The sequence below is a fragment of the Mchenga conophoros genome, linkage group LG5 (genome assembly GCF_057382185.1).
Source record: "Mchenga conophoros isolate Kocher_MC1m ecotype Shallow Benthic linkage group LG5, M_conophoros_male_GT1.1, whole genome shotgun sequence".
Classification (NCBI taxonomy): Eukaryota; Metazoa; Chordata; class Actinopteri; order Cichliformes; family Cichlidae; genus Mchenga; species Mchenga conophoros.
Window position 1 is genome coordinate 14687003 of NC_140530.1, and position 247342 is coordinate 14934344.

At 41.7% G+C, this 247342-nt stretch overlaps 1 protein-coding gene across 4 annotated transcripts; it reads right to left on the reverse strand.

The window, feature by feature from the left end:
• Nucleotides 1-8842: 8842 nt before the first annotated feature.
• Nucleotides 8843-191827, reverse strand: plxna1b (plexin A1b). 4 transcript variants are annotated; one of them, XM_085273512.1, is made up of 32 exons: nt 191682-191827; nt 157916-159343; nt 140840-141022; nt 105551-105691; nt 92451-92551; nt 90482-90605; nt 89146-89299; nt 87995-88094; nt 81131-81245; nt 65333-65533; nt 53682-53778; nt 50912-51102; nt 44429-44580; nt 41542-41665; nt 41280-41416; nt 38415-38582; nt 35530-35623; nt 34268-34504; nt 32346-32489; nt 30874-31108; nt 27577-27719; nt 26052-26308; nt 23436-23502; nt 20497-20643; nt 19951-20110; nt 19439-19542; nt 19143-19239; nt 16341-16531; nt 14010-14179; nt 13480-13692; nt 13243-13393; nt 8843-12316 (listed from the first exon to the last, which is right to left on the reverse strand). In XM_085273512.1, the coding sequence occupies exons 2-32, from the start codon at nt 159092-159094 to the stop codon at nt 12221-12223; spliced, it is 5673 nt and encodes a 1890-aa protein (XP_085129638.1). In that variant the 5' UTR covers nt 159095-159343; nt 191682-191827; the 3' UTR covers nt 8843-12220. The 4 variants fall into 4 exon arrangements, with proteins under 4 accessions (XP_085129638.1, XP_085129636.1, XP_085129637.1 ...); XM_085273510.1 differs by having other exon boundaries at nt 19131-19239; XM_085273511.1 differs by having other exon boundaries at nt 27571-27719.
• Between the last annotated feature and the right edge of the window lie 55515 nt (nt 191828-247342).

Sequence of the window (247342 nt, forward strand, 5' to 3'; positions counted from 1 at the left end):
ACTGATGATGTCTTGCGTGGGAAGGTTGCAGGTGACCGGACTGACCTCCAGACTGCACGCAAACCACTCATGTATGTACACATGGAGCTGATGATAAAATGTATGCATGTTGGAAGCATAAAGACAGACTCTGCATCGTTGTGTGGAGGCGTGCAGGGTGGATGGGCTAATCGGACATATTCCTCTGGATCCTTGGAGGGATGACCCCATCACCTGGCGGAGAAGACGGTTAAGTCCACTTCACAGCAGGGTGTGGGTCTCCTAAGGGAATGTTTGAATGTGTGTGTGTGTACCTGGGAGGAAACTTAAAGGTGAATGAGATGACAGCTGAAAGTCAAGTTCAGCTCATTAATTCTGAGCATTTAGACTTAAAGGAAAACGGGGAAAATACATCAAACAATTTAACTGATCTATATAATCATCATCCACACCGAGTGTCTGGACAGTGTTTGGGAAATATGGTCCAGAAGATACCATAGAAGACCTCTTTAAAAGCTCTAAAATACTCTATATAGATTGTTATCCCATGTGTGTTAATCAGGCATCAGGAAGCTTTAGGTCAGTGGAGCAGGGAATGGATTTTCTGTGGCCCTGACGGAGGAGACTCAGTGCATAATGGCTTCTACCTGTGGAGAAAATAACAAGCCAGACGGAACGGAGGAACATCAGCCAATGATCTTTCATTCCACTGCAGACACTGACATCAAGTGAAAGCTTCTGCCAACATGCTCCTGTTGGCTCGGAGAGGTTGACTATAATTAATTGATGAAAAGCGATTTTTTTTTCCCTCTTTTTTGACATTTTAATGCACTTAAATTATTTTTTTTAACTGCATTAAAGTATTTTTAAACCTATTAGTCAGTGTGCAGCACGGAAGACACCGGTGGCCTGGTTTGGCATCATTACTCTTCGACTAATGATGCGGTGCCTGCAAACTGGAAAAGTACATCTGTGACTTTGCCACTGCTTTGTTGTTGGTGATTGCAGTAACACAATGGCTTCCAATTAATAGTAGGTCTTCCACATATATAAATACTTTTTTTTTAATATGAAAGAAAATGTGTAGAATGAGCACCCGCCTCCTCTTCACTGAAACATGTCTACATGCAGCACAGTGGAGGGTTTTGGAGGGCTTTAATATCCTTTAACACTAGAAGGAGTTCATGTTGACCTCCTGTCATTTCTAAAATCATAGAACTCTGTTAGAATAAAACCCTACTACCTCAGATTTCTCATTTTCCCCAAATAGGTTCATTTTCAGTTATATTTCAGACTCGTCTTATAGTGATTTTTCTCATGAATCTACACTCAAATAGTAACAATAATAAAACATAATACAATAGCAAGGTCAAAGACTGGCTTTGGTCAGGCGGGTAACCAGCAACCAAATGGCCACTACATGAAATATTTGGTGATGGGAGAACCTTACAAATAGAGTGGTCACACAGAAGTCATATTCAAATTCACCTGAACACTTCTTACACCAGGAGAAGCAAAATCCTCTGGTCTGATGAAATAAAGGCTGAGAAGATGTCCACAATTTTCAGCAGTGTGGTTGAGGAAGAAATTTTTTACTGGCACCACTGATACCATCCCTGTAATAAAGCAGTGACTGCTGGTCACATAGAGGGCAGGTTTAATATAAACATTATAGAATAATTCTCATTCAGATTGCTAATATCTCAGGATGTAAAGTCTGGGTCAAACATGTTTTTGCTTAGTCTCTGTGGAAAGTGATTGAAACCAAAACAGAAAAAGAAACGATCTTCGATAAGACGAGTGCGACGTGCCAGTGTGTGATCTCTGACGACATTCCAAATGCACTCTGCATTCAGAGCGGAGAAGACCTAAAATACACCAGCAAACAGCTAAATCGTTGTTTGCTTTTCCATTTTTCCATCAGAAACCTGGAGGACAAGAATTAATCAGCCGTGAAATGAATTTATTAAAACTGTTTGCAGTTTTATAGAAATAAGCAATTATGAATCACGATTAAAGTGATTGATTGTAATGTTTGGCTTCTAATTTTGCGTTCAAAACAAAATAATAAAAGACAGCCAGAGATTTATCATAATGCAATGTTTAACCTGCCATACGGATTTCTGTAATTATTTCTCTCTGTGCAGTGATCACACAGTACTACACAGTAAGGGAATCTATAACTGCATTAAATATAAACATGGACCGTGCACACAGGTGAACGTGTGTAATAAGTTTGCACACACACACACATTATCAACAGAACTAAGAGCGTGTCACAGCTTCATTTGAACTTCTTGTCGTTTACAGTACAGTTATGTTGCCGCACTGACCTCATGTTCATTAAAGACATGAGTGGCTGTCACTGTTCAGCTAGAATGTAGATATCATACTAAAAGTTGATTCTATTGATCTGGGCGGTGCGTTTTCATTGGGAGAAACATGAAGTCACCCAGTCCAAGTTTCCCCAGCCTTATAAAGAAACATTTGCATGATGACCAGTACTAGCACCACTGATTAAGAATGGGCCGTGAGGTCAGTTTCATGATCATTAATATGCAAATTGCCATGACCACGTATCAATGGCCGTGAGTACCATTCACAGAGAGCTGGGAATGGCTGCAATCAAAGCATTGTTGAGTGATGTACCCCTAAGCTTCCTCCTCGGGTCAAAGATGATCGTTGCTCTCTGTCCGAGTTGTGCACGTCTTCGTCTCTTAAAAAGTGAAGAGTAAAAATTTTGAAACATCTCAGTGTTTCGGCCACTGAGACACAACAAGCTGCAAATCCACCCATCCATCTTCTTCCACTTATCCAATTCAGGGTCTTGGGGGAGAGGGCTGGAGCCTATCCCAGCAGTCATAGGGCAAGAGGCAGGGTATGCCCTGGACAGATTGCCAGTCTGTTCCAGGGCTAATACAGCGAGACAGACAACAATTCACGCTTATATTCACACCTATGGGCGATTTAGAAGCATCAGTTTCACTAACTCCACTAACTGCATGTCTCTGGGCTGTGGGAGAGAGCCCATCCACATGCTGACTTTCCCTGTCTGTTGTGTGGCATTGTGCAGATTTCGTCAGCGCCTTTAGCACCTTTAGCTAAGTGATGCTTCAGGCCTGCGGCCCCTTTTAAAGCCCTGTAAAGTTGTGGGAGCTGCAAAAGACTCCCTGCATATATTCTTTTCATTCATCGCTGACTTTCAGCGAGCGTTTGGATTCATGTCACAGTTGAGCCATTAGCAGCTAACCTCACACATTACTTAGTACTCACTATGCTTCAGACTTGCACTTGCCTTGGGGAGCTTTGCATGGCATGACTATATACATCTGTGGTGGGCTGAAGGTTGGCAGCTCTTGTACTTAACACCCACTCCTCTCCTTTACTGTGGGTCTCTACAGACACACAGCTATTTTTATTTTTTTGTGTGTGTGTGTGCACCCTAAGTTAAGAACCTTGACAGTAATCCATCTCACAGCGTCCCCAACCAGTTCCAGCTGTCACCTTTGCCTCGCCAGCAGCCACTGAACCACTCACTGGATTTAGGGGCCCTATAGATACCACTGCCACTCATTGTGCCCCGGTTCCACCATCCACTTGATGCAACGCACACTGACAGACACCAAAAGGCTCCTCGGTTAAAATAGAATTTCAATTTCACCGGGTTTTAGTGCGTGATAAAACACAGTGCCCTCTTCAGTTGTAGCTAAAAGAGATTAAAAAGGAAAGTAGAGTTGAGGGGGGCAAATATAGATCATGGCTTTATTAACTATGGCAATAGAATTCTGCATGCAAGAAGAGAGGTGGGTGGGTGAAGAAACGAGCATCTTGTGCTTTGCAAGGAATTTATCATAATGTACGCGCGGCAAGATCATTTGCCTCTTGACAGGATCATTACGAGATTCAGTGCTCCCACGACCATTACGCAATTTCAGCGTTCTTCCTCGGATGGAATTTTAATTGAATTAGCCCGGATGGTTACACATGGTGTGAACGATAACATTTTTTGTCAATCTGAGCTCATTGAATGCGCTGGCGGGCGGGGGGAGTGCTAACGGGTCAGGGCAAGCCAAGAAAAAAAAGAAGGGACAAGGTACTTTGGTGTCTTCTCCTATGCCTCTCTTTTCAGTTGCAAAATAGATGCCGTGAAAATCACTGGTCTGGCCGCTCTGAGCTGCCTGATGATCTGCTGTTGTTATACGCTCAAAGCCACTCTTCCACGCAAGTGACCATGTAAGCTGAGGGCAATGCAAGCATGATGTATGGTTAGAAGGTAAATGTGTTAGTATTAGCACCTCCAGAGAATAAAACCCCCACCAGCAGCTCAAGTACAGTCCCGTAAGAATGATTAATGATGCCGGTCATGTTATGAAAGGCAGGGAGATGGAGAAGGGAAGGTATTGTGCTGACAAGAAGGTTCCTCTTTAATGTGAACATTTTGATCCTCAGTTCTTTGATACTAAATGACACAGCCTATTAAGGCGCTGGAATTAATATGAAGGCTGAGCATCAATTGAAAAAATGTCTACCATGGTGCTACCCAAGGTATAACAATTTTCAAGCCACATGAGAGGTCCTGCATTTTGCACTTGGAAAATTTAATAAAAGATCTTCAATACCCACCCAAGCTTAAACGTTTTTAAAACTACTCTCTTTTTTGGCCTGGTTTAACACAATATAGTATTAAAGAGACCAGATTATCCTCACAAACTGTGTTAAACACATTGCAAATTGAAAAATGCTGTAAAAGCACAGAAGACACAAAGGAAGTCGAATAAAACACAACAAAAATAGAAGAAATGTAATTAAAATTGAATAAACAATGGAAACAGAAAAAAATCCTAAAAGCTTCGAGAAGCCTCAAAACACAACAGCTAATATCAAACATGTATCTACAGTATGACGTGAATAATGTGAGAGTTTGCCAACTCTAGTAGTTCTGGTTTAGTTTTTAAGCATTTTTGGGAGACAATAACCTAAACAGTTGTTTTATTATTTTGTGTCTTGTGTGCTTTTGCAGTACGTTTTTGTTTGACGATCTTAAGTTGCAGGACATTTGATCTCTCAGGGCCACCGTAGATTACTCCTGATGACATGAAATACATTCCTAAAATGATTCAGTACCACCAACAACTGTAATGATCCGCAATAGAAACACTGATCACTGTTAAAGGAGCCCCTTTTGCAAGCCCCAAAATGGAATTAAACTTAACAGCGGCATCACACTAACCAAGTCAACATAAGCTTCCTTTCTTAAGGTATAAAAAGTTTTACACAAGTCAACAAATAGATCGTGATGTTTTCCAACTCAAGTAGTTCTGATGATGTGCAGAACTTTACAAAATATAATTTTTAAACATGTGCAGGTGAATATTTACTGTAACATTACTGTGCTGCTTTCTGGTGCAGCTAGTGTGGCTCCATAGTGTGGTGAGGTTCCAACATTTGGCTAATAAGTGAAAGATCCTGTTTGATCCTGGAGGAGACAGAAAATCCCTTTGGGATTCAACAGAAAGGGCAGCTGGTGCAAAATTCTGCCAAATCAAACTACTTACTGACATAGATGGGCAGTAACGCGTTACTGTAATCTGATTACTTTTTTCAAGTAATGAGTAATGTAAGGGATTACTATTGCAAAATCGGTAATTAGATTACCGTTACTTTCCCGTAGGAACGCTGTAAAACACAGCAGAAAATAAATAAAGTCAAAGACTCAGCGGTCCTGTTGCTCTATTTTCACCTGTAAAGCAGGAGTAGTGTAGGCGGAGGTTTACCCTGGTGCAGGTGTGCCGCAGCGGTCAGTGGAAGAATCCGCGAGTTTCTCTGTGAGTTTCCCATTACCTCGTTGCGCACTTGGTGCTTGCTTGGAAGTTTAGGGGGTTTTTTTCGCTGTAAAAAGAAGTTTTCTTCCCACGCACGATGGACACTAATGTTTTTGTCACTTTTTATGGAATCAAACTCAAAGCAAGGTCAGTAGGGGAGACCGGGGATAGTTGTAACATTTTTGACATTTCTGTCTGTAAATTGAAGCTCTTTTAAGGTAGTGGATTCAAAATGTAATGCAAAGTATTTACATGTCTCTGCTATTAAATAGTGCAGCTATTTTCTCTGCAGCACAATTACCCATTGCATGGTATGGTCTCAAACACAAAGAGTGAAATGTTACAATTAACCCCATAGTCTGGGTTAGTTGTAACATATCCTGGGGTAAAATGTAACACAATGAAATAAGGGTACTAACAAAACATTAACATGTAATCTTTGTTTATTCAACACATGAATGCACTTACATCCATTTATGTAGCTGTGTGTGTGTGTGTGTTTGTGACAGAATGCAGAAATCTAGCTTTTGAACATATTCCAACCCCCCAAAAAAGATATATTATGGAATTTTCTGCAACTGAATATTTCATTAATTTTGGTTGGTCTTCCTTGAGTTTGGCCTCATTGGCTCAGTGGGCATTATAACCTACAACTCTTGCACCAATTTTGAACATAACAATGAAGCTGAAAAAATGTAGTTGTTCACCAGCATCGCAATTCCATTACTTTTTATCATGGCTTACCTTGGTGTGGTTTGCAAAGTGCTTCAGAAAGATGAGGAAATCTGTTTCTTGCACCCATCCTGATTTATTTCCACTACCAGTACTTCCTACTGGTCCATCTCTGACACAGTGGTCTGCATAATATATGTGTGGGGAACACAAACAGTGAAGTAATTGTGTTGCCAATGGCATTAACCGCATATACAAAAGCGACCAGTGAACCTCTCTCTGCTGATGTCGTTGCCCCAACTTGTTTAATATAAGTTAAAGTAATAGTGTGGTAAGTTGTAACATCTGCATTATTGTTACAACTAACCCAGACTGTTGCTGTTACAACTGACCCAGACTCCTATAGCCATGAACTAGCTAACATTACAGCCAACGGCTAAAACATTAGCACTAAAGACCTACACAGAATATATCCCCATAGACATACAAATAACATAATTTAAGTTTGACGAGTTTAACTGCAAAGCAGATAATGCTATCACAAATTGAAATAAAGTAGAAAAACTTACTTTTTGGCATACAAATTAATTTTTTTCATGTTAAATTGTCTGTGTTTGACAAAATGTGCTGATTTTTCACGTGTGATAGCAGAACTGAATTGGGCATGCACAGGATGAGTCACATCATTTGAAACTTAGCCCTGATTGGAGAAATTGGAAGTGTTACAACTGACCCACGTTACAACTATCCCCGGTCTCCCCTACTTCCACGCTTTAAACGCTGCACGCTCATACTCTCTCCCGCACTCGATATATTATCCATTGTTGATCTGCACACAGCTGTTGTCATGAACGTTGCACTTGCTTACGTCACTGTCATGCGACATTCTCGCAAAAAAAAATCACGGTTTTAGTAACGCAGTAACGCAGCGTTCCTTCGGGAAAGTAACGGTAATCTAATTACCGTTTTTGCAATAGTAATCCCTTACTTTACTCGTTACTTGAAAAAAGTAATCGGATTACAGTAACGCATCCATCTCTGTAGAAGAGTGGCATGGGGTGGCAAGGGCCACCCTAAAATGATCCCTTGTCACCCCAAGTGCCATCCTAGTTTTGCATATGACAGTGTTTATTAAAACAAGATCGCATTAACACTTTGAGCGTAGTTACAGTCAACAGTGAATATAAATGCTAAAACTGAAAATATTGCATAGTGTTACACACGCTCTGCCCCCCACCCCCCTCAACCATTAACAAATGGTTCAGCCCATAACACGGACCGGCTTTTTTCTTGTTTTCAGTAGCTTAAAACCGTTTTAACGCTCTAAGGAAAGCGCAAAAACAGTAAAGAAAAAAAGTCACCACTTTCCTATCGGTGGAAGAATGTACCATGTCGACCAATTAAAAATAAATGTCAACACGTGGGATTTGGTTGTTTAGGAAGAGGGGAAAGTTTTGGGAGTGATGGTAACGCCAGCGAGACAGAGCGAGCGAGTGTGAAAGAGAGTTTTTAGATATAGGAGATTTATAACGTTTAGTGTGGAGTGTATAGTTAGTGTGTTGTCTTGTGTAGTCGTTATTTTGTTTTGTCAGTGAGGGCACTAATGAATGTCACAAAGGCACATTTGTAAACACTGTCACTAAGTAGAAAACCAGCGGAGTGATACACCTGTTGTCAGGCCTGCAGGTTTATCCCGGTGCTGTTCTCTGTCTTTTGGTGGAAAAACTTTTTTTTTTTTTTTTACTGGCACACATAATTTTTGGGGCATCTTATTGCGACACCAGATTGTTCTCTCATTTTAGTAATATTTTGAAATGGTTGTACAAAATAAAAATAAAAATGTCAGGTGTATTGGCTGCATTTTTAGATAAATAGTTGTATATGTTTACAAAATGTAAAATTTATATTTGCATTTCAAGTTATAAAAATTTACTAAAACATGTATTTATTTAAACGTGTATACTTACTGCATTTGAATCATTATAACCATATGTAACCACCTGCATATGTGTTTGGGGAAAAAAGGCTTTGATTTTGCTACCCCATTTGATTTCTTTGCCACCCTAAGAAAATTTCTCTAGATCCGCCCCTGGGTGTGACTAGGGCCTTGTGGTCAGAGTAAAGCAGGCAGCTAAACTTTCCTGGCAAAAGACTGTTTAAAGTTGTGAGGGTGACTCAATCGTCCATCGAGGGGGGCAGCATAAATGTAAACATTTGAGTAGCGGATTTTGGGGATCTCAAATTATGTGTACAGCAGACTGTCAAGTGATTAATGCAAGACATGTATCAACAAAGCTGCTCAACAACAACATTTTCATCTCTAAACACGGCTGATGACAAAATAAAAAAAATAAAATCCAAGCCACAAATTATTTAGCAAAAAATGTTTAATCTCTCCTTGATGCGTGTTTATTTACAAGTAGTAAATCTGCAAAATAGGAAATAACAGAATATTTACACAATGAATGTTAACCTGCAAACTTGTGACAGTCGCTTCAAGTCTGAAACTCTAAAAATGTATCAGTTATTGTAGTATTAAAATTCTTTAGCCACTATACTTGAAATTCCTTTGCTTTGCGTTTCCGTGGGTTCTATGCAACTTCCATTTTGAAGGAGGAAAAAAAAAGAAATAATGAATTTCCAAGAATCAGAAGCGAGCAGGAAAAAAAACACAGAATGATGCCAGGACTTCATTTGATTCAGCAATGGTTTGAAAAGGCAAAAATGTGATGAAGCTGAGAATTAAACATGACTTTGAGCTGAGTCTACTCACTCTGAAGGTTGACAACAGCAGCAAACCCAGCAATTCAATCTACAGCCTACACTCTTAGGCCACCGAGTAACAATAAACACAAGTCAGCTGTTGTAGTAAACAGTGAAAAATGAATAGTAGAGAAGGGCAGCTGGAAAAAAATACATGTGGACTTGAGAAGAAGGTCAATTTAAAAGGCAAGTAGCCATGCAAATGATAAACAAGCACGACTCCCCCAGCAGTCGTTTAATCAACAGAGCTACGAGTGGAATAGGACACAAATGGAGCATGAACCTGAGAATGGATTGAGAATGTGTAAGTGTCTTTGAAAAGCCTGACAGATCATCAGCTGGACACCACAGCCTCAGTTGTGATGAGGGAGTGAGTGAATTTGTCCCTACTGCACTCATACAGACCATCCAGAGGACTGCTGTTAACAGCACCACTGAGTCTCAGCAGTCATTCATTTCCACGTGATCTATACAGAGAGAGCACCAAAATGTATGAATGCAGTAAAAAGTCAGAAGGGGGGAAAAAAAAACAAAAAAACAAATCCAAAATATGATTACTTTTTTTGTTTTTCATAATAGACTAAGAACATTTTAGTGAAGGATTTCATTTCTATTAGAAATAATGTAACATGTGTAACCAACATGATGACATGAAAAGGAGAAATTTCTATCCAAGCATGGCCAGAGTGGTCCCTTTAAGACTGGCAGGTACATAGTGAGCTATCAAGTCCCAGCGAGTACTGGGATGAAGCTCGTAAGCATACAGCTGTAGAAGTCATGTTGCATCTCAGACATGTACAGTAAACAAAAGAGGATTGGACAGCATTTATGATCAGCATAAAATGACAGCCCTAATGTTCGATAGAAAAACAAGGTACAAGAGTTAAAGCAGCAAGTCACATTTCCATCACGACAACACAGACGCTCATCTGATTCAACAATTTCATTTTGATCCTAGAGATCAGGAAAATAAACCTTGAGTTCGGTCAAGTACTTCAACTTCAGGCAAACTGAAGAGACTTTTGTCTTCTGCGTACCATAAAATGTACAATTTACAGATAACAAATGAAAGTAAAAACAAAACCAAAAAAACAACCTGATTACAAAAGAAATGGCAAACAGCTTTTGTTCATCATGAAAAAGTATACAATTTACAAATGAAGCAACAACAACAACAACAACAAAAAAACAAAAACAATATACAGACCAGTTTGGTTTTCGGCAAGCAGAAATAAACCCCTCTTATTTCTCACCATAAAGTCAAAAACCGTGACTTCAAAAAAAAAACCGAAACAAAGAAATCCTCTTATGAGAGCAGTAATATAAAAAGCTTAAGCCACACATGGCAGTAGGCTAGTTTTGAAACAAGAGCTGCAGGCAAAGATGAGGATTACTCAGCCTCGTGTAGCTAATGAACCAAAGTGTCTCACCTCTGTACACTTCTATACCCTCCTCGTGGACAGAAAGCTTAAACCCATGTCTCAAACATATATGTTCTCGAGGTGGAGAAATAACACTAAGTCTTTTCTTTGCACCTCTGTTGTGAGAACAGAAAAAAGGGGGGAAAGTGGCTTGAGGCTGGAAATGGCTTTTCTGACTTTGTTTCTCCACAGTGAAGTTCTACTTGACCTCACTGTGGTTGCTGAATGAACAGAGTCTGTAAATAATAAAGATTTTGCTCCTGCAGAACCGTCAGAAAATGACCCTTTCAGGGATGGCTAACACAAAAGCATGACCTCTGGAAAGTTAGACAGGGTGGTATCAGCGCAAAGAGGAATATTTAAGGTAGTGCAATGTAGCTACTTCATTGTTCCGTCACTAAACTACGAGCCACTAAAACTGTCACCTCTTGACCTTTGAATTAAAGAAACAGACACCAACGTGGCCATGATAAAGCAACCATCCTGTAGGTATATATTTGGCTTTGTGAAACCAACAGATTGCACTGATTGAATAAGAAACAACAGCAACTTCATGTTATCACCGTGACACCATGAACTCTACCTGGAAGATGTGGAGATGGGCGACTTTGTGTTTTTTCTTTGTCACTTTCAACAAGGATCCTATGATGGGTTGTTATTCAAAAACTTCTTTTCAGTCACTAGGCATGTTCATATTTAAAATCATATGGTAGCACATTCCATCTAACAAAATGTCTTTGCACTAAACAACATTCAAAGAAAACATGGCACAGTACGACTTTTTTGTTTCTTTTTTCGTTGTTTTTTTTGTCCACATCAAATCGTGTTTTGTCTTATTTTTATTGTATTTGTTGGTTTGAAAAGAAAAAAAAAAGAAAAAAAGTTTACTCCCTAATCTTTCTTTAAAAACGTAGCTGTATTTATATATAATATCTATATAGTCTTGCTTTGTAACGTTTCTGTAAATTGTGCAAATTCAGCAGTAATACAAGTGGCGAGAGATCAGAGAGTGGGCAGTTGATTACATTTATACAAAAAAGAAAAAAAATTCTAACTGTGACATCTGGAGTCACATGACCTAGAGAGATCCTCTCTCCATTGGCTCATCACAGATTGGTCCGTTCCGCTAATGATGCCGTATATGGAGTTCTTTCCAGGCTTCCGTTGTTTCTTTCCTGACCATCGCGTCATCACAACAAAACTCCTGAAATCAAAATCAAGCAAACCACAAACACCGACATCCACAATAATCAAATGCTGTCGAGTTGACATGTTCTCCATGTATGTATGTGTGAAAAAACGTCCCGTGTCCTAGCCTCTCACACAGACACACTGTATGGAGCTGCAGACAAACACACACACATACACATGTAAGCGTACACAGGCCCCGCCCATCTCTGCCGAATCCCCCCATTTTGCAGTATACTGCCTCGGTCCTTTTGCAGTTTCGTCTGTCGTATTGTTTGGGGGTTGGAGTTTTGTTTGTTGTCTGGGTGAGAGGAACGTGGGAGAGAGACAGATGGAGAGGAGGAGTGAGGAGGAGCAGGAGGTGCTCGATGGTCCTCAGCTGGTCAGCGCCATTGTGTCGATGACCTGCTCCAGCTTGCTCCTCAGTCTCTGTCTCCTTGCCTGCTCGTCTCGCTCCAAAGCTGACAAGATCTGGGGGGAAAAGGGGTTAGAGGTCAGCAAATGCTGCAAAAAAACTTACAGCTCCTGCTTTCAAAGCACAAAGATGTTATTCCTACATAAGGATGAATAAGGACTCCCACATGGCTGGGTCATAAAGCATGCAAAAGTTGGTTTAATTTATTCAGTTAGCCCGACTAAATCGCCTCTTAAATGTCTTTTCTTTTTTTTTTTCGCCTGTCCCATTTGGTTCTTTAGCCATCAGAATTGTTGTCTGAAGACCAACAAGGATACCCAATGGATTTACTTTTCCAAATGGATCATCGTGGCATTGCCGTATTGGTCCATTTGATCGACCTTTGTTTTTATTATTTATTTTATTTTATTTTCAGTTGTTACAGACGGGACAGACATGAGTGAGGGATAGGAAAGGGAGAAAGAAAGAGGAAGGAAAAGAAAAACAGAAGGGGAGAGGGACAGTGAGAAAGGGGGGGGGGGAATCTCCTGGATCACCTGTTGAGAGAAAAAGAATAGAAAACAAGCAAAAAAAACAAAAAACAAAGCAACATACTAAATACAACACCATCGCATTAATCTAGCTAAGTGTAAACAGCAATAAATACTAAATATTCAATGTTGTTGTGCAGCACGCAGGACAGACAGCGCACAATGTGCTTTGAAGTAGCAGCCAAGAAAGGTGTAATTTAAGTCTACGAGCAGTGAACACCCGTGTGCACACCTGTGTGGATCAGCGCGCTTGTATTCAAATGGTTTCCACATGTAATGGTCTGCAAGAGGATTTAAAGAGCCATAGCCCTGTCCCCCAATCGCCTCTTAAATGTCAATAAGACTGAAGGTAAGTCTTTGTATACAGACAAAAGTAACAGCTTGTATTTAGTATGTAACATTAGTACAGCTTTGTTTCCTTCTCTTAGGTAGTACTAAGACTTAAATCTCACCTCGTCCTTGTACTTGATGATGTAGGAGTAAATCTCATGTAGGGCTGACATGCTGTTGAACTGGTTAGCATGCAGGCGTGACTGCTCTGCGAGGTAGGCACTCATGTCCTGATCGCTGATAGCCGGCATCCTGGAAATGTCAGAGTAGTACCTGGACGAAAACAGTTGAATATTTGTATGAAATATAACAAAACACACAAATGTAACATTCACGTCTAATCCACCATGCTTACATACCTTTCTACCCAGTTTTTATAGTTGGGGATGTCTTTAGCATAAAGCAGCTTGTTTGATGGTGAGTCCTTCCCTAGTTTATGCTCTGAGGTTGAACATGAATCCATGAAGGTCTGAGCCACCACAGACAAGCAGGCATCTGTAATACTGTTCTTGTGGATGTCAAATACAAACTGTGGGTTCTTGATCACGTTCACCCAGAACCTCAGTGGAAGACTGGAAGCAGTAAGAAAAAAGGATGAGCTGCAGAGCTACAAGGACTGGTCTATTAATGTGCAGAGATACCACACCAGTGCATTAAGCTGCATACACACTGAACAAGCAGTCTCGAGTGATTAGATACTAGAACTGGCAGGGAAAAATACAAGCGTGGTGCATTCTGTTGCACTAACAATGTAAAAGTGTTCCATATTTGTTGGCTTACTGTCCAATATTGTTCCTACTGAGCAACACCAATGCCAACAAAACACAAACCAGCAATCAAATATTGCCAGTCATGCCCTTTCACAGCTTGCACACGCGCGCAAACTCACCAGTTGCTCTTCCAAGTGTGCCGTACATCAGGGTCTGATATGGAGTGTTTGTCTGCCTGCTCGTCCAGGAAGTCAAACATGTACTTGATGGCGAGAGGCAGAGCGCTGCCTCGGTGCGCTGTGCTGAAGATGGTCTCAAACAGGTCATCCACAAATTTCTGGAGCGTACCCTGAGCACAGGAATCAATACTGGATTAGGAGTTTTACTACACCAGTTGACATTTTCCTGCTCTTTGGGGCTTTCACGCAAACAGCAGCATGCAAAAAGTGGTGAAACAAATTTTAGAAATGTGGAAAACTATGTGCCAGTTTGTTTGTGTACATAAGATTTTGTCTCCAAAGATGGACATATAGAGATAAGTGTTTTGTCCCCGTTACACTTAATGTTTCAACAGTCCAGTTACACAACTGCCTTTGCTTGCACATTCTTCTTTGCTGTCGTGGCTGCAGGCGATGGCTGTCAGTAGCAGGTACTTGGGATGACTCTGCTTTGCTGTCAGTACTTCAACTTTGGGAGAATTTTTGATGATGTTGAGCACTTAGTGTTCTTTACAGTATTTAGGATAGGGCCCAATGAGAGTTCAGCCTAAGGCTGTTCTGCAGTGTTTTACCACATCGCACAACTCTGGAGAATTCAGAATCCTAACAAAGTTCTCTGAAGTTGAAATGATTTGATATTTCCCACAAGTTGTCACACGTTTGTCCCCGTTTTCAAGCATCCAGGCCACGTTTTACAAAACCTTTTTTGAAGCAGCCACAAGATGAATTTGCAGTTTTGTATTCGTTCACACATTAACAAATCAGCTTCCTAAACACACACACACACACACACACACACACACACACACACACACACACACACACACACACACACAGGTGTGGGGGCTGTAATAAATAAGAACAAACTGCAATGCTTTAGGTGCCCCCCACCCCATTTGTCCTCCTCTGGCTTGTATGTTAATCACTTCCCAGTTGAGGCAGCATTGATGCAGCTAACCTTGCAGTTTCATAGCTGGGAGCTCATGGGAGCTCTGCAAATGAGAGCAAGAACCTGACATGGTTTTAGCATATGGACAAATGACATTTTATAATTAATGCAAAGAGGTATGTTTATATTCAGTGGTATATGAGCAGAAACCAACAGAAGGCCACGTGTTTTTATGTGTGTGTTTAAGATGTGCCAGAATTCACACATTAAAGTCGTCCATTTCTCACATTTAACAAGTTTAATAAAAAAATGCTAATTTGGCTTTTCATACATCTAATAAAACCCTTTTTTATATACCCCCTCGTTTCTCTGGCCCGAACAGCAAATGCTGACACTTAACTAGACTAAAACATTTGTGTTGAAGGCAACATTTTATCATATTATATCGTCAAGTTAATCATTGGAATCCATTATTCAGAGAACAGAACCGCTCTTACTCTTGAGGAAATGTGAAACCAAATGGGTGCATTTTGAATAAGAGCTTTTCTCTTAATGACTTTAGTTGGTTTTTTTTCCCTTGTGCTTAAGTGCAGTTTGTAACAATTAATGCAAAAATTAAACAAAGGTGTTTCTTGAGGGTAATTAGCACTGCTAAATTAATCCTTAAATAACATTATTTTATCATCACTTATTTTAGTGGAAGTATGAATTTGGGCAAAAGCTTTTACTTTATAGGAAACGTGTGCTTTAGACTGTACATAAATATATATGGCTGCAAGGCCTTCACAGCCATTTCTTAGCTGTTCTTTTATAGCTCTGAAAAGCTGTTGTTGCTTTAGCAGCTTCAGCAGTTAAAGAAAATAAAATAGTTTCTGTTTCACAACCTAATCTAACAGACATGGAGGCTCAGTCACACACTGCTCCGTAGTGGTTAACAACTAACTCGGGGAAGAAATACAAATTACCTGCCGTTTGTTTTTGCACAGTATCAACAAACACTTGACCTAACTCCAGCCTTTAAACCAACCTCTCTGATCATCATCTGAGGACACATGCTGCATAAAAACCTAAACAGTTTCCACAGTGTGGTCTGGAGGACATGGAGGAATTAGGTGAATAATGATCGTGGGGTACTGGCCTGGGCCTAAAAGCCCCGAGGCCACCAACAGAGGGCCCAGTAACACCAACCAAACAACTCAATAGTCAAAGGTCAACCTCCTAATTAAGACTCTGCATATGTGTGTCTTTGTGGAAAAGGTTACGAAAAATGTTAATGAGCTTAGAGACCACCACCAAACAAAGGTCAACAGGGGCTGCTGGTGGAAATGGGCTACATGACAGGGATGTGGTGGAGTCGGGAGGCTGGGTCTGCGCGTGTGAGAGAATACGCAGCCTCTTTTTACCTTTGTGGCCAACAGTCTGGTCAGGTAGATCTCAGACACCATCTTGCTCCCTCTGTCTCCCTCCCTCTGGTCTGAGTGGTCGTGGTTCTTCACCAGATGCCATAGCTTGGTGCCGCTCTCGAGGTCAGGGGTGATCATGGGTGTTCGGGAGCGCAAGCTGTCTGGACTACTGGCTGTCCTGAGCATGCTCTCTGCACAGAGATAAAGGAGGACGTGTTGGAGAAATAAGTCAAAGAGCCAAAAACCTTCATGCTGCTCTGTGTGTTAAATGCTATAAATTATGACTCATGCCGTCTTAATCACCATTTCAAGGAGAAACATTTATATAAGAAGAAAAAACAATGAGACAAATGAAATATCTGGCATAGCTGAAGACGGCAAAATCTGACTGAAGTTAAAAGCACTATTGAAATGTGACAGCTTTTTCTACTTACATGTCACTCTTTCACTGCAAAATAAATTCATCTATCACTCTCTCACCTGCCCCCTCTCTCCTTTTGTCGGACATTGATGTCATATCTGTGACACAGAGTATTACGCTTCCACTTTGAATGCTTGTCAGCTGCGTGACAAAGCAGCAAAGGACTGAGGGGTTTGAAATTGTCAGGACAGAATGTGAACCAGGTAAGCTCGGAGCAAATATGATGGGGGTGTTAGTGAGTATTATGTGTATGCCACAGTGGCAGGGCTCTGGAGTAGAGTTACTCTGTACAGTTATAGAGGTAGAAGAGAGGGGGGGACGGGGGAAAAACGTCGTGAGGAACTGAGATCTACTTCACAACATTAAACCAATTATTACAAATATGGCATTTTGACAGCTCTGACATTTTGTTAGCTTAAAAATGTATCTAAAATATGCTGTTCTCCATGTGACTCTTTGATTTCACATATGTAAGAAACTTTCAAGATTTCTGATTCCTTTGCAACAACTTCAGTGCACCACTGCTATACTGTGTTTAGCTACGCTGTTGTTTTCCATGTATGCCCCCAAGAAGGCCAAGCATTTGTTTGAACAGATGTTCGAGGTTAAGGGATCATTAAACAGTCTTCTGCACAATCATGTATACAAGGGAAGCTTCAGGTAGCTGTCTGTGACAGCTACCCCCCCAAGGCAACTTTACTTAGACGAAGGAAGGCAAACACAAGAACAAGTAGTTTAAGTGAGCTAATATAACCAGATGAAAAACAGCTCTATTTTCCTGATCTGCCTCTTTAGGCTGAATGAAGGACATCAGTTTTATGTCTGTTAGCCTTTCATGTGAACTAATATTACACCTGTAATAATTTATCACATAAGATATGAAGAACATCAGTGGACAGAACTGTGGCGTAAGTGAGTAATAGGGCTGCCACAAACGATTATTTTGATAGTCGACTAGTCACCGATTATTTTTGCGATTAGTCGACTAATCAGATCATCATCCATTAGACGTAAAACTACAGCTTATTGCACCAGCAGCATCTGCTCTTATATAACTATCATTAGCTTACAGCTTTAAGTGTTTAAGGTATGTGCTCACTAAAAGTAAAGACAAGATGATAGTTTGTTAAATTTTTATGAAATTTGCAGATTGTTTCGGTGAAGTTTAATAAACTCCTTGCTATCTAAACTATAACAGGACAACGGAGTATATTCTGGAGCATCTCACACTTCTGATAATCAGCTGTCTGCTTGACGTTTATTCAGCTGTGCAAAAACTATAACTTTAATCTCAGACAAACTGATTTACTCAGGAACAAATAAAATACTAAAAAAAAAAAAAGCCAAACAATAACATTTTAAGTTATCTAAGTGACTCATATATATTTAACCTGAGTAGCGAAAGACGGCGGTGGGTTTGAAAACGATTTGCGGGGAGTCCGGTGTTCTTACGGCGCTAGTGAGCCTAGCCCCCGGCTCGCTAACGAGCTAGTGGGTAACAGATGTCTCCGAAAACGTCGGAGCGCTTTTGAAAATATGTGGTGTCCTGATAAACTGAGCCGATATTTGAGGTTTACACAGCTACATTCTCGCCTGAAAATATGTTAAACGTTTATTTTGTGACCCAGAAAGAAGAATAAGAGTAACATTAAAACTAACTAGCTGCCGCCATTGTTGGAAACTGCGCTGGGCCGCGCTATGAATTCTGGGACACAGCTGCTTCTTCTTCTTCTTCGGGGTTTAACGGTAGCTGACATCCTTGTACATGCAATGCTGCCATCTTCTGTTTCAGTCCGTTATTACACTCTTAAATCCTGCCACTTATTCCTGCGTCTTTTGTGATCTTACAAAGTTTCAAACGACGCGTCGACTATTAAATCAGTCGTCGACGATTTTGATAGTCGACGTAATCGTGACTAGTCGACAAATCGTGGCAGCCCTAGTGAGTAATAATAAAACTACTATCCACTCCTCTACAGCAGAGAGGAGAACTGACACGAAACTCTTTCAAAGGTTTGGAACTCACTTAAAACACTGTGTGGAGAAATGTACTATATTACTGATAAGGGCACAAATACTTGATTAGCAATATCATATTTAATGGCTTCCAGGGGCCAAAGTATGTAAATTGAAACCAGTATTTGTGGAACAGTTTGAACCAAGTCCCAGGTCATGTAAACAGGTGTGAAAAGCACTGAGCTAATTTGCAAATGTAGATGAGACAGATGCCAAATTAACATGTGAAAGGTTCTGAATGATGTTTTTAAAGGTTCTTTCTATGAACAACATCCCAAGTTTTGCAAATAAATAAATAAATAAAATTAACAAGTCAGAATTTTTATAATTCCACACATACAATACACACACACCTTCTTTCGTACCGTATCTGCTGAGGGATTTGGTGAATGTGGAGGAGTTGGAGATGTTGTAGGCCGAGTTCTGTTTGGGTACCAGGGCAATCACTGAGCCATCTGTCACCTGAAGCAGACATTCAACCAGCAGCAAGATTATTGTCCAGCCAAAGAAACTTTCACAGTGCTCACATGGAATTTATTTCTGGATTTTTCATTTTGATAAGTAACCTAAGAATCCATAAATACGCCATCAATAAGAAGCACAGAGGTTTTTCTCCAGCATAGCTTCAAGGGATTCTGTGCTGTATTAAGAAGCTGGTTACCTGGTAGTGAGCTAGGGTGTTGAGTCTCTTCCAGTCATTGTCGATCTTAGTGGTGACATCTTCATCCTGAAGGATGATACGAGCCATCCTGCCCTGCCGCCATTCTGTCAGACACACACAAGAGTGCTAAGTAAGGTTGTAATGTTTAATAGAAAGGGAATAAGAATCTTTCAAGACAGACAGCATAGACAGAGTCAGTGCCCCTTTTAGGCACACCAATCAATTCTCATCATAAACTTAAACTTCCAAACAGCAAATCAGGTTTCTACGACTTAATCTACTGTAATTAGATCGAATTCAGAGTGAGTGTAGTGCAGTTTTACGGACTTTTAAATACATTACTAGATGTTTTTTAGGATCAGAATTCCCACTCCTGTCAGAAGTGCCTCCCTTCTGTGTCAGAGAGCTCTTGAAGCAATTCCCTCTTTATCTCCCATAGCAGCGCAGCTGTGTGTTATGACTCTCCGTGTGATTTGATATTTGTATGTTGTTCATTTTTTCCAGCTCCTTACCAAGGTCCATATCTGAGGCCTTCGGTCTCTGGGAATAAGGCGTCCCTTTGTACACAGCATCCAGCAGCTTTTCCTTCACCTGTGTCACTGTGTCACAGTTCAGGCTCTTCACTGTCACCTCTGGAGCATTTTCATTCTCCGGGTTCACACAGTGCAGCGTCTACAAATGCAAAGGGCGGAAGGGAAAGAGCATTGTTTCATTTAGACCAGAGGGTCAGCACAGACTGGAAGTAATAACTATTGATGTGTTAGAGCATGACCCTGTGGTTGTGTTTGACCTGCAAAGAAACACTTCATATGGCACCTCAGAATCAGTGTTAAAGAGCAGAAGGGGTGCACAGCTAGCTATTTATTCCTATCAATACAGGCATAATAATGATTTAGCAGGTTGGATCCTGTTTTGATAAAAGAATATTTTCCAAAATTACTGGACAAATATCAGCTCTGCATCACTGCGCTGTTTTAGTTGTAAGCATCCATCTGCTTTACAACCTTGTTCAGAAACAAATGCGCCTGTGTCCAGAAAGTATGTTTTTGAGTACTGACCAAAGTCTTGTAGTCAATTTGCTGTCTGATGAGTTTATCCTCGCTCAAAGAGTAGCGGGCTTCTCCTGTGATTGCATCTATTGGCCCCTTTTCCATTTGTTGCTTCATGGCACAGTACAGCATGAAGAGAGGTTCCCCGGCACATTCCTTCAAAAAGTGAGACACGCAGTTGTATTATGAAGTAGGAAGAGACAGGTATCAAGGAAAAGTGACAAAAGGTTATATGAAGAAAAGGAGAGAAAGACATACTGTACAAAGTGAAAACTGAACATTGAACTGTTCAAGAACTTTCCAAGCAAAAACACGGCAGCAAAAAGTGCATAGCTTTTCAGAGCAACTCTTCAATTATATTTCTAATCTTCTTTAAGACAACCACAGGCGAAGCAGTAAAGGACAAGGCCACGGCTTGTGTTGGCTAACAGCACGCTAAAAACAAAAACCCTCCCCCCCCTGACACAACCTCCAGCCTCTCCCCTGTGTCTCTTCCTCAGTAAGAAAAAACAGCCTCTATTTGTGTGTGTGAGCAAGTGAGTGAGCAAGGAGGAGAGAATTTATAGTGTGAGTGAGTGGCAATTGATGGAGAAGTTAATAGAAGGTTAACGACTGAGGGGTGAAAAACGCTGGGAGAAGCACTTTGGTGTGTGAGACGTGTCAAATGGGCAACAAGCACTGGGATGTTGGGTTCCCTGTCTCTCTTTTCTTCACACTCGTTTCTGCTTCCCCTCTTTTCCATTCACTTGTTCAGCAGGCCTGCAAACTAAGCACTGCCTGTATGGCTTTGTATTTTCTCCTTACAGGTGTCATGTGCCGTCTTTCCTGACTTCTTGTTAATATTTTAACACTGCACAGTGTTGATTTTAACTAATTGAGATATATTTATATTTTATGACCTTCAAATTAGGTGCGCTGATGAAAAAGCATTAAATTATGATTTAATTACTTGCAGCTCAGGAGGTCAGAAAGACTGAGAATTACTGGTTTAGATAATCTATCTTAATCATTGCTTGTTTAGAATAACTTAGTGTTGCAATGCTGTGCAAATCTCTGATCTCAGCAAGCAATTTGTCGAGTACATGTTTATCGCTGGAGACAAAACTGATGATGTAAATGCGAAATGAGGATATATATGTGTGTGTGTGTGTGTGTGTGTGTGTGTGTGTGTGTGTGTGTGTGTGTGTGTGTATTTAAAAGCGTTCATGGTGTGATAATGTTCACATTAGTGCTTTTTAACCAGTGATTCACATTTTCTGTCTGCAGCTTTGTGCCTTGAGGCAAAGCCGAATATTGCAAGTGCTGCCCTCCGAGCTTCATTGGACATGTTCATGCATCAACGCCAGTCAGTCATCTTGGTGAGCTGTCAGATGAACTCTGTGGGATAATCTAGCACTGCCTGCCTCCTATGGTGAAAACACAGCACACTGGCAGACGTCCTCTCTGTCTAGCAGCATACAAACCAGCTCTGCGCTGCGTCTCAGTCCTTCTGTCTCCTTCAAATGGTGCCAGTGAGGAAAAGCAGCACTGATGCTATACGTTTCTAAAAGCATTGTGTCGCGCAGACATTTTGCTGCGCTACAGTGTTTTTGACTTCAGTGTCCTGTTAAATTAATTATAATATATGCCATTTGTTCATTTAATTAATCTAAAGCAATCACATTTTATAATTCGTCTAAAATTCTCTCTAAAGCAGAGTGACCATGTGATCCCACACAAGCTTGTGCAACAGAGGACAGGTGAATGCTTAGAATAGGGTAATGGATAAAAGGATTTGTTTTCCTATCTCTTGTTCGTTTCGTAGGTTAAAGCTCTATCTCTTTGAACAGGTACTTGACCTTTACCCATCTCTATTTACACCTGGCTGAACTCTGAAATTGTTCCAGGCCTTTCTTTCATGTTACTCCCAAAAACATAGGAGAAAGAAAGGCATTAAACTGCAAAGGTTGGATGAAAGCGAGGCTTAATCTTGCTAGCTACAGAAACTCTTTACTTCAGTACTCATCCCCCCACCCATATTTCCCTACACGCCCTTTAAACCCTCCAAAAACACCTCTGCCCTCTTTTTAACCATTTTCTTTCCACAATCTTCCGTGTTTTTGCTTCTTTTTTTTTTAATTGTTTCTCTGTTATTTTTGTCTCCACTAAAGTTCATAAACACAGCTGCTGAAAAAATCCCTAACAGCTTTTCTGATAACCCACTCCCCTTTTACTGAACCACACTCTCGCCGTCCAGTCTCTAATTTGGAGCCAAGACACACATGCGTGCACAACCAGAACGGACACACTCGCATACACAGATGCTAACTGGGATCCCCGAGGGCTTGGCTGGTTTCTTGTCCACCAGAATGCCTGCCCTGGCGGGGGTTTAAGGCCCCGCTGCTAACTGATTAGTTGCAGCAATGTTTGAAAGCTGAGAATGTGTGTGTGGAAGCAAGAATTTATCACATTTTAAGCTATAGTGAGTCCCTGTGATATGAAATCAGAGAGAGGATTTCAAAAAGACAGACAGAAGAGAAATAAGAGAATGCAATTGTGTAAGATGTGTGGCTTCCTGTTTTGATAAGCCCCAACTGTCTGAAGAGCCATCCAGACACACAGCCATGCATACACGCACAGACACTTTCCTGGCTCTAAAAGAATCAAGCTTGGGACAAAGAAAGGACAGGTTAGTGCGACAGTCTACGGTGATCAAACCAACATGGCCAGCTGTGTCTGAACAGTGCTTCAGACTCTGCAGATCCCTCAACTGGTAGAAAGAAGAATTTACCACATGAAAGGCAGAGGTAAGGAATAGGAACCCTGCTGCCTCTGCCTTATCTAATGCTGCAGCTGTGAATGTGTGAGCTTGTTAGTGAGACATTTTTCAATTCTCAAACACCAGTGGTGATGCTGTTGCTTCTGCAATTGTGTGTATCTGTGTGTGTGCACCTCTGGGACAGTTTTACCTTGAGGAACTTGTAAAGCAGGAAGGTGAACCAGTTGGTGAGCATCTTCTCAGCAACCGACTCCGTCCTGGGAGACCGATGAAAGAAAATGGGAGAGAGAAAAGAGAGGGTAATGGGTGAGGGTGAACTGGAAATAAAAGACAGTAGTATGTGCCACAAGTGGAGCGTAAAGTCTCTGTATGAGGAGGTTTTGGCATCTTGGACTGCCTGGTTATAATCTATGGTCAAAAAAACAAACATTTGAAACACGCTTGCATGTCAAAGACACTACATGACATTATCAGTCTTCATGCAGTTAATCTTCAGACAACCAAAGAAAAAGATAATGTAAGAAAGCAAATCCTTCAGTTTCTTACATTGCTCCATCCCCTCTTCACACTACCTCTAGGCAAACCCACTAATCTTCATAAAAAATACAGCAATTAGTATAACTCACTAACTTCTCTCGTTAATCACAAACCTGCCATGTAATGAGGGGAACCTCCGCACGTGCATGTGTCAAGCAAACACGTGAGCAACAAGTGCATGAAATGAAAACCGAGCAATTAAATGACTTATTGTGTCTAATTTGTTAAATACCTGAGAGGGACACCGGCACTCTAGGTATGTGGGTGGAAACGGGGGGGGGGCAAATAAAAATCTTTCTCTGTGTTACCGCCACACTTCCATGCTTTTCACATTAGAAACACTTGTTTTCTCTTATATTGACGTGGGGTACACCTGTGTTACTAGGTTATCTAACTGGGCCACGTTCCAATACTTATCGCAAATATTAGTCGTTCGGTCATTAGGACGGCACCATGGGTGAAATGTGAAGACAGCTACATTATGCTGAAAAATTTTCATGCCCAATAAATAGTAAGACAGAAAAGAGGAAACTCTGGAAACTAGGCCAATGTAGTAGTAAAAACCAATAAAGGCCTGTAGCACAAATGAGACATGTACTCCTACGCTTCCTCAAACCTTCCTGTTTGACTGTTGGATTTATTGAATGGATGCAGAGCATTTTTTCTTTTTCATGCCTGTCAGCAAAATAGAGAATGAATGATGAGGCAGCGGAGAACGCAGGTACAGAAAACATAACGAGTGAATAAACCGGGACAAACCCCGTTTCTGAGCACGTGACGTCCACTGGTAACTTCTAATCTATGCCCCTGATCATCATTTTTGAACATGTCGTACGGGAATAAGCGATGACGCATTTGTGTTTTTGCCAGCTGCACACAGACAATGAATCTCAACGCACAGTATACAAAACAACTGCACCCAATGCAAAAGTATAATTTCATCAAAGGAGGTGGAGATCCCCATGGGAGAGGACTTTTACATCTATCTATTGACTAAAAAGACCTAAACAGGGTGAACCATGTGCAACAATTGCAGAGCTTATTAACACCGACTCCTGAGGCAAGTGTAGTTAACAGGGACAGCGTGTTGTGACCATACGCCCCAAGAGGGGATTGGAAAAGACTTCACACAGGCACGCTGGCTGAGAGTCATTTATTTGATTAGATTTTTAATTAAATATCTCTCCGAGGAGTAGGAGAAGAAAAAAAATGTAACTTTTTTTTATCATTTAATGTCTAATTCCAATTTATTTGGAGACAGGCCATTTCTCTAATTGTGTCTTTCCTTAAATATGTGTATCCTTTTCTGCTCGGCTGTCAGCAGTAGCTCATTTTCCTTCTCTTTTCTCCCTCTGCCTATCTGCTCTGTACTACCCTTCCCTGTTCTTTCTCCCTCTTTACCATCTCTCCTCTATATGTTTCACCCTTCATCAATTTCCTTGTAGCTCAAGTCTCCCTCCAGCCACTTGCCCTCTTTTTCTGTCAATCACTATTTCACTACCTTCTTTTACTTCAGCCACTTTTATCTTGCTACCTTTTCCCTTTTCACATCTCATTTTTGCCTTCCCCTGTTTCTTACTTTCCCCTTTCCCTACCAAATCCTTCTCTCTTTACTCTTCACACCAACTCTTGTAAATCCTCCTCTCCCTCTTTGCATCCCCTGCATCTCTTGTACTTCCCCCCCCCTCTTCATCTTTCTCTGTGTGTTTGTGAGAAATGAGAGAGCAGTATGTCTGACTGTGGCTCCAGTGGGACTGTATGTGTGCTCAGGGGTGTAATCCTCTCTGACAGGGACAGGGTTGAGAAATAGAGAGGAGGTAACGTCACACAGGCCTCTAAAAGCTGCAGTCACTGTCCCCTGCCTTCCTCCCTCATAACTTCAGCCGCAAACTGAAAAAATACATCACTCGATACTCTGACAAAGAATATATGTTCATGTTCTCCTCTTCCCTTTTTAATGCTACAACAGGTCTAATTACGTGGATTATTTGAATGTGCAGCAGCACTGACATGACGAAATGAAAAATTAACACTACTTTTTTCCCTTATTTTTTGTTGAATTTAATATAATTAGTCAGGGGTTTTTTGTTAGGGTGCTTCCTGTCAAGAACATCCCAACGAAAAAGGAAAAATACCTGAAAACACACACGCACAAATGCATTTCCTCAAACCCGAACCTGCAACTAACTGGTGCACGTGTGGCATGTTTTTTTCCCCAAAGCCAGGTTTTAGCCCTTTCCCTCCCCTTCTTATTTCCTGCTTTTTGTACCTCCTGAGTAAGAGCTTTGGGTGGTTCTTGCTTTCCAGGTTTTTATCAATGAGGTCAGACAGGAGCTGTTTGAGGACACCGGTGGCATACTCCATCTCTCCTTGCAGTGCTGTCATGATGAGGGAGGCCACGTTGCCCCTGTCTCGCATAGAGAAGGACCTCTGTGCTTCCAATGTGCGAATGAAGGTCAACAGAAAGTGCTTTTTGGTGAGTAGCTGGCCAAACAACGTCAGGGCCTTCTCCACATTGGCGGGTACCTGAAGGAGAAGGGGACGGAGGTGATGAAGGGGAAGGAGAATTGGGAGAAGAAGGAGTGTTGAATAAAGAAAAAAAGAGGCAGTCAATTGTTGGACAAGGAGAAGATAAAGTGAATGGAGGTGATCATGGTAGGTTTAAGGAAGCATACAATTCACAGAGGAGAAGAAGACAACGAAGAAGGAAAGGGAAGGTAGAAGGTTGGTAGAAAAGAGTAAAGAAAGATCAAAGATAGCGATATAGGGGAAAATTAGATAAAGGGACTTAAAAAGATTGAAAATATGATGAACTGGTTGTGAGTTATAGCTGTGCAATGGATTCATGAGTATGTTTTAAAACAGGATTTATCAAATGACATGAATAAAGAGCCACATGTGCTCTATTTTCTCTCCATGCATAATCATGTCAATACTCTTATATTTTCCACATGCATGTAGGAAACGGCACATTGCAGCTTTGAAAACCTGCCTACTGTTGAACCAGTTCTCTCTATCCTACAACCCTCACTGTCATCCCTTTTCCCTCTTCTCCTCTCAACGTAACTGGCAGGCCTCCCCTTCTCAGGTAAAGAAAGTGAGGCTTGAAGTAAGAATGTGAGCTTTAGGCAGTAATAAGAAATTGATCTGCCTGCTAGCGCACTATTGTGGCTTGTGATTGCCTGGGCCATCCAAATGAAAATCCAATGTTGCGCTACACTATCCCTTTGGAATACAGTTGATAGCACAAGCAGATAGTGAATTCCTCTAAAGCTTGTCTCTGTAGTCATAACCTTATGTGCATGTCAGTGCACCATGCATGCATTTTCCAGGTAAATGCGTGCGTGATACTGTAATGTACAGAGAAATGACAGTGGTACAGGTGCACCTTGCATTACAGTGTCCACAGCGCTTGAGTTCATGTTAGTAATAGATTGTTTCCTCTTGAGAAACGAACAATAGTAGAGCGGAGTGTGTTTTATTGAACATGTGAACACTGCTTTTTCAGGAGCCTCAAACAGGCTCAGTACTGTAGAGGCAATCTATCACTTGTGCGGAGTCTTAGTGGAGCTCAGACATTGCCCCTCAAAACAGCCACAAAACTAGAGTTTGTCCTGAGAGTTTGGACTTGAACCCTTCTGTCTGATATCTTGGACTAAGATGCAGTTTTAGAAGGTTTGGATTCAGATTGCCTACCTCTAACATGATTTTCAAATCTCACCTACATGAAATCTATGAAACATTCCCTCATCCTGTGTTTGTGTGTGTGCAGGGTGCTCTCTACTGACCCGTACCTCCATCTCCTTGAGAACAGGGTGGTCCTCAATCCCAGGAAAGAGGACCCTCATGGCATAGGTGCGGTAGTCCAGGAAGGGGATTCCTGCTCCATCCAGCTCCTGAGTGAGCTCATGGATGTCCGTCTGCAATTCTGCAAAGGCTGAGAAAAGAAACGGGAAATGCTTACAAATGTATTTTAAGTTCCAAAAGAGAGACACATTTCTCAAGATGAAATAAAGAGCAGACTGCCATATACAAGACTGTTTAGTTGATTTTGATGACACATTTGGTTGGAAGTGGTGCTCTGTGCAGTGTTTAGCATTGTCAGCACTAGCACAACACAAAGGGCTCATTTAAACACACTTAATGACTATGACTTGTCACACTTCTTTCTTATATATCCCAAAACAACCACTGCTTAATAGATGTAAAATACATCTGTTCATCTGCAAAAACATTGCGGAAGCATTTTCCTGGAAAACTGAGACATTCTGATTGGTATTTATTAAGTACTGGATGGGGTCGAATAGGATAAAAACGATAAAAAACAAACAAAAAAACTACTAAGGGGTAAAGCTGGGCATTAAAGATTTAAAGGTGTTTATTACTATGTTAAATACTTTCAATTTATATTTTTAAATAGTCAGAAATTGGGGAAAAAACATGCAGAAAAGAGAACCATAGTTTTCAAAATAATCACACTTAAGATCTTGGCTTGTCATGCCATCAATCTGATGTTTGGAAACATTCCTGAGGAGGAACAGAAAAAAGGAACATGGATGATATGAAGAGAAGGTGGAGGTGTCTCAAAGAGCAGCAGTGAAAAGCAGCCTTATGGGATCACTCTGTGCTAAGAGTGCAAAGAAAGAGAGAGGGAGAGATGGCTGATAGAGAAAGTATTCTGGAGCTGCTCAGTGGCTGGAGGGGAGTTCAGGATGCAGTTGCACACATGGCAAGCCTGTGAGTACACACACATTATACACCGCCACCTCTCATGCTTGTATTCCCGCACACACCCACACACACACACACACAGTTTTTCTGTTGTACCCCACAGCTGAACACATAACCTTGTGCCCAGATGATTTATGTGAACGCACATGTCAATGTTTTCACACTTTTTCCATTCCCACAAAGTGTGTGTTCTGACCCCATTCTGTATACTCCACTGGCTTCACGAGCCACATCTAGAGGGAAAATATGGGATCAAATCCATTCTCTCACACATCACATACAATAGTGTATACAGCTAATGGTTTTGGTGGACTGCCCCAAATCTATTTTATAAACATAAAACTCCCTTGAGGTAGAAAATATACAGCTATATGGTTCTATTAGCACAGCTCTGTGTGTGTGTGTGCGCCATATAGCATCATCCAAAATACACTAACACATGGAAACACAACTCAAACAAATAACGAAGCAAAGCCCAGACTAACAGATGGCTTGTGTCACCCTGTCCCTCTCTTCTAATCTCTTTTCTCCCTCCCTTCCTCCTTTCAAAGTGACATCTTAGAGGTCACCTTTCTCCCCCTTATGGTTACCTCCTCTTAACTACATCCTTCCATCTTTCTCTCATTTATCCGTTTAGTTTCCTTCTCCACCTCTCAGCATTATTCTACACAACTCTCTTTGCAAGCCTATAATGTTTTAGTTGATCTCCTGGCTAAGCCTTTCTTGATAGAAGGACTTTATTTCCATCATTCCTTATTCATCTCAAATAGTCCCTTCTCTCCATGTTGTCCTCTTATTTGTCCACCCAGCTCCGTCTGCCACTACATATTTATCTAGCATCCTCCATCTTCCCATCCAAGCACACACTCTCTCCATTTTGAAATTTGTTCTCCGATATTTCTTTTCTCTTCATTTTCCCACCCCTTGCATAATCTTCCTGTCCATTTCTTCTTCTTCTGCCTCCCATCTACTCCCATGACTTGTTTGCTATATTTATCTCCCTCACTCTCCTCCCACTCCAAATCTGCCCTCTTGTCTTCCAGACAGTACTGACAGAGAGGGACAGACGGGGTCAGGGCACATGGACTCACTTCTACACACTCCAGCCAATCACAGTATGACCTGCAATGTGAGTTTAGGTCTGTGTGATTGGAGGTAGTTGCAAAAGAGCAGGATGTAAAGATGCGAGCATCGGGTGAGATGAAGGAATAGCACGCAAAGGAAAAAAACAAACCACAAAATCATCCTCTGAACAGATGACTGACAGTTAAGACTCAAGGAAACTAATCAGATAATCCCAGGTTGTGGCCACAGTAAATCAATTATCATAAATCAGCATAAATAAAGCTATTGCGTACCAATCTTTTTTTTGTTTTTTTTCCTTTTTTACATTAAGACCTGGCTCCTACATGACCCACAATGCAACTTGGCCACATGTACTTTATCCAGATATTCAGGTGTGGTATTAAATCTCCCTTGACACTATAAAAATGCAACTGACCTCTGAATGAAAATTTATATTTTTATATTTAATAAAAGCACAACAAGTCAGTGGAATGAGTAACAATAAATTTATGACATACCTACTATATTTGACATTCACTAAAGAAATGCAACAAGTGAAGTGATCTCAAATTCAAACGCATTGCAATGATCAGAGTTATCAGTATTCCCCTTCCCTTTCTCCCCATCTGCTTTTCTCTCTCTCCTGCCAGACAAACCCACAACAGCATCAGCAGCTTCTCAATCAATCCATGCCGTCTCCAGCCAAATGAATATATGCTAATGTATTGGTGTGTAAGTTTCTCTCCATCTCTCCCCCCGGTTCAGCAGTTGCCAAACCACTCCTTCCTTACAATCTCACACTTCTGTGCCCTGTCTCTATCTAACCTCCATCTAGCCCTCCCCCTCTCAGTGTGGATGGTAGCGAGGCCAGCCAGGCAGCTCTCTCATGGGGTGGAGAGCCAACATCTGGTGGCTGGCTCAGATCAAAGTAGTCCTCTGGAAACACACCAATACCCAAGCTCGCGCATACACACACACACACACACACACACACACACACACGCACCGCTGCCACCTAACAGCGGAGGGACAGTTGGCAGTGAGAGTGAGGGGGAAATAGAGAGCGGGAGAGAGAAATGGATAGGACTACTGAATGGAAGTTGTTCAGCTTTTTAGGTAAGCTGCAGTGTGGGAGAGATTTGGGGGCATGGGAGTTATTTGTGAAGAAAGATGAGAGAAGTATGTGGGAAGAGAAATAGAAAGAAACAAGGAAATACCAACATAATAAAAGTGGGTTTTCTCGTTTTGAGTGGCTAGCATCACACCCCTGACACACAGGTTTTGTTTGGACTCACCTTCCTTGCACTCAAGGGCCACCCTAGACTCCAGGTTGTCCATCTGCAGCTGTAATCGCTTTAGAGTGCGGTCGGCATCCCGCGACTTCCTCTTATAAGCAATCAAAACCACAATGATAACCAGCAGGAGCAGTCCACCTCCTCCTCCAATACCAATGATGGCAGGCAGGGTGAGAAGGCTGTCTGAGTAGATCTGCAGTGTCCCTGGTGAGTATTCAAAGCCTCCAACACGCACCTACGAAATAGACACATTCAGAGGAGTATACTATTTTGCCTGGAGAGCAGGCGCATGAAAGACAGCACACACTTACTCAGAACAAAAGCAGATTGGTTGGGACAGTATGTGAAAGAGAGATGCTGCAAACTACTTTTCTTTTTATCAGCTAAGAAATAAATTAGCTGTGTTACAGGTTTGAGGAGCTATGTATGACTCTCGCACTGTGTAACTGAAACAATCACAAATGTATCCCACATGATGATTTTAGCCCTACGATACAATTAAAATGTATTTCAAATTTTATGTTGGCAAATCAAGTTGTGCTAAGTAAAGCCAAGGGCAGGCTAAAATCCCCCAAAACTCTTTACATGTCTGTCATATCTGTGCTTTGAGACAATTTTTTGGGAATGAGCAAAAGAACATATAGCTTTAGACACACACACACACACACACACACACACACACACACACACACACACACACACACACACACACACTTCTTGCTGACAGAAAATGGGAATTTAAAAACCCAACAACATTTGGATAGGTTTCTTTTCCTCTTCTTTATCCTCCTTTTATTTCATCTTTAACTGGCTTAAGTCTATGAAATAGCAAATAGAGGAGGGTAAAAATAGACAGACCTATCACATCCACTAGGCATTTTTTGGTTTCTATTGAATATCAATACTATTGAAATCTGAAGGAGGATACCAGCCAAAACCAGACTGATCAAAAGCCTCTAAGACATAAATACAGTTGCAAATGCTGCCAGCGTATAGAGAAGGGATACGTGTGTTCATCTGCTTGCAGCTATATGAATGGGTAAAGGAAATCTAGAGTAATTGAAGAGATTTAAGTCTGATGGGTGGGGAAGAAAGAATGAGATGAATGAATAAAAAGGCAGGAAGTGGATTGACATTAAAGAAGGGTGATGAATAGGCACAGTGGAAACAGCAGAGGGAACAGGGGCTGCAGCGGAAAATAGGAGAAATGTGAAAGCCAGATGCACCAGCAATGGAATGAATTACAAAAAAACCCCTAAATGAAGCAGGTTGATGAAATAACAGGTACTATTTAACACAGGATCAATATAACTTAGAGAGAGATGATGTTCAGGTTTTGTAAAGCCAAATCCTTAAACCTGAATGACACAGTGATCTGCTCAGATTGTGATAAGTCAGGGGTGGAAGAGAGAGAGACAGCGCGCAAACGGAAAACATTACAGAAATGTAGATAGACCTGAAGTTTCACTCACAGTGACTTTGTGTTCTCCGGTCAGATTAGGCCATTCGCAGAGCAGCTGGCTCTCAGACAGGGTGAGAATGCAGGGCGTCTCCCCGATCAGCACTGTGTAGTTCAGCTTAGCATTTCCTGGGGCTGCAGGAATTAGGTTACGACCCTGGAAACAGACACACTTATGTTACTTACACACAGTCAAGTCTATGGTGGTTGATATAAACAGAGAAACTATACAAAAGCAACATAGTTGGAGCCATGACCACGGTAAAACAAACACTTGTCTCTGATTGGCTCCGAGGTATATGTCAACAGTTCATCCACTGCCCGATGTGCAAGGTGCTGTAAAATGTAGGTAACCATAGCAACAGCACTTCTGATGCTGCCAGATAATACCTCTCAGAGAAACCAACTAAAATCACGAGTTAAACTGTCTGCAAATATGACTATTACTGTGATTTTTGTGAGGTCCCAACCTGTTTTCCTTTAATCTAACACACTAACACTCGTGGTGTTTTTTCATTGATTCAGCTGAGGGCTTACATCACAGCGAGCTGTCGAAAGACTCAAAAAAAATGTGTTGGTTGCATTAAAAGTATTGAGTCCAGTAAATAAATCTCTGTTTGCTTCTGTGCCATCTTCACCTACCCTTCCTCATGCTCTCCATGCTTTCCAAAGAGGGAGAATTAATTGCTGGAAAGTTTTGATGGACTTCTAATTTGTCTGCAATTATTTAATAGGATGCCATTTCTTTGCAGCTTATTTCTGCAGCTTTTTTTTTCCTTTTTTAACCAGGAGCATGGCAAGGCAATCAGAGCATTTCATTATGGTGATATTTAAAGTTACAGAGGAGAGACTCATGAATCTTAATTCTAAAACTCCACCCAGATTGGCTGAGAGAAAAAAGGTTTTAGTTTTCCATGAAATTGCGTGATAATTTCCTCCCTCGTTCCTGAAAGCCTTTGAAGTTCAAGGGGAGAGGTGACATGACAAAAGGCAGCATAAGTGGGAGGGGTAAATTCGCTCTGGATTCAAATGCGCGCTGCCTCTATGGCTTAGAGTAAACATGTCTATGAAGTCTCTCTTTAGAAGTTATCGTATAAAATCTGCGCAGGTGGCACAGCAATGCATGGGCCCACTTTATAAACATTATTTCCCTTTGCAACTGATTTTGAAAAGCAACTTAAAAGCAACTCTTTTTTTTAAAAAAATGTCTCTAAAACACAATGGAGACAGCAGGTGGAGAAATCACATCTCTCGAAGCTGACACATGTAAAAGAACGACGTGTTGAAAGAAACGCGAGAAAAAGGCGAAAGGGAAGAGCCTATACAGAAATGTCTGGAGCAAATCACCTCAAATGCACATCAGTGTCTTATCAGCTGCACTGGAAGCTGACTGGGAGGCATCTGGTTATATTTTTTCAATATCTATTTGAGAGATTGATTTGTTAACACTGTTGACAATACTCGATATTACTAGCACACTGCTACATGTATCTGCCGTTACTGTTTTCTTGTATGTCAAGTGAATGCCAGCACTCAACTAACCTTTTATCCTCGAGTCCTGGGATATGGGCACATTAATCCCTCACCTTTAAAGGGTAACCTTTCGTAAAAAGCTTTAATACTAAATAATTACAAACTCAATTCATAACATATTTCTCCACCCATTCCAGGTAAACTATGTGAAAGAGGAGACACAGGCACAAAGAAAGTGATGCAAGAAGAGACCGATGAGGCTAAAACAAGATAGAAAACATTATTAGAATGACTCAAGAACAAAAAGAGGCATAAAGAAGACAAAGGGTTTAGTGGAAAAAAGAAAAAAAAAAGTCAAGAGCAAAGTCAAGAATAAAAAGACAAAGAATGTGATGGATGTAAAGTAAAGTCAGGCTGAACAAGGCCAAAACAGATCAATGCTAAGAGCACAAGGCAATTTACCTTGAGTATGAGTGGTGAGCTGGGCTTCAGCTCCAGCATGCCGGTGGGGCTCAGAGGTTCAAACACAGGGTCCGGGTGGTAGCTAAAAGTCTCGTTTACCACCAGCAAAGAGCGCACGTCATCCATGACAAAGCCAATCTCATCAGGACTGCTGCCCACATCCGAGAAGCCCTTGTCAGATCCAGCCACAGAGGGCGCCAGACACACCATTACGGTGTTGTTGAGGACCGTACAATTCTGGTAAGAGAACAGAGTGGGGACAGGTGATGAATAAATTAGGAATGCAGGAGGAAAAAAGTAAAAGGAGAAAAGACCAAAGAAAATGAGAAGAAGTTCAGATTGAGAGGGTGATTTATTTCCTATTTAACAACCTTTCTACTTTGTTTAAAATGCCATTTTGGAATGAAATTAAAACAGGTAATTGTTTTAATCTTTGAATAAAACATATGTTAATTCAAGCGTAATCAATAATATTTATAAGAGCTAAAACACAGGTATATGGTGTGAGTGATTAAGTGTCTCAGTAATAACATAATGAGGAAGAGGCTGGTTTAATAACATCAGTGTTGTAATCAGTGTTGATATCATCTGGAAATTTGCCGCGGGGCACGACACTTAAATCAGTCACCGTAGAACAAATTAGACTGTAATGGCAGAGAATCTGGAGAGGTCAACCTGGAGCTGATAACACAATACAGCAAGAGAGACCTTTGCTGATAACGCAGCATGTCATAGCCATGCATTATGTGCCATATGACGCATACTGAAGCTGGAGGCAAGACATAAAGCACAACTGTTTTTATAGATCAATAGATGCATTAACCAAGAAAAATAAAAATGGTTGCAGAGAGGTGAGACAAGGGAACAACAATGGATATTGTTACTTTTAGCTAAGAGTGGGAGTGGGAAAAAGGTTAGCTAAGCCCCATGGTGCTAGGTGAAGAGAGGGGGATTTGCCAGAGCTACTTTATTGCTGGTTGACATTTCAAAGGTTAAACTGCTAAAAGGAAATTCAACATCAAAAACAAACAGAAAATGGGCCCTTGGCTGGTTGACCGATGGGTCAGGTGTGTGAGTCTGTGTCCCAGGAGTGTGTGTGTGCGCGCGTTATCACCTTTTTTTCATGGATAAGGAGAGGGAGCCAGCATCAAGACAGTGTGAATGAGAGACCTGCAGTCTATATGGGCTTTAGTCCACCTTACTTGTCCAATCAATGCATTTATAATGTGAAATAAAGTGTTTACAGGTGTGCAAGCACTCACATTTTCCGACTTGGCAGCTCCGTACTTGGCTCTCATTTTCGGCTCCTTGATGGTGGCCAGATTAGTTCCAGTAATGGTCAATTTGGTTCCTCCACTAAAAAAAAAAAAAGAAAAGAAAGATGAACATAAAGTTAATCAAGACAAAAGGAGAAAACAAACAACCAATAAAAATATAATACATTCTCTGTGGGAGCAAAGAGTGCCCTCCAGTTGGTGATTCGCCATTTGCCACATAGTCACTCCTGCTGTAGTCTTTCACTCACTTAATCATGGAGGCTGACTTTAAGGAAATGATTTCTCTGATGTTCAAAGTGTGTTTAAACAGCTACACAGGCTGCAGTAAAGAACAAGTAACTTTGTAGCATTACACATGAGAACCTGAAGCTTCTGGCCTCCCAATACCAGCCTGAGACCCAGGGGACGTTATCAGAGTGTACCGAAACTGCAAAGCGGTATGAGATATACATGGCAAAGCAACAGTGTCAGTGATCTGACATTTTCTGTAACCTTTACACCTGTGACCTATTCAGATCTATGTGACGCTGAATAGTAGAGACATAGCTAATACGGGTGTGGGGCCTATTCCCCTACAATGCCTTCTCGTCAGCCTCTGCTGGCCTGCGATGCTGAACTTTATCTGATGTGAGGTGTTCTGACAGGAGCTAAATAAGTTAGCATACAACTAGCATAGAAAGCTGGAGTAGAGAAGCAACACACAGCTATTGTGTGTACACAAAGACACACGCATAAAAATACAAATCATATACTCAATCATATTTCACACATTTTGCAAAAGGCTAGGACTCAAAAAAAAGAAGTGCCACAGCACTGTTTAAGTGAAACTGTTGAACAGGAAGCAAGTGCAGGTATGGAGGTGAGGGCAGTCTCGGGGCCTGAAGTAACACTATCCCTCAGAGGGTGATGGGGCTTGAGGAGCTAGGAGGACGAGAAAACTGCCTGAGGCGAGAAAGTTTACCGCTTTTCAGAGACTTAAAGGTACTAAATGAGGCTGAACAGTGTCTGCTGTAAAAAGTGGGCAAAGTTATTTTTATGTTTTACAGTTAGTTTCACGTGTTGATGGAAGAACAGAAAATTCTGTTGTCGAGGTATAAGGCAACGCAAAAAAGTCCGTCTGCGGTAAGACTATTTCTATGAGGATCATCATTTCCATAGATATAGTGCAAACTACATGATGTACTGTGTACACTGTCCTACTCTGTGTAAACATCCTGTAGTGTCCTGCAACTGCTACAAAGCCATGTATGTGTGCGGTTAATCCAAGAAACTCCTCCTGAAAGAGTGAGAACAAAAAACTCTGTAGTCAAATTTGTGAGAATGAGCACTCTTTGCAAGAGCTCCAGGAAGAGGGTCACCAAAGGGGACACAGCGACAGCATAGCTTGATAAATAAAAAAATAAAAAAATGAAAAACACAAATGGCCCAGAGAAGCATGCGACTGCTACTCTGGGAGCACTGACTGAAACACCAAACACAAGCCGATTGTTAAGGTTATTTAGCCCCAAGGCTGACGACAGTGCCTTCTCCTATCCTCAACCTTTCATTCATTCCACTCCAAATTAGACTCCTTTTCCACTCACACCTGTTTCACATGATGAAAGATTTAGAAGTAAGAAGTGGAGTAAGAGCTGATACTTCAAAATAAATATCTGAGATATAAGATAATTTACTATGCCTTATCCTGAAAAGCTTTTTATGTGAACTGTCTGCACAAAGTACAGTTACTTTTGAAAAACAACTTAATACTGACAAATCTGAACGAAAGGCGAACATTATTTAACTTGCTGAGCATCTTGGAGCAACTGTGTTTAGATTATGAGATGCAATGTTTATTGGTTTTTCATTCAGGATTTACTTTTGAACATGTTTTCAGAGCTGTAAATGAACTTTTATTTAGTCATTTTAATTAAAGCAGCAGGAAAACACCTACCAAAACTTACACATGTGACAAAATAATTGGAACCACTACAGTACGTTTGAAGTAAATGAGAGAGTCAACAGTGTGAGTGTGTTTTGGTGTGTTTGCTGGCTTCATTTCTCAGCTGAGAAGTACGGGAGTTTCTAGGTCATGCTAGTAAGCCCATTAGCATGTGGACGCTTTTTTCCCCCCTCTCTCTCCACAACACAGCTTGTGTTTGAAGAGGAAATCTTCCTGTGGCTATGTAGACTCATTTCAGTAAGTCAAGTAATATTTACAGATACATCTCTGCTGCAGCTCATCAACTAGCAGCACTGCATCAGGAGTCTCCTTGACTGCTGTTCCTGCACTCAAAGATTTGCTTTAGAAACATAAAGATAAACTGAATAAATAATATGTTTAGAAAAGTAAAACAAGTGTGACAACGGTGAGGGAATACGCTCTCCACAAAGTTCACATTTCAGAGTAGTTGAAAAAAAGCCAATAATTTGCTCTAGTCATCACCGGTGATTAATAATGTATTCATGCGTTTGTATTTGTTTTGTTCTGTAGCTCTAGGTTCATCAAGCAGAATTGCAGATAAAACACTGTATTGATATAAATTATAGATAAGGAAATCATCACATGATATGCTGATGCATTATACAGTGAATGTTTGATAGTTCGCCATATGAACGAGTGAGCAAAACATTAAAAATACAGTAACTCATGACAATACACCTCCATTTTCTAACAAGTGCTCTAAAATATTCAGTGTTTATCACCTTCAGGGTTGGAAGACACTATGTAAACAATGAGAATTAATTGATAACTCAAATATAAGACTGCATTGTCTTTGCTCTTCTATACAACACAGAAAAACAAAAACAAAAAGACAAACATGAATCCAAAATGTTCAACTATGTTGTCCTGGAAGCAGCACAGGGAAAAGCTCTGATTGGTTCCTTACCTGGCGATACTCCAGTCAGGCTCGATCTTCAGGATAGTAGGATCTTCTGTGTAGCTGAACTTGACCTCTGGGTTTCTCAGCTCAGCAGCATTTATGTCCACCATGACAGGTGTCTGGCCCGTGGCCTGGCCTGCTGGGGTTACACATACTATCTCCTTGGCGCTCCGCCTGAAAGTGAGGGAGATATAAGAGAAGACAAGAGAAAAGGAAGTCACAGGCTAAGGTGTGTCTCATAGTGATTGAGTTAAAGATTAATACTAATAGTTCCTGGAAACAATGAGTTTTTAGGCACCCCAAACAGAAAAACACAATTACACAGGAAGGAAACTCTTGTTCATCCTTTTAATTACTTGTAACACAGACACGGCGGTGACTGTCATACATCCACAAGGCCAACATCTTTCAGTCTGTCCAGCCCTGGTTTCGTCAGCCTGAATCATACACTGTTGTACTTCAAAGCCCTCACACTCTCCCTCTCTCTGTCCGTCTCTCCTTCCCTCCTTTGCTTTCTCTGGCTAACAGATCTGAAGTGGCAGATCAGGCTGGTTGTCTCTCTGTGTGATGTAACTCCCTCCCTTGCAGACAGCCAGCCAGCTGTGACCTGCTGTGAAACTTTGCGCTGCTGCCAGAAACTTTGTGCTCCACTCCACTGGCTCATTCCACTTTCCCCTCCCCATCGAGGGAAGACACTGCTGGAAGAGAAGCGGTGGGGATGGCAACCTATGTGGGCATACCTGTGTACGTGCACAGTGTGTTGATCAAGTGTACTGTGTAGAGGGTTTGTGAATTTCCATATAAATGCTGTTCACAGGCAGAAGATTAACACTTACTCGGGGTGTAAGTATGCTTTTTGTGTCAGTCGACGTCTGCCAACGCCCTACAAAGCACTCAAAGAATGTGCAAAAGGTTGCGCGTATGAGTGGTGCAGACACGGAGGCAGGTGGGACAGTATGAAATTTTGAACATGAGAAGAGCAAGCTGATCTGTACACAGATCCTCCCCCACTATCCGCTGTGGAAATAAAATCCACATAAAACAGAAGATGGAGAAGATGAAAGAACAAAAATCCATTTTTGCGTCTTTACTGGGATTTCGGGTGGGGTTTGGCAACTGAACAAGAACGGACATATTGGGAGTCTTTGTCCCAGGAGGAAATTTTATTTTATTTCCTTTTACAGGGTCCTCAGAGGGAAATGCTGCTGAAGAGGGGATGAAGACAGATGGGAAAAACTGAAGGACGAATGGAAAAAAGAAAAAAGAAAAAAAAAGGTTTTTCACATTCCACTAGTGCTGTGTTTCCATGGAAACAGTTTTCACAACGCTGTCACTGTCAAGAGTGCCAGTGGTGCCGCGTACGTATTTTTGACAAGGTTGCGGCCACACAAAAGAAGCCAGAAGGGGACACAGAAAGGAAAAAGGAAAGAAAAGGGGTTGCACAGGGAGATAAGAGGATGAGTGACTCGGGGTAAATAGGTTTTGATTAAAGCAGAGGCCCCACTGAATACAAAGACACATTAAAGAGATAGACTCAACCAGTTCATTACTTTGGCCATAAAGGTTATTGCTGCTCAGTGAATGAAAGGCCAAGACTATTATGTTCACCTTTCTCGGGATGTGCTACAGAGCTTTAAATTGGCCTCTACTTTTGCTTTTGATATGATATAAAAAGAACTTGATGGGTCCAAGCTTATTAGTTTAACCTGTCACTTGTTGCCTAAGAGAACGGAACCACTACAATAAAAAAACACCACTCTAAAGCAAAGAAACAAGAAAAGTGGAAACAAGGAGTATTCCTATACCACTTCCTATCTGACAAACATAACCTCCATAAGGAAGCTTCCATCAGATAAACCTTTTCAGTATATATGCGATTGTTTTAGGGAACTAACAATCTTTTCTGTGATGTTTTCTTGTGCCATCTGCCAGACACCATACATGATTGGATTTAGTTCAGAGCCCAGTTTTTTGTGAGTCTGCCAGCAAGAGACTCAAAGAAACAATGGAGTTCTTGGCTAGGGGAATTAGAGTCATATCAAATTGGATCAATGTCTCCTCTCCTTGAAATCCAAACACAACCTCTTGCAGACTGAGTGACAAGTGAAGATAGCAGAGAAAGATCATTCCAAAAACTAAAAAGAGAAAAATTACATATTTCAAACATCGGTTCAAAGCAGCAAAATGTAAGTTACCAATTACCAGCAACACCATATCATTCCTTTTAAATTATAGTCATATCTTTGAGAAAATGTGGGCCATGCACTTAAGCCATCCACAGCAGAAGTGAACAACGATATCGGCTTCACTGGGAAAGGCTACACTGTCATCCTGCTGGGAATTACAGCACTGCAGGTCATCCTGTTACTCGCTGCTTTTGCTAGTCCTTCACAAATCGAAGGCACTGACCAGGGAAGAATGTCATACATTAAAAACAGGGAATAACTACAATTACTAAACGCAGCAAACGGTGGGAAAAGTTGGCAAAAAACAGTAGCAGATGTAGGCAAAATATTCTGCATTACATGGCTATTATTTGTCTAAAGAGCAGAAATAAAACAGCTACACTTTAACCCAGTAAATCAGTAGTAAATCTGCAAACATTTGTTACAACATCTTGAAACGGTAAGGCCAAATGGTTCCTCTTCACTGTTTGGAGAGCTTTAATCAACATGGTCCCCTGCCTCCACAGCAGCACAACACAAATTTAAACTGTCATTTTCTTAGAAAAAATCAGCCTCTATAAAAACCTTACATAAACAAGAGTTCTGTGACTTTGTTGTAAACTGCCCCCCCAAAAAATCTTCAGGTTGAAACACTTGAACTAAAAGAATATACTGTAGATACTCCAAGCACTCTGGATTAACTCACCTCTCGAAACGGCAGGGGTGAAGTCCAATCTTCACAGACACAGCGCTGCCCGCGTTGAGATGACTGCCATCAATAGTGATCCTTGTTCCTCCAGATAGCGGCCCGGTGGAAGGATGGACTCGTGAAAAATATGGGGACTAAAGAGGGACACAGACAGAGGCCGAGCAAGTTAAGCATCACTTATCGACTGGACTGTGGCTGCCAAATACATGTGTTACAATCATCCAAAAACACAGTTGTAATATACATCAACAACATTTACCACAAAAGTGAAGGCCTTGCTTGAGACTGTTTTGTAGTCGGGGTGACTACAGTCTCTGACACACACTTCCACCTGAGCCTCCTGCACTCTGTAACCTGTTGCATCATTTAGCCGACACACAATCCTGAAAACAAGAGGAAAAAAAGTTTATCACTATGTAAACGAGTGAATGTTTTCAGTTTCAGTGTTTGCTTAATAGTGTGACAACTTGGTCAAAAAAAAGGGACAGAAAAAAATGAGGAATACTTCTTTTCTGCTCTGTCTAATCAGAAAAGCATTCAGATATTTATGAGTGAAGTGTTTCATTAGTTTCCATCTTATTCATAAAAAATAACAAAAACAGACTAAATGTTCTATTAGAGATAATGTGAACTGCTACGAAACTAAAGGCTTTTCTGTGTGTGTTCATGCATTAGCGTGTATTGTAGAACCATAAGCTGCGCACTTGGCCTTGGGCGCTGGCTAGCCAAATGAAAATCCACAGGAGAAATGATTGAACATGGAGAGGAATGGTGGTGTAGCCCACAGGAAGAACACACACACACACACTCATTTCATGTTTCACCCACTGGAGACATAGTTGAATGTTAATTAGCTAGAGCGCACGAATGAGACAGAGAGAAAGCACGAGAGCGCAAAGGAAGGAGGGAGTCAGAGAAGAAAGGAGAAAGAAAGAAGTAAGAAAGAGCTTGATTAATTGAACAAGCTCATATCCTACACATCACCTCAGCTTCCCCTCCCTGCGATGAGTTATTAAGTCTCCTGCTTCCATCCACCCTGCAGGTGGCCATGGCAACTGCATCGCGGCCGCAACAATGAATTTCACATTGCGATGCTGTGCGTTTCCATTGTTTTTACTTTCCCTTTCATTTATTCGCTGTCCTCCTGCTATGACAGAGGCCATGATTAAAATGCTGGACAAATCTCAGTTAGGAATGCAGCTCCGCTTGCATCATTATTGCCCAGATGACAGGTGGCTACACTGAGCTGGTATTACGTGGTTAGAAAGTACATTAGCTAAGATGACAACAACATAAATTATGCCTCACTCAATCAAATAACTTTGGTGGAATGTAGAATGTTAAAAAATTAAACATATGTCAAATTGTCACATAGTAACTACTAATAAGGCAATAAAAAGAGGGAACTTAGGTTCTGTTTTTCTTCACTGCTGGCAATGATTTACTTTTCTCAAAGTGAAGTTAAACCATGTAGTGAATATTTGATGACTTAGGTGGGAAAAGGCCACACTTCCTTGCAATCCAATTCTTTCCAATCATAGAAACTGATGTAGAAGAGGTGGCAGAAGCAGAAAGCCAGAGTGAGAACAAGGTGTCTACGTTTTGCCCAACAGTCATTGCACATCCTCTTGTCTTTCGCAGCTGACCTTTGACCTGTGCCGTCTATGCTGTGACCCCGTCTTGTTTTCTGTGCTATGGCTCTGATGGGGTCACAGGAATGACGAGTGCAAACGGGACACTAATGGCACCGTATGGCTAACATCACTTTTAATTAGCATGACAGCCTAACTGCTAACCGCGCCCTCCTCTTCCTGCGGGTGCTATGGCAACAGGCCAAAAGCAGCATTATTGAGCTGGCCGGGTTAAACGTCACCATCTTGACGTTTGGATGTGATCACTTGGAGAAAATGAACATGTTTGGAAAAAAAAAAAGTTAGGCTACAGCACGGCCTCGTGATAGAAGTGAATGTAAAACTGCTCCGCTCTGTCTGAACAAAACAACACACGAGTTTATAAATTATAAATCAAGACTGACATGTCACTACGCTACTCTAAACCCACTAGTGAGTGTGGAACAGCATTCTGTTTTCCTGACTGTCAAACCATCAAAGTCACATTTCTTCTGGTTTCTTCTTAGCGAGGGTGGCAGAAAGAAAACCAAGTCTGCTGGGACTGTGCTGCAAAACTCAGCAAATGGGGCATTTTTGTACAATGACAGCAACATGGTTGGAAATAGAATATTGAGGACGCCTCCAACTGTGACGAGCTTCACCAATTCTTTCCTCATCAGAAAATGTATCTTGTCTGCTTAGATGAATACAACATAAAAGAGAAAGTGGGACTCATCTTGTAATTTCATTGCCCCAGTATTTGGAGGAGCTATAATGGGGCACTGCCAGTGTGCCAGTGCCCCAGATTTCTTCTTATTCTGAATGTAATTTAATTAATGATTCACATGATATCGTTTACACGTGAAATAAAGAACATTTTTTCAAAGAGGCACCCTGTTAACAGTTAAAACAAAGAGCTCAGTCATAAACTGAACATGACTGTTATACATTACTCTGAGTTCTACTCAGGATATACAACTGCAGCTATTAAATGGGAGTTAAATTACATCTGTGCAATCTGCTGTACTTCACCATTTCCCAGAAAACAGTAAACATAACTTAGAGTGTTCACATGACAACCTTTCATGAAGAATAGCTTTCAGTAGATGTATATTGCACACTTTTGATAATATTAAATCCACTTATATCTAAAAATGGGTCAAATTAATCCTAATGAGGCGAGTTATATGAGGTATTTCAATGCTGCTTGACCTGACCTGAGCATTAGTTGAGTTGAACAGGTTTTATTCAAGTTGCTGTCAGAGTTACTCGGACTGAACATGTACAGAAAGTAGCAGCACCATGCACAGCTTGAGGCTATTTGTGAGGAATTGGTTTTGTCTGTTAGTGGAAAACAGCATTTAACCTTTGAAGGTTTTATGAAACAAAGGTCTGAGAGAGTCACAGCGTTGTGCTTAGCACTCAGTGTCACAACAATAGGGGACAAGACAAAAAAGAAAGCAATGAGTTTTAGAAAGAGTGAGGTTTAAAATCAGTGGGTGTAACAGGGTGAAGAAAGAGACAATGCCAACGTACTGCTCAGCGCTAATGTATTCGTCCTCCTGAGGGTTGCACGCCACTTTGCCGATACGGACTCCATTCTGGATGTCTTTGAACTGTAGACCCAGGTTCTCACCAGTGATGGTCAGCATGGTTCCTCCCTGTCTGGGCCCAGTCTCAGGATACAACTGGGTGGTAGACCAAAGAAAGGAGGACATAAGTGAAGCAGAACAACACATGTGGCGTATATTGTGTTTAAGCATGAATGGCAGTTTACTTAGGTCATTATGGTCATGTTTCATTCTGCATGAATTACATTCTTGCTACCTCATTAAGCACGATGAAAAATGACCTTGAATCCATTAACTCCACCTCAATTCAGTCAAACATTCACAACTTGCCAACTCGCACACTTAACCTGGACCTACCCATCAAACCCTCACTTACGTCCCTCTTTTAATGTTGTGAAGATTTATAGGCTGAATACAATTAGAACACATAGTGACCCCTGGTTTCTGCTTTTTTTTCCCTAGAGGTCTGTGACAGGTGTACGGAGGTGCTAATGGCTACCCGAGGCTAGCCTAGTCGCTAATCGTGGCTCTATTCATTCAGCCCCAATGCAGACAATGGTAATCAGTCTTTACTAGTATAATTAGGGCTAAAGCTAATTGGATTAGAACACGGCGGGGCAGTGGGGTCATTTGTTGCAACAGGGAGGGGGGTTATTGGGGGAGACATTAGTGGTTGGATGTCATGGAGTGGGGGTGTAAGTTGCCACACACAAAAAAATGTATAAAAAAAAAAAAAAGATTGATTATGAATCCTGCTTTTTTTTTTTTTTAACACAGAAATCTTTTGCTTGGTGTAGAAAAAAGTTGCTGTGTGGCACACAAAGCTCTACAAAGACACAGACAAACATGTCAACATTGAAACAAAGGGGTAAAACAGTGACCAGTCTCCCATGTGTTTTATTTGATTGGACGGTTCAACGGTCACCAACAACTAGAATATGGGCCACTCCACTTGTAAGTCTTTAGTGGCGCTGGAAGCCTGGTGAAACACTGACTTAAAACGGTTAATATTTGTGCCATCCAACAAATTACTGAAAACCGTGTGCCGCTATGTCAACTCACTCAATTTGACCTCCATATCACTCTTTGTTCCTTCAAAGGTCAGCACTGTCACGAAGATTCATTAACAGTTTGATTCATTTGTCAAGCTTCGCTAAAGCTGAACCTTACGCTGTGCAAATTTACTTTTTCTCTATGAAGAAATCCTTTAATGACAGTGATTCTAGTGAAATTAAGTGATTGTGGTCAAAACCTTTGCCATCTTTAAAAGTGGTGCGACTAGTCCTTTGCTTTAATAAATTTACAAATTTAATCTTGTGGCGGAGGTGTGGTCCCTGGCGCAGCTGCAGGGGAGGAGTGGTGCAGTGAGCTCAAGGGGGCGGTACCGGGAGGCAGGTGAGCCACAGGTGGTGGCGATTGTGTGATGACAGTGTCTTCTTTCTGTTTGTCTATATGTGACGGCAGAGTCGAGCGGGAGAGAGAGCTGGATCGGAACGAACTGCTACCTGTGCAGAACTGTCAAATAAATACAGCTCTTAAGAGCAGAAACATTGTGTGTATCGCATACTTCACAAATCTATTTTTTAAAAAAGGATGGGAATACACCAAGTGCTGGAAAAGGTGACAGCATGGATAATGTATTCAAATATTCAGGTTTGTAAAAGAAATAATTTAATAGTTTAGGAAATACTATCAGCAGCCAGTTAGCTTAGCACAGCATAAAGAACAAAGGTGGTGGGGAAAAAAGCCAGCTCAGATATCTAAATCATTACAAAATCCAGCTATCAGCACCAAAAGTCACTAATTAACATATTATGGCTTGTTTGTGTAAAACAGAAATATTATAACATGGCAATAGGTAGAGCCATTGCAGCTGCCACATCTTGTATTCAGTCTTTGTACCAAGCTAAGCAGCAGTCGTAGCTTCATTTTTACCACTCAGACATAATGACAGTATCAATCTTACTGACACCATGCCAACAATGAAAATATGTTCTGCAATATTCAGCTTCTTTAAAGCTTATCTACAGTCTTACAGATTAATTAGATTAACCTCTCAACCCACTCAAATATTTCCCCACCTGGCACTACAATGATACCCAGTCTAACAATATGGAAAAGGTGGCAGGTTAGTAAAAGCCACAGGTGTTTAGAAAACCACTAATACAAACACACAATGGGAACAAAGCCCAGTGTCATGCAAGCCAGAAATGAAATGCTGCACATATTAATTAATGGCTATTTATCAGCTGGCACTCCATCTTGAACTTGTGTCTTTTATTTCAGTCTCTGTCTCCGTCTTTGACAGTGTGCCCAAATGTATAGATTTTAGCTGGAGACAAAAGAATGACTGGCATGCAGCAGTGCTCAGTCACAATCTTTAGATATGGTAATCAACCTCTCTTTCTCTATAAGCACTGGCTTATCAAGCACATAGACACACAAAGACACAGAGTGAGACGCATACACGCATGCACGTTGTTCCATCCACAACCAAACAACACAAACAAAGCGCCCTTTTTGATAAAAGCCACCAGCCTAAACACTCGCTCTATTCTCCTCTCACCATCATAACGCTCTACACTCATTCATACTCGCTTTTTTCTCTTTGTGGCTGACTTGTCCCGATGTATTTGAGGCTTTATGTCAGGCCTATTGTGGATGGCTAAGAAGCAGTGCACAGATAGCATCTGCAAATTAGAGGAGGAGGAGGGGGAAGGGGGAAACGGGCAAGGGACACGGGGGGAGATGATATGAACATGGTGTAAGGCTTCCAGAGTTTATCTGTGATATGAAAGGCTTTCAAAAACAAAAACCCACAAGCAATCTGATAGAGGCAATGACGTGAAAGAAGAGAGGGATCAAATAAGTCTTTAAACGTTAAATGTTTCCATGTGACTGAGTCAAACAATATTAGCTCTGAAGATGTGTAGCCTTATAGAACAGGAACAAATCTGTGTCAGAAGTCAGAATCACATCGGGGCCAATTATATCCCTCTGGCTGAACTCTGATCATTAAACAAGTACACGAGCTTAATTAGGACATCATCGTGGCTGACATCCAGTTACAATCCTCCCCTTTATGAATGAGCACGGTAAGTATTTACCCAACAGTGGGTAAATACTCCTATTTTTGTAACAGTGGGGGCTTACTTTTTAGCCCCAAAATACAATCAGCAAATCACAGAAGCATGGTCAATCAACACCCGTAAACAGAACAATATCTATCTCTATATGGATAATAAGGAGGTTGCAAGCAAGAGGGTAAGGAAGATAGAAGGTAAGGGAACAATGAGACCAAAGGATGAGATTCAAAATAAGGGAAAGGAAAATGAAAAATACTGAATAGTTAATAGATAGAGGAAATAGTCGGTGGAAGGGATGGAAATTTTAAAAAAGTGTTGCCAAAAAACCATAAAGGATGAGAAAAACAAATGTGACTAGCTACAAAAAAGAGATGGGACATAAAGAAAACTGGCAAAGGCAAAAACCACTAAAGCAGTACATGAGGGAGAAATGATAGGCCATCAGATCCATTTATGCACTTTAATACATATACAACATCAAGAAACACTCACACATAAACACATGGAGCTTACCACGTGCTAAAACCCTAAAAATGCAACCCTCCCACACACACAGACTGGAATGGCCTGCGTTGTTTTAATTGGTTTCTAAGGGCTAGCTGTGATGCTCTTCCTGTCCCCTAGGAGATGGCAGGCAGGAGATGATGGATAATGGAGGGCCAGGCAGCATCCAGGGCCAGTACCAGGACACTGCTGTGCTACACTGGGACACAGTGGCATAGAGAGTATGTGTGTGTGTCCCTATCCATGTGGCTTTGAATGCCATTTTGAGAATATAATACAGACTACCTAAATTGTAGCTTACTTTATTTTCATTTGGAGGCTTCTGAGAATGTGTGGGCACCATTGTGAGTCTTGCTGGCTTGTGTGAGTGTTAGCGCAGGCTCAAAGACACACACGCAGGGAGTATTTTCTTGCTTGCTTGGAAGGAAGTACTAATTAATCTTTGTGCACAATGTCAGTGCACAAAAACGCAGCACAATAAAAATAGCACTTCATCAGCTTAACAGCCAAATTCTTACAATGTCTAAAATCATCATTTAGTACCTAAAACATTAATTGCTGAATTTGGAGAGAAGTACTAGGTGCCAAAGCTGTTAGTGGCACAGTGGCCACACCGCACACTACTGAAAAATATCAACTGGACAATAGCCCACTCAGAAATAACACTAAATAAGTTAAACACTTGCTGCTCTGACAGCTCTTACTGTGTGTATGTTGTGCACACATGTGTGTCTCCAGTGGTGTTTCCTCCCCAGCTGAACACACATTCCTTGGTCCAAATGAAATTAGTGGTTAATCCACCAGCTATTGGCCACACAGCAGTTAGCATGCTGCATAAATGAACAAAGCAGGCTGAATCAGGCAAAAAGAAAAAAAATATGAAACAGGGAAAAGGGGATTTGACCAAATGGTTGGTAAGAAGTGGAATAATATTCAATTTGTGTGGCCAATGTGATGCTCTTTGGGGGGCGGGGGGCGGGAGAAGATAAAATGGCGGATGAAAAAGGAGAGATTTTCTTTGTCATCTGCAGATGTTCTTTTGGCGTTAAATGTCAAACTGTAAATGTCAAAGGTGGAGAAGAGAGGTGAGGCCAGCGGCGCAGCTTGGTGATAACGCTTCCCCCAGTGTCTCTTTCTTCTCCACTTCTTTGTCTCTTCTTCTGCATTCTCAAACTTGCAGTGCGTCTCTTCTCCTGCTGCTTTTTGAAGCTCTTTGCCAGCTTTTTGACTGCCACCAACATCTTGCCCAAGGGCAGGATTTACCCCTACATATGCATGCAACGGCACATGCTTGTGAGCACAACCCCCCTACCACCTCCCGTTTCTCTCCCGCAAGCACGCACACACAACCCAGTTGCCTCTGCATGCTTGTTTCAAAGAGATAACTGAAACGAGCACGAAGAGAGAGGGAGCATTAGCAAATGGTTTTATCTATGTGCCAGAGCTCCAATTAACCAGTATCTTCATTACACATTCAAAGAGACGAGCCCGTGTCACACAGGAAATGGACTGAGGGCTTCAGTCACACAAGTCAACATCAATGAAATGAGCATGGATATTAAACATATATTTCACACTCATTTAAGTTGAAGAATTTAGATGATTCTTCAGCTTATTTGAGATACATTTAAAGGAAGAAATGCTTGGCTGAAAGTTTGAATCACTGTTGGAGACACAGTAAAAATGGAAGAAGACAGACTGACGAGAGGGCTGAATGTCAGGACGCGTCTCACACAGCAGTGCATTGCTTTCAAACCGCACTGTGTGTGCACTAGTCCCAGTGGTGAGCTGTAGGAACTGTGACCCAGGTCGCACTCAGACGAGGACCACCGCCACGGTTACTAGTGGCAACAGATGGTTACGCTATGGTGTTTAGACGCCTCGGCTCTGCCAGCCTGTCAGATGAACACATGCACATGTGCACGCACATATTCAGCACCCGTGGCGGGACACAATTAACGCACTACCACATCCTCGGCTTCTTTGTCTCTCTCCAGACAACCACCCTCCCTAACTCTTCATTTAGGTGCATGTGTGTGTCTGTGTGCGCTTCTGTGTGAAGCCGTCGTCTCTGATCTCGTCAGTGTGTTCAGTCTTGGAGTGTGTGAACTGCCTCCTCCTTGCCAGCCCATCTGTGTTGCTGTTGCAGTCTTAGTGTTGGCTTCTAAGTTGTCTATCCTCTCTGCTGTCTGCCCTCCTAGGATGTCCCCTTCACTCTCCGGGGCCAAACAATGACACAGAGCAGGAAGACTTTTCAAAGCTCCTCTTTTGAAAAATTTGTTTTTACTAATGATCTGGCTTGGATTCTTGTAGAAAAAACACATAAGAGGCAATCATAGCCTGCTTACAAGTAACATACTGTAATGTGAAGCCTCTCTTCTTAGACCCCTGAGTTGTTTGCAGTGAGTTGCTAGGTCATGAACAACCAATCAGCAGCGTGAGTGTGTGCTTTAGCAGTGCTTAGAGAAGCCTATTCTTTTTACCTTGAATTTAGCTGTTCCATGCAATGTTGTTTTTAAAGTGGGCTAATGATGAATGTGGACACTTTATGATTCACATTCTTTGCTCAAACAGCTTTCATTCAAAAGGGTTTTTGAAATGTTGTGATATAATGAGCTGAGAAATTACAAAAAAATAAACTATTTCTGCTTTATTTTTCTCTTCAATTTTGTTGTGTCAAAGAGAATATTTCTGTTGTGCACAGTCCACTCTGCATGTAGTTATATGTCTGGATATAGGGGTCTGTGTGCATGTGTGGGTACATTTGCACAACAAGACGTGTACCATCTGTTATCTTGGAATCATGCTTAACTGCAATACAATATGTGTAAGCATGTGTCATTATTATCAAGTCTTACCTTGGTGATCTTGGGGTGAGCACAGCGGCTGTTTCCTGTTGTGGCATGCATCCAAGTGCTCTCTGGGGGAGTACACTCCTGTCTCAGGGAGCACTTCTTTTCCCCAACGCACCAGCCGCACTCAAACCTGGGGTTTGCCTTCAAACACATCCCACAGCTATCCCTCAGTGCGTAGCACTTATACAGGTGAGCTGAAGAGAAGGAGGGAGAAATGAAGCATCATGAAATTATTACTGTTGAACTGAGGCTACCAAGTGAATAAAACATCCAGTCAATATAATATGTTAGAAATGACAGGGTGTGCTAGCGGTTAGCACTGTGGCCTCAAAGACATCAAAGAAGGTTTAGACCTACTTCCCAGCTGGGACCTCTCTGTGGAGTTTGCATATTCTCCTTGTTTTTATAAATCCTTGCACCAGTCTCTTATGTTGCTGCTTATCAGCTGGATTGTAACTCCCCCCAGTCAAAGACTATCTTATTTTCAGACTGAAATAAGCAGATAAGAAACCTGACAGTTTTCTTTTGAATGAAATTAAATTGCTTTATTTTCACTTCCTCAGCTTTATCATAAAATTTCAAAACTTCTTCAGTGTCACTGAGCCAAAGTTGAGTTAAGGCCCGATTTCCCAAAGGCACGAGGAACAGAAGAGTAAATCTTTCCTCTCTCTTTCTCTGCTATTCCTTCCCCAAATCCCATTGGTCATGGAGCAGCTTTAAAGAAACCCTATGCCAATTACTGGCTGCTAAACGACTCGCCTTTAATTACATTAACCTATCAGTATTTAAGATGAGTGAGCATCACTTGCACTCTACTAGATGATTATCATCACTGAGAAATACAGAGGTGGCTGGCAGTGAAGGGAGAAGAAGACGAGAGTCATATTTAGGCTGTAGGTCACTGCCTGATGTGTTACATTTGAGTTAACACACAATGCACAAAGTGATGAAGTAAAGACTACAATACTACAGACACGCCTTTGTTTACATGGTACAAACACATGTAGACCAGTTACACCACTCATACTGAGAGATATCTGACATTTAAGACTACAACAGCTTGCTTGGCTCAATTAGACTACAAAGAGCGATCAATAAACAGCACAGAGTGATGTGGTGTTTCCTTACTGACAAATGGCAATAATCACTAACTCACAAACATGTAAGATATAACGGCAAATTCTGGCATTAAATACTACATCCAAAATACCCATTACTTGTTGTGTCCTTAAACATTAATGAGTAACAACCAGGAGCAGACTATGCTACTCCCTCTGTTGTACAAAACTCAATGTGCTTGTCATCCACAGACTATATCGAACTGGCGATGATGTTACTTTACCTCACAGCAGGGGAATAATGTTACATCCCCCACTGTGCTTTACAACCCACAATAATTACGAAGACAGCATTATAAAGACTTTTACCAGTAATTATATCCAACAGACATGATCTCATTGTCTTCTCCCACAGTGGTGCACTGAGAATGTATATGAGTTTAATTATTACCCCCCAAGGTTCCTGGATGAGGTGTGGTTTCACATTAAATCAAATATAATGCACTCTAATACAGTTTAAAGAAATATATATGTCTTCTATGCACTATCACATTAAAATAACACAAGTCAAGATACACACGGATGCCTACAACACTAAAGAGATTAACAAACAGGAAAATGCAACAATATGCATACAAAACATGGTAAAAATCTGTTTAAAATGCAAAGGGTTATGTGTTTTTGAATATTAGTTGGTGTAAACCTAAGACACTAACAGTGTAGCGGTCTTTTGCACCTCGACTCATGACGCTTGCCAATTTCTGCTTTGTTCAAATTGGACAATTTGCAAACAAAGCAGAAATTAGCCTCATTGCTCTACAACATGCACACACTGTACATCCCAAACATGGCTCAATATACTGAAATTTAAAACATTTAGAGAGAGAAAATATCAATTACATTGATCCCTTTGACACTAGTTGCTACCCATTAGCCATGACAAAAGAGTCTCGTGGGGTGGAACCTGAGCCTTGACGGACATAATTATTATTCAATATATGCATTAGTGAATACAAATGACCAAAACTAGAATATGTGAACTCTCTGGCATTGACAGAAGATTTGAGCACATTCCTTGGGTGCAGTGTTTAACTGTGCTTTTTCTCTTTTGTTAGCACAAACAGTTTAATAATGTGACTGTTTTGCCTCTTCTACACACAAATACACACACAGTCATCTAGATACGGTTCTCAAATATGTAACTGTGAAAGATTGTGTCAAAATGTAACAGTATCTATGGTAATTTAAAACAGCTAACCAACTAAAAACACCCACCCACTAATCCATCCATCTGGGTTGTGGTGGGGGTGGAGCCGTCATAGGGCAAGAGGTAGCTGTGGACAGGTTACGAGTCTGTTGCAGGGCCCAGTGCATTCACAGCTATGGCCAATTTAGAACCACCAATTAACCTAACATACATGTCTTTGGACTGTGGGAGGAAGCCACTCAATCTCTCAATAGGCCAGCAATGGCTGCTTTTTGACTGTAGTATTTGGGGGTAATGTGCCATTCATGAAGCAGAAAAGATGATTGGGTGATTATTACATAATACATACTGATTGGAGTCATAAATATAATTGTTAAGGTAAAAAAAAAAAAAAAAAAAATGTTGTACGTCACTGCAGGACACTGAATTCCTTCCCGGTTTCTAAGACAAATCTAACGCATTCAACCACATTCAGTTCCTACCATAAGTAACCTTTAATATTACTCACCTTTAATGTTATAGGGGTTGTCAATGACAAAGTTTCCATTCCAAACTACAGACAGGTCGACAGGCAGGTCGCTGATGTCATTGCCCTCATAATTATACTGAAATATAAAACAAAGAGAACAAGATTACAATTCATACTCATCCATTCAACATTTTTCTTACATCAGCATCATCATCAGAAAACATTCCATCTTTCAATAAAATTCTTTCAATAAATTCATAAGAGCGAGGGGAAAAAAAAACAAAAAAAAAAAACACAGCTAATACCAAGAGCAAACTCAGTTAAGCTAGTGGTTGGTAGTAATGTCATACCCTGCGGTGCTCACAGAGTTGAAGGGCCATAAAAATGAATGATGAGAGACAGGCTATATTGTGATTTTTACACATGGCACATCCGCCGCTGCCTGGCAGAGCGCAGAGTTGATTAAGAGATTGGAATCCCCATCACTGTATGACTCATTCCATTCCAGTGATGAATGAAATGCATAATATATCTCTGACAATAATATTCTCATCTAATTTCATTTTTGCATCCTGAACTAATAAGAGTTGAAATGTAATTGACTCATCGTTGGCATAATCAGTTTTACGGAATTGCTTTAAATGAGACAACAAGCTTCAAAAGCGGTGATGTGATGGCGGCGTGTTAACTGAACGGGTAACGGAGAAAAGAGCTCCTATGAGTCCCTGCCCAAACTCCCAACATATAAATTATCAATGACAATTATCACCAGCAAATAAAATGCCGCTTTAGAAATTACACCGCCTCCCCAATAACCCCTGCTGATGTGAGGTAAATACAACATCTTCATCAAGAACTTCACAGACTTCACCGAGACAGGTTTTACATTATTAACGTCTCTTTTGTTAGCTGTATTTCACACGACATAAAGCAGACACTATATGACAAGATGGGTGTGTTGTCAGCAGCAATGTTGAGGTGACGGCTGGTGAGACTTCAGATAATGACCTAATGGTGCCCAGCCCCTCTCACTACCTCTGGTATGGTCAGTATCTCCAGTAGCCCCTGGGTGAGAGATAGCAGGACTTTTCTCTTCTAGTAGAGTGGTGATAAAATCCAATGTGAAAGCCCCAAGCTCGGGGCTATGAGCCCTCAAAGATTGAATCTAGCTACAACTTTGCCACTATGTGATATCACCCACTCCAGTGTGATACTGTGAGATTTATCCTGACATCTGTAATAACAGTGAATTTGAATATATTTGAGGGAGGAAAGGACTAAAAAATGTGCACTGAGAAGATAAGAAAATGAGAGGACACAGCAATGTCACAATGTGTGAATGGCTGATTAATTCTTTCATCACTTTTTTTGTGATTGGATGATTTACATTTAGCGGGCCCTGAAGGCTGAGACGCTGATATCCGAATAAAGAAAGACGTCTCCATGCATCTCAGAAAAAATACCACTTTGCTCTTAGAGCTGATTTTAAAGGCAAATTCTTTCAAAATGTGTTTTCAGGCTCACTCTAATTTATTTAGCAGCTGTGAACTACTGAAACTTTTACTTGAGCAACTCTACCTGGAAGCTGGCCTACAGAACACTGAAGAAAAAGAAAAAGAAAAGAGACAACTTTTACAGTCTCACTGTAGATATAGTAAGTTCTGAATTTAGACAGTGCTATTGCATTACAACTAGATTTTTAAGACAAAACATTAGCCTTGGCACAGTACAAAATAATAAGGTAGGGTGTGAAAAGCAAAGTGGATGGGCAAACAGAAAAGAAAAAACCGATAGAAGATGTGAAAATACTTGGAATTTGTGATCAAAAGCTCAGAAGTGGAGTGAAAACAACAAAAAGATGGTGAAAAGGAAGGATGACAAAGAGGGTAGGGAGAGGGGGTATAGAGCAGGTAATGCAGCAGAAAGGGTGAAAGGGAAATAGCGAGGGCAAGATGGATAGAGAGAGGTGATTGTGTGTTATTCTGTGGACACCATTCATTTACACATGGAATAAGAGGCCGGGGCTGGGCTGTAAGCGCGTGAGCTGGTGGGGGCTAAAGTGAAATTGGCATTTTCAATTTGTTCTCTGACATGTCTGCCTCGGTCTTTTCACACATTCCTCTGCCTCTCCTTCTCTTGCAATCCTCCTTTCCAACCCTCCTTTTTCTCTTTCCCTTTCCCTCTCATTATTCCTTCCCTATACCTCTTTACAAACCTCTTCCCCTATCAATCTTAGCTTGACTTTCTCTCATCTGCCTCAATCCCCCCCAAAAGGTCCACAGTCAAACAAGGAAATATGAACCAGATTCCTTATCAGATATACCAAACATTTCCAGAAAAACACATGTGCAGACTGTACTATAAATATATGTCCGGCACATGGGACTCCTTCCAGAGAAGGATGCCGGCAAATTCATCAAAGACTGATCACATGGTCTGTGCAGGAAGTAAAATATGATGAATAAAAACACATGCAAACACAGGAAGATAGGGCACAGCAAAAACACATTTTGGACATCAGCTATTATTTCTCTTCTGAAGTTTGACCATATGAACCTCTTCAATCTCTCCCTCCCTCCTTCCTCATCGCTCCACCACAAGACCACCCAGTCTGCCTGGGAACAAGAGCACTTCTTCAATTGGTAAAGATGGAGAGAACGTGTGAGTGTGTTTGAGTGTATATCTGCATGCAAGACAATAGGAGAGAAGAACGGGGAGAAAAAAGGAAGTGCACAGGGACACTGCACTGTGAACATGTGCAAAGAGTGAAAAAGCATCAAAGCATCGCAGCGAGAAGGAGATAAAGAGGCAAAAAGAGGCAGGAAACACAAGACATCTGGAATACAGCTGAGACATAAAAGCTAGAGATGCAAGTGGGAGAAAGATGGTGAGAGTAGAGAAGAAGGCTGTTAACCAGCCAAGGTCAGCTTTGTATTTGGAAATTGCTCAAGCTGATGAAGGGGTTCGAAAATTATCAACCGCTCTCTGAACAGTCAGTTGTGTTTACACTAAGCAGCAGGTAGGTTTCTCATAATCTGTAACATGACACGAAGGTTGTTAAATTGAAGCAGTCAAAATCTAAATGGCAAATAAACAAAATTAAACACTGTTATCCTGAATGCTTTATTTTGTAGAGATTAACAGGGAATACTGCTATATAAATAAACCTGAATTAAATTAATCTAAACACACAAACAGAGAGAAAGGAACTCGCTGCAATACCAACATGATAAAGAATAACAAAAGAAAAACAAATTACCAAAATTTCAATTACTTGAATACCAGACCATTTCTTTCCAAACCATTTTTAAAGACAAAAACATATCTATACATCCATCTGCTGTATTCCCACAGGACAGAAGACTAGCTTTAGTTAAGGACAAGAGACCGAGGTGCCATTTATTTCTGCCCTTGCTTCTCTGCTGAACAGCAAATTCTAAGAGAAGGCCTTTTTCTTCTTTGACCATGTTACCAATTTTACTCAATAAAGTAGAATAGTAACATATTTTAGATGTATATCAGCCTCTTAACACTGATTTTTACCTTGTTGCCTAACTCAAAATGTCCACCACAAGTACACATCAATAAAACACCAAAGCTATCTATCCTCTGTTTTTTGTTGTTTTAAATCTATGATACAAGAATTTGCCCATGTCTGTATATCAGTCCTCAAAGAAGAGTCTATATTGGGAACTGGGACAACACAAACATGCATATTTAGTTAGGGAGGAGAGTGTATGTGCATGTATGTGTGTTAAACGGGCAGCAGAGAGTGGGGGAGCCATTGGAAAGGTTAGGTTATTATCCAGAGCTCATCTTCTCTCATTGCACCAAGGGCTTATTAAACTTTTATACTGAACCACCACTGTTGCACAACACAGCGTTCAGGGAATACACACATGGGCCTTGGACAGGGTTTACGCACATCATACAGCAAATTCCAGTATGAAAATTAAACACCAAGAAATAATTCTAAAAAACAAAGTCACATTGAAAAATGGAACCACAAAATCACTACATTTTACAAAGAGGGCACACAGAGAGAAAATTAGAGATGCAGAATATTTACAATGAAAGAGCAGATGACAGAAACAGGAAATGGAGATTCCATAAAGGAAACAAGAATATGCAGTGACAACAAATAAGCCAGTGTAACAAAAAAACTAAAACAAAGAAGAGAAGAGACATTTGTCACTGGAAACTAAAGAATGGGAGGCAGGTGTAGATGAATGAAGGAGATGAATAAAGGTAGGGTGAAGATGGAAAGTAAGGCAGGTAACAATGGGTAAATTCTATGAGAGCCACAGCCTCATAATTGGTCATTTTGAGGGTGTGCTAAAAAAAATATCCCTTTTGCCCAGGGCAGGCCCATGCCTGGGATATGTATGTAATATGTGGGTTACCCTCTTCCTCTGTTCACAGATTTCTCAAGGTGATCCAAAAACCATTAGTTGACATAACATAACCTTCAACCTACATCATTCTAGTTCTGACATATTCCACGGTGAAGTAAAGTGAAATGTGTGTTTGCCAGCCTAGATAAGACTCGGCATACAGTGGATGTCCAAGTCTTGTCGTACACACCATCAGTCTTTTATATACACACACACAACTTCTGGGCAGATATAGCTTCCTTATCAAGGATCAAGTGGTAATCCGTCTTATAGTTTTGTGTTTGTGTGTACGCATGTGCGTGTGTGCATGTGTACGGTCAGGCGACAGAGAATCAGCCCCTGCTCATAATAGGAGCCTGTTAGCCAGTGCTAATCGCTAATGCTAACAGGATTGGAGCATGGCTGGGCCCAGTTCCCCAGCTTATCTCCAGCACAGACACAATAACGCACATGTGTGCATACCCGTTTGCACACATGCATGCTTCCTTCATTGATGGAAAGAAAAAGAGAGGGGTGGAGGGGAGAAAAATGCTGGGTTGAGGGAAAAATAATGCTGCCATAGTCAATGTTTCTTATTTTTCAGCCTATGCATTAAGCTAGTGTAAGCTTGCTAAAATTCTCCCAGGACAAAAGGCTGATTTTTGGTAGTTGGCAGAAATGTCCAGATTTTCAGTGGCGTCAGACTTTTTCTCCTACCTCAACTTAATGCCATTCTTCTGGTGGCCACTAACTAACTTCTCTGCCAAATAACACATATGTATGTATATGCTGGTCCCATAATGAGGAAATACAGACCACATTTTGATTTGACTCAGTAACTCCAGTAGTTTGCCATCACTGAGCGCACTCTCCATGACATTAACAAAGCTAACAACAAATATGCAACAAATAGAAGACATTAACTGGCATTAAATGACAAACTTTGTTTTTATGCAGCCCTTTATCACAATATGCAAACAAAATAACATTTAAAGTTTTACACTGTCTCCTCCACTGCGAATTTTTCAAAATGAAGTCAGCATGTGCAAGCCATGCTCTCAGTATTTATTACAAATAAGGTGATGCTGCAACTTAACTTAATGGTTTAATTAATCACAGGATTTCCAGGAAGATTTACCAATTTCTAATATTATATTTTAATGAAAGACTTTAATCTCTTATAGAATGACTTGCTTATAGTAAGATGCTATTACTGACAATATGTTTATGGTGCTTTAACTGCACAGGCTCATTCTGTGCACATCGATATTTGTAGAACGATGAATTTTCTAATAAAAGGTAGGCATCTTTTGAATGTTTACAAGGAGAAGAAAACTGATTCTTCTATGGCAGCATACTGTGATCAGAAGGTGTTTGACATGTATGGCCACACTTCAGACAGTCACATGAAAAGAAAAGTGTGCAAATGCTCTCTAGATGTGAAAGTAAGCCCAGGTCTTTTCTCTGGCTTGACCTCCTGATGGTCTCTATTCTCACCAGGGTAATGGCAGGAGAGCCTTGCTATAACAATCCCTTCAGCTTTTCAAATGTCTCTTCAAATAATGATTTAGAAAAAGAGCAGCGCTGCTATGAGACAAAGGATATGTGGAGTAAATGTTACAAATTGCAGAGATGCAGGGAGACGGAGAGAAATGAGAAATAGATAAGAAAAGTGGGGTGGAGAAGTTGGCATATGCAGATAGCTGTGCTGCAGTTAATTCTTATTTATCCAGGACAGCAGCGTGGGAGCTGTGCTCTTCACCTGCCAGAAGGGAGGAGAGCAAGTGAGCCAGCAACAGGACAGAGATGAAGAGGAAAATGAGGGAGACACACACAGTATGTGAGAGGGAGGTAAAAAAGGGGGCACTGCTGGAGAGGGAAAAAAGAGCACACTATAGGAAGGTCATTGTGTGTTCTTTCTCTCACTTTGAGCTGCTTTAATAGAAGATGGGTCAGCGAGCAGTCAGATAAATGCCAAATAAGCACAGATGAGCAAACACAAGATCTTGTTTAAATATCACAAACTTAAACAGATATGTACACAAGTAATTTGAGCTATAGTAGGAAATCACATGATCAAGACTCATGTTTCTCCCAGCTATAAGATCTACTAAGACAAATACATTAACTTTAAACAACATTGTAACAGATCAGATGAGTCTGGGCTGCCACATGATGATAATCTTTCATCTGCAGCTATCCACAGTAAAACCCAGTGAATGTCTACTGCTTTTTCCCCAAATCCATCCACACAATATACACACAGAATGTGCAAGCCAATTAAAACAGTGTCAGTGTGTGCTGTGGCTGAGTGCAATGGCAGATCTAGTGTTTATATCTCATTAAGCTGAGCTAGGCCATGCCAGGCCAGACTGTACTCTGCTCTGCTGCACCAACCCTCCACCCAACAGCACCGAGGCCCTCATTAGCCTTTTCCTGCTACCTTTAGCACTATGTGTGTATGAATATATGTGCATGCTATAGTGCGTTTATATTTTAATTTTTTTAATATGCAATTTAGTACTTTAGTTTTATTGTTCCCATAAAAAGTCAAGAGTTTAGTTTGTATTAGGACTGAGCTTCAGCCCTCTCTCTCTCTTTCTTACAAACACACACACACACACACACACACATCACAGGGTGTGTGACACCATTAGACCAGTGTGGTTTGTGTTAACCACTCTCCCTGCAGACATGTTTAGCCTCTTCTCTAGACCTCTGTTTTCTCAGTCTATCCATTCATTCATCTATTTATCCATCTTTCTTGTCTGCCATACTTCTCTCATTTCCCATCGGAAGCCAGCAGACAATTTGTCCTCTCCTCAAACTCTCTCACAGTACAGTCTCAATACACCCTTCTTCTTTCACTTCTCCTCCTCCTCATCCATCTTGCACACTGCTCTCTACCTCTCTTTTTCCTGGAAGCTCTGGCTAGAAACTTCCCTTTTGTGTCTTTTCTTTTCCAACCCCGCTCTTCTTTGTTTTCCCCAACACAATCTTCCCCAAATCAGTGCTTTCTTCTGCTCTCTTCCTGTATAAGTGAGCTCATATGTGCATACACACACACACACTGATACAGGAGCACTGGTCTCCACTGCCCAGCAGCAATTCATCATCATTTTATCTCCCTTAATTGGATGCCATCAGGACCCCTGATACTTCGCATCTCTACTTTAACAAACAGCTGCTCTCTATACACAGAAGCGAAGCACACAGACACACACTCTATCCCAAACTAGATTTTCTCCTCCTGCCCCCATGTCTGCTTTTTTTCTCCACTGGTGAAGGACTGGGAGAAAGAGGGTGATGGAGTGGCCGAGCTGTTTATCAGACAGAAGGTAATGGTGTAAGGCCCGCTCTGATATTATCTGTCCTCTCATTCCTGCCCTCCGGGGAGAAACAAGGAAGAAGGATAAAGAGGGAACTGAGGGTAGGAGAATGGAGACGCACAAATGGACAAAAGGCTAAGAACACATGAAGATAAAAGAACAGAAACAAAAAGTCTTGAACAGTTTGACTCTCGTCTCTCACCCACAACCTTCAAACGATGTCCAGCTGCGCTACATCAGTCTGTCTGACCCAAGACTGCAGTCATTTGTGTGTGAAAGAATTGTGTGTACATGTGTTTGTTGCTCCAACGACCCCTCTGGCACTATGAGCACAACTTCCCAGCCCACAGCTCAGCATCCTATTAGCCTTTGTACCTTAACCGAAGCCCCTGATTGGATCACACACAAGGAAGCTGTCTGGACCGGGTCAGAAAACCGGAAGGCACCAATGTAGACACCAGCTTGTTGGTTTGGTCGCTGCTGACCGGAGTTAACTGCTACCATAAGGCATAGCGGATGGCTCTGTATGTGTCAGTAGTAATGTGGGCTTGTTTGGCACTAATAAATACGAATAGGACACTTTTTTTCTTCTTATAAAATGATCAGCATTTTTCTCTAATTAACTTGCAAATGGACTTCTGACAATCTGCCATTTCACCAACTTTCACAGGTTCCTAAAGAATAAATGCTGAATTACTTTTGGCTATATACCCAACTTCAAAAGTTAAAAATGTAAAGCAGAAATTAGAGCTCTGAGCAGTGTTTTTAAACCCTTACTCTAAATGCATGACTCTTCAAAGTCTTAACACCATGAAGACAAAGGCTTGTTTCGTGTCCCCTCTTGCAAAAGAAAACCGTTTTCCAATATTGCATTCTTTCTCTGGTCTTATGATATGCTTGCTCTTTCCCCGTTGGGATCAGCTGGTATGTACAGTAACCTTATACAGAAATACCACAGCACCAATATTTTCTCCCATGAGCAGATATGGAAAGTCAATACCCAACAAGGTTAGCATAGAGCTGAAGTTACACTATCATATATCATGTCTGCCACATATGCAGTTGGATATTGACAGCCTCCTGTTAGGAGATACAACGCAAGAGCATTGAGTTATTATGGTCACTGTAAGAGCAGTAAGGTATGGGAAACTAAAGTTTAAACATTATCCGACTGTGGATGTCTTGAATATCCTGTGGATAGTTATTTCTTTCGGATAGTCTGATGATATTGTATAAAAGAAAGGAGAATGAGTTTTGGCCTCAGGAGACACTTTTGAGCTGATTTTCTCTCTTACAGCTTCTCATCTCATTTTCCCCCTCTGTTCTTTTCAATATCACTCTCCCTCTCACTTTTCTCCATTCATCTCACCTGAAATTGTCAACTACGCACCAATTTCCCTAGTCCACGTTGCCTTCTCCTATATTCTTTTTCCACTGATTTGTAGTTGTACCACTCTTTTTATCCCTTCTCCTTTCATCAACATTTCCCACCTTCACGTATACTGTCCACTCTGTACTTCCTCTTCACTTTATAGAAATTCTCAGCACACGTCTCATCTCAGCCCTCATCTTCACCTTTTCTAAGTAATGTGTCTCATATGGCACTTGCTGTGGATCTCAAACAAAAAGCTATATTGTGGATTATGCAGCGCTTGTGTTTATCACACTGATCAGCAAGTGTAATGCCCCTTACAGTCTTCTTCTGGAACTGCACATCCAAACACACTCATGCATAGCTACCCGGGGATCCGTAGCCTAAGGAATATAGAAGCATGCAGATGTGCACACATGAACAAACACTGATCGACCCCTATCCTCACAGCTGTATGCCTGCAAGCTGAGGCAGCAGTGTGCACACAGTATAACAGATAAAGTCTATTTCTACTGCAGAACCATTCATAATTTATTGAGTTGGTTCTGAACACTGTCAAAGTAAGAACAATCACGGAGGGGTGCTTGCAGAAAGTAGAGATATAAAGGTCTATAAATAGATAAACTAATATTTAAGACCCGCTTCTTCCAAAATGCCGCTCCAGAGCTATAATAAGACTCTCAAAGTAATAATTCATGACACATAATTAAACTCTTAATCTTGAGCCAGTATGAATTATGCCCTAACTGCAAGTTCATGCAGCTGGCACCTTTTTCCTACTCTGAAACTAAATATGGATGCATGCACACTAGATGAACACGCTACATCGATATCTGGCCATACAGTCAGGATGCCACTGCTATTTGCTAACAGGGGCTAAGTGTTGACAGTCCCGCGCTAATTACTGCTAGCATGTCTGCTTTGTGGACATCAAATGGAGAAATTCAGCTTTTGGCTGAGGCTAGGCTTTGCTGTTGATTAACACTGGCCTTGCAGCTACAATAAACAGTCAATAAACAAGCATCTCTGTGGAGAGACAAGCCTTGCGTTAGGTAATTAGCCCTGCCTTCACAAACAACTGGCTAGCGTGTGCCAACACCTAAAGACTGTCCGTCGATACAGACAGAATCAAACACTGTGCTAGCCGTCACAGCAGCTACACATCAAGCTATACAGCTAAACAGAGACTACTGCTACCCTGTACTCTAAATGTGTCTGCCAGTGTCTGAATTCCTGTGGCAATCTGTGCCTATTATGACCAGTTGCTGCTAATTGAGAAGTGAGTAAGTGCTAAATCTTATTAGGCAGAGACATCCTGAGGTTTCTACTGTCTCTGAATCTATTTTCTTCCAAGTGTGTTATTGTGGCAGCTAAACATCCTCATGTAAAACTAAATTAACAGCAGCAGCTCTAATGGCATCGTATATCTTAGGATGGAATCAGACACGAACAGAAACAAGTAGCAAAAGTGAACTTATGAGAGACGAGGGAGATGGAGTGAGAAAAGTAGGGAAGAGCAGGAAGAAGAAAGAATGACAGTCAGTGGGAGGAAGAGAGACAGGGAGAAAGATGGGCTCTACAGACACAGAGGAAGGGAGAGGGAGAGGTATAGAGTCGAGGTGTAAACATGATCAATCCGCTCCCAACTAGCTTCAGAGACAGACTTCCTCTTCACATTTTCAGCCTCAGTGAAGCGCGACGCTGGCTACCTCTTATCTGTCATGCTAGTTTGAAGCCTCACAAACACACACACACACACACACACACACATATTTATATATATATAAAAATATAAACACACAACCACATTTCAACACATTGGACAGGCATGGGCCTACACGCAGAAACACTTCAACCTACCAGCAAACGCTCTACACTTATTAAAAACTTCTGCAAAGAAACAAAATACTCCTTTAGACTGCTTTAATCTGGAAGACACCAACCAACTAACCACTCATCCCTATCAGACAAAGCCATGAATAAATAAAAAAAATAAATAAATAACAGAAGCATTGGGGGGAAAAAACAAAACACTATGGCTGACCATCGTACCTGATCAATAATTTATATATTACACATCAGCCATGACAATCTGTTATGATTTGGACCAGAACAGGAAATGCCTCATAATAAATTTGGATTAATTCAAATGTAAACACTTGCCGTCACAATATCTAATTGCTAACTATCAATTCTATAGTATTACATCATTTATTTTGATCAAGACTATGCTAGTGTCCAAGTAATGCACGACATCTATCAGGACAATGAGCACATTAGTGTCTAGATAGCCATTACCTGTAGGAGACCATTATTTAACCTTGGCCAAGTCAATGCCCGCACTGGGAGCATGATTTAGATACCTAGTTGCATTGATTAGGTCAAAAGTAACAGTGCTTAATGGTTATCCTTCTACTCTGTGTGCAGTTCTTGCCCTGTTCAGTGTTCAGGAATTTTGGCTGCTTTTATTTTACAAGTGAGCGACAGAAATCCCCCCCCCCCCCCCCTTTCAAACTGTTAGTGTACATCACAACACCTGCTTTGTTTTTCACCATTAACATCGCTTCATTCAGCTTGATTGCATAAAATAAATACATTCAATCTCTCCATACTAACCGCAGTTTTCTGGCACTGGATGGAGGTGCTGTTGAATCGCAGTGCAGGCACATTGTGGATCTCCCCCTGGATGTGGAAGACGCACTCATAGTTTCTCTGTCCAGACTGGGGCTGTGGCAGGTTCTTTGCAGCTAAGGTGATTGGCTTTGTTACCCCGACAGGGATGTATATCTGGGTTGACGGCAGAATCTGAGGGCAATCCTGTGAAAAACAAATGTGGGGAAAATAAATGCTTAACTTTTACACCCAAGACAAGACCGTTAAAGAATAAAGAGAGTCAGATAATTCCACAAAGTCAGAAAGGCATGCAAACAAGAAGTGAATAACAGCAAGATAAGAGCTGGGATGACAAAATATATCATTTGTTTGGTGTTAACAGCTGAAGAGGCAAGAAGGCCGAGGCTTGCGTACCGTATTTGCCTTCATGCCAGATTTCCCATAACACGCTCTAGTCTAGAGTCGCGCTGTGATGCACTGTTCGCGTGCTGTATGCTTGTGCAACACTCCTGCTGGCCTTGCACCAGATTAATGCTGTACAACAACATTAGAGCAAAAAGCTTTTTGTCTATAGCTCATAAACTATTATCTACCAAGTAAAATTACTCGCATCACAATGGTGTAACATTGTTTTGGCACGAGGATGCGCTCCAGCGTATTATATCCATGTGTGGAATGGAGTAATGAGCGCATGAACTTGTGTTCAGCCTGTCTGTGTGAGTGTGTGCGCACGCTCTCACGGTGATATTGGCCAGAGCTGAATGTCTTGTTTGGATCATCTGGAAGTAGCCCATCCACTGGCTTACATCACTGCAGTACACAACCCCAGAGGGTGTGTGTGTGTGTGTGTGTCCTTCCATAGATGTGTAAGACAAATAGGTTTCTCAATATGCAATTGGACTAATTAAGTATGGTCGCATGTGTTTGCTGAACAAGAAGTAGATTGGGCAGTCTGCTCAGTATGTAATGTTCCCTAGATATGCATTTGTGCATGTGCTGGAAGAAATGAAGTCATTAGAGTGTTCATGCCACGATCTGGCACTGATGCAGATCCTGTCAACAGTTAGAATGAGAGCCAGAGAAAGAGAGCAGGAGGGTGGGTGACAGATCCTAAAAAACATGACTTAAAACTTGGGTGGAACCATCCCACCCCGTACTCTGCCTCTTGAGCCAAAAGGATAATAAACCAGATCAGTGCTGACAAATCACAAATTTTACAACCTAGAGACACTGTAAAGTAACTCAAATTATAAGAGACATGTGCAGATAGAGAATGCAAACTGGACTTCTTTCAGAAGGATAAAAGGCCCTAAAACAATAGATTAAGATTCAGAGTGTTCCTCTAAAAGTATTCATTTTAGATTTCATAGTCCCAGCAAGATAGTGCAGCTCTACAGAGCAACACACTCACGCTGACAAGTCCAAAGGCAAGAATAAGATACACTAAGGGAAAAGGAAAGCACTGACCAGATCCTTGTAAAATATTCACAATACACAGCCTCTCCTTCACTTCTTGTTGTTTCTTTAAGCAGATAGCTGGCTCACTGTCAGTGATTTTTTCTTTCCCCTCCTCTAGCTGTAGCTATTATACATTAGAAGCTACAGCATGTCCCCAGGGCCTGAACACAATGCTGGAGTTTGTTCATTAGCCTGCTTAGCCCTGGCCTTGTGTGTCTGATCACACACAAACACATGCACAACACATAATGAGAGAGGGGAATACTATAGTAGGAAGAAGCGGGTTGCTGAAGACCTGATGTATAATCAACTAGGAAGAAGGCGGCGGGTGTGGGGAAGATTGGTGTGCAGGGAAAATGGATGGTGTAGAAGGAGGGAGTGAAGTAGGGAATGGAGGAAAGAAAGGAGAGGAAAGATTGTTGAGAAGAAGAGAAATAAATGAAGGAAACAGCAAGAACCAGAGGAACCAGTTTAACTGGGGAGCGAGCATCAGGAAAAGAAAGCTGAGTAGTAAGAGAAGCAAAGGAAAAAAGGAAAGGAGAAAAAAAGGATATGAAGACTGAATAAAGAGGGATCAAAAGGAAATAAAAAGAAAAATAATACAAGAATCAGGAAATGACAAATATTCAGGTAGAATGCCTGAATCCCTCTGCATCACTTCGATCTCTTTATCACACATTCATCCAGCATCATCCACACCATGTACCCAAGCCCCATGACAATGTCCTACTTAATTAACTGCCTAGAGTATCTGAAAACACTTGAAAATTGATGGAAGGGTAGAGACAGAGCGAGCGGGAGAAAGAGGAGAGAGATGATGCGGTTTGAAGTCTGCTTCAGAGGGGGAAGAAATGCTCATGTCAAAAGCCGTGGGCTTGCATTGTCCAGGGAGCCACAAGAGAGAAAAGGAAAGGTTTCAGTATCCTGCTGTTAAAGCTAACTAGTAGAAGCCAATGTGTTAGAAGCTAACATAGCCTGTAGGACAAGCTGCAGCTAGCCAATGTTTTATTTATCCGTCTATTGAATTTGTGTCAGCAGAACGTTTTTTCTACCAGTCGTCATTATACTGCCCTTTGCTTCTTTCAGTCTTCTGTATTAAATTCTAATAAAAAGCAAAACAATTATTTAATAGGTTAAAATATTATAATAATAATAATAATAATAATAATAATAATAATACACAACTTTTTTCCTCTTTGGGCATTTTAAGGGTGTCAATGCAGAAAAATAGAAGAAAATTCAATTAAGTACTTTGTTCAAATACAAGCTGATGGTGCTTTCGAGACACAATGGAAAGGAGTTCCGGGAGAAAAAGAGAAAGGAGGTAGAAGGCAGGAAAAACAGGACATTGTGGGAAAGAGAGCAGGATAAAGAAGAAAGTGCTCTGCAAGGAAAAACTATTCCATCAGTTTTTGTGACAGGTGCCAAAACAGTTCAAAGCTTGCATTAGGGCTACAAAGTGCAGGGTGCACCGAAACAATATTTCACTGGGGGGGATTCGTTTGAACCTTTATTTCCTTCCTTTTCCTGACTTCTCGAACTTCAATTCATCTGTGAAGGCGGATACTGTGGCTTTATTGGCTAGATATGACATGTAAAAAATGTAAGCATCTGCAGTCTTTTTGTACCTACCTGCACACATGTTTTATGTTGCATTTGCAAATTTTATTCAATAGATGATCGAAGGCTGATTTGAGTTCGTCTTTACACATAAATGCTTCACACCAGGAACTGTTTGCACAGAACAGCAGCTCGCTTCATCATAAGGATCACTTAATCTCACTGTAGTGTAACCACGGTAAAGTCGCATGCGCCCGTGAAGTGGAAAAGATGCCTGAAGGAATGCGCGCCACAGATGGTTTCTCCAAAAGAGAACACAGCACAAAAACATCTGCTCAATCTTAAGATTTTGATGACTGTCTTTGCATTCTGACATCTTTATAAGTATTTTTAAAAACAACAGATGTAGATAGTGTAACAGAAAACCCCTTTGCCAAATTTAACTCTTTTCTTCTGACTGTACTAATTATGACAATGTCAAATCCTCCCACACTGACTGGACTGTGCTCTAGGAGCATGTACCTGTGTTTTTGAGAATAACAACGAGTGTCGATGTTGCAAAGTGTGTGTGTTTTTTGATGGCTGAAGTCCAAGTCTGCAGCTTCTGTTAAAGTAGCCGGAGGGCTTTCCTCACCTCTTTGTATTTGTTTTCCCTCAAAGGCCCCTGTTAGCTTTGCTGCCTGAGGCTAGTCCCACCACTCTTTTACAGTAAAGGAATATATAATAGAGATGGCACGATACCACTTTTTTATGTCCGATACCGATACCGATATCATAAATTTGGATATCTGCCGATACCGATATGAATCCGATATGGTGTTTTTTAATCAACAAAACTGTTTTTTAAATATCTTGCTGCATTTTGTATAAGTTCATACTCAAGTTTAAAACAACAACTACACTAAAGCTATTCTGTTATACCTGTATACAAAAAAAATATTTCATAGTTCAGCAATACTGATCAATCTAATAAACTTAGACCTACACCATCCTCCCTATTCTGGTATTTTAAAGAGTACTTAGCGTAAATATTAAGCAACCTAACTAATAGGGTTCCAACTCCCAGCAACAACAAAAATAAATAAATAAAAAATAGGGAACCACCCCTCACGCTCCACCTCATGATGCTTAATCGACGTAATCAACCTTAATTTGATGCAGTGTGAAAAAAAAATGCACAGAAATCAATTATTTTTCAAGAAATATTAAATAGATTCAACATCTTTCTTCAACAAAATTGCAGACTGCACAGATGGTACCTTCCCAAAGGAAAAAGTAGTATAGCTTACTAGGGTATATTAGACTTAATAGTTACTATATACAGTAATTGACTTCTATTCATTTTGCATCAAATTAAAACTTTGGGTGTCAGATAATTATTTATTAAAAGCTCGACATTTTAAATGAGAATAAGAAAGAAAAGTATGTCTTTGTGCCCCCTTTTCCCAGTTAATGCCCTATCAGCCCCCCTGGCTAAACTTTGCTAGATCCGCCCCTGCACAGTTACCAGCGTCAGCTACGTAGAAAAAGATCCTGGTGTAGAAAGTAACATTAAATACATTCTAACAATAGCTGATCAAGCTTAAACGTGCTGCTGTTGTTCAGCCGCTGGTTTCCTCTTTCTGGTGCAAAGTGGGCCAAAAGCAAACTAGAGAGACGGACTCGCGACAGAAAAGCCGATCAGCTGATCATTAAGCAGTTTCACGATTGAAGTAGCAGCAGGAGAGGCAGTCGCTCGTTAAGCTTAACGCAGGAATGCTTTACAAACATTCAGAGATGGACTTACACACTTGCTTTACTTCTCTCGGGATAACTTTGTCAGAGATGAAATGCCGGGTTGCTAGCGAAGCTCCACATGCTATCCAGACCACCGACAGGTCCCGCATGCCACAGCCGCTCTATCACGCAATGCATACTGCTCCGACGTGCTAACCTGAGGTGAGTTATGGCGTGTTGCAAGTTTTGTGAGGTGCTTTCGTGATATTTAATGGATCGGATTACATTTTTTATTTTTCTCCGATATCCGATCCAGTAATTTAGGTCAGTATCGGACCGATACCGATACGTAATATCGGATCGGTCCATCTCTAATATATAATTATATAGACTGTAATATTTAATTTAATTGTATTTAATAAAGACGGGGTCATTAAAAAATGCTACTGCAGAAGTAAGTTTTGAGTGCAAGTACTCAAACTGCCATTCCAGTTCCAGCTCAATCTAATAAATTCCTTCATTTTCAGTGCTCTGATATTTACACGCTACGTCTACCACACCAAATGAGAAAATATACGAGAGAGAAAAATTAATAAAACCAGTGTTCGGCAGGGAAAGGAGATAATCTCTTCTTGCAGGTGAGCAAAACACCTTTTAACATCCGCCAAGAGCAGATAATGAGACAGTCGGCAGGAAAGTGCGCATGTCTGTGTGTTCATGCAGATATGTTGAAGGTGAGAGATTAAAATCAAGACTTCGACGGGGTGGTGTGAAAGGAGAGAAAAAGAAAGCGAGCGCAGAGTGGGAGGATGAAGGCAAAAGTCAGTGTGCGGCGCTATATAAATAAATAACTGTATTAAAAAGCCAAAAGAGTTCTGAAGGCTGTGGCATAGCCTGACAAGATATAAATTAATAAAGCTCCAAAAACACTGCGCATATGTAATGAGGTGGATGTCTGGTCGTTTTTTTAAAGCCCCCCCTAGTCTCTCTTAGCCCCCACCCCCTGCATCCATCCATAATTAATTAGCTGCCTCTGTGATGTGGGGACTATAGATCAGGGAGGAGAAAAAATAACACGCTAAATTATGAAGTAAAGCGATATGGGCAACCCGGGGGAGAGATGAGATGGCATAGATGGTCACACAGGAGCTGAGGGGGGGCACACTGGTACAATAACAGGGACAGTGTGTATGTGTGCATGTAAGTGTGTCCATGTGTGTCAGTCACGAGGGGGGCAGACAAAAGGGTATATGGAGAGTGTTGGACGCCCACCCCCCTGCCGGCTGTCGACATGGCCCCCAGGGTTTCTGACAGAGGTCTCACATCGCAAACCAAAGAGCTGCAGCCTTGAACTTCAGAGTCCCATTTATCCTTTAGTTCAATCCACTATACATTAATAAATAGCACTGGGTGGATCACACATTTTAGCAGTGTGAAAATTGCACCATTAAAACTGAAGGTTAACATCTTAAACAAGTAACCTTTGTTGAGGGCCACCCACCTCCAGTCAACTAATACGTAATGCTGAATAATTAAAACATAAACCACAGTCACATTGTTATATTATCCGTTTAACTGTATTTGCAGCTGGAATTTCAGCGTTTTAATATCTGTGCCACCAAAGATCATATACAGCCATACAGCATCGTTATGTTCCAGAAAGATAAATACCCAGACACAAAACAGAACACAGGTGGTAAAATTAAACATCAACAGTGCAGTACGATGACGCCAAATCAACAACAGAATCACTTACAAAAGATTCTACGGGTGGAAATGTGATAACAGTACTATAATATACTGCGGTGGTTACTGATTAGACTACATTGTTCTTTTCATCTACATGAATTGTTTAATGCTTAATAACTGATCATTTAAAGACATATGAATGGTTTTCAGGTTTAAGAAACAGCTTTTTAAATGAGATTTGGGGGAATTTAAACCACATTGTTAATTGAAGCTCATTCCTTAATTGATGTAAGCCACGTAACACCATGCCATGACATGTCATACATCATATTGTCATTTCAAGGACCACATAGTCTCTTGCTCCCTTGTCTTCTGTGTAGCAGCTGGCTTGCAGCCATGTGCTTCTTTAAATGAGTGTGTGTGTGTGTGTGTGTGTGTGTGTGTGTGTGTGTGTGTGTGTGTGTGTGTGTGTGTGTGTGTGAGAGAGAGAGAGAGAGTGTCTTTGTGCATGTACTAGTTTTGGACTTTGGACTCATACTAGTAAGGAAAAAACATAAGATCCATTAGGTCTGAATATAAAGACCAGAAGGAGAGTGCACAGGCATATTAAGCCTTAAATCTACAAGCCATTAAGTACACAATGATACAATTACTACAACACATGTAATATATGACACCCAGAGGTGCAAGTATTATTAAAAGTGAATAAAACGGAACATCTCCATAAGCTGCAGGGTGTGGTTCATATGCGGAAGCACGTGTGCACACAAAGTTGATGCGAGCTTATTAGCAGGCAGAAACCAGAAAGATGTTCTGTGACCAGACAGACACCTACTGTGGGGGGGAGGGAGGGAGAGAGACTGTGGGGGAAAGAGTGGAACAACTTAATAAGGCAGCAACATGTAGAACAGAGCAGGAGCGAGGGAAGCAGAGGAAGAAAAGGGACTTTGAACCTTGAAAGGGACTATGAGATTGTCTGCCCACGCCCTGCTTTCTTAGCAGAGCAGCGATGTAGGGAGGAAGACTGAGAGAGAGGGAAATAAGGGGATGAGCGCAGAGGAATGAAGGAGCAGAGAATGGAGAGTTTAATTTAAAGTGAGATGCCAGAGAATGTGTGATATAAATGTAATTCAACATGGATTATCAAAGTCTCACAGAGCAGATGCTTGACTGAACCTACCTACATACATGATCCTCCTATGCTGTGCAAACACACACGCACACTCAGACTGCTTTGATGTAACACCCAAGCAAACATACATGTTGATTTCATCTCCTAATCCCTCATCCTTGACTTACAAGAAAGCTGCCAAACCTACACAGTTTATCCCCTCGACACACATGGCGCAGTATGCCATAAAACAATAAAAAGCAAGAATGTGTGAATATTTTTTTGAGAGCACATCCTTTATTTTTTTTTCTCCTTATGGATTTTCATAGAGTAGAGGGGGAGGGGTGGGGGCGCTTGGCACCCCGTTATCATTCTAACCCAGATATGTCAGCAGCAATCAAACCTTGTGCTTTTCAGCTTTTCAAAGACAAGCTTTGATTTTAGAGGTAGATACGCTCTCCTGTCTCCTGCCTCATGCCTCTTCTCTGAAGACAGCACCATAATTCAGCAAAAGGATAGACTAAAACTGACTTTTGTTTTCCAGATTAAGTGGATGAGCAGACCAATATTATCTCATTTCTAATTTTGTTTGCAGATTCCCTTAATGATTAACCCTGATCAGCTTTGTTACCATGATTTACACATTTATGATCTTAAAGAAGCTGGTCATTAAGAATCCAAAGTGCAAAGGTCCGCTGATAAATTTGGAACTGAACAGTGTACCAACACACTTTCTGCACATTCCTTAAAAGGGTAAAATAGTATAAAACAAGTCTAATAAATCAGTCAAAATTAAAGAGAAAAGTCAAAACAATTACATTTGTCTTTTAGCTCACATATGTAACTAATCAAATCGTCAAAGAAATGTTTCCACCCCCAAAATGTGCTGAATCATGTAAAACTGGCAGCATAAGGTGAAGGTTTACTTCAGATCTAATGACGTCTGACTATCGTAGTCTTAAATCAAACTACATGAATTCTACACTTTGTTTTTATATGATTTTATGTGATTTCCCCCCACGTATTTTGATGCCAGCAAGGGTGAGGACTTGATCAGTGCTTCTAATCAGATCCATAACAATGGAACAAAGAGCACTGTGCGAACAACCTCCCCTTAGGCCAATTTTCAAAGAAAAGGTAGGTTAACAACCCTGCTGCTGAAGTAAGGATGGCATGCAAAAGCAGCTAGGAGATTAAAAAAATTAATATACATAAACATATTCTTTATTTATAGAGCTTTGTGTTTTAAAATAACGTCAAGGTTCAAAAGGTTAAAAAAATAACTCTCCATCTTTCTGAAGCTTGTATGTAAGTGCATCACTGTCCATCTTGAGTTTCTATAGGAGTGCAATAGTGTCATGAAATGGAGGCTGGAATAAAAATCAGTGAGAGCCACTTTACTAAAACAGCACAGTGAAAAGCCCAACATGACAGACACAGTTAGCTGGTCTTGTGAGACTGGGCGACTCAGCACGCTACCGGATTTTATTTCCTGCCTCTCTTTCTCTATGCCTCTCCATCCCAGCAGGTAGTTAGCGTTTCTCAATCACAATCGCTCTCCTTTTCTGATCTGCCTGCACTTCGGAGTTTGCTTTTCCTTCAGCTCACTTTACTGTGTTACTACTCCAACTGCTGACATCTCCTTCCTTCAGTGACTCTGTATTTATTTCTTCTATCCTGTCTTTGACACACGCAGGGGTTGATGGCGAAAATGCAATATTCATCTGTGTTCACCATTAGGCAGGCTGGCTGTGAGGGCTGCGGAAATGAAGATTTAACACAGCCTGAATAATTGAACCACTGGGACATGTGACTGACACAAAGAAACACACTGGCACAAAGACAAACACTAATCCACGCGTGCTGCAAACCCCTGTGCATCTATCATGTCATATTCCTATGAGTGTGCCTATGTGTCCATTCCTGTGAATCTTTACTTCACACCTACTCTTCATTTAGCTTTCACTTGTATTGTATTCAGTGCTGCAGCTGGTGTGCTAGCACAGCTGGGGTGATACCTGCAGCATCAGTGGGCTTTGTCGTCTGTCGGCGAATTACATCAAGGAGAGAATTCTTCACATTTTCTCAATGTCGTATGAGGATGAAGACTTTTCAACCAAATACACCAATAACGTGCTATTAATACTCGCTTAACACAAGCTGCATTTGCTAAACTTCTCCCTCTTCCATGAATAAAACTGTCTTTGTGCAGTTGTCTACTACACGAAAGTCCACCCAGCCTCCCCGCTTCTACTGAGCCTGATGGATGGTGCAAAGCAGTGCAGAAGTCATAATGGAAGCTTTGAGCAGAGATCCTGAAAGAACATTAGGGGGAAGAAGAAAAAAAGCTGGGATTTGGGAATGTTACGACTAAAAACAGCCACAGACAGGCAGAGATTAAGCATCTGGGATGTATGGATCTTACTGTATGTGACCAATCGTCCAAATACAGTAACACCCAGAGCAGAGCCTCATTTCCAACACTATGATTAGGACGCTAGGAACTAGGAAAACTAGAACAACACACACATGCAGAGTGCTGCAACTTTAATGAAGGGCTGAATTGGATGACCATGGATGTATGAGAGAATCTACCAAAACACCTGATACAATCTCACACTGATTTCCCTGAGGGGCAAAATGCGGTTACTAACTGTTGGAAGTTTCCTCGGGAGCCTCACAAAGAAAAAAAAAACAAAAAACAAACAGAAGAGCTAGAGGACTGAAGCTGTTTGAAAAGCTAAAGAAGGTGCACTGCTACCAAACCAAACCAAGAGTTAAACATTGGACGGTCATGGTCTGACGATGCTCCATCTGGCAAAGAAGCTGTGGTTACTTCAGCCCATCGCCTCCACTTCCTCTCCATGTTCCCCGTCTTTCCCTCCCTCTCCCTTCCTTCCCTCCAACTTTGGAGAGCATTTGGAAAATAAATTGCGTCACTCTGAATGTAATCTGCTGCTCGTTACAGCCAGACTTTCTCTGTTTAACTCCCTGCCCTTGTCTCTGTTTCTTTACATTTTCCCCCCTCTACTCGTTCTGTTTGCATCTGGTCTCAATTACAGCACCTCTAGTCTGTCTTTGGTTTGTCTCTGGTGAAATATATGCACAATTGAAAGTGCTGCATTGTTTTGGAGAACTGCATGAGGGATATTGCATTCCACCTCCACCCATTTCCTAATTTATTTGCTCCCTCTTCACAGCATTGTTTATATTTTATTAAATATGGCTTAGGCACGTCTCCTCATACTGAGCAGAAACTCACATGTGGGGGTGTGTTTATGCAAGTTCAGCTATGAGCTACATGGTGCACTGAGGTGGAGAGAGGAATTCAACAGAATAAAAAGGGAAATTAGGTATTGCAACAGATGAGCAAGTAAAGAAAGACAAACGGATCTGCATGAAGGAACAGTATGGGTAAAGGAGGGAGAAAAGGGAAAAAAGGAGTGTACATAGAGGAGAAAACAGATATTACTAACAGATTAATACACCAGGATGGAGCGATACAAAGCAAAAAAAAAAAAGAAAGAAAAGAAAAAGATGGATATTATTCAGCCAGTCTTTTCTCCACCTCACCCATATAACCCCTGCAGCCCTGTGCTGCTGGTTGTGCTCTGTCCTGATAAGAGCCAGTGACAGTCACACACAAACACACACTAAAGCAGTATAGTCAAACATGCATATATATCCATGCACCAGGCAAGGTGCCTCAAGCAGCCTTGGCCTATGGCCTAGTGTGTGTGTTCTGCTCAGTGTCTGAGCACCAGCCAGGGCAAACACAGAGTGCCAGAATGTCACCGTCCGGGGCCTCACACCTCCATCACAAATAACCCCATCAGCCATTGTGTGTGTGTAAAAGAGAGCGTGAAAACAAACATTAAGCATGTGTTTCTGTGGCTGTTTAAGAATGTGGGAGCAGGCTGTATGCTTTAAGTGTATTTGGTTAAGAGTGTGTGAGGAAAAGCCATCACTTGAGAAAATGTGTCACTGTATTGTTGCACTTTGTTCAGAGAGCAGCCGATATGCAGCATCTCTTCTTAATCGCTGGTCAGTGTGTCACAGACTAACATTTGAGTAAATGGCTTCAAGTGTTTGTTAATGTGTCTCCTACCACCACTGCTCTGTTTCGATATGCACAGTGCCCACACTTATAGCACATAAACACATCAATATGTGTTAATAGAATATCTTACCATTTTCCCCACATGCACACCCCTATTTTCTTCATCTCACCTCTCTTGCAGATGTACAGAAAACCACTTATTTAGGACAGTAAAAAAAAAAACTGGTACAGCTTAAATTTTGCTTCACCTATCCAGAAACAGTGCAGGCTCTCTTACACGTTTTCTGGCAAAATCTAATCCGACCTTCCTGTCCTCGAGTGTGATCAGCAGTTTGCACCTTGTTGTAAACTCTGTGTAGTTCACTTCATTCACGAAGGTGTGTCTTGATTGTAGACTTGGATGATGACATGCCGGCCTCCTCAAGAATCTTCTTAACTTGACTACATGTGGTGAAGGTGCTTCACCTCAAAAACAAGTTCAACAATTGTAAGCAACTCCAGATTTTTTTTCTGTCCAACTTATCTTCAAATAATGAGGGAACAGGACTCACCTGCTATAAACCTGCTTGACAATCAACAGTTAATGCACTACTTTTGTTAAAACTCTTGAATTGAAGCTGAAAGTCTGCATTTCCATCACATCTTGAGTCTTCATTCATATTCACTCTGATGCCATACAAAGTCAAAATTACAAAAATCCTGTTATTGTCCAAATACCTATGGGTCCTAACTGAATGCATTATTCAGGATCAGTGATTTAAGTCAATGCTGGTTAGCTCCCAGACAGAAAATAGCCTCGTGAATTGGTCCATTTCATTTTTTCCCCCTTTCTCCATTTTTAGTGTCCAAAATGGATCAGACATTAAATGAGTATTGCACGGGCACAGAATACTAGCACTCACTGCTATCTCTAGCTATATGCTTAGCATGCACGTGCGGCAGAACTACTGATCTACTCATCTAACGCTCACTATACTAGATGAGGGAAAAAAAGACTTTTGGGTTAAAAAGCAGCAGCCTCGTACCCACAAATCTCAATCAAGTTAACCACCTCCTTGATTGCTCGAGTGAGACTGAGCCTTGCTTTGCAGCAAAATAAACACGTAAGTATGTCTTAACATACCTGAGCCCAGCCACCCCTAACCTTGCCTGGCACTCATCAAGGCTCACAATAACAGTTTATTTCCATGGGTGTGGAGAGGAGAGGAGAGGAGAGGAGAGGAGAAATAAAGGAAGCAATCAAGTTCCTCAACAAATGAGAGGAGACAAAGAAAGTTAAAATTCCTCTAGAAGAAACAGGAAATAATTCATCAAGGAGACCTTCTTCTTTCCTCCCTCTCCAGCTTTTTTTTGTTTGTTTCTAGAATAAAGTAACTCCTACTCCTCTCCCGCAATTTTCCGCCCGAATGCTCCTTAATTTGAGGATTTGTTTGTTGTGCCATTGGAAGCATTGTTGATTCATGCATATTTGATTTGGAAATGTCACTCATTATATTTATTTCCTCTCTGCTTACTCTGTCTTTGCCTCACTTTGCTCCCTCTTTTGACACAGTCCATTCACAAAAGAGAACAACACTTTCACTCTTTAGTTGGCTTATTCAAAACCTTTTAGCAGGATTTTCATTCTTTAAACTTGTTTATTTATTTATTTATTTACTTTCTCCCATCACAATGTAATTTGGTGGAACAAATTACAGATGGATGAGATAGCACTGGAGTGCTGGTTTTGTGAGAACGCAAACTGTGTGTGTGTGTGTGGGGGGGGGGGGGGGGGTCCCGCATTGGCAACAAACCCATCCTCTGGTTGCCATGGTAACAACATTTAGAAATCGTCAGATGATAGGATGAGGGGGAAAAAATGAAGAGAATTAAGGTTATAGAAAAAGAAATCTTATGTACACCTGTCTCAATTTTCTTTTAAATACTTAAAATAATGGTGCTTGTTTTTTGTTTTATTGAAACAGTGGTTAAAAAAAGGGAACTTCATTCGTTTTATGTCATGCTTCGACTTGTGATCAGCTACCGTCTAGTGAGTAGAACTCCACTTACACCACAGAGTCAGCTGGGCTCCCATCAACCCTGTGTAAACGCTTCTATCTGATTTCTATCTGCCTGAAAATGAGTCTTATCCAGTCCTATCTACTGTGTGTGAGAGTGTTAAAGGTCTGAGTAAAATGCCTGCCATCAGGAGAGCAGATTTCACTCTTATGTTTAACACTGCTTTTTGTATTCAGGATGAAGCTAGAGCATAAAAGGAAACAAAAAGGGATTGTCGGGTGTCTAAATTAGGGGTGCAAGCATATTTGAACACAAACACCCATCCCTGATGTCATGCAATCCCAAGAGGTAAAACCATGAGGTGGATAAGAAAGCGAGGTAAAAATCTCTGTAGTCCTTTCCTTTTTTTTTTTAAGCAATGTATATTTTGTACAGCTAGCACAGAAAAAATGGATGAGAAAAAAAACATGTGGAGACTGAGCATCAAAGTGGAGATGAGGTAGAGAGAGAAGGACCTGGAGAGGAGAAGGATAAGCCTAGCCTACAGGAAGAGCTGTACTTGTTGGGGCACTGAGAGCGCAACTAATGGATAAGGCAGCTAAGAGAAGGATGATGAATGACTTTGTGAATATGTATCTACATGTGTGTGTGTGTTTGTTGTAAGAATGTTTATACTTCGGTTGGATAAAAGACAAAACAGTACTTGTGTGTTTATGCTGTGTGTATGTGTGTGTGCGTCTGTGTGTGCGTGAGAGAGAGAGAGAGAGATGGTGCAGATGATGGTTTCTCTTGTGGAGCATGTGGTCGGTGGTTTCTTGGGCAGACGAGGTGACAGGAGAGGTCTCTCTGTCCACATGCCACTGTCAGCCGATCTGTCTATCCCTTTTGTTTTCCTGCTGTCTTTCTCACTCCGATAATCATCCTCTTTATACGCAGCAAATGCCAACATTTGAAATCCTCATAGTTTGAGATTTATTTTTAAAAGACTTGCTCGGTTAGTCATTAAATAATGTCCAGCTACTTAATTTCCTGTCAAACATCTGATAAACTCATGTAAGCTTATTCAGTTTCAAATCTTACTCTAGCACATGCTATGCCTCAGACAAAAATTCTCCTATCATTCACCAGTGTTACTGAGTTTATATGTTTACTTGCTTCCAGCTTTCCTCTGTTTTTTTTCCCCCCTTTCATCCCTGCAGGCCTTTCCTGTTTATCCATCCGTTGCCCCTCTGGCCTCTCTCGGCTCAGAGTATGCTAGCCAGCGCTCTCCCTGTGCCTTGCAGATGGGTGCACTAATCCGCTAACGTTAGCTCCATGAGCCGTGAAGGCTAGGTCGGTGTCTTGTTTTGGACGGGCACTGAGGCTGCGGTTTAACTTGCTAGCATTTGGGATTCTGCACAGCTCAGGTTTGAGGGAAGAGAAAGACGAAAGTAAATAAAGGTCGACCAATTAATAAAGGCCGGTGATTGGGGCTGGCTGACAAGGGGGGACTTTAATCTGCGTAGAGATAACAGCGAAAGTCAGACCACAATATAAGGCGATGGAATCGTGTTTGTGTGTATATGTGTATGTGTGAAGCATCAATCAGACAAAGCACAGGCATGACTGTCAGTCACTTGGGAGTGCAGTGGATTTACATGCGCAAGTCCACAGAGGAGATGAGCGTTTCAGTGCATTTTTCTGTGTGTGTTAATATATACAGGACTGTGTTTGGTGTGTGTAAGACAAAGAAACTAGAAAACCACCCTGAAAACATAACACGACTCTGCATCTATCACTAATATCCTTGTTTATACTCCAGCAGTTGACAAACACTTGTTATGCCTTGCATGATGCCTGCTGTAGCTGCCAGAAGGCACGATTGATATTAGCTTTTATGCTAATGCAGCATTTGGCTATGTAAGAACAAGGCAGTATTTCCATAGACATTCATTCATCCAAGCCTGCTTATGGCCTTATGGGCCACGACAGAATTATTGCTGCACAGTACACAAGCTGTTGTCACTGTGCCAAAAGCCACTATCACACATACAGACAGCAGACACACGAAGCAGGATAATATGAGGAGAAAACCACAGTGAGGGTGTGAAAGTAAAGGTAGAAGCTGGATGCTGTATGTGTCAAATCGATAGATAACAAATATACATGCAGCAGAAGATGTTGCAGTGGAGTGACAGCAATGTGCACTAATCTGCTCAATGAATCTTACCTCAGAGTTGTTGACACGGCCCTCCTGAAAAGAGCAGTCGTTGGCATTCTGGGTGCACATGTGGCGGTACTTGCACCAGTGGCATGGGAAGGAGCCATTTACACAAGAAAGACAGCTAAAATGGAGAGAGATTAAAAGAGAAAAGAAGTTAACAGGGTCACCTGACTTCTTACTTCAGGCTCAGTCATTGCACTGCTTTACAGCATCGTTTGTTATGGCACAGACACAGAAAAAAGTGAAACTGGTCCATCAGTTTCTATCAATAACCTGATCTAACTTGCTGGAAGAAGACTGCATGTTATTTTATTTTCTCTTTATCCTGTCATCTCTCTTCATTAAGCATATGAAATTCGCTTATGGAACGGACTGTGTTTGGGATGTGTGGTCTGTCACAATATGTCATTTCTTTTTTTCCCTCCCCTTTGTAGGGAAAAATGTGAACAGTAGCAGGAAAACAGAAACCAAATGCCTAACTGTGTGATAGCTGTGTTTTCTGCCTGCTTTTTGGAGCAAGCTACTAGAGCCCAGTCGTCTAGATAGGCTAAGATGCTGAGACCCTTATTTATGAAGGGTGCCAATGGTGCCTCGGCACATTTGCAAAGAGCAAGAGACAACCCGAACGGCAGCACCGGGTATTCATAGGCTACGCCCTCGAACGCAAACCTCAGAAAGTGCTTGTGATTCGGGTGTATAGCCACATGAAAAATAGCACGTCTTAGATCAATCAATCAATCTTCCAGGCCAACTGCATTTAAAAGCTGCCTCAGTGTTCAAGACCACTTGTATTGCTCTTTTCTGCAACAGTGCACTTATTTCCTCTTCAGTATCACTGCAGCCTCCTTGCGAACAGCAGTTTTTATCATTCTGCAGAAACGAAACCGCTTGACCCGGAACTGCAGAAAGTAACCCATAGCAACGGCTCGCACCACCCACGGTGAAGGGGCGCAAGTGTGCCAGCTGTGAGCAGCCAGCCAAGCTAACCTGCAGCAGCTTGGGAACTTAGGAACATGTACATTCATGCAGTTGTTTGAAGGCACCTATATTGGGGCACGACAATGAAAATACAGCGGGAACACTCGATGTGGTCACCTGAAAATTGAACACACCTGGAATGGGTGCTTCTGGGCCTGTGAGAGCTAGCTGTAGGCTTTCATATGACGTATGGGGATGATGTCGCGCAGAGCGACACATCGCGCTATATGTGCAGGCGGAGCAGTGCACATGCACGCCATAGGTCGTCCACCTTAACCTCCTAAGACCAAAACTCTTCCACAGCATGCATTTTTAATTTCTCTTTGATATTTGGGCTGATTGGGGCCCGATGAATGTAAAAACAAAGAATTACCAGGTTTTATTTTTTACCTTATTTTTGTTTTTATGAAAAATCAGAGCCACATATGAGGATATTCATTTAAAATTTTGATAGAACAGTAGCAGTATAATGTCCTCGTAAGCGGGTATCAGGCCCTTGTAGAGCAAAATTTAGTATTTTGGTCTAAATAACCCAAAATGTGACGTCCACATATGTGGACGGCAGGTCCTAGGAGGTTAAAGGCGTGAATATAGGTTTCTTCAGCAGGACACACGGAGCCGTGATATCTCATACTTATGTGTTGCACCATTTGAATCAACTGAAAGGGAACCAGCAGACTGAAAATAAAATGTAAAACAGGGCTGGGATAATATAGTTTGAATACAGTGGTAACACCACACTGACCAATACAAAAAGAATGTATTGATATAAATAAATATTTTAATGCTATTTAAATCTTTTTTCCTCAAAACCCTCTTTTTCCACTTGTTTTTTGCCACCCCATTTCATATTCTCGCTCATATATTCTTCCCATCTTCCAGCTAGCTATCTAACATATGTACCCCCCTCCCTCGTTCCCTCATTCATCACTCCCCACTTGCTTGTAACTGTCCACTGCTTGCTGCCTCTATATGTTCAATAATCTTCCTCAAACTTGGCCTCTCCGTATACATTTCCCTCCAGTCCTTTATTCTGTCAGTCTTTTAAAATCTACCTCTTTCTGTCACTCCATTTCTGCCCCTCTCGCTCTTTTCAACTCTTTCATTCACCCTCTCCCCCTTCCCCTTTGTCTAAACCCCTCTTTCATCCGTGGGACTAAGAGTGCTTCACGATTTTGAATTCACCTGCTTTAACTGAGGCGAGGTGCAGACAGACAGGCTGAAAGATGAGAGGAAGGAAAGAGGGAAAGAGAGAGAGAGAGATCAAAAGCAGGTGGATTTCCCTGACAGAGATGTAGACGCCAGGTATCGTGGGAGAGATGGGAGAGGGGGGGTAAAGGGGGTGAGAGGTCTCACAGGAGAGCGAGGAAACATTAGGCTGGAAGTGGGGAAGCGTTTATGAGTCTGTATCCACCATCTAAAGGGACCTGTAAGGGACAGCCAAACAGGTTTAAGAGCAGTTTATCTACAAGGCATCATGCTATTGGTGCTCTCTTACTCCTCGAGAGATGCTTAGCCACTTGGTATCTCATTTATGTGTACTGCATAATCTAATGTAACCATTATGACTTAGCAAATAAAATTGTTTCATTTTATTACAGAGCTTACTAAAGCCTTTTGTCTTCGGCATGAACTTAGTTAGAGATTATTCTGTGACTCATTTCAGCTACTGAGCTTTGTGTGAGCATATGGTTTATTGGAAAGACAATAAAATACTACATTTAATATAAGTAAGCTGGGAAAGCGAGCAGGTTGATTCGTATTCAGCCTCATCCACCAGGTATAAATTTGTGCCTCTGCCTGAATGACTCCTGACAAGCTCTCAAGTGTGTTTTAACCCTGTGTAAAATGCGAGCTCCCCTTCCCCACAGCAAATGAAAAATGAGGGTCTTAACTTGTGAGCACTGAGATGGAGCCCATATATGAATCCATCAAACCCTGATGTGGATTCATTTGGATCAATTAGGGCCACTCGTTTGTTAGGTGCACGTTTTAAGCGATCGTTTCTAGCCCAGACCCCTCCCTTTTGAGCAACATCAGACGCTCGAGCTTAATTCAATCCCACTGCCTCTTTAATTGACCAATTTAGCATTGTGCTGACAGAAGCTGTCCATTTAGAATAAAAGATGTGCAGCTAAGGAAATAACAGGCCTCTTAATACCACACAAGAGCAAATAGGAGATTTGTCAATGTTGCCAACAAATGGAGGGAAAGCGATTAGGCGACGCAAGGTTACCATACAGTGCTGAGAGTCAAAGAGCAGAACTGGGATTTTAGCTCAACACTGTGTCCCAAAGGAAGTTGCAAGAAACAGAGGAAGGGCTGTCAATGCTGGACAAAAGACCAGAAGACATTACTGGTGCAAGACAAATGAAGGAGAGGTAAGTTAGTCATGCTCATGGCGTTGCTTGTTAGGGTTTCTTCTCTTGCTAACAAATACTATTTTTAATGTCAAAGAATACCTTTTTTGGATTAGAGTTCATCAAAATACAGTACAACACCAACTTAACACAGCAGGTAACTAGAACCAGACAGTGAGCAGTACAAAGTGTAGTTAGTAATTCACACCAGTTAACACATCTGTCACTAAACCCCGATAATAATCCTTTATATCTGTTTTTTTTTCCTTTTTCTTTTATTCATGTCAAATCAGCCTTGTTAGTGTACCAACGACTTTGAAATAATGAGCAAAATATCAGCAGGTAACTACTGCCAACTTTTAGTGACTTTTATGGTTACGCCCTTTGAAATAAAAGGCGTCGCCCATTATGCGTGCCACCCAAGGCCAGCAGTAGGCCCTGTCTGACAACCCCCTACTGTTCGCTCTTTGGTTCCTCCAAGTAACCAGGACCCCCTGTAACGAGCTGCCTTAGGATTTCAAGGTCTCTCTTTTAGGCTTGGTGCACACCCTTTTAATAAAAAGCCCACCCAGGGCAATTTGAGGACGTTCAATTCTAGTGTCCAGAGGTGGGCTCTTTTCTTCCGACCCCCCGATAGCGTCCTTATTGCTCCTTCCTGTCACTCCCCATCGCCTGTAGCCACTCAGAGCCTTTGAGCGGCTGGAGACACGCTGCCCGTATGTCCACGCTCATAATGCTAATTTAATCCGCTCATATTCAGATGCTAATGGAGATACGCTAGCTTTGCAGCAGCAGTGGCCAAACACAATAGACTGACTTCCTCCTCTCTCTTCTCCTTGGTCAGTTTGGAGTGTTAAACACAATCAGCTCTCCTCGTGAGCTGCGTTTGACACTTGTGCACTTGGCAAAATGAGTTATTTATTGGTCACGATTCATTTGAAAGAAGTGGAGGTGAATAATTTAACGGCCCTCCAGAATAGTCTTTTCTATCATTACTGCATCCCTTCAAAATTTGAGAGGGATTGATAAAACACATAGGGACTAATGCTCGTGCACATAAATCTATTAATGCGTTTACAAGAGTGTTTACAAGAAAACAAGGCAGTCTATGTGGGCCATTCATTTTATAATTACTCCAAACCTTTCTGGCTTTATTCTTCTACCATTTTCTCCATCACAAAACCATGCCCCTTTCTTGTTATCAAATTTAATACATTTTCTTTCTCCAAAGAGCACCCTCAATCACACAACAAATGATCCAGACACTGGCCAAGCCACATTAACCATATTAAGAAAAGGTGCTTCATGTGGCCTTATTCAGACACCCAAACTCTAATTCATTTCCAGACTGTATGCTCTATCTTTATTAAATGGGGGGCTGTGGAATGAAAAGGAGCGTATGGAAATATTTAATTAAGGAGCAATCATGGCCGCGGGTGATTTTCTATTTCAATCTCAGCAACCCTTAAACTGAAACAGTGGGAATTCTAATTATATTAGTACTGCTATGCAAATTTATGGCATTTTTGAAAAGGCAAGGGCCACGACGCAATCAGTTGAATAAATAAAAAGGTGGGGTGTGTGTTGTTTTTAAAAAAATTTTGTTTTGGTGTTTTTTTGGTTGGGTGTGGGTGGAGGGGGGGGGGGGGGGGGGGGGTATTAGCACGTGAGATTAAACTGTTGGCAAAGCAATTCCAGTGTGCATTTATACTCCAGCATACAAGCCTAGACAGCAGGAAGTACAACATGATGCTGAGGAGGAAAAAAGAAAGATGCGTGGGAATTCACTCACAGCTAATGCTCGCAATTCTGCTTCTGAATGTTTCGAGAATGTCTGCTTCCTGCATAGTGTAAGAGCCTGCAGTACTTTAAGTTCAAGGCCATTAGAGGAAAGCCCAGCTCTGCAAAGAATGACCAAGCATTCTGGAAACAGGGCCTTGCATGTGGCTGTGCGGGCCTGAACTGATTACACCAACAACATTACCAGTCTGATCTCATCAGATGGCAAACACTTACGCCTGGGGGGGAACAGCGGGTATGCGGGACATAGTGCCAGCTCCAAATGGAATTCTTATCTCAGCATCTCTCTTCACCATCAGAGTCGCTGCAGAAGATGCAACGTGCCCTACCTCTAACTTCGTTAAACATGTCCATTACATCACTCAGAGGTTGTATTAGATCAGAACAGGGAGCGGACTTAATCAGAGTTCATTGGGCTAATATCGTCACACGGGCGACTCTCTCGTCTCTGTCACTTCTCGTACTTTTTCCAATCGATTTATGAGATCAGTGACATGTTAGAATATCTGATATGATATCGAATTTTACAAAAAGGTGTCCTACTATATTTGTTTTCGTTATTAACATGAGATGTGATGCAAGATGCACCCAAATACCCAAAAAGACATTGAGAGATAACACCGACATTATGGGGTCCTTGTGGGAGATGAATTAACTGTGAGTTGACATCGTAAACCACCACACCCTTAACCAGCTGAGCTAATCATCGTTGCCGTGGCAGGGGATTTGTGTACAAGAGCAGGGGGTTGGGTTAAAGGTCACAGTAACGGATTAGGTGTCCAAGACAGTTGGGGTTTCAGTGAGCGGTAAGTGCAGGAGTGGAGTAACACTGCACGTGTATGTCTGTGTGTGTTTGTAGACAATCCTCGAAGGAGGCTCATCCTGCATCCAGAGGGAAGCCAGGATGGAGCCCTGTGGTACCCCAGGGGCCCCCAAGCCATCTGCTGCCCCAAGGCTAATACCCCAGCAGACGTTTCAGCCTCCCCTAGATCAGCCCCGATTGAGCAGGAGGGAGGGTATTGTGTTAGGGGGATGGAGGAGTTAGAGGATTCTTTTACCCTGGCAGGGCGCACCAGGCTTGTGGTAGGACTGACCTAAGGGTGTGGCTCTATGGGTGGTAGAGATTTTCAGCAGAAGGTGGATTAGGAGAGGCAGTGAACTGCAACTAGGCACAGAGAGCTGAGGGCATCTGGAGTGTGAAGGAGACCAACTCATTGGAAGAGGCACAAGATTTGATTCACACCGTTTCAGTATTATCATATTTGCTTTGATCTTTTTGGGGTAAATAAGTGCCAGGCTGACAATGTCATTGCTAAAAACGCCAACTGTATTTGTTTAATCAAGCGGGTAAAAAACAAAATAATTAAGGTAGAGTCCAAAATTTTGAGCCATTATGACAGACCACTATGCAATGAATTAATCATGCAAGTACCATTAGTGTGTGTTGTGGGATATGATAAAAAGAGTAGAATTACCATCGCATGTCCCGATCGTTTCTCATATATGGCACATTTGATTTTTCTCTTCAACTGTAACATAAGCCTCCCGTGGAGGTCCGAGGGGGGGAGATAGATGTGTGTGTGTCTCTAACTGTTTCTCTCATGGACAGTAACATGAGACAGCCTATGGTACGAATGGACAAAGAGGCCATTTCTTAAAAGAGCAAGAGGGAAAAGACTAAAACAACATTTTCGCCCATCAAACTAGAAAACATGTCGTCACTGTCACTTACGACTGATGGACGCTGCAGTTGTAGAAGACAAAGTCGACACTGGCAAACTTCTTGCCCGTCTCCTTGGACTTCAGGTAAAGTTTCACCACCCGCTTGTCACCTGCATATCAGAAACAGGGAAGCAGCCAGATTAACAGTTATTCTGCTCTCTCTGAAGGCTTAAAAGAGAAAAGTCCAAGTCAAACACATTAGCAAACAATTACATTTGTATCTAAAAACTACTTTAAAAACAGAATAAACACGGGCGTAAATTAAAACAACTTATTTGTCGATACAGAGTGACACTTCTGTATTCCACTTTTGTGCCCTTAACAGATAACACATACACAAAGACATACTGCAGCCTAGCAACACACTACTCATGTCACACCCACAGTAGGGTGGCATTAAAAATAGCAGCACCAATCAGTGTTTGGATGCCAAGGCTGATGAGAACTCATAATGGGGCATAATGGGCTCAGTTGAAGAACTACTGTGATGTTGCTTTGAGGAAACTTAGTGCTCGCTATGTGACATGTTTTCGGTGCTTTGAATGCGAATACAAAACAAGTTTTTTTATTACCATCTTTGTGGTGTGACAGAATTGGACATAAAACAGGTGCATAATCTCTGGGAAAAAAATGATGTCGATATTTTTAAACATTACGCTAAACCACACTGAAGTTGCTGCTTTGAAATGAAGTTAAGCACAAAACCAGTCTTTCAGATAAATAAAATGAAAGTGACATCAGTGCACAATGGTTGATAATGGGAATACAAAAACAGTTCTATTTTCAGTAGATAAAGCTGGACTTGTGTTTAGGCTTCAGAAAGCGAGTGTGTGGCTTTTATTGAAACTGACAAGGAATACTGAATATAGACATGCAAAGCAAATCAACTAGTAACATTACAATTCTGTTCTAAAGCTCAAGTGTACTACAAGATCCTTTAGGAGGGCACACATCTGCTACATCTGATGGTGAATATACAGTACAGAATGGCATGGAAATAAGATGATCAAGAGGCCAAAGAAACCAACAAAGATGTATCATAAAGATTTTGTGTCTACATTCTTCAAGCATGTCACCAAAACTTGCCATAACCCTAGCCACACATCTCATTGGGTGCTACCACCCAATGACCTCATCACTCATTGCCCTTCCTGCCCTGACCTTTGTTTCGAGTGATTGGGGCGATGTCCCGGGCAGAAGGAGACAGGCAGAAGATGTGTCCACCCTGGATCTGTCCCTCTGTCTCCACATAGTCCTCAAAGGAGCAGTTGACCCCCGCTGACAGATCGGGCACATTGCGAGCTTGGAGGACCAGCTACGGGTGGGAGGGGGAGAGGGAGAAGGAGAGAGCAAGAGCGAGAGAATCAGTACCCAGTGCTTGATCAATGGAAGGACACGGTGTACATGGATTGTTATAAGATATGACATGAGGGTTAATGGCTGTTGGGACAGAAGGGGAGTGATACATGGGTATGTGTATGTGTGACAGTTACAGGAATAAAAGAGTGAGCGCATGTGCGTATGCATCAGTCACTGGAGTGGCCATTTCGAGCAAGGTTAATGTGTACAAGTTAATGTGCAGAATGAAAGCGAGGCTAACTGTAATCAGTCAAACCTATATGATTACACCGAGGAGCCACTGATGGAACGAGACCTCGAAAAGCTCAGAGTAAGAATTACGAGGGCACGGAAAGCAGATTTCTAATTAAATCTGCTGTAAATATTCAAAAGTGACTTTTTTGGTGTAATTTCCTAAAGAATCCATGACATAAGATTGCATTTATATCCCAGTGAAAACTGGCAACACTGTACACCAGATATAGAGACGCACACCGTTTCTTGCTTTGCTCATTTCTCTGTAATTCCATTATGTTGTACCAATTTGATGATAGGACGAATTCAATCATTTTACCAAAAAACTGATAGTATCTAACAAACGTCATATTAGTACAAATTAATGAACAAAGCTCATTTGTCTTAAAAAAAAAAAAAAAAAGGCACAGTGGACACAGAAGATTTCACAGAGCTATTGAGAAGGTGAATGTTAACTATAACGTCACCTTTAAATAAACCAGCTACTTTTCTGCTGAAAAATCCTCATGCATCATACAACCAGCCTAAACCATTTTGAGACGACACTAACCTTAGTTTGGCATTTTGGGAAATGCCACCCTGTCTCTGTCAAATAACAGTAACTAAATCTGTCTACCGGCACCTCTAAAGCTCACTGATTATTATGTTATGTTATGCTTGCTCGTTTAGTCTGAAAACAACAACATGACATTTTAACAGCGGGTTACGTGCCAGGCCATTTCTTGGCTGCACCCGACAACTTTGCCTCGCTTCACCAAGTTAGAGTGGGACACACAACCTTACACTTTATTTTTATACCAGTGAAGACATAAATCTAATGTTTAGGAGGTTTTTGAGTTCTGGCCATTTTACAGTCTTTCTGCTCAAGTAAGATATCTGTGTGCACTGAAACAGGAAGACATACCTGGACTTCAGACATCGTGACAGAAATATTTCTCGGCTGAACAGTTAGCTCCACACACTGTCTCTGGTCAGAGGCAAACCTCTGAGGCTCTCCTGCCCGCTCACAGTGGTCCTTACGTGAACATCTGGGAAACAGCAAGACAAGAAGCGAAAGATTAAAAAAGATGAAAAATGTATAGTAATTACAAGAAGAAAGGTAAGGAGAACGGGGTAAAAGAAAATGAGCTTGACAAGAGGTGAGAGGAGGAAAGAGGCAACAGTGGACACAAGAAACTGTTAAACTAATATGACAATCATATTAAGATGATAAACACACACAGCCATCACAGTCACACAGAAACGGGAGCAATAATAAAAGACAAATAGGCTAATAGCTTCCCCCAGCCATTACTGTAGGGCTTTAGATCATTACCTTATTGGTCGTGACATTTGTGCAAGAACTGCCAAGCTACAAGACCAATCAGCTCACCTCATCTTTTCACTTTACAGGCCCACCCAATTCACACTTCTCAGGAGATGTACAGGCGATCGTTAAAGTTTCCCTGAACACTAAAAAATGATGCAATTTCCTACCAGATGCATATCAAAGGGGTCAGCAATTTCACCCACGCTTATTAAAAGCCAACTGATCGTGCTAAAAATCAGCATTCAGCCCCGTATCGTAGTGGCTTTACTATAAGCAATTCATAATGCATTAGCTATCACTTTCACCTTTGCGCTAACAACATCTGGTCCCAGCGGTGAGAAGAAAATGCTGATGCAGCGTACTGCAAGTCCTTAACAATAATAGAGAGCCAGAAAAAATGCTAACTGCTTCCTTCATACAGCGGTGCCCCCATTCCCTCATTTAGTTAGCCTTCACTCACGGTCGGGAAGAAAAAGCTGTCACCAAGCACCCACCTGAGAGTCCCTGACATACACACACTGTAAGGCATTAGCAGAAAGTAGAAAGATTTGTACACCTTTTCTTATTAGGAACCCTTTTCCCTTCTACTGCTCTTCTGATGTGTGCGACTGTGTATTCGTGTGAATGAAGCGTTTCCCCCGTTTCAATTCCATGTGTCCAAATGGCGGGCTGTCACTGAATTAAGTCCATCATGACTGTATGTGTAATTTCAAATGTGTGATAGTCTCCTGAAATGGGTAAAAACAAGTAGTTTGTGTATGTGCTTGTGCATGCCTTGAGGAGAGACGGTTTGGTGATACGTACTATAAGTTTAATTAATGTAATGAAGAGATGGCTTTACGCCCAAAGCTTGAGGCATTCCAAATGTGGTTTAACATGCTGTCACCTCTCAATAACATGCAACTGTTCTCGCCTTACAGTGTGTGCACACAAACCTTCCAGTCAAACAGAAAGAATGACGAGATTGCCGGTAAACACTACACTCTTATGAGGGCTAAGCTCAATTTTCCGACTGCAAATCCCTCTATTACATATCTAACCTTAAACAGTAATCTTATAGCAAACAAGACTTAATCCAAAAACCAAAGACCGACAAAGAGACTAATTCTAAAATCTGTAAAATCTGTTCCTGCAAAAGTCTGCAGGTGTACAATACCATGCTCACACACACAAAACTGGCTCAATAACACTGAGAAAAATAGTTCTAATAATGTAAGCTGTCATGTTCTGTAAGTATTTATTGGAAGCATGCAGCAGCTGTAAAATTTAAATTTCCTCTTGAGTGATAATTAAAGGACTAATTTAAGCTTGTTAGAAGAATTTTATTAAATCTATAACAAACATTTACAAAAGAGCTGTTTTGGAGATTAGGGTGTCATCACAGTTTGTTGGGTAAAAGCCTACTAAGTATAATATAAAACTTTTCAGGTTGTTGCTTCCATTCCTAATGTGATCTTCTGAACTAAAACAGCCAACACTGCTTTCTCTGCTATCTACAGTGTAATGCAATAGGCTACATATGAAGTGCACCAGGATGGAGTATGTTAATACGTGCAGCACTTACACATTGTGAAGAACACACCATCCACAGTGAGGGTCTCTGGAGCCCAAACACTCCCCGCAAGTGGTGTACTGCTCACAGCTCTCTACTGGAACTCTCACCACCTACGGAGAGACGAAGCAGGGAAGAGAGACAAGAGATATAGAGCAGGGAGGCAATTAGTGTCTTCACAATCAAACTCATAAAATGAAGAGTATATTCAGCCGGATGGAGGTAAGAATTTGACAGCTTATCAGACTCCTATTTAAAAAATGCAATCAGCAAACAGTTAGTGTGTGTTTGTCTCAGTGTGTGTGTTCCTGAGAGAGACTAAGTGCTAGTCGGTGAGAGGTGTATATGTGTGGGTCTTTGTGCTTATATGTGCTGTGGTGAACCATTTCAGCAATGTGTGACAGCCTCCAGTCAAGCATGTACAGGAGAGGCCTCGCAGTGCATCATGGGACAGCTGAAAGGTGAACATGATAAAAGTGCTGTGATTGACAGGTGACCTCAAAAACCAACAGGAGGCAGAGGACCAGAAGGACAGACCCAGTGTGTTTGTGTGTGTGTGTGCGTGCGTGCGCACATGTACGAGGGAAATCTGTACAAAGCCTGTGCAACAAAGCTTTAGTGCATCAATGTGACATTACTCGCGCTGTGTGTTTGTGTGTGTGTACGAGTGTGATGATAGTCTGCAGATGTTGCAAGTTTAGCCCTCCACTTCAGTTAAAGGTGACGACAGATTGTTCACAACACGGTCCCAGTGAACGTGAAAGAATGCATGTGTGTTTCAAGATATTAAAAGGTTGAGCTTGTTCAAGAGTGTGACACACCCCGAAAGCAAATGCTGAGAATGTTAGTGGGCAACAAAGTAAGCGTGTGTGTTTGTATCTGTTGCAAGTGTCAGCAAGTGTCAGCACCACATCCAACTTTTCTTCACCATTGGGCCCCCAAGTTGATGATTTGCTGGAAGCCCATTTCATGATGTGTGTGTGTGTGTGTGTGTGTGTGTGTGTGTGTGTGTGTGTGTGTGTGTGTGTGTGTGTAAGAAAACGTGAGTGTGTATCAAGTTGCCACTGCAGACTGGTTCTAAATCATGCAGCATAGAGAGGGCCAGCTGATCACTAAGTAAAAGCATTTAACAATCTTTCCCCTGGGTAACACTTTCACATCACACAGACAGATTTAACCATGAGAACCTCAGCCAAGTGGTATGTGGAGGGACTAAAGTGGTGTCTTTTTTATGAGGTAGGGATTTGGGGGGGTTTGGGGGGCAGAGCGATAAGAGAAAAGAAAAACACGGAAGAGAAAAGAGCAGAGGCCTGAGGCTTAAGATAAAGGTGGTTAGCAGCAGGACGGAAAACAGGTGGACAAAGGAATAGAGGAGTGAAATATTAAACTGGGGCCAGGATTCCTCTGCAAGCTGCAAGTACAACTGAGATATGAGATAGATGTGACATGATGGAACTAATTTCTGCTTCAAATGCCTTGCGGCAAACTGGCTTTGGGGCTTTGTGAAGGCTCACAGGACAGAAAAACAAAAACACTTGACACTATACGCTATCATAGCACTTTCTATCCTCTATTTCCTGAGTGCATATCTATTTGTTTACACTATATGATTCTTGTACCTATATCACTGTTTGTAGCCATCATCCTGAGCACCTCATCTATTAGTCAATGTAGACCTCAGTACAGTAGATGAAATGACGCAAACAAGATATGGTGCTGGACTGTAAGGCAAACGAGGAAGGTGGTAATCTACTGGAAGTGCTGGCTGCATGGATGAGAAGTCAAAGAGAAGTCTAATGGAAGACAGTGCGAATTGGCAAGGACATTTTACTGAGTAGATGGGATATGGTGGCAGACGCCTGCTATGTGTCATTGTCAAATTGAGTGTGAGTCTAGTTTTCATCTGCAAGGAGAGTTGAAAGAAGGATGGAACAGGGGACTGGGTCTTTTGGTGTCTTTGATAATAAAAGAATGACAGAGGGGGAATGAATTAAGACATGATGGATAGAAGGGGAGAAAAGCAGCTTGAGTTTAGGATATGTGATTGGACACCTTATAGGAGGTCTCTATGACTCAACAAAAAAAATAGGAAATCGAAAGGAAAGAATTATGTGTTCCACATATCATCACATATACCAGCCAATTCCTCCACTCACCGTAATTCACCGTGACTCTGATTAAGGACAATGATCCACATAAATCATACTAACGCTACGGGTCCTTGGTGAGCTAGCATAATCTTATCATGGCCCTGTGTAATGATAGGTATGACCTATTGTTCACATTCGTTCCTACAGTAGCAGTGATGAAGACACTGTGGGCTCAGCTGAGTGGTAGTGACTCAAATCGTAGGGAAGAAATTAAGAAACTATAGTGGTTGTTTTCCCCAGTGGGTAAATAAAATGCTTTCCAATAGCTATGAAAGTATGTGTATGACGTATGATACAAGAAGATACAATAAAATAAATAAATAAATAAATAAAAACCTTAAAAAGAGGTCAGTTTCTCCCTCTGTTAGGAATACAGGCACACACACTTATCCTCACTGTCTCCCTCTTCCTATCTCTCTTGATGGCTCTTTTAATGAAAGCCAATTCCTGACAGCGCGCCACATTACTCCTTTAAATGACCTTATAAACCAAGCCCGCCATCTCCTCTCTCTTGACTTCTCCTTATTTACAATAGCATCCACTGCTGTAGCTCAATTCTCCTTTTCTTGCTCCTACTTCCTCTGTTGTCAACCTTCTACCCTGACCATATCACAATGCCATGACATCTCCTTTCAGCTATAAACTTTCCACCTTTCCCCTTCAATCTGTTTTTACAGAGCGCTATCACCTGCTTTTAAACGTCCAGCTAACAGGCTTTGTGACGGTCACCCCCAAAACCCAGAGGAACTGTAAAGCTTTCAGCGCAGCTTTTCATTGGTTGTAAACTGTAAAGACATAAAAGGATCGGCCTTGTTGCGGCTTCTCTTTTTTTCTTTTTTTTTTAAACATTCAAACACAGAGAGAGGCTGGAGAAGAGGAGAGAAGGAGGGGGTGTAGCTGTAGATGTCTGCAAGAAAAGAGACTGGGTTATACTGTCAGGGGGCCAAGAAGAAGAAATCACTGCTTGTTTTCAGTTATTTTCAGATAAATACTTGAGACTGCATCATAATTTGGCAATGCCTGTGCCTCACTATAGAACCACCACCAAATCTCTCGTGCTTAACACTACTTAAAATGGCTGTAATGCTGCAATTCAGCAAACAGTAGAAAGTGCTGAAATTTGATTCTTACAGGAAAGCCTCAAAAGGTTAGCTTGAAGGACATCACTGGGTCAATTTTCCACAGATTCTTCTTAAATGCACACAGCTTTTATCAAAGCAACAATAAAAATCTCAAACACGTGGCTTTTTATTGCTTCTCTACTTTCATCTAAACTTTGTTCTGTGATCTTTACACAAAAAATAACTACACAACATTTTCCTTGAAGTTTTTTTTCCCTTTGCCAACATCTTGGGAGCAGAGATGGGGAAGCAAGGGAGAAAGAAAACAGCAAGATGAGTAGGGTCAGCTCCTCGTCATCATTCCTCTGTGACTTCTTTTCTCTAAGCCGACATTAACCACACCTGCATTCTTTCAATAACCGTCAATCAGCATGCACTCTCTCCCGGCTTAATCTGTGCTGGCAGTGAATAGCTGTGTGCAACAATGAAATCAATACCCATCCACACAGCCACTAAACACTCCAGGAGGACACAGAAATAGAAACAAAGACAGATACAACTATTTGTTAGGGTAAAACTTCACTAAACACATTGTGGCTGTCATTACTTTGCAGTGACAGTAACTGGTGTTGTCGTCTTCTGCTGTGGCAACAGTGTATCATCCCGGCAACATTAGAAATTGGAGTGCTGAACTCCCAGTATATCCATGCAAGTGAGCCAGTTCTTCAAGTGCTAGAATACCAGGTCAGGTGTGTGTACCAGAGCAAGTGTGTGTACATGAGGGCGGGGGGGTCGTATCAAAGGCTGGGTTAGCATGTGTGCATTGACTGGATTGTAAGGGGCTTACAAGATCAATGGCAAGCAAGACTAGGCTTGATGTGTTGACTGATTGGAGATAAGCAGGAAAGCAAACAAGACTGGCACTGACAAGAAAGGAGAGATGCTGTAGATGGCTAAGAAATGCCAAAGTGAAAGAAACAAAATGCAAGAAGCAACAATCGCGGTGTCCCATCAGAAACTTATCTGCTGTCACATTGTTTACTGATAGATGTCGAAATACTACATAACTGTTAGAATTCAGTGATGTAGCAATACAAAGAGCCAAGTTTAAGCCTTTATGTACGGCAAGAAAGCTGTAATTTTTCTCTCAGAACAGTATTTTTTCACTTAGCACCCTTTGACTCATTCCCCTCTATCTATTATTTCTTTTATATTGTGCTTTATGTGCCGTTTCTTGTTTCTGAACAGTTCGACTTCTCTTTCACCCTCATTCTTTATTTCTTTCACTGGACTCAGATTTTGTTTTCTCTCTTCTGAAACACACTGATGAAAACAAGAAGCAGGCCTATATAACTATATATTTATTTGCCATTTGCATTTGTGTATGTTATGAATTCAAGGATGACAGCTAAAATCCAAACTATCCTACAAGGCATTTGTGTTAATTCTGAAGTCAGTGCAACAGTAAATCAGCAATATGAAATTTTGAACCAACAAAACAAAAGTGAGAAAAAGAAAAAAAAAACTTTTAAGATCTGGGAACCAATCTCTCTCCATCAACACCTTCATCACATGGACTTTCCCATCAGCTCTTCTAAAAGGAGCTATTCTCAACAATAAGTCAATATACTCTCAGTCTTTGTGTATCCATTTGTCCATTACACTCTGTCCCTTTGGTGAGAAGGAGCCCGACAGAAAGAGAGAGGAGACAGAAGAACGAAGCAGGATGAGGGAGTAAGTGGGAAAAAAAAAATAGAGACGAAGACAAAGCATGAGACAGAGATTGAAAAACTGTAGAAAACAAAGAGCTGGAACAAAGAGACTGTAAAGGGAGAAAAAGAGGTAAATGTGACCGGCTAAGGTAGACAGGCCTAGGGGTCTTCTAATTAAGTGAGGATGGGAGAGGCCGTCTGCCTGGTAAATGACTCTGTCACTTTAGTAAATGGACTTGGTGAGGAGTGAGGAGCCACACAGCTGGCATTTCCATTAGCACTGCCAAGCAACCCACCACCATATACACAGAGAGAGAAGCAGAGAAGAGGAAGAGGGAGGCAAAAAAGGGGGGACAAATGCTGCTTTTCTTTATTTGCGCTCACAAGAGCTGCTGTGTGGAAGTCATGCCTGGGAGGTGTATAACAGATAGTGTTTTTGTGGAGAGAGAACCTAAATCTGCCTGATTGGCTTTGCCTTCATATGCAACCCGTCATTCAAAATTTGTTACCGATATATATTTATAAAAAGCTACAGAAGTCCAAAGACGTGTTCAGACGTTTTTTGGGGGTGTTTTTCAGATCAATAATATATTTACACGAAGTACTGAAAACACTATGTATGGTGTAGGTGAGGGAAATGCCAAGGCAGTGTGGAGGAAGCCGCATACACGGCTCCCACTCACTATTGGCAAATACACAGAACTAATAAGTGTGCTATTTGCACATCAGCTGAATCAAATGCCACAAAAATTACTTATAAGTTTGTGATTTAAGTGAGAAGTAAGTCACAAATGCAAAACGTACAGAATTTTCTATTTGAAGACACTGCAACAGTACGTACAAGCCAAGTAGTATTCCTTAAGGCAAGTGCAGTGATCTTCACAGGTCCAATTTGGTTTCACACATTTTTACTGAGAACTAGATTTCTCTCTTTCCCTTAAAAGATATGTTTGCCAAAAATGCAAATGAGTTGAAGTGAAATAAAACAATCAGTACTTACAGCCCCGCTTATTGTGTGCAAATGTCTTTCTAGTTCCATTTATCAGCGTCGTATTCTTTCCTGTTGTAATTTATGACAGTAAAACCAGAAAGAAAACGTGCTTTTCTGCTTTTCCACTCAGCTTTCCCCCTATTTGATACTTTATAACCGGGGTCTGACGAGGCCTGCTGTGCATGAATCTGAAAAGAAATTTGACTCAAATTCAAAACAATTCCCTGTGCTGTCATGCATGAGCGACATTTCATTGTTCTACTCAGTGTGACTTCTGGTTAATGCATGAAACTGAGTAGTATAGTGTGCCACTAGGAGCAGCACCATTGGCTATACCAGCTGTTGATTGGCCTCGTTCAAATCAGTCAGGGCCATATCCCTACACCCAATCACCGTGGAGCAACAGGAGAACGGCCGATTGATAGTGATTGAGAAGGAAGGCGAGGAGGGGGAGAAGCCATTAACCTCCCTATCCATCTCACCCTCTTTTCTAACCATATCAGTCGCTCTATCACACCATCCTTTGGGAAAAGATGGTAAAGTATAACAGAGAAAGATGAGAGAAAGACAGAGCTATCTAGTGGCAAGTTAGACTTCCATTAGGGCTGATAGCATCACACACAAGACAAGTGTCCAAGCACACTTTCTGATGAGGCGCGCACACGTTCAAGACTATTGCAGGGATTTAAAAAAAGAAATGCAACAGTGAATGATCTGATATGAACAAGGGCAGTGAGAGGAAAAGCAGGAAACACAATTAAGAGAAAAAGAGAGAAAAAGAGATAAGTGAGGTTAGAGACACTGAAACCATCCCTGCCTGTGTAATGATGCCATCTTGGCCAATTTTGTCTCATGTCTCTGAAGGATTTACTAATATTTCAATTTTTTCCCTTCATCAAGTCACAAAAGAGGGAACTAGAGGTGCAACAGACAATTTTCACAGTAGTTTATTCTGATTATTTCCCCCCCACAGTTAAGTCACTGGTTTGTGTAAAATATATATATATTTATTTTTTTTAATGTAATCAAATCACCATTCAAGCATGTCTTGATATACACTGGCTTACTGAAATATTCAACCTTATTAAGAATTTGTAAAAGCACTCAGATGATCCATCCATAAATGTAACACAATACAATGTGTTGTGTAGTTGCACAGCAGTCATTTTAATTACAGGTGTAGGTGCTTCATCCTGAGTAGAGAAAGGTGTAGTATTGGTTTGCACTCTTGTAAATGAGTGCCATATATCTGCATGGCTACATGACCAGCTTCCCCCTATTCTAGTCAGTGTACTCCTTTCTCTGCCTCAATGCACCAGGTCTATTAACATTTACATAACAATGACCACATTCTTGCTTAAATTCTGTGTGTAGGACAAATTGACTAGTGACTGTGTACGTGTGCTTAAGTGTTTGGCATAGGATACAAGAGCTCAGGGATCAACATTAAGGCTTATACAGGACAAGTTAGATTTTTTTTTTCCAAGCCAATGAAAAAGAAATTAATTTGCTCTACCATACACGTCCAAAAAAACAAAACAATTCTGTCTTCATATTATGTGACATGGATTACTTGGCTTTTGGTTAAATAAGAAAATGTTTAATTCAGAATATCAGTGTGGAAACCAAGCAGAGTTTGTTTGTGAATAAAACTAAAGAAATAAAGCAGCGCTAAAAACTTGAGAAAAAAAATGGTTCTCATCCTCTCTTCATTTACTGCATGCTACACTTACTCTATGGATGATAAAACAAAGTGTCAGCCAACAATGGCTAATGTTTAAACACCACATTATGTGCTTGTTAACTTCAGGAGTTCCTCAGTCAGCCAGAGTTTGATAAATTGTGGAAAATTAATCTTGGAGCCATTTAGAACCGGCTGATTAGCTGTATGTAGTTCACTAAAATGTCAGCTTTGATTGATACAACGAGCTGCTTATTATGTATGTTGATGTCAGTTTGTGCTAATGTGTTTGCTAACGAGATTGGCAGCGAATCAGTAATATGTGAATGTAAACAGATACACACACACACACACACACACACACACACAGAGAGAGGGGATTGATGTCTAACAAAACTCCACGGATAAGATGCTACTTGATGAGGCCCTCCTTGCTCAGAGAGCTAACAACACAATACAGACCATTGTTTGCTATTGTAGGGACTCAAACCAACAGCTTGTGAATGTCACAAGAACTTTGTCTGCGAGCACATCCAGTGTAGGACTGCAGATTCCTTGGAGGGATGCAAGTCTCTGTGAAATGTGGAGGGGGAAATCTCTTTCAAATACTGAATGGAGATTCGGACAATGGTGTTAGCCCACACACACAAAAATATACTCAGATCAGCCAAAACATTGAGACCGCTGACAAGTGCAATGAATACAACTGATCATCTTGTTACAATGTAATGATCTACTGGGAACCCAGGGTGCTGGCATTCATGCGTATGTTACTTTGACACGTAAAACAGCACTCAGTTGTATCAGCACCTCTCCCAGGTCAGGGCGATGTTCACCATGAACACCGTAAAGTGGTGGCCTGGCTTCAGAAACTTCAAAGATCCCAATTCAACTGAGTATCCACAAAAGGTGCCAGAACAGATCCAGTCTGTGGAAACCTCACCCCACAATTCACAGGACCCCCAGGATCCACTACCAGAGGATACATTGCACATGCCCCAAGGACTCGAGGCTGGCTTCAGTGACACGGCCCATCAATGTATGTTTAGAAATAATGTTTGAAAGCTGAGTTTCTGTCCAAATGTATAGTCATATAAAAGTAAGCAAGCTGAATCAATGCGAGTCTAACAATCAGAGGTGCCTCCCTGACACAACAAAGGTTGCCTCATGCATACACAAGATTTTCCTCCCCTGTATCAAGCCTTATAAGGCATTATTGCTTGTTGCCTTCTCACACTTCAAATCCAGTCCCTCATCCAACACCAGAGCAGATGAATATTCATGCTTTCAGCAATTAGCCAGCACCACACACTACAGCACCATAATATGCAAGAGCTGCCATCAAAGACGCAAGGATATGTGCGCCCATGCGTGTATAACACTGAAGGGCTGAGTCAAGGGTGCAAAGATGGACAGAGCAGCATCTGTGGCATCAAATGAAGCCACAGCTTCATTGACCTTTTTGGCTCCAAAACAAAAGATGAGATGATTTGAAGACGGGAAGACTTGACTGAGCCAAAACACCACAAGACAATTTCCCCACAGAGGGAGATTTGCACAGAGCAGGGGCTTCAAAAAGTTTGGGTTGAGTCAAAGAGCTACATTGTTCTTCTTGAAGTGTTGAATATTTTTGTGAAAAGAAAAAAACTTGAGCAAACCAGCAGCACTTAATGAGCCTGCTAATCTGCATAAAGTATTTTCCCGTTTTTGGTAATAACAGGTTTTAATATGTTTATGTGCAATGTATACATGCACTGCTTAGGAGTGAATGACTGGATGTCAACTGGGAGAGACACTTTTGTACATTTGTGCATGTGAACAATGTGATTAAAAAACAAATAACATGCACCAAGTAGGGCTGCCACGATTAGTCGACTAGTCACGATTATGTCGACTATTAAAATCGTCGACGACTAATTTAATAGTCGACGCATCGTTTGAAGCTTTGTAAGATCACAAAGGACGCAGGAATGAGTAGTAGGATTTAAGAGTGTAATAACGGACTGAAACAGAAGATGGCAGCACTGCATGTACAAGGATGCCAGCTGCCGTTAAACCCCGAAGAAGAAGAAGCTGTGTCCCAGAATTCATAGCGCAGCTGTCGACAATGGCGGCAGCTAGTTAGTTTTAACTTTACTCTTATTATTCTTTCTGGGTCACAAAATAAACGTTTAACATATTTTCAGGCGAGAATGTAGCTGTGTAAACCTCAAATATCGGCTCAGTTTATCAGGACACCACATATTTTCAAAAGCGCTCCGACGTTTTCGGAGACGTCTGTTACCCACTAGCTCGTTAGCGAGCCGGGGGCTAGGCTCACTAGAGCCGTGAGAACACCGGACTCCCGGCAAATCGTTTTCAAACCCACCGCCGTCTTTCGCTAGTCAGGTTAAACATATATATAAGTCACTTAGATAACTTAAAAATGTTATTGTTTGGCTTTCTTTAGTATTTTATTTGTTCCTGAGTAAATCGGTTTGGCTGAGATTAAAGTTATAGTTTTTGCACAGCTAAAACTGTCAAGCAGACAGCTGATTATCAGAAGTGTGAGACGCTGGAGAATATACTCCGGTGTCCTGTTATATTTTAGAAAGCAAGGAGTTTATTAAACTTCACCGAAACAATCTGCAAATTTCATTAAAAATTAATAAACTACCATCTTGTCTTTATTTTTAGTTAGCACAAACACTTCAAGCTGTAAGCTAATGATAGTTATATAAGACCAGATGCTGCTGGTGCAATAAGCTGTACGCTGTACGTCCAATGGATGATGATCTGATTAGTCGACTAATCGCAAAAATAATCGGTGACTAGTCGACTATCAAAATAATCGTTTGTGGCAGCCCTAGCACCAAGTCCATAAGAATCATACAACCCTGACTGCAGTGAGAAATAAGCTGATCTAAATTTCCTGCAATAACACACTGTCTCATCAAACACACACACACAGCAGGCCGTCCTATCCCGCTGTCATATCCTCCATTGATAATAATGACAGTGATGAATATAGCTGGAACAGAGCAAGTCATAAATCACTGGGCCTCACCCCTAACTGTGACTCACCGCCTTAGCCTCCATTTGTGTGTATGTGAGTGGGTGAGGGCAGAAGGGTGGTGGAACTTGTGGTCCACGCATCAGTGGATATGTCCAGTGACACCTTAATGTGCTTGGCTTGTCTGAGGAACCCCCGCAGGCACCCAGCCACACAACCACACACACACACTCCCAGGGTGAAGGCAGGGCTGTGTGTCTATCTCACTAGAAAAAAGGGGGCATGGCTATATTCCTCATGCAAACTAGTTGTGTGTTAATGTGTGTGCGTGAGTGTATCAGCATCTTTTAGCAAAAGCAGGCCCTCCTACCCACCACTCCATGTATCTATCCCACAATTTTCCACCTTTGCCTCTTTAAGAACGAGAGAGTATGAGCGTGTCTATCTGGTGGAGAGGGGGGCCATGGCAGCGATAGGGGGAGATCATTAAAAATACGGGAATGGGATCAGTAGAAGGCATTTGAGAGGGGAGGACTCAATTTGGGCTTAGATGGAAATATCAGAGTGTGTGTGTGTGTGTGTGTGTGTGTGTGTGTGTGTGTGTGTGTGTGTGGGGCAGCAAAAGTGAAGATTTAAAGAAAAAATGTAGTGGTGGGGGCATGGTGGGATAGATGGAGGGCAGAGGATAAAGATGAGGGTAGGATGGAGGGTGAGAGAAGGCAATTGCCCCCTCCAGTCATTAGCGCTGGATAGGGGTTTTAGCTATAAGGTCTGGAAGCCACAGCCCCCCCATTCTGCTTAACCCAGGCCTGCTATCCATTAATGGGGATCAAACGCACAGGGAGATGAAGCTCTCTGTGTGTATGCGTGCACACACACACACACACACACACACACACACACACACACACTTGTTTACAAGACTGTGTGTGTACATAAAGTGTGTGTAATCGAGCATATGTTCTGGGTACTAGCGCCTATAAGTAACATTATGGTTTTGTGTGTGTGCCCTTCATGCCCTTAGCTGCTTAGACATGTGCTTTGTTCTTCTAGTATGTGTGTGCATTGGTGTGCGTTTTCTACTATGTTACTTCTTTCCCCCAATCATGTGCTTAACCCAAAACTTGAAAATAAGTGTCCCCTCAAAATATATGTGTGTTACCATTAAAAAGAGCAGCACATCCCACAGCTCATGTTCCTTTCTTCTGTGCTCCTATGGTCAGGATTATAATCAGAAACCCTATAGGTATGTTCCTATAGGGTGCAAGGTGTGTATACATGTCCATACTGTATGTGTTGCACTGAGTGAATCAATTTAATGGGAATGAACTTCTTTGACTATAAGTTAAGTTTCCTGAAGTAGACGAACTTGGTGTTGTATCTTGCCCCAGCGTGCAACTGGGTTCGGTGACGAGCAGCTATCGAACTGATGGATGATTGTGATGATGGGGTGTGTGTGTGCAGATGGAGCCTCACATATGTCATCAAAAGGTCATCTGGCTTGAACAGAGGTATCTTCAGCCAGGACACACAGGGCTGTGATATAACATACTGTTACACTCATAGCACAATCTGCATTTAAAAAAATTTATCTACCAAGCCCCAGCCATGGCAGTGGTTATACAGTGACCATTGATGATCCCACTGGGTGTCAAACAGGCAAAGAATGTTTCCATTTTATGGCCTGACTTTGATTTAAGCCACCTACAGAATCAGCACCTCTGAAAAAGCCTCTCACAGAGCAGACCTCAGATACATCTCACCCATTTTCAATTCGACAGCCTATTTTAGGTCTATTAAATACAGACATATTCCCATCATGTACAACCCCTTTTTTTCTTTCCCCCTCCCTCTCGTTTTGCTTCCTTCACTCACCACACTAATGAGACAGAAGAAAAAAAAAAAAAAAAACAACAACCAGGGAGCAGCTGGAAATGGGGAGCAGCAGAGATGCGACATGCTCTCTCTGCCTCCTCCCCAATCCCCCCAACCCCTTCCTCTCCTCACCATCACACTAGAGAAAGCCTTCACCAGAAGAAGAGTGCGCGCACACACACACACACACACACACCCCCCATCTGACCTATAACTCTCCCTGCACTCCCCATGTATGTAATGTCTGGCTTATTAGCAAGCCATCATGGTGGCGATGTTTGTAGCTGGTGTGAATGTGTGTTGGTGTGCAATGAAATCCAGTGGGGATGATTTGTGTGAGTACAGAGAATGAGTGTAGAGTTGGTAGGAATGTCAAAATATGCACAAGGGAAGTGTGTTCTGGACATTTAGTAACAGGCTGCTCTACAGGAACTATTCAAACATGCAACACAACAAAAATAAATGTTAGTATTTATGAGTATGTACCTTTGGCAAATACTGAATAGTCAGGTGCTGGATATGGAGAATTTGAATCCTAAAAACTCTTACATGTATCACAAGTAAGAGTTTTGTCGAAAAAGTATTGCAATGGCAACATGTCTGCTGGGACTGAATGTGTGTCCTAGTGTATTTGTTGGACATGAACTCACCTGTCTGTCAGTCAAAGTGTAGATGTACTGCTGGTCTGGGCTGAACAGCATGTCTCTCAGTAAGGGACTTCCTCCTTCACTTACGGTCACCTTCTCGTATAGCACTGCTGGACGGCTGGCGTTTATGGAGTTAACCAAGATCTGCAAAAAAGAAACACACGGGAAAACTCATTTGGATATGAAAACAATAAAAAGATGATGCAGAAAAGTGATGTACATGAATACAGCAATAATATCAGACAGCAGCTGCTTAAAAAACCCCGTGCTTTTACAGTAGAAACCCTTGAAGCTAAATAAAAATAACTTGTTGCTTGTAGAGAAATGATGCAGCGTTAATCCAAGTGGACCATTGATGCACAATAAAAATAAACACACGCTTAATTCCTCTAGATTTGCCGCACAAATAAAGGAAATAAAATGGTGACAAATTTATCTTCATTTTCACATCTCCCTTTAAATATCCATGCTAAATAAATAAATAAATAAAGTACACTCAAGCTGCATTTTTTTCTACAAACCAAAGTTCAAACACACTAAAGTGTCTATGGATGTTGTTCCAGCTGGTGAAATAAGCTGATTTCACTTCAACAGTAACAGGTGGTAGTTATTATAAGGTGGGAGGCATGAAATTATCAAAATTTTGGAAAAAGGTTGAGAGCACCTGTTCTACAGAGCTGTGTAAAAGGCTTAATTGAAAGGTTGTGTTAATAGCAGTATTGAGTCTCGTATAATTATTGCGAACACAGATGTGATTACAGAGGTAGATGCATGGAAGGGAACAATATTGACAGGATGGTGCTGTTATCATGACTATAGACATCTTTTGTTCAGCACCTGGGAGGAATAAACTTTAAAAATTATGAGCAAAAAATAAAAAAAGTTAAGTATGAAAACAGTGTGGTCCTGTATAATGATAGAAAGCATAACAGTGAGTCACATCTCTGCATGTGAACAACAACCTGATCACCCAAAGCACCTGTAGACAAATATAATACAGAGCAACCAAGTCAGCATATGCACAAACATGCACGTGAACGGATGCTCAAATTTTTCTTTGTGAGTTTTGGCAAATAATTTGCCAAGATATGGAAAGTAATGGAGCAGATACAAGATAGGAGATTGGCTTGCTGGCGTGGCTGTGAGCCAAAGTCATCTCAGCAGCAAATGAAAAGTACAAAGCAGCGGGGGGGAGGGCAAGTATCAGCTCTCCATTACCGAGCTTTGTCGACTCGCACTGCTATCAGCCCACAGTGACAAGGGAAGGACAGCAGGCAATGACTAGCTGGAAAATGATACTAAATTCACACACTGACAAATAGGTTCACATCCAGATAGATGAAAGAATGATAAGATGACAACCCACACACCAAGTGATAGATATGCAAGCACTAGTTTGATTGAGATATATATATATGCACACACACAGGAAAAAGAAACATGTGGGTGAACAATGAACACACTTTGTGATGAAAAAAAAATTATTTACAGTTTTGCCAAAAGAAACCAAGGGCAACAATCCCATTATCGCTCTCTGCTGTGTGCGTGTACGCATGTGTGTATGAGTGTGTGTGCCAAAGAGAAGGGGAGAGAGAGATAGTGAGATAGAGTGAAAGAAAGAGCTCATAAGGCTGTGATAAAGCTCTGGAGATGAGAGGAAATATGGATGTTATTATCTAGATAATAGGCCCGTAAACAAAGGATACATTTCATTCACGGATGGTTCGCATCTAGACGAGTTTGCACACGCACACAAACACACATACCAGCACATAAGGCAACACAATTTTTAAGTGCAGACAACCAGAATAAAGAAAAACAGCTGCTGATGCACACAGAGGTGAAAGAATAGCTTTTGTTCTGTGCCCTCTATGTATCATTTTTTCCCACTCCCTTAAAAAAAATGAGACATTTCCATTGGCAGCCATATCTATCTCTGGATCCGGCACCCAAGTCCAGTTCACTGGCTAATGACCAGTCTGAGCCTACACTGCACACACAAATGCAATATACCACAGAGAATGTACGTCTGTCTTTCTGACAGCCTTCCTATCTTCTGTTTGCATCCATCTGCTTGTCAGTCTGTGCAAAATCCAGCCTGCAAAATCCCCAAGTTAAAAACCAGTCTCTTTGCTGGTTTTAATATCAGCTTAGAAACAGGGACTGAAACATTGAATCTGACAAATAACACCTTTTCCCCCCTCATCTTTGTTCTGCTCAGGTTTTCCCCCTCTCAGGATGGAGTTCATCTACGGTGCTAACATAAAAAAAAAAAAGTAGTGTGCAGAGAGAAACAACGGTGAGAAAGATAGAAAACAGAAGAGTGGGTGAGTGAGAGTGGGTGACCTGCGGGGGGAGAGAGGAAAAAAAAAGGTAATAAATCATTTCAAATCAATTCATTCCACAAGTGCAGAGTGCGAGGCTGCCCAGAGTTACAGGAAGAGAACAAAAGACTATGGAATATATAAGCTGAACAGATGGATGGAGGAATGGATAGATGGATGGGATACTTAAAGAAGATCTAATTCAATCAAACTGAGCTGCTATGTCTGGAATTCGAGGTTACGCTCTAATAACAAGGTTAACATGGCAGGGTCTGTGCATTTAGAAGGGTTTAAAGCTAATACAAGGGCTAAGTGTGTACAAATACGTGTGAAGATTCCTGTGTGGGTGTCCAAGCTCAACGCCAGCGTGCATACGGCTTGATTTTCAATTGATCTACAAGCATTTGTAGAGTGATAACATGTAGAGATGTTTTCTCACACATATATAAAAATCACAGATTTATGTTTGCATCAGCTTGCATGCACAGCTCTTTGTGTGTGCCTATAAGCTAAGTCAAGAAATCAATGCAATTGTCAGTAATCAAGCGGGAAGCTGTTGCTGTCTGATTGTGTCCTCTGTATTGCTTAGCTTACCATTAAGTCCTTGATGGATGAATCTACAGAATGATGCTGTGCTTGTATTTTCAAAACAAGCCCCATCTCTACTCTCTACATGTATAATGTAACGTTAATAGACTTTAAACACATTAAAGGCACTGTCTTAAGCAACGGTGAGGGAAAGCAGTAAGAGGAGACAGTAGAGAGAGGAAATGATGCGGCACAAACGCTGCTGGAAATGAACCTTAGTCTTTGTCTTTCTGTGGTTCTGACGTAAACAGTCTATAACCTGACATTTCATAACTTTCTTAAGTGCTATTCAGAGTACCTCCATGACCAAAATAGGCATTCCTTCCTGTAGTGATAATGTTTTGTCAGCTAAAATAACTGAGAATACATAGAAGTGAAGAGAAGATGTTTTTACTACATCTGTTCCATGAGGAAGAAAAAAAAAAAAAGGAAAACAGTGGTTTTACAACACAGAAAACAAATCTGAATTCTAATATTTAAAACATTAAATAAGAGACAACTTAAACGTCTAGTGTATCCATAAATTTCTAACCTTCCCCAAAAACTATTTTTACAACACTGATACTTCTCCCTCTGGCAACGTGTCGCTTGATATTCAAAAACCATGCATAATCCCTGTATCAGAAGATGAGATTGTAACCAAATAAACCAACAATTTACCAGCTCCATACTGAAACATTCCAAACAACCACCTATCTCATCATCCTGCAACATCTAATATCCATTTTTTTCCTGTTCTATGATCATTAACATCTCTCTCAACCTGCCAATCCATCCAAAAGCCCCTAATGCTGGGTTTATCTGTGCCAGGCAGGCCTGGTTTGCTCTGATAGATACATGGGATAGCTAGCTGGTGATAAGGAAGGTGGGGGTATGAGGGTAAAGAAGCTGGATGATAAGACAGTAGCACGTCAGTGAGAATGATGCCTGTCATTGGCTCAAGTGACAACTGATGAAGCTAGTGTACATAAGAGATGTAAAGATTCAGAAAGAGGCAGACACCATAAGATGCCTTCTATTGTGTACAGAATAAAATGCAGAAAGAGACTCAGAAAGGCTGCAGGAAACAGGGGAGTAAAGATGGGTGGAGGAGAAGAGGCACAAATTTTCATATAAGCATCTGTCTTAAACTGTCGCTTTAAGTATTAAGTCTGACTACAAGTGAGAGGGAAATCACTTAAAAAGAAGGCAAAAAAGGACATCAAATGCCTCAAGACTGTAATTAGCATCACAAGGAGTGGAACTAAACAGACTGGTCCAGGTGTTCCCAGGTCTGTCTGAGAGTTGTAACACTTCAGCAAGACCACGGACTCTGGATAATGGCTTTGACATTTCAGAGCAGATTCGGAGAAGTGAGTGAACATAAAGCTTGGCTCACTAATAGCATGAAGCAGCACACAAACCACACCGCCACAGACACCACATCTAAAGAAGGGTAAACTTGGCATAACTAGGTCCATGCATTCATACATAATGGCTGCAAGCCCCACATTCCTGACTTTGATGTGATGTGGGCCCCCAAGTGAATGTGCATGTGTGTGTTTATGGGGCCCCACCGAAGTAGGCCCTCTACAGAACAAAGGGAAATGAAAGAAAGTGTTAAATGGGTGAGGAACCGAACAAAAGATTGGTATGCACCCACAATCCCTGGACAGTAGGGGTATGATAAAGAGGTTGAAGAGCAAACAAGAGACTTGTGCACCTCAGTGATTCTGTATTCTTGGCTAGCAAGCTCATTTTACAGCCTACCCTACCACACAATACAAAGCAACTGTGCCTCATTTAATTTCCCACTCAGCCAAATTAACTAATACAATAGCCCAACCACAATTTACTGGACACTAGAGTAACCTAATGCCCGCTTCTTGCAAACACCTCTCAAACCTTTTTCCCTTCTTTCAGCACTTTTGTTTCTCCGAGTCGGGGCTTTCAGATAAAGACCTGAAATCACTCACTTCCTATCGCGTAGTGAGCTTGGCAGAACTTGAGCGCAGCACGACACAAAACAAATATATCTGTTGTTCTCGAGTGGCAGCAGTCATCAGAAAACACACAATTTACTCCTTGATGCGTGTGTGTCTGTGTGCATGTGTGTTTAATGGACTATTGCATTGTTTTCTGTTTCAGAAACAGCAGGAGGATGTTGGCCCTAAGGAAGCACTGGACCCTCTAAACTGTACACTCAAAACAAAAACATCTATACTGGGTTACTGGGAAGCAGTACACTCTATTGTATTTTAGTTACCATGCATTGTTAGAGAAAACAGAGCATCCATTCAGTGTGTACAAATGGTTTCAATGGAATAAACAGTTTTATCTTCCACCAAAAAATTAAATAAAACAAAACCCTTCTGGAGATTTAGTTATGTGTGTATGGCTGACTGTGAAGTAGTATGAAGCTGGGAGCAGATGGAACATCACACATGAGTGACTGATGGCCCTGATGCTTCTATGGGACAAATCCCACTTCACCACACACAGACACACACATATACATACACACCATAGGCAGCCAACACATATAGAAGCCCTGAGCAAACCTTTACCATATGTGGGTCAGACAGTCATACCAAACAGCCTTTTCTTTAAGAGAGCCAAGACAGACAAAGAGCTATGGTGACAATGATGGAGGTGGTGTACCCTCAAACACATGTACAGACACACACGAGCTCTGTGTGTCTGCTATCATAACACTGTATGTCTGGAACGGCTTATTTTAAGGTCTGGGAGGGAGAGCAGACACAAACATGGGTTTTTATTCAAAAAGAAGCTTTATTGGTGCAGAATGATTAAACAATGTTATTTGTATTTGCGGGAAAGTTAGTAAAAGGAAGTCTTACTCGCTTCTGGATATTACTTATTCATGTAGGTTTATTTATATAGATAGACAGTACGAGCACCCAAAAGGCTTAACAACCTAGATTAAGGGAAAGAAAAGGCAACGAAGGCAGTGTGCGTCAAAAATGCAATAACTAGCTGCAGCTCCCAGACAAAAACACACACTCCCACACTTCACTAGTACGCCAGCAATTCTTCCACACACCACCACACCCTAGCACAGGTTTCCTACCCAGTTTCGATTTCCATTTAAAAAGTCCCAGACTAGATTTTTCATGGCCACATTTGTGAGCGAGTACACAGTGCTAGATGTTTATTATGTAAAAAGTTTTAAAATCTATACTATGTGGGCTATTATGTTGTCAAATATCAGCCAGAACACTAGTTGAACGGACTATCCCTCACATAAAGCAATTAACTTTAAACCCCAGATGGCAGATCTGTGTAGGCGTTTTCACTCAGTTGCATGCCATGACGTCTTGCCTTCTCCCTAGAAAAACCACTAACTGTATGATCAGTTTATATTTACAAATCCTACATTTTACATTTTGGGGGGGGGGGGGGGAAACAATAGGCACAGCGGTCTGGGAACAAAATCTTTAACACATTTTGTTTTTAACAGACCTCAAAATAACTCAAATGAAATTCTATACTTTGGAACCTTGTTAGCAACAATAAATCACACATCGTCAAATCTCCTTTTACTTAGAAGCACAAAGAATTCTGGGTATTTCAAGCGCTTGTCTATCACTGTTCCAACTTGAACGAAAAACAGAGTTATTTTAAGCTTTTTTAATGTTTTTTTGTACATTTATGATCTTACACCACAGCACTTGTGTTTTTGTTTTTTCTAAGCTGCACCTGACACGTTCCATCAAGGATACTGAAGCTCACGCTTTACAGTCGATGAAGTCAAATATGTAGCTCTGCAATCTGATTCTGTCATATCAGGTTACTTGCTTTGCCAAATCTTATCAACTGTCTTTGGTATTCGTCCACATGTCTACACCATGGTTATTCATGTGTGAGCCAGTGGCCTTTCACCAGCAGTACTCCCCAAAAGGTCACACACTCGCACACGTGTGCACACACACACATCTACAGCTGCAGAAACATGTAACAGGCTGTGGAGGAAGAGGAGGGGAGAAAACACAAAAGGAAAAAAGAAAAGGAACAAAACGTCCAAGCCACATGTGGTATCTCTCTCCTAGAGCACATGTGTGCATACAATAACATGAAGGTAGGACATGGAGATAGAAAGTGAGCTGCTTTAAGAGCAAATTAAAGCTATTCATCATTGTTGATGCCTTTTAATCCTCACGCTTGCTGAAATTAAAAGCCCTAGTCATTGTTATATCCTTTACTTCTCTGCCAATACATTGCTCTCCTTTTCCTTAATTCATCTATCACGCATTCTTACTCCCATTTCATCTTTCCTTCTTCATACCGTCTCCTTTCTTCCTCTTTTCACCCTCTGAATTAAATGCCTTTAGCTAACAGTCGTCAGATAAGTGTGTGTAGCGAGTTGCTAGACACGGCACAGCGGCAGCATTTCATCTTCCAACCATCACTAAATCACACTAACTCAATCATCTGCATCTCCACGCGCGCGCACACATACATACGCACACAAGGCTGAGAGCGTGAGAAGCCCTGCATCTAGAGAGGTGCTTTACTATGACTGATTTTATCAGCTGTCTTGCAAACGGGGGAAGAAATTGCACCACAACATTATCATATACAATAAGATGAGACTCGAAGATAGAGCTTTCCAATTGAATGCCTTTTTAGTGTCGCCATTCAAATGAGAAAAGACCTCCTCTTACATTGAGGCGAAACACAAATCCCTTATGGGATATCTCAACCAAAACAATATTACACATTTACATCAAAGACTGCTGAGAGGATGTTTACGTTAAAGACAAAGTGCCTAGACTTAAGTCGAGATTTAATATTGATATGTTTACGAGTGTGTTCAAGCAAGAATGGCAACATGTTATAGGATTCCTGAAGTGACATTGGCATCTCCGGATGACTGCGAAGCCTCGAAGCCACTGAGAAACTGTGAGGAGCTCTGCTAACAAGCTGCTAGCCTCCAGACTTATCAGACATAGGAAGGTGGGAAAGTACACAAAGATCGGGAAGAGTGCTTAATGCAACCGGGTGTGGGGGGTGTGGCTTTGAAGAGGGCAGTGAACCACATACAAACACAGAAAGAGATCAGCTGAACAACTCTGTTTGTATTGTGTGTGTGTGCGTAGGAATGTGGAAGGTTGTGTTTGTATGAAAGAAAGTGTATGTGCATACAAACTAAGTGAGGCAGTCAATCAATTTGCATGTGTAGCTGAGTGCTTGCGTGCAGTGAATACAAGCAAAGTGTGCAATTGTGTGCACAGAGTTAATCAACATCAGTCACAATAATAAGGCATCAATTAATAGCTGGAGAAAACGCACAAAAAAATAATAATACACACACCCCCACTCTGATGTGACACTATGCAGCACCGCTTGACCCACCATTTATTAACTATATCAGCCATTCACTAGGATTACAGTGAATAGGACCTCATCTTCAGCTGTAATTACTAAGGTAGGTGTGTGTGCATGCATGTGTGTGTGTGTGTCTCTTCCTGTGGGAGAGCCAAAGTGATTACATGGCCACTGGTGCCTCTAATAACATCTTTTAGGGAGAGAGAGGAAGAAAGAGAGAGAGATGAGTGATTTCCATCTTTTCTGGGTAGGACCAGAATTATGGCAAGGAAATTCTATGGTGGTTAAGATGTGGGTCTGTTTTGACTGTGCTGCCATGTAAGAGTGTGTGCTTGCACGTGTGTGCGCGCGCGTGCAGATTTTTGTAATGGATGTAACACAAGAGGCTAATGGGAGCCACGCCAAAACTACACCTCAGTGTAATGTGTGCCAAACCATTCCTGGCCACAAATGCCTTCCTCTCCACAGCCCCTTTCATTTATTTCTCTCCCGCTCTGTTCATTTTATTTTACCCCTACCTAAAAGTTCCTCTGGGAGGAGTACTTTCTTCACTATAATCTTTTTCCCCCTCTTCTCTTTTGTGTTTAGACACTTCTCTACTTCCCTTAATCCTGACTTTTTTCTTCTTTTTTTAAAGGCCTTTCTCTCAACAGCATATTCCTCTTTTGCTTTTATTCAAAACACAGAAAAGTTAAACTCTTATTTGGCTCTCAAACATTGCAAACGCCCATAACAAGTAAAGAGCGAGCAAGAAAAGACTGGGAGAAGATGACATAAACAAAGTCTAAATGTGCACAGGGCACTAAATGGCACAAACCAGTGAAACCACAGCACTGTCAGCTGGCGACAGAGAAGATGTTTTAAATTAGGAGCAAAGTTACTGGTAACAATAGGAAGCTTGGTGGCTTAAATGAGAGGAGATTTGGAGGGCAGAGAAAAGCAGCGACAGAACACACACATACACGAATAAAGTCTGGCAGCTATAAAGGATGAGGAATGCAGATGGTGTTTAAAATGAGCTTTACCGCGTGGTTTGCAGTGATTTACAGCCGTGGTCGCCCATGTGTATGTATGTGGGCTTAATCAGTGAGTTGCAGGGTGCTAGCGTGGTAGACTTTTCATAGTGTTGTCCTGTAAGTGTAATGTAAGATAGACTTAACCATAACACACACACACACACACACACACACACACACACTTTCATCTTAACCATCCTTTCTCTCTTTTCTTGCTCTTTTTTGTTTTTTCTTCTCTTGTTTAGTCTAGAAAATGTCAGACGAGTATCACGCTAACAGGTGTTTAAAGCCTTCTGACAATCCCAAATATACACAATGGCCAAAAAAAGAAGTAAAACATCACATTAAATAAACTGAAGACAGCAATTGTTTGACATTTTCCGTGTTAATCCAAGTTAACTTTCTGCACTTAGGGCTCGCTCTTTTTCCAAAGGTCAGCACCATCAAGACATCTTGCCATTTGTCAGCAAAACTGAATCTGAAAGTTCACCAAAGTTGAAACTGAGGGGAAAAAACTTGTTGCCCTGTGGGGAAATCCATAAGCTGTTGCAACAACAATGAAATGAACCAATTCCAATAAACACAGAGGTGACAAGGCCTTCAAACATTAACCGTTGAATAATATTTAAACACCCAAATCATGTTGTGATAGTTACTCCACCACAGGTTTTTGCCGGTGCCTATTCTGCTGTATGAGGTGGTCAAAAGTGCAAACTTGGGAGAATGAACAGTGTGTTAGGTTAAGAAATAGTTCTGTTTGTGCTGCGTGTGCTGGTTTCTGTATGAGAGGAGGAGGCACATTCCTGACGTGGCCGCCCTAATCCTACACTTCAATACAATCTTCTATTGCACACCAACCTATCAGCCTCTCTGTACATGTGCCAGTGAGTGCTTGTGAGCATGGTAATGCCTCTGTGTATGTAAAAACACCTCTGTGCACATTTACACTCACAGCCGGGCTTCCCCCTTTTTTTAAAATCATCATCTACCAACACTCCATATGTCAGGGAATAACTGCAAAGACATTGGCATGGCAACCTCAAAACAATCAGCTGAAGGAGGAACACAGAACGAGAAAAGAATGTGTGTCTGCGCGTGTGTGTGTGTGTGTCTGCGCGTGTGTGTGTGTCTGCGCGTGCGTGCGTCTGCGTGCGTGCGTGCGTGCGTCTGCGTGCGTGCGTGCGTCTGCGTGCGTGTGTCTGCCTGCCATGTCTGAATGTTCTTACTTTTGAGTTTACAGGTGATGTGGTACATGATCTGTAGGTCTGGTGGGATTTCTGCCATTAGCTTGACACAGTTGAACTGTGTTATTGTTTGTCCAGCAGGAGGAACCCTGTTGATCTTGGCAGCAGGATAACTGTTTATCCTGAATGTTGGATGGAGAATTTGTGATGGATGAGATTAAAGTTATTTCTGCAGAGTCTGGATGGGAAGAACGGTGTTTTAATAGTTTCAAAATGAAGATGTGATGAAGTATTTACTTGGCAATGAGTAAATTTAAAGAACTGGATTTTTGAAAGCACATTATGGCAGAGTTAGTTTTTTTGTATTTTTAAGTGATCTAGCACTAGGACTGTTCGATATAACGATATGCATCGGATGACGATATGAAAATGTCTATCGTTGTATTTTACGCTATCGTTTGCAAAATCAACTGTTTACGGCAATATTTTTTTTTCATTGTTTTAATGGTCACTGTATAATTTCCCGAAGTTCTCTCTTCCTCTTATATTTAATATAGCCACACTACAGACGGACAAGCCATTGTTTTTATGAGTTGTCCTTAGCATCAACGACAGTAAAACGATCGCATGGCTCTGCCGTCCGCATGTTTATTTTCCACACAAACCTTTCACAATCAAGCTGAAGATCCTGTTCAGATTTTTCAAAATAAACTGAATCACGTGAAACAGAATGCAGAGTGTTTACGCATGAGAAGCTAAAAAGAGCCGTCAGGTGTTAAAAAACTAAAGCTTAGAACAGGCTTTTCCCCGCAGCACACCGTGTAATAAATACTCTCAGAGAAAATTGAGGCCGTTTCAACTTATGTAACACTCGACTCCAGGTACACGACACCCAGCTGAAAACACTTCACGCAAGTCGACTTGCCCGAGGTTCACAGAATTAGCTGAAAATGTAAAATTTTTGTGATATACATCGTTATCGGGACGATAAATGTCTTATATCGGGATATGAGATTTTAATCGCACAGCCCTCTCTAGCACTGCTGTTTCCGTTAAGTGAAAAGAACTCATGCTCTTTCTCCACCCAAGCAAAGACAACATTGGGTTCTGTCTGAAACCCAAAGCCTGACACAGCAGTATGGTGAGACCAAACTGAAACATTAACTTTCCCCAACCAGCTTTTATACCATCTCTCTTTTCTCTTTTCCCAGGTGAGGCCACCCACTTTTCCCCCAGATTACCAACTCTTGTTTGGGGATAAGCCAGAGAAGAATGTCCCTGGCTTGGGTTTAGCCCTGCTGCTGGGAATTCACCTCTGAAATTAAAGGAGGAGAATGCAAGAAGAACTGGGAAGGCTGCCACAAGCAGGAGTCAGAGCAATGTGCCTCCCAATACACCCTTTCAACACATTTTTTCTTTCACCGATTCATCTCTGTGTTGTTCATTCAGCGCTTTCTCTCTTTACATTTTTATTTCTCACTCTATCTCATAGCTTTGTTCCCATTAATTTCCCCAACTCCCTCCCTGCTGGACCATTCTGCACTCCTAGTGTGCCGTAATGGCCCATAGGGAAAGCCTTGGCTGCTGCCCACCAAATACAACAAGCATGACTGATTCAAGAGCCAAACGACTGGACTGGACTGGACTGGACAGAGGGGAGAGGAAATGTTGTTCTCTATCTGAATATGAGGAGGGGGGGGGTGCGTGAAACTCCAATAAAAGCTGAAATGAAACAATTACTCAAGGATCTGAAAGACAGAAGTCGAGACAAAAAACAAAAAAAAACAAAACGAACCAAACCAAACACAAACACACATGCACACGCACACCTATACCTCAACATTATTTAAACACTACACCGTTATGTGTGTGAGAGCAACAGAGGAGAAGGGCAGAGGAGTAGAAAACACACAGTGACATTTACCAGATGTCCTAGGCATGTGTAGAGAGAGGCACACACGCTGAAACAACTAGCTACTTGATCCTTTATATTATACATGAAATGACACCAGTGGAAACAGGATGAGGATGATACATTTTTGACATTTCCTCCATCCTAGACTGCAAAATGTTCAAAACATTTCCCAATATCTTAACATTTTAACTAAAACAATTCAAATTCTCTTGCAAACAGACCATTTTTAGTGCAAATTTCCAACTAAAGCCAACACACAAGTCAGTATGTGTAACAGTAAATATAACTACAGTTTGAGGAAAGGAGGTGGGGTTTTAAAAAGTCGAAGTTTTGCGTCGGTATTTTAAAAAGTTGCTAGGTTTGTTCTCAGTTCCTGTTTGGTAAGTTCTCAGTTGGTTTGAGTTAGTTGGAAAAACATATTGAACCTTGTTATCAGTCATGTAGACTAATGGCAGAATAAGTGAAGAGTAGAGTAACAAGAAAAGGTAGAAACATTAAAGCACTTGAGATGTTTGCTGAGGGAAGGAGAGAGAGGATGGGATGGGATGGGAAGGAAGGGTGGGACACCCTCCGCTCAGGAGAAGACAATGAAGACAGACTTAGCACACTGTAACCACTACACTGTAACACTGTGTGATTAAATGAACCAAAATACTGGTTGATGACAGCAGCTGTGCTGTCAGATCGGCTACTGGCATTTAAAATGAGTCACGAGTCTGCTGCTGGATATGATTGGATAGTCTATTGGTAATAGCTGCTAATCAATTGGATGATGTAAAAAACACAGAGAATTGCCCAAGCTCATCTATACGGGGTGCTGCCCTGTGTTGTAGCACATCTCAACAGTGAAGGGGGGTGAGGTAAATATAAAACACCAGAGAGCATATGTTGTATTCCTCCCAATGAGAAGAGCTGTAGGGTAATAAATTATTAACGCGCACTTCCCAGTTGATGAAAAGCAATGACAGGTACACACAACCTGGAAGCAAGAACAGCTTTGCTGCCTCTGGACTTTGCTGACTAGACTCCTTGTGAGATTCTATATGTAGGCTTCAAGCATGGTGTGCTACACTTAAATAACATCTATTAATACCGCCACTGCTCAACTAGAGGCACTTTACACTACCTTATGTAACCACAGAGGGCACAGATAGGGACTGACTATAGCTATATAAGGAAACATAACACACAACAGCAGCACAACAGACTCCACACACTGCCTTTGGTAGGGATGCACCAACCTGACGTTTTGAGTCCAGATACTGATACAGATAGCTTGGCTTTGTGTACCAGTTGACACAGAGCACTGATCTGATACCAGTTTTAAATTAATAAGCTGTTTCTTCACTGAGCCAAACAAACTTATCTTGGCCTGATCTGACTAAAGAATGTGCTCCTAATACACCTCAGGCTTTTTTCCATGTTCTTAAGCATAATGTAATCTTGCAGTTTTATGCCAACAAGCAAGAAAAGGCTCTTTTTGGATGTAGTCCACACATGATGCAATGCTCTTTGTATTTTCTGCACCGTCACTTAAATTCTGACTTTCAGTGATAACCTCTGTGCCAAGTCTGAAGCACTTGTGTGTCTAAATTCCACAAATGCATGTGTGCGGCCTGCTTTTAAAAGGATTTTCCACTGCAGTTATGACATGTTACTGTGGCTTATTCCACACCACCTCACTAGTAGTGTAACTGCATCTGGACTGATTTCTAGATCATCACTTTTTTTCTTTAAAACATGACTTTGTCAAATTCTTTGCATCACAATCAGATGTCTTATATCCACTGGCAATTCTTTCCTCTCTTTCCAACTTTCCATGTTGAGCCATTTCCAGTCTGGTGACAGGTGGTCACAGCTCATTTAAGACCCTAGCTTATGAAATTAAGCTAACTGGAATCACAGGAGTACTCTGCTGTGGTAACAGGTTTTTTAAAGCTATCACATGTGTATTTACTTTTGTTGTGATTTCTTTGGCTGTTTCAACTTTGGGTTCTTTTGCACTTTAAATATATTCTCTGATTTGTAGCTTTGTTGGTCCTATAGAAATGCCATTTGATATTTAAGTAATACTTATGAGTACAGTCACTTCTGTAATATAATACAAGTATTATGTACAAACACAAAAACACAAGCCAGCAAGCAGGCTCAGATACACTCCAGGCATGCCATAGCAGCAGTGCTTGAGCAGCTGGTGCGACCAGGTGGAAGACAGATGCCCCGCCTCTGGTTTGGCCTATAGCCATGGTAACAAAATGGGGCCTGACCAATGGCTGCAGTCTCTCAGGAGAAGGTTGGGAGGGGTTTGGTTGACACCCAAAGCTACCCAGATGATATGGCCCACCCACGTTCAACCACATTGCTGCCAAATTATGACAATTTAGAAGCTGTAAATGACTTGCTGTATCCTTCTGTGGGTGCCTAATTTCATCCAGGGCTGGGCTACAGTCATACAATTACAATGAACAGATTTGGCAACATTTATAAACACAGGGGCAGTACTAAGCAAACAAGAAACTTATTGTTTGACAACTTTGTTCTTGTTCATCAGTCTTTTGTTTCAAAATGTTTGTTTCCCACATGAAGAAAACTGAGTTTATGTGATTTACAGCACCCAAAACCAGAGCTACAATATTATCTTCAAAGGCCTGAACTTAAAGCAGTCACACAGGGTCAAAGAACAAAACAGACAGAAGGGCAGTGATGAAAACAGAGGATAAAAGGAGGAATGATAAATGAGGAAAAGAGAAGAAAGTTCAAGAGAAATTTAGTGAGAGCGCTTCTGATACCAATGGTTACTGGCTGTCATTTACTAACACATTATCTGTGTATGACTGTGCTGCTCTGTTTCAATGAGGTGCACAAACCAAGGCAAACACAGAGAGAAAGAAACAGAAGAATGGATCTAAAGCTGTGGTTAGCAAGAGGAAGAAAGCGGAAGGACATACGAAAGTCAGAGTTTAACAAAATTATATAAAGTGTGAAAGAGCTGATGATGAGACACTGGTGATTGGTCACTTTAAACCAACAACAGAGATGCAAAACGATCCCAGCAGTGACAAAGACTAATCTAAATTCAGCTCTCTTCTTTTTGCCTCCTGGCAGCTTTGACCAGAATTCCAAACCTTTAACCTGCATGGAGTGGAGTTTATTTACTCAAGGACATCCTTTACCTCTATTCAGGCAGGGGGACGTTTTATTAGTGTTCCATGTTCCATCTGTTCTAAACTTTGCTGGTAGTACAACAGGTATATTTAAAAGTGCTTGAATGTTCATCTTCTGTACCTACTTGTACAGGGTTGCAAGAGAGCCAAGTGCAACCAAACAGTGACATCAACGGACTGTATGCCACTGATTGGGCAGGGAGCAAACTCACTGGATGAGTCATGGGAACGACCTCTTCAAAAGAATCAAACTCACCAGTTTTTTAAACCTGGGAATGAGGGACGAGGTGCAGGCGTTTTTATAAATGGTGGCTTGGTGGTTGTGTTGTGTTGCAAACAAATGACTTCACGGGACTCCCTGCGCACATTGAGGTGGGACTCAATTATAATAGAAACAACCAAAACAGAGTAGAGTCAAGTTGAGTATGTGCTGGTGGAAAAGAGGCATAAGGGAACAAGCATGTGTCATGTTTTAACCAAATACAGTGAAATTGAGGATTTTCATTCAGTTTGCTGATTCTTACGACATTTCCCTGCAGGCTCTCACTTGTTAGTGGGCTACGAAACTGTTTGGCAATCACGCTAATTTTAGTTTAATTACAGAATTTAGTAGTGTGGTAAAAGCCCAAACCCCAGGCTGTGGTTACATGCAGCACTTCCTTTTCCTCATCCAAATCAACAGTTCAAACAGAAATACATGCAGACACTGAATTACACAACTCAATTCCATGTCCATATGTATGTATATCTATATCTATCTATCTATATCATCATCTGTGTACACAATCTAAATATAACTCCGTTGACTTAAACAGGGGGTAAATCTTATTCAGCTTGTGATGGTGAAATTCCAACACAAACACACACACACACACACACAGTGCTGGCACTGTAACAACACTGTTGGACTTAAGTTTAACACTTGATGTAATGGCTTAGGCAACAGGATACTGTAGTACACTATCAGCATCTGAAGAAACACCTCCAGCGCCCGTGTTTGTTTTTATGCGTTTCCCTGACAGAGCAGAGTCCGACATGTGTTACTGGACATTAAATCACCACTCCCTGCCTTCTTCCTCTTCACTTTGCTTTCCAACAGCTCTCTCCCATTTCCTTCTGCAGGACAGTTTGAATAAAATCAAGACAAAGAGCAGAGGAAAGTGAAGAGTGTGAATTAAAATGTAATGCTCTGACAAAAAAAAGGTTAAGTTAGCGAGAAGGCTGCCCTGGGAGCAAAACAGGCGAGAGGAGAAGAAAGCACAGCAAAGTTTCCAGACAGTCAGCTGAGTGCACTGGACTGTCACAAGACTGCTTTTTATAGAAGTACTCTTTATTGTGTCGTACTCTCCAACACACACGCACACACGCACACACACACACACACACACACACACACACACACACACACACACGCATATCTTATCCTTTTCCTTTCTCCAAGTGCACCCCACACAGAGAGGACGTGTGTATGAGAGGAGGAAGTTGTTCATATAGAAAGAGGAAATCCTTCTTCCTAGATTTCTCACATAAGCAAAACCACAAACACGTGAACAGACAATTGCACAGGCAATCAAAGAGATCAGCCCTGCCCGGAGTTGCTGTTATTTATATAGCAACACACAACCCGATGACACCATTCCAGCTGTGCTAACTTGAGTTGAAGCCAAAGAAATTAAATGTCCACTCTCTCACACAGTTTATGGCAAATTGATGTGATTAGATTAACTCAAAATCGAAGCGAATTACAGTGAAAGTGAGGCGCTAATATAGCAACCAATCAGCTGTTTACACTCAAACACACAACTATATGTACAAAGAGCATCCAAAAACCCAATATGTAACTCAACATGGGCGGCTCTTATGCAAGTTAATTGAATTCATTAATTTCTTCTTCTTCTAACCCTTTCTCTCCTTTTCAAAACTACAAAAACACAACAGACGCTAACAATTTCCTCAAAGGGTAACCAGACATTGCTATTAGCTCATTAAGAAGGAGCCCACATGCTTGCTTACTCACTCTCTCCACTCAAAAGTAGAAAAATTCACATCCCAACAGACCTAGACATGCATACACAGAGAAAACACACACGCGCGCACGCATATATACACCATTAAGCAGCAGCATGGGTGCTCAGCAGGATTTAGAGGACAATTAAAAAGCTCAATTAAACCTATATTCTTACTTTGAGAAATACACATGTTACAGATGGTGTGGCATGCTCTCTTTGCGTTTAAAAACACACTTTGGTGCTTTCCTCCTGGGAAAAATCGCAGGAGGGATGTAGAGAAAGGAGGGAGAGATTTGATGTAAATACGTCTAATGGTTCTGTGTTGAGATAAGTGCCTGATGAAAATGTATCCCACATCCTTGAAATGCAATACTGCTGATACTGATATGATATTACACGTTTTCACAAGGCAATTCACTTCTATGGCTGGAAACCCCTTAATGTTTGTTCACTCAGTGATTATAGCTGGAGATAAAGTGTTTGTGTTTTTCCACAGAGACATTCACAAGCTTGTTTTCCCCCCTTTCATGTATCGTTTCCTCTTTCGGGCCATATTTACAGGTCTGCCTTTGAAAACTGTGCCCATTCGCTAGGCGTGCTTGCATACCCCCTTCCACCTCTTCACACCATTTCCAGTAAAACCAAATATCACAGTCCCATTGTCTTCCTATCCTGCATCCTCCATCCAGGGCCAAGTCTGTTAAGTTAGCCAGCGCAGGAATCTGCTGTTCGTACGTGTGTACTTGTGAGCTCACAAATTTAGAATACACAATACCTTCCTGTTCATAGAAGTCAAAAGACACAATCTCACGCACAGAAACGCACGCGTGTGCAGGAGGCAGATGGTCCAACCTGTAGGTTTTCCACGGCCCATTTGTGGAAGGGCAATGCTTCACTATCCGCCCTAACCGACTGCACGCACACACACAAAAATACACACTCACTCACACATGCAGAGAGGGCAATAAATCCAAACCAGCACAATACAACCCCCGCAACGGACATGGCAGAAGCAATAGCTAATGCCAGAGAAAACATTTCCAAGAGTTCATCTGGAGGTAAACTTGATTCCTGCTCACAGAAGGGCATGCGATGCAGTTCTTCAACAAAGGAGCAACTTGGCAGCATAGTAAAGACTTTATTTTGGCCAATCAAACTGACAACCTCTCCAAATTTAATTGTTAAGGCAAGTAATTAAATCTGCCAGGATCATTTAAACCTCAGCTTTTCCCTAACGGTTAAATGTATCATTATTTATGTTTCATTATTAAGCACTGCTTCTGTAACATTCATGAAGTTATAGAAGTTTACAATGAACTTTGCTCTTTATCAGAGTATTTAGCACTTGTACCCTCTTGTGGTTGTAGCTACAGACCCACATTTTTAAGGGTGAGCTTACATCTTTTTAGCTGTTTAAAATTTTCAATCACTTCTATTCAGTGACTTTAATGCTGTATAAAAAGCTAAAATCCATGTCTCATTTTCAAAGGCCTGAAAATCATCACAAAGTCTGCGCTAGAGCTGGGCGATAGAACGATAACGATATGTATCGCGATATAACTTTTACTCGATAGAGAAATTAAACTATCGCGATAGACCTCGCCGCTCTTGTCCTCAAAAAAAAAAAAAAAAAAAAAAAAAAGGTCAGCCAATCCAAATTAAGTAGCGCAGAGCCGAACCAATCACAGCCGCAGCGTCACGTCGCGTGACTTGTTACGTACAGCACAAGTGCCAAGCCGCACGTGTGTTTGTTTGGGAAGCAGCCAGCGGGTAATGGAGCCAGCGCATAATGGAGGAAATGAGTGTGCCGACTAGAAAAATCAACTGAGCGTGACCGAAGAGAAAACAGATGATGGTTCCAATGCCGGAGAGATTGTCGAACGGAAGAGCCATAGAAGTTCCGTAGTTTGAAGGTATTTCGGCTATTTCAAGTCTGACAAAAAACGTGCACTGTAAATTGTGCCGAAAGCAAGTCTGGAAATACAATAAACTGGTGCATGCGTCACACTGTGCGCCACGTTATTGTTTCGGTGAAATGAATTTCTACAATACTGTTACTGTTAATTGTACTCTCTGCAGTGTTTAAATGCTTACATATACACACAGTTACTGTCCCTCCACACATACGACTCGGTTCTGCTTCTATGCCCCAGCTTTGTTTACTTTTTCCCACCGAGGCTTCTAGACTTCTGATTGGCCAACATTTCTGCACGGTTAGGAATCTAGCGCCACCTGCTGCTTTGGCATGTTCATAGCAGCGTTTTCCTTCATTTCTGCCTTTATGTGTGGACGGGATTATTTTTTAAAACGAAAACGGAAAATCTCCGTTTTCAAAAATACCCGTGTACGTGTGGACGTAGCCTCAGTCTCTGACTGGAAGCGCTAATTCGTCATTCGGCTTTTGTCAGACTAAAGTAACTGTTAAAACTGTTTGAAAAGCTCAGCTATACAACAAGGAGAGATTGAGAATTTCCTTTTAGTTCTCAGTTTATTTGATATTGACAAAAGTTAGTCAGTTTTGTCTGTTCTTCTGTAAAACAAACTAAGATTTATTTTTAGAATTAATATTTTGTTTCTAAGTGGAATTGACAATTTAGTCTGTTTCGTTTGTTCTATTTTGAAACTTAAACGCTTTAGTGGCTGCCTTTTGTGTAGTTTGCAATATTTGCCTTTATTTATCTGAAAAAGTCTCATGTTCCTTAAGTACATCTACCCTGTTGAACTTCATCCATCCATTCGCGTCCGCTTAATGGATGAACTTATTATGGGAAATAAATATTTAAATAAAAACAAGCTGCTGATTATTTCAAATTTTACTTGTGAGCAACGGCACAATTAAATCTTACAAATATAGTTATTTGGCTTATATCGTGATAGATATCGTTATCGCCTGAAATGAAAAAAACATATCGTGATATGAAAAAAATCTCATATCGCCCAGCTCTAGTCTGCGCTGTTTATAAAACAGAGCCATCGATGCAGCACAACCGATTCTTGTCCTTTGTATTAGGTCACACGTTAATTAACAGTTCAAGCTTGTGTAATGTTTACTGTTCATAAGACAAACTCAACCAGTAAAATAAAAGTAGGACCAGAGTGTTGTCCTGTGGATTATTGCTACACATGCATTGTTAAAAACTGAAAGCCTTATATCTCGTGGGAGTCAATGATTCACAAATCCCAGGCTTGTGGTCAAAAACTGTCCAAGTAAGAAGCTCTGACAAACATCAGATGGTATTTGCAAATTTAACAATATCTCCCTCTAACCAAAAATTAATCTTCCACTCAGTTTTTTTCTTTCTAAAATGATGGTCACACTAACAGCTAACTGATCGTTTGTAGCAGTTTATTGGTGCGATCTCAGAGATGTAGCCTCAATTTTCACCATCACCTTGCTTTATAAACATGCTTTTATTTTCGGTCTCTAGCCTTCCTAAAATCTTAACCCCGGTCTGCAGCCACCTGCGGCCTGAGAGAAATAGCGATGAACACACACACTCTCATCCAGACGTTCACATTTTCATGCACGCAGGCACATGTGGAGCAATTTGCATTTTCACACCCACAAATGCAAGTGCAAGAACTGTGACACACACACGCACAAGCGAACACATACACAGAGAGAGAGTGCTAACTCAGAGCTCGAGTTGAGAAGTCCCAGTGGGAAAAGCCACTTTCCGGAACATTTTACCCAATTTGCATTGCTCCTGGCTCAATCGCTCTCTCTGAGGAGATGACTTGGGAATTGAGAACAAGTCAGAAAGAGAATGTGTGTGTGTGTGTGTGTGTGTGTGTGTGTGTGTGTGTGTGTGTGTGTGTGTGTGTGTGTGTGTGAGTAAACGTATGTATCTTCTCCAAGTGTAGGGAGGAGAAAAAACAAAAATCGGTGTGTCAGTAAAGTCAGCACAAGAGAAATATGCATTTAAGTGCAAAAGAAAAAGCTTGTTTGGGCATTTTAAACACTGAATACCCACTTGTTCAACTATTTCTTTCATCTACCTAAGCACTCAGTTAGTCAATACTCTATTTATTTCAAACTCTATTAACTGAAGTATGCAGGTCAGGTCTGACTGCTAATGAAATTGGCTCTATATAACTGTGCTTCAATGAGAGCGTGTACATGACAAGTGTTTTATACACAGCATTTACAGACTTCACTGGATGTGAATCAAAAGTCTATAACCAAGTACACCACCTCATGTTTTGGTCAACACCTAAGCTTTCATAACATGAGGATATGGCCTTTTGTGGCTTGTAGTCTACTGGGGACCCTGCATTTCTAAATCTGTTCCTCACAAACAGCCTGAGAGGGAGATGCAGGAGCAATGCCTTAGAGACGTGATGCAATGAGGAGTCAGAGATGCAAGCAATCAGTCTGATTAAGAGTGTGTGTTTTGTGTGTGAGCGTTGCCTCTCCTCACATCTCCTCTCTCTTTTGTTCCAGTTGTAATCCCTCACTTGCCTGTGAGGTCTGACATCATGTTATCTGGTTAGGTATACAAGGTAAAGAGAGGTTCAAAATAAACATGTCTACTTGAAGAATAAGATGACAATGAGGTACAAATTATTTATAAAATGAGAACTGTTGAACTCCTGCAGCTGTGTGTTGCCAAATTCCACTGAAAGAGGAGTAAAAAGCAGGGATTTAGACACATTTCTGCCACTTTCACGCTCTGTGAATAGTAAACTTTCAGCAAATGACCAACATTTTTAAAATCAATCCACATTACTGTGTACAATACCTCTCACCAGGTCTTTACTTTCTGACCCTGGAGGTCGCTAACAATTACAATGCTACTTTTTATCAGAAGGAACGATCGAAAGCTAATTTCCCTTAAAGCCTGTCTCTTAACTCTAATCACCCGGAGGGACAAACAATAGCCAGGAGCTCTGAAGTCCAACCTTCTCCCAGATTAACTCACCTCAGGACCCTTCCAATAACTCTAAGTGGCTTTGTCTCATTAATACACTATTTGGTTCTTAGTAATAGCAGTTTTAAACTATTTTCCACCAATTGCAACAGCGTGGCTTTCTAAGTTCCTCAAACAAGCTTGTGAGTCCGTTGGTCTGTTTGTAATCTTGCAAAATGTTTATGCATGGAGGTAAATCAAGTTTTCTTAATTTAATAACATTAAAGCTGTGCATACATTTACAGAACTGTAACACCGAGTTGGGATTAGAATAAAGGTCTAAATAAAGGGTGATGAAAGCAGTGGGCCCAACAGGTCCATGGCCCCTTTACCACTGACAGGCCCTATCACACAACTCAATTTTGGTGTATTTATAACTTCCCTTATTAAATACGAAGTATAATAATGGGTGTAGTCTGAGAATTCACTTGCATCTGGTGCGATCTCATTCGTGTTAGGCAGTGATTAAAGGAGCAGGAAGTCTGAGCCAGTTAACAGCCATACCAAGCCAAGTGGGATGGTAATACACCATTAATGTTGTTGTGTGTCTGGGTACCGTTTAAAGTTTAATTACAAAATATCCCTAAGTACTATTCTACAACAAAACACAGTTGCCTTTTAAACAACAAGGTATACAAAGAAATGTGTATGTCAACCTTAGTGTGACAGTCGGTGAAGGATCTGTGTAATAAACATATTGTAACCTACAGCATTGATGTCAAATCATACTGTGAGCTTCCTTCACACACACATGCACAGCATTGCAGAAATTTCCAAAGGTGAGTAGGGTACAATTGCAGCTGTGCCCGTTACTGCACATGAACTTTATCTGGCTTCTCTCTGTCTTTCCAACACACTTTATTCCCACCGGCAGTCTTGACCCTCTTGCCTCCTCTTCCCTCCACTGCATTACTAAATGCAGCCATTTTGGCTCCCCTAGGGCCCATGATAGAGCTTTGGTCGCCTCCTGGCCACATTAATACCACTAGGAGTGTAATGAAACTATGGATTTTCCATCGGAGCTCTGACACTAACTGCCTGTTTGCTGTGCATCCACTCTGTGCTATGCTGTTCTCCACTGTACATGTACAGAGGAGAGATTTCCCCAACAACAATAGCTCGTTGTTGTTTTTTCTTTCTGGAAATTGTTTTTCAACTGGATGGCATTATACTAAAAGTCAAATGAGTTACTGGCAAGCTTTTAACAGATGTTAAAAGAACTTTGTGTAAGATGTATTTTTACAGCAAAATTTTAAAAATAATAATAAAAAAAGAAAAACCTTGTAGTTGTAAGCAGATGCACTATCAAAGCAATGAAGTGTAGAATGAATCCTGTCCACAGCCACTGTGTCGTGCATGAATGAACACATACACACACACCTGAAGCCAGACTGAACGTGCAGAAGGAGTTTGTGTGTGTGTGTGTGTGTGTGTGTGTGTGTGTGTGTGTGTGTTGCCTCTGCAATTTTATTTCTCCCTCGCACATCCCTCTCTCTCTCCTTACACACACAAATGCACACAGGGGTAAACATGACCTACAAGCCCACTTATTTCCAACCCCAGCTGAAACTGCATTCCCACTGTTGTGGTGCACAACTCTAACATTCAGCAACATTGCAGCAACCCAGTTTCAGTGTTGTGGCTGCGTTGAAATCCCATGGCTGAATCACAAACATCAATGCTCCCTGTGACTCTCTCTCTCTCATCGTTCTTCTTCCTCACTATTGCCAACCGTGGCTGCCCTGACTACTGTTGCCATGGCAACCGAGGAGCAGGCCCAGCGCTGAGGGATTTGGAGACAAGTTGGAGTAAAGACCTCTATGTTATTGGAGCCTTATTATTGGGTGTGCACTTGTGTGACTGTGCTTATTGTTGTATGCTCAAAATGCTCTGATATCTTCTGTACGATAATAAAACGGGGCTCTCGTGGGACCACGAAAGCCATAGCCTGCCACTGCAAAGCAGGATAAATATCAACTAAGGAGCATGGAAAGCTAAACAACACAGTACACGTGTATTAGTCCATCACTGATTTAACTGCAAAAGAGCAGTTAAAGAGAATATAGCTAACCAAAGAAGTCTGTGTACCCACAATCTCTGTCCCTTCCCTCTCTTAAACACCCCGTGTACTGGCCATATCAATTCCAAGGTTATCAGTAATCCAATAGGTTTCCCTGGAAGCAGGCGGTTTTCCAGAGACACAGTCAATATCCTGAAAGTAGAAACATCCGGAAGGGATTCCTACCAAGTGTTCGTTCTTTCTCACTTTCTCAGTGACAAGACTACCTTTCTGTACTTTTCTCTCTCTCTCTCCCCCCGCTTCTTTTTTATCTTGAGAACAAATTTTTCATTGACATTCAAAGATCAGTGCATACCGTGACATGCAAACGTTTTGAGACAAACACCAGCACCCACATATACACAGGAAAGCAGAGAAGATCTACAGACAGGAAAACACTCTTCAGTGCCACACGGCAAAAACTGTCAACCATTCCTTTAAAGCACACACATGCAGACACACAGCAAGGTTAAAGTGAGAGGTTGTGGTGTTATTTCTGGGCCACTGGTTCACTGCCAGTGACCCATAAATAAGACAGCACATGGCTCCTATGGATATTACTGCATAGCTGGGAGTCCTCTGGCTATAGCTAGAAGTGGATACGGACTCCTGATGATCCATTTAGGATGGGTTTGCACAGACTGAAGCTCAGCTCTTTACTGATGACAAACAATTGAGTCTATATAGGAACTCAAAGATAACTACTTTAAACCATAAACTTTATATAAAAGATGGTGTTGTCGTGGTGGCTATGCCCAAGTGGTTAGTGAAGTGCAGCATTTCAGCGGTTGCCCTGTTGTTGTGGTCAATCCAGATGTTACAGGCAAGGGATGAATCTGCCTGAGAAACTCAGCTGTCAAATCATGAAGTAGCTTTAATAGTTCCTATTTGGCAGACTGGGGAGCTACAATCATGTTTTACATACAGTCTATGGTCCACGTGATCTTTCGCTCATTTACAGTAGAAAAAGGCAAGAAAACTGCCCATTAAATATTTACACAATGCTTTTTCCTACGAACCTCTGTTGCTAGAGTACTTTCAGAGTGTGATGCATGTCTTTGTACATATGGGGGCTTATGCTCATGGTTCCTTCCTGTTTTTCCAATTGTGTGTGCATCTGTGCCTGCCTTCATTAAAGACTGAATGTGTACAATGTGTGTGTGTGTGTGTGTGTGTGTGTGTGTGTGTGTGCGCGCGCTCTCTGAGGACCCCGCTTGCGGTACTTTAATTAGCCTAATCCAACAGCAACACATGGATGGAGGAGCATAGTAGGAGAGGGATGTGAGGGTGGTTGGAGGGCGTGGGGTGGCAGACAGAACAAAATCTCTCTCCCTCTCCATACCATTTGTTACTCCCCCTCCAAAGAACACAACATGCACACACCTCCATCTTGGCTCTTGGCAGTGCAGTTGCTGGCCAGGCCATTGTAAAATCCACAGGGAGGGGGAAACAGTCTTTGAAACGGCCACATGGGCTGCTGGAGGCCAGCTATACCATTCCCAGGGAGACAGCATTCAAACCATAGCCACGCTAAATGACCAATTAAATATAATAGCGAGGGCTTAATTGGTGTTAGCCAATTTAGAATGACACTGTGCAATTAATGTTATAGAGAAGATATAGAGACGACTGTTGGGAGTGTCTGTGTGCATTGGTATGCTAATTCAGCAACCCAAACCAGTCTTTGTGTCTAAGACCATTTTAGCAAGAAAGGGGATAGATGGAATTGTGCAAGAAAGGAGGGCGGCAGGGGGTGTAAAGAAGGTAGATGAAGTGAGATAAGTTGGGAGGAGAAAAAGAATGACTGCTGGGGGAGAGTGGGTGGGGAGCAAGGGAGAGAGTGAAAGAGGGGGGAGTGAACAAAATTAAAAGAAAAAAAAAAACAAAAACAAGATGCACAAACAAATGCTAGCCTTGGGAATAGATGCAATCAGCTCAGTCAGTCAGCTAATGACCAATTCCATGGAGAAAAGTGAGACGGAGAAAGACCGATAGTGTGAGTGAAGCAAAGACAGAGAACAGAAGGACTAAATGGAAAGGACAAGAAGTGCAAGAGGAACAAGAGAAACATGGAAAAGAGAGACTAATCAGGTTGAAACATTTGAATTTAATAAATGGATGGATAAATTACCAAAAGGAGACAATTGCATAATTTGGATATGGGATTAAAATGGGGAATATAAGGACATAAAGTGCCTCACCATTTTTAAAGACTTAGCTGGCGGAAATGTTAAGTCACAAGGTCAGCTACACCAGTAACAGGGCTTTTTTTCTAGCTCCAGTAATACTAATAAGAAGACCCTAGATAAAGTGGAACAAGAGTTGGTCCTGAAACTGAAATAAGTTCACTTTAGCCAGCTGTTACTCTAAGAGACTGGGCAGAGGGCATAAGACCAGTGTGGGGAATTGGCTTTCCGCTTGGCTATCACATACTCTTACGCTAACAGGATTACCCACAGGGTGAGTGCAGTATGGCCAGAAGTGGTCATGAGGCGAGTGGTCTGAAAGCAGGCAGGCTTGGGGCAAGATACAAAGCCAGCTAACACTGTGACAAGGTTTCAGGCTCAAGCTATTACCCCGGGGGGGGGGGGGCACAGGACAGAGGGGTAATTAGTTAGACAGCGGGAGATGCCATCATGCTGTGTGAGAAGGATAAACGCAGGGAGCTGTTGTATTTGGACTTGTTTTTGTTCGTGTATCTCAAAAGTATTTTGAAGTGTGTGCATTTTAAAAAAAACAAAAAAAAACACAGAGAGACGCAGTCTGAATTTCATGGCCTTGAAGTGCTACTAAAGCCTACAACGTCCATTTGATGTCACACACTTCAGAAAAAGACATTCACAAATTACAGTAACAGAATATGCAGTCACCTCATACAACACTGTATGCAAATATACGCAGGTGAGTGTGAATGCAAATGTGTGTTTGTTTCCCTACTCACAAATGTTAATCATCTTAACGTCACTAAACCACAGGAACTAATCAAAAACAATCTATTAAGAATCTATTAGCTTTGCAACGTGTAATCTGATAAGCCTGCTACAGTTGTTTCCCATAGGAGGCTGCGTGCACGAGTGTGTGCACGGCAGTGCCGTTTGCATTCTTCACAGTAGATTAGCCAATTTGATAGTAACTCACATATTTACACTCATCATTTGGTGTAATGGAGATGGAAAAGAATCCTTGTATTATCTTTTTTTTTATTATTATTATTTTTTTCTCAGAGAAGCATCAAAGTGCTGTGCCTGCTTCCATTATGTGTCCTACTTCTGTGTCAGGGTATCCGTCCGTAAACAGTTGTTGATTTCTTCCATTTAATGGCTAAGAGGTTAAGCTTCCACATGTGGCTGTAATGGGCTTGTGGTGAGCTGTGTAGCGAGTTGAAGACAGTCTCTTTTAAAACCAGGAACATACATACTGTGAGCTGCTGAGTTTAATTGGAAAGGAATGAGCGTATGAGACACTGTGTGACTGTGACTGTATGAGAGATATAGCCTCCAAAGGTAATCTTTGCCTGCTGTGTCACTCATGACCAAACCTCCGGACACTGTGCTGTCCCAGTGTGTTTCCAAGTTGGTATATACCTGCATGAATGGGCTCATTTTACCTTTCAGTATGAGCTATGATATTCCCTCTAGTGCGTGTGTGTGTGTGTGTGTGTGTGTGCGTGCGCGTGTGCGTGTGTGACCTGTCAGAAATAATGACACCATGAGTCCTGGCATTGTGCCATCCACCAGGTGTGCTCTTGGCTGTATCAGCTGCCATAGACAGAGCTCTGCTATAATTCTATGGAACTGATGCCTTAAAGAAAATCATTATTTGCTGGAAAAAATACACTAAGCGCATCAACAGTATATTGTGATTTTCACTATTGTACAGTAAAACTGAGTGCAATTTTAAAAAGTGCATGTAACTTTCACACACACATATCATATGGAGAGCAGGGACTCTTTGATGTTCCACCCCGAGATGCCTAATGGAGATGACCTAGAAACAGGCTGGCCTCGTCCTCACTTGGATCATGTGAGCATCCCAGCTTGCATCCAGACTCTTCTAATCTTCCCTTAAAAATGGATTCTAGCGTGGTGCATTTATAATTCATCTCCCTTGCTCTCTCTTTTCATTCTGTATCCCTTTCTCTTGGCTTTTCCCCACTCTCATCTACTCCCCACTTTGGCTCATTAACCCCTGGTAGTAGTGAATTGTGGAGAGAACGCAGAGGTAGTGAATGAGTGCTGTGCAGTGCAGTCACACACAGTTGAACTGAGCTAAAATGCATTAGCGCTCGAGATTATCAAGGACTGAACCGTTCTCATTTGTGGCATTAGCCTACACAGAAGCCCACTGTAACTTATCTTGCTCTTTAAAAATGATTAGCTTTAAACATTTATTGTAGCTTTGGTTAAAGGACTAGATTGGTGCCAAGATTAAGACACATTTGTTAAGGTTTTGAGAGTGAACTATCAAGTCATATCGCCTCTTAATGTCACCATAGCTTGTTAGGAAGGTAGGAAATATGGCTCGTTATGGCATATGAAGCTCTTGCAGGAAAAAGGTGCAGAATTAGACCCCTGGTTTAATGAGACTGGATGGAATCATGCATGTGTAAAGGATGGTATGGCATTAAATCTTTTAAGAAGACCCCTCATTACTGTCTACCCTTACAATCTAAGTGCTACAACCTATTTTCTGGAGTGGGAAAGAGCATGTATGTGTGTGCGTGGGCATACGCAAACTTTATACATGCAAACTTCCTGTATACATGTACACTTGTACATATATTTATTTGCATTCGGAGTGCATATGCGCACACTCCTCACTTTAATGAGAGAAAATGATTAGAGAGAAATAGCGATCACTGCCATTTCATCTCAACACATACAAACGCTCAGCTATTATCAGGGAGGGGAATCTTTGATCACAGAAGGAGATAGAAAGAGAATATGTGAGCAGCAGATGAAACAGAGAAAACGAGGCAGAGAACAGAAGCAAAGAGGCAAAGTGAGGAAGCAGTGGATGATCCTGTTACTCACTGTGCTTGTTACACTAGTCAGAGTTGAGGGTTATGGATGAGTTTTAGACATTGTTAGAGCTTATATTATCCAACAATCTATATGGTTGCTGCTCATACAATGAGCAAAAGCAGAGATAGCAGAAGTGAACAAACCCTGTATATTCACAGTGTGAATCTACAATGACACCCTCCAAAGGCTCGAGTGTGTGCAGACGTGTGCGAGAGTGCATTCACGGAGAGATGCAGAATGCTATTGTAGGATGAATATAGTCATATGCAAGGATAACCTACATATGAGAGAAAGACTCAGGCAGGCAATGAACAGAGACAACTGATATCCATTTGCTTGAGCGACAATCACACAAACACAGACACATTAGCTTAAGCTTGGAGATTTAGATTGTCAAACATATTTCATTGTCCACTGCCTGCGTCGGTATAAGTAAGACCTTATAATGGTCATTACATTACTTTAATAATATGCATATAGTTCAAGTTTCACTCCCCAAAAAACAAAAAACAACAATAAAATCACCATCTGTGGTCCTCTGAGCACTGTAATAGCCACGGTTAGAATAACAAAGGCAAAATTCATTTGAGGTTACGTGCTAAATGAGTGGTCCTACGGCATATTCCTGGCTCGTCTCACACATTTGTGGCTCAACTGGGCTATTTGGGAAAACACCATTTTACTGTGCTGACAGCACAGAGGGAACAAATTGTAGCAGAAAATGATACATTTAGCTGTTAATATGAGAACATTATGATTAGATTGGAAGACTGATGGCACGCTGGGAGAGAACTAAATTAGGTGGAAAAACTTGGTGTTAAATACAAAGTGCAAGTTATCCGTTTTGTCTAGGGAACTTGATCATAACTCCACAGCCTCTGCCATATCAAATCTCTTTCACAATCAGCTACATCTCCATTTCCTCCGTCGCTTTCTCATCCGCTTCGTGCGTTTGTGTGACCCCATGCAGTTGGGTGAACTAATGACCGAGGGCCACCAAGAGCCCGCACAAAGCTGGCCTCTGTGCTCATGCCCGGGCCAAACAACTCGTGGCTTGGGAGGCTGAGCCAAATGATGACACAAACCACAGAAGTCTCTCACTCAGACACACACACACACACACACACACACACACACACGAACAAACAAAGTCTATGTACCATATTTTCAGACTGTAATTTTCTGCACATTCTCAATTAAAAGACGACGACACAAATAGAGAATCAGTAAAAGACAGATGTTTATTTCATCATTCCTCCCTGACAAGCAACTACTTTATTTTCAGAATGTGTGTTTTTATTTTATTTATATATAATTGTTTTTTACTATTTGGGCACTGTCTGCAAAGAGAAGGCTGGAACAACAATTTAAATGCAAAGCACTAAAAACAGCCTCACACACACAAACACATACACACACAGGGGAGTTGGACAGGGCAGCATTATGCACCAGTAGAATAACAATCATCAGTCAATTAGGCCATGACATGGTCTCTTGACGGTGACACCGGCAGCCCCAGTGGAATACATCGGTGACTTCACACAGCAATATACACATACAAATGACAAACTGTCACTTCTTATTAACCCCTGAAATGCTGTCTCACTGGTGTAGTTACGGCTTAAACCTCATTTCTGCAGTATTATCTTTACTATGATGAAACATTTTTTTGTTATTTTCAATAGGTTAGAAAAATAAAGATGCAAGCTTTAGATCATTAGATCGCTTTTGGGGATAATCTTTAACACCAAAGCTGGAGCAAGTTTTATGTTACAGTTACTTGTGTGGGTTAAGTTTTTCTTAAAATTTGACAGTGAGAAATATTATTTAGAACATTTGCTGAGGTAATTTTAGACAAAGCTCAAACTGAAGATGAGACTCAAAGACTTAAAATCTGTAATTCATAAACCTAACTGTGGCTTCATGAGGCCTGCTGTGTGTACAACAGCAACAACATGTGAAATCCCATCTGCCACTTAATGTTTAGATTGCAGCTGCTTAGCTGACGCAGTCATCCACTTAGCTTTTACAATGTGCTGCAGGGTGACAGAACAAATACTCGGTCATGTTCGCTTTCAAATACACCTCAACGGATCCTGTACTGATTAGCTAATGAAAACACTTACTAGGTGTAGGGTCAAACATGTTATTTTTTGGCTCCAAGACATGCTCTCAAACCATCATCCACTGCACTCTCTGCTTTGAATATCCATCAGTTTTCTTCCACATATCCAATTCGGGGTCACAGGGGAGCTGGAACCTTTGCCAGCTGCTTTTCAGCAGTGGGGTACACCCTGGACAGGTCAGAGGATTTTCAAAAAATGATTTCTCATATTCAAAGGATTTTTAAAATGCTATGTTGAAGTTTGTTACATCTATAAACCTATGTGTTTCATGTAGTAACATGTAGTGTAAGGCCTTATTTGTCCCATTCACTATGTTATTCTTATGCTGGTCGTTTACGCTCGTCTTATATTGTCTTCTAACTTCTGTCAGAAACTGCGGGGAAGCTCAATTGATGCACTGATGAATGGTCATTGAACGGCACCCACACACCTGAGCCTGGCATGGACACAATGGGGGACACATCGAGCACTTGGGGCTCGTACCACCTGGCACACTGGCCCTATATACACAGCAGATGGCTCGCGCTGGCCTCTGATGGAGGGTGCAGCTGAGGAATCCTAACCTGCGTTTGAGTGTTCGTGTGTGTGCAGCACCAAAAGCAGACAATAGGTACTAGATTGTCAAGTGCAATCCTCCCTTCTTCTCTCATCTCCCCAGACCACCTATTGAGATGGTGCATATGTGTGCAAGCGTATGTGTGAGCGTGTCATGGTTGATGCCCATTTATTGTCACTGCTCAACGGGGCCTGAAAGCACAGAAGTGGCTGAGAGAATCACTCAGACTTTTATCATTATAAATGTGTTGGCTAAACAAACCACAGCAGCTTTGTTACAATGCTTCTTCAGACAGAAAGGCATAAAAGAGGAGTGAATAAGGTCCACTATGTAAACTAGAATAAAGCTGACAAAGACACAGGGACCGATGGCAGGCAGAGCCAAGCACCCAGACATAATCACATCGTCAAAGAATCAGAGCTTTTAATCCTAAAAATTAAGTGCAGCAGATAGCCGGTCAACAGTTGTGCCCTTGACCACAGCAGTATCCAGATGACCAATGAAATTAGTTAATCAGAGGGCATCACCTCTCTTCATCGCTTCCTTCCCCCTTCTTCTTCCGCTAACCTCCTATATCTCCTTCATCTTACCATCTTCCTTCCTGATTCTCTCTCTCTAATGTCTGTGTCCCATCAAACCATTACTCATTAGTAAAAGCTTCTCCTGCGAGTGTGTGAGAGACTACAGAGCACAGAGGGACTTCATTAGTGCTTAAAACATGTTGTTTATGCTACTGTCTTGTTGCTCTGGAAAACCTTGAACATTATAGTTAGTTAAAAATAGACTGAGTGCAGATATAACAGATTATCAAAGCACTTCACGTCTAGCCAATAAAGACGTGAACAAAAAGTTATTTAAGGTAAAGTGATGTTCCTTAAACCTCAAAACTCTCCCAGGAGATTAATGTGGATCCATTTGGCAAACATTAGTTGGTTATATTTAAGATTATTGCAACAGTCACTGCCAGATTTGTTGTTTTTCGGATTTGCCAATCATACCTTTCCATGTCTCTTAAAACGCACCTGAAAAGCACACATGCAAGCTGTCTCCTTAAGGCAAATTCATCCAGCCAACCAATACTCTCCTTATTTCTGCCCCTCTTTCCCTTCATCGCCCTCAGGCAGAGCTATATAAACAACATTCAACACTAATGCTCTCCTGAGGAAGGTGTAAGAACAGGAACATACTCAGTAATTCCTTCATGGCCTGCATGGACTCCCACTCGTCCACACAAACTTTAACACTCGCCCTGAAACAGACGGTGCTTTTACTGAAAGGATAATGACACAAATAAAAATCAGTTACAGAAACACTGACGCACACAATCAGAGGACCCAACAATCTGTTATCACACACTATTAATTCAGTTGCTCTTTTTCCATTTTTTTTTCTTCATCTGCCTCTTTATGGCTGCTGTCTGAGTGAGTGAGTGAGTGAGTGAGTGTGCGCGTGTGCATGTCTGTGCATGCTCCAACGTCAGGTTTTAGATATTGTTCCTTCACAGCAAACTGAATCCTTTCCAAGACCAGATTATTTTAGTTGTTTTTGGGTTTGACTGAAACACAAGGCAGCCAAAAGAACCGCGGGCTCCTTGGCTCTGCTGTTGCGCACACGCACACACATGATGGCGCGCACACACATGAAAACGACTTATCTCAAAACCTACTGCAGCAGTCTCTTCCCCAGGTGATGCTCCAAACACACGTATATACCTCAGTCAGAGTGCATAACACCACACAAGAAAAGACATGTGAGAACAGCTAAATAAATAAAGGGACTGTTGCCGAGCTAAGTGAATGGGTGTCACTTTGACAAATGCACGGCACTGAATCTTAGTCGACACTGTATTGTTTGCCGTCTCATGCACTCTCATAAACACAAACACATGCGTGCACACACGAACCCATGCCATCGCAAGCGCGATGCATTATTATGCACACTGTGAGTGACAAACACACAAGCATTGCGTGAATACATAAACTCGTATTAAAAGTGCACAAACACACAGGCTGATTATACATTCATAATATTGAATGGATGACAGGTCTTGAGCAGTGTGGAGAGAAATGGGGTGAATTCTAATGAGATACCATTTACCCCGAGAGCTCTGTCCTCCATAGTCTGGATACACACACACGCGCGCACACGCAAAGGAACAATTGCTGAGATTGAACACAACACTGTTACACAAAAAGGACCATAATTGCGGAAAATTTTACATATATCTAACATACAATCACAAAAGGTCAGCTATATCAGTTTAATCAGGCACAGAGGTTTGTCCATTTGTTACATGACCGCACATCATTAATCATTCCTCTACAGAAAAGGGTGCAACAGCCGCATAAGTGCGATGACATAAACCCTAACTTGCTTTGAATCCACAAAGAAATTGACCCAAAGAAAGGGACAATAGTTTCATCAAGAAATGCACTTTAGATTTTCTTCTTCCCCACCAATGCATCCATCACCACTTTATCCCTGTCCAAAGCTCTATCCACCTCAGCCCTGCACAGCTGACCTGAACAGAAAAGCCATTCACCAGTCATAGCTGTTGGATTGATTGAAGGTGAGCTCTTAAAAGACCGTACGTGGCATTGGGACAAAGCAGTTACGTTTTATGCCTGACGTGACAAACATGACAATCAATGAAAGAGTAGGCGCAGACTTGCTTTAAATTGCTTGTTAAATGAAGAGGTTTTAAAGAGACACTCGGATGTCCTGCTGGAAATAGCCACCAGCAAGAAAAATGGTGATGACTGCATTTAGTATAAAAAAAAGCATCAGCAAAGTGCCTTATGCAAATCTACAACGATTAGGCCGCCAGTACACAGCTTATGAACTGACAAGCATCACTGGGCAAAACGCTGGTAACCATTCACAAGTAAAAAGATATTTGCCAGAAAGTTGCTTCCTTTTAACTGGATAATAAATAAACGACAAAAATCTAAATGCCTTTTTGGCTTACACACAATTTCCCTTCAACTTCATATTCCATCCAGTTCAAATGGAAAAGAAATACCAGCATCGATAGAAAAAAATAAAACAAAAATTTTAAAAAGACCACACACACACACCAACAATCCTACCTTCTTCAGTTTCCCATTGCGTGAGCCAACAAACGCCACAGTGTTGCCACGGTAGTCATACGCTGCCACTGAAGTCATGCCATCATCCTTATCGATGAAGAGAGGAATCCCCTCGATGGTGCTGGTTCCCCCCAGAGGCTGGTTGAAGTCCTGACCACAGAAGTTATCGTCGATCTGAAGTGGCTAGAGACAGGAGGGAAAGGCAACGAAATGAATCAGACAAAATAAAAGCACTCAAAAATTCTATTCTGATCTAAAGCAGATTGTTCAGCAGAAAACAAATTAATGTAGGTTGTGATGTTTGGGGTGATTGTGTGAATGTTTTTCTGTCTGACAAGAGAATTCTTTAGATTTGTTGTGCTTTTAAAGTGGTATTTACAACAAGAAATGGAAAAGTATCTCATTTCAAAACAATAAATAGATTCCGTTTAATCATGAATTCATATAAGGACACATTCTAAAAATGCTACAAATTAGCTTTTATATTCAAAGAAATGCCTTTTTTAAATTCTAAACTAATGTGGTCTCATACTATGGAAGCCGCATGTGAAGCACCTATTCTGAGAATTCCTCAAATGCCCTTAAAAACAATTCGTAAAAGCAGCTAAGCTGCCTAAAAGTCAACTTGCTGCACGTTTCCATATTCAGTGAGAATGGCCAACATATTTGATTGTTGATTGATTATTGAAATTGAGGTTATTCACTCACACTCACACACTGCTGTCTTTAAAGCACAATCCCACCATGCAAACCCCTTTTATTCCACAGTGTTCGGTCATGATGGTGACACGGCAGTAATGATGGTGACTATGTGACAATATCTGGAACATTCCAGTGTCACGAGGGGTCTATCACCCCAGGCAATCCACTGACCCATATGATGCTTTAACCAGTCATGACATACAAACACAGTCAGGGTATAATCCATGAAGCAGGGTTAAAATGCCACAGCCAATAAATGCTTTACTTCATTTGCACATTTTTGTACACAGTTTCAGGATATCAATCAGGTATCACTGTGGTTAAGTATTAATACATTAATCTGATGGATAACATTTAGTGACTGTTGTTTCTAGTTTCCCACGCTAGAAAAGTGACCAATGTTTCCTTATTTCATCACTATCAACATCTTCCCCCCCCCCCCCCCCAAACTTCTGATCAGATGAAAACTAGCCTGAAAACCACTTAAACTCTGGGAAACTGAAAGCTATATTTTCTACATTGTTGTACATCCAAACAATAAGTGATTAATTAAACCAAACCAATAACTGTCACGGCCAATCAAAGTAATTCTCTAGTGCAAAATAAATGTTTTAAAAAAAAAAAAAAAAAAAAGGTTGTCTGAAGTAGTGCTGGGCATCAGGTGACTTGTCACCATGTTTTTGCTGCTGATGAGATGAAGTTGGTAAGATAGGCTGACACCATCTAAGAGCTCAGACTTTTCTCAGCCTCAATTTGGAACTTTAAGAGAAGCTTAACACTTGTTATCCTGTTAAAAATAATTACACTGTCAAGTTCCAGACGTACAGGACTGATAACATTAATATGGGAGCTACACAGCAAAGGTTATCACTTGTTATGAGCCCGGCCACTAGCCGCTACCACAGTGATAACAGTTGGCTAATATTACTATTGGATTATTGCTAACAGAGTTAAACGGTATGCTGTGTGCTGGCCAGGTTAACATTTATGATAACTGTTTAAAACTTAAATATTTCTCAAACTGGAGCCTGACTCACTTCTTTAAGTTCCTAAGTGTCTGTTAGTGTCAAGAACGTCAACTACTTCAGCTGCTAGTGTGCCTGGCTGTCTGCAGCAGATATGTGTGAAGTTGTGTGTTCACTGAAGGAGGCAAAGCCAGCACTAGGCCTGCACAATAAATCGAAAATTTATTGTCATTGCGATATCAGCCTGCGCGATGGGCCCATCGCAAAAGACGACGTAAAGTGCGATAATTGGGTACCTTAAAATGTTTACACACGTGCTTTAAAGAATTTACCAATCAAAGAAACCCCTTTACACATTTGACCAGTCGAATAGAGCCCTTCACGGCATTAACCAATCAAATGGATTAGAGGCCCGCCTCCTACGCAGGTGGGGAGCGAACAACGCTGCAGCAACGAGTCAGAGTTGTAAAGGTTGAGAGCGAGACGCATGACGAGAACGCTACTGACTATGAACTCGTGCCTAAAAAATAAAATAAAAAAAATAGTACCTCGCTTATTTGGAGGTATTTTGGATTTGATAAAGACGACGTTCTCCAAACACAGGTACTCTGCAAAACTTGCCGAACACTCGTGGCAACCACCAGAGGAAACACGACTAATCTCCACCATCATCTTCAATACAACCACAGAGAACTGTTTGAAGAGTTCCAGAAAGACAGGGGTAGCTAAACAAAGGTTGCTAATGTTAAGACAAAGAGCGCAGCAGTCCAACAGCCGTCTCTGTATCAGAGTTTTTCAAGTGGAACAACTTATGAGAAAACGTCAAAGCGCTACAAAGAAATAACAGAGGCCATTACACATTTTTTAACAATGCCTATAAATACAGTTAGCAGAGAGGGCTTCACCAGTCTGATACATAAAGTGGACCGGAGATACCCATCCCCTCACGAAACTACTTTTCCCATGTCGCCATTCCACAAATGTATGAAACATGCCGGAAGACCGTCATGTTTGAACTGAGCCAAGCTGAAAACTACGCAAGCACTACAGTAAAGTTTCCTCTCCAGTTTTGACTTGCATCATAACTACTTGGTGAGTGGTAAAATGATGAACAACTGCATTGAGATAATTTGCAGTATAATTTAAGTTATGTTTATTTAAAACTAATTCTAGAGACCAGGAAGGATGTCTTTCAGAATTCAAGCCTCAATGTTTTTTTATGGGGGCAATGTTTCAATGTTAAAGTGCACTTTGTTGTTACACTGCTAATACAGCAGCTTTCATTAAATAAAACTGTTGCAGTAAAGCGGAAATTATGTATTCATTTTTTGTTTTTATTTTGCTATTTATTTTATCGCAAGTCACATCGTTATCGCAGTATTGATCACAGTTATCGCACATCGCAGGTTTTCCTAATATCGTGCAGCCCTAGCCAGCATTGTTAGCATCGTTGCTGTAGAAATTGATTATCACCTCAGACAGTAATTTTTAGCAATGATTAGTGTATGAGTATCAATTTTCTTTGACAACGCCAATCAAAAAAAGTCCACTTTGGATGCTGTTATTAACAGAGAATAAATGTTTGTGCATCTGCGACTTAACCACAGCCGGCAAACGTGTGAGTTGCTGTATTCACACACATACACATACATAGGGAGCGTGTAAATGGCGGTGTAATCCATAGTCTTATCACTACATCATCTGATTGATCCGCACAGGAGAAAAGATAACACCCACTCCCTCCTGATCTGCTTAAATTGCCTGCAGCTCGGCACAAGTCAATAAAACGTTATTCTGCCTTTTTCTTCCTTCTCACTCTTTTTCTGTCTCCTCCTAGCCACTACAGTAACTTAGCAAACATCAATATTCCCTCCCTGTCCTTTTCTACTTCTGTACCTTCTCTTTTCATCCACCCCTTCTCTCTCCATTTCTCACAAAGTCACCAACTCCAGCCCTCTGTCCATCACACATCTGCCCACTTAGACCAAGTCCTCCGAGAGGTGGTAGGACAATCAACTCGAGACAACAAAGTGCTTGCCCCTTCTTACTCCCCATTTTTTTTGCCCTAACGTGTCACAGGGTAGAAGGAAACAAATAAAGGGGTCAGTTTAATGGGGGTTTCTGTGTGTATGGCAGTGTGTGCATTTAACGAAGTGAGAGCTAGAAGCAAACGCAACCATTACCTGAAACAACTTTCTTTAGTAACCACTGATGGCTAGAAGGCACTTTCATCCCTCACAACAAAGGCGACTGACAGACAAACATATAAGCACCCATGCGCACACAATAAACCGAGACATTCTTTCAACCTGAGCAAGCAGATGTGGTTACAAGCAACAAAATAATTCCTCATACACATCATATGACAAAAACTAGGGCCAACCATTTTAAACCATGTAGTCATGTGAAAGAAGTGCATGCGTCTTCAGTAGCGTTTCCACACAAACAACCACACACACACAAAATCCCAAGATGTACAAGCCTAAGAGGCAGGACCTAAAAAGGTTAATGTATCTTCTTTAGAGGAGGCCAACTGTGGAAAATACTGTATACAGTTGCCCCAAGACTCTATAAGGGTTAATACACAAACCACCATTACAAACACAGGCATTAGCAAGTGCTCACACAGTAACCTACACAGGTCTCTCTGCGGTACTGGGGGGGTAAAGGTGGTATACAATTCCTGCTGGTCTAAAAGGTTTAAACAGCGTAGATCAGCATGGGATAGAAAGCATTTCCCTTGAGGTCGGAAAGCATTTTAACAGAGGCTACACTCTGATGTGGGTTCTGCAATTTAACACACTAAAAGATTCCCATGTGATTTGGAGCTGATATTTAGTATGGAAAGGATATTCCATCCTTTGTGGTCTCTGCAGAGTTGCTGGCTGGAGACTGCATGTAATGCTCCGCAGTGTTTTCAAAGACACGCAGCTCCGCCGGGGACGAAGGAGTTAAGCCAACAACCTTCCGCTGACTTTGGCAGCAGGGTCTTACAAATGCAGAAGAGGAGGTTTCTTGTTTTGATTTTCACAGGGTGCCTGCGGTGCACACTGAATGAATTTGTGGATTTGCTTTTCACAGAAACTTGGCCTGTTCTCAAGTCCCCCCTCTCAAAAAAGAAAAGGGGGGGAAAACAAAAACAAAAACAAAAAAAACATGCGAGTGATGTGCTCAAGGCAAACAGAAGCTGATGGCTCTTAATGACGTGATCATTGTCACTTTATTTTTTTCTAAGTGAAGAAGCATTTATTGGAAATACAATGTTTAAAATGTACCTCCTGAACAATTTATCAAAGCTCCAATCAACATCTGCTGAGTTTATTATAATCAGATACAAAGAGAACCAGATAGTTACTAGATGGTTTTGCACAAACAAACAAAAATAAATCGATTGAATAATTAACAACAAACATAACTTTTAACTGTTTAACTGTTGTTGGATTTGACTATTACTCGATCTTTTATGGGTTATTGAATACACACAATTGTACAATTCTCTCCAGCTGTTGATTCTTAATATGCAGCTCATACTCATGGTGGCAGAGAACTGTCCGACCTAAATACTGCTAGTAAGTATTGAGAACAATTATACACATAAAACCAGAGTGGTCTCTACAACCCTACGCAATCATGTTCATCAACCACAACTGTATTTCTTCAAGAAGGCGGAGCCGCTTCACCCATCTCGTGCTGCAAAATGGTAAAATAGAGTGAAAATGTTCATATGGCTCCAGACACGTGTGCACACAGCTCCACCCACAATAACAGACTGATTACAGATGTGCGCTGGATGGCCAGGCCTAAAGGAAATGGTTGAATAATCATTCCCCCATGATTGCCATTTCTTCAACATATTAAGTCAGGAAAATATGTCTGGGCACACAGACTAGCCTCAAGTGGAATTTGTCAATAGTCACCTCCATTGAGTGAAACATATGGAAAACAGCAGAGTACAACATGGGGTTATGTAAGGGAACATACATAGTGTTGTTGACTGAAAACACTGCTGTGAATTATGGCAATTAAGGAAGGAGGAAACATGGGCGGCAAACACAAAACACTCGTTCATTTAGAAACAGGCAAATAAATTGGGTAGCCTGCTGCAGTAGCAGGCACTATGTTTCTTTGTAGAAACCTGTTAGTAAGAGGAAATAAATGCTCTGTAAAGGAGTGGAGAGGACAGCGGAGAGGGGGACAAAAACTGGCTGGCATTAATGCTGACGGCGTGGTTTCGAGACAAGCCTGTCGTTCATGTGTGTGCTTTTGTGCGTTTCTGAATGCGTGCGCATGTATGTGTGTGTGTGTATTTATCACGGGCAGCAAAAAGAAAATGCTTCTCTCCCCACTAGTCATCAGCTGTCTCCTCATCAAGCCAACAGAGACGTAAATGCGTTTCCAGAAACATGACATGTACCTAACTGATGCATTTCACTATAACGATGGCCTACTTTTATGATGGTGGGTGCGAGAAGATGAGAAAGAATGAAAGAGAGAAGTGAACAAAAAGAAGTGACAGACAGCAGTATGAAGAGGAAACCGAACATATGCGGCATCAACCACAAGTGCTGGCTGTTCCTCTGCTGTCCTATGTTGATGAAGTTTTCCCACACACACACGGTACCTGCATCTGCCAGCATACACTGTGTGTGTGTGTGTGTGTGTGTGTGTGTGTGTGTGTGTGTGTGTGTGTGTGTGTGTGTGTGTGTGTGTGTGTGTGTGTGTGTGTGAGTGAGAGAGAGACTGCCTCCAAGCAGAGTGAGGGGTTTTGGGAGAGGGCAGCATCATAAATTACCCAGAAATCTCAGTGAGGGTTTTGAACTCATGGAAGCACTGCAGGACTTTCTTCAAGTAGAATAAACACAAGAAGTGCTACTGAGCTTGTGTGCATGTGCTTGCAAGGATACTTGGAAGTGCTGATTTTCTAACCAAGAGAGCAGCCTAACAACCTTTTACCTGGTGGCTTACAGTGATATCCATGGTATCATAACTATGTGCATGTGCTGTGTTTATTTCTGTAGTCAAAGACAGTCGACATCAACCCCCCAGAGAAACACAGAAATTAATTTCATGTGGCAATATACAGCAAGAAGCAAAGGGGAAAGAATTCATGTGTAACTGCCAGGCACACGCGCGCAAACAGAATACTGGCCTACCATTTCAAAATGATTTACCAGCATAGCTCACTCAGATCTCCGTAATGTATAGCACTAGTGACGGGGCTTAGAGGTTCTCAGCTGGAAATAAAGACCTTATTTGAATACACACCAAAAATTATATTTAGAGGATTTCCCCCAGATATATGGCAGTCTGCTTCAACAACACAAGTGAATGATGTACGTGAAGTCACATGGAAAATAAGCACACTGGAAGAAGGTGGTGGTGTGGTTACAATTTGTTATTTTTCATATTCCTTAAACTGGCTCATGCAACAACTATTTTTGTTCTGTTCTGCTTCCAAAAATCAAAAGCAATTCATCTCTGAGTTAAAGGAATTATTCAACCCCTCATGCATTTATACCTCATCCTATTATAGTGCAGTCACTAAACACGCTCTGTGTGTGTGTGTGTGTGTGTGTGTGTGTGTGTGTGTGTGTGTGTGTGTGTGTGTGTGTGTGTGTGTGTGTGTGTGTGTGTGTGAGTGAGTGAGAGAGACAGAGAATTTATCAATTTTCCCCCAAAGTACTCCTTTAAAAGTTCAGAGGATTTCACAGTGAGCTCTGGATTATTCTGTAAATCTGACAGTTATTTCATTTATCTTCAAAATATAACATTTCCTGTTCTAAGCCAAAAAGAAATAAAAAAAAAAGAAAAAGAAATAACACACCCTAATCCCCATAGCTTTTACAAACACAAATTTGCACTTGATATGCTAAGAACATATGTTGAAACGAGCCAAAATTAGAAGCTCACATCCGTCTATGTTTAGGATAAAAATAAGAAGGAAAAAAACCCCCACCAATGTCAGGTGTGACACCACTGTGTCAATTATGTGTCAATTATGACAACAACCTTGTTTCCCAGCATGTGACAAAAATGAAGCATTAACGTCACCATGAGGAAAGAGTGTTCATTTAAAACCAAGGGCTTATCCACAGGGGAAAAAAATCATTTTGGTCCTGTGTGCCATCTATTATTTTTCCTTCTCCTTTTGATTCGTTCTAGCCATTTTCTAGGATGTGTTACTTGATCCTAACTGATCAATAATTTAGAAAAAGAAATTACTGCATCAATTCCATATTCATTGGTAGCAGGATGGTAATTTCTATGTTGAGTGCACTCCAGGCAGACGGTGAAACCTCAAGGAGTTGGCGCCTATTCAGAGAACTGCTTCCAAAAGCTGTCACCACATGTTTAGACCATAATCCAACTGAATAGAAAGAAGAAGAAGAAGAAGAAATATTGCCTACTGGATAATACGAAATGCACACTCACTCATAAATGTACACTGTCACTTGAAAATGTATCTTTGTAAGCACAGTTAGAAAGGAGAAGATTGCATGTGATCAGGAGGCCCATTAGCCCAGCTGGGACATATGGGTGTAGAAAGTGAATGAATAACATACTTCCACCATCAACCACCACAGGTGCCCTTAAGCAAAGTACTTAACCTCTGCTCTGATGGAGCTGCCCAGCGACCAGCAGTGGGAGATCGGGCTCTTTAAAGTGCTGACCCAAACAGCAAAAGATACTTTAACAAATTCTAACTCTGACTGTATCCAAGCTGTATTAAGAGCCTGTAAAGAAGTGAAGAAGAGGTAATGATGTATGCAACACACACCCACACACACAGTACCGATCAATACATAATTACACTGGCAATTAGTATCGTTAGAGTGGTGCTGGAGATGGGGATTTGTTGAACTAAACACTCCACAGAGAGGGAGAGAGGGAGAGTTTTTCTATTGTTCTTTAATAATGGAATGAGAGCAACCGTGCGTATGTGTGACGCTGTTAGCTTACAGGGACGCAAAGCAAACCCGTGCCGTTTACAAAAAGAAAGAAAGAAAGAAAAAAGAAAATATTCCTGATTTTAAAATCCAATTTTCTATCAAATGACCAAATACTAACTGAAACATGATTCATTAGGCCCAATAACTTTAAAGACAACCCACCCAATCAACATCTCCCTGCTCAACTCATTTAGACTGTCAATTAACTCTGTTCATCAACGCTGGCTCAATTAATCAGGTCTAATTATTTAAACACATTTACCGCCACATCCTTTTAGATTAGGCCTGCAGAAAGAGGACTGTGTTTTACAGAGACCACATGCAAGCTACATTCATCAGATCATATTTATAATGACGGATTTAATAAGGTTAGGAGCTGGCCTCAGAGTCAAATCCACTTTGTCTTAACACAGAAATGACAATCTGCTCGGTTAATTTAATGTGGGCTCATCAAGTGCAGAATATTTGTTTTAAGATGCTGCTGTAATGGCAACAAAAAAATATATATCCGGTTGTTCAGTCTGACGTCACTAGCCGTGTCTGGGTCTAAACTCCGCTGCAGGTCCATATATCAAACGATCACTGTGGCATTACTGAGAGTTGAAAAACTGTCTAAAGTCTTTCATCTTTAATAAAATGATCAGCGTTCTGCTCTACCAGGTGTAACAATTGAGTTTAACATCCAGGCATCCATGAAAACGGAATTTATGACATTTAACGGAGTTAGAAGTTAGCAGGGAGTTAGCTCGCTAGCTTCTATCTAAATACAATATAGCATGTCCTGACTGCGGGGTTTTGGAAACAAATTAAAACGTACAGCTCTGTTATCACTTCCAGCATAAATGAAGACAGAAAACTAAACAGCAGTGACGTTTGTAGGGTTACTGAAGTTTGGCTAGCTGGTATATAATGATGTGCTACGTGACCGCTAGCGACATAGCTATGTTAGCATAATATAAACAAGCTAACTTTTTTTCCACTCGATAAAAGTTAACGTGAGTTTTCTCGGTGGTCAGAAACAAATGTAATCGCATGGCAGGATGCTGTAAAAGGACCAAACTTCAGCCAGGAGAACAACTGAGATAATTCATCTACAATACGAGGTTAGTCATTCATATACTGCTGCATGGGCTGGGCTGTAGTTACATCCTAAGGTTTTAAAAACTGAGCTTAAATAAATGATTAGCGGTAATAAAAGCCGAGGGAGGTCAACAGGGATCACTGACTGTTTTAGGAGCTTTTTGAGATCAAATAGAAGAAAATACATAGCATTAAACATGTTAACAACATAAAAGCCATATTAAACGCAGACTACTTTAGACCCGGAAGTAGGATTCGTCGCGTCATCACTGAACAACCGGATTCTAATTTAGTCGGTAACAATGTCACAACACAAGAAATCTGGTAACGAGCACCATTACGAGTACAACTAGACGATTTCCAATACCCAATTCAAAACATATTTTTTATCATTTATATTTCCATTTATATTTTTCAAAGACTGAAATGTAAGCAGGCTACTCAGACCAATCTTAACATTAAGAATTGGTTTGTTTTTTGCCACTGCAAACACTTTAACAAAAGGACCACTGTCGACTTTACAACAACAACAACAAGGCAAGTTTCCCTCAAACAAAATGATAATGTGTATTTCAGGATAAAAGAAGGAGAATAGTTTGGATGGATTATTTGAACAGATCTGGATTTCAGTCCTTTGGGTGTTTCACTAGAAGTATTTCCTCTTTTGGTCTGAAAAGCAAGATAGCATCATTTGCATACTCCACATTTGCAAATTATTTAGGACTGGACATTTACTGCCTGGCTTATCAACAAGTCAGGATGGAGCTCTTGTGACAGGTACACTAGACAATACTTTAGGTGTAGTTTTTTTCCCCACCTTCTTTTTCTGCATGCAAGGATAGACTAGAACATTTGTAGGTGCGTGCTTCCCCCATTCATTCTTAATGAATTGAAGACTTGATCCATACACTGCCTAAAATACCTACTTTACTTTTTTTTTTTTTTTTTTTTAAAGTGGTATCAAAAGGTTTTGTAAATATATCTGGAGACTTCCACATTAGAGAGTAAATCTACAATTATATTATACTCTTATAACGAGCAGCTCTTCAGAAGCAGCAATATCATTTTGTGTAGAATAAACAAGAACTAGTTTAATTTTCACAAAACTCATGCTCATTAAAAAAAAAAACAACAACTTTAAATTAATTGTAATTATCGTAATGAATGACAGCAGAATCCAAGTAACTTCACAAGTAGTGGCTTTTAAACACTGCACGAGCAGTGAGCACTTTAACCAGATACATAAAATAAATATTGAACACAAAGTGACCACTTCAATATTGATTTCAGGTTTTGCATCAAATATCACCTCTGACACTGTGGGTCAAACAACAGCTGGTCTATGCAGCACACATACACACACAAAAAGTATTTTAGACGGACTCCTACTTGCTATGATTGATTCTACAAATGATTGATGCGTTGGCCTATGACAAAGTTCAAAACCTTCCTATCCATCTGGGGATCGAGAGAAAGCAGTGGGACATTTTGAATAGGGCAAATATAATCCTTATAAAGAGAAATTCCAAAGCCAATGAGCACAAGGGTGGTAGCAGGATGGTTTTCTCCCCTATTGTTACTCAAAATTCCAACAGAAGTATTTGGTTGTTAAGTACTTTGTCCTCACTGCAGCCCTAAATCGATCCCAAATTAAACACTGCAGGTTTTTACTAAATAATGTGTGGCGCATACACATGAAAAGCACAACCATATGTATGGGTTTTTCTATTTTGTTTTTAATTCAGTTAGTTTGTGTGAGTCCATTATTGTGACTTGGCTCGGTGAATAACCAGTGCAAAATTTGTTCATTTCAAAGGGTTCACCTTTTCTTGCAATACTGTACAGTTCCAAGTGTGACTAATAGCAGAATATAAAAGGCCTACCAAAACAATATTATACACAAGACAATCTTGTGTACAATATGCATCTGTTTGCACTGGTCTGTAAAACATTAATGGCATTAAAAAGACACAAAGAGTCATTGTAGCTAATGCTGTTCCCAGACCACATGACCAGCATGGTTTAGATTCCATATAAATATCTGCTATGACGGCCAATTAGAAACTGCCTTGAACAGCTCCAATACAAACCCTGGAGACCGCTACAGGGCATCTCCATTGTGGATTGCTGTGTAGTGTGCTAAAAGGATTCAGATGGAGATTTTCTAACTTAATATGGCCATGCTTCCCTCCACTGTCTTGATGTTAAGTCCGCAACTTTCCTACGACTTTCTCCAACTACATTTCAGAGCACTTAAAAAAATAAAAATAAAATAAGGTCAGTGCTTGCTAGTTTTCCGTTTTGCTTACTGCAGAGAAAACAGCTGGAAGTGACCATCAGATAAGACAAATTCAGTGAGTAAGAAAACAATTCTGCAAAGTGACCTCCGAGCAACAAGGCTCCCCAACTTCCTCTACCTAAAGTGCACCTCTTTAATTTCTGTAATATTTCACATACCAAGAGTCTTCTTGTGCTCCTCTGTCCTCATTGTATAGCACCACCTACTAGACATACACATGGACAGATGTGCCACAACACACACAGAGTTGACATGACAGAAATGTGTGCCGCTGAAGAGGACAGTGCAGTGCCCAGGTGACGGACACCGATATTATTTGTGCAGCAGCCAGCATTCAATCACACTCTCCTCTCTTCCTTCCATCTTTCTCCCCTCTTTCAGTCATCTACTCTTTTCTCAAGCTGTTCTTGGCAGTGGCGGTGAAAAGATTTCTGGGGCTATCACTCTTCCTCTCACCCTTCTCTTCTCTCTGTCGGTGATTCACTGCCTCTCCTTCGAGCATGCTGGCTGTAAAAGGCTTGCTGCTCTCTCCTTGATCGTTCCTCGTCCTTCCTTACCAGCTCTACATACCATTTTGTCTTTTTAATCCATTCTCTGATAATATTCTCTTTTTGTCCCTGCCTTTCACACATGTGTCATATTTAGGCGGCTACAAGTTACACCTACAAGTTAGTCAGCCATGATTGCAACGCAAAACATGGCTCAACATCAAAGTCCTCATCTTCAAAAAGAAAAAAAAAAGAAAAAAAAGAAAGAGCACAGCGTCATTTTTCATCTTGCCTGTAGCTCATTCATTGGGTTTTGCTTTTAACAATTCAATTGGTGTACACGTAAAGACCCAAAATCACACATCTGAACTACTGCCTGGATATAATACATTTGTAAACAAAACAGACTTTGTAAATGTTCCTGAATTTTGGAAAAGGTATACGAATGCTTTTCACTCCGGTTTTCACTCCCTTCAAGTCTCTACCTTGGCTCACTTTGCTATTTTGCTGTCTTTTTCATCTTCTTAGCACCGTTCTTAACTTCCTATACTCTCTCCTGTATGTTGCTTTGGCATCCAACTCTTCCTCTGGATCAGACTCCCTCGTGTTCTTTCATTTTTAACGCCGCCCACGTCTAGCACCTTTCTTTCCCTCTCTCTCTCATCCATCTCTTGTTCCTGCTGCCCCTCTCTCTCGTCTAATTCCCACAACTCACTCACCCCTCCTTGCACTCACTTCTATACTGTGCCTCTCTCCTGTTTCTCCTCTCTTCTGACTACACTTTTTATCTTTCCTATTTTTGTAGTCATCTCCCTCTCAACCCTAACTTAGCAACTCTCTCTCTCCATCTCACTCTCCTCCTGTGGAAATGGTTTGTATTGATCCACTCTCAAACTAGGGAGAAGGTCAGGGGTTCAATAATAAAGCTCAGGGACAAAACACAGGCGCATAAACAATCTTACTCTTGCACGCACACACAAATCTTTTATCACAGAGCTGCTTCTAATACGCTCAAACATTTATGTTTACAGAAAACAGCTATCTCACTGTCACTATAAACATATCATCTTAATGATGGCCGAAGGCAAGAAATTACGATCCAGCACAAATCTGAAAATTTCACACAGCGTCTGGTCATGCATTACGGCTGTGTGGCCAACAGCTGTCCAGGCATACCGCACACCCCACCATCAACCACGCTTTGCCCTCTAAACTACTCTATGGAAGGGTCAGCCTAAACGCATTCACCCTTCACACCCACATCACTGAGCATTTCCCACACTACACAGACTGCATTCGAATTCCTGAAGCAGCTGAAATTCAGGGGCTCAGTACCAAACTTCAGTATCTTACGAGAATGTGTGTGGATATGTAGAGTGAGAGATTGACAATTTAAAAGTGTTAATCACCTAATTCTGCATGCCTGTGTTTTAATTACTAACCAACTGCACAAACATACAGAGATTTTTGCCCCTGATTGAACTATACACACTGCACTGACTTGTGCATGTACACATATCATTCTGATAGTAGCAGAAAACAAACTGCACTTGCACAAACATTATAATTGTCACGGTCCTGGGTCAGCTTCAGCCTCGCCTGGTCCAGTTTCAGCTTCGCCTGAAGCAGCCTCCTCTGCTTCTGCGTCGACCTCACCTGGTCCTGCGGCTGCCACACAGCCACCCAAGCCACGTTCTGCACCTTGGAATCGCCGGCCACTTTCCGGGCCACTAGCTGGACGTCACTGCCGCCCGTACGGTCAGCCCCCAGGACTGTTTCCCCGTCGCCGCCGGGTCCCAGTTAATTCTTTAGTCTAGTGTCTTAGTTTGGCTTTCTTGTATTCTCTTTAGTTTTCTGAGTATTTACTTAGCCGCCCTCTGTGTCTCCCTGTTATCGTTCTCTGTGTTTCTTAGTTGCTCCGTCTCCCCTAGTCAAGTCTGCGTCTATGTTACATTTCCTGTTTTACTTTGAAGGTCTGTCTCCTACGTGAATGTATTGAGTTTCACTGGTTAGCATTTATCATTTTTCAAGTGTTACGGACCATTCAAATGCTTTAAATAATGAGCTATTCATTAATTCATGCAGCACTGTCTTCTGTGCACTTTAAACTATGTTTCTCACACTCCTAACCTATAGCCAATTATGTCTTTAGACTGTGTGAAGAAGCCTTTCGAGTAGCCCACACAGGCCTTTAAACTTCACATTAAGGCCCCCAAAAGGTTCAAACCCTACTCCTAACAACAGGCCTAAACACTGCACCACTGTGACATTTAAGTACATACAAATCATCTGTTATTATTATTCTGTCTAACTGAGTTCTGTGCTTGTCATGTTTAATCATTTATGCAATGCTCTAGCTTCAAGGCTGAAAAAAATAGTCTCAGATTTGAGATTGGTCAGGTCACTGGTGGCGGTTAAGGTCAGTGGTGGGCAGCTGACACAAGGTCAGTGCTTAGGGGAAACTTCGCCTACATCATTAACCTGGGTCTAACCTCTCATGCTTTGCTGCTGCCACAGGGTCAGTGGGTCGGCTTATCTGTGAAGCTATTACATCATCATCATCATCATCACTGATGACAACTTGTAAGGGACAACAGTTTTTGAGATGATAAATTAACGGCAGATGTAAGATTACCAAAGCTCCTGTAACAATGGCTGCAACAGAAACGGTGTGGGAAGCAAAGAGAAGGGGCAGGAACAGTGTTATTAACAGAGCATGAATGTGTGATTTGATGAAGGAATCGCTGGCATTAAAGTGAAGATTGTAGCAGTATTAGGTCTGAAGAATCCTTGGTGGGATGTTCTTTGAGAGGAAAAAAAAAATCAATACAAATTGCAAAATGGACAAAAAAAAAAGGGGGGGGGGGGGGGGAGACAGTTTCAAACTGTCAACAGCACTATTGTGTCATAGCAGGAAATGCGTAGGTGCAACTGATTAATAACAGCTGCATTCCATTAAAATAGAGCCTTGATATGGTGTACACTGGCTTCCCAGTATGATTTATTGGGACACTTAAATGAAAACCATAATTAATGTTATTGGACACACCTGTGCTCCTGATGTAACAAGGGAAGCGGTCTTGGTAAAACTGTGTTAGGCAGGAAATCTATTTTGAAGTCAAAGCCAACAATCTACAGCAGTTTAGACTCTGCCGAGGTTGGGTAGGAGTTATCATGACAGCATTAAGCTTATCAGCACAATGCAACAAAGTTATCTACCTGGTAACGCAAACTTGCACATATAGTATTTGACTGGGCTTCACAGTGAGTTACCAGATGCACTGCACCCCATAAATGGTAAAGTCAAACTCTTTGCAGCACTCTGCACCAGTAGCTCCTGCAGTACCAGTGCAAAGGTCTAATTGAAATAAATGAGATAGGCTGCTTTTTTGGCCCTAGAGCTATTGTCAGTGTGATGGGCCCTAAGAATGAAAAGAACCGTAAAGAATGAAGACAGCCACTGAACAGGAAAAAGAATACATCTACAGAAGGTGGTAAAAGAGGACTTGGCTGGGTCATTCACATCACTTATACTACCACACAAAACACTCCTGCGCACTCAAGCTAATGAAGACCTACAAAGAGAAAGAGTGCTGTTCTTACCAACTATCCCACTCCATTAGACGCAACACAGGGTGAATGGTTTGTGTGTGTGTGGTTGTGTGAATGGAAGACACCTGCCGCTAAAGTGGTGTTCACTGACATTTAAAGAAAAAAGCTTTAAAACGGGTCCTTTAATTAAGCTATCTTAAGAAAGAGCAAGGTGGAGGAAATGCATGGGTGCTTTTAAAGCAGACATAGGATGTAAGATGTGGACGCTGAGACAGGTGGTCAGCTAAGACAGAGACACCCCCCCCCCCCCAAGAAAAAAAACACAAAAAAAACAAACACAATTTGGGCAAAAGTTTTGGGTAAAGGGGAAATGGTGAAAAGATCCATGAATATTTTCAGAAAATACAAAGGATGTTAGCAGGTACACATGTTCACAATGAAGAAAGCCAGGCTATGTCTGTCTATTTGGAGTGTGTTGGCTGTAATACATGCAGGGTCATGCACTGTGGATCAGTAAGTAAAAACCAAGTCTAACTCATGCTATCCCACAGGATCTCACACTGCAGTGCACCGAACAATACTGTGTGTATGTGTGTGAGAGCGTGAGGGCTCCTCCTGAGTGACATTTCACAAATCCAGGGGACTGGGCTAATGATGTCCCCTGTCTGGTTAAATCAAAGCACCAAGATGTTGTGGAGTAAAGAAAAATGCATAGAGAAGTGAAAAGAAAGGCAGCAGGAGAAAGAAATTATAAATGGCATAAAGTATGAAATAGTCTAAGTGCAGGCATATAGCAGCAGTCTACATTGGTGATGTAGCACAGGTAGTCTGCATTCAACTAGTGGCATTAAAATGTGTTTTGTCTGAATGAAAAGCATATGCTCTAATAGTTCTTTTATTACAAATTCATAAGAAGAGGTTGTATCCAAGCAAGGAAGTCTTATAGTACACAACATATGTGTGTTGTGACAAAAAATTAAACTTACAAAATCGCTTACTACTAACTAAAAGCAGGAGTAACAAAAAAGATTTGAGCTTACCGAGTTGATACAGGCGAGCTCCTTGTTAAGCAGCCAGGGTAGGGAGAGTTTTCCATCTCCCCTGTAGCAGGACTGGATCCTCTCTTTGATCTTTTTTTTTATCTTCCTAAGGGTGAACAGGCACAATGCTGACTCTTTGGGTGGTTTGGCGCGATTCTTCTGACCCTGAGAGAATACTGTGAAAAGGATGTCTTCATTTTCGGAAATCCCAAGAGAGTTGGCCAGCTGCCGGCCCGGTCGAGCCAAGAAGGCGTCCTGCACCAGGCGGTACTCCACCCCATCTTTAGTGCAGCCAATGGGGAACTCAACGTAAGAGTAAAACTTTGGATCATCCATGCAGAGACGCACAATTTTGGAGGTGAAGAACTGCTCCCCGCTGGCATCAGGTGAAGTCAGTTGAGTATCCAACTGCATTGTTAGATAATAGACAAACTGCTCACTGCTGAAGCTGTAAACATAATAGATGTCAAAAGCAGGGAACTTGGATAAAGTGTCCGAGGGGATCTTCAGCTGAGAAGAGACAAACTCATCCTGATAGACGAAACTGAACATGTCAGCATTTTCTTCATTCTCCATCAGTTTTCGGCTGGACAAGGTGGGGAAGTACTCAGACTTGCCGTCGATGGGAGTTCCGATAAAAAGCTTGCTGGTAGGACTTTGAGGGGAGCTTATGATGACTCCTGACATGGTACCCGACTCTGCCACACTCGAGAGGTAATGCTCCTTGCGGTGGTGGGGCTCACCAAGCTTAAAGAGGTCATCCAGACGCAGGAACTGACAGATACCCTGTGAGGTGCTGCCACAGGCGATAAGTCGGTTTTGTGCATAGTCTATAAGAAGAAGCTTGTTCACATTCGGGGTTTGGGCCAGCTCATGATTGCAAGACTGGACACTGGGAGGTGGGTAGCACTTCTCATTGTCCACCACTGGGCCAGTCATGTGGCTGCGCAGATTGGTCAGGTTTCTGGAAAGCTTGAAAATCCGGTTAACAGCTCCCACATAGACTTCTCCAGTTTTGTTATGAATAGCCAGATGTGTGAGCGAACAATCAGCTGGGATGAATCTTTTGAAGGGCGGGGGCTGGCCTCCAGACAAGGATGAGCTCATGATGACTAAAAGCCCTATGAGGAGAAAGTTCCCCTGGCCAGAGGAGGCCACTGACCGAGCTAGGTGACACATATTTGGTATGTGCACAAGCAAGGCTTGGGAGGGGGGTAGGGAAGGAGAAAGAGAGCGCAAGCTGTGGTTCCAAATCCCGAGTCAGGATTTTTTTTTTTTGATAGTTTCGGTTCTACTGTCAAAGATTAAGAGGGAGGGAGAGAGAGAAGGATCAGAGAAGAGGAAGCAAAACTCCTATTGATCCGCTGTCCTGTTCTCAGCGTTGTGAGCAGTCACCAGGAACATCCACAGAGCCACGATGTGGGAGCCCTGGAAGGTAAAAAGAGAAAAAACACCTTGAGTGCTCAAGGAAAATTTCTTATTGATTATGCATCAAGGAGGCAGTAAGGCCCACAAATTGCACATCCAAAATTAGAAGGAAAAAAAAAAGCCAAGCTGACATTTGCCCTAGTTATAAATAAATGATATCAAATCAAGTCTGGAAGGCAAATGTGTGTCTGCATTTAATTATGAGTGAAGATGCAGGGAAAGCATAGGCCAACTATTAAAGGCTCTGTACACATAATATAAGCCTGTGAATGAGTTATAGACTCACAGCATTGAACTCCTTAATATTTCATATCTTTCAGTGTTACTGTGGTGGCTTCGGAGGAGGTGTGCTCTTGAAAAAGGGCCAGTGGGCACTGTTACATTGACAGCAAGCAATTTATAGCCAGGACTGCTTGAAGGCTTTACTGTCATGCTCTCCCCAGTTTCAACCCAGTCTGATTGTAACTATACCTGCACTTCTGACAACTGTAAACAAGCACCAGGCTTTCATGGAAGCACAGCAGGCAACCACAACTCTGCTTCCTCCGAAAGAGCTATGATTGCAGTATATATCCCTTAGATATCAGGATAAATATAACATAGCCATAGGGCACTATGAAAACCATTGGCTGATACATATGCTGCACGTACAGGAAAATTCTTGCAAGCATTCACTGATTGCTTATAAAGGGCCCGATCCACTGCATTCCAACACTCCTCCAGAGCCAACCGTGCCCCGGTCAGGCAGCAATCACAGCGAGGACCCTTAAAACATGCATGTTATTCATTTACCCTACAATGTAATTAGAACCAATTTCAGAAAGATGTATGAGTCCCACTGAAGACTGCAGAACAAGATTTCTTTTCCCCCCCGCCAAAAGCTCAACTTCTCAACGCAATACATCTACATACATATACCACATATACATACAACACCGAGGGCTAGAGTTCATCCTTTCAAGATGAGGCTAAGTTGAAGACCACGGTGAAAATTGCATCTGGTTAATGAATACTTGAACATTTTAGTATGTGATTCAATTTCAAAATTGTATCTAGTGTTCATGATATACTCATTTTATCACCAGTACATGTGGCAATATGCCTACAAAGTCACAGAACAGTCAATGTTTGTATTTTTCTTTTACACACTGCTTCCTTCATCACTGCTCCCTCAAGCCAGCCAATTCTGGCATTTATTTCATTTCATAATGCACACATATAATGAATCCCAGAATGCAATGTGCTATATGCACACTCAACAGAGAACAGACATTAAAAAGGAGGGAGTGAGATCATTTATAGGGATGGAATTTTTATAGGTAAAGGACAAGGAGGAGGAGAAGGAGAGGAGTCAAAAATGGAGAGGGCATGCTCTTTTGGGTGTCCTACAATGACAATACAGTGATGAGGAGCGGTGTTTGCTGGGCGCGTGCTGGCGGCTGACAGGCCAATCATGTTCCTGCAGCACCAGGACATTAGTTCTTCTGTAAATGCTGATTATGTAAAACAGGAGACAACTCTCCCAGGGACCCCACGCTTCAGTTTCACCTTGACTATCAAAGCGTCTGTGCCAAAGGTGTTTTATGACCATACCAAATCGGAAAAGATGAGACACTACAGTGAGACAAGCAGGGTTAAAAGATGGGGATAGGGGGATGAGGCAAAAACATGAAACAGATGACGAATCAAACGAGGAGGCAGATGGAGGTATGAAGAAGAAAATTCTGGTCTCAGGTTCTCACCAGAGTGTAGGAATGTGGCTGGTAGTAAAGAGCACTGAAGCAGCACATATGCGCCAGTCCACTTGTAATAGCTTACTATTAAGCTTATTTTTGCCCCTAATTAGGCACAAACAGCTGAACCTTTGATACCACAAGACTGTTTCTGATACACAACCTGGATTTTTTTAAAAACCAAAACTGGCTTAGCAGCACCTGAGAAAGTCTCCATTATCGTGGTGCTAAAACATCTGAATTTACGTGATTGCTCTTGATTGTGTAGCAAAAGCTGTAGTTCTTTTTACTTATTAGTGTGGATATACAGGGCAGGGAGCTCTGCCTGCCAGGCTGAGAGAGATGACTGTCAGCTTGTTCCTTTTTTCGATATTTCCATCCTTGAGAAAGGCAGGTATGAGTGACAGATTATAGGTGTGTAAACCCCTCTGAGGGAAAAAAAATGCACTCTTACGAATCTTGAAAGAATTAAACACCTCAGTAAGAGTAGTCATTGAATTGCTCATAAATTTTAGTCACTGGTGCTGCAAACTGTGTGTGAGAAAGAAAAAAAAGAGAATGAGGGAAAGCAGGAGAGAAGAGAAATAGTAGTGGTGATGTTCATGGAATAGCAAACGATAGCTCAACTGACACAAAGCTAGCCAGGTTCAGGGAGAGGTGGTGTCATCCAATTTTCTACAAATGAAAAGCCCAGGAAAAGACAAATGTATAGGAAGGGGGGGGACAAGGAGAGAAAGAGAAAAAGAGAGAACGTGACAGAGAGAGAGCGAAGAGGATACTGTATGGGCAAAAAGAAGGAGAGTGAGTCAGGAGCCAATCAAAAAGGTGCACTTCTGCTGCATTTTAATCTACCTTCGCGAGAATCAAACACCAGGGAGCCCTGTGGGTCGAGGCACCTCGGCAAGGAAACTGCAGAGAGGAGGGCCTGAGCTGCAGTTATCAGATATATCCCCACTTTCCACTCTGTGAGATTAAAACGGCTCGACGCGGATCGCAGCCTCTTCGACATAAGCAGCCGCAATAAAGTGACGAGCCAGCCTATAAAAAAAACTAATTTCTTGCTCAACGGTACAGTCGCGCCGTACGATGAGAGCAGATGTCAATTTAAAGCGTGGCAGCGCATAGGGAAGCTGGCTGCCTCATTTTCCTTTGTCATTTCCAAGTGAGGCAAAGACACAATGGGGCAGACTGGGCGAACGAGCAAATGAGAGTGGCTGATAGAGAACGAGAGGGAAGCTGGGGGGGGGGGGGAAAAAAAAAAAAAAGTGTCCCTGCAGTAATTCCTCTTCATTTAGACCAGCCACAGCTTGATGTAGGAGAGTGTGAATCACACAACAAATTGCATCTAGGGTCTGCTGCTGCTTGTTATCTATCAGGGCAATAAGACAATGACATCACAAAACACATCAACAACTACAGGTTAGTGAAAAGACATCATGGCGTGAAGGCCTCCGTCTACTTATAGACACCTTTAGTTCCTCTCATTACTGTCAGGGCAGACACGCCCAACTGTTGAGTTATTCGCTCAACTTCTCACACATGCCCCCACGCCCCTTCAAATTTCTCAGTTTTTTTCCCCTCTCTATTTATTCTTCCAAACCCTCATCAATTTCAATTTCCTCCAGAGATAAACTGAAATGGGCGGAAGAGTGCTGGGAGAAGGTCGGGAGCCATATCTGGAACCATCAAGGAAAAACATGTCAATCATTTTGGTGTGGAGCACGTCTGTGGCTTTGGGAATGGGCAGTCACCATATCGGGGGCAGGGAAGGTGTTATCACATCAGGGAAAAGCATTAAAGACGGCTGGCTGTAAGGGACAGAGTTTATTGGATTTGATATTGAAATGTCCTATCAATCGACAGGCCTGTACTGCATCCCTATGGGCACTGGAAATAGGACTGAGGGGAAGAAAAACAAAAATATTATAAAGCAAGGACCCCCATTTTAAAGAGGCAAAGGTGGAGAGGTAATCCCAAATGCTGGTGAAGCGGCAGGTGACTCTTGTGAGCTAAACTGTATAACTTGCTCTCTCACCTTCTTCTCCAAAGCAACTAAACCTGTCCGTTCAGATAATGGTCGCCGCTCAGAGCGTAACTTTGTGCTGATTTATTGCCAGTGGCATATCAATTACAGCACTCTACAATGGAGGGGGGAGAGAGGAAGAGAAGGTGGTGAGAGAAGAAAGAAGAGCAGCATTCAGACATATTTTTTGCCCTCTGTGGCTTGTCACAACATATGGGTCAAGTCTGGGACCAGACGAAGAGGAAGTGGGTATAATCGAGGATTTAAGAAGCCAGGAAATTATAAGTAAGGCCGGAAATGCGTGTGAGCAAATAAAATGCAAAGCTCTAAAAATTATTGCAAATTCTCAAGACTCGTGCACAAAGTCAGTTACTGTAGACCAATCACAGCGTAAACACAGGTGGCTGAAAACAAGGTGGTGCAGCAGGAAAAACTACAATTTTATCTGTAGGTACACAAAAAAATAAATAAATAAAAAACCAAAACCATCCCTGTTGTACATAACTGCACCGTCCATGTTTAACTCTCAACCTGGCCTGACTTTTGTTGAACTCAAGTTCCTCTATCACCCCCACATTTCCCATCTGGCTCCAGTATTACTATCAAATAAAGGCATATATGCCAAGATATAACTTCGTTTAAATACAGCCACAGAACACAAAGAACAATCCAATATTTTAAGTGCAAATCATGACACAAATGTGCAGAAATTAAATGGGTTTTTATCTGAATCTCCCTTCCACCTCTTCACAGCTAGTACACTCTCCAGATTGGATATTTGCCCAGGGGACAAAAGAGAGAAGGGTGAGGAGTGGAAGAGGGATTGAAGAGCAAAGTGGGTGGAGGGGTGGTATTACGGGGGGGTTGTATGGTTAGAGAGGAGGTAAGATAGAAGGGGCAGCCAAGCCCTGAAGCCTTAATCCTCTCTCAGGGTCTGCCTAATCTCACCGCCAGTATCTGCATATGGGGAGAATGGATTACCATCCCCCGATGCAGCGACAGACAGATTGACGGGGGAATGGGCGGCAGTCTCTGGACAGAAACGCTCCCTGAGACAAACAGAAACACCCAAAAAGTCTGACTTTAAAAAGTTAGAGGAGAGGATGTGCTTGCTCTTGAAACAAATACACACTCTAACATTCACCCTATCAAACACACATCTGCTGCAGGTAGGTATGTTAGTCAGCTGCAGCTCGTTTTTGCCACCAGTGTAACATATTGTGTAATCTGTCCCGGATCAGATACTGTCTGAGGTGCTGAGAGGGACAGGAGGGGGTCAGCCTACCAATCTAAACCACACTGAAGCTTAAAGAGTCCTCTTAACACACCACAAACTCAAATCTCACTCTAACAAATCAATCATTCCTCCACTGGGGATTATGAGAATATTATATTACAAAAATGAAAATAAAAATATCCAAACCCATCTGTCACTGTATATAGAAATTTGTTTTGCCAAGGCCCTCTTCTTTCCAGCTGAACGACAGCAGAATAGGTATTAATAGGGGAATATGAGGTCTTGAGGGCAATGCATTCAGAAACACCCCTTGAAGATAGAATATTCCATATTGTGTTGTGACAAAATGAAAAAAGACATTTGGTGATAGGTAAGGACACTGGGATGGGAAAAAAAAATGAGCCAGCACTTTTCAAGTGCCCCCAAAAAATGTCTTTATATCATACTCAAGCCAAGACAGATTGCAGAGGAGGTAAGACCAATTTTCTAGAGGTCGGACAATAAAGCAGTATTGTATATTATGGTATCTTGTATCATTTCCTTCCTGCGTTGGCTGCAAGAACAAGCCGACTGGAAAGCCTTCGGGCGCATAAAAAGCCCTTACGAGTTCTGTTTTAGTGCCAACGTAAATCAGTTTCAGGGGACAAGTGTCTGTGCCCCTTCTCTCTCCCTCTCTATGTGGCAGGTGGCCTGCCAAAACGAATGCCTCGTTTCATCGTACAGAATTGGCAAGTGTGTGCATGTGTGTAAAGCATAAGTCAGGGTGTGGAACAAATTGAGCCCCCTGTATTTAAAACACCTTGCTCCACTGACACTCATTCCATCAACATGGCTGGACTAATAAAATCTGGACCCATCTAGTGGCTGCCCTCAACACGAAGGAGTTAAACGTAACAGAGGAGGAAAAGACAGACAACAATGACCCTTCATTAGCTCTATATTAATCAACAATAAAGTATATTTTTATATTAGACAACAATAAAGTCTTTATAGCAGACGCTTTACAAGCTGGAATAATAGAAACTGAAGATTATAAAATGTTCTGTTTTATTAGCTCTTTTTCAATGAGAATCACAACATTTGTTGGAAACATAAAAAGATTATTACATGAACACTTTTTTCTGTTCACATCCTTAATTTGTCATAATCTGAACCACCGTCTTATTTTTCCTCCACTCCTCTATTTGTTTCCTAGGCTTGAATAAGAAGCTTGCACAAGGACAAAGGCAGAAACTAACTGACTATCTACTCGAACACTGAAGGTCTGAGGCGGCAGTAAATACAAGGACAACTGCTTCCCTGCCACCCAATGTGCTGTGGATAACAGGTGTGTGTGTGTGTGTGTGTGTGTGTGTGTGTGTGTGTGTGTGTGTGCGCGCGCGCGTGTGGCAGCTGCCACTCTGAGACAGTAGACAGACTGTGGGCAGTACTTCAAACAAATTATTCCATTTCTCATACGCTGCAACATTAAACACACACACACACACACACACTTTGAGAGGTAAATGGGATTATACACCAGCATACGTTACTTTGGACACAGTGTTATTCAAGTATGTGGTTGCATGTGCGTTAGTCACGACTGGGCGTGCGCACCTGTGCACAGTAGTGACAGTGAGCCACTGAATTTCTTGAATTTAGCCGCCTTCATTGCTGGCTTACAGTAGGACTGGGCGATATGGCCTGAAATCCATATCGTGATATAATTTGAAGCACGTGCGGTAACGATATATATCGCTATATATTATTTTCTTCTGTATAACGTATTTTCCACACTATAAGGCACACTTAAAATCCTTTAATTTTCTCAAAAATCGAGTGTGCCTTATGTATGAATTCTGGTTGTGCTTACTGACCTCGAACCGATTTGGGCGTGCAGAAATCTGTTAAAAAATGTTTTGATGGATTGTCAGAGCATTACGGCTGCCGTAGTGAGGAGCTTTGCAGAGTATATGGGTCCAAAACTCCGTCCTCTTCAGGTCCCAAAGTCAAACGAACACAGAGTTAAAAACAGTCTAAATTCTTTCATCTTTAATAAAATCATCAGCGTTGTTGCTTTACCAGGTGTAACAATTAAGTTTAACAACCAGGCATCCATGAAAACAGAAGTTATTAAATTTAACGGAGTTAATTAATATACTGCAACAACATGGGAATAGAACAGCTGCGAGAAGTTTCAACATTAATGAATCAATGTTACGGAAGTGAAGCGGAGTTTTTGGCTTTCCCCATATTTCAAAAGTGCTTCATCTCTTTGCTATGACTGTCGCCCGGCATAATTTGCAGATGATAATGGTTGTAGCCGCTGTAACGCTTTCGACCAAAACATGCGCAGCTTGATGACATCATCAACATGCGCTATCTCAATAGAGCAGTATAGTCAAAATCTCTATCGTTGGCCAAATTTATATCGTTTCTATCGTATATCGTTTATATCACCCACCCCTAGCTTACAGCATTCAAACAAGCACAGAAGCTGATTTTAATGTTCCTTAAAGCTTCACCAGGACATGCATGTATATAGACATATGATATATATATCAAAAATAAATAAATAAATTTAAAAAAAGCACTTCCTGGGCTGTTGTGATTGGCGGGTAAATTTCAGATGTCGGTTGTTTTCTTATGTGGTTACATACTTTCACACACGTACCATTTTAAAGAAACAAACTTCAGTGAGATTCGATTATGAACAACTTACACTTGAAAGTCTAAACTGTTATGCGAGCTCCTGAAGCCACTGATTCTGATTAGTAACACCACGTCAGCTAAACTGTAATGCAGAGGGAATTTGCACAAGATTCCAAGTTGAATTCATCTCTTCACCCAGAAAAAAAAACCCCAAAAAACACACCATTCATTTGTGTGTATGATTATCTATACGAAAGGTGATTCACCACACTTTAAATATCAACTCTCACCAGTAATTTGTCATGCAACAGCCTTTATAAGTAATTTGTGAGCAGTCTGAGATGGCTGGTAGATGAACGCCACCATCTCTGGGTTCTGAATGGTTTATGAACCTTGTATCTGAATTGGCTCTTGAACGCAGGGTTGAGTGCCTCAGGCTGCCTTCCAAATATGCAGCCCTTGTCATTACAATAACATATGAAGAGCAGACAGCCTGGGTTTGTCTCCTCCTTTGTATCCACCCCTGTTTCCTTCATCCAATCATCCCTCAGCCTCTCTCCTTTTATTTCCTCATGCAGTTCTCATGCCTGGCCTATTCACCAGCTTTTTAGATGAGCACTACCAAAATACAAATTGCTTTAACACCAAATTTCAAAACACAAGCAAGGAAACCCAGTTCCTCCTCCCCGTTTCTTCTCTCAGGGGTGAAATTCCTTTCAGAAACAAAGGCCTTCATTCTAGCTGCAAAGATAGAATGAAACACTGCTGAACCCAGCATCACAAAAAACCTGCCCACATTTCAAAAAGCAGCACACAGACACACAACCACACTGATGCAGCAGCAACAGATTAGCGGTTTTCTCTTAATCTCTCGACTGTGTTTGTGCGACTGGGTCTTTATTTCCATGACAAATCCTGCATTATTTGTGTGTGTGTGTGTGTGTGTGTGTGTGTGTGTGTGTGTGTGTGTGTGTGTGTGTGTGTGTGTGTGTGTGTGTGAGCGAGAGAACGAAGGTGGGAGAGGTAGGCACTATGTAGGTCAGGCCAGAGTGTGCCTACTAAGAGTCAAAGTGAAACTGTAACAGTGAGGCTACAGTATTTCAGCACTAGCTCACTAAAGCAAACACACATTGAGCCTGTGCTATGTCTGAAGCATAAACCTAATACTGCTTCTGTTTGACATGGATTTAAAGCAACAATAATGAAGATGACATAAATTCATCATCAACAAAAAGCTACACAATATCACCATGTCTGCCATGGCAGGAAACTTTATAATTTACATTAAAATTGGCAATCAAAGTTTGCACACTTAGGAATGACAACTTGATTTTTACATATTTTAACTTATTTAGTACATCTACATATTTTCACCTTTTACCTCACAACATAAACAATTATAGTCCTTCCTAAACATTCATGGCTTAAAGCATAGGGTTTGAATTAAACTGAAGTCATAGCCAAAAGAACACGCACCCTCGTTTAGTATAATACACTTAAGGTTTTGCCACTAAACCTTGATTTGGTCAGGTACAACTGCATTTTAATTAGCACACGTGGTCATGTTGGCAAAAGTTGGATTGTCTCAGGCAAGTTGTCAAACAATAAAGTTATTTTTAATACAGTGAATCATGCATTACAGCTTCCGCACCAACAATGTGGTATACCTGCATTGACGTACAATGTGAAAATGTCTGACGAAAATAAAGATGGCTAATTGTTCACTGTAGTCATTTTATGGAGTGATCCGTTTCTCTCAGTGGCATCAAGAACAACGAGCTGTGAACAACTAAAGCTCATCAGCCATATCCAGTGACAGCTGACAAAAATCTCTGGTTGATTTTTTTCGAGGGGGCCTATACCAGAATAGCCACAGAGCTCAAAGAAAATTCATAATGACGGCCAAACACAACACAAGTCCTGTAATTTAAATGCTCAACTTGCAGTGTGTTTCAGCTTTCTAGGCTGGATGTGCAGGTGCTGATGTAATAAAACCACGGGTAAGGAACGGTTCAGTCAGCGAACTGGGTGAAATGGGACATAAGTGTACTAAACTGACGAAATGATAATGAATAGCATATAGCCACAACAGTATTTCACTTTTCACAAAACAAAACCGCAATGGAGTCTGGACTTTAGACGGGATCCTCTTAAAACAAAGCCTGCACATTCCTCCATGGCGCTGCTTATTTTCTGCCTGCTGAGGTCACCATAATAGAATGCAGACTGCTCTGCCCAAAGCAGCCCATTACCAAACAATGCTGTCCTCAATGGCAACGACTCTCTTCAATTTCTCTGCCTCACACCTTCTCTTTATGAGCTCGACTGACCTTTGACACACTGAGTGCTGGAGCAGGGCTGAGCTGAACTCCTTTGTAAAAACTTGCCAGAGTGTTGATTGCTGTAAAAAAATGCATACCACTATAAATCTTGTTGTTAACGATCTGAGGACAGAGCGGGTGATAGTGGTGTAAGCGGCAGAAGAGAAGTCGCTTCAAGGAGAAAGGCATTAAAATAAAATCACTGTCTCCTTTTGTTTTACTGGTGTCATAAAAATAGCCTCCCCTTTTTGGACTTTCCACAGTAAGCACAAGCTAATACAAGGAAAGCAGCTAATCAACTACAAACTCATTTGTTCATAAGCATGATAACGTAGCTCACTGCCTTTTGCTCGTCTCCTATAAACTAATTTAATCCACCTTTGCCTCATCACACCTGTGGCACCTTTGTTTTTTGGTGATTACATGATATGATAACAAAAAATGTACATATCTGGATAAAGCTGTCAAAACCAAAGTCGTTTGTAATCTTCCGTTTTGAGATTACATCATAAAGAAACTGACACATGACCTTAGCACTTCAAAGACTTGACAAAAGTCCAAACTAGCTCATATCTTATCAGCTGTGGATTTTTCTGGTGCCTCGTCACCTGCAATATGTTTTTATTGAAACAGACAGGCAAACTGACCATCTGCTCTGCATCTCCACTGAGCCATAACGACATCCAACGCATTCAAGTTTATACAAATAGATGGCTCTGCTTTGTCTTAATGGCAGCAGACAAGCAAGCATACACAGTGTGTCTGGACTGGTTCAGTATTGACTCAAGACAGCATCCTTATCCATCTTTGTCCATTAAAGCCATACCGTTTCCGGATATATACTGTTGAGTACTATTAGTAACCATATTGTTGGCTGTGACCGCATGGCTATTTCTCTGCTCTTAATGCCTCAAGACAGGCGTGTGGCTTGTGTCACATGGTGTTCAGCCAATTTATGTCCTGTGATTGGTCACAAGGCAACAGAGTTAATGCAGATCTCAGCCTGGGGGAATGAAGATTTGATTCCTCAACAGCAGGGGGAAACAATTGTTGCATATTAATATATGATCTGGAAAGAAGTCCTCACGGTAGCATAAAGTTTTGCATGAAAATGAAGAGTGACTGGTCAAACTCATCACAGCCCAGAGGAAGACGTGCAACGGGATTCACAAAGACAGCGTCTTGTCCAGGAACTCGTTCATTTTGTTTGGCACCGCTACATCTGAATCATGTGAGGTTAATGCTAATTATCGTACGTTGCCCTATTGTGGAGCTGAAACAAAGGAAGAGCATCTACCCCAGCCATTTTTAGCCCAGGAGCGTAGTTTTATTCAAACCAGCAGACACTGAGCATGTTTGGATGGAGGCCTGTGAGCTCGGACGATTTCCTGTCTTGTCACTGATCATCAGCACATGTTGTATTCCTGGTGAAGCGCAACACACAGCATTGCATGCATCACTGCCTCACTATAGAGGCGGCGACAGAGACAGAGACGAAGGCTTGCGTATGTACATGTGGGTATGTGTGACTAATAGCTTGCATACAAACAGAAGTAGGAACTCCAGCAGGTACAGTAATGAGATGTTTGAAGTTCCACTTTCTTCACTTAACCATCGCACCATATTTAATGATGTCATCTAACTAAAATTATGTGAAAAGAATGAGAGAGTGGGTCGGAAAAGAGAATGAACAAATACCTAATGATGGAGAAAAGAGGCTGAGTGAATAAAATGTGTAATCACCAGATCTGGAGACGAGAGGGGAAAAAAATGGTGGAAGTGAAAAGGTGTGGTGATGGAAATAAGAAACGCGGGAGAGATAGTGGAGTGAGATGAGAGAAGTTGACGATACCTTTTCAGAGAGTTAGCGAGGTGGAACGAGGAGGAATGGAGGGAGATAAGAGGAGAGCAGTCTGTGCATGTTTAGCTAAAAGGGAATTTTTATCCTTAGCTTGTGGGCAACCGAGTAACTGTCACATAGCTACAGCCAACACCACTTCAACTTCAACTAAGTACTCCAAAACAATACTCCACGTTAGAACTTTCACAAGGATTCCACTTGCTTTTTCAGAGTTTTAATCAAGTGTTTCAATAGGTGAGTATAGGTTTCAAATAAGAGTAGCTCGCCATAATTAAATTCGTCGTAACTAAATTACCCAGTCAGCCTACACAGATATACACATTTCTTTTCTTTTTACCCACCTGTGTGCAGCTTCTCCTTAATAAAGAAAATTTCACCCTAATTTTCACACATTGTTCTGATGCTAACAATGTAAACATCTAACAACAAATTTTCTCAGCTTAAGGGGGAAGCAAATATATTAAATATTAATACTCAAGGCTAAGACTTTGAGCATTACAGTCTCAGTGGAATTACAGCCTTTACTCCAACATTTCCATTTCATAACTGAGCATTATGAGAGAAGACTGGTTTTTCTTGGAGTCATTCCAAATGGAAAAGCTGGACCTACCGGGCAGTCCAGAACGACAAGTAACATCAGCCATTGTATGTCAGTCCCAGGGCAGAGAAAGGGGGGGCGGCTGGGAGGTTCAATACAAGACAATATACACAGCAACCTCAAACGCACGTTCATTAGGTCATATTACAGAGACTGTCTTTCAACTTGGCAGAAAGCTAAATTAATAAAGCTGCTGCTAGTGTAAACTGAGTGTGAGTGCATAGTTTGTGGGTGTCCGACAGTCTTTGTGTGTCTTTAAGTTTACATTTGTCATTCCCGTGTCTAAATGCAGTGAGTGACAGCAAGGCCGGTGAGGGACAGAAAGCCAAAACTGTGTCCAAAGGGCTTGTCAGTATCGTTATAGCAACGGAACCTAGGACGAGGTAGTGCTATGGGGGAGAGGAGGAGGAAAGTGTGGAGGAGGATAAGAACAGAGATGGAGAGAAAGAAAAACAGAGGGAGATGTGTTGGAAAGAGAGAAATTTGAGCGCAGAGGAAAAGAGATAAGGAGAGACTGGTGGGAGCGGGGGAAGATGAGAGGAAGAGTGATGAGTGAGAGGAATGCTAGAGACAAAGAGGCAAGGAGAGCAAGGAAGACAGGAGAGAAGAGGGACTAAATATATAAGTGTCTTGCTCAACATAACACTGAGCTAGATATGAATAATCTAAGGTGCGACAGTGACTTGTAGAAAGACAGGATCCCATACGGAAAAGAAATAGTAAAAACTTATATGTGATTACTCATGAAAGTGGCCACTTTCATGAGTAAATCATATAAGGCTTACATGATTTACTCATGAAAGTGGCCACTTTCGCATTACTTTCATACATTGTTTTAGTAAGTATCCAAAACATACAAGTTTCATTATATAATTTTTCAAGGGATCTTATATCTGTTTTCACACTTATATGCTTTTCATACAAGTTTCACACAAGACAGATACAAACTTTATAAGATTTATATATATCTTTTCCATATGGGATGCTACAGGTCTAAAGCCTCTTTCACACGCACAGAAAAAAAAGAAAAAAAAAGATCTCATAACAGATCCCCACACAGTGTTCCCTAAAGAGAAAATTATAAAATTGGCAATTTTAGTCTCAGGTTCGAATACCACAATACATGATAGATGCAGCCTCATTGGGGGGACAATCACAGAAGACGAGAAATCCTCAGCTCCCTCTGGCTTTGAATGTGTTTAAATGTTATTTTCCACAGTCTAATTAAGTCACCCCTCTGTTTATATTGCAACCCTGCATACTGAATAAATACCATGCCGCCTCTACTCCTCCACCGCCTCTCCTGCATTCTCAGCCAGGCACTTCGCTGTTGTGTACGAGTAGATCACACCAGTACCGGCCAGGCAAATGACCGGCCATGTTCCATGGGCCCACAGGGACCAACTGCCAGTCATAACTTTCCAATCCCGCACTTATTTCAGCCACTCAAAGCAGACTGAAAATATGGCAGAGGCGTTATTTGATTGCCGTTATTCTACACTGTTTGGGAATTTATGCAAGCTAGGTCTCTCCTTTTCAAAGTGAAGTAGATGGCACTGGTAATGAAGCAAGAAATGTTGGGATATTTGCCATAGTGGAAAATATATATGCAAAAAGGATGGAGTGCAGACATGGAGTCTTTTAGTGTCAACAATTTATGGCAGGAAAGGACAAATGGGCATGCTAGCAGTAATAAAGTGCCAAAGTAGGGCTGTATTTAACAGACTGAAATCTTACCTACTTTTCAACTGCTATCAGGAAAAATGAAAAACAAATCTGCATAACTGCCACCATATATCGACCGACCAATCCACTACTCGACCTGGAGACTACGGCACTAAAGCAAAATAAAGCTACATTTCAACAGGCTTTTTAAATATTAACAGCTTTTTTCCATCTGTTCTCTCCAGCAAAGCAGCTGAGATCAAGCTTTATCTCAAGTCCAGTGTCTGAAAAGACTTGATACAAGCAACCTCTTGTTCTCTTGACTTTAAACAGGGCAAAATTAGCTCCTCAAAGCTCTGGAATTAAACCACAACCTAATTTGTCTTTGGTACAAGTGGGCCTTGACCCGCTATTTGACAAACACTGTTTGATAATGGGATTCAGCACTAAGCCGGTCTCCGTCGCCACACTCCAATCCACTTTCCTCTCCAGGTCAGCGGACCCTTTCCTTGATGTGCTGAAGGATGGCTAGTATGATGTGTTATAGCTTGTTAAAACTCATGCGATTTCACAAGGGGGAAAGGTTAACGGTTACACAACGACAAGAACCTGCCACCAGAGCGGTGCTCATGACCTCAACCCACAATACCCAAGCAGAGAGGAGGAGAGAGTCATCAGAAGATCCCCGCTTCTCTCCCGTGTGAATATCAAGTCTCAACCCCCCCATGCTTCATTTGAATTTCAACGCATTCCTTAAACTCACACACAGACACACAAACGTCAGGTTTACAGCTCAACTGTCCACGAGAAAGCACATTTTCTATGAGAAGTGATGCATGAACTGTGAATGTGTGAGAGGTGTCTCACCATATGCCCTGACCTTTCCAAGGAGAGGAACAGAGTGAATGTAATTCTCCAGGCTGTGTTTGTATGAAGCACAAGGCAGCAATTATTAAAGCCTAATGAATAACTGGGACAAAACAAAGTACCGGCACACTCGAGCCATTTCTGCTCACCCGAAAGGCTACATTAGCATCTTAAATGCAAATCAAAATCTTACTCAAAAATACAGACAACTTACTTTTGGGGGGGTGGGGGAGTTAAAACAAGATTATTCCTGCCTGAAGAACCAAGGAGTACGCAAACAAAAACCATAACAGTTTTCACTTAGGTGGTTATTTATCCCTGCAAAGAAAAAAAATAGCACAAACTTTTGGGTGCTGTGTAGTTTTGAGGACTAGTCGGTGGTTTGTTGCATTTGCAAAGGGCATGTAGGAGGTTTAAATCTCAGTCCAGCAGTCTTTATTTTGATCTGATAACTGGGTAGTCACACAAATCAGTCTGTCACTAAAGAAGGGATATTGTGCAGCTGCATATGGGGCTTAACAACTACACTGGAACATGATGCTTCTCTGTAAGCTGATTCACTGAAAAAGGAGGAGAAGGGATAAAAAAAAAAAATGAAGTAAAAGACATTGACAGATTATGTAGAGTGACCACAACTGCTTTGACCACCACCAATACACTCTTAAAAGCCGTACTGTCAAATGACAGAATTCCTGAAAAGCCTCAACTGGGGCTACATGCTGTGAGCATTTATTTTACAAGCTGCTGGCTGAGCACACAACCAAATCTCTCGCTTCACATTGGATTTTAAAGTCATCCATCAATGTATGGACTATGGTGGTTGTGTGTGAATAAATGTTGATTGCTGGCGATGCTTGAGGTGTTCATCCAGCAAGCATGGCTCTGCATGGCCCAGATCCTGCCTGAGAGGAAGCAATGCCACTAATGTGGGTCATTGTTATGCTGGGCTGTGGCTTAAGATTCTCCAAGAACAGATATGAATGCGAGTGCAGTGAGCGTAAAACGGGGAGGGGGGGGGTTCCAGCTGTGTGTGCTTCCTGCACCAAGCTAAGCTGCTCTTTACTCTCTCTCTCATATGGTCTTGATTAGCAGGCCAGTGGCTGTGGTAGCTGGCTGGCAAAGTTATTCCAGCTATGCATTTGTACTGGGGTGGGTCCTCTGGGTGAAATATGTCAGTCTGATCCACAGCTTAGATGAGACCTTCTGTGTCACTTCATATCATGAATTTGACAGGACACATGAGGAAGAGGGAGGGTGAAGGTATTTGAGAACATGGACAGGGAGAGTGCAGCATCTATAGTGCTATGCAGTCCAGTCTTTTTAACTGCAGTATAACAGATTCTCTGTTTAAGTGTGCCTTTTGTCTCCTGTGGTTGTTTAAGTACAGACACGTATTGAAGCAGTAAATACACACAGCATACACACACACTTGGCTGTCTCTTGACAGGCATAAACCTCAGCAAGGACACTAGTGAAACAAGATTCTACACCCATCTCTCAAAATGTGCACTGAGCAGTTACAGCTACTGAGCTCCCACAACATTGGAAATGGGGGAAATATAGATTTTCCTGACAGTCTGAGACTCTTTGGGCTCTCAAAGCACACCTACTCTTCTGCACTTGTGATCTCTGAGACGCATTACTAAGAAAGAATTTGAGTTTTCCTCTGATGACTGTTTTTCTGAAGCAGCTCCCTTGTGTACCAACATGAGTTGAATGAATCGTTTAAAAAGACTTTAGAGACAAGCACGTGGCGAAACAATATCATGCACATAACCACATTGTCTGCTGAGCAAATACAGCATTAAGTATTCTCTGTGCAGCGCTTCCTGTTCCACCTGCAATATCACAAAGGAGGAACGCACGCTGCTAAGAGGACATGCAGACATCACTGCAGCTGATGTACAGAGTAAACACGTACTGAAACCCACCACACACATACACACGCACACAGATGTGGGGCTGGGGCTTCACCACAGTGGCGCCGGGGCAGGGCAGGCGGCAGCAGCAGCTACTAATTAAGAGTGGTTGGCTGAACAGCTATAGTTAGGGCTAGAGCTGGAGGGCTGAGGAGAATAGGGCGACAGGTCTGACACTGTGCCTGAGTGAGTCTGTGTGTGTGTGTCTGTTACTAGCAACCCTGGGGCTATAGGGTAGGGCCCCAGTTCAGCTCTTGCTGACTCAGATTCAACACTGTCTGGCTACAGTGCTACTAATATAGCTAGAAGGGAGGAAGCACAATTTGCTCTTTCCCTTCCTCTACAACTTTTTCCCACTACTGTTTACTTTTTTCTTGTGCTTAGTGCATATTTTAGATTTACTTCCTCTTTTTATTTCGTCATTAAATCTGCCAGCCACTGTATCATTTCTCTCTTTCACTTTTACACACAGTCTTTGTGCTTCAGTACGTTTTATTAGCAGTTTATATGTTCGCATATCAAAGGTGGAGATTATAGTGGGGATTAAAACAAGAGATACATTTGCTGTAAAAAGGTGAGAAACTTCCTAGACAGTGAAATAATCTTCCTGTCTGCTTTTGTTCACACTTTTAAAAACTAGAAATTCTTGCTCTCCCGATTCAAACTTGTTGGGCAACACTGTGACTAACAGCACCACAGACTCAATTCATCATGTCCTAAAATCTAAACAAAAACAAGAGATCTGTCAGCAGGTCTGAGATATACCCTTTGTGGCACAATACACTCTCTGCAAAGTGCAGGCATTTAATCAAATATGTGACCAAGGCTGATTTATCAGTCACTTCTAGCAAAACAAAAAAAACCCCAAAGTGCCATAATGTGTCCTAAAAAACATGAACATATTTCAGTTGCTGTCAGTAAAGTGGTTTGTGCAAAAGCAACTCATTATACGGGAATAACAGGTGACTATATTAACAAACATTTAAAAAAAAGAACTTGTGGCAGTATAATAGGCTTGGGCCTGGGCCTTGGTTATTTAGCAGGCCAGCTAATCCTATTGTTGATGTCTCTAGAGCACAAGTGGTTAAGCTTGATGTGAAATCCTTCCTTTTGTCTCTTTGTGTGTAATTCACAGTCACCAAAATAAATAAGCCTAAAATAACACATTTAAGCACAGGCCTGTTTTTAAAGTCAAGTATCTCTCTCACGAATACCGTTATCAAATGCTGGGGTGTGAAGATCACATCAAACAAACTGAACATGGACGAGCATTAAACCAAGGTTACCGACTGGACTGACTTCATTTAGCTCGTGCTGCCAATTTACTGCATTCTAAGCATTTCTGAATTACCAGGAATAGAAAGTCACATTCTTGACATCAGGATGCTTTCATGTGGATGTTAATGGCGTAAATTCAGCAATGTCCCATTTTTAGTCACAGGGCCCTGCACTGCACTTCGCCTTTTATTTATTTATTTATTTCTAGGGATTGCAGCTTGGAGTGTGTACACACAAATACACACTCACTTACTCCTTTGTGTTTGCAGTCTAAACAGAGTGTTATGGGAGAGTGTGTCAGGTTATTGTTTGTCTGTTCCTCTCTGTGTTCCTAAATGTTTACCGCTACAGAACAATGGACTAAGGTGGGAAAACCTGAACATGGAAGGTCTTTCTGTTCTGTCTGTGTGCGTAAGCATGCATTTTTTCCATTTTAGCATTGTAATTTTGTAACAATCTGGCCTCCTGCCTGGGTTCCAGCACACATCCCTTTACATATACCAAGCACTGAATGTCTAACATTAGGTACAAGGGCACAACACACACCTCAAACTATTCTTGTGTCATTATGTAGGAACTGCAACCAGAAATAAGCTAGTGTACGGGACAACTTTCTAGCTTCAGATATTTAGAGACTTGTGGACACATGGAAACCGCAGCAGAAAGCCAATTCACTAAAAACATGAAGCATATGTGTACCACTGAAAATCCTTTAAGCACAAAAAACTCTGGTAAGCATAGTTCAGTTTTTTTTTAGCTGAATAAAGTCTGTGGATGTACAAAAATGCATCTACATAGACTGGGACAGGCAAAAACAAACAAACATGAGGACAGAGGTAAAAAGAGAATGACCTGAACCTATAGGCTATAAATTCAGCCAGCGCGACACAGAAACCTCTGCGTGTGCGTGTGCGGGGGGGGGGGGTAAGTGACATCTGGGCTGCTAGCCAGCCAGCAGTTGGGCTAGATGTCTCATACCGGCTTACCACTGAGGCTAACACTGATATGGCTACCATGGCCAGTGGTTTCAGCCCTAATTGAACAACAAAAGAAAATCTAAGCCTTAAATTAAAGCATAGCATAGTGAGAATTTCTTCATCTTCCTGTGGCATTAAGTCTGTGTAACTAATGCCAGTGAGACTTTACCTATTCATAAAGATTTCCCATATTCTGCTTCTTTGAAAAAACAAATATCAAATGTAGCTAGTATCATATGATATAAGGAGACGGTTGACCATTTAAAAAATGGAAATAAGGAGTGTGCTCAAAAACAGCGCATGTTATTATGTGAAAATGCAGTGTATATTTTCATTAAGAGAGCTCGACACAGAGACAGACAGCAAGAGAACAGAGAGGCCTGCGCTGTGCCCATCCTCACTCTGGCCCTGTGCCAGGCCTGCTCCAGCAGAGGAAAAGAGAGAAAGGGAGGCTGTTGGGAGCGTGTGCGGATGTGTGTCTGTGTGTCTGTGTGTCTGTGTGTGTGTGTGTGTGTGTGTCTGTCTGTGTGTGAGTGAGAGAGAGAGAGAGAGGGGGCAAACATTCCCCTGGCAGGATCCCAGGGTCCCGACGGAGGGCAGGGTTCAGCCTCTGAAGGAGAGGCTGCGTGCCCGGCAGTCAATTAGCGGCTTGCATTTACACAACAAATGGAGCTCCTACAGTTTCTCTAGCCCCTCACACACATCCACACACACCACTCATGAGTGTATCCACTCAGCGCTCATCAGCACACGCCAACGCAAGGTCATAGAGAAGGGAAGGGAGGGAGAGGGAGAGAGAGAGTGTGTAAAGGAGAGAAAAAGAGGGAGAGAAAGAGAGAGAAAGAGAGAGAGCAAGAGGCCACCTATCTGCTGGAGTGGTACTCCACAAATACTATTGGCTATATCAGAAACACAAGCAGAGACACGGTGAGCACGGAGTAACAAAATCCCTGCAGCCCAACATTGCAGCTGCGATGCAGATGTGAAAACTTGTCCCCAAACCTTCTCTGTCCTTAAGAGATTCCGCAGAAGACAAAGAAAAGGAAGCTCTAAATCACAGCTGAGTGGCCAATGGACAGACTCCAGCTTTTTCAAATGAAATTACTTTCTGCATCTGCCCATTTGGTGTCACACTAAATTTAGGATCTTTTTCAAACAGCGGTTTAAGACGAAGCAACCAACCACTGCTTTCAACCTTGGGCTCCAGAAAATTATCACTTCGATCAACCATTTTCTGACATTTTACGCACTGTGATTAATCGATTCTTGATTTGAGTACTGGAGTGTCGAGAGCGCTGCTTCATCAGCCTCTCATCAGACATTCTAGTGCTAATGCAAGCGAAGAACTCAAATTTGATTTATACTTGGCAATTCGCCTTGTGGATTCCCTACATTGAATTCATTCTTAGGTCTATAGATGCTAATCTTATATATCTGGGATCTGGTTCCATAAATTTGAACAAGTGAATCTGCCCTCATTAAACAAAGTGCGATGAAGCTCTGAAAGAATTGCATTGGTGGAATACTGTGTTTTAGTATGGTATTCTGACATGCTGAAACATCTTTAATCCCTTGCATTGACATACGTTACTGACTTACATGGCCCAAACCACAGCTGTTCTTATCTGTGTCGCATGACACAGTCACATTTCTGCAGAAGCATATGTCACGTGCAGGTTGCGCCATAGTTTTGTACATTCACCACCAAAGCATGATTTAAAGAGTCATGTCAACACTTCTCATTGTTTTCTCTTTACATTCTTTCTCTCTGACAACTTGCGTGTCGAGTGAGCAGAGATCATCCTATTACTGCATATTTTTGCAGCTTTGCAAAGAACTAGAAAAAGAACCGGGGCCGCTGTAGCTCTCATTTGTGTCTTTGCAGCACTGAGTTGTGCAGTGTTTGGAAACTTTCAAAGCAGAAGCAGACAGCATCATGCATCAGAGCACACAAACTGAACCAAAAACAAAAATTTACTTAGCAGGTTGTTAATTTAACTGCAGTGGAAGCAGCCAAATATCAGCTCTGTATAATTAGACACATAATAAAGTTAATGTGAGCCTACTGACCAGCTCAGCAGTCCTCAACTCACTGGAAACAAAAAATTAAATAACAGTGACAGACACAAGTGCACACACTGAAGGGAGACAAGCATTAAAACAGGGCAGGAGTGACTGACGTCCCTTTGAAACATTTAGCTTCACCGGACACCTTGTGGAAAATTGTCATGTCAGGATGACATGAGAACAGAAGCTGAAGTCAATACTCTTGATTCAATAAAGTTGATCAGGCAATACCCCTGTCAGGACCAGGGGAAATTCCTTTCAATCTTTCTTTGTGAATCCACTGTGAACACAAACACACACAATATTCTTGCGCTGGGCAGGCAAAAGGTTACACTACAGGAAGAGGCTTACTGTACTTTAACAACATGAAATTTAATACTGTTAAACTCCTAAAAGAAAAAATATGTTTAGCTTTAATGTATCTTATGTGGACAGCAATGATGGATGTTAACAATAAATGGTGAAACATGAATTAACTGTGCATATCAGTACCTGTACCATAAACTTGATACCGGGGCAGTTGAGGGCGTGAGTGTGGAAACGAGGCTTAAAGACCGGACACAATCAACACTTCTGTCTGTCTTCACTTCCCCTGCTCCTCCCAACCATCTGTCACTCTCACCCATGGACATTCAGGTGAGAACTGCCTCGTCTTCAAACTGTGTATCTGTGTGAAACGGGTACGCTCGGTAGCAAGAGTGGAAGCCGTTAATTGGAGGAAAACAGGGGTCTCCTCTGCTGTTTGGCGTGTACGCGACTCTCCAAACAGACAGGTTGGCTTGCCATTGCGGCATCTTTTTGCCTATCTGCCCTCTACCTACTCCATTCACTAATCTCCTGTCTATAACATCAATCTATCAGGGACAATTATTAGTGAAATGAGACCAGAGGTAAGTGGATGAGAGCTGGCCTGTGGCATACAGCAATCAAACCCCAGCCCATCTCTCTCTGTAGCTCTCTCGTTCTTCCTCTCACCCCCCCTTTCTCTCTCCCTCCAGCTGTGCTCTGAATAGGCCTTTAAATCACCCAGCCTAGGCCCTTTGATTGGTTGACCTCTCTGCATGATTAAACAGCCATTTTCATCACGTCCTCCATAGAAGAGTGACAGAAAGAGAAAGAGGGAGAGAGATGGAGAGACAGACGCCGATAAGGAAGGTGAGCGAGCCCAACCAAATGGGATTTTACCACACTGATGATGACAGACATCTGGATCACACGGGGTGGGGGGCGGGCTGATACTCTACACAGTGATGGCTGGTGTGAATAGCACCTGAAAGTTTAACATATGGCTCCGCTGAATATAGCTGGCAAATTCAGCGGATGACCTATATGACAATAAACTGCCACAATCACCTTTAAACAAAAAAAAGAAAATCGAACATGACACTTTCTAAATACAAAATTTTATTCATTTAAAAGAGTCAGTTTAACGCTCGTCTGAAAGGACCATAATATAATGCGTGAGATAAGATATCAGACGGTCATAGTTACCACTGCTGTGCACAGTGTCCACAATGATTTACTAAAAGCACTGTTCTAACAGTGGGAGAGTTTAATTTCCTCCTCTTCCCTGAAAACAAACCCTTTCGTCCGATAAAGTCACCACCCCCTCATAACATCTGTTTGGCTTCCGAATAGAAAAAAGAAGAGAAAAAAAAAGCCGCAAAGCCAGTGTGGCGGGGTGGCACAAGCAACAGCAGCTGTTCCAGTGCTGTGTTCAGACTTTAATTAAAGTTTGAATCAGCTCCTCTCTATTTTTTGTCATCCTTCTTTCCCACCACTCTCTTCTCTTCCTTGCCCTGCTTTGAATACAAAAGCTGCTCACTGCAGCAATATTATTTAGTATTTTTCGGTGCGAGCCGTCTTGTTGCTGTTCCGAGTTAGTTAGCGCTGCCAAGTTCCCTCCCTTATTCCTCGGCTGTCTTATTCTTTTCCCTCAGCTCTTTCTGGCCGAGGTGCAGGCTCTGGCGTCGTTTTGTTCAGATTCTTAATATCCCGCCCTTTCACAAATCTAAACACTTTTATGTTGATGCAGCTACAAGCAGACTGGGAGATGGGTTACTTTTGAAAATGTGTCTGTGCTGTGGCCAAGTTTCACTGCGGCAGTGATTGTTGAGGGGAGAATGAGGTGTGTCTAACTGGAAAAAAAAGAAAGAAAGAAAAACTAAAAACAGCTTGTTCCTTAAAATGTCTTCATGAGATGTGTGCCAGTGACTAAAAGATGCTCCAACTTGATGATAACTTGGGTTTGGAAAAAGCTACAAATTTCAGACATGTCCATTTTAAATGTAACCACTGGTTTTGGTTATTGGTCATTCCATTGTTTTTGAGCTAACATTTGGTATTGCCTGAAGTGCCAGTTAGACAAATACGATTTGTCATGTGTCAGAGGACACGCAGAGTACGTCTGCAAGTGCACCAGAGGCCATGTCAAGCTGATCCCGAGAACCAAACAAGGTCACACTCTGAAAACAATGAAGAGCTGAGCTGATCAACCAGAACAGCCGCATTCCTTCACATGCAATGGAAACCAAGGAAATCTTGGTGAGGCAGAGGGAGGACAGTCTCGAGAGAAAAGACTGAGTGAAAGGAAGCAACTCCTCCCAGCTCAAGCACATCACCAGGCACAAGCTCCACACCCCATTTCATTTGAAACGGAATGGTATCGCTGATGCATTCCTTCGTGTTTGCTGGCTGTTTCGTCACATGCTCTGCCTCATTATCCAGCCTAGAAAATCTAGAAGCTGAAAAAAAACAGACTCACTGAAGCAAAGATGTTCCTTGCTACTCTACGCCTCTTTATGTGGGGCCAGGCAAGCTGCTGACCAATGCAACAACTGCTGGAAGAAGAGGTCAGAGGTGACCAAGCGCAACTGAAGACATCATGGGATAGCAATGTGTGGCTCACATCCAGACCCATCTATATGCCCCTCCCCATAATGCAGTAGCAGACCAGAGGTTCACCCCAGAATGGGCAAAAAGCAACAACAGAGCACTGGCAATAAAACCTCCATGGCTCTACTCCACCTTCAAAGTACAGATCATTGTAACATTTGACCTCTCTTTTCCCACCCCTCCTCAAAGTTTGGAGCCCTGCTCCTCCTCCTGCTCTTCTTCTATTTCTGGCTACAACCTGCACCCCACCCCCTTCCTGGCGGTCCGCCATTGTCTGGCCTGGAGCACTTATTCCCAGTGTGCCCCTGTCGGTTTGCTTTTTCTCTGCAGGTGGTCGAGGACAGAGAGACAACTTAAAAGAACCCCCAGGATTTGTGCCGTTATTACATGGAGGCAACACAGGTCTGCTAAAAGAATTGGACTGAGCAGTCACCAGTGTTCTGCACACCATGCTGTCTGTGGTTTTCTCCTTAACAAGGTATGTAAGGTAGAAAAGAGAGGGGAATGAGATTTTATAGTCCTCAAGCACATGGTTCCACTGACAGAAGAGAAGCAAAACAAAGTATTTCTGCAGCATCCCGAAAACTTTCCTCTGAAGCTGTGAAATGCTAGGAACGTGATCTAAGGTGCACAGTGTGCATCAAGCTTCGAGTACAGTATAGTTCAAAAGTGAAAAATACTACGCAAAAGAAAAATATGAAAACAACATTTTTCCACTGAGTGAGCTCATAAAATACACGTGTCTCATATCTGCATAACTCTGCAGCAGGTGAGCGTCGTATTACGGGGTAACCGTAGTCCCTGTGAAATCAGAAAAGTCCCATGTACATGTGTCTATAGTCGACATGCTATGCAGTGGCACAATCCCAACATACAATAGAGGCCAGACTCAGTGGGCTACTCATCACTTCTCCCTCTTTAACCCTTTGTGAAGGGTACAAAGAAAGCTGACAAAGAGGCTGTGGAAATAAAAAAGGAGTGAAGAAGGAGGAGGTGTAGGATATTCTATGCTGCTTCTTCACCATTTTAAGAGGAGTTTCAGGCTACATTTTCTATGTGACAAGTCAACTTCACCATAAGCACAGGGACATGAATATCGGGAAACCATTTCTTAGACAGACACATAACATTGTGATTAGGCGTGTGGAGTAAGTGGCCTGGTTTCAACTACAAACAGGGCTATTTACTGTAAAAGGTTTGCACTTTTATTTATGTTCCAGTTTTCTTTTAAAAATAATTTCAGTGGTTCTTTTGGAGTGCTGTTTTAACAGAAATCATTTTTCATCTGGGCTAGAGTTTCAAGAGAAGCAATACTGCTTTTAACCATAGCTTAAAAAAATTGAGCTTGTCCCAAAACCTGACAGGTCCCACTTGGCCCTGTTTTAGAAAATTGGCTACTGGGAGTTAAACGTGGAGAGGTGAGAAGCTGGGAAGCGCTCCAAAGTGATTTAGGCTAAAGCTACTCAAAACCTACCCTTCTTTTTGCAGCTGAAGTGGGATAGCATAGCGGATTTAAGAAGGCTAACTGCTTTTTCTGTTATGTTGAAAGAGCAAAATGTTTTTTTCTTTTTTTCTCTGTCCCCATGATTGACTGGTTTTCTGCAAAGAGTCTGCCCTCTCCAAACACACACACAGACAAACACACACACACACCAAGCTAGCCAAAAGCACCAGCCGACATCTAATGAGTGCCAAGCACTCAGGGGAAAAAATTACTGGTAAACAAAATGAATAAATGAGCACTTATCTCCATCTGGTAAACACACATGCAGGTGCTGACATCAGAGTGTATGGTTTATGAGGCATAGCATGCGTGTCTGTGTGTGTCACACAAACCTGAACCTGAACGCAACTAAGGGACTAGAGAGAGGGTACATTTACCTGTGTCCTACATGGATATGCACACATTTCTTCAATGCCCACCGCTGCCTCGGGGGCACAGTCACCAAACTGCTGACCTCTGTGGAATGAGTTGTCCTTCCTTCCGCTAACATGGAGGTTACTGCTAGTCCCAACACAGACACAATAAAGAGCCCAGACAGGCATCTAGCTGATTTACAGGCTAGCCCACAGCCATGTGGCTCTTTTCAAAAGCCTTCCTTCTATTAGGTCTTATTTACATGGCTGGGGAGTACAGACCATTTGAATTATTTAAGATTCCCCTTGGTAAACACAACAGAAACCAGGAGGGGTGTGTGTGTTAAGCAAGTAGAAGGATGCAAGACAGCAATAACGACACAGCAGATACTATGACTGAGATGGATGAAAAAGAAGTACGCAATTATGAGTTACTGCACCATTACATTAATCAAAACATTCAATAACTACATGCCAGTGAAAACTCTTCACCATTTCATCTCCTTTACAACAGTGGAGAGTTACCTTACATTAAACCAGAGGTCTTTTCACTTTCACGTGCACAAATATGTTAAGATACAGTGTGCACATCAACGATGTGCTGCTTATCTCAATGCAAATACATGCACAGGCACACACCCACAGTGCACTGCCTCCTCTCTCACACAGTGGTTCTCATTAACAAGCCAAACATGCCTGAAGAGGCAGACAGACTCTAGTGAGCACAGTAAACAACCAGTAGGCTCCCTCATCTAAACTGAGACTATCTCAGCATCCGCAAGACACAATTTCTGCCACTTATACTGACAGGCTCCAGATAGAAGCCATTCAAAGGTTAGAATTTTGCCCTATAAACTAGGGAAATTGGTTGTTCCTGCTAAGAGTAAATTTAGGAAGGCAGACACTAGGGGTATGTGGGATACCCTCTATGTCTGTGACTTAATTCTCAGTTCTAACATACTGTTCATAAAAGAAAAAGAAAAAAATTTGAGATTCACATTAAGTAACAATAACTATGATTCTAGGAAGCCTCACTTCACAGATGCTAATCCAGGAAAATATTAAGTGCAACTCAACCTGTCAGATGCACACCTCATCAATAAAATTATTAAACAATATAGATGACATGGGATGAGATTACAGGAAGGAATGATGATTTCCAGATCAATACCAGACTCGCTCTCTTTTTATAAGAGAAAAAGCAACAAGAGAAACCTTTTTTCTTTTCCTTTTTTTGGTCCGTCTGCAACAATCAGACCCAAGCTGCCCGTCTGAGTCAGTGTCTGATGGGGGAAGACAGACTGCTGACAAGAGCATTAGCCTGCCAGGTAGGAAGCCTCATATGCTGAGGTTGTGCCCACTAGCTGCAGGTGTAGTGGGATTCTAGACAAGGCCACTAGGTCAGAAGTGGAACGAGCTTAATTCTGCATCGCTGGGACCTTCGGAATGACTGTAACTCAATCCAAGTAGTGACATGCTGGGGGTCAAGGGTCAAATACAGCCAATGACACTGGTTCGCTTTGGTTGGGATGAGTCTTTCCCACAAATGAAATGAGGGATTGTCAATTTGACTTTCTTGGAAAATAAACTCATCGCAATATTGTCCTCGAGAAATGTGAGTATGCACATAACAGTGAACGACAAAATTTCTTCTTGCCCTACTTAAGTCAGTCTTGTCCCTCTGCCTTGCATTGTAAGCAAACCAACCAACAAATCTTTGAACAATAAAGGGAGCCATGTAAACTCTGTTCCCCAACATGCAGCACAGACTAACACTGGAGCTTCTTTCAATTTGCAGCCAGATTAGCAGGAGTGGTTTTGATACTGTCAGAACGGCAGAGATTTTTCTATTCCGAGTTGTCTTGAGTGAGTGGCCTTTTCAGTGCCTGCTTCAAAAAGCATCCCTGTACCCGAGCAGCTGTCACTTTCAGCAGGCACTGAGGAAGACGGAAGCGGGGGAGGGGTCCTTTGAAGAAACAGTTAAAAGTGAGCGATAAAAATAAACTGGGAGAGAGGAGAAAATTAATTATACATAACAGACAGTTCACTTGGATGAGCACGGTGGAGAAACTAAAGCTGCCTTCCTCAAAGAAAGAAAAAAGCCATTTTCAGACTGCAGACATTTCTGCTCTGCTCACAGTGGTCATATTGAATCAGCTATACTATAGTAAGGCATGCAACAAGGATTTTGGGTTTTTAATGGTCAGAGCATCAAACAGTACAGCCTGAGCCCTCATTTAAATTCCACAACCACTCACTTTATGCATCCTTTCTAGTTCAGCCAGTTTCCCCGAGACCAAAATAAAGCTGTCACACCTGATCACCCCCCTCCCACACCCCCCCTTTTTTTTTGCAAAAACTTTGATGAAGCTTGCAGATAGCTCAGTCTACCTTTAAATTTGCCTCTGATTGGCACTGATGAGGGTTTATGCTGCCGGCTCACCTGCAAACTCACCTCTTGATATGATTCGTAATGCACCAGCACTTTGTAGTTCAACACCGCCCACTGACTCTCAATCCCAGCTTCTTATTTGGGCCAAATGGAGGTCATTCCTATTTGAGCAGTCAGTCAAGACAGGCCCGCCAGGTATTGGCGAGTGAATTTATTTCATATTAAGGCTTGTCGGCTGGATAGGTGTTAGCACCATGAGAGCTGTGAGTGTGTGTGTGTGCACAGCATGGCCTTCGGGTAGAGCCCTACTGCTGGACCCTCTTTCGTGCTTTTTAATATTGCTGTTGCTGAGTGGCTCCTCACCTCAGGGCATCACAGAAACCCTGGAGAGCCTAAGTAAAATACTGATGGAAAGACAGGAAGGGAAAGGCTCAGAAAGAGATATAGGGAGGTGACCGACGGAGAGGCTGGGCAGGACGTGACGGAAGCAAAGAAGGAAGAAAAGATCAAGACGTGCAACGAAATAAATAAATAAATAAATAAACACTAGTTTAACAGAACCCAGCAGGCAACATACCTCTCTGCCTAACCTCTTTAGCAAGACTGACACAAATGAAAACTCATGTAATAAAAACATGCCATCTCCACCGGCTGTGATATGAAAGCAGATATTGCATTACAACATCGCTGAGCCAAAAAAGCCCTCAGTCACACATGGGGGGGGGGGGGGGTGGGGCAGAGTTAACACTACTGTGTACGTGACACTCTCTGACATAACCACTGTTTCAGTTCAAGAGGGGATCCCGTTTCAGTTAGTAGTAAACGCTTCTTCACTGAGCCAAAGGGGCATCAATGGACAGGCACTGGCAAACAATGAAGACTAGCCATCTCGTAAATGAAACATAGTGAGGAGCCAGTTGTGAAACAGACAGAGAAGCCTGGCCTGGCCTGCTAGTCCAGTCTCTCTCTAGGAGGAGGAGGAAAAGGGAGACCAGAGGAGAGGAGAATCGGCATGCAACCTGACAAGGTGTAACTTTGCTGGAGAAGAGGGAAAGTGTTCGATTTGGGGGGTGTCGGTGGCAAGAACGGACTAGGAAAGGAAGTCTGAGTGGCAGCATGAGGCTGGAGCCAGGAAGAGCAGCAGAAAAGTGGAGGCAGAGAGTAGGAAATGCCTAAAAGTTGAGGATGTTACACTGGTCAAACATTGAGGAACACCGGAAAAGGACCTGGATTCTGCAGTGTAGCAACACACAGACTACAAAACTGTGAGTGCAAACACAGTGCATATATCTTCCCACTGCATGAAAGCCATGAATCATAGTGCAGCATACCCTCAAGAATACAGTTACACTGTGAAAGTCCTTTCCCATATATAAACAATTTCCTTAACCCAGTGAAGTAGTTTTTCACTCCAGCTGAGAAAGTCCCATGTGTGTCTGCAGGAATTTATTTCAAATCCTTGTTTTTATTTCCTTTTCTAAAATCCTCTATCAATATAAGCAGTAAAGCAAAAATATATCAAGCTCAGTCTTACAGCATGCCAAGATGCAATTCAGTCCTCACTTTAGCGCAACCCCTCTGCTTCGTCATCCATCTACAATCTAATTAGACCTTAAATATGCCGCTCACTGAAACGTCCGGAGCAATGCGACGTGGGGGGAGCCACACAAAGGCCGGACCAGAGGGGTGCAAAGAGCACATGTCAGCTCGAATTCCAAAGTTTGGACATCACAGATTTACTCTTCACAGCGGCAAACGGCAGCAGGCAGACTGGACAGGGCAGACTTTGAAAATTCACGACACTGCTGCTCTATTGTGGGGCAGATCTGTATCATAATTAGGGAAGATTGAGGGAAATTGCTTGTAATTTTCTGGCTGGGTTGCCAGCTTTCATGTTAATGCCGTACAAGATGACATTTGGACTAGTGGGACTTTTTGAAACAACAAAGAAACAATCACGTAGGTGAGATCCTCCCATTTCTCATAGATTAGGGTCAAAACAGGCAGTTGTTTGGGCATGTCTAAACATGCACATGTGTAATCATGAGCATATTATTATATCCATAATCACTTGAAGATTTTTTTTGTCACTAGGAGAACTACACTGAGCTTTTTGTCATTTCAAGCCCCGTCGCTGCTAAATAAGAAAAAGGTCATTGTTTGCACACAAAAAAAGTCAATGATGCCTTTGGTTCCTCTCTGTCAGTCACACGCTGGTGTGAATAATGCCAGTTTTGATTTTGACATGTTCAGTATGCTTGTGTTGTGCAGCTGGTGAGATGTCCCTGGTCCTGTGGTTAAGTGATTTAAAGCCTTGTGTCTAGGCACCACCTCTTAAACAAACACTCATGTCATGGTTGAAATCCCACAGTATTTACATGTGAATGCATGTCATTTCATTGAACTGTCAATAACAAACTGTTGCTTCCCCTATCTCAGGCCAAACAGGGTCACACCACCTCTAATACAGAATTATGCCATCATCACACACAAACCGCCTCTGTCTATTCCAGGGGGTGCCACATGTAGTAAAATCGTCCGACGGGTGCCACGATGTGCAGATGATACACCCACGCGCAAATATTTAAGGAACACAGATGTGACTTTTCTCATTAACCCCCAGTCTTGCACCCCACCACCCCGAAAAAAGGTTCAAATTATCTCTAAGCCTTTACTCATCTAATATGATTCATGAATGCATGTTTAAAACGGGCTCCAAATGAATTCATGCTGCGTGCGGGGGTCGGGGTGGGTAGACTAATTTGGTTAACCAGGATTTGATTAAAAAATAGAACTGAGGAGAATCCGATAGAGCAATGAGAGCATTTTCAATAGCTGACAACCGATGCGCACTCAAACACACCCACAGACAGCCCTCACCACTCCATCCCTGCTCAGAAGAGAGGAATTCAATTGCCGTCGAATAACAAAGCTCGCAAATTGCCACAAACTGGTTTGCAGATTAATGGCCCAATCACATCACGCCGACATACAATTTCTAATTATTTTAAAGCTAATACGGGAATCGCTTTATTTATTTGTTTATTTTTTAGAAGGGTGGGGGGGGGGGGGGGTACTACCTTGTTCCCTAGAGAAATCTAACACAACTCCTCCCTTAGGTCCATTTATTAAAGCCGGGGCAGTCAAACATAAAAAAAACAATAAATAAATAAAAATAATAATAATAATAAAACGTTTAAGGCCAGGCAGACTCTTCAGACTCCCCCCGATTATTTACCCAGGCGACAGTGAGTGTCAGCTCCTTGAATACCTGTAATTATGTATGGTGGTGGCATTCCTCCTCCGAGGCAATGCAACCGCCCGGCGCACTCTGAGCCAGATTAGGCTGCGAGCTGGTCCGCGTTAGCCCGGTGCCGGTAGTTTGCTTCCCCCCCTCCTCCTTTTCCCATTCTCCCAAAAACTCTTATTTTTAATTCAACAGCCGTGCTTCAAGCAGAGAAAAACTCAACACACTGCACCAAAACCCGCGGATACTTAAAAAAAAAAAAACCGCAACCATCCCCTTTTTTCTCTCAAAGCACCAGGTGTTCAGCGCGAGGCAATAGAGTAATAGAGTTAGCTAAAGCGGCGCGCGAGCTCAAAATATCCGCAGTTTTAACAGTTTGTGTGTGTCTGTGTGTGCGCTTCTGTGTTTCCAATCCGGCTGGTGGTCACACCGGGGCGCACATTCAACACAGCGCAACACAGAAACGCAAGTCTACACACACCAGCGCACACCTAAATAAGTAGATATCTCTCTACAGGTCCTCCGTCCGCACGGCTTTCCACGGCTGCCTTTGGTCGGAGCCACAAGCCTCCACCTTTCTCCCCGGCAAACTCGTGGAGAAACCACACAGCGCGAGCTGGGAAGACGTTGGGGAAAAGAGACGAAACACAACCCCAAACTCACCACACGGTGTCAATACAGAAGGGGGGGAATGTAAGCGCAATATTTCCACCAAAAACTGCTCCTTCCACGCGAAAAGAGCCCTGCTCCAGAGTTTTCGCGGTACTTACAGGTTCAAGTGATCCTTGGGGTAGATATCCTCGCCATGGTTTTAAATTCCAAAACTTGTGGACATTTCCACACTGGTCACAGAGCGGGTCTGCTCTCTCTCCGGCGGCTCCCTGCGTGTGAATGGAGCGGAGAGGAGAGGAATGCAGCTCCGGCTCCAGGAGTAGGAGGGAGGGAGGGAGAGAGGGAGGGAGGGAGGGAGGGAGGAGGTGCTCTGCCGCCGCTGTCCCTGCTGATGCTGCAGTACCCAAACAAACCCATAGAGGGCTTCCACTGCTTTATAATGTGAAGGCTGGGGAGACCTTTACATTACATTCATAATTTGGCCAAGCTTAGCTTCCACACGTGCAAAACTATTTTTTTCACGTTTTTAATTGAATTGTAATTATGAACTATTATGTTCGTACACTGTTAATTATCTGGCTTTCTGTATTTCCTCCTTCTCAGTTGTAGGTAATTATGTAGTGGCAGGCTCTGTAAATGAATATTTATATCTACTTAATAAAAATCTAAAAAGAAATGCAAAACTGTGCAAAAGTCTTGAGTCACCATTCATTTTTTTTATATTTTGCTTCCAAGGAGCCAGAGTTTCCTGTAATGTTTTTAAAGCAGTCTTGAGCAAGGTCTTTTAAAGTTGTTCCTTGCAAGTTGGCTGCAGTTCTTGTATCTGACCATTTTCAGAGAATTTTGTTTGTTTTTTTAAGTCACTTAACACTGACCTATGAATCATTCAAGCATAAGAAAAGATCATAACTCAAAGGATGAGCAAGTCTTGTAACTACACATAGCAGACGACTTAGCAAAGCAGCAATTTTAAATTGTCTTTAGGCACTTTGTTACTAGCAACCTGTCACAAAAGCATGTAATTTGTTCCCATTTCTTTAGCCGATTATATGAAAAATACCAAAGATAACACAGTTTGACAGGCATAAAATAGTATTTTTGCACCAGCAAGGTGATTTTCATAGAGTTATTAGCTGAAAACTTGGCACATCTCAGCATGGTGTGTAGCATGTCCTTTAAAAAACTGACAACACTGGACAAGTGGAGGACAAAAGAAGAAGTGGCTGACCTAAAAAGCTATTTACAGCAGATGATGGTATCTGAAAGTCATGTTCTTGAGAAAGAAAATTACAAAATCCAACAAAGATCTCACACAGGACCTGAAAGATGCAGCTGGACCTTCAATTTTTCTATGTACTGTTTGCTGAAGCCTCATCAGAAATAGTCTCAGTGGAAGGGTGGCTGCCAAGAAGCTATTCTTAAGGAAGGGAAATGGGGGAAATTACACAGGAACTGCACTGAAAGTCAGTGGCAACAGGTCTGATGGAGTCCTGAATTACAGTTTTTGGTTCAAATGATCATCAGTATATATGGAGGAGGTTCAGCATGGATCAGGACATTACATAAAGCAATGACAAAAAAGCTCTTCTGAGAAAGTTTGTGCTATATTTAAGAATAAATGTTGACTTTCAAGCTCATGCAAACTGTTAAAAACTCAGTTTTCACCCTATATACTTTATTTCCATGTATGTTTGCACAAGTTTCAGTGAATCGCTGCACCAATTCCCCATTTTCTTGGTAAAATATAAAGAAATGACTTTAGTTCAATTTAATTATATTTAATTAACATAAAACAAAGAGAACAAGAAAATCTGGAGGCCACTTAAAATATAATCATGGACATTGTTACTTTCAACTACCACTCCAGCAATCACAACTAATCACAGTTGTGAAATTCATTATTATCACAGTTATTATTACCTACATAAATATGTTTCACAGCACACATCTCTCACTTCAAGTTAAAACAAATAGCAGACGCAGGAAAAGATTACATTAGAAGTAGACGACAGCAGAGGGGGAGAAACCCAGGCAGTACTGTGTGGGAACAAGATAGAGGTGATGACAGGAGTGGACAGAGTGACAACAAATATTTGCAAGACAACCAGTTGACATTAAAGCCCTGACAGGCACAGTTTATCCTGTTGCAAGATATTGCATACCTGCAGGTCGTGAGCAGAAAATCTAAATCTACAGTGAATGGTGTTCAAATTAGAACTTGCCCGGGAGATGATCGCAGACAGATTTTAGTTGTGAGCTCCACAAAACAAGTCAGACTTCTAATTAAACGAGGAGGCCCGAAGCCTGTCTGTCATGTCCCATCAGCTGACACATTTCCACAGCCTTACTTAGACTCAGTGTCACTTTGATGACAGATTTTCAATACAAACTGCCCCTGTAAGCCTATACCCCAACCAACTTTTAATTCTTCCTCTTCTCCTATGATATTGAACTTCACAATGGTGAAAGCCACCTTCGAAGCTTTATTTCAATATTCCTCGAAGAGCGAGTGAATATTAGGAGCTTAGGTAAGCCATGTTTTTGGGCACTTTTCCATGATGTCTGTGCAGCAAGGAAGCTTTTGGGATAACTGAGTTACTCAAACAGGCAGCTCAGGTTACCAATTGCACTCAGGAGAGCAGAGACCAAGATCTGGCACTAACCACACCACCTGGCCTCACGAGCTGTGTGTGTATCTAAGTGTGAGAGGGTGAGAATGAGTGTTTCACGGACGAAGATGCAATGTGTGTTTTTGATTAAAAACAACACAGACCTTTGCGTGCCTGCACATTAGAATAGAAGAGTAGCTGAGTTTCGACACTTGCCAGAAAATTTCCCCCAAGTCTATCAAACCTCGCAGCTTTTCAGTAGTAGTCAAAAAGCCCACTGTGTGCCTTTAGAAACAATTGGTTTGGGCACACTAATACTAAAAGATTAGCCTCACTTAACATGTGAAAGGCCTCTGGACAAAACCTCTATCTCGCAGTTAAACAGTAACACATTGATTAGCTTTGTATTAGTGTGACTCACGTCTGTCCAGTTCACTTCAGGCCGGGTGCAAATTCTCATGGGAAAAATTTTCATGTAGTATGATATACAATAGGCTTATGTGAGCCAGAATGACTATTTGCTTCCTCTGTCTTCCACTGAGCTGTTTGTTGAGTTCTGGTTGCATATTATTACAGTAATAAATAAAGACACAGCACTCCTAATATGCTTAAACAAAAAAACTCTGCCCTTTCTGTGCATATACCTACAGTGCAAACCAAAAGCTGTTTTGTCTATAGTGCTCAGTGGTGGTATTTTTTTTAATGAGCCTGATTAATCTTAGCTGTCATGACTTCACTAGATAGTGCACGGGTCGAGTTGCTTGGGCTGAAAGCTGTGAGAATATAAAATAAATGCACGCATGGCTGTTTGGATGCTTTGCTGCTGTTTTGCTCTCTGCTTGTTTTGTTTATTTAATATATATTCATGTAGTATTAATGGGCCTGCGTTTGGCAAGAAGAGCAAATATTTTAAGTGAGCAACAAGACACCAAGAAATGTTTGAAAAGAGTGAAAAAGAGCACCGGTCGTCCTTGAAAATACACAAAGTGTGCAATCGCACAGACGCACATAAATGCAGTTTTGTGCAAACACTCCAACAAGCAAGGATGTTTGCATCTATATACACAAACAGATCCATTCAAAGATCTCACATCTTTTCTGTCCATAAAACACAAAAGGCTGCTTTTATACACAGGGAAATGATCACACTCAGATACAATGACAGTACCTTGAATTTCCAGTTATTCCTGACACACAGATAACAGCAGATTAAAATGTGCTCCAGAGACACAAAAATAAAAGAGAGATGGAGAAAACTTTGTTTTAATTCTCTTAAAGTGAAAGAAGATCACTGTTTGTTCTTCCCTAGCAGTCGATGCCATCTCTTTTACTGCCCATGAAACCCGATCCTTGGTACATAAAAGCCAAAAAAACATCTGATCTGTGCCAATTAGGCGCAACTAATCAGATTTGAACCAGCGAGTGAAGTGCAGCTTTGGTAGCCTTGTAACCTGAGGTGGCACAGCTCGGGCTAAACAGGTAATGAGCCATTAATTGGCTAACAACAAGATGGCTGACTGCTGGGTAGCAGGGTTACAGGATATCATCTGGCTAAACCTGTCTGATCTGTTTGTACAGTCACTTCAATCCTATTTGAGCTCTGAGGATCTTGGGCCATTATGGAACTGTGCCATCTGTGCCCTCCATCGCCAGATCAGGACAAACAGAAACTTTTTGAAACGTCTGTTTGAAGCCAAGTCAAAATAACAAAACATAACTATCTGTCTTGATTATTTCAGGCAATTGAAGATGTTGATGTTAGAACAGATTATAACATTTAGCACAGTCATAATGAGGCGAAGTGTTCATTAAAATAACGCAGTCCAACACTAATAGTACAGAAAGATACACAGAAGCACAAAGCTATTCATTCATCAAAACTGTCCCAGAATTCTTTGCTCTGTTGTTCAAATATAATATATATATTATGGAGGGACAAGATGATTTTCTAGGCTTCATTTATAAACTTCAACCACTTTCATGAGTGAAAAATATTACATTGAACTTACATATTCACACCGTCATTTGCCTGTGATGAACCTATACATTTTCATTAGATAGACCTTTTCAACTGCTCATTAATGCAAATCTAATCAGCCAATCAGATGGCCACAGCTGATTGCATATTAACATGGTCAAGGCAACCTGCTGAAGTTCAAATTAGCACCAGAATGCGGAAGAAAGGTGTTTTAAGGTGGCATGGTTGTGTCTTGCCAGACAGGCGAGTCTGAGTATTTTAGAAACTGCAATGAGCTGGGTGAAAATGCCTTGTTGATGCCAGAGGTCAGAGGAGAGTTGCTAGGCTCCTTTGAGTTGATAGGAAGGTAAAAATAACTCATGTCAACTAAGAACAGGAAACTGAGGCTACACATAGGCTCATGACAGTCGACCGCAGATGAATGGAAAACATTGTCTTGTCTGATGAGTCTTGATTTCTTCCACAAAATTCAGATGGTAAGGCCAGAACTTGGCATAAACAATGTGAAAGCATGGGTGCATCCTGCCTTGTATCAACGGTTCAGGCTGCTGGTGCTGGTGTAATGGGGGGTATTTTCTTGGCACACCTTGGGCTTCTTGGTACCAACTGAACATCATTTAAATGCTACAGCCTACCTAGTTGCTAACCATCTTCATCGCTTCATCCCATCTTCCGATGGGTGTTGATGGTTGGTTGATAACACACCGTATGAGAAAGCTCCTTAAGAACCCCCCCCCCCCAGTCACCAGATCTCAATCCGGTAGAGCACTTTTGATACATGGTTTAATGGGAGAATCACATCACGGATGTGCAGCAATTGTGTGATGCTATCATGTCAAAATATCTGACGAATGTTTCCAGCATTTGGTGAATCTGTGTCATGAAGAATGAACACAGCTCTGAGCTCTGGATCAGAGCTACTAACATGATGTAACTAATAAAAAAGGCTGGTGAGTACATGATAAGATCAGTGATCTCAAACTAACAGTGTGTGATGTAATGGATAAATGAAACACAGACAAACTTCCCCCTAGTTTATTTGCATACAGTACACCAGTGTATACTTTTGTATTATGTTACACGCTGATTCTGAAGAGGCACTCACATGAGTGTATTGCCAAGCACAGCATTCCAGTTACTAGCTGCAAAACCCATCACCTGTGATGTATGTGATCACTACAATAGCTTAGTGCTTTCCTAATATGAACAAACAACTTCATTTCCATTAGTAAACACCACAGACATGCACATTTTTAATGCCCTTCTAAATTAAAGCTTCTGAAAGTTTACATCTATTGTACGGCATCTGTTCATGGCAAAGGGAATCAAATTGTATCTGCATGCACATGTATTAAGTTAAATGTTGTTTTTTATTACATTTAAGTAAATTGCAGGATCACACCTGGGCTTGTTAGGAGCGATACTAATCAAACAGTAACACGAGGAGAAATCAAGAAAGTCATTAGGGGATTGAGAAACCTGGTATTGCTGGAGGTTAAATTGTTTATGCATTATAAGATTATGCTTATGCAACTGTTGTGAAATCGTAATGTCTTAGTAAGGTAATATGAGTTAAGAATACTTCCACCTTAATTATTCATTCAGTTTGCATTTCAGTTGTGGGAAACCTTAAGAGACTCTGGAGACTTGCTCTTTAAAATTGCTGCAACCTTATAGGCAGGCTCATTGGCCATGATTTAATGTGCATCTTTTCATAGACCTCAGTTATCAATTAGCTGTAAGTGTACACCACTGGGAATATCCTCAGTCGTGCCTGCCACATTAACATCCATTAGAAGTGAATCACCTGTCTGTGCTAGAGCTCCTCATCTGCTGAATGTTTTCCTCTGGGCTGCAATCTGTCATAGTGGGGGGAAAAGACTGGTGAGATAAGAAATTGCTGCAGCTTGTGAATCATTTTAAGGTGCTCACAAATCTCAGAATTAACAGTTTGCTTCACACCAATGAGTGCCGAGCCCGAAGACTTATTATGAATGTGGCAAGGGAGCACGGCCAGCACAAAAACACAGCAAATTTGTAACGACGACGGTTTGTGATTTCACCTCTGATGGACCTTAATACGTTCTAAATTGATAAGGTAGATTCTCCTCTTCGTGAATATTGAAGAGCTTTATAGAAAAACAAATACGAGTCGTGTAAATGCAGTGGGAAACAGAAATAAGCAATAGCGCATGGAGTCAATTAGTGGCAGAAATGCTATGATGTATGTAATTAGTATCAAAAACAGTAACAACTTTGATATTACTTGAGTGTTGCAGCGTAATTAGAAGCATGTTGTACCAGAAAGCACACCTCGTAAGGCACCGGAAAACACAACACCATTAATTTTCCACGTGCTGTGCTGGGCATGCAAACAGTAGGTTCCTCTATGCTTGGCTGTTTAGCAGCAAAGCTTGTTTTCTGCTCATGCCCAGCTATTTTTTGAAAGAATGCATTTGGTGCAGAAATTTTTGAAGTACCCAATCATAATTAAAATCTAGGTGAGGCGAACTGAACCTAATTAGTTACAAACAGCCTCTTTGTGTCATCTCTCAGCTGCCATCAAACACTTTATGTGGCCCTTCTCTGCTGGCTTCTGATGTGCACGCCTTGGGGTGCTCATAGTAGGGAGACTAGCTAACACCAGTCTTTTGATTAAACTTGACATATTCCATTGTGATCAAAAAATTACAGGAACCTGTGTTGTGACTGTCTTTTGATTTTGGTATTATTATTTCCCCCCCCCCCTTTTTCACTTCACAGTCACAGAGATCTGGAGGACAATGAGGAGGGAAGGAGAAAGAGAGGTGAGGGAAAGAGCTTTGATGTTTCTATTTGTACAACACATAGCTGCTTTTGTAGATGTCCTTTAAGAGTGTGGCTGACTTTATGGCGCGGTGATGTCCTTGTGCTCAATGTGTGAGCTTAAATATTGTCAGGACACATGGCTAAAAATAATCACAAAGCTATCCTCTCCTGTCATGTAAAATATGTATACGCAAGCTGCAGCATTGTTGGTTAATACTGAGCTAGCAAAAAGCATCCATTATTTTAGCATGACTGTCGTTTATATTTTTAGCATATTTTATGGCAGTGTTAAATAGATTAACATGTCATTAAGCAGACATGCTGACCCTCTATTCGTATATTTTATGAAGAAATGTATTTATGTAGTTTATGACGAAGTTTATAAAAGAAATACATCCATTTCTATCCAAACAGCTTGCTAACATGGTTGCAACAAGCTAGGAGGATAGCAAGATCTGGACCTCTGTAATCTTTTTCAAAACACGGCAGCACTCCAGAAAAAAAGTATCTGTGTTGTGTTTAGTTGGATCACTTGATGCAAACCTCAAGAGGAGGACAGCTGGTTGGTTTAGGCAAGAGGAGACGTTACTTCTTCCTTCTGTGATTTTAATTTCAAGCTCCCTCTTGGGGTTGCGTCAGGAAGGACATCAGGGGCTCAAACTATTTTAATTTCAAGTGAAGGGAGAACTTTGCTGATCTGTTTTTATGTAGTGGTTTTATGCAGGCAGCATTCATCTTCCATATTTCTATACACACAGTTGTGCCTGCTAAAAAAGAGAAATGTACACAATGAAGTACTTTACAAGTGTGACTTTCCTTTTGGTTTTTCAACACCTTAAATACGATACATTCTGAGAGATAATTGTGACCAAGCCTTGTTGTTCCTGAAATTTGGTGCTAATCAAGTGCTAACATGTTCAATTTATTCTGTATTTAATAGGTGGGGAATGTCCAAGTTTAAATGATGAATTCCATAGTGATGGGATTTCCGGCTCTTTTTAGAGATCCGGCTCTTTCGGTTCGGCTCACTAAAAAGAGCCGGCTCTTTCGGCTCCGAACCGGCTCTTCGGGTTGTTTTGTTGCTTTAATTAATTTATTATTAACAATAATATAAAATTATGCACAAAAGGAATTACTAACGTAAAAACAAGTGGTTTTATTTATATATGTTTATATATAAATATATGCGGTGGCCCCTAGAGACAAAACACGTACAAACTCCAAAACACATTTCTAGCATGAACTGAACTTCCAAAGCAGAGCTACTAGATCACTTAAATTACACAATTGAAAGCATGTGTGTATTGTTTGTGTATTTATACACAGGCACTCATATATATATTCAAATAATTTAAAAAAAAGTTCATTTACCTGTTATTACCACACATCAAATCCGGTCGTTGGTACTTGCTGGCTTGTGTAGCCACAAGATAACAAAGGCTCAACACTGCGCCCAGCATCCTGGAGCACTTCTGTTGTCTTTTGTACGTGTTTTGAGTTTTTATGTGCTTCTGAGTTTTTACGTGCTTCTGAGTTTTTACGTGCTTCGGAGTTTGTACGCGTTTTACGTGTTTTGGAGTTTTTACGTGTTTTGGAGTTTGTACGTGTTTTTACGTGTTTTGGAGTTTGTACATGCTTCAGAGTTCGTACGTGATTTGAAGTTTGTATGTGCTTTGTCTCTAGGGGCCACCGTAAATATACTTTTATTTATTCACTCCACATAAAATGTAATAAATAAATCATATAATACAAAAATCAACTATTCACATTTCAAGTTTTAACTATTTAAATTTTCAGCTTTTTCCTTTCACAAATTTAAAGTGAAAAGAACACAAAACACTGCAAACCACAACACAATTAAATATAAATTATAATATGAAAACTAAAAGAACATGCATATTCTCTGTCATATGGACCTGCATGAATAAACTTTCTCAATCCTTTATCATCTGCAACCGAAAATAGTTGTGGATGATTACTATACCTTTCTAATGTTGTTGTCCCTGCCTCTCTTTCTCTCTCTCTGGCTCTGTTCCTGTGCTACTGAGTGTAACTACCGCCCCTCCCCCCTCTGCCCAGCGTAAAGCACAAGGCTCGCGTGCAGAGTGAAGCGGGAAAAAAGTGCGAGAGAGAGGCTGAGAGAAAAAAAAAAAAAAACCCACGCCGGCTCGCGTCGTTCACGTCAAAGAGCCGGCTCTAAGAGCCATTTCGTTCGCGAACGACCCATCACTAGAATTCCAAGCTTAAGTAAACAATCAACACGGCAGGCAGTGAGAAACAGCGAGGCAGAGTTTCATTTGATATATCAGCCAAATGGAAGTGTAAATAATTTATATTTTAATATCAAGTCAGAATATTATAAACTTTAGCCCTACCATGTACCATCAACCTTAAATGCAGCCTTTATTTTTGCAGACTTTGCTTTCATGAATAATAGTGGAGCAAAATGTTTATAAAATAGACGTGTTTTCAGACTTAATGTAAGACACAAACTGGACAATCTGGAGACTAATATGTAACCATTTATAATGATCCATCCTGTGCGCTTTCTTAAGAAAAGCTTCATCACCACGAGTGCCGATCTCAGATCAGCTCAGCCTTTTACATGAGGACGAAAGACAGTTAGCAGGCCTCCTCGGGGATTCCAAATCAGCACACTCACATTTTGGTCCAGACACGTTCCTGGGTGCCTGTGGGAGACGGTATGTCAAAACGTCTACTTCTAATGACTGCCTACTTTGTCTAGCTCATTTAAAATCGAGGGCTGTATGCCAAGCCTTTGCCCATGCCAGGTTTTAGGTCCCAGTGACAGTAACAGTTTTAATCATATCTTGGCAGGTATGCTTATGCTGAGGGTTTCTTTGTGCAGGAAGTTTGCGGTTTGCCTGGTGTTAGATTAACAGAGTCTGTCATCTCAGCCGAGCCCAGAGCCGAAATCAGATATCACGTTAGGCACCTCTCTGCCCAGCAGAGAAGGATTGCATTGCCTCTTGACCTCTGAGAACTAGCAGAACAATACCCATGTTAAAGCATGTCAAAATTCATAAATTAATATTGCCCCCTGTATCTAATAATGACATTTTTAGGTGTAAAATTAGGAGTAGCCTCCTTGCCTCTCAGTGCTGCTGAGGCTTGTCACGATTTTAGAGCTGCTTTGTAACTTTCGGAGTTGAGTTCTCACTAAACAACAAAAACACCGCATGTTGTCACAGCGTTTTCCACCCAAATAACTTCCACCCAAATTACCTGCAGTTTCATCATCTCATATTTAGCTGAAGCTTTTGTCATCCGCAGTGCCAGCAGCACCTGCTGTTGCTGTGTCTTTTAGCTCTCTTCAGCAGTGTAAAGCTTGCTCCCATCTTGCCCTTGACAGAGGAGCTTGTCACCCTCACACAGTAATTATACGAGAGCTGATGTCTCCTCTTTCCATTGAATTATTGAGAAGGTGGAGAGGACACCAGATCCTATGTAGAGAGAGACATCGCTGTTCACTTCCGAGTGGCCTCCGGGTATAAAAAATCCCAAACGGACAATGCTGTGCAGAAGCAGATCGCCTGCATGTAATACCATTGAGTCTTCTTCCTGAATCCAGCTTCAGTCGTCTCGCTGGATCCCCGATACACAGCTTCATTATAACATAAGAGCGTCTTAGCTTGTGAAGACTGCAGTAATGAGCAATTTGATTGTAAGGCGACATGCTATACATCTGTCAAAACAAAAGCAGTGAACTATGTATATAATGTAATTTATGCAGTATATAAAATTACCATTAAACAGCATTGATCAAATTTTAAGACTTGAGATTGTCACTCGTATTTTCTTGTAATTTTGCCTCTGTAAAACCCCACTGAGGATTTTAAATCAATCAAGCAAGAGGCAGACTTTCATCTTTAATTTAAGGGTTCTGGCAAAAGCATCGCATTAACTGTTTAGGGAATACAGCCATTTATATTCATAGTCCAATTGGACAACTGACTGACGAGCAGTTTTATGGCTTCCTTATGCCGTGACAAACTAAGCATTAAAAGATGTGCAGTTGACTCCAAGTGTTGATCTTCTCTTCTCTCAGTGTGAGGTCCAAAGGTGTTAGAAAGCCATGATAGCCAAATCTATCATAGAGATAGCAAGAACTTAAATCAACAGTCTGGTACATGCTGAAAATGAAAGATTGCACTGGCCAGCTCAGCCACACCAAAAAGCCCAAAACACCACAGAAGATAACTAAAGTGGATGATTGCAGAATTTTTTCCTTGGTTAAGAGAAACAAATTCATCTCTTTATCTAACCAAGTCAAGAACACTCCAGGGTTTCATTGTCAAGCTCTACAATCAATAAATGGTTTAATGAATGGAAACACAGAGGCTTTGGAACAAGGTGCACTCTACTAGTTACACTCAAGAGCAAGAAGGCTGGATTAGACTTCGCCAGAAAACATTTAAAAGAGCCTGCGCAGTTTTGAAAAGACAAAAAGTCTTTGTAAAAATTGAAACCAATATTAACTTGCACAAAAATGACAGGAAGAGAAACATATGGAGAAGGAAAAGAACACCTCATGAGCATAAAGCATATCACGTTATCTGTCATGCTGGAGATGCTGGAGCAAAAGTGGTTTCTCATCTATGGTGCTATATGAATGCACCTCAGCAGTGCATAAATACGGGCCACAGTGATCTTTCTCCAAAAAAGCAGACGGACGTCCCTGTCCTTTAAAGATGCATAATGCAAATGTCAGCACTGCAATTGTGAGCAGCCACACTCCCCTTAGACAAGTGTTATTACACAGGAAATCCTGCCACGCGTCTCTCAAAACACAACTCTGCTTCTGCTACCACCTCACCTTTGGACACCTACACCAGTCGTATATTTCGTGAAATGCACGGCATAGCGTGCGTCTGCACGAAATCATTTTATTGCAGGAAAAAGCAGCACGCTTGTTTGCAAAGCTGTCTGATTCGCTTCATTGTCGCGCCAGCGTTGGGCTTTTGATTGCACAAATGAGTCTTTTTGTTTTAATCCTCCACTGAACAGCCCAAGGTCATTACATTTCTGTGGAGTATGCTAACTTGCCAAGAGGTGGATTTTCCCCTAAGGTAACCTACACTGGCTTGTGTTTTAAACCTGTGAGAAAGAATGAAGAGACAAATAATTCTGGCACAAATGAACCCGCCTGCGGAGAAAGTGGCTTTATAATTAAATGTACTCCAAGAAAAGCATTTCCACTACTCGCACGACAGAAAAACCTTTCACCTTGTTCCCTTTCAGAGCTCACCTCTGCACTGCTTAGTTACCATGGTCCCATGGAGGTGGTGTGATTCATACACCACTATCCTTTTTCCTGCTACCCATCTGTATGCGGGTTATGATTTTATTTCACAATTTAAGCAAATGGTGTACCGATGAAGTCAGAAGGGAAACAAAAAGCAGTTGAAGAATTTCCTAATAAAAACATGTGGTAATATGTTTCACAGTGAGAGACTCTTGAAATCAGCTTTGACGAGATGGTCTCAAGAGAAGTGACTAAATGTGAACTGCCTTTTGTGTTACACTCTGTCCAATACTGAATGAACTGAAGTGCCTGAAAACTTCAGTTATTTCTGATCATTTCTCACACTCAGCTGCTCGAGCTTTAACACACATTGTCACACAATGATCCAACCCTTACAAGGCAGCTTATATAATCTGTTCTATGGTAAGACCTTGAGGTTTCTGTAAAATTTTGCCTGAGGACTTGATGTGACTTGTTTATGCACACAGTTTTTCCCTTTCTCCTCTTCACTCCAAGCTGTCTTCCGCACAGGAACATATTACAAAGAGAAAAGGTGGCATGTAGGAGTAGCATAGGATAGCTGGCCTCAGTTCAGTGCCTCCATCTCCAGCCCTGACAGAGCAGTGAATGACCCTCACTCACAGCTGTCCTGGACCCACTCAGCCAAGCAAACTTAAAGCCTGGAAAACAACACACTATACTAGGATGCTAAGATGCGGTCGGTAGAAGAGATAGATGGGAAAAGAGTTATTTAAATGCAAAGCAATGCATCTTGGGAAAACCTCAGAAGCTAAAGCCAGAATGTGGCCGTGCATTTTATGGACAGCGGTGCAGACGCCCTTAACGGCAGGGTGTGATCTCTCTAACTGATCTTTACAATTATGCAAGTTGTCTGGAAATGCTGCGAAACAGTATTAGTAGACACAGAAAACACACTTGAGATTTTCTTCAGCAACACGTCACAAATGCCACTCATAAAAGCTATCGGTGTTAGTGAGACCAGATCTATCCTAAATGTCTTGACATTTAATTTTTGATTTCATATCTCGATGGTAGCCCTGAACTTCTATATGCGCAGCCAATCTAGATCATTTATTACCTGAGCAAAGTTATCATCACTTCATATAACGGCCACCTTGCGATATAACGCGGAGCTCAAGCTATGCTGTCTCCGTACTTTATCAAATGTGACATACTGCTCGGTGCCATATGGAGGAGAAAAAGGCACGTGTTGTAAGAGTAGGAGACTTAATGAAAGTTCATATATTTTAATAATCCACAGGTCCATTAGCCAATGTGACAGCTAATAAAGAAGACAGATCTCAGCTGACATCTTCCTAACTGCTACTGTTTGACCTCGTGATATGGTGATTTTTTAAAACGAATATATATATATATATATATATATATATATATATATATATATATATATATATATATATATATATATATATATATATATATATATATATATGAGGTCTTAATAGATTAATTAATTAAGAGTACACAGCATTTAAATGTTGTGTTTTTGTGTCATCGTTGAGCTGGAAATAAAAGCCGTTTGGTCCAGATTAAACACAAACATAAAAACGTCATTGAAATACAGAGTACATACTAGTAATTTTGCTTTCCCTTTATACTGTTTGCATGTATTTACTTCTCATACAGATACCTTGTACATACTGCTTCGGTTTATATCAATAATAAAGAAAGATTACTCAGGATAACCCAGCCTGCTAACTCTCATCCTGACCTGCTCTACCATCTGTGTTCTAGTATACATTAGATGGAAATAAAACACTGTGCTACATATATACATTTGCCAGTAAATACAAACTCTAATTCTGAACTACAACAACATCAACTTTCTTCTAGTAAGAATGGGTCAAATGACTATGTGTAAGAAGAGAGCGAGAAAAGTGCAGCGGCAGTCCTCCTGCAGTCCTGGGGCATTTTAGCACCTTTCATCAATTTATTTTGGATTTACATCCTCAGTGTGTTTTCATTCTTTGTATTTCTTCTTATAAACCTATTCTACTGGATACGCAGCACCAAATTATAGACAAAGACAGATTTTCTTATTGGTATGTGGATCGCAAAAAACAGAACCACAAAGAGAATGTCTATAAAATGCAGATCGATCGATGAGACAAAAACGTAACTTTAAATATATATAAATTTTTATATCATAATAATGTTAATATGCTATGTTTGCCTAATCAAACTCTATTCTACTCCTCTGTGTGTTGTTTTCTCTCTTTCGTTCAAGTTCTTCTTTGTGTGCTGTGAAGACGCGCCTCTTCTTCCACTAATCTCAAACACACCTCAGTGTTATTCTCAAAATTAAATTACCAAATGGAAAAAAGAAAAAGAAAATGAAAAACAAAAACGACCAGCTGCAGCAGCTGTTTTATTAAGGCCACTGTTCCATATTTGCACTCTACATGTATTAGTTCAAAGCAGCGATAACTGCACCCAATTCTCTTTCTTTGCCGGAGGTTCCCTGGCTGGCGAGGAACTTGGTGATATCATGAATTATATTTATTTTAGGTGATATGTGAGGCATGTTACACAAAATGATGTGTGCTGTGATTACCAGGATAAATATATTAGCAATGAGCACACGCGGGACAGTGGTGAACAATACAAGTGCAGCTAAGCAGCTTCTTTTCCCCCCTAAGAATATGCAGAATAGAGTTAAGTATTATATATGTATGAGTTAATGTTTTCTATTGTAAGAGGAAAATAAACCACATCATTCTGTCATTCATTTTCTTCAATAGCTGTTCTATGACAGCAGAAAGAGGAGGAATGAAATGCAGTGTGTGTTTGTGTGTGTTAAAAGGTGTGCTTACAATCCAATACAGCCTCCTGCATTTACTCACTGTATGAAACAGAACTGATGGAAAAAATTACTCTGCCATTCATTGCTCTAAACTGAATGCAGCTGCAGTGAGAGTGACAAGGTGCAAACTGTGCAATCCCAAATGTTATTAAGCAGCGCAGACAGGTAGTCGAAACCGAGGCGCTGTGCTATGCTCTATTGTTCAACGTTTCCGTCCTGTTCCTTCTTTGTTTTTACACACTCACGCGCCAAGTGCAGAAAGCTCTGCTATGGGTGGACTTATCTAATGACCTTGGACATGTAGTAAAGATATCCCCGTTTGACACAGCTAATTGGTCGACGTGTCGGAGGATGTTTAGCAGCTTAGTAAATCACATCTACCCATTGATTTCTCCCCCCTTCACACCCCCTCCATCAGACATTGTATTGCTTAATCCAGTCTACAACTCCATTGTTGCAAATCCTCAATGGATTCTAAGGCGGAGGAGGAGGAGAGAAAGAAAGCGAGACACGGGGAGAAGGAAACAGAGGAAAGAGAACAAGTGATTAAGAGGCACTTGGGATGGGGAAGGTAAATTAGAGACTGCAGGTTAGTGTTTGTGAGAACAAGAATCAAAGAACGGAGTAGATGCTGTCAGAAGTGTCGGGATCCAGAAGCGAGGGCAGAACGGAGTTCACAGCCGTGCCCCCGCTCGTGCTGAAGCATATTTGATGGCATTGGGTTCAAATGATGCTGTGTCGCGCTATTTGTGTTGGTGCAGAACTGCTGTGCTAGCTGAAGCATGCAAAGTTGTGTCATGGCATCAGCTCTCAGCATTAAGCTATCTTCCCTCTGGTTAATCGTGAGAATTTCTCTGTATTGTCTCTGCAGGGAAAATTCGGAGGCTTTTCAATCCACTTTTCGAGCTGCACTTCCACGAGTGAAAGCTCGTCTGCTGCAGTTAGATTATATAGGCAGTGTAACCAGAACATGGAGAACTGGCCCTTTAAAGTTACTTTTGAGTGCTATACTTGGAGACAAGGCACGCTCTATAACAAATACAGAAATACAGCCTCTTTAAGCTGTCAGTACAGTTGCTATGGAAACAATATTTGTCCAGTTATACAAATAAAGCCTTACATTTTTTGTGACCTTGGTTTTTGGGCAAAACTTGTCAGTCTTCATACACTCCATCATGGTCTGATTTTAGTCAAAAATATGTGAGTCATTTAAAACATGTAAATGATTTTGCTGCATAATCATATTAAGACATTATTTGAAAAGAACAGACTAGAATAGAATAAACTTTAATGTTGTTATTCAAGTGTGATAGAATTTAGACTGGCATTTCTATTATGCCCATCAGAAAATACAATAATAACAATAATAGGTAGATGTAGATTATTACATCCAAGGGAGTGATTACATAGGATGCAATGATAGTCCTGAAAGTTATTATCAGCGCAAGTTATCATAGTGTATTGGAGGGTAATGGAGGTCACAGCTCAGAGGAAAAATATATACCTCAGTTTGTTTGTGTAGGATTGCATTAGTCTGTATCGTTTGCCTGATGCAAAAGTTCAAATATAAGGTGACTGGTGTATGAAGTGTCTGAAATGATGCTATTTTTCTTGTCCTGAGACGACTGATGTAGACATCCTCAAGATGGGACCTCCAATCTTACCGCACGCTGTGCAATCTTCACCATATGGTGTAGATCCTTCTACTCGGCAGCTGTGCAGCTTCTGTATCACAACGTGATGCCGTTTGTGAGGAAGTTTACTCACATTTTAACATCGTAAACTGATATTTATTAGTAACCACTTTGTTAGCTCAGCATTTTTAGGATATCTCAGACTTCAGCTAAGAATTGTGCAAAATTCAAATTCTAATAATTCATATCTTTTAAAGTCTAAGGTTTTACATAAAAAATAGCTACTTCTTACCAGGTCTTAATATTAGGTAACTACAGCCTCACATGAAGAAGAACACATAACATATTACATTGTGTCATTTCTTATTTAATAAACTTTTTTTTGTTTGTTGCCTGTCCCGTTTGGATCTTTAACCATCAGAATTGTTGTCTGAAGGCCAAGAAAGATGCCAAGCGGATTTACTTTACCAGTTGGATCATCATGGCCTTACCATATTGGTCCATTTGATTGACCTTTAATATAATTATGTATTTATTTTATTTTATTTTAGGCTGTTACAGACAGGACAGACATGATTGGGGGACAGGACAGGGAGGAAGAATGAACGAAAGAGCGGGAGAGAAAGAAAAATAGAGGGGAGAAGAGATGGTGAGAAGGGGGAAGAAAAAAAAAGGAAAACAAACAAAACACCTGGATCACCTGTATGGAGATAAGAAAAAAAAAACAGAAGAGAAAACAAACAAAAAAGAGCAACATAACAAATACAACACCATCACAATTACCACACAAATTAGCTAACAGTAGATACCAAATATTACATGTTATTGTGCAGCACACAAGATCGACAGCGCACAATGTGCTTTTAGGTAGCAGCCAAGAAAGGTGTAGTTTGTGTCTGTGAACACCTGTGTGTACACCTGTGTGCTCACCCATGTGTACACCTGTGTGCATCAGCACGCTTGTATTCAAAAGGTTTCTCCATGTAACAATTTGTTAGGGTTCAGAAACAACCTTGAAAACCTTTCTGCTATTTTCCGCTTGGAAGGACGAGACTTTCTCATGAAACCCCTCCAATCAAACCATACTTGATCACAATCTTTAAAATTTAAAAAGCTAACTGAGGCCGGTAGAGTCTGAGATGTAGCTCTTAGGCTTTTGCAGTTTCTCTAGGCATTGCACAGTTTGACCTTGGAGTGAATTTCCATGGATATCCAATCCTGGGAAGACTGGTAACTGTCTTGAATGCTTTCCACTTGTGAATAATTTCTCACTGTGGAATGAAGGACTTCAAAGTGTTTGAAAATTCCCATATAACACTTCCCAGATGGATGGGCAGCAGCAATTGCTTCTCTAAGATCACTACTGGCATCTTTCTTCTTTGACACTGCAACAACACATACCTTATGATCGATCGAGTGAATCTGATTAGGAGCAATAAGGATGCCCTGCTTCTGTTGTTTGTCAACAAAATGATGACATGGTGTGATACCTCATGTTTTATTGTTCATCTGAGCGTTTATTTTAAGACCTACTGAGAACCAGATGATTTTTATTATGTCCTGAGAGGTAAAACTTTAGAACTGACAAAGGGTCTACTATCTTGTTACAAGGACTATATAAGCACTGATACACACACATTTTCATTTAACCTACAATAGCATTGGAGTCGAGCCCGTTCTTTCTTGACATGACTACACGCGATAGATTGGAGCTGTTATTTCTTCTCACCTTGGGTGGTAATATTGCTGAAAGAAAAACAGGCATAAACTGTGAAAGAAACACGGCATTGCGTACTTGAAACTGATCTTGCGGTTGAATAACTGTTTATCCCCCCGGCTGAACTGCTGACATGACAAGCATCGCTGGGAAAACTTCAAAGGAAGACACAAAATTTTACATGGCCGATGTTTGCTTATTACACAGTAAATGATCGTGCAGTAAAACAGACAGAGATGGTAAAACTTGTGCCAGTGTGTACTTTTTAAGGGCCTGCATTCTTTAAACAAGAGACATTATAAGGTTTTTTGTTTAAAAAAGAAAGAAAAATGAAAGAAAGATCCCTGGGAATCAGTCAAGGAAGTATTCATACATCTGAATCTTTTTAAGCCATCCCTGTGACATAACTACAATAAATAAAATTAAAAACAAACAAAGCCAAAAAATTTATTTGTGCATTCAGCCTTAATCTTTCATTAGTAACTGCATAACAATTCCATTATAATTTAACCAATCATGCATTGAAATAACACTGCAAAAAGTCCCTAAGCTAACAGGGGGACTGTTCAGTTCAGTTCAGCTCATTTTATCTATATAGCACCAAACCACAGCAACAGTTGCCTCAAAGCGCTTCAGAAAGAGGCGAAAACCCCAACAATCAGATGACCCCTGTCAGCAAGCACTTGGTGACAGTGGGAAGGAAAATCTCCCTTTTAACAGGAAGAAGCTTTTTGCAGAAACAGGATTAGGAAGAGAGGCGGTCAACTGATAAGACTGCTTATGGGGTAAAAGGGGAGGAAGACAAGACAACAGGCACACTGTGGAAGAGAGCCACTGTTGGGAGCAAGACAGAAAGACCAACAGTGGACAAGCATGTGGGTCACGTGCAGTGTGCGCCAAGGTTAAAAACACAGCAAACAGAAAAGGTGCATTCACAGGTACTGCCTGGAAACAAAGTGTATGTTTGCGTGAGCATGGCACTGAGCTGCTTAGACAGATTTCTGAGCCGCCTGTCGGTGTGAGAGGAGTGAAGTCATGATGCATCAATCAGCAGCCTGCCGCCTGAGGTGCTAGGACTTTCATTGTACTTGAAGCGTTGGGAATAGTTGAGACTGCACTTCATCCTCGGCAAAACACCTTTTCCACAACCTTGAAAAACCCACTTTACACATGTCGTCAAAAAAAAAAAAAACAAGCCCGGCTCACTTGCTTTCACTAACTTTACTCGTCCCAACGACCCCTCCCGATCCCATTGATTCACTCCTTTTCTTTTCTTTTTTTAATAAAAGTGGAAATAGTTGAGAGCGGGAGGTGAATCATTTGACTCTGCATGTGTCCTTTGAGATAACATGCCATGCTCAGACCAGAAATTTCTTGTCTTTAGAAGAGAGAGAGAGGAAGAAAGAGGAAACGGGAGTGCAGAGAAACAAAAAGCTCTCTCAAGTACACAGCATACATTTGCACATGTCTAATTTGGGGGTCAGAGGGCAGACGGCAGAAAATGTTTGTTTTCACACTTCTTTTCTTTGCCTCGAACATACACAGGAGTGCATTTGCATAAAGCCAAAACATTTCAGATTTGCGCCCCAGCTTGTGTGCATACAGCCTCCCCCCCCCACCCCCACCCCCACGTGTAAAGTGATATTGCCTTTGATGACCCTTTCCTTTTGATCTCTGTAATATATTTTCCTGAACAACAGAAAGCCACAGCCATGATTGATAATGCATGCATACTCCGCTGGCTGCTGGCACGTTGCTTTGATCTCCATCAAAACTGAACGAGAGGAGCTGATAAAATGTAGGACAACCCTCGTTCTGCTGGGTTAAACGGAACTGGTGATGCTCGGGATGGATGGCGAGACCTAACGGCGGTATTAGTGCCACGCACGGAGCGTTGGAAATCAAAGCACTGCAAACCTGCCTGCAATAATGTTCTCAATCAGTCTCCCGAGGGCGGCACTGGCCTGTCTTTCACCCCTGCGGGAGTTTCGCCGACGACTTCTTCCTTCCACTTATGTTGAAGGACTATATAAGATGGAAGAAAATCATCTGACATGAGACTGTGCAGACATCTCTTCTAGTGCAGGATGTATATAGACTAGATCTAAAGCCCCGTGACAGCTTTGGCCTTTCCATATGAGGCATCAACACCAAACAGACCTTGACGCACACATACACACACAAACATACACATAGCATCTCTCATACGCCGTCTTTGCCTCTCCCTCTCTTTTCTCTCTCTTTCTGCCCCTCTGTCTAACAGTGCTGCGCGAACATGCATGTATTATTCATTTAGCAACTAGCTGGATGTGGGGCCTTGTCAAGAACTGAACCCACCACGGCGGAGTGCAAAGGAAAGCAGAGGGCGGCAGAGGGGGAAGGGATAAAAGAGTAGAAAGAGCAAGAGAAAGATGGAGGGATATATTATCTATTTTCTGTGGGTAAACCGGCTTCACACTATTACACAGACTCTGGATAAAAAAAAAAAAAAGCTTCATATTTCTCCCTTAGGACCCTGCAGCCTCACTCTTTCCCTCCTTTCTTCCACACATACAAGGAGCTGAACCGACAACCTCTCGGTGCTCCTCACCGGAGTCATCTCTGCGGCAGGAAATTGTTACTGAAGTTGAGGGTAGCCGCTTGTCTCACGGGGCTGTCACCAGCGCTAAATCTAGGTGGAATATTTAAACTCTCAGCCAGCAGAGATTGGCTGTCTGTCTCCCGTGGCTTATCTTAAACAGCAATCTGACTGGCATTTTCTCCTCTTTCAGGCTGTCACTCAAGAGACATTTGTGGTTGAAAGAGTCGTAACACTTGGTCAGAATGAGCATTTACTCCGGAGATGGGCTCGCAGGAGGCTCCCTGTAGGAGAGGAAATGGATGGAGAAGAGGATAAAGAGTGAGGGGGGTCGGGGGAGTTAAAAGAGAGATAGGGGATGCTGAGGACAGGGTAGAAGGGGCGTGGATTGCCAGGTTGAAGATAGTGAAGAGGGAAAATGATAAAGACTGGCAAAGAAGGAACATACTACTATATGTGGATAACAGAGCAGGGAGGAAAATTAATGGTAGGTGGAATGGGTCTGAAGGGGCTAAAACAAGGACCTGAGGATGTGCTGTCAGCAGTTTGCAGCTGAAGTAGTGACATGCTGATAAGTTTAGGCCTAATAAAAGGTCACCTATTTTTACTGCTTTTAGTGATGTTATCAGGAAAGGAAACAATGTGTTACATTTTTATGCGCCTACTTATGCTAATTAAAGCTACCGTAATCAATATTTAGAGATGGGGGTCACACGAGGTGACAGATCCACTGAGAATTATCATCAGATCCTACAGTTCCCCTCAGCTCTCTCGGCTCAGGATGTTTTATGATGAAGCTTCAAGTTTTTGATTCAGGGTCATTGTGGTAATTAGCATCCTTTTCAAATTTGGCAGCCAATTGTTTTCACTGAATAAAGCTTTTAAAATCCTTTGGATGCTATACCTACCTTGCAAAAAAACCAAACCAAAACAAAAAAAAAAACGGTGAATAAAAGTGGAGATTTAGCAGGAAAATACTTCGATATTCCCCTTAGGGGGTTACGGCAACTGCTGAAGAGCTATAAAAATTGCAGTGAAGGATAATGTTGCTCCCTAAATTTGTAAAGAAAACACTGCAGAATAATAAGCTGAAATTTTAGCTTAATCAACCTTATAAGGTAATGTCAGAGCTGTTCACCTGCCCCAAGGGGACAATGCCACTTTATGTTTTGCAATTTTGTTCCAGACAAAAGAGCAAAATTCTCACTGTTTTTTGTTTTTGTGTGCCCAGAAAGCACATAAGCCATTATTTCTAGAAAAAAAAAATCTGACTTTGATGCCTCCCAGTAGCATTAAAAAAAAAGACATGGTGGCAAGCGGCGATGCAGGCTGCTACAAATAATTCAAAATGTGCTACACTCACAAAACAGTTCTACACACCGTCACTTTAAACTGACATTGGTCCAAATTAACACCTTCAACAGTGTAGCTTGTTTTTTTTTTTCTGTGCTGATGCCTGCTGTTACATAAACTGCCACAAAAGATCACAAAAGTACTTTGGCAGGTTTTTATATAACTGTCTGTATGTGGACAGAAACTTTACAGGGATGTGATCGAGATCAAAAGAAAGGTCGACCACACCTAAAGGGTGCTTCTTTAACCCCCCATTCCGGTAATCTTCAATTTTGCGATGGGTAATCTTTATCTGGTGTGCAAACATATGATATTTTTCAAAGATGGGTATGGTTTGAAAACTTACTGTATTAACAGCTGAAGTGCTACCATTGTGAGAGTTTCTACTGCCTTCTCTCTGACAGTCAGCAGCATTAAAGCGAGCATTAAAATCAGAAAGAAAGAGAACCACTGAGGCTCTTCAGGCTCCCCCGATGTAAAAAATCTGAACAAAAAGCACCACTGCTGTGAGTAAAAACATGACCCAGGCGAGGGGCTGACCCCAAACCATGTGGCCCACCCTGACTGGTCACCACAGAGCGAGAGGGCACATCCGCACAATCACATTATGCTTGATAAATGCCCAGCTTGCACCAAAATATGTGTGGCTTCTTAAGAACAGAAGGCTGCCACATGGCCCAGTTTAGTGAAAAAAAAAAAAACCCTAACTTGCAAGGCTGAAGATGACACTGTGTGTATGCGGGGTGCACAGGCGCGTGCGCGTGGCACCAACACATGGTTATTATGCCCCCGAGCGAGGCTGGAGACAGCTGCACAGTCGTGAAGTCAGTGGAGAACAAAAAGAAAAAAAAAAAGCGTACTGAATGCGATTTCTCTGAATCTCATGCTCATAAAATGGTGCCTGGTGGCCTGGTGGAACTATTTCATCAACAAACACATCATGTGACATAACAGATAAATGATTTCAGGGCCTCCGCTCCTCCCCAAATCACAATCTAGCCCCAGATGTAACAGTTATCGGCGTACAGAGCATAGCGGTGCCGTCTAGGTCTTTGAGAGGCCTTGCGTGCGTATTTGTTGGATGATGAAGTGAAGGTGAGTTGAGGTGAGTAGCGTTACAAACCCTCCAAAACCATCTTCAATCTGCTTCTCACTTCAGAACAAACTGTTTTGCTTTCAGCAGTTAATCTCGCCCCGAGAGTAAGTGAGAGTCGTGGGCTTGTTGGCAGGTGTCATTACCCGACAGCCCGTGGCAGCGAGGGATTCGCAAACAGGAAGTGATGATATTACATTTCTCCCCCCAGGCTGCGGATTCCTGTCAGGTCTGCGGGAACGCTGTTATTATCATCACAAAAGCACTCATTTGTTCATCAGTTCCAGCAGCCGCAGCTATTACTTTGCACGGCGAAGATTAAAACAAGAATAGCCGACATTTTTCATAACCCTCCTTCTAGTGTAATATCTCCTGAATAAAAAAAAAAAGTAGTTTATATATTTAATTCTGTGTTTTTGAGTAGATTTGGGGAAGATTAATATTTTGGATAAAGTGAAGAGAAATGAGAAGTGATTTCCCCTGAGGTGGCGCTGCAGGCTGCAGCAAGGAGCGCTGCTGGTTGATTACACCAGCTAGAGTGAGCCGTGGGTGGGGAAGCGAAGAATGGGAGTGCCCTCCCTGGCCTGCGAGGAAGAGATCCATAATCTGGGAATAAGTTAATCCCGTAATGACTTCCGAAGGTGGCCGAGTCGGATTGGCTTTCCTGGCTTGGAAAAGAAATAGAAGGTAAAGGGAAAAAAAAGGGAGGGTGAAGGAGATGGATGATGAGAATGGAGAAAGGTGGAGTGAGGGCTTGATACCCCCCCTCCACCTGGGGCAGTGTAATTATATCTGAGGATGAGATAAATGTCCTTTTAGAAACACTCTTGCATACACACACATGCATGCATACACGCACACAAGCACACAACGATCCCAGGTAACGTATAGATGTTCCAGACCTTGGGCATTTCTCCACAAGTCTCCAACTGTGTGAGTGATTTCTCTAAACTGCACCCCTGGGCCAGCGTATGAGCATAAGCCAGCCTGTCAGGAAAGCGGGACGCACATTTGGTTAACTTCCCAGTGCAGAAACACTCACACATGCACACACAAGCAATCTGGGGAGCGTGGGCCGGCAACGGTGTGAAAGGGAAATGGGTGATAAAATCCTCATTTTCCTTCATTGCCCGGTCGTTTGTCTTCGTCGAGCAGGCTGCTCGCCAGTCATGGAAATGCTGGCTGGCAACGAGAGCTGAGTCACGTCAGTCGTTCATCGATCTTTCGACTGTTTACTGTTACTCTCACTCCCTATTTTGTTATTTCTTTCGCTCTGCTGTCTAGCTTGTTGCTGTTTCTCCTGTATAGTATGACATCACACTATTTTTTTTATTTTTTCATCTTCTTTTCCTATTGCCTTTTTTCTACTTCTGGCATTAATTTCTGGAAATATTGATAGGGTGGAGGACTGATTTATTTTAAGTAAGTATGCTGACAGAACAGAATGTTCACAACCCAAGACAACATTTTAGTATAAAGGTTTTGTCAGCTGAGGGTTTTCTCCGTAGAAAAGCAGGACTGGCAATATTTGTCAAAGTGAAAGTGGAGAACATTGGATATAAACTGTATCTGAAAAATGCAGCATGCAGCATGAATTCAGCAGAGCAAAAAGCCTTTGCTAATACTGAAAATGTCTTCAGCCTGTAGATGCAACCTTGTTTCGTACCTGTTTGCTTGATTTATTCAAGGGAATTTCATGTTATTTCACCAGTCATTGGTTAGTAATCAGGAGCTGTCCCAGTAGGGTGTATGTGAAGTAAGACAACATCACAGCTCCCCAAAAAGCGAAATGAAAACACCTAAACCGTTCTCCTGGAGGCCTGCTGCAGATTCCAACACAAACCCAGCCTCCTCCGTGTTAGTAGATGGGACACAACCCAAACTAAGATTGTATCTGACATTTATCACTCATGTGTGGTGCTGTGTTCATTTATCTAGTAAGTCTAGTTTTGGCAATTATTTTTATTTATTACGTTTATTTAATAGAAAAAAAAGAATGTTTACCTTATAAATATCTGTTTATTAGTCTCCAATTCTTCCAACAAAGTGATGCATTCTCATAAACTTAGAATGAATCCCTTAAAAATACACAGGAATAGGTGCTGATCTGCCAAAGCAGCTTGAATACAGTTGTTGAGATGGACCTGGTAGCCTGGCTGGCCCTGGGTGGGTCCGGGATGGGCGTGAGGTTCTGGGGGCGCTCCGTCTCTGGGCTGGGGCCCGGGCCGGGCCTCGGGGGCTTGGATCCTGGTTGGTGTGTTGCCGGGGTTGTGGGCGGGTGGGTGCATGGAGGCCCGGCCCTGGAGCAGGGTGCCGCCGGTGCGTCGAACCGCCTGGGGGGCTCTTCAACTGGTGGGGGAGATTGTCACATCTTGCAGGAGCTTTCCTCTCTTCAGGAACTCTCTCTGCAGGAGGGGGAGATACAGGAGAGGTGGAGGAAGATCTCAGCCTGGGCGTTTACTGTCTTATGTAGTCTGGAAGATGAGCGGATGGTGGGGTGGGTGCAGTTTTCTCTGTGGTGGGGTTGGGTGGACTGTCCCAGGCTCTGTGGGGCCGGGAGGCGCTGCTGCACTGGGCCCCGGTCTGGATGGGCCTGGGCCCCCTTTCCCTGGCGGGTCGCGGAGTGTGGGAGTGCCTACTGGGGTCAGCGGGGGAGCTGGCCCCAGGGAGGGGTTACCTGCCCCTCCCTTCCTTCCCTCCCCATCTCCAGCTGCCTCCCTCTTCCCGCTCCACCACAACCACCCACACATACAGGGCCTTGGAGTAGGGGTATGTCAGCAGGGTGCAGAGGAGGCTACCCCCCCCTCTGTCCCCTTCTGGCTGCCTCTGCCTCAATTTTATTCCACAACTTAGACATTCACATTATTCACACTCTCATTACACATACATATAGGATCTTGGGGGTGGGCACAATCACGGAGTCCAAATTACCATCAGGGTGTACACCTCACCCCTGGCGTCGTTGCCCACCTCTCAATTTTAAATACACTTAGACATTGAGGGCTATCAGGAGGGACTATGCGCTTACCTGCTGCTCCTTGGCAGGTAGCTCCATGCCCTCCTGGGTTTTAATTGCACCTTAGAACACACATGCATCAACACTACAATGAGCGGGTGGAGGGAGGTTTGGAGTCTTCTCCCACCCCCATTCTCTGCGGCCTGCTGGAGCGGGAGGGCTAGGTGGAGTTGGCCGTCCGACTGCGGTCTGGGGTGTGGGGCCTCCCTGCTGCTACGGAGTCGGGGTGGTCTGCCTCTCCCCACCGCAGGGAAAAGGGTAACACCACCTGGGTCTGGGTGCAGTTCCCCCCTCCAGGGGCAAGGGTACCTAGACCCGGTTTGTAGAGTACGCTTGGGGAGTGTGATCGTGTGTACAGCGTCTCTTTATGTCTGTCTCCACGTTGGTTGAGTGTGGAGTGAGTGCATATGAGAGCATGAGGGGGGGAATGGATGTTTGTGTCTGTATGTGCCTGTATGTCTGTGTCTATATGTCAGGTTGGGTATCAGACGCCACCTCTCTGGGGACACCTCAGGCCCTCCAAGGTTTGGAGGCCTATCTCCACCTACCACCACTTCCCCTGCCGGTGGCGGACTCCCTCAGGTGTCGGTGCGTTGGTGGTTCTTTGTGTCTGGGGGTGGGCGTCCAGGTACACACCGGCTCACTCCTTGGCGGCCGCTTATCGGGGCCTGGAGCCTGGGGCTCGCTCGGGCCCCTTCGGGGGTGGGGTGCCCCCGGCCTCTCGGCCTGGGGCTCGGTCACTCAGGCACAGCTGGCGGCCGGCGGAGCTCACGGGCGCGTCACTGCAACTCCCCCTGGCTTCTGCTCCGCGGCTGCTGAGTGAACCCTCATCTGGGACTCTCCTCAGCTCTTACTGGAACAGTGGCGCGGCTGCCCCTCTGTTGGTCTTCCATGGTTTCTTGTGTTCTGGGGGCCTCTGGATGTCTGGAGTTTTGATCTCCTCCATACCTGCTTCACACCCTGGAGGACGGGGCTGTGGCCCCCCCACACTCCCTAACAGATCGTTACATGGAGAAACCTTTGGAATACAAGCGCGCTGATCCACACAGGTATGCACACGGGTGTTCACTGCTCGTAGACCCAAATTACACCTTTCTTGGCTGCTACCTCGAAGCACATCTGTCCTGCGTGCTGCACAACAACATTGAATATTTAGTATTTACTGCTGTTTACACTTATCTAGATTAATGCGATGGTGTTGTGTTTAGTATGTTGCTTTGTTTCTTTTTTTTTTGTCTTTTTTTGCTTGTTTTCTATTCTTCTCTCAACAGGTGATCCAGGAGATTTTTATTTTTTTTTCTCCCCCCCTTTCTCACTGTCCCTCTCCCCTTCTGTTTTTCCTTTCCTTCCTCTTTCTTTCTCCCTTTCCTATCTCTCACTCATGTCTGTCCCGTCTGTAACATCTGAAAATAAAATATAATAAATAATAAAAACAAAGATCGACCAAATGGACCAATACGGCAAGGCCATGATGATCCGTTTGGCAAAGTAAATCCATTGGGTATCCTTGTTGGTCTTCAGACAACAATTCTGATGGCTAAAGAACCAAATGGGACAGGCGGGAAAAAAAAAAAAAAAAAAAAAAAAAAAAAAAAGAGATGGACATTGCTGTTCCACCTAATTATGTTTTAAGTATGTGGCTTGAGACCAGCCACATATGTGGGAGATCAAAAGCAATGGAAAAAAGACCTTGTAGGTATTAATGTGTCCTGGAGGAAAATTGTAATTCATATCTGCACCTTCAGACACCTTCAAAAGTGAAGGTTCATACCTGTATGTTCTCAGTATGGAAAAAAACAAAGTTACATAAACTTCAAAGAAAATGTTACTAACACTGGCTAACAGATGCTAACAAAAGCTAACAGTAGCTAACAGACGCTAACAAAAGCTAGCACTGGCTAACCGTAGCTAACAGAGGCTAAAAGCTAACTTTACTTCAGTATCGTTGTCATTGGTATCAAGTGAGCTTCATTGGTTCATCAGCTCGTTGACTCCTTTTATAAAGTTTTACAGCTTCCTTCAGATTAACTAGATATGGACACATCTCCAAAAGTTGATTCTGTTCATCTGGACGTAGCATTTTCAGTGACTAAGCGAAAACCTGTAGTGATCCCGTATGTGTCATGAGTATTGGAACAGTTGAGACACATTTTTTCTAAACACCGTGTCTCTGTGGCTTTAAAACCCCAAAACACTCTGCGCCAAACGTTGGTCCACCCCAAGGATCGGATCCCCCGACACAAACAGAGTAACATAGTGTACGCTATGAAGTGCCAGGAGGATTGCCAAGATTTATACCTCTGACGAAGCGGATGGCACAACACAGAATAGCCACCTCGTCAGGTCAGGACTCTGCAGTATATTTACACCTACAGGCCAGTGGACGCTCTTTCATTGATGAGGATGTACACATCCTGGACAGGGAGGAACGCTGGTTTGAGTGCGGAGTCAAGGAGGCCATTTACGTGAAAAGGGAGAGACCATCTCTGAATCCAGGATGGGGCCTAAGGGTACATCTTTCGCCATCTTACAATGCTGTGATTGCAGCCATTCCCCAACTCTCTGGGAATGGTACTCATGGCCATTGGTCAGTGGGCTTTGATCAGTGGTTGTTGATCAATGGTCATGAGAATTTGCATAATCATCATAAAGAAACTGACCTCCCAGCCCATTGTTCCTTCAGTGGTGCTAGTTCCAGTCATTATGCAAATGTACTGTTTATAAGATTGGGGAAACCTGCAGTCAGCTGAGACTGAAGAAGTCACTTGGATGAGTTATGAAACTTTTCTCCCACTGAAAATGCTAAGTCCAGATGAACAGAATCAACTTTTGGAGATTTACTTACCTGGATGATTGAGCATGCATCAAGATGTGGACACATATTGACAGTTGAGGTAAACGGCACGCTGACAGTTTACACTTAACTGGCTGAGTTAACACCAGCTAATGCGACATCGCAATGCAGCTGATTGAAATGAAAACCTCGACTTTGTGGGGGTCAAAGTTTGCAGAACTACGAACGCAGCTGGAATCCACAGGTGTGCGTGTTCATGGAGCTTTTCACCTGCTGGATATCACTACCTGAGAAGTTTAACTCTCTTCAGAACATTGCAGAGGCCTTATTGACAGTATTTGGCTCTACATATCTGTGTGAGCAGATTTTCTCTCACATGAAGAGGTGTCCTCAGGTGGCCGTCTGAATGCTGGACACTCGGAGACCTGTGTCTCTGAGTGGGAGACCAGAGATCACATTAACATGTGTATCTCTGTATTAACAAACATGCCATATTGGCCCAGTTTATTTTTCTTATCATTATTGTGAGGAGACCATGAATAGCATTTGCATTTTCTGTTGTACAGTTCATTTGCTCTTCTTGTTATATACAAAAAGTGTCTTTTTTTTGTTTCCAAATAGCTGACAACTATTCGCTGATAGCTGCCAACATCTGCGAACAAATATAATTCTATAAAGTTGTTCTATATAGTGTGTAACTGTTAATATAGAGCGTTATTACATTTATTGCTAATGCAATCATATGGCACATTGACTTCTGAGGAAATTTTAGACAGCACTCATCATCAGAAAGGTTGGCAAACCCTGTTCTATGGTGACCCCTTGTGAATAAGGAAGCAGCTGAAAGTGGTTGTATCTGTAACTATTTCAAACAGAAATGCAGTCAATTTGTTGCACATACTGAAGCATGCAATTAACTGAACTGATGGTTGTACGCTAAAAAAATGAGAGGCCTGTTTGTTTCAAACTATTACTAGTTACTATGAATTTGTTATCGTAAACGGCATCTGTGCCTGAAAGATTTGTCAGTTGCAACAGAGACAATGGGTGGCTTGTTTAGCAAAGGGTCAGGACTGTTCAGCAGCTGGGATTATTTAAAACAATCTGTGGCCTACCAGCAGCTCTAACAAATTTCATTCAAATATGTTTTTTTGCCCTCTCTTAACAAAGAATGTAGTGAATTAAAAGTAAAACTTAAGAACTCCACTCTCCTGCTACACTCTGACTGACCTCCACCATAGAAAAAGTTTCTTCACAGAGGTAAGTCTCTACCTGCTTTGTAGCTAAGACTTTAACCTTTTAGTCTCCCATCTATAAGGCACATCTATAAGCAACATATATCACTTTCTCCAACTAGAGGGAAGCTTCAAGAAAAGTTAAGCCTAAAGAGCAACTTTCAGCTTGTGGAAAAATGCTTAAAAACATCCAATTTTTGTGGGATGCAGGAGTTGAAATGATTGACAAAACTGAATAAAGAACAGGTGCAGATCTGGACGTGTCAAACTGTGTGTCTGAGTAATCAGGTAATGTCGACTAAAAAAGTCGCGAGGTGACGCGAGAGGGACTGTCACCAAATCTGGTCTCACACTGCTGTTTTAACAACCTGCACAGGTGGGGGGAAAAGAAAATGTGTGTATGGGGAGGTTAGTAGCGGTGGCTACATGTAACATTATTGTTTCTGCGCCTATCCCCCCCTCACACACACATGCCCACACACACAACCATGCATACTGAACCTGACACGCCTACACTGTAACACTCCCTCTGGAATCCAGCAAGTCAAACGCTCTTGTGTATGTGCAGGTGAGTGTATTTTCCATCCAGCTGCCAGAGTACATGTGTGTGTGTGTGTGTGTGTGTCTGTGTGTGTGGATCAGAAAGAAGACTTGTACTGTTCGGCTTCTACAGGATGACTCAGCATCATTCAGCCCCCACGGGAACATTGCCTGCCTGTTAGCGCTCAGCTAATAAGACGCTTGCTTGAGCCGATGCATCACCATCCCACCTGAGCACTGCAGAAGGAAGAGGGAGAGAGAAAAGAGCAGGGAGGAGGGAAAGGAAGAAATGCAGATGTAGATATTAGAAGGAGGGGGAAGTGTCTTGAAGATGAGTGCACCTGTCTCCAAGCACAAGCTTCTGCTCACACTCACTGTCTTACTTCTGAGTGCGTATGCGCCAAAAAAACTGAGATATTTTCACTGAGAATTTTATATAAATGCTGCTATATTATGCTGTAAATCATATCGTTTGAAAGATTTTGCATAATTGAGATCCAAGTATGCAGACGTGCATTACAGGCTTTGTTAATCGGCAGGTGAGGTCCAGTAATATTTACACATTGCAGAGAAAACATGTCACTTATTTGTTTGCAGATGAAAAAAAGAAAAAGAAAATTAAATACAGAAACACATTTTTAAATGGTGGGGAAATGCATCTCCATCAGAACCGCTGGCCAGGGTACGTGTGACATCAGTCACTGATTTGAATTCAGTGAGTTCTAACAGAGTTCACGATGTTACAGGCAGCAGCTTTCATGTGTAAATTAGCTCAGCCAGTCTCCACTTTAACAGGTTAGTTAGGCCATCCTTTGAGTCTGTGTTGTGTAGACTTAGGAGAAGGAAACACGCACGGTGGCCGCTTCTATTTCTGTGCTGCCATTTACTATCTGCATAAGGAAAAGGACACGTATACTGGTCGGTTATGCAGTCGGCCTGACCACATACCTAGCGTAACGCCTGCGCAAACTGGCAAAGCATCACTGGCAGCAGTGTGATTTACCCGCTGAGAGACAGCAGGTAATGTTAAACTTCCTCATATATAAAGAACCTTTAAAAAAACCTTACCATGATCTCCTCTCAGTTGTCTAGCAGTAAGCACTTTGCTAAACACAGACATGCTCTCAGTCTCTCTGCCTCATTCACTGCAGTGATGTGGTATCCCTATATAGTAACTCGAATAATAAATGCTACCTGGCATCAATCTTCCCTACCAGTGGCTTCATCTCATCTCTTTCACCTTGTTTTCTACTTAAGTTCATGGCTACTCCTGACTAAAACATCTGTGCTGGTGTAGTATAACAGCAGATGGCAAGACACGTGTCAGTTTAAGCTAATTTTACAGTTATGGATCAGAGAGTTACAAATGGCATTCTCAGGACCTGCAGGTCCTTACAACTGCAAGTGGAATTACCGTATTTTTTGGACCATAAGGCGCAATGTCGATGAACGGGTCTGTTTTCATACATAAGGCGCACCAGATTATAAGGCGCATTAAGCGAAACAATACACTCAAATAATTCAAACTTTACTCAACTCATTCTTCTTGCTTCCTCCATTTTCATACCATTGATTCATTAATGTTGAATTCTCTCACAGCCGCTCTATTCCCATGTTGTTGCAGTATATTAATGACTAACCTCGTATTCTGGATGGATTATCTCAGTTGTTCTCCTGACTGAAGTTTTGGTCCGTTTACTGCATCCTGCCATGAGATTGCATTTGTCCCTAACCTTCGGGAACCCCCGTTAACTTTTATCGAGTGGAAAAAAGTTAGCGTTCATCCTCCAGCTTCACTGTGTTTATGTTATGCTAACATAGCTGTGTCGCTAGCAGTCATGTAGCACATCATTATATACCAGCTAGCCCAACTTCAGAAACCCTACAAACATCACTGCTGTTTAGTTTTCTTCTTCGTTTATGTTGGAAGTGACAGCAGAGCTGTACATTTAAATTTTTCAGAAATCTCTCAGTCAGAACATGCTATATCATGTTTAGGTGGAAACTAGCGAGCTAACTTCCTGCTAACTTCTAACTCCATTAAATGTAATAAATTCTGTTTTTTATGGATTCCTGGATGTGAAACGTAATTGTTACTCCTAGTAAAACAGCAAAGCAGATCATTTTATTAAAGATGAAAGAATTTAGACAGTTTTTAACTCTCAGTGATGCCGCAGTGTTTGTTTGTCTCTCAGACCTGAAAAGGACGGAGTTTTGGACCCAGATTACTCCGCAAGGCTCCCGACTACGGTAGCTGTAATGCTCCGACAATCCATCAAGTGGTGCGGGTTCATAGCTTACCAAAGTCTTACTAAAACATTTTTTGACAGATTTTTGAGCACCGTGTACCACATGAAATCGGTTCGAGGTCAGTAAGCACAACCAGAATTCATACATAAGGCGCACCGTCGATTTTTGTGAAAATTAAAGGATCGTATCGTAAGTGCGCCTTATAGTGCGGAAAATACGGTAAATAGGAAAATGAGGCTCAGGTTGAATTAAAAAAAAGAAAAGAAAGACAAGTGAATATTCAAGTTAGTGGTTCCTACAACAAGCCCATACTGAGTGTGAGTGTGAGAGTCCGTACATCTATCTGTGTCTTCATGTCTGTGCAATGAAGACACAGATAGATGCATGGACGCACATGCGCACACTCACACGCATGCACACAGACACACTTTCCTAAGCCCACTGGCGATGTCTGGCACATCTGTGTCTGTAAGAACTGGACCGTGTTTTTTGAACAGTTCAACTTTGTGTGCATGTGAGGGTGTGAGAACACGCCATAATGTGCCAGGTCATTTCAGGTCATATTGGAAAAGGTTGTTCATAGTCCAGATGTTATGCAGCCATCCAAGTATCTAGTCCAGCAAGGCACAGACCCAAAGAATTCAGTCACATTGGCCCCATTCTCACTGCAAAAAGGGGGGAAAATGCAACAGTGGAGCAATAACACTTTAGTGCATATTAGAATTTTGCAAATTAAGAAAGAAGAGTTTTAAAACCCACAGAAGAAGAACAGATTGGATCTGTGTGAATATAATCTGAACTTTCCTTTGACAGGTGTGTCACTGGGAGACGTGTTAATAGGCTTGAGGATGAAAGTGCATTTTCCCTTCTCAAAGATAAACGCCCTTAGAGGCCACTGCACACAAACACATCCTTTGGAAACAGACTTCTACTGTCTCCACTGCAGCATTCCAGTGTGTTTATGCAGACTCTGTAAAGGAAACACAAGCAACAGAGAAGGAGTGCACAGGATGAAGCAAGCAGGCATGCTCTGAGCTTGTATTTAGGTGTCGCTTTTTTTCTTGTCACTGATGATGTGTTTGTCTTTCTATAGCACGAAAACCTCATACCACTGCAAGGGTTTTTACTTCTGACCCTTCATATATACTGACTGAATATTTATATACCCTTTTATTGGCACAAACCCAATGTTCTCATGGCCACATTGAAAAGCAGCAACATGGTGTTTAACTTTTCCTTCTAAGCAGAGTCACAAATAGATCAGGACTGCCACTAAGGTGGGAAAAAAAAAAAAAAAAAAAAAGAGTCTTGGTTGTTATTTAAAGATGCTGGTAAAGTGGGCCGCAGGGATCCAGGACCATTCAAACAAAGTCACCGTCCACCCTCAGCTGATTTCTACTGATACACTTCAGCTATAAGTTACACTAATTTATACAATTTGGTGATGAAAATCGTAAAACACTCAAATCGCCAATAAGTTACTGCAGTGAAACCTCAGTTTTATTTACCTACTTCACGGTAGTTTAGTGCTCCTGCAGCAATCGTGATAACCAGCGTGACTGAGGAGGACACTGAGCAGACGGGCACGTGCAGGTCAGAGTTTTGGAAAACATTCATAAGCTTGTTCAGCTAGTTTTAGAGCGTGATCCTACTTGAAAACTGCCAAACTAATGGAAATGTGTTGAAGATGTGTTGAGGTCACGTTCACAGTACACTGTCCTAGTGTGCAGTCTCTCCTGTTTGTCTCCTGCTTTGCCTCTGCAATTTAAGATTAAAATTTTTGGACTTTTATAATTGTGGCTACATTTCTCTATGAGTGTACAATGCGTATATGACTGTAAATATGATTGCTATCCTAGAAAAAGAAAGCTACGTGATTTGAACCACAATTCCCCCCACCTCAGTCAAAGTTTGCCCGTCCCGTGTCTGCTGACGACCCTGTGCTGCTAACACAACATAGCACTTTGCAATCATCTGCACATACAGCATGCTAACGCAAAGCTAGCAAATAACCCAGAGGGATGATGAAGTCAAGTGAATGCTTACCCCAGCCAAACAGCCAGAGCGTGAAGTATAAGCAGCATACTGCATTACTGTTCAGAAAGGTAATGTGTAATGTGTAATATATTTCTTTTTTGTAGCATCAACCCCAACACTACTCCTAACATAACTCCTCCTAGAAGAATACAGAAAGAGGACCACGATTTTCAGATTTAAAGAGATGAAGAACACAGAGTTGACCCTGGCTCTCTGCAGATGCTTCACAGTAAAAAGCATCCAGATATTTTTCTGATTCATGGCAACTGAAGTGCTTACTGTGATGTACCATGTTTGCAAGGGTCCAGGTTCATGATACCCGAGTCTAAGGGCTATTCTATTTTTACCCATGGAAGTACTTGGTCATAAACTAAAGCGCTTGACAAAGTAAACTTTTGAACTCATGGCTAGAAAACGAAAGTTACCACGAGTCGAGCTAAGGTGAGCATAAATGTCCCAATTTTTGTCGGCCCACTCAATAATTTTACTCTCAGCCTAATGATGCTGTGATAGTGTACACTCTGCATTATTTGTTGCGATATTTCAAACAATGCGCTAACACACAAGTCAAAACAACTCTCTTTACACAAAGGTTTAGCAGATAAAAGTACTGTTTGAAAAATAGCACAAAGTCCAAATGATTCACAATTAACCTGGTCAAAAAACTGCAACACCACAGATACTGCTGGAGTCTGTCACAACACCAGCAAAGCACATCCACTGATTACACTGCTTGCCTGGCAAGGCAAAATAATCTGCAGCAGTAAAACAGGAAGGCTTTAATTAGATGTGACTCTACACTGCGTGGTGACAGCAGTAAAATTCTCTCTGCTCACCGCTGTGTTGATGAACACCATAAGGCTAAATAAGGTGTGTGTGTGGAGGAGCCTTGCATCCACCTCATGAATTATAATGTAAGCTGTCAGACTGAGGGATGGTAAGTGACCAGTTCATGTCAGGACGGGACAGCTTGCTGCTTGATTACAACCCTGCCTGTATTGCAGACACACACACACACACACACACACACACACACACATTGTGACCACCTACTTCAAACCAGGGTGGGGCAGGTCCTGCTGTAACTCCAGGTCCTGTCTTGTTCATTAGCATCACATCAAAGAGAATTAAAAAATAAAAAAAGATAATCACAGTATTAGAAGAACTTTAAAACTCTTTTGTGGACTCACAACACCAATAAACGAATAACACACTTGTCTCCATCCTCCTCCGACCCTTCTGTCCTAGGTGGTAACTCTCCTCAAACCTGTGTGTGGGTGGTCTGCGTTTGTCATTCGTGCGCACCCTCGAGTGTGTGTATGTGATTTTGTCTGTGCCTCCAATCATGCTTGGCTGCATCTGCGTGTTGGTGGTTGTGCCTGCGTGTTGCCGGTGAATACAAGTGACAGTTGGTATCAGACCATAGCTGGGAGAGCACCAAACAGGCAACATGGTATTGGGGGGGCTGGGGAAGGGAAGTGAGAGCGAGAGACTGGGAGAGATCACCTGAGGGGCTTTCCATTGTGCCGGGCGAGACGTGAAGGTCATGTCGCTAAGCATCAGATCAGGTGGGCTGCTGGCCTGGGTGTGGTGCCTTTGTGTGTTTCTTAAAGAATGGTATCATGAAAGGCTCTCGAGGCATCTCAGCGTTTCTTTGTTCGTTCAGTTCAGTTTGTCTGCTAGAAGCAAGAATGATAGTCCTTTTTTCACAAGGGATTCTTGAAATGTATCAAACGCACATCTCCTCCATCATCATTTCGACTTGTTATGAGTGTCAGAAAAGTGTTGCACGTGCTCTTCATTTAGTTTTACGGCAGCAACTTTAATCAGCCAATGTGGTTTCGGACCAAATTTTGTTAACTAGCTGCTCGCTGTGCTTAGTATGATGAGAACGAGAAGGATTGCAAACATGATCAGGGAGGCAAGATCAGTTTTAGCGGTTTATTTGAGAGAGATTTAATCTTACAAAAAACAAACACAAAAGAGAAACAACCAGAGATCGAACAGCCGACACACAAAGCAAAAAAAGAATACATCTGCGTGTGAAAAGGCCAAGAAACTCGGTTAAGATGGCAAGTGGAGATATACGGGGTGATAAGTGGTGAATTGCGGTGAGTGTGTGAGTCAGGCCGCAGACATCCGGTGGGTGGATTGGTTGCAAAAAGATGCAGGAGTGAAAAAGCACAAACTAATTAGAGCTCAGACAGGAATGGTGGCAGTTAACTGATTGGGATTTTTCAGCCATGGGCCAAATATTTCTCTCGGGAAACGCTGGAGACTGAAAATGGAGCTGCAAAGAGAGCCAGCTCCACGTAAATGATGATTTTGAATTGTAAACAAGCAACTGTGTGCCAAAGTGTTTAACTTCTCTCCACTGCACTTGGAGCGTGATGGTCATGATTACTGACCCCAAGTAGTCTATAATTGTGTTATCTATCATGGTCTAGGAATGTGAGGGTGAAGCCAGACACAGCGAGACCCAGAATTGGTCAGCTAGGTGGGGCACATAGCTGGAAGATAGTGGGAGACATGGGCCAGTTAGAGACACATCAAACCAACCTTAGACCATCATGATCTTTCAGTGCTCTAGGATGACGCACTGGAGGATACACATAAGAAGGTGAAGTACACTGACGCTATATTTTTAGAGTTTGCAGCTATGTTAACATCAAGGTCGGTGGAGATCTAAAGGAAAACCCTCCAACAAGAAAAGATGTCCCTAGACCTGATGAAAAATGGTAGCTGGTGGCTCTTCCTGAAGGGAAAGGCACACAGAATCTAGCAGCATTTCTTGGGGATGCAAAGTCCTAACAGCAGGAAATCACTTAGAAATAACCAGTAATCCCTTTTATGTCCACTGAAACATAGCATACTCTACTACTTCTGGTGATAAATTCACATCTCAATTCCGTGCATTCAAGTCCCACTGGATAACCATGAGTAATGGACTTCTTAACTCCTGAAAGGTGATACAATATTTTCATTTGACAACAACAAAATTAGGTTAAATGAAGGAAAGGGTGATAAAATCATATTACACAGACCTGAGAGTCAGTTGTACTGACTAGACCGGATAATGCTGTAGCTACAAAAAGCTCAATTGTGAGTCAGGGAAGAAGAGTGGCACGAAGAGGGAGAAAATGTTCTGACTGCAGAGCAAAAGGGATCCTGGCTTGCTTGAAGTTACCTTGATATTCTTCATAAAAGTTCCCTAAAATAAAATAGTATTTGTGTGTCTGTATCCGTGGGCGTGCGTGAATCTGTCAGTGAATCATCAAGTCTCCTCTCTACCAGTTCAATAAATAACCATTCCCCAAAAAATGCTTTCTTTACTCACAGGTCAATTTCCCCTGCAGTCTGACAGAGAGGACTCCCCAGGGAGAAGGGAATGAGTCAAGGTGTAGAAGCTGCTTTCCAATATACAGAGAGTTGCTCCAAAAGAACCAGAATCATATGACTCACCAGTCACCCAAATATTTCTCCACCTTACCTAACACCTGCTTGCTGCCGTGACCCTCTGTTTGAATAACGATTTGCCTTCTCAAATCCCTATTTCTGATTGAGGCTGGCTTTTATCACACAGCAGTGCATTCAGTTTGATATGTGCTTCATCAGTTAGCCAAATAATTAAAGTGTCATAATCGCTGCAAGAGAACGTACACGTACACGAGAGAGAGATGCTATGCAACTACAATGTTCCCATTTTGAAATTGTGTAAAAAATCAGTCTGATAAATGCAGCTGCTTTTCAAATACAGAAGAGCTTGAAAGGGAGAGGTTTACCAATTGCTGTATATCATGTGTATGTTGGTGAGAGAAAGGTCAAAGAGTAAACGAGAGCACATCCTGTGGTGTTGTGTGCTTTAACGTCTAATGGGTGCTGACAGGTGTAGGTGGAAGAAGCCTGAGGACAGTAAGAGAGAGCTGGGCAGGGGTTTAGGACCAAACACTCCCACGAGGATCAGTACTTGATAATGACAGTATGTTTTGCACTAAGTACCGCAGCAATTTCCTAATGTTGTAAACCTGCATTCTGATCTCTCTCTCTCTCTCTCTCTCTCTCTCTCTCTCTCTCTCTATGTAATGCAAAGGGAAACTGAGAAAGTGAAACACACACACAAAATGTAAAATAAATATATATATATAAAAGCATATAGACTGTACATGGAGATCTACTTGCAGTTTTTCATATGAACAACAGGAGGCGACCGCTTTGTTTCCAAAAAGAAACCCAGTTGTGTATAAATCTGATACAAACTTACAGTTTGTAGCTGTAGTTTATGGTGCGCACCATTAGAACCATCGCTTCCTCATCGTGTCTGGCTGTCAAATAGTTAAAAAAAAAAAAAAAAAAGAACAAAAAATGACCCCCTACCTCATTTTCCTCATCTCTCTTCCTTGACCTGGAAAGCATCATCAGGTCAAAGAAAGATGTGAAGGAGAACTGGTAAGGACTCAGGAAATCCAGCTGCTTTCACCCTGTACTCCTTAACAATGTTATCAAGTTTAATGAGAAGGAAGATGTTTGTTGTATTGAAACTACGGTATCCAGAAGACGGACTACAAAATTCACATTTTACTTCATACTGTGCTCTTACCCTTGTTTTGTGCAGGTCAAATAAAAGAGAACCATCAGAGAAAAATATAAAGCTGGAAGTATAAAGAAAAATGAAGATATTAGCATTTAAAATAAAACAAATCTTATTTTTATATCTGCCTGCTGGTGCGTGATCCAGTGTAATTCCTTTCCAGTTTCTGGTGGATTTCTATGACAATCAATTTTCTTTCGCTATATTCTTTCTATATAGTAAAATTCTCTCCGTCAATCACTCATCTGAGTTAATTCAAAGTAAAAATTAATTCACGATAATCCAAAAAGCCTGGAAATACAATGGACATTGCTAATGCAAAATGAACCTTAAATGCATCTTCACGAGTTAATATAGGTTAATGTTGCTCATCAGAATGCAGAGAGATTATATAGATCTACACATGCAAGTCAATGTCTCAATAAAAGCAAAAACAAAACAGATTTTGTTCAGCGGTGCGATCTTTGTAGTAAACCTGTGGGTTTAAAGGCCTGTTTTTGAAAATTCAAAATATATCAGCAGATTATGGAAATTAAAAACACATTCATAATTAACATTTACATAATCTGCACCATCCAATGTTGGATGGTGCATCGCTATTAATTATGGGATGGAATTATCTCATCTACTTTCATTAAAGATAGACCAGTGTGAAGCACTTTTCCTAAGTATTGGGAAAATTCAAAACAGCTCTTATTATGGCTGCCACACAAATACTTCCAGGTCTTTTCACTCAGTTTGGTCATGGATGGGCCAATCAGGCCCGTCCATGACTGATAGTGCTCCACTGTTTCTTAAAATTGGTTATTTCCTAATGTTTCTTTGATGTGTACAGAAAAAAATGATTCATCCCTTGAGTTAGGTGCCTTTTCATGATCTTGTGCCTTTATTTCATGTTATTCATATTATGCGTGACTAACAATTTAGAATTCAGCATATGGTAAAATGGAACTCAACTTGAGAATAAGTGATTAAACTATGAGTGAACCAGAACAATTTAATCATCCAAACCCATGTCAATACATGTCAAAATTTACGCCAAGGTTCCTGATAAAAGATTTAACTAAAGGGACAAGTTGCCATTACCAAGGACTTCTGTTTCTTTATTAATAATTTGGAGAAAATTGTCTGCCATCTAACTTTTGAAACAGTCCAAGATCTGTAACTTAAAAACATCTTAGGGCTTGAAAATGATATATAACAGTATGTCAGCTGTTTAATGGTTATAAGAAGAAATGTACTGAAGAGATAGATATAACCGAAACAGTAAGGGCTCCGAAACAGAACCTTGTGGCACACCGCAGGCAAGAAGTGGGAGTGGGTCTGTACATAGAAGCAACCACAGAAAAGCAAAGCAGACCATGATACACCCACCCAGTATCTCAGCCTATCAAGCACAATGTGACTGTCAACAGTATCAAAGTCAGAGGTCAGGCCCAACATCGGCAAAACAGAACATTTCCCTGCATCACTATGCATTAAAATATCACTGGAGATTGTAAGAAGAGTAGTTTCACGAGAATGAGTGAAAGCAGACCAGTTTTAATCTTCAGCCAAAACTTTTTTAAAATCTTCACAATAAATGTTAATTTTCAGAGAATTATTGATCAAGACCACTTTTCTTTTAAACTGCCTGGCTCCTTAGAAGCAAAATATGAATAAATGAGGAGTGGCTCATGAGCTTTGCAAGGAACTGCACTTTCCAGGCACAATGTGAGCCAACGCTTCACTGGATTACTTTAATTCTTCATCTCTTTCCTTCATATCAATTAAACCTTGCACAACATTTAACAAAGATTACAACACTGTACTGTAACTGCCAACATTGCCTTAATGTTCTTAGCATCCTCCTATTTTTTAAATGAGAATAATGTATGCATCCACAACATCCATTATGTCATTTACATTTCAAAACTTCAGGTGTTACAATATCAGCTATGTGTCTTTGTATGCAAAGCACAAATAGCTTCATAATGATGAAGAAGAGCTTCTGGCAGCCAGATCCTGTTAAAACCAGCTGGGTGTTGTCTCTGTGGCCTCAGCCCAGCAGAAAGCTTCATCTGCCTTTCGGGCTGGACAGAAGGACCTATGTTCACACATTAGTGTGTGACCTCCATTGGCTGACAATGTGAGATTGAGCCACAGGCTGCAGGGAGGATGTGTTGCGTTTGTATCTGCAGCGTGGACAGAGCTTTGACATAAAGGCTTGCACACATGCGGACACAAACAACACACACATTCACAGTTTTGAAATCTAAACACACCATAACACTTTTAACACCTTCTTTCAAATCCCCCGAAAATCCCACAAGTAGGTGGACACACAAGTGCATGCCGACACATGCGCACAGATAATGTGTCTTGATAACATTATGAATGGATGAGTGAACAGCTTCATAGAACAGTGATTACTGGGTTCTGTGTGTGAAAGGAAATAGATTAGTCACTGTCTGAGCTCTCTCTCTTTTAATAACACAACATATAAACGCTGCTTCATGCTGTCTGAGTGGAGGGGGGGGGGGGGGGAGGGTCTCAAAACGCAATGCAAGGGCTCCAAGGAAACTGCTTTTTAATAGAGCACAGCACAAAGTAAAAACAATATGAATTACTGCGATATCTGCTTCATACCCCCTGAAAATGTCTGCTTTAGCTTATTAAACAAATCTGAAAAAGGATTTTTAATAAACACCTACATTACTGTGAAAAATCACAAAGGCTACTATTACAGTCACATTTGTGTGACTGTTCTTTTGTGCAGCTTACTCAAAGCCTCCAATAGACGTGTCGTTAAAGACAATCATTTTAAAGAAAGTGCCTCCAAAAAAAAGAAAGAGAAATAGACTGCAGCAGCCTCACTGAGTTTCCTTGAAAGATGTGAAACTCTAGGAGATGAAAGATTGAATAGAAAGAACGGACCTTGGTCAGGTGTTAAAAGTGCTCTCCCCCATCACAGGTATATTTTGGACAGATGGGAGATGAATCCTGCCCTTTAGCAATTCTTATGCAATGTCATATTTTTCTAAAAGGATGCACTAGCAGCAAGGACAGACCGATAACAAGCTGCTGTTTGGATGCGCTCATAAAAATCCACAATTTTTCAACAAAAAAAGCAATCATGGCAAAATTAGAGAACAATCAGATTGCCTGATTTATAAATGGGAGGAGTTAAAATGGACCACGGTGTTGAAGCTGGTAATGAGTTTGACATTATTTTGTCTCACAGAAAACACAAAGACATCACGCTGACGAGCGTGACGCCTCGCCTAATCCCACGCCGGTGCTGATGAGAAGTTGTCCGACAGCAGCGGACACACGCGCGCGCGCGTACATGCGCACGCTCTCACACTAAAAGGTGGCAGAGAGACAGCGGCGACAAAGGGTCTTGTTTATTGAAGGAACTTGAGAGGTGACAAATGAAGCATGAAATGAGTCTCTCGCACACAACGCAGAAATACCAGGTAGTGTGGCGCGAGAGCGCGGAGAGAGAGCGGGTGAGCAGCCAGAGTCGCTGGGAAAATGCTTACAAAACATACAGATAAAAAGAATCAATTTCATGGGTCGTGATAGCAAACAGAATGTAGAGGCATCTGTACAACAGATTGCGTGACCCAGTTTATGGGGGTTAGTGGGCTGGTGTGTGCAGCAATCTGGTTTTTGAATGGGGACTAGTAAACCAGCAAAGACAGAGTTTGGAAACCTCCAGATGGGGGTCTGCTTTAGAAAATCCCCCCCCAGGCACTTTTTAAGAAATAAAAATATGTTCTAAAAGTATTTTCAATAATAATTTGTCTGATATGGGTTTTTCACATTTTCCTCCCACACTGCAAAATTACAGAATGTATGACTATGCTGGACATCATTTTCTACACAGACTCTTTTAAGAGGAAACGGTCTTACAAACAGTGGTTAAATTAATTATAATTTGATAAGGTTTGTTTCGAATTATAATTCTACATCAAAATGGGTTAATTCTTTGTTAACTCTGTATTTTTTTGTGATGTTACACCTGACAGGTGTTGGGACCACTGAGAGCGTCAGGTGAGAAAGACAAAGTGGGAGAGAAATCAGCCTTAAGAAAAAGGATGAAAACAAAGTTTTATTGCTCAGGAGAAATTAAGCAGAAATGAAAAGCACATTTACATGCACCATCAGCCCCCACATTAGGAGGAAGGTGGCAGGAGGGGGTAGGTGAATGATCTATTCCTGTCAGGTGACCTACTGTGCTGAAAAGGAAAATAACTTGATTTGAAAGGGCACGGAGCAATACACAGTGTAACGATGTATTGGAACTGTCATCAGAATTTTAACGAAACCAAGTTACAAAATCTGACTTTGTCTCCTAATCAAGACAATTACAGCAACAAACCCGGGATGTTTAAGTTTAAGGAGGGCACAGCCTTCGTGTGCAGCCTTAGGGGTGAAAAGAAATCCTGCTAATGTGTGAGAGTGAAGGCCTGAGCCGTGCTGCATGGAAACGGGTGTGACACATGCAGATGGCTTTGAGTGTAATGCTGCCATCTATAGGTAGGAGTAAATTTCTGCTGATGTTTCAGCAAACAGCACACACACACACACACACACACACACACACACACACACACACACACACACACACACACACACACACACACCTCTTCCTCTAACACACTCTCAAAGTACAGCAGGAAAGAAGCCATCGCTGTACTGTATTCATCCACGATTCATGTTCCACCATAATATATAGAGCACAGAGAACAGGGGACACATTCCATTTAGCTTTAGCTCTTCTCTCTTTAGCCATCACAGCAAGGCCCCCTCTCTAAAAGCCAACATAAAAACCAGTACAAACATGTTAACTGGTAACCAAAAGCTAGCATTCTTTAAGCAGACACAATACAAAAAGTGTTTAAATGCATCTAATGCTTCTTAAGTTGTTCACTTATACCTCAGCATGTATCAAAATCCATCTCCTGCCTGCAACATAACCTTCACGATACACATCACACCATATTATGCAGCTACACTCATTAAAACATTACAAAGTCCGCACTACACCTCATCGCCCTCCTCCTCTAACTAAAGTTGACCGCATATGACCCGCAGGCCGCTGTTGATTGGCATTCAGTTGCCCTGCTGGCACTGACCAGCTTCTCACCTGGCTGACTCCCTGCCAGCAGGTAAAGAGAGACAGAGCTTCATTGAGAGGTCCTTCACCCTGTCACTTATCTTCTACCACACACACCTCCTGTCTTCAGGGTCTCAGCTCACACACAGCACCCAAACTCACGCGCACTCGAAGGAGTCACGTCTCCTCCGGCTCCATACGTGAAGGAAACTAAATATCAATTTCCCTTTGCTGTCATAACTAGCTGCATTTGATGGATTCAGCCTACATGCCTATCATCAGAGTCAAATTGATCACGGTGCGGCTGATGTGCATCGTGCGGCAGAAAGAGAAAGCCTTTCTGGAGAGTGACTGATAGCTGAAGTGAAGGCGGCTAATTGGAAGTTTAAGGTAAAATCACGCTGTCAGTAGGAGAGGAAATTGGCTGTGTTTAATTTATGCTCTCTAAATGATTCCCAGCTGAAGCTACAAGATGAGTGTCGGCACATATAGGAGTTTTTTTTTATGTTTCTTTTGGAGTATTAATAACAAACAAGGAGCGGAAAAACAAAGCAGAAGAGCTGAAAGGAAAATTGAAAACGATTTGATGTATTGAAATCAAATATTCTTATCGGTGCTTTTATAGGGTTCCAGACTGAGACGCATCATTTCGCTGCCTCAACTTGCAGCGAGCCATCTTCAATAGAAATTCACCATGTAACGCTGCTTTTGTCCAAGTGATACAAAGGCTCGTGCCTGTCCCCAGTTAATCAAAGCTTCTGTTGACACAGGAAGTCTTGTGGCGTACACCATGGCAGTGGGGTTCGGTGTGTGTGTGTGTGTGTTGACGGGTGATCCACTTCTCCTCTCACTGCCTCCCTTCCCTTTGTGTGACAGACAAAGCCGATAGCACCCCGTCTATCTGGGAAGATAGGATCATTATACAAACAGCGCCCAGCCATTATTGACACTACGCTTGTGTGACTGCACTGATGGCACAGAGAGAGCGTTAGTATGTTTCAAGCATGTAAAATATGTCAGTATTAATAACTTCTTGAGATATTCCATTTACCCTAACCACTTATCCAGACCTAGGTCACACCTAAACGTCAAGAGGGAGGATACACAGGACGGATCGACTGTCCATCGCTGGCCCAACGCACAGAGAAATACATACTCACATTTACACACAAAGCCCATTTAAAATCATATCCTTTTAGGCTGTGGGACTGAGTGAGAGGTATGTGACTTTCACAGCTGTGACACCAGTTTATGAGGGGAAAACAACTCTGGAAGTCCCTCCTACAGTTTGTAGGAGGCCCAATTTGTTAAGAAATAAACAAGCAGTCATGCTTTTAGGAAGTGCTGTAGATAGATCTACAATCTATACATATCAAAGCACCTAAACACTAAACATCAGTACTATGTGATGCTACAGTACTAATATCGATACTGGATACTCCATAATTAGCTAACACAGCAAAACACACCTTAAAGCTTTTCATTTATTTTGAGCTTTTTTTTTTTAATGGAGACTTGTTTAATATAAATGATACCAATACCAGCACTAGTATCGATGGAATCAATATTTGGATTGATCAGCCCACCTCTGCTAAACCTTCTAACTGTGAGTGCTTGAAGATCAAGTCTCAAAAGACAGCTATCTCTAGCATCCTCTTGTGTCACAACCAGTGTTGGTCAAGTTACTTGAAAAAAGTAATCAGTAACTAATTACTGATTACTTCCCCCAAAAAGCAATCCTGTTACTTTACTGATTACTTATTTTCAAAAGTAATTAATTACTTAGTTACTTAGTTACTTTTAAAAAACACGATTTACAACCTGAAGAGGTGATAAAGCGATAGATCTTTCAGCCCAATTCTACTTTTTCTACATAATCCATCATACAAAATGTAATCAAATGGAAAAGTCCCTTTTTAAAACTTGTTTTATCAGTTTTAATCTTTTAACTTTATGCATCAAGCAAAAATGTAATTATCTGCAACATTCTCTGACTTGAATAAATTAGTTTAACATTTAAACCTATTTTCTGCACATTCCAGCACATAAAATAAAATATTTTTTGTGTTTACACTCACTCTTTCAAATAGATGCAAGTAAAACACAGCAGAAAATAAATAAAATCAAAGACTAGCGGTCCTTTTGCTCTATTTTCACCTGTAAAGCAGGACTGCGGTAGGCGGAGGTTTACCCTGGTGCAGGTGTGCCGCGGTCAGTTGAAGAATCCGCGAGTTTCTCTGTGAGTTTCCCATTACGTCATTGCGCACTTGGTGCTTGCTTGGAAGTTTAGGGGTTGTTTTCGCTGTAAAAAGAAGTTTTCTTCCCACGCACAATGGACACTAATGTTTTTGTCACTTTTTATGGAATCAAACTCAAAGTAAGGTCAGTACTTCCACGCTTTAAACGCTGCACGCTCATACTCTCTCCCACAAACGATATGTGATCCATTGTTGATCTGCACACAGCTGTTGTCACTAACGGCGCACTCGCTTACGTCACTGTCATGAGACATTCTCGCAAAATATCACGGTTTTAGTAACGCAGTAACGCAGCGTTCCTACGGGAAAGTAACGGTAATCTAATTACCGTTTTTGCAATAGTAATCCCTTACTTTACTCGTTACTTGAAAAAAGTAATCAGATTACAGTAACGCGTTACGCGTTACTGCCCATCTCTGGTCACAACAACCCTCTGCATGTCCTCCCTTCATGTCCACCATCCCTCCTCTGCACATGTCTGAACCATTTCCGGCTCACCTCTCTAACTTTGTCTCCAAACTGCACAACCTTATCATCTTCAACTCCACCTCCTGTCTTTCACTGAGTTGTTAAAAATGAAACCAAACCTAAAACTCACACTAAGATCCAATGAATGCACGATACTCACCCACTGAAAATAAATGAATGAATGAATAAATAGATAAATAAATAAGAGACCGGCCCATTTTAGCACCATGCAGCGTTTAGATGCTAATAATAAAGCGAGCACGCTGGGCACGTTCACACCTGTTCACCTCACTCAATTTGATGCCATTTTAGGTGATCGTGTGCTATTGTGTTTAAGGCCTATCACCCTGGGCCGAGGTGCAACTAAGGGATGCTACAGAATTAAAATTGGATTTGTTAAGAGCAACTTTCATGTTGCCTTATCATTTCTATTTTCTTTCTTATCAAGGGAAATTTAATAAGGTGTAATGCCTTTGTATAGCGGGCCCTTTAGGGGAATGAGTCATTTAACAACTGCACATTGCACAACAAGCAAGGCTGCCAGAATGTGTTTGTTCTCATTATATCAAGTTTACCACTCTCAGAGATTTCTGGAAAAAGGCGATGAGCAGATTTCATCTGATTAAAACCTATATATTTTTCCAGCTCAGTTTCTAGACAGTTGGCCTTAAAGACGAGGCTGGCAACATTCTCTCTTTATCTTACTGTCAACAAATCCCATAAACAGAAATAAACCAAAAATGCATCAGTCCATCTGTGAATGCTTTCCAGCCTCCCACTGCCAGCTCATCGGTTACTGCTTAACACGTACTGTAAATCTTGGACTTATTTAGCCTGTCGGAGTCACTGGAAGTGTGCGGATCATTTAAAAAGTTCCATGAAGATGTAACAGATCTTAGATAATATTTGTAGGAACGTTGCTGGTGCTTTTATGGGACTTGCTGACAGTATGAAGAAGAAATAATGAGCTGACTTATTAAAAGCTCTGCGATCTGCACTGACTGTGCAACCTTTTTCATGCAAACATCTGCAACCAAAGGAGCAGGAAAGGTTTGGTGATCCTTAGCCACCTATTTTAAAAACAAACCTCATATTTTTACCTCCTACATTTCAACATATCAGATACTCCTAGACCCGTGGCTCCATTCATAAAGGTAGTTGTTGTCACTTCTCCTGGAATAATATCAGTACATCACACCTTTCCAGGAGCAGGTGGTGCGATTGCTGATTACAGCAAAATCTTTCTTCTTCTTCTGGAAAGCTGCTCTCAAATCCTGTGCACAGCCTGGCAATAAAGAACCAAAGAAGTGTGGAATCCATGAAGATTCCAGGCCCTAAATACAGAATAATGAGGCATTAAAGTCTGGGGCTGAGGAGGGTAATAATAAGATTGAAAGAGCGGGTGGGAGTGTGGAGGGTATGGTGGGAAAGGGACAATAGTTTCCAGAGGAAAGAAAGAGTGAGAAGAGCAACGAGAGGGGAGGAAGGAAAGATAAGGCTGGTGGCTTATCCTAGTTACTGGGAAAGGATTAAGTGATGTGCCACTTTGGTTCGCTGAATGTGTGTGCATGCATGCACGCATACACACAGAAATAGGCCTGATCAGTTTTTCGGGCATGTGCGCACCCTTTTTTTTCCTCATTCAATCACCCTCTGAGAGACACACGCACATCCAGGCATGTGCTGAGAGGGGTTAAGGAGCTACGTTGCCCTCTGAGCCAGTCTTACTGGGCTGTAATGACTTTAGAGGATGTCGGATTCTTTTTATCCACCAGTGTAATATAATAAAGCAGAAAGGAGGGAGCCGTCTTCTTCGAACTGCTTCTACTGGCCTCAGCGGACTCTCTTACCCAGTCTCTCTTTCGCTCCCTCTTTCACCTTTCTAACTTATGTCATGCTCATCTCTCTCTCTCTTTCTGTCCCTCTCTCTCCTGCCCTCTGGTCCCAGATGAAATTCTTTGTCCTTCCTAACCTTGACCTCTTTCCCTTGTTCTCCTCCCTTACTCTTTGATTTCACTGGTGTATTGGGTTTGTTCAGCCTTCTGCTTTCCCTTTTGTTCCAAGCTCCCCTACTCCTCTAGTGTCACATATGACAGTGTAGGGTTCCTGAACTGCTTCACACTCAAGTCACATGCTGTTTCCCTCCAGACACCTGGGTCAGGTTCCCTGCTGCTTCCGGACGCTCTGGTTATCTCTATTCCCTTTTCATAGCCATACCATCCCTTGTACTTTTTTCACTCTGTCAGTGGACACAAACTGGGTGAGACAGACAGTGCTTCTCTCTGGGGGACAAATGCAGACAAAATTTTCAGGGCAGCTAACTGGGACCTATGTAGTGTGCACTTTGGAGCTGGTGGCAGATCCTTATTTATCTTATCTTGATATTAGAAAACTGGACAAACTTAAATAACATTTTCTGGGTATTTGCAGAAAAGATGTTATTATCTGTCCTTTAGAGTGGAAGAGAGAGCCTGACTTTGAGGAGTAAAGAGAAATTGATTACAATGGGAAATTGTTTTTTACTAGAAAATTATTTGCAGCATTTGGGAGACTGGTCTGGGACATGATAACTTGCGCAGGCAACGAAGCTGTTCGGTGTTATGTTTAGTCATGTGAAGAAGAACCACTTTTAGCATCACTAACTTGCAGTAGTCATTTACTGCATGACTTTATCACTCTCTCATATCATCGTGGCCCACTCTTCTTTGCAACATTGCTTCAGTTCAAGCATTGTGACCATTCATTTCTAAACAGTCCCTACACTGCATTTCTGTTGTCTTGAGGTCTGGACATTGACCGTGCCACAGTGTGACGGCCTCGGCCATGTCCCGTCTTTACTATGTCCTGAATGAGCCGGGCACAATTATTGCTGCACCTTGTTTCTTTTCTTTATCAACCATTCTGTTGTAGATTTGCTGCTATGCTTGGGATTACTGTCCTGCTGCATGACATAATTTCAGCCAAGTTGTAGCTGTCAGACAGATGGCCTCACATTTGACTCTAAAAAACTCTGGTATACAGAGAAGTTCATGGTTGACTCAAGGATTGCAGGGTGCCTAGGTCACCCTTCTACCACTGTGCTTGACAGCTGGTATGAGGTGTTTGTGCGGATGCGCTGTATTTGGTTTCCTCCAAGTGTGTTGCTATGCATTGTCGCAAAAAATGTCCACTTTCAGAAGTCTTGTGTTTTTTTCGGTTGCAACTTTGCAAACCTAAGCTTTGTTCTCTCTAAAATGAACATGGCAGCAGACTTTCAACTGTCAACCCATCCAAACAAGAGATATTCGGTCAGTCTACTTCTAACGGTGCTGTTATGACGTTTAACATGCTAACCCAACATATAGATCTTGTTTTTTTGTAATTGCTCCGAACACTGCATGGTCTAACTTGTGATGATGACACTGGTGGGTTGTCCACTCCTGGGAAAACGGTTATATTGTGTTAGCACACACCTGAATGCTCCAGAGCAGCAAACTGCTAAAACGTCTCTTTTATAGAGACGCTCACACTTTCTGACGATCAATAATCACGTGTATTGGATCATCAGCACCTGACTGCTTCTTGGTCTCTTAATTTCAATGAAAACATTATGGGAGTTTTCCACAGCATTGCAGAGTCTGGTGAAAACTCTTTTTCACACGCCTATACATGGTCTCCACCCGTCGCAGCTTCACTTACTTTCATGTTTCACAAGATTACAATTTTCTTGCATTCTTAATGCGTCTAACTTTTGCAGCTTCACTACATGGACTGGACACATGGACAGCTACAGGCAGTAGACTTGCTGATCGTAAGACTAAGTCACTGAAGACATTGTATTTTCACCCTATTGTTTTTGTGTGAGAATCATGACATCTAAAATTACTGAATACACCAGTCAATCACTCCACACCCCCACCTGTGGCTGATGTAGAATCAACAATTAGCTCAGTTGTTACATTTTGCCTGTGGAAGGAAATTCTCACAGGCACACTGAAAACATGCAAGTCCCACAGAAAGGCCCCAGCTGACTAGTAGGTTCAAACCGCCTCCTGTCTGTGAAGTGACAGTGTAACAACACAGCGGCTCCTTACAAATCTCCTAAATCGCAAGCATAACGCTGAATGTAACTCACCTCTTACTCTATTCCCGTTTTCTCCTCCTCTTCGTCCCTCCAGGCTGAGGTTCCATCCATTCCACTGCTTCGCCGAGCTGCATGTTTATGCATATGGTTGTTGGTGGGGGGTCTAATTAAAATCACCAGCAGACAGTTCCAGTTCACATTCGCACAGTTTAATAAAAGACTATTAAAATTAGCAAAAGAACCTCATGCGAGCGTGCGCAGAAACAGAACGGTGACTGTCACTGATGCAGCCACACACTCCAATTAGGCTCACTGTCGAATTCACACTCATGCAATGCCAAGTTGGCCGAGCGAAGACGGAAGAACAGAGAAGTGGGGGAACAGTGAGGGAGGGAGAAGTGTAGGGCAAATAACTTTACTACTGTGTGAACTCCAGAAAGAAGTAGTTACATGTGTGGGAATGTGTGTGCATGAAAAAGCATTTTTATCTGACTGCATGTGAATTCTAAGTGTCTAACTTTACTTGAATTGATCCCCATTAAGTCTTTTCAAAGGGCAGCAGTTTGTCAAAGCCTGACACCTCTTCAGCAGGATGAGAAAGAACAGCCGACAAACAGCATTTCAAGAACGGAACAAAGGAGATGGTGCAGAGCTGATAAAACATACAACATTAGGCTCCGCGGCTGACTGTCAAGCACGTGTCGAGCTAAAGCTACGGGATGTCTGACAGGTCAAAACTGTGGCAACAGCTCAAAGGATCACTTTTCAGACAAACACATGCACTTAAGTGGGTGGAAAAAAAAGAAAAAAGCAAGACAATTACTGCATGCTGGCTGCAAAATGAGCATTACAGTAACACCACCCTCGGCGGCACGCGCACACACACACAGCGTCCTCTGCTTTATGCACGTTTTCTGGAACTCGTTGTATTCAGCTGGGCCCGGTAATTGGTAAAGACTGGAAATCAATAGTGGCACACTGCAAGGCGTGAGTAGCCATCTTCTAACCTTGCACCGAGCAGCTGCCTCTCCCAATCAAAGCCCGGCTGGTTTCCACGGCAACCTCAATCCCGTGTCTTCCACTGTAATAGGGCGGGAAAAGAAAGCCACGGTGCTGAGGGTGTGCGGTTGAGATGGAGCTCAAGAAGGTGGAGGCAGCGAAAAATAAATCCAGTCTTGAGGGAACAAAAAAAAAAAGCCATTAAAAATGAGTTTTAGCGGTGACATAAATTTAATGAGACTCATTCAGATTGTACAAACTCCAGTTCCTTAAAAAACAAAACAAACATCCCCCGCACTATCAAGATAGTGTTTATCTCATTTCATCACCAAACCACATTCAAAGCATCTCATAAAGCCCATTCTTCCATTATTTTTCACCCATTGTGCTCTCTTATCCAATATATTGGCAAAATATCCCTGATATTTCTGTAATTCAACCACTTTAATTAAAGGGGGTGGGTTTCTAATAAAAGCCAAATGGCAGATAGCAGTGCCTGGGCTTTTCAGGAGCTTGTTTAATCAGAGAGTTGTTGAATGGAAGAAGGCAATAACAGAGTGAATAGAAGCTGGTATTTGTAAAGAAATGTCAGGGAGAAGGAAGGGATATGAGAGTCACTGGCTGAAACCTCTAATATGGTGCTGACTTTAATATAGGTAATATGTGCGCCATGTGTGTTGGGTTAGAGCTGCCTAATCCCAACTGAGGAAGTGGAGTTTGTAGACGGAGGCAGTGACAGACAAAACTGATGGCCATGCTGGGCTTCATTTCTTTATCATTTGACTTGCTGTCACTGTCCTATGCTAGCTTTCTGCAACAGAGCAAAGAGACAGCATGCAACAGTTAATGGCTAACAGTTGATGGCTCTCCCTTGACTCGTGTGAGGTGCTTCACTGTTAATCTGTGTTAGTGAAAAAAACCCCACCCCAAATCAAAGCTAAAAATATCTAACACTATGCTAACAACAAGAAGTTACCTGTGGTAGACAGTGGGATAAATGAGCATATGTCAGTTATGGGCTACTACATTTTTGTAGGTTAAGGGTTTTGACAGAGTGCATTCTTACAGCTAGCTAGATAAAAGAGCTGAGTCACAGAGACCTTGAGAGCAGACAGTGACACCCCGGTAATGACTGTTTGCTGAAGAAATTTCTGTATTCTGCAACCAGTTGGCAAGTGTTTGCTGGAGGTCTCTGGCCTGATTAGTCATTAGCAGGTAGCAAAGGTCGGTAGTAATTTACACAGATGATGCTGGCTTGTATGCCAACACTTCCAAAACTACTCGTCAAGCAGCGGTGAAACTGTAGAGTGCAACGCAAACTGGAAATGGAGAATGTTCGCCTCAAAGTAAGGCAAAACTTTTTACATTGCATTTCCAGTTAGCATCACACTTTTTCAAATTTCAGTACAGTTTGAAGAGTAATTGGAAGAGTAAGTGTTCCGTGGAAGCTACAGATGACTGTGGAGATGTACCAATGACCAAAGAAATCAAAAAGATGTTTTTGTTGCACTCTTTTTGCAACAGCATTCACAGAATTTACACTTTCTCCTAGCTCCTGAAGGTTGCCAACGGATTGACGGCCAGTCCCAAGCCCGTGTGACTGAGGGCTAAGCTGTTCTCACACATGCATTGTGCATTCAGTTAGACATTAAAAGGTATTCAGATCACATGTATGTGACAATAGTGGAGGTAAATGTCCTGCCTTCTGCACGCTCGCTGATTTAAACCAAATTAAATATTCCTAGTAGTGAGAACACATCTGAAGCTGAGCCACGCCTGCTGTCATACAGGTAAGCATGTGTCAACAGCTATCCTCTTAAAGATATTTGGCTAACTTAAGGCACTTCATTAGCATTAGTGTGTTGTGGGCAGTGTTTTCAGGGTATACAACTTTGCACTTTGCAGAGTCAATGGATCGATCCACTGTATTGTCTGATATCATGTTGTGATGGTGATGAATGGGACCCAAACTGTGATCAATAGATCACTCCTCACAGATATCATTAACAAACGCACATTCACATCGACTGCCACTTGTGTGAATACATTCTTACGTTCAGGAAGAGCTGCGTGGGTACACTGTAAGGCCATTAATATTCTATGTGTCTCTGCTGTGTGAATGTGTGCATATTGCGTGTACAATGTCTGTGTATGTGCGAGTGCATGTGTGTGATAACAAGCTTCTGTCATTCCAAGGGTGGCCAACCATGTCCATATATAAGTGGAAATGCATCTTGACAGAGTCCTTCTCCTTCACACACTCGTATATATATACACACACACACACACACACACACACACACACACACACACACACACACACACACACACGGAGGGGGTTAAGTGTGTGAGTACAGAGTAGTGCTGTGAGCTGTAGCTCTGTGTGCTGACCTTCAGGGTTATCTGGAAGGTTCCTCCACACCTTGCTGCTAGCACGAACCCCTGCTGTCACCATGGAAACACAGCTAGCAGGGACAATGTGTGCCCCGTCCGGTGTGTTGCTCATGTGTACACATTCACCTATATGTGATGACACTTACAGGTTCGGTACAGCGCAAAAACACACACACACACACACACACACAC

What these genes read in the sequence shown, in the direction of transcription:
- plxna1b (XM_085273509.1), bottom strand. Translation starts at nt 159,094, where the DNA reads ATGTGTCACCTAGCTCGGTCAGTGGCCTCCTCTGGCCAGGGGAACTTT. An exon ending in AGCTCGCCTGTATCAACTCG is followed by an intron (nt 141,023 to 157,915) that starts GTAAGCTCAAAT and finishes TCCTGTCTCTAG; the next exon opens with CCACTTCAGATCGACGATAA. An exon ending in TCCAGTGCCAGAAAACTGCG is followed by an intron (nt 53,779 to 65,332) that starts GTTAGTATGGAG and finishes TTTATATTTCAG; the next exon opens with TATAATTATGAGGGCAATGA.